Genomic DNA, 288,358 nt, shown 5'->3' on the forward strand with positions numbered 1-288,358 from the left:
TTAAATAAGAAATATATAAGAAAAATTCTTCTACTTCAGAGAAAAAAAAGCTGCTATTGTAGAATGATCTTTAGTATATCAAGTTTCAAGGTATGTTTTCATTTAGAAAGAACATTTTTATTATTTTTTGTAATATTAGAACTATTTCTACTTTATAAAATATTTTTTTGTTTATTTATTTATTTTGAGAGATAGAGTGAGAGTACGGTCATGGGCAGAGAGAGGGAGGAGAGAGGGTTGACAACACAGATCCTGACATGGGACTTGATCTATCATCATGAAATCCTGACCTGAGTCGAAGTCAAGAGTTGGATGCTTAACCTACTGAGCCCCCCAGGTCCCCTATTACTACTTTTCATTGTAAAAGTTTTAAAACAGTAACTATAATTTTTCAAAATTATAAAAATGACTAATATTTAAATATGTAAGATAATCAGAAGATAGTCAATATTTGGAGATCATGTTTATAATTTTTGTATCACATTGTGGCTCTCCCCACACAACTTGATTGACATGGAAGATACTTTAACGCTTACTTGGAGTTTATACTAATTACTTTTAATTCTTTGGTTTTATATTATATAGGATATATAAGCAGATTATGCATAGTTTAATATTGAGGCAATATTGTAATAAAAATAGTTGAATTTAGCATTGGAGAGAAATTTGTCTTACAATATGACAGATCACTGTAGAGCTTATTTCTTTAAGCCCATGCCAGCACATGACATGATGTACACATATGTAGCCTCACATGTGTCTTTAAAAAAAAAAAATAATGTTTATTTTTGAGAGAGAGCTCAAACGAGGGCAGGGTAGAGAGAAAAGGAGAAATAGAATCCAAAACAGGCTCCAGGCTCTGAGCTATCAGCACATACCCAATGCAGGGCTCAAACTCACAAACCATGAGATCATGACTTGAGCTGAAGTTGGATGCATAACTGACTGAGCCATCCAGGCGCCTCTGTATGTATCTTTATTCATCATCCTCCCAAATCTTTGTCACTCATCCTTCCACACTTCGTGTTTCCTTGTTCTTACAGGTTGGGATAATAATAACAGCATTACTGTAGGCCATGTTACTTTCTGAGAAGCCAAAAGGAAATCACAATGGTGATCAGCAAGCATTTTAGCAAGAAGAAGGGATACTTGGAGTAGAAATGCCTTTGTATGTCAGAGCTGGGTCTTAGGAAGAGGAAGACAGAAGAAGAATAAAAGCTGAGGGTGGATATTCAGAGGAATTGATCCCTCATCACAGTGACTGTGACAGAGAGATTTGATTACAGTGATGTCTGGCTGGCTCAGTCAGTAGAGCATGTGGTTCTTGATCTTTGGATTGTAAATTCAAGTCTCATTTTAGGTGTAGAGATCACTTAAAAAATCCTTTAAAAAAATTCATTGCAGTGCTTGACTTGAATACATTTTGAATTTATCAGGAACTGACTTGGCTCTGTCATATGTGAGTCTGTTCCACCTACACTACCCTCAGTCCTCAAACACTTACAATCTTTTCCTGATACCTTGAAATACTGTTCTGTGTTTAAGAATCCATTGCTCTTTTTTTCCATATTTCAAATATAGAATCCTTATCTGTTTTTGTTATTGTTCTTGTTATTATATTTTTAAATTTAATTTTTAAGTAGGCTTCATGGTCAGCATGGAGCCCAGTATGGGGCTTGAACTCATGACCTTGAGAACAAGACCTGAGCTGAGATTGAGAGTTGGATGCTTAACTGAGCCACCCAGGTGCTCCTGTGGTTGTTTTAAAATCCAAATGTTTAAGTAAATCAATTAGATAAATGATTTTATTTCTACACCATTAAGGTGTAATAAAAACATGGACTTCTGGGTTTTGCTCTAGCATTTAAGGAACTTACAAGTAGCCACTCTGTTCCAGATGATATATGTTAAAAAAAAAAATCAAAACACCAACACTAAAACCAAACCAAACCAACAACCTGAAAGAATCAGAAAACAACACCAACCAACCAACCAAAACAAACAAACAAACAAAAAATCTCTGTAATTAGCAAGAAATCATAGCAAGATTGCAGGACACAAAGTTAATGTATAAAAATCAGTTGCTTTTACATATGCCAACAATGAAAAAATGGAATTTGAAATTAAAAATACAATACTATTTATATTAACACCCCCTGGAATGAAATTATTAGGTATAGATATAGGTATAAGATCTATATGAGAAAAATGTAGAACTCATGAAAGAAATCAAAGAACTAAATGGAGAGCTATTTTATGTTCATGGATAGAAAAACTCAGTATTGTCAAGATATTGATTCTTCCCAATTTACAGATTCAATGCAATACTGATCAAGTTCCCAGCTAGTTTTTCTGTGAATATTGACAAACTGATTTTAGAGTTTATATGGAGACAAAAGACAAGGAATAGCCAACATAATATTGAAAGAGAAAAAAAAAAATCTGGAGCACTGACTGTACCAAACTTGAAGACTTACTGTAAAGCTACAGTGATAAAGACAGTGATGTATTGGTGAATGAATAGGTAAATATATTCATACCCTTTACAAAAATTAACTCAAAATTTATCATAGATATAAATATAAAATGCAAACTAATATAACTCCTAGAAGATAATAGATTAGACGACATAGATGACCATGGGTATGGTCCAGCTATCATGCTTCTTGTTATTTGCCCAAAGAGGTTGAAAACTCTTTGTCCACACAAAAACCTGCACATTGATGTTTCTAGCAGCTTTATTCACAATTGCTAAAACTTGCAGGCATTCACAACGTCATTCAAGTAGGTAGGGTAAATAAAGTGTGGTATATCCAAACAATGGAATATTATTCAGTGCTAAAAAGAAATGAGCTTAGAAAAGCTTTGTAAAGACATGAAAGAAACTAAACTATGTATCCTAAGTAAAAGAAGCCTGTCAGAAAAGGCCATGAACTACACGATTTCAACTGCAAGACGTTTTGGAAAAGGCAAAAACTATGGATAGTAAAAGCGTAAGTGGTTACAAGGTATTAGAGAAGGGACAGGTGAATAGGCAGAGCATAGAGGATTGTTAAGAGTGAAACGATTTGTTTGATGCTGTGATGGGAGAACATATCCTTGTACATTTGTCCAGACTCATAGAATGCACATCAACAGAAGTGGACCATACAGTAAACTATGGACTTTGGCTTTTGATGATGTGTCAGTGCAGGTTTATCAGTTGTAACAAATATACTAATCTGTAGGATGTGGTTAATGGGGGAGGAATATATGTGTGTGGGGCTGGGGACATGTGGGAAAACTCTGTAGCTTCCACTCAGGTTTGCTGTGAACCTAAAACTGGTCTAAGAAATAAAACCAAAAATTAAAAAAAAAATTATGATAATTCTACATGAAAATATCCTAACATCCTTTGCTGAGCGCTGTGTCACAGATTTCCCGAGACCCACAGTCCACACTGAAAACTCCACCCAAGAAAGCTGAGTTGGGAATCTGTACCTGCTATATGAGATCTGCCATCATACTACTCTGCTTTCTATTCGATTCCAAAACTAGCTTTCCTATGTACTCAGTCCTATCATGTTAGGAAAGACTTTTCTTCTAGGTATACCAGTAGAATACTTGACTGCTAGCAAAGTTTCCATGGAAGGTCTTTCGAAGTCTTGGCTAAGGAGACCAGAAGCTTAACCTTCTCTTGATATGATGAGTGAGGCATTGTTGATGATGACAGAACTTAACATAGCATCTCTAGCTCATGAGTTATAGATGCAGTGTTTTCCTCCCATAAAATGCTGAGACCTTTCTCTGTCTCTGTCTCCATCTCTCTCTCTCTCTCTCTCTCTCTCTCTCTCTCTCTCTCTCTCTCTCTTCTGTTAAGGTAGAAAGCATATGTGACATTACCTTGTTTTCTCAGCATGTAGATGACCACAACACATTTTTGTCAAGTTCCCAGAAATGGTTCGCTCTGGGTTCCAGTTTAAATGGTTCCAGTTTAAAGAGTTAATGCAGGTCTCCAGGGCAAGTTGTCAATTTAGGGAAATTAAGGCAGGCAAACAAAGAAGGCTGCATTAAAATTGTACCTACTAGACTATAAGTTTGGTGAGAACCAAAAAGATGTTTATCTTATTCTCCTGAAGTATCTATCTGGAATAGTGTCAAGAACATATTAGCTCCCAGTAAGTTGGTACTGAGTATGTGTATGGTTGATTAGGCAACCAATAATTATGGTTTTTTGTTTGTGTACTTATTTACCATCCTCTTGCACGAAAGAAATAAGGCAACTAAGTACATAACATGGACTTTAGACATGGACTCCAATAAATTAGAGCTTTAGTGTCCTAGAAGTTGGAATATTTGCTCTCATCATAGTTTCATACTACTTGCTGGGTTGGAGTAGACTAGGTCCACAGGTAATAAATGTAGATAAAGGGATCTCTAAGGAATGTCAATAGTAGTTGAATCAGACAAAGTTGCAGAAACACAGTAGTCAAAAGCAGAATAAAAAATGTTGAATGACAGAACCTAAACATATTTGTGATAATAAACTGTTTTATTATAGCTACTCTTTGGTGGTTCTTATGGCCCATTGGCTTTATTTCTCATTATGGAATTTACATCATGTCATATCATTATTCCAAACCCAATAGACAAAATAAGAAGATGAGCTTAAATAGTACCAAAATGTTCTGAGACAAAAAAATTAGGTGGTGGCTAGACATCTATTTAAATGTTTGTGCCTGGAGACTGATACTATATTGAATTTAAATGGCACATGAGAAAAAAAGAAAAAGAAAAACCTAAGGGAATTTTAATGACAAGTGATACTTGTTTGAAAATTTAAAGCAAAACACCTCTTTAATTAAAACATTTCCTCCAAATACAAATAGCATGTTAGTTTAGTAAATTATATATAGTTTCTAGAACTAATGAAATGTAATTACAATGCTTCTCTTTTGTGTAATACTTCTCACTTTGCAGATTTACTTATTACACACTTAATAATCTTTCCAGAAAGGCTGTTTTTTATTATTCAGCTTTATTGAGGTATAGTTAGTATACAGAACACTGAACATAAATTAATGTTTACAATTTGATGAGTTTAGATATATGTATATATTTGTGTGAATGAACATCCATTACCTCCAAAAGTTTTTTTGTCTCCCTTTTTGTTTTTCTTAAAGTTTATTTATTTTGAGTGATAGAGAGAGCGAGCAGAGGAGAGACAGAGAGACAGGGAGAGAGAGAATCCCAAGCAGGCTCTGTGCTATTAGCACAGGGCCCAACGTAGGGCTCTAACTCAACAAACCATGAGATCACGACCTGAGCCAAAGTCAAGAGTTGGATACTTAACCGACTGAGCCACCCCGGTGCCCCTTTGTGTCCCCCTTTTGTATGAAAGGAAAGAACATGTATACATACACACCACACCCACACACACCTTGGTTCCGGGTACAGAGCCTAAAAACCCTTGTAATTTCCTAAACGATAAAGAGTGCTAGGAACATCTTTTTGTTCTTTTTGCTCTTTGAGCCTGGTTCCTGACACAGACTCTGAAATCTTTGGGACTTCTTAGATGATAGGAGCACCTTTTGTTATAATGAGGTGACTCTTGGTGGGATCTAGGACAGGTACACAGGATACGGGCTGGTAACTGGAAAGACCAAGCCACAATTAAAAGGTTGAACCTTTCAGCCCTACCCCTATCCTCTGGGAAGGGAGAGGGGCTGTAGATTGAGTTAATAATTGTCAATTGTGCTTACTTAACAAAGGTTCCATAAATATCCCAAAATTATGGGATTCAGAGAGCTTTGGATTGGTAAACACACCCATGTGCTGGGAGAGTGGTGAGTTCCAACTCCATAGGGACAGAAGCTCTTGGGCTAGGGACCCTTCTGGCTTTGCCATATGTATCTTGTTATCTGGCTGTTCCTCTGTATCTTATTATATAATAAATCAGTAAACATAAGTGTTTCCCAGAGTTTTGTAAGCAGTTCTAGCAAATGTTCAAACCTAAGGAGGGGGTCCTGGGAATCTCCTCGATTTATAGCTGGTTGGTCAGAAGCACGGATGACAACCTGGAATGCGATTAGGCTTATGGAGCTGGGGAGGGGAGTCTAATGGAACTGAACCCTTAACCTGGGAGGTATGCACTCACTAGTGTCAGAATTAAATTGAACCTTAGGACACCCAGCTGATATCAGAGAATTGCTTGCTGTAGAAAACCCACACATGAGGTATTAAAAGTGTTGCAAATGTGAGTAAAAGAAAAGCATGGAGTTTTTCTTAGATGATGAGATCTACCCTCTTAACAAACTTTTGAGTGCTCAATACCTTATTGCTAACTAGGCACTAGATTGTATAGCAGATGCCTGGAAATTTCTCATCCTATGGTACTAAGTTTATACCCATTGAACAACTCCCTGTATACCCTTTCCCCCATTGACTGGTAACCATCATTCTATTACCTACTTCTAGATGCCTCATTAGGAGGAATCACATAGTATTTATCCTTCTGTGACTGGCTTGTATCACCTTTCATATCTTCCAGGCTCATCCATGCTATCACATATTGCAGATTTCCTTCTTTTTTTCCAGACTGGATAGTATTCCATTGCATGTACATAACACATTTTCTTTATTCATCTCTTGATGGACATCTGAGTTGTTTCTGTATCTTAGCTATTGCAAATAATGCTTCCAGGAACATCAGAATGAAGATATCTCATTGAGATCCTGTTTGCACATATTTTGGATGTATATCCAGAAATGGTATTGCTGGATTATGTGCCAATTTTATTTTTAATTTTTTGAGGAGCTTTTCACAGGAGCTGAATTATTTTACAGTCCCACTAATAGTTTACGAGTGTTCCCTTTTCTCCCCACCCCCAGCAACACTTTTATCTTTCTTTTTTAATAGATATCCTAACAGGTATGAGGTAACACCTCATTGTGGATTTGATTTGCAATTTCCTGATGATTAGCAGTAATGAGCCTCTTTTCATATATCATTTGGCTGTTTATATGTCTTCTTTGGAGATATGTCTATACAAGTTCTTTATCTGCTTTTAAAATTTGGTTATTTTTTTGCTTTTGATTTTTAGAAGTTTCTTATACACTTTGAAAATTAACCTCTTTTCAGATAAATGGTGTGTAACTATTTTCTCTCATTGTTTTATTTTGTTTTGCATCTCTTTTATAAATTTGTGCTCCTTGTGACTGTTCTTAGAAATTTATTTATAACTATTTTTGGTATATTTGAGTTTTTGTTTTTTTTTTACTCACTGATATAAAGATTTTCTCCTTCCTCCACTGTCATTGATGTTCTGCCCACCATCTCTCTCTTCCTCTGCATCTTTTTTTCCCTCCTCCTCCGTTTTTTCTTCATAGGCTTCATTTTCTTTTTTCTTCCTCTTCTATTGTGGCTATTGGCAATTCTTGGTGTTCCTTGACTTGTAGCTGAACACCTCCAATCTTTGCTCTTTTTTGTTTTTTTCACATCGCCTCCTACTGTGTTTCCCTGTGTGTCACATCTGTCTCTTTTTTCTCTTTAAGGGCAGCAGTCACTGAGTTAGGGCCTAGTGTTGGTTCACAACCCTCCTGAGCTTCCCCGGTGTAATCTGAAACCTGCCTTATTTTGAAGCATCACTCAGAGGGATGGGGCCAATATAATCAGTATTTCAATGCCTCACTGGTTGGGAACTCCAGTGGATGGCCTCAGGTTCTTTTGGCCATTGCGTAAGGCAGTGTTTAGAACACACCGGGCATGATAGGACTGCATTATCTGAGTTACTATACGTTATAAGGACAAGTAAGCATCCTTGGCAATATGCCATCTACTGGGCACAGTGGTAGCCATTCTTTCTATGCACCCAATCTTCTGTATCTATTGAAGGGTGTACTAAGGCTTATACCTGAGCTAAGGCATCAGATCGTTTATCATCAGGGCATCTCTTATAAACTGATACATAAAAAACAGGGAGTATTGCTTTATGTTCTTGCAGACAGACTCAAATGTCTTTCCATTTACATTCTGACCCCCCATGGGCTTATTCTTGCTCATCCACACCTCAGTTTCCCATTGTCTGAGACAAAGTGCAAATCCCTCTAGAATAGCCCAACTATAACTGCAAAGGGTTAATGTCCAGTGCTCATGAGTAGTCATCAGCCAGCCTATTCTGAGCTCAGCTCACTGGCTGTTGCATTGGCTGCTGTGTGAGAGGCTTTCCCTGAAAGAGTGCTAGTATACACTATTAGGAGTTCTTGCTCTATGGAGGTATGTCAAGTTTCTGCCCCCTTCCAGAGCTGGGGCCAAAATCCTAGGACACTCTCCTCTTTTGTTGGCTCTGCCACAGTGCCCGACTCATGACCTTCCAGAGTCACGGACAGATCTAACTCAAATGGTAGCCCTACTTAGGAGATGCCCAGAGCTTTAATCTGCTTCTCTAGTATTTTTGCCTTCCCAAAAATCGCTTGTTGCTCTGATTCACAGGACCACATATGCCCTTTTTTTACCAGGCAGTATAAGGGATGCAGGCACTGAGCCAGATGAGCATTAAAAGTCCCCCCAAACCCCAAAATACCTACAAAGGTTTGCACGTCCTTCACATTCTTAGGGATTGCATAGGTTTGTACCTTCTGAATTACAGCATTTGAGCCAACATGAATCTTACCTAACCAGACAACCCTAAAGCTTTGCAGCAATGCCTGGGCCTTGAATTTTCTGTGGATTCACTGTCCATTCTCTCCATCACAGATGTTCCAGTAAAGCCTGCAGGCTGTCCTGAAGCAGAGGCAAATCTTCACATGTTAGTGTTACATCATCAATGTAATGGGTCCATTTTGTCCATGGGAAGGAGAACAGGAACAGCTCTCAGGCTGCTACTTCAGGACATATTGTGGGACTCTGCAGGTAGCCTTAGGAAAGTACTTGAAAGGTTTATTAGTATCCCTCCCACATGAAGGCAAATTGATCTTAATTATCAGAAACCTGCACTTGTCTTTTCCATGAATCTCCTTGAAGATGAAGCACTTTTGCAGGACCTTATTTTTTGCCAAACCTTCAGAGTGAAACAATACCTATCTGCAAATGACAAAAGACTTTAAAGTGGACATGGTGAAGGATCTGATGAGAGTTCATTATACTCCTATTGACCAGAGAATTTGTTTATTTCTTTGAAATACATTTTCAAATGATGACTGATAATAGAACACCAGGACATAACAGGTTTTAAGGAATTTTGTACAAATGCAGTCTAAAGAAAGTTTGACATTATTTCATATTTGGCAATGCTTCCCATGAAATGTAACGTATACAAAGGTCACATAGTTGTAAAAAACTCAGCTCTTTTAATAGAGAACACTCAGTTCCTTAGGTAATCAAAGACCCAATGAAGACAAACAGAATCTTTGTTTCCTAGGCAGATTGCATTAAAGGTAAAGAAAGCCTTTGTTTATAATTTCTTATAAGAGCAGTCCAATAATCTAAAAAAATACTTTTTAACAGAAAGAAAACCAAATTCTAATTTTGTAACAATGTGCATTTGATATTAAAACCCTTTTTTTTCTTTTTAACTTACATGAATCCATTCCCATCTTGACTTAAAGTCACATAAAATCTTTTTCTCAGTACTTCTTTTCTACAGACTTTCTGTAACCTCAGCTCTCCTTTCTTTTTTAAAAAAATTTTTAATGTTTATTTATTATTGAGAAATGGAGACAAAGAGCATAAGCATGGGAAGGGCAGAGAGAAGGGGAGACACAGAATCTGAACCGGGCTCCAGGCTCTGAGCCATCAGTACAGAGCCCGATGCAGGGCTCGGACTCACAAACCGCGAGATCATGACCTGAGCCAAAGTTGGATGGTCAACTGGCTAAGCCACCCAGGCGCCTCAGTTCTTGTAACTTTCTAATTTGAGCTTCAGCCTCTAGTTGGGCATCAGTGTCTACGTGAATAGCCCACAGTAGAAGCTAACCCACTGCAGCTACCATGTGCTGCTTTGTTGCTGAAGTGACTCCGTGTAGTTTCTCCAACATGTGCATTAGACTGGCTGACATTTTTAGATGTCTTTGTATTCCCAAAGTGGTCCACAATATTGCACATATGGGCCACCCTCCCCATATAAACAGCCATGGCCAGTTTGGGATTTCCCTTTAAATGCCCTTTCCCAAGTCCAATTTTTTAAAAATTGTTTATTTGTGGGGGGTGGGGGAGGGAGGGGGGGGGAGAGAGAGAGAGAGAGAGAGAGAGAGAGAGAGAGAGAGAGAGAGAGAGAAAGAGAGAGAGAGAGAGAATATGAATCCCAAACAGGTTTCATGCTGTCAGCACAGACCCCAATGTAGGGCTTGATCTCATGGACTGTGAAATGATGATCTGAGCCGTAATCAAAAGTTGGATGCTTAACTGACTGAGCCACCCAGGCGCCCCACAAGGCCAACTTTTTTAGTCTCCTGCCTGGATCACCAATTACTGGTTTGTAACCCTCTCAGGAGCTTCTTGGGCATACAGTGTGAAACCTTTCCCTGTACTCAGAGGGCAGAGACAGACAGGAGAAAGAGGAAGGCCACTCCAGGTTTGTAGGTGGTAGTTTTAATAAGCAAAGGAAACTTGCCTATGAGATCTAGGGTGGTTGCAAGAAGAATGGATTCTCCCACCCACCTGCCAAGTCTTAAAAGGTTATAAAGAGACCTTAACTGGGTTCAGTCACATACCACTGTGCAGGTGTTCTCAACACCACATCACTGTCTTCTTGGAGCAGCCTCTGGGAGCAGGACAGGCCAGAGGAACCCACTTTCCAAGATGGGGGGGTGGTAAAAAGCCTCTGAGTACCTGAGTCCATGTCACAGGTCAACTGGTAGTCATGTCTTGTTTTGTTTTTTATGTATGTTTATTTATTTTGAGAGAGAGAGAGAGAGTATGAATAGGGAAGGGGCAGAGAGAGAAGGAGAGAGAGAATCCCAAGCAGGCTCTGTGCTGTTAGCACAGAGTCTAACACAGGGCTTCATCTCATGAAACAGAGATCATGTCCCGGGCTGATATCAAGAGTCGACACTTAATAGACTGAGCCGCCCAGGCACCCTGGTAGTCATGTCTTTTCACTGATCTTCTGCAACACCTACCCTAAATCGAGAATAGTTTCATTCCATTATCCTTAATTATATATGCAAAGGCCTGTTTCCAAGTAAGGTCACATTCACAGATATCAAGATTAGGATTTGAGCATATAATTTGGATGAATACTATTCAATTCACTACACACGTGTAAACCCTTATTATTACTATTATTATTATTAGATTATTTTATTCCCATAGGTCAGTACTAAGTCAAAACATGTATCACTCAGTCTATATTGGATTTTCTTGCTACATGATGTAATATTAGTCTACATATGCAGATTCTGCTTTAATTCAGAAAAACATTGTTCCATCATTGTGCTGAGTATTTTTCTCTTCTGATTGCTTTTTCAGAAAAAGTACCAATTATGTGTTTGTCAGATACCTTTTCACTTTTATACTGTTTTTTTCTTCCTGTCCTCTATTTTATTGACTTCATTGCCAACTATGTATTTTATGTGTTTACCTACTCCTAATGATGTTTGTTTTTTCATTAAAATTTACTAATGTGTAGTTATGTACATTAACATGAGCACATGTGTTGTTTTTTTCATGTCTTTTTTTTCACAAATATATACACCTATATAGCCATTACAGTCAAGATATAGGACATCTCCATCAACAAAATTTCCCTTTTGCTCTTTGCTAATCAATCCCCATCTTTCAGTGCCCATTCTTTCCCCATATAAACACTGATATACTTTCTAGTACTCTAAATTAGATTTATCTTTTCTAGAGTTTCATGGTTTTGTGTTTGACTTCTTTTAGTCAGCCTAATATTATTGTGCTCATCATGTTGTCCATCAGAAGTTTGTTCTTTGAGGGGCTCCTGGGTGGCTCAGTCAGTTAAGCATCCAGCTCTTGGTTTTGGCTCAGATCATGATCTTAATGGGTTTGTGGGATCAAGTCCCACATTGGGCTCTGTGCAGAGTGTGTAGGCTGCTTGGGATTCTCTCTCTCTGTCTCTCTGTCTGTACCCCCACCCCCTCTCTCTCATACACACACAAAATAAATGAATAAGCTTTGAAAAAAAGTTTCTTCTTTGATACTGGTGAATATATTCCATTGCATTGATATGCTGCATTTTAAAGACCCAGTCCAGTTTTGGGTCATTATGAATAAAGCTTTTATAAACATTTGTGTTCAAGTCTTTGCACGAACACAGTTTCTCATTTCTTTTGAATAAAAATCTAGAAGTGAAATTGCTGAGTCATAAGCTAAGTGGATTTTTAATTTTATAAGATTTTGCCTATACTGACGTTGTATAGTTATTCTATGTTTTCTTTTAAAATTCTACTTTTTAAGTTACAGCATATAGGTTTATAATCCACTTGGTGTAATTTTGGCGTATGGTGTGAGATAAGTGTTGTGGTTACTTTTTTTTTTTTCATTTGAAAATCCATTTAATCTAGCATCATTTGTTGAAGACTGTTTTTTGACATAGAATTATCTTTGCAACTTTGTTAAAAATTAGTTGACCATATTTGTGTGAGTGCATTTCTGAACTCTGTGCTTCCCATTGTTTTCTTATGTCTATCTCTATGCCACTTTACACTGTCTTGATTACTGTAGCATTGTAATAAATTTTGACTTCAAGTAGTTTAGGTCTTCCAAGGTGATTCTTCTTAAAGTGTTTTGGCTCTTCTTGTCCCCCTACATTTCTAGATACATTTTATAAATAGTTTGTCTATTGGGAAACAAACAAACAAAGTGCTTGCTTTTGAATGGGTTTCTATTGAATCTGGAGAGGAGGTTTAACATCTTAACAGTTCGAAGTGTCTGACCCATGATTATTCATTAAGTCTTATTAATTTTTCTCATCAGTGTTCTTTTGCTTTCAGTGGATAATAATTACATCTGTCCTGTTAACATTTTCCTAAATTTTTATGAACATGAAGATTCTGTGATAGTTCGATTTTTAACTGCTATTATTTGTGTGTGTGTGTATATATATATATATATATATATATATACACACACACGTATATGTATATATACATATATATATGATTTTATACATTATTCTTGGGTCGTGTTACATTTGAAACTTCCCTTAATTGTAGTCGCTTTTTAAAAGATAACTTAGGATTTTCTATATACATAGTCATGTTGTGTTTGAATAAAGACAGATTTTACCTCTGTGTTTTCAAGTTATATGCGTTTCATTTATTTTCCTTGCCTTACTGTACTGATGAGGTCCTTTAACAAAATTTTGGATCAAAATGAGGAGACTTTACATCTCTATGCCTTGTCAACAGTCTTAAGGGAAAAGGAATTCAGTGTTTGGCCATGTAATATTTTTTTCTTGTAATGTCTTTGCTTGATTTTGTTATCAGAGTAATATTGGCATAGTAAAAGGTATTGAGAAGTGTTTCTTCCCCTTTTTTACTGAAAGAGTTTTTAGAGGATCAGTATGATTTATTTCTTATATGTTTGAAAGAATTCACTAATGGAGCAGTCTGACACTAATTAATTCATTGTAGGAAGATGTTCCGTTATGAACTGAATTATTTTCTTTGACATAGATGCATAAATTTTCTATTTTTCTTGAACTAATTTTGATAGTTTGTCTTTTACATAATTTGTTAATTTCATCTTAGTTGTGAGATTTATTGGCGTAAAGTTCATAATATTTCTTTATTATCCTTTTAATACCTTTAGAATGTGCAGCAATATATTGGTAATTTCTTTTTTTCTTTTATATTGGTAATTTGTAGTTCTGTTTGTTTTTATTTTTTAATGAACAATCTGTCCAACAGTTCATTGATTTTATTGATCTTTTCTGAAGACCACTTTTCAGTTTCATTAGTTTTCTCTAGTGTTTTTGTTTTCCATTTCGTTGGTTTCGGCTCTTATCTATATTATTTACTTTGTTCTACATAATTTGTGTTTAGTTTGCTCTGACTTCTTAACATTGAAGTTGAAGGCATTGACATTCTTTTTAAAATAGTTATTTAAATCTACAAATTTTCCTTTGAATGCTCCTTGAGCTGTATACCACATTTTTGAAAGTTTTTTTACATCTATATTTACAGTATTTTCTTATTTTCCTTATGATTCTTTTTAATCCAGTTCCTATTTTGAAGTGTGCTGTTTCATGACCACATATTTTGGGGTTTTTTTCCCAGATATTTTTATGCTATTCGTTTCTAATTTAGTCTTACTTTGGGGCAAACATGTTCGGTGTGATTGCAGTTGTTATTAAATTTACTAAGACTTGTCTCATGGCCTAGGATATGGTATGTCTTGGTGAATGTTCTGTATGAACTAGAGCACAATGTGCATCCTCCTAGCATTGGACTGTCCTACAAATGTTGTCTGGGTCAAGTTGGCTGAGGGAGGATTACTAAGGTTTTCTATATCCTTAGAAACTTTTTGTCCACTTGTTCACTAAATGACTGACAGGGGAGCATTGATGTGTCCAAACAGCTTTGTGGACTTAATTATTTCTTTCAGCTCTGGCGGTTTTTGCTTTCTGTATTTTGAAGCTGTTTTTTGGTTAGATACCTATTTCAGATTACTTCCTGTTAATAAATTGTCATTGTAACAATTATGACATCTTCTTTCTTATTCTTGGTAATATTTTTGATTTTGAAATCTATTTTGCTGATACCATCCTTCTTAGGATTAGTGTTGGTATGTTACATACTTTTTCTTTCTTTCCCTCAACATCTATCATTATGTTTGGAGTAGATTTCTTACAGATACAGTTTTGTATCTGTGAGTTCATAAATTATATCAAATTTGGAAAGTATTTATTGCTTTTTCAATCTTTTTTCCTACTCAAACCCTACATTAAAAAAATGCTTATTTATTTTTGAGAGAGAGAAATAGCTAGAAGGGGAGAGGGAGAGAAAAAGAATGCAGAGCCCAGTGTGGGGCTTGAACTCACCAACCACAAGATCATGACCTGAGTGGAAACCAAGAGTCAGATGCTTAAGCAACTGAGCCACCCAGGCACCCACTCAAACGCTACTTTTTGATCTCCAATTACAAATACATTACATCATGTGAGAATGTTCCATAAGTCGCTATTACTATTTTTAAATCATTTTTTCTTTTGCTTTATTTTTAATAGTTTATATTGCTATATTTAAAGTTCACTGAACTTTTTCCCCTAGTAATATCCTATCTGTTGTTAATCTTACCCAGAGATTTTTTGTTTCAGATATTATCTTTGCCATCCTAGAGATAACATATATATCGTTTATATCTTTCATTTCTATCCTCACTGTGTTCATGCTTTCCTTTCCATACTTAAACATAGTTATAATAGCTGTGCTAATATCCTTCTATGTTAATTTCATCATATTTCTGAGTCTGTTTTTTTAAAAAATTAAAAAATTTTTAAATTTATTTTGAGACAGAGAGAGAGCATGAGCAGGGGAGGGGCAGAGAAAGAGGGAGACACAGAATCCGAAGCAGGCTCCAGGCTCTGAGCTCTCAGCACAGAGCCCGATGTGGGGCTCGAACTCATGGACCGTGAGCTTATGACCTGAGCCAAAGTCGGATGTTCAACTGACTGAGCCACCCAGGTGCCCCTCTGAGTCTGTTTTTATAACTATTCTCTTGTGTATGGATCACATTAAAAAAAATTAATGTTTACTTTTGTGAGAGAGAGAGTGAGCACAATAAGGGGAGGGGTAGAGAGAGAGAGGGAGACACAGAATTCAAAGCAGGCTCCAGGTTCTGAGCTGTCAGCGCATAGCTTCACGTGGGACTTGAACTCATGAGCTACGAGATCATGACCTGAGCCGAAGTTGGATGCTTAATCAACAGAGCTACCCAGGGGCCCCTGGATCACATTTTTATGCTTCTTAATATGCACATTAGTTTTGATTGAATGCTGGGCATTACAGATTTTATGCTGTTGAGTGTCTGGTTTTGTGATCTTATTTTCAGAGATTTGTCCTGTTACCTGGTTGATGATTTGTTGTTCAGTTTGAGCCTTTTGAATCCTATTTCAAATTTTGTTCAGAGTAAGTCTAGACTAGTTTTCTGCACCAGGGATAGGTTAGATGCTCTGATAGGTGTGCTCTGAGTGATCCACAGAATCATTTCAATCTAGTTGATGGGAATTCAAGTGATTCTGGTTCTGTGTGAGTTGTATGGATTATTCACCTTGAAGATCAGTAGTTGCCCATTGTCTGACCTTATAGAGTTGAACCCATATATGTATTAATTTTGATACAACAAGAATTCTACTATGGGGTTCCTTGAAGATTTATGGGGCTCATTTTTTGTTTACCTCCCACCAATCTGGAATTTAGTGTTGCAGTTTTCAGCTGCATCACATTTCCTGAAATCTGATCGACATCCACTCTACTCAGTGAGACCAACATGCTCTGCAGTGTGAAATTTGCTTTCAGGCAGAAAGTTGGAGTGATTGTAGGTCTGTCTTTATTTTCCTTCTTTTAGAAATCACATTTCTGCATTGGTTGTTATCCAACAGATAAAAACTGTTACTTCATTGATTTTGTCTAGTTTTCTGTTTAGGATGAGACAGTAAATTCATTCCTTGTTATCTCATCATGGCTGGATATAGAAGACCCTAGTGTCTCAGTTGCAGATGCTCAACTTTTATTTCTTTTTTTAATTTTACTGTACATTTTTCAAATTCTATACCTGTTTAATTATGTCTTTTATCTCTGAGTTTTCAACTTCTTTGAACTTGTGTTTTCTTCAGAAAACCTTTCACTAAAACACATTTGTCTCTTGTTATTTCTTTCTACTTTTTTTTTTGTGAGAGGGAAGGCAGATGGCATAGTATTTAAGCTTTTATTTTATATCAAATGTTTCTGTTTGTAATTAATAAAAGATAAAAGAGATTCTGTTTGGAATGTCTATGTTTTTTAATGCAGACTTGTATAATGATGATAAGAGGTATGACGTGGGATAGCAGTGAACTTGCTTATTTAGTCTTGAAACAACACTCTTACTAATTTTGCCATGTTCTCTGGTTTGGGGTTCACTTCTTGCTGCATTTCACTTTATGTGTTTTGAAGTATGTGTTAGCAAATCTCACAGGTAGTAAGTTCGCAGTGAAACTTACGTCTTACAAATTATGGGTGTTTAGTTTGCAGTTGTTCATTTCTGTTCAACTCACATTGCTCGTTAGTTGCAAAGCTAATTTCCTCTCATTTTGATTCTTCACCCAGTTTAGAGGCATCCAGCTTATCTGATTTACCTGTCCAGAGTGAAAAATCTATTCAACGAAATGGTAAGATAAAGACTTAACCTCCTTTCCCTGTCCTCCATTCCTACCTGCCATAGATTCTTCAATCAGGTAACTTACTTACTTTTCCCATGGATTACTTTTTATATGTCTTTTTACTCTGAATTAAAAAGATTATTGGTTGGGGTTCTCTATTATTGCTTGCTTCATTAATAAAAGTTAAATCCTATTGAGATTTGGAGAGGTGAGTACAAATTTTTCTTTCCTTTTGCATTTTATTTGCGTAGTTGGAAGTCTTTTATTTCTGTGGCCTATGGAGATATATATATCTATATATATGTATCTTGATTATATCTTGATATAATCTTGAGGGGTATGTGTGTGTAGGAATATATATATATATATATATATATATATATATATATATACTTTAGATATATAATTATATATTATGTATTAAAATATACATTATAATGTATAATACAGATATAATGATATATCTGTAGAAGTAAAATATTGAATTTTTGTTTGCTTCTTTCTTTGGGTTATATCTTTTAATCTTTGACATTTATTCCATGTTAGGACAAATGTGAGGTTATATGTTTGTACCACAAACTGCTGTGTATATAATAGATGAGAAAAATCAAGCTAGATATAGAATATCTTTAAAATATGACTTTAGTTTTATCAGATAATCTTTTCTGAGCCACATAAATTGGTAGACACATGCAGAAAGTGAAGTTAACTGCTTTTCTTGATTTTGAGATATTATCTTAACAAGGTGAAAGCTGTACTTGAGTTTATCTTTTAAAAAATATTAAATGTTAATTTTTGAGACAGAAAGACAGAGAGAGAGAGAGAGAGAGAGAGAGAAAGAGAACATGAGTGGGGGAGGGGCAGAGAGAGAGAGAGGGAGACACAGAATCTGAAGCAGGCTCCAGGCTGCTCAGTGGTCAGCACAGAGCCCAACACCAGGCTTAAACCCACAAACTGTGAGATCATGACCTGAGCTAAAGTCAGACGCTTAACTGGATGAGCCACCCAGGTGCCCCAAAGCTGTACTTTTAAATGAATACTGTATTTGCATGTGTATGAATAAGAATAAGAGGGGCTCCTGGGTGGATCAGTCTGTTAAGCCTCTGGTTCTTGGTTTTGGCTCAGGTCATGATCTTGCGGTCATGGGTTCGAGCCCCACATGAGACTCTGCGCTGACAGAGTGATGCCTGCTTGGGATTCTTTCTCCCCGTCTCTCTCTGCCCCTTCCACACTTGTGCTCTTTCTCTTTCAAAATAAATAAATAAACATTTTTTAAAAAGGCTAAGAAGTGGGGGATGGAAATTGCCTCAACTGCATTGGGGAACTTGTGAGTAGGGCTGCCCTTTAAGGCCTGTGGTTCTTATTTGTAGTAGTATTACAGGCTGTGAATCCACTCTGATATGTTCTTTTGAGACATGACAGAGTCACATTTTCTATTGTATACTGTAACAACCTCTTCAGCATGTATTAAGCATGCTGCCTCTGGCTAGGAGGACTGAGTTTCTTGTACCCTCAACTCTTGGGGTCTCTTCAGAGAATATCATGGGACTCACAGGTTATTTAGGTGTCAGAATCTTAGGTCTGTTTATTATCCAATAAAATATCTGCATGCCCTCGTTGAGGGGATTTGTCCTCATCTGGCATTACTCACTTCCAAGGGACTTTTTCTTTTTTACTTCTGAAAAGGCCATGGTCAGCCATATTGGTGACTATACATCCTATATCTCAAATCATAAATTACCTAGATTCTGTAGTTGAGGTAAGAGAAACTTCTATTCTTCTATTCCATTTATATATTTGTTCCCAAAAGAAGCTAAATGGTCTCTAATTGAGATATCTTCCAATGGAAGTTTTATAATGGAAGCTGTTGGGTAAACAAAGAGAACTGGAAAGGAGAGAATATCCATTATGCTAATGCCTAGCAATGCATAGCCAGCCCACATTAAGGATCTTGAGCAATGGCCAGGGGAAGCAAGTTGGAAAGAGATTTTGCTAGTGTTTGAGTTCCCTTGCAATTTTGTTTTAACTTTCAGCATATTCATATTTACTGTCATGCCTAGGTTTAGAGTGAACAAAATTTAAACGATCTGTTACTAGTTTTCCACAATTAGATACAAGTGATGGATTAACGGTGGATGATTTCTGTTTGAATGTAGAATAGAGTATAATACAGAATGTAGAAAGGGGATCAGGGGAAGAAGGAAAACAAGGAAAAGGGAAATGTAGAGGGGCAAGATTCTCATCTTCCACAGGAGGATTGAGAAATGACTAACCAAGTTGATTGAATAGGGGCCCTTTGGTGGCTCAGTCGTTCAAGTGTCCAACTCTTGATCTCACTTCAGGTCATGATCTCATTCATGGTCATGAGATTGAGCCCCATGTGGGTCTCTGCACTGAGTGTGGAGCCTGCTTGGGATTCTCTCTCTTCCTCTCTCTCTCTGCCCCTCCCCTGCTCATGCCCCTCACATGCTCTCTGTATCTCTGTCTCTCTGTCTCTTTCAAAATAAGTAAACCTTTGAAAAAAAAGTTGGGGCACCTGGGTGAGTCATTTGATTAAGCATCAGACTTCAGCTCAGGTCATGATCTCATGGTTTGTGGAGTTGAACCCTTCATTGGGCTCTGCATTGACAGTGTGGAGCCTGCTTGGGATTCTCTCTTTTTCCTTCCCCCACTTGTGCTGTTTCTCTCAAAATAAATAAATAAACTTTAAAAAAAATGAAGTTGATGGAACAAAAATAGAGCTATAAGAATACAATTTAGGGGCGCCTGGGTGGTGCAGTCGGTTAAGCGTCCGACTTCAGCCAGGTCACGATCTCGCGGTCCGTGAGTTCGAGCCCCGCGTCAGGCTCTGGGCTGATGGCTCGGAGCCTGGAGCCTGTTTCCGATTCTATGTCTCCCTCTCTCTCTGTCCCTCCCCCGTTCATGCTCTGTCTCTCTCTGTCCCAAAAATAAATAAATAAACGTTGAAAAAAAAAAAAAGAATACAATTTAAATATAGTTATAAGAATAGCTATATATATTACAGATACATAATCCCTATATACCTGGAAAATGATGGATTAAGAATGTAGTAAGAGAAATTCCTCAGATTTTCTAATGGAGAATCAGTGACCTGTTTTAAATTTGATGACTTAAGACAAACACACGCACACATACAGATACACATACTTAAATGATGGGACCAATTGTTTCAGCCTCTGAGAGTGAGATTTTTATAAATTTGGTGACATTTTGTTTTTGTTTTTTTTTTTTTTTAATTTTTTTTCAACGTTTTTTTATTTATTTTTGGGACAGACAGAGACAGAGCATGAACGGGGGAGGGGCAGAGAGAGAGGGAGACACAGAATCGGAAACAGGCTCCAGGCTCCGAGCCGTCAGCCCAGAGCCTGACGCGGGGCTCGAACTCACGGACCGCGAGATCGTGACCTGGCTGAAGTCGGACGCTTAACGACTGCGCCACCCAGGCGCCCCGACATTTTGTTTTTTAACCTTGTTAATATATTATTTTAATAAAACTTATAAATTGTGATTTTACATTTTCAACATTAATGTGTGCTGTTTATAGAGTTGGCATGTTAAGTCATATATGAAGATAGAAAAAGATATAATCCCTACCTCTAGATTAAGAATACATTTTATAAATATAAATATAAATATTTGCATCAAAATATTTACCATCAAAAGTATCAAATGTGAAGAGAGGAATTAGGTGATTTTGTCAACATAATTTTACCAGATGGAGAAAACAAATATTTTGGAAAATTGAAAACAAAATAAAAAAATTGCTGCTAATATGTTAGATTGCCATTCTGTAAATCCATGCTAAAGGAATAAACTAAGTCATGAAGAAGCCCTCCCAAATCTCCAGTGTGCGCTTTATTTTGAAATCTTAAATATCTCTCTGTGTTTTCATGAGTGCATTTATTTAAGTACAGGTGGAATGATTAACTTTGGTCTCATAGCTTTTGATGTAAAAGTTAGAAACTATGAGATCAGACTACATCAACAAAATATATTTGCAGAATTTTATAAACCCAATGGCCCCCCTTAAGAGAGAAAACATATGTAGCACATTGCCTGGAATATGTTTTATTTATTAGGATGTAAGTTTGGTATTATAGAAATAGTGTAGGTGATGGATTAAACTGATTTGAGCTCAAATACCGACTGAAAAACTTGGTATAGCTACCTCATGATGTCATCCTGGGGATTAAAGGAGATGTTTCATTTAAATGTCCGGCTTGGTGTCACAAAGGTAGCAATTAATATTAGATCTCCTCACCCAAAATACAAAGCAGCACATAGTAAAGGAATCCGGTTGGATGAGAATCTCATTTATTTTTTATTTATTTATTTTTTTAAATGTTTATTTATTTTTGAGAGAGAGACAGGATGGAGTGGGTTAGGGGCAGAGAGAGAGGGAGACACAGAATCAGAAGCAGGCTCCAGGCTCTGAGCTGTCAGCACAGAGCCCGATGCAGGGCTTGAACCCACGAGCTGTGAGATCATGACCTGAGCCAAAGTTGCACATTCAACCGACCAAGCCACCCAGGCACCCCAAGAATGTCTCATTTAAATGCAGATAAAAATAAATTGTATAGTCTCCTCGAGATCAACTTTTGGAAAACAAGATATATATTAATATTTTGCCATGATGCAAAAGTGATTATGAAAAATGCAAAAACTTAAGTCAACAAAAACAAAGTGAGAGGAAAATAAGAGGTACATCTTTTTCTCTTTTTCTAAAATACAATTTAATGTGAATGAAGATAGGATCTCTATTTGAATATATTTTGTTGCTTTTGATGAGAAATTTTATATAAGAATTTAAGAAAATAAAATATTCAAATATGTTCCCTTTTGCTTTCAGTACTCAAATTATGTTTTGTTTGTGTCTCATTTTATTTGAAGAATTATATCTAAAGGCACAGTTGGAAAGAAATTTGATATTTTTACTTTGAGGATGTTGAGTTTAACATGATGCATGGGTATATACATTTGGGAGGGTACTTTTGACAGAAATAGGGAGCTGAACCAAAGTCAGGGAGAACTAGAGGTGGGGGGGGGGTGAAGTATGCACAGCTTTGAATAGAATCTTGTGGCTCATAGAACCTGAAGGCAAAAAACAAAACAAAACAAAACACACACACACACACACACACAAACAAAAAACAAAAAACAAAACAGAGAAATGAAGTGTCAACAGTGCAGGAGAAGCAGAAAAGCTTAGAGTCATAGAAACTGAAGGGAGAAACTTTCTCCAAGTGGTAGAAAAGAATGTGAATGTGTTATTCAAGAGCCTAATAGCTAAGAAAAGTCTATAGTTAATAGGCAATCACAAATCCTTACAAAAGTTCTTTGACATTGGAGACTTTGAGACTTAATCCAGTAAACCACACTCTACTAATGTGTTGTCCCTCTTGGAAATATCAAGCTCTAAAATAAAGGAAAATGTAAGTAGCTTCCATTGGTATGCTTACATACAATTTTGTCCATTTCCCATGTCATCAGACTAGTGGAAATGTGTTTAAAGAAAGCATGGCATTGTTGATGAAATTGACCCGATCTAGGTCCTGGTTATTCAGTCTATTTTAAAATCATTCTGCGTTTAGCATGACTTCTTGGAAAAGTGTTGCAGATATGACAGAGTTTGGATACTACTTAAGAATATCACTTGTTACTGCATGAACTCACCGAGTTCATCATTTCAGAATCAATAGAGAGTGATTGCCAAACCCAACAAAGACCAGAGCCATGTAGCAGCAGCCTGCCACGAGAATGCCTATATATAGAATGAATCCAGAAGTGTCATCGGGTTCTGCCACCTGGGGAGCACACTACTTCAGAGCTGTGCTGAGAGACAAAAAAATAGAAAATAAAATTGTGAACACCATCTGTGCTTTGGAAATCTATGGCTCGACATTTTTATACCATGTTTATGACAGAGTTTTGGTGATAAAATAAATTGCTACAAATATTCTACTTTTCATTTCTCATTCTTCATCAGAAAAAATTCAACAAACATGTGTAAGTCTTGCATGTGTCAGTCTTCTCACATGTACCTAATACATTAGAGTCTAGCTGTTTTCACTAAATGCTAAGAATGACTTTATATTCTTTTTAAATTCAGTTTTATATAGTATATTGTTCTGTCTTTTTCTAATTATCTTCACTACCATGCTGGTTTTAGGATTTTGTAGTTTTCAGTGACAGAAATCCAAATTCCCACTTAGCTATTCTTTCTGCTGGGTTAGCTTTTTAAGCTTGTTCTTTTTGTGCTATGGAAAAGATGTCCCAGCTTGGACTTGCATGATCCTTAGCATCGGCTTCCCCCCAAGAAGAAAGAACTTTTTCTTGGCATCAATATCAGCCCCTCATAAAGGACTGGTTTGCCATGTTTATTTAATAATATAATTAGGTGCATTATTCACTCCAGGGCCAATATAGTGATGAGAAAGGTGACTAATCTGAGCATCTCACCCCAGGAAAGGAAGAATAACTTTAGATTCAAGCACGACATTTAGATTAGCAACAAGAATGGGATGTCCCGAAAGAGAGCAAGGACTAAATTAAAAATATACAGTGAGTATATTAGGATGTGAGTATATTAGGATGTAAGCATGTATGAATCGCCATGCTAGTGTCTCTACCCATCTCTTCACATCCAGTTTTTCTCTTACCTGATCATTTTCCAAGAAAAAATCATGGTGGCTATTATCTAAAAATAAAAACAAACCCCAACAAACCTCAAAAGACAACAATAAAAATTAATATGACCACATTATTCCCATATTTGAAGTCCTTGAGTGGTTTCCTATTATCCTTAATGATCATATCTGAAATCCTGAATGTATTTAAAAGGCTTTTATGATGTAGCCTCTGCCTCTTTAGTTTTTCTGTGTGCAGCTCCTCTGGTCCAGGCTTCCATTCAGCCACGCTGGTCTTATTTCTGTAGTGTCATATTCTACCAAGCATCTTCGTGTTCACTTTCAGAAACATTCTTCTAAATCCATCTCATTCTTCCATTTCCATGTCTATTCTTTTCTCTCCACTCCTCTCCCCACTTTGCCCGTTAGCCTGGTCAACATGTGTTGATTTTCAGGTCTTAGAATAAAAATCACTTTCTCAGGGAAGCTATATTAGTCAGCGTTCTCTAAAGAAACAGAGCCAATAGGATATATACGAATATAGAAAAAGAGATTTATTATAAGAGATTGGCTTACCACAATTATGGATGCTGAGAAGTCCCACCAATGTCCATCTGGAAACTAAAGACCCAGGAAAGCTGAAGGTATAGTTCCATTACAAACCTGAAGCCACAAATAATTGGGGACAGTGTGAGTCCCAGGCCCAGTCTGAAGTCTTAAAAACCAGGAGCACTGATATCTGAGGGCAGCAAGAGATGGATGTCCTGGCTCAAGCAGAGAGAGCAAAGTCACTCTTCCTTTTCTTTTGTGTTCCAATGAGGCCCTGGATAGATTGGATGATATCCATCAGCACTGGGGAGAGCAATCTTCTTTACTCAGTTTACTGATTCAAATGCTAAGCTCTTCTGGAAACACCTTCACAGATACACCCAGAAATAATGTTTTATCAGCTATCTGTGCATACCTTAGCTTTATCAAGTTGAAACACAAAATTAACTATCACAGAAGCCCTTTCCTTCTGTGTTACATTCTCTGGCTATATGTTACCATGCTACTGTGAATTTCTTCTTTCTAATGCTCATATTTGTTATTATTTTTAAATGTCTGTCTCTATTTCTTTTACCAGATTATTAACCCCATGAGGTTAGGAACTATGTCTAGTTTTTCTCACTACAGTATCTTCACTGTCTAGCATAGTGCTGAGTGCAGACTAGGACATGGAAAAATACGTATTTGATAAATGAATATGTGAGTCAATTTTAATTCTCCTCCTTATGGGTAGTTAGTCCACTCTTTTTTGAAGATGCTTTTACTTCTTTGCCTGTAAAACTTAGCTCTGTGATGAGTTCTATTTGAATGACCTTACTTTGGTTTCCTTTTCTGAAATACAATTCTAATAAGGTACTCCGTGTATGCCCAGTGCTATCTATCCTCAGGTAGTGTAAATGGCATGTTAAATAGGTAAATCTGTTTCATTCTTGCGACACCTTTGGGAGGTTGCTATGATATTCTCAATTGCTATTTTCAGCTTAGAGCTGAGGACTATGGCATTCTATCCTTAAAGAATTTGATTCTGATCTCACAGTTAGGTGGTGGTAGGGATCCAAATCTTGGTGTGTTGCTGGTTCCTTCCCCTGTTTAAAGATTCTTTATCTTGATTAAAAATTAGACTGTACGAGATTGGTATTTTGATTTATACAATTCAATTCACTTCATTTAAAAAAAATATGTTTAATAAAATATCATGTCCTGCCCACCACATTGCTGAATATACAGAAGAAAACATAGTTGATACCATGGAAAGGTCTATGATCTATGAGGAGACAGAGAATTAAAGCTGGAAAAATAAAAGCTTAGAGGAAATAATTAGTATTGTGTCATTAGATAATCAGCACTAAAGGATCCTGAAAAAGGGAGAGGTCATAGATCACTGAGGGCAAAGGAAAACCCCAGGTCTTCCAAAAACCCCAGGGGGGAAAAAGAGACCCAAAATGTGTTACGGTTCTATGGATACCCTGACAAGACTAATAGATATGTGTAAGTAAATAAAAAGGTAAATTTAGGAAAATTAAGTTGGGGCTCATTATGCAGAGAGAGAGAGAGTCAGGAACTAAGCTAGGAGTCTACTCACAGCCATGTGGGCAGAAAGTCTTAGGTCCTAGATGAGGTCAGTGGTAGTATGTCTTATGGACGTTTAGACTCTGACTGATTGGAGATGAATAAAAGATATAAATAGGTTGGAAAAAAAAAAGACTGAGAAATTATTTGAGCTTAAACTATGGAAATAGGCATGCCATGAACAGAAATATGAAAATTGGAGGGTAGAACTTGAGGAAAGGCAAGAGTTGTAAATTCAATGCCTGTAGGAACCAGGCGAAAAATAGACAGAAGTAAAGCAGTCTGGGAAGAAGGCGTGAAGAGGACAGTGGGGAGCTTACAGAGGCAGTTGCTATTTAATGGTAACAGCCCAATGGAGGATCAGAGTTACCAGATCACCTAATGGCCCAAGGAAACCTGAAATATCAGAAATGTCCTCATTTTAAATGTTGATAAACAATTCCTTTTTTTAAAAAAAAGCCAACACTGTGTAGTCTAAATAAGTTATTTCCATAGGTTTCCACAAGCTTCGGGGAATAGTTAATAATGTCTGGCATAGAGAATAAAGTCTTTTCTCTAGGATTCTATGGTGCTACTACTAGTTCAGTGGTTTTTAGGCATGGCTCCTGACGGCCTCTCGAGTTCCTATTTCACAACTCAAGGAAACAAGAACAAAGGAAAACAACGCCATTTACATGCTTTTTCCTTGTCCTTTGAAGTTCTACAATGTGTTGAGTGGTTTTCCAAGCCTTTGTGTATAATCTCAAATGGAATATATTATACAACCTAAGCTTCTGAGATATCTTTTTTTTTTTTTTGTATTTTTGACACAATTTCAGTAACGGCTTTGATATGTATGGTTTGTGTTGATCTGCCATATATATTTAGTGTGTGCTCTTTAATTATCTCAAAATAATAATCCCATGGTGTGAGGAATGCTTTTCTGTTGATTAAGTAGAAACAAGTAAAAGGACATGCTCAGGAAAAAAGCTTCTTGACTAAGTAAACATTTACTTCATAGAAAGGAGGATGAAAAGGCCATGAGGTTTTTGTGTTAAAAGAAATGCCTTCTTATTTTTCTGTAATAATGGTACCATCTGAAAGGCATGCATTTGAGGGAAGGATGGCTTTTACTTTATATAAAGTATCATTGTATGTTCTTAGTACATGCTCTTACATTATTTATACTACCTTTTAAATGCAGCTCAGACTCGAGGTTCATATGGTAAACTCACGTATGACACGTATTTTCACATACCCCGTGAATTTATCCATGTCTTGATACCCTCCTCCAAATTTGAGATGGGTCAGAAAGGAAGATAAAAGATAGTTAATAATCATGCAAGTAGCAGTGCTTCTCAATCTTTTTACTGAAGTGCTAGACTGCAGAGTAGAAACCATGCATATCCCTCAATATTTTTCTAAGGCTTCACATTTTATCATAGAACTTGTAGTATTTTGTAATCTCCACAATACGACTTTTAAAAAATTTAAGGGAACACCTGGGTGCCTCAGTCGGTTGAGCATCCACTTCGGCTCAGGTCATGATCTCAAGGTTTGTGATTTTGAGCCCCACATCCGGCTCTCTGTGGTCAGCTTGTCAGTGCGGAGCCCACTAGAGATCCTCTGTCCCCCTCTCTCTGCCCCTCCCCCGCTTGTGCTGTCCCCCAAAATAGATATTTTTAAAGATTAAGTAATAAAAATTAAGAATTTGAGCAAAAATCCACTGGAATTGGGCAGCAGCAAACCAGAACTGGTTAGGAGTATTCTGCCATCAGGAGCTCAGGGAATTTTATAGAGGAATTTTATACAGAAGTAAGGACATTATTGGTTGGCTATAAAGTCTAGTTGGCAGTGGTTAGTTGTCTTTGTATTTTGATTCTGAAACCTTGGGGCATTTACAGGACTACGTTTTGGTTTGCTTACTTAGGCTGCGGTGGCATTATAGCCACATCAGTCTAATGGATTCCTTGTTTAATTAATTTAACAATTCGGCCTTTTGGTCACCCTCTCATGGATGGCAAAACGTGTACATGACAGGAAGACTAAAAATTTGGTATCAGCACCACTTGCGGTCATTAAAGGTAGGTTGCTCTTGTCTCATTGCGAAGCTCATAGGTTATGATGTCAGATATGTGGAAGAATTGTTCTTTCTGCTCATCTCATTGCTCATCTTGTTTCTGATTCTCCTAACACAGGGAAGCCATCTGATGTACTGCCAGTGGCTTTGACAGTGAATTTAAGACCTTTGAGAGGATATTGGATACTGAAGAGGCTATAACAACTATTAGCATAATCCCAAGAGACTGAAATAAAGTCCTTAGCCAGGGCCCCATGAGTAAAACCAGCTGGTATCAATTAAGCCAAATAACACACCTAAAAGGAGATCAACTCTTTTTTTAGCCAAATGGCTCATTTGTTAATGTGCTGCGTTCACTACAATACCAGAGGTGTTGTAGCACAGACTCCTCCTTGTTAAGCTAATATGTAATCTTAAACAGCTCTGTTATTGAAAACCACTTTAGCAGGAGAGCAACTATGGCCTTCGCAGTAGATTCAGCTGATAGTTGTCAGGGCTAAGAAGCATCCTCTTCCCATGCACTCAGGGAAGAAGCAAGTAGTAAAAATGCAAAAGGAATAAAGGTTTCATGTTGGAGATGAAGATCTTGATCTGTGATCTTGAGAGAGAGCTGTCCACCTCAAGATGCCATCTGCTTCTGGGGACGAACCTCCTTGGTCAATCATAATTTTAGATCTCCAGCTGGTAAGCAGTGCCCAGAGTCTAGATGAGCCTTTTTTAACAGAGCGATGTGGACCCATGATTCAAGGCCCTGAGGTTTGACTGCAACTAAGTATGAGGAGGACCTGGTGTGGTCTTTTCCAAGGAGGCTCAAGGACAGTCTTTGTTCTTAGTGATTGAAATCAGAAGAGGGAGAAAATTGGAAGCAATAGTCTGGAGAGTTGTAGCCTAATATTTGAGGAAAATAGAATAATTCAGGGTCCAGTTCAGTTTATAGATATTTAACAAAACCACAAAGACAATGAACAGGACTAGAATCATATATTCATAAGGCTGTGTTATGATTTTCTACTGAAACATTATTTCCTCTACAATCACCCTCATTTTTATCAAAGATAATCACAGTAAGGCTAATTTGTTTGCAAAATAAATCTAACTGCATTAAACTTGGACTGATTACTTATATAACGTGATCTTTTCCAATTGGATTGGGGCCTGAGGTGTGAGTAGTGAAAGAATTTGCCCAAGGCAGAACAAAGGAGATAGAAGTTTATTGAATACATTGCAAGGGAGCAGCCTGTAGGACAGGAAAGGAGAGACTGTCTGGCAAGAGACAGTGGGGAGGGGCTATAGGTATAGGGTGGAGTGAGGAAGTATGGGAACATAGAGAATTTTCCCTTTTTTGGTAAAGGTGCCTGGTTGTAAGTAGCCCACTGGTGAGTTAGGGCCTATGGCTATTTTGAGGTAGGTCTGCTTAATGGGTCTGTTTGCATTCAGCGCTGGAGTCCCTGTGGGCCCTTTTGCCTTGCTCAAGTTTCTATTGTTCAAGACTGTTATGCAAAAGCAGCCTCTACACATAAGTGTAGCAAGAATAGTGATTGACCACATAGATTCTTTTAAGTCTGCTTTGCTACAACCCTTCATAAGAAACCTTAGCCTGAATTTTTAAAAGCCTATCCATCTCCAGGTTAAGAAGACAATCCAAGAACTCACCATCAGACTTCATCTGTAGTACATATAGATTTGGGTGAGTTACTCTTTTCTTGAGAGTCACAAGACTGAGGCTTCTGGGCCTACCAGGAAGTGACCTTCCTTACTTACCTGGTAAGGCTGCTCAGAACCTTTTAAGCAAGTTTCCAGGCTGTTTTCTTCCAAAAGGATTCTATTCGCTCTGTAAAATCAGCCTTATTTCCTTAAAACTATCTGGTCATATCTGATTTTACTCAGATTCTCAGATATGACCAGTCAAAAGCCTTGGTTATCTGATGTCAAATATTCTAGTCAAAGCCTTGATAATATAACTAATGTTCCCATTTCTGTCCTTTTACAGAGGAATGTGTTTTTATTGAACTTATGCAATAATTGTATTGCCATGAGAATAATAATAGTAAGTTTCCAAATTCCAGAGGGATCAGGTAGGGAGAAAAAGTAAATGTTTCAGTTCTGTTGACAGAGGTATACTTTACAAAATTACTGTAAGTCACGATAGCTTAAGAAAAAAAAAAGTTATCCTTAAATCTGGAAAAATAAAACACTAAGGAACTAGCAATGTTTCAAAGGAAAGGTTGTAAAAAACTGTTAATCATCTTCATTAGTTTGTTCAATTCCACCATATCATTATTAATCTTTTTTTCTACTTGAATCTAGTTTTTCCATTTATTCTGGAAATTCTTACCCAGTTCAGCTTTATGTTCTTAAAGTTATCAGAAATTTATATATTGGTAAGACACAAATTTTTTGTTCCCCAGGTATATTACCCAAAACATAAAACAAACAAACTGCTTTCACGATATCAAAAGAAAACTAATAGTTTAAGAAAACTTTGTCCTTTTAACAGAGAGAAAATAAAATTCTAATTCTGCACCAGTATACTTTTAATATTAAAACCCATTCTTTAAAAGCTTAAATAAATCCATTCCAGTTTTAGGCCACTTGACTATGCATAAAATTACTTTTCTAAGATTCCATTTCCACAAACTTTGTACAACTTTATAAGTGTATATCTATTCAGGTTTGTGCTATGAGAATCACCGCCCTGAAGTTTGCACTGAAGTGCAAGACATAGCCCTTGGGTCCTAGAAAAAATCGGGAGAAGATCTACATCTCATAACCAGAGAGAAATGATTTAAGTTTGTCCAGAAGGGCTGTGTGTCCCAAATCCAGATATTTTATAATACCTGCTTACCTTTGAGATGAATAGGAGAGGTTTGGGGATTGGCAAAAAGGATAGTTGGAATTGTTTCTAGAGTCACATTTCTGTTCTTGTAAAGACTTCTTTTGTAAGACAAATAGCATTTGTTTTAATTCCTCAGAGAATTGAGTTGTAACCTAAATGATCAGGAGACAGACCAAGCCATTCAACTATGTGATTTGGTTTATTTCTTTATATCAGGGATAAGAATTTCAACTAAGATGCAAATCAAAAGATCACTTTGTTCCAGATTTAGAGCTGCATGTCTGACATATTTTAGTAAATTCTTCCACAATGGCTTCAGAATGTTTTTTCTTTCCATCTGGGTACATCATTTTATTTTAGCTTGGAGGAGAAGACCTAGAAAAAAGTTTGTATCAGTCTCTGAATATCAGTTTCTAATTTAGCCAACTTCTGACCATAGAGCTGCTTAAGAAAAATCCTTTTTTATATCTTGTCAGGTTTCAGTCAGGACAAACAATAAATATTCCTGGCAGCATTGAACAACCCCATAGACATAAGAGGAGTCTTCAGAGAAGATGTAAAACATGTAACCCTTCCAAGATTTAGAGCAACTCCCAAAGATAACCAAAAGAAAGAAAGACCTTTAAAATTGCCCTGACAACTGGCAACAGTCAGTAGGACTCTACCTGTAAATGGAGAGGAATCCACAGTTCTGTGTAGCCATATCTGACCATAAATGGGAAGTAACCCACAGTTCTGTTACAGGGGCAGAAAATTGTTCTCTTTTTCTCTTCTTCCCTTTTAGGTTTTTTGGCTGGTCTAATAGTTGAATTGAGTTAAGACAGATTAACAGAGTCAAATTTTGTAAATACAGTAGTCCCATAAGTATATGAGACTCCAACAGCAGTCAGGTAACATGATGTATGTAACATCCTGAGCTAAGAAAAGGTGTAGGGGTATGGGGATAGAAAGGGAAGAAAGGCCATTGACAAAAAGGCAAGAGATGTTTGGAAAACAAAGGTTAACCTGTTAGGCAGATAAAGTCTTAGGTAAAAAGTATCTCTAGTAATAGCTCTTTTGCTAGTATAGGCTCCCTTTCCAATGTAATCTTAGGTAGTTGAAGGTGAGAGAAAGAGCTTTTCCTGAATCTGTTGGGTTTTGCGTGTTTTTAGCTCAAAAGAATCCTAATGCTAAAGAGACCTATTTTGAGGTGATGATATCTGGTCCCCTTTACTGTCTGGCCACATTTTGAGGGCCCCCAACCTGACAGTTGTCAAGTCATGCTCTCAAGACACAAATGAGACAAACAAGAAGGCATGCATGAGCTATTCCTAAGAGAGAAAAAAGGTCAATAACTAATGTTGTTTTCTTGCCAGTCTGAATTGTGAAAGGGCTGTTATAAAATGTTACCCTTCACTATCAACTAGGCACAATAGGTAGAGATCTGGGAGAGCAGACTTTGGTAAAAATTCTTACCCTTTGCTGGCTTTTCCCAGGATACTGTCTGCAGGCTCCAGAGCTAGTGTATCATGCTGGAGGGTCTCACCCTGGTCACTAGAATCTATAGAGGAGGAAAAACAATTTTCCCTTTACCCTTTGTAATGAGTGCCTGGCTGAGATCCTTTTTTTCTCCAAGGCACTTTGTAAATGCATATGTTTATCTAATAGGGTTACAAGTTCTCTACTGTGGCTACAGAAATTCAGGATTACTTCGATAAGTTTAAGGTTAACCTACCTGTTCGGTCTTAAAACAAAACTTCATTTACCTGCAGTCCTACACTGGCCCCAGTCTAGTTTCTGAGTTGGACCCAGTCTGACACAGACATAGTTGGGTTTCTAAGTCATACCCGGGACCTAGTGGACACTGACTGGCTCCTGGATACTGTCCAGAAAAAGAAATGCTCAAATTAAGTCTGCAAGCTCATAACACAAAACCTGGGGAGCTAGGATCCAGGATCCTACAGGGACTTATCTACCACCTCCAGAGGCAGTGAGGAAACAGAGAGCTTAAATGGCCCAACAATTAATGGTGTCTGGCTGCTTGTTGCTCCTAGGGGTTGCCTGTGGGGGCAGAAGGGTCTCCTTTGGTTCTCCCTTCTGACACAGGAACTGTTAAAAATAAACTGAGGCATATTTAAAATTTTAAGAATTTTTTTGAGCCAAAATCAATTCCAATTGGACAGCACCAAACCAGAAGGGGTTAGGAATGCTTCTTTATTAAGAAATCATTGTCTTAAATTATTTACCATCAGAGCAAAAGAGTTTCCTATCTACCTCAAGGGTTTACAGAGTTGCAGGGTTTATAGTGGTTAGAATAGGTAGTGAAATTTCCTTGGTTCAAATTCAGCTTTATGATTTACCATCTTAGGCAAGTCACTTATATGATGGGGGGTTAAATAGTATGCATTACATAGTGTTGCTTTTGCTCATAGAATTGGGAGGAAATGAGCATTTACTACATAGTAAGTGTTGCTTTCAACTTTGAATGGATTGCCTCATGCAAATACCTAGCACACTGCCTAAAACATTGTTGAATCCCCCTTAGAACCAAGTAATATTTCATATACAGATACCTGAGCCTTCATCACATGTCAGATGCTGCCTCTTGCAAACTCCTATTATCTGCCTTGGTGTCATAGTATTTTAAGAATTCTGATGCATATAAATGTATGGATTCAAATGATATTTTCCACTGATTTATGAGTATATCATAGTAATCACTGTTCAGAATGGCATGTACCAAAGAATAAAGCAGTGGTTTTAGGCAGTTGTTGAAAATGTCGTTAAAAATATGCTCCTGTTGAGAAAAAATCACATGTATATAACAGAGTAAAATGGTATTTGAGCAGCCAGTTAGCCTTTTCTATTGGTACAGAGAAATCTCAGTCCAAGTGTTTTTCTTAACTAAGTCACATTACTAATTATGCTGTTTTTTAGTGTGCGAATTAAAACAAATTACTTATAGCACCACAAAGAGCATTCTAGATCTAAAGCTAAAGTTTTATTTTCATTGGTGTGATCTTGTTAAGTGTAGATTAAAAAGAAGAAAAGAGAAAAAAATATTATAGTGCCTTGTAGTGTCGATGGAAATTTAGTACTAAAAACAAATCTGCTGAGTTTGTCAACTCTGGGCCACTCTTTATTCTTAAAATGTATGGAGTTCCATCCCAGATTTTAGCCTCTACTACAAAGCTGTAATCATCAAGACAGCATGGTATTGGCACAAAAACAGACACATAGACCAATGGAATAGAATAGAAACCCCAGAACTAGACCCACAAATGTATGGCCAACTCATCTTTGACAAAGCAGGAAAGAACATCCAATGGAAAAAAGACAGTCTCTTTAACAAATGGTGCTGGGAGAACTGGACAGCAACATGCAGAAGGTTGAAACTAGACCACTTTCTCACACCATTCACAAAAATAAACTCAAAATGGATAAAGGACCTGAATGTGAGACAGGAAACCATCAAAACCTTAGAGGAGAAAGCAGGAAAAGACCTCTCTGACCTCAGCCGTAGCAATCTCTTACTCGACACATCCCCAAAGGCAAGGGAATTAAAAGCAAAAGTGAATTACTGGGACCTTATGAAGATAAAAAGCTTCTGCACACCAAAGGAAACAACCAACAAAACTAAAAGGCAACCAACGGAATAGGAAAAGATATTTGCAAATGACATATCGGACAAAGGGCTAGTATCCAAAATCTATAAAGAGCTCACCAAACTCCACACCCGAAAAACAAATAACCCAGTGAAGAAATGGGCAGAAAACATGAATAGACACTTCTCTAAAGAAGACATCCGGATGGCCAACAGGCACATGAAAAGATGTTCAATGTCGCTCCTTATCAGGGAAATACAAATCAAAACCACACTCAGATATCACCTCACGCCAGTCAGAGTGGCCAAAATGAACACATCGGGAGACTATAGATGCTGGAGAGGATGTGGAGAAACGGGAACCCTCTTGCACTGTTGGTGGGAATGCAAATTGGTGCAGCCGCTCTGGAAAGCAGTGTGGAGGTTCCTCAGAAAATTAAAAATAGACCTACCCTATGACCCAGCAATAGCACTGCTAGGAATTTATCCAAGGGATACAGGAGTACTGATGCATAGGGGCACTTGTACCCCAATGTTTATAGCAGCACTCTCAACAATAGCCAAATGATGGAAAGAGCCTAAATGTCCATCAACTGATGAATGGATAAAGAAATTGTGGTTTATATACACAATGGAATACTACGTGGCAATGAGAAAGAATGAAATATGGCCTTTTGTAGCAACGTGGATGGAACTGGAGAGTGTGATGCTAAGTGAAATAAGCCATACAGAGAAAGACAGATACCATATGGTTTCACTCTTATGTGGATCCTGAGAAACTTAACAGAAACCCATGGGGGAAGGGAAGGAAAAAGAAAAAAAAGAGGTTAGAGTGGGAGAGAGCCAAAACATAAGAGACTGTTAAAAACTGAGAACAAACTGAGGGTTGATGGGGGGTGGGAGGGAGGGGAGGGTGGGTGATGGGTATTGAGGAGGGCACCTTTTGGGATGAGCACTGGGTGTTGTATGGAAACCAATTTGACAGTAAATTTCATATATTAAAAAATAAATAAAAAATAAATAAAAAAAATTAAAAAAAAATAATAAAGAGACTGAACTAACATAAAAAAAAAAAATAAAAAAAAAAATAAAAAGAAACCTGATTTTTTTTTCCCAGTCCAAAACAGATTTGACCCTTTTCACAGCTCAGAGAGTCATCAAAGTACCTTTTATAGTACTCATTTTTCCTTGGAAGGTGATCCTGCAAATGCCTGAAAAGAGCACTTAAAATTATTGATTGTTGGCTTACTTGTTTTGGTCATTATCTTGCTTTCAGTATAGATGTCTTGACTGTAGGTAAAAAATGCTTCTGGTGAGCTTTTTTCAAAATTTTATGATTTTGTTTATGTGTATGGTTTTATTTATTATCATTGTTGAAATGGAAATTAGCATGGTTTCTAGAATGTTTGAACACTATAAAAGGATATACAAATGATGCAAAGAGTATCCATCTCACCTGACTTGCCTCCCAATTTTCTCTCCAACACAACTGTTGTTACTAACTTCTTAGTTTTTGTTGCAGAAATTATACATCTGTGAACACACAAATTTCTCTCTTTGTCACTCTTTTTCCATACATAAGAGGGGTATACGTAAGTAGATACATAGATATATATGTAGATACATACATACATATATAAACTGCATGAATATATTTATTACTTCTTTTCCAGGAGGTACCAATGCAGAGTAATGTATGCTCTTTCCCTCTTCATTTTTTTTTCACTGAGAAATATACCTTAAAAGGGCTAATTAAAAAGTAATATTATATATTAGTGTTATTGAAGGAGGATAGCTTTACAAAATTTTTGCTTTGTTTCAGATTTCTCTTTAAGATCTCGAATTTTATGTGCATTTGAAATTTACAATAATGAAACCAATATTTTAAATATTCATTTTGGTATGTCCTTGACTTTCTAAATTTACTGTTGATTTTTAATAAGTACGTGCTCATTGTGGTTAGGAAAGTACTTCCATCTTTTTATTATGCACATGGTTTTTGCAACATTCCATGGGTTTTTCTGAATCTCCTTTATGATTTTTGTGCATTTCCATTTATTCAAATCTATGCTTAAAGTTTCCTATTTTAAGCCACCTATCCATATTTTCAGTTGAAAATATAATTTTAAATAATTTTTCCTAAAACATAAATGCTAAATAACACTAAAGCCAAAAGTGAAAAAAAGTAGATTGATGTAAACGTTTATATTATTATCCAAAAATCCATGATGATGAGAGGTAAAATTAAATGTAGTTGCATTTAAAAATATGATTTGAGGAAAATTGCTATATGAAATCAAAGTACTTTATGGCAGTCAGTAGTTTTATTTTGAGGGCAGCATTTTTTAAATTGCTTTACAAATTGATAATCTTATTTTTCTAAGTTTTTAAATTTTAATTCCAGTGTAATTAACACACAATGTTATATTCGTTTTAGGCATACAAGATAGTGATTTAGCAATTCTGTACATGATGCAGTGCTCATCATGACAAATGTACTCTTTACTTCCCTTCACCTATTTCACCCATCCCCCCACCCAACTCCTCTCGTAACCATCTGTTCTGTGTAGCTAAGAGTCTGTGTCTTGGTTTCTCCCTCTCTTTTTTCTTTACTCATTTGTTTTATTTCTTAAATTCCACAGGTGAGAGCAGTCATACGGTATTTGTCTTTCTCTATTTCACTGACCATTATGCTCTCTAGCCCCTCCCATGTTGCTCTAAATGCCAAGATTTTATTCATCCCTACGGCTGAATAATATTCCATTGTATATATACCACATCTTCTTTATCCATTCATCTCTCCATGGACACTTGGACCACTTCTGTAATTTGGCTATTGTAAAATAATGCTGCTATATACATAGGAGTGCATGTATCCTTTGGAATTAGTGTTTTTGTATTTTTGAGGTAAATAACCAATGATGTGATTACTGGATCATTGGATAGTTCTATTTTTAACTTTTTGAAGAACCTCTATACTATTTTCCACAGTGGCTGCACCAGTTTGCATTCCTACCAAGAGTGCAAGTAGCTTCCCTTTCTCCACATCCTTGCCAACATTTGTTGTTTCTTACATTTTCAATTTGAGCCACTCTGACAGATGTGAGGCAATATCTCATGGAAGGTTTGATTTCCATTTCCCTGATGATTAGTGATGAGCATCTTTTCATGTGTCTCTTGGCCATTTGGATGTCTTCTTTAGAGAAATGCCTGTTCATGTTTTCTGCCAGTTTGGGTGTTGAGTTGTATTAGTTCTTTACATATTTTGACTACCAATCTTTTATCGGATTTGTCATTTGGAAATCTCTTCTCCCATTCACTAGGTTTCTTTTTAGTTTTTTTCACTGTTTCCTTTGCTGTACAGAAGCTTTTTATTTTGATGTAGGATAAACTTAGTTTTTCAAAAAATTCAAATCATACCAAAATAACCACCTAGCTAAGTGCACTGCAAGCACTCCCTCACACGCTCATAAATCCCTTTTTCCCCTGGTGACTTCGTGTTAGTTATGATTTTTTGGCATGTTAGCAGTACTCTCTCCTCAGTAGTGGTCCCTGATCACTGTGATTTGGTTACTGATCAGAAGACAGTGCTTTCACCAAATCTCAGGTTATCCAAACATTGAGAACCCACTCAACATTTTTACTCTCTTTATTCACAACACCCGACGCACAAACAAACAAAAAAAATGGATGTGGAAAAGGAAAATACCATTGGTTTTATTGTGCATAAATAAAATCTTTAAAATGATTTATAACTTATTTTCCCAAATCTGTAAATGATGATGGCAAAGTGGTGGTGTTATGAGGGGCACTCCACATTCCATTAAGGGAGAGTTGATTCCTTCATACTTTGACCTGTTGGATGGTTTCGTATAGGCTGGATGTATAATACAGAAACACAAGACCTGCTCTGCAGAGAGTGCAAGATATCCATCCACTCAGGGTACAGAATATAGGGGTCAACTCAGCTGTTCATCAGAGAATGGTGGGTAGGGGACAGTAAGGCTTTCACAACCTAAAGGACCATCTTTTCCAATGACAATGATGCATTTTCAGAGGCAATAGCTTTACAAATTAGAAATGTGCATGTCACAGCCTTTGAACGGTAGTTAGGTGGCGGAAGTAAGAGCTATGAGTGAGAATTCTCCACTAGTGTCTGCAGAACTAAGGTTTACTCTATCAGTATACTGCCTCCTGCCTTCTAGCTCTATACCTTACCATGTAAAATTTTCTATGTTGCATTTGTCTACATATACTTTATTGATTTTATTGGCTTATGAATATGTAGCCTACCTGCTCAATTTTGACTGTGAATGGCTTGAACACAAGATCTAGGTGTTCATCATTTTCATAGTCTTAGTTCCTAGTACAAGGTAGCAACTTTTTTTGTTTAAAAGAATAATCAGACAAGCCAGTGTTCAAATCAATTTAATCATTTTTTGTGATCTCAGCTTAGTTACCTGTAGCATAAAGATAGTAACATCAAGCTCATTGTGTTGATGAAGTGTGTGTGTGTGTGTGTGTGTGTGTGTGTGTGTGTAGTAGGTGAATTGCCTTGGAATCATGCCAGTCATATTCTCTAAAATGGTAGCTGTCATTTTTGTTAGTGTTGTTATTATTCAGTAATCGTTACTAAATTAGATGGAAAGTAATTGATATATCAACCTTGTTTATATGTAAATTTTAGTAGATTTATATATACTTCAGCTGTTGCTTAATCTGAAAAAGATAACTAAAGTCAAGAGAGCATAGAGCATAAACAATAAATAGATTTTGATTGAAAATATTATTCTAACTTCAAACTCCACTCTTTACATTTTCAGTTTAATTTTAGGCCAATATTGATCGTTTCTGTGAGGTGTAATTATTACATTTTCTAGGTCTGTGTTCCCATACAGCTTCAAAAAGTCTCAGATACCCAAAAAGCTTTTTTAACCTAAACTAATATTCTAATTTAAAGCGATATACATTTTTTGTCTCCAGACGTGTTGCCATTTTTTTTAACTTTTAGTAAATGTTGACAGTGTGCTTGGGCTGTGGTAATGGAGATGTACTGACTTCGGAGAGAAATGAAGTACCAAGGGAAGCTTGAGAAACTCGAGACTCTTTCCTCCTCCACCATCTATTGTTTGAATGCAGGGGTTCTTCTATTTATGTGAAATGGTCAGTGAAACAGATAGAATAGAATGTGTAGTTCTCTGGGACATATGAGACTCAGATTATTTTGTTGATGCAAATTATTTTCCTTATAAATCTGACAACTTTTAAGTCTGCATTATCTTGAAAATACTTGATGCATTTACATTTAATTACAGAGAGTAAATATTTTTTAATGTTGGTCCTTTATTAAAAAAAAATTAAAGGGTTAAAAGGCCTCTGAAAGGAGAGAGAAAAGAGAAGAAAGAGTGGAGGGAGGAGAGGAGAGAAAAAAAAAAAGAGCAAGGAGCAAAAAGAGGAGAAGAAGCAGGAGGAAGAGAAGAAAAAAAGATGAAGAGAAAAGGAATAAAAGAGAAGTGGAGCGAAAAGGAGAGGAGATAAGGGAAAGGGAGAAAACTCCCAGTTTGTGATTACAATTGAGATTATTACCCAGAATGCAACTGATCTGAAAGGAATTCATAGGGCTATATTCAATTAGACCTGGACATCTGCTCCTAAATCAATTATATCAAAAACTGTAATTATTCCAAGTACTATTATAAAGAGCAAAAAGTTAAGCTCTTCTTCCAGTGGCACTGGTTTAGAAACTCAAAGGTCATAATTATGAAAGGTATTAACAGTCGAAGTGATATGATTTCCAAGTGATTAAGTTGGTTCACAAACCTCTCAGAACTATAATTATATGGAAAAAGGAAAGTGTGAAGAAGTCACAGGCCATAAAGAGCAGATTCCCATCATTGCTAAATGGGTTTTCCTTGCTCATGAGACATGGAGCTTTAAATGAAACACCTGACAGACAAAGACTGGGACACTACATCTACACTTGAATATAAAGGACAGATAGAATCAAGGAAAAAAAAAACTACATTTACAGTATGATGTCAGCTGATCAAATAACAATCGCATTAAATGCACTGAGATAAGCTAAGTCATGGTAATTATTTGAACTTGAACACCAGATGATGTCCAGAGTATGGACCCATATTGTAAAAATGCCGGAGGTTATAAACCAATAGAAATATAAATCTGATTAATAACATATTTAAATACAAATTTATGATCATTTAAAAGCTCTTTTGAGTACATTGCTATATTTGACATTTAACACAGAGAAATTAAACAGAAAAGTGTCATGTTAGCCATTTTTTTTCATAGAATAATGCAATTACTTGAAGGGGTTAAATCAAGCAGATCTAAATTAATGATCCACAGATTAGAATTGGGTCTCCTGAATCTCACATAAAGGCTCTTTTCAATGATGAAGAAGTTGAACCTGTTATAATCATTCTCTGCACACTCTCCATACACAGGGGTCCATTTCCTGGTTCTTGTAGAAGGTGGAGTTTCTATTGGGGTTTTAGCTGTGCCACTCTATGACTAGTGCCTGTGCAGTGGGATAAAGCCTGAAGAGAAAAGAAATGTAAAACTCACTCGCTTGTCACTGCTTCTCCAAATGTTGACTCCCTCTCACAATCTGCCTGTTTTTATTGTTCAACTACCTAGGTAGTAGATGTTTTGATTTTTTTAACAGATTTTTTATAGTTGTAATCCACAGGTGGGATAGGACGTGCTGGGTTTACACCAGGATAGCATACTAGAACTCCCCATCATTGATTTAACAGAATAATATAATAATAAAAACATTTAGAAATGTCCAAAAAAGACAAGATATGTCAGGTGCCCTCCGCCCCCATTCTTTCAAGGCCATTGCTTCTCTTCTGCATCTGACACTCTTGACTTCACGTTCCTGGAAAATTTTGTTTTTCCAGGGCTGTCTTCAACAGCTCTGATTTTTGTTTCATTTTGTTTTTATTTTGTCATCTCTTTGTCAGCCTAACCCTTAAAATCCCTTATAAATTGCCTTTTACTCATGCTGTCTTGATACTAGTTCTATAGTTCCATCACCTCTCTTACTTTTGAAAACTGTTTATATGCTAATGACTCATAAATATGTCTCTCCAACCCAAACCATGTCCTAAGTTTACTCACTCAAGTATCACAATATTGGCTACCCATTAACCCTTGATTGTACCATATTCATCTCAAAATCATCATGTCCAAAATGGAAACCCCACCCCATATGTTCCAAACTCTATAAATGGCACCATAATCTGCTTAATTGTCAAAACTAAAGACCTATAAGTCACGCCACAGTCTCTTCCTGTCACTCCCCATACCCTGACACGCAGTGTCCTGTTTTGTGAGTATTTTTCAGTCTGTTTTCTATTCCAATATATCCCTTCTTTCAGTATGTTGTCCAGATGAGTTCAGTAGATGCTTCCCAGGTTTTCCTCATTCCACTCTTTGGCTCTTAAATACATCCTTGAGGTGCCCATCAGTGTCATGCATCTTTCTTAGCCAATATTCTTCAATCACTCCACTTCGCCTGCAAGAGGGCATTCAGACTCCCACACGAGTTGTCTTTGTGAACAAGTTCTCTTCAACTTTAACTCATTAATCTCCTTACCCACATCTAGTTTTAGCCCTTTTCCCTCACTTTGTATTTTCATAATGCTAACCCACATGTATTTTGCTTGACCCATCATGGAGTTTCATGCTACCATGTCTTCATTTGATTAACCCTTACAAATGTTTCAAAACCTGTTTAAAGTGTCAAACAGAGTTCAGACGCAAGTAGAGTTTAATCATAACCATCAGGATTTAACCAAGCCTAGGTGCTAGGGGAAACTGGAAAGGACTAGTGCTAGCTCGATTTCATAATGCAAAATAAAATTCCAAAGGGTGAGTTTAAGCTGAGGATTCAGAAGGGGTGGGGTTACCCGAAGCAACTAGCACCATACCATTAATCAACAAGGTTTAAGGGATAGTCTATAATATATCTAATGGTATGTCAGCATTTTATGCATCTAAAAATCTCTACTTTGATAAGGTCAAGAAATCTATGCCTTTATGGATGATCTGTAAGCAATTTTATAGTATTATTGATAATAAATAGTAATTCACCTTTTATAAGATTCTGACTTTTCAGATTTTTTCTGTTATGGAAATATATTTGGGTTGTAAAGAGAAGAGTGAATGTAATCTATTTAAAATATTTATTTTATTAAAAATTCAAGTTCTAAACACTGCTCAGAAGGCTCAAAGATGATTTAATTAATTTGAAATTGGTTTTGAACTCCTTCAAAGATACTTTCAAGTTCACATTGTTGTGTGAGTATGATAACCTTTACAGCCTCCTACGTCAATATAATTACTTTTACAGTTTAAGGATTATAGCTATTAAACACTAATTTCACAATTTAAACTAATTACTAGCAATAAATTGACTGCTTAAAGAATGAGCACAGGTCAATTTCTGTAATATTGTAATAAAAAAAAACAAAGTGGGGGGGTGATTTTCCTAAGGTCAAATATACATTTGAAAATAGGCATTGCACAAAATTTCACTGGGATTAGAAAATTAAAATGCTATCAAAGTGCTAAGAATAGAATTAATTTCATGACAGCAGAGTAATATAAGACTACTGGTTAAAAAATATATTATTCAATCAGTTATTTATTATATAAACAGTTGTCACACCATTATTATGTGGAAAAATTGAATAGTGTGCTGACAATACAAAGAGAAGTGAGGCTCTCCTGCTTCTAAGGAGCTAGTCAGTGAAACAGGAAAGGAAGCAATTAGAAAGCAATGTGGCAAGTGTTATAATCAAGCTAAGTACAACCCATTTGGGAAACATAAAATAAAGCATGTTGCCTTAAAGCTGTACTCTGGTAGTTTTTTTTTTTTTTTCCTGTAGACTGAATAAGTTGTTACTTTTTGCACCTGTATTTATGGCTATTAAAAACATATATATATGTTTTTAATAGCCATAAATACAGGTGCATATATATATATATCTCCTTAATATCATAATATATGTATCCTTAATATCATTATATATATGTATATATATCCATCCTTAATATCATGATTATCCATTTCATAATATTCATTTCATAATATTCAATTCATTTCATAATATTTTTGAGTAAACATGAAGAGTCAATGCCTGTCATAAGAATGAGCCTGTATGATAATTATATATATATATATATATATATATATACATATGTAGTTAACTTAATAAGGATAACTTAAAAAAATAAATTTGAGATCCATCATTACTTCTGAACTTTTATAACACATGTGTCTTAAAGAGAATGAGTAACCAAGAGTAGCAAGTGGGTTTTAGCCATAATTGACTGTTGAAGACTATCTGAAGTTCAATGAGGTAAGAATTCCAGAGATGTCTAGACTTAGTAGGAAAGAATGTGGCTATTGATTATATGTGCTGTGGGCACAGAAAAGTGGAATGTTGGCTCACTGCATGCCATCCCTGGAGTGGGTTAACAACAGAGATACTAATGATTAGCGTTAGAACAAGGAAGAAGAGGGAATGTAGCACATTAAAATTAAATGCTGCTAGGAAAATTAGGTGTGAACAGTCTTTCGCAGATGAGGTACTCTGATAAAACAGCTGCTACCAGCAAGAATCAGCTCTCCTGGCTGAGGGAAGGAAAAAATGATTGAGGGACAATGGAAGGGGTCGGTGGAACTCTGCTGCAGACTATCTCCATTTTTCACTCATTTGTGTTCAATTTACAACTCATGAGGAAAAACAAGAGCGTTTGGAATGCATTGTTTTATATTTGGTTGAGGTTGATTTTCAAGAGTCATGCTTGTGGGGAAGGGGGAGTTTTTCACCTGGAAACATATTAATGACAATAACTTTTAAGGCGCCAGAGACTTTTGGGCAGCACTAAGCCACAAGATAGTGTATTATGTAGTTAAATTCGTACAATTCTTTAAATACTTCCCTGAAAGACAATCACAGATTAAGAGCTTTGAGATACTCAGCTCAGTGAACAACAAAAGTCTTAGCTTGATAGAATAACAATCTAGATTTAATCACTGATAGAATATTCCTGCTGAATATAAAATCAAATTAAGACCAGCAGGTTAAATGGTAGGACTTACTTTTAGAGTAAGTCTTTTCCCTCAGCATAACCTATCAAGCTTGACATTTCCTGTCCCTTTGCTCCTACGTTTTCATCCCCTTGTCTCATGCATTTTTATCTATACAAAATTGAAGCTGACAAGCACATTCCTCCCCCTTGTTTGCTTTCTATAAGTGTGTGGTGTGTGTGTGTGTGTGTGTGTGTGTGTGTGTGTGTGTGTAGGTACTGTGGAGGCCCTTATAAAATTCAGAAAGGGCATGCATCAAGTCAAATAACAAATGTCCAACGTAAAAATATGATACCCATTTCAAAGCTTTCTTCAAATATTGTATAGTAATCTGAAAGTCAGGAATTTCTTATTGGATCTGAATTCATGACTAACATCCATTTTCATGCTAGCATAGATACCCATCTGTTGGTGAAGAATCATTGTACTTTCTAAGAAGGAAGACATTAAAATGTATATTGTGCATATATATATATACACACACAAAACAATGCCACATTATATATATAAATATACATATGTATATGTACATATATGTGTGTGTATGAATGTGTGGCCATTCAATTTATATGCAGTATATATAAAATGGAACATTGCTATTCTTATAAATTCATATGTGGCTTACTATATTGGGCAAAAAAAAACTACCACTTCATTACTTTAATGATTTCTTCCTTAAATAATTTAATACTCTTAATGGTAGAAATGAGCCCAAATGTCTATTTTTTCAAAACTATATCTTTGAAGAGAAATATAAGACTAGCTCTTCTATCCACTCTAGCAAGGGCGAGGTGAAAGTCACTGATAGCAGAACGTGTGGTAGAAAGCCCAGAGCATTAAGGCAGTGGGAAGATGAGGGCCTGGATTTGTGAAATGGCAACAAAAAGGAAGTGGAAGAGACTCTATTGTGACAATATTTGACCAGTTTTGGCTACTGGTTGGGTTTGAAAGGAGATGTAGGTGCAGCATCAAAAACAAAAACCAACCAACCAACAACAATAAAACCCACATCACATAGAGTTCTCCTATTTGAGTAACAAGAAGAAAAGACTTTTACCAGAAATAAGGAAGGATAATTTTGTAGCAGATTACATTTCAATTTAGACATAAACCATAATTGCTCCACTTAAATGTGGTATTCCGTAGAAAGAAACACGGATTTGGGCCCATTAACTCTTAAACCTACTGTGTGAGTTATGTGCTATTTTTATATCACGTTTATAGATGAAAAACAGGTATAAACAAGCTGCATGCTCAAGGTAATTCAGTAATCAGTGGAGCCGCTTCAGAGAGCCTACTTTTAGCCATTACCTAGAACATCTAATGATTGCACTCTTTGCTTATTCAATGGAGAGATTAGGTGATAACATCACGTCACACCATATTCCCATCATCTTTTATGTGGGCAGAACACAAAGCGTGGTCAGATTTCATAGTGCAAAATGTAGAAAGCTAATTGTATGTTGGTTTCTCTTCTTAGTTTTGCCCATTCGTGAGTAAAGGAGATGTCCAGTCAATGCCTACTGGTTTTCTTGGTCTCTTTGTTTTGTTGGACTGGGCAATCTGATTTAGGAATTCAAGAACTAGTGCTCACTTTGGCAGCACATATACCAAAACTGGGGCAATACAGAGAAGATTAGCACGGCCCCTGAGCCACGATGACACTTAGATTCGTGAAGCATTCCATATTTTTTGTGCTCAGTAAATAATTTAAAGCATAAAAAAAGAATGTAAGAAATAAGAGAAACTGGTTTGATGCTCTCTGAACACATAGTTTACTTCGTACTCCAAGTTGTGCTAAAAGAAATCGAAGACAGGGTCTTGGTTTTCTGATGCTCAAAAGTAAAGAGGAAAACATATAGACAAATTTGAAACAGCTGGATGTCATGAACTTGAATCTGGAATACTTAATTCTAAGAAATCTTGAATTTAATTATCAGAGCCACAGCATACCTATAAGAGATTAAAACAAATAAAGAATGGTGTCTTGTTCATTCCTATACTCTAACTTTGGTCTTCTTATCTACTTTTTCTATGGATATGGAATGTAGGTGACTAGGAAAAGAAAGTCCCTTAATCAGGAAATCACAATATCAAAGAAATCAAAATTGTGTCACCACATTTATGAATATATATTGTAGAGTGACTCAACGTACACTATGCAATTTGATCTTCATAGTCACTCTTTCAAGTAGATACAGAATATTTTTTATCGTCTCTATTTTAGAAAGGAAGCATTAAGAAACTCAACAAATTTAAGGGACTTATCCAGGTTGACAGAGCTATTAAGTTGGATGTCAACCAAATTGTCTGAATCCAATTCCTATGTTCTTTTAATTCTTAGGGTTTTTAATTAAGATAGGCAGCAACAAAACAACCCCCAAATCTCAGCTTACCCCCAAAAGTTTCTCATTCTTGCTTACATGGCCCACATAGTTTGGCAGGGTGTCGTCCACATGGGGACCCTGGCTATAAAGCTTCTGTATCTTGCAGCTACACCAGCTGGAACTTGATGTCTCCTGAGTTGCTGAGTCATAGGAAACAGTACAGAAGGGTCTCACATCAACAATTAAATGCTTCATCATTTCTTCTTACAAACCATTATCCAAACATAGTCACATGGTAGGAAGTCTCAGCCTTGTGTGAACCCAGAAGGGGAAAAGAATTAGATGTGACTCAGCACTGGAAGTCTTCTGATATGGTGACCTTGGATAACTAATATTCACAGGTAGGAAAATGAGCATTAAAAACAATATTGAAACAATTTCCCATGCCAGGGGTTTCTGCAATTTGTATTTCTATAAATGACAGAATGAAAAAATAATATCCCTTTAAATTAAAACCAAAACACATCATGTATGCTAGCCACATTTTAAAGTGCCAACAGTCTGAGAGGCAGCCAGCTACAACATTCCTTACACTCTGTGAAAAAAGCAGCCTGTATTGTCCTGAGATTACTGTCAATTCTTGTTTAGGAACTTAAATCTTAGGGGGATACAACCTAATGTAAAAATGAGAGAAGAAATAAATAAAGCAGCAGATTTGCTTATTAATTATTTTTTTTCTTCATAGCAAGGCATGAAAAACTCCCAAGATATGCTATATTACTTCACAGAGATAGAGTTGTGATATGTTTTTGTTTTTGTTTTTGTTTTTGTTTTTTAATTTTTTTTTCAACGTTTTTTATTTATTTTTGGGACAGAGAGAGACAGAGCATGAACGGGGGAGGGGCAGAGAGAGAGGGAGACAGAATCGGAAACAGGCTCCAGGCTCCGAGCCATCAGCCCAGAGCCTGACGCGGGGCTCGAACTCACGGACCGCGAGATCGTGACCTGGCTGAAGTCGGACGCTTAACCGACTGCGCCACCCAGGCGCCCCTGTGATACGTTTTTTATAGCTAGAGGTCTCTGACAATTATAGGGAAGCATCATCATTCAATATTGCTCTGAACTCAGGAAGCCTGAGAGAATAGCGAGGTAAATGACCAGAGCAATTTTATATCTTAGAAATAAAAGAAACAGCATGATTTAATGGAAAAAAGAGTGAGCTGCTGAGTCAAATGTCTTTGCTTTGGTTTTTGATGATACCATTCATTGAGACTCAAGCTTGTTGACTGCAAAAATGATACAAATATCAACACCTGCCTTACTGGGTAATTGTGAGGAACCAATGGGACAGTCTTTTATGACAGCAGTCTCTAGACTGTAAAGCACTGAAATCAAACTTAGTTGTTACTGAAAATTTGTTGGGTTGATACAGAGGAAATGAAAGACCAAATTCTGTGGCACCTAAGAACCGGGGCTGGGCCATTGAAAATGTAGCCAAAGGAACTTTCTGCTCTCAACTTTCTTCCTTTGCTAACTCTTACTGCTGATGATCTCAGCATGGTATACTCTGTTCTCTCTTCCTCCATGAAGGTACAAGAAACTTAGAGCTCTTTTTATTGTTAGAAACAGTCATCATTTTTAAAGCCTTTTTTTTTTCTAAATCCATTTTACATGATCAGTAGAAAAGCATGCGTGTAGAAAAAAAACAAGCCTTAAATTTTCAAGCATGCTGAAAAGATGAATTTTTTCCCCTAAAACATTTGCCTATTAAGATATTGCATATGATCAGTATAATGAGACTTAATCCACTTAAGCAAGATTGCATATTTGTCTCCAAATAACACATGCCCGTTTACACGAAATATATGTGGATGAAATGCTACAATTTAAACTGTAAAGTTGAACTTGATCAAATAAATGAATACCTTAAATAAGTGAAGAAACTGATCATTAAAATTCAATTTCCACTGGATAAAATGTGTGACCAGTGTTGCAAAGCAATATGCCTATGCTACCATGGTACTAGTATTTTAGTTCAAGCTAGCGTGTTGAAGACCCGATGTTGAAAAATGGTGCTTTTGGTTATAGACACTACTTCATATGAACAAAATCTTCTGAAATATAATCCTCATCTTTAAATTTTTTTCTAGTGCCAGAGTTTTAACCTGTCTAAATTTAACTGTCTAAATAACCACAGAGAAATCTCCTGGGAAGAAAGTGCTTCAAAAGCAGGGGCACCTGGGTGGTGCAGTTCAGTGAGCATCCAACTCTAGATTTCAGCTCAGATGGTGATTCTAGGGTTTGTAGGACCAGCTCTGATCAGGCTTGTGCTGAATGTGGAGCTTACTGAGATTCTCTCTCTCTCTCTCTCTCTCTCTCTCTCTCTCTCTCTCTCTTCCCTCCCTCTGCCCCTCTCCCCTGCTCACGCATGTGCTCTCTTCTCTTTCTTAAATAAAATCTAAAAAATTTCAAAAGCAGGTAGTTCCTCACGTCTCTACTATACTTATGAATATTTTCTTATAAACAGCCTACTATGGATAAAAACCCAATCTTGCTATATCTCTTCCCTTTCACCTGGATACATCCATTTATTTATTCTTTTTTTCATTTAACATATATTTGCTGAGAGTTATTATTGACAGGCCCGCTTCCATGTGCCTGGAATACAGACGGTAAGAACATAGAAGGTGAGTGTGGGTGGGGTGCTCTTTAGATTTAATCTCTCTGAGGAGTTGAAAGTAAGCAGAGACCTGAATCGGTTAGCCATACAGAGTTGGACAAATTTGGAAGCACAAATTGTATTCATGTCTAGAAGGAGAGCATTGCATACAAAAGCCTGAGGTTATAGAGTGTCATTGGTGTTCTTTCCATTTGGGAAAGAAGCAAATGTGGCTACCTTTGCATAAGGAGTTAAAAGAAAAGTCCTTGAAGCTAGATCCTGGACGGCTTCATAAGTCAGAATGAGAAGTATAGATTTGCATTTGGCAAAACGGCAGCTGTTGGAGATTCTGGGTTAGGAGGGAGGGACATGACTCAATTTGTGTTTTAACGACTTCCCTGGCCACAGTCTGGAGACAAGTCTACAAAGGCTTAGTGTGCAAGCAGAAAAACCACTTGGGACATCTACAGCAAGCCAGATCCTCACCTCCATGTACCAAACATGTCATGATTGTCGTTTAAGGAGCAAATTAATACACAAAATTAAAGACTGGAAGTCCAGTTCTGATATGGCTGAATTTTGTGATTGTTGTGACTGGCCTAATACTTCTTGATAAAGTTGACAAGTTCTGAACTCTTTAAAGTCTCAGTTCCACTTATCAGTAAAATAGAATGATACCTGACTTCCCCTCCACATGTGGTGGGGGGCAGGATCAAAGGAGATAATGTGTGTTGAAAGCACTGAGAAAACCATGAACTTCAAAGCATGGTACTCTACAAATGCTGGGTATTGTTATGCATAATTATTGGTCCTGATTTGATTTAGCAAAGGACTGTTTGTTTTCTCTAAATTGGTCAAAGAGGAACCATGCCTCATTTTAAACTACAGGTAAATCTGGTTGTACCCCAAGTAAATTAAGTGGAATCTAAAGATGATCATTTAAGATTGTTTATTTAGAAATGGAGTTTTTCCTTGAAATTTGGGTGCCTACAATTGACCAACTTGAAATACTTAAAGCTGGTAGGGTCCCTTTTAAAAAATATCTGGGCGCCTGGGTGGCTGAGTCGGTTAAGCATCTAACTTTGGCTCAGGTCATGATCACATGGTTCGTGGGTTTGAGCCCCGTGTGGGGCTCTGTGCTGGCAGCTCAGGACTTGGAACCTGCTTCAGATACTGTGTTTCCCTCTCTCTCTGTCCCTCCCCTCCCTCTCAAAAATAAACGTTAAAAGAGAATTAAAAAAACATATCTCTGTGAAGGGGTGCCTGGGTGGCTCGGTCGGTTAAGCATCTGACTCTTGGTTTCAGCTCAGGTCATAATCTCACTGTTTGTTAGTTCTAGCCCCACATTGGGCTCTGCACTGTCAGTGCAGAGCCTGCTTGGGATTCTGTCTCTGTCCCTGCCTCTCTGCCCCTCCCACTCTCTCTCTCTCTCTCTCTCTCTCAGAATAAATAAATAAACTTAAAAAAAAAACTCTATGCAATGTCATTGTTAACATTATGAAAATAAGCCATCGTGGTTTAGTCAGCCATATTGAAGTTTATAGCTGTATCTCAGGACACTTAGACACCTGTCTATATCTGGGGAAGCTAATGTCTTGTTCAGGCAAATCACAAAGCAGAATGAAGGAGTCCTCCTGATTTTGTAGATTTAATCTAACTCTTTTTGAGTGACAGGAGAAGCAAGTGGGTACCTCCCCCAATCTCTCCATCCTTTTATCCATCTTACTTGTCTGTTCTTTTTTTGTCCTTATATTGAAAATATTAAGGCCTATAAAAAAGTTACCATGACTGATTAAGGAGTTCAAGCTTGTTTTTGAAAAGTTTTTGTCTTTATTCTAACCTACATCATTTGTCTAACTTGACATATTTGACTAATTTCTCCCTCCCAATTCAATTCAGTCCTTTTTCTTAGCCCCTCACTCAGATCTTCTTGCCATGGTTCTCTGGGACATGACTTCACAATCAGAAGCCTTTCTTTTCAGGAATAGACAGAGGATAGAGGTAAGGAAAGGAAAAAAGAGAAAACCACTTTTTAAAATGTTGCCCTTCCTTCCCATCAAGTCTTTTTTTGATAACATCGCAACACATTACTTGTGATCACAACTAGTATTTATAGACATCTAGATTTTACAAAATGCTTTTTGTATATTATGTGTTAAAAAAAACATGGACACACACAGACACACACACTGTGAGAAAGCTAGCAGCACTTTATGGGGCAGAAACTGAAGCATGTATGCAAAAGCACATTCTGGAGCAAAGGAATTGACCAATGTCTTTTCAATTTTAATTTCACTTTTCTTCTCTCAATTCACAGTTGCCTAAAAAAGTATGTGAGTGTAGTTTTACAAATGTATACTCACAAGGAATCTTATATGTTAAATCAGAAACAAATGTATCTGTCCTGACAGGGGTTAGGAGCACAGAGGAAAGGAGGGTTTTAGAAGATGGACCCTTGTAGGTTGCATTTCTCACTAGCTTCTTTTTTAGTAAGCGCCCATTTAGTCAGCAAGTATTTATTGATTTATCAAGTGATTGGCACTGTGACAGAAATATGAGAAAACTGGGAGAGAGAAGCAAATGACCTACATTTACAAAGTGAATGTGGAAGAAAGAAGTACTCCTTGAATTCCAGTTTAATTCTCTACACATTATGTCATACTGTGTTCCAACTGCTAATAAATATACTGATTTTGTTTAAAGAATATGACTTTTGTAAAAACTACTTCTGTAGAAGAGGTTTTTGTTTCTCTAAAGGAAGATACAATTCATGTGGGTAAAATAGCTTATGAGATGTTTGGATCAAGCTGTTGGATGTTTAAAAATCTATCATACCAGGGTGCCTGGGTGGCTCAGTTGGTTAAGTGTCCGACTTCGACTCAGGTCATGATCTCATGGTCAGTAACTTCGAACTCTGTGTTGGGCTCTGTGCTGTCAGCTCAGAATCTGGAGCCTGCTTCAGATTCTGTGTCTCCCTCTCTTTTTGCCCCTCCCCTGTTTGCACTCTGTCTCTCTCTTTCTCAAAAATAAATACATGTTAAAACATTTTTTTAATATAAAAAAGATATAAAAATCTATAACACCTATTTCTAAACAACCACTAGTTGACTGAAATTGGAGAAATAAGGAAATAAAAAAGATTTTAACAGATAGTGGTAACTATGAACTTATACATACATCTTTAGAACATGACAAATGTGAGATAGGTACAAAGAAACTATTGCCAAAAACAAGAGTAAAAGCTATCAAAAAAACATACAAAATACAAGTTTTTTTCTTCATAACTTATAAGGAATAAAATAACAAGCAGGGAAATAATTGTATTATAAAATTATGTCAGTGAAACATTTCACATTATAATCATCAAAGAAAGGACAGAAAAATCTAGTGTGGTTAACTAAAGAGTAAGATGTAAAAACAGATTTATTTTCATGAAATCTCAAATAATTTAACAAAAAGAATTAAATAACTTTTAAGAGAAATGATGGCATGTATTAGAGTACATTTCAGTTCACTATTTTTTTTTCAGTGACGTGAATGGCGTATTTATTTTCTTGAACAAAACCTATGTGTTTTTATTTTATTTATTTTTTTTTAATTTTTTTTAACATTTATTTATTTTTGAGACAGAGAGAGAGAGCATGAACAGGGGAGGGTCAGAGAAAGAGGGAGACACAGAATCTGAAACAGTCTCCAGGCTTTGAGCTGTCAGCACAGAGCCCAACGCAGGGCTGGAACCCACGGACCGCGAGATCATGACCTGAGCCGAAGTCGGACGCTTAACTGACTGAGCCACCCAGGCGCCCCTGTCAAGGACTTTTAAAAACATCAATATATAAGTAGTTGATAGAGGATGAATATGTCATTTTTTTCTTGTTTTTTGCAGCATCATTCTCCAGTTATTAGGTTTTGTATTTTTTAAATTAAAGGAGTAGCACCGAGCTAAAATGGACACACCAAGATTTAATAATTATATTTTTTCAGCTGTGCATATTACCAGACCCATCATTCTGAGTCATCCACATTTTTCCTACTCAAGGAAGCACCTATGATTCAAGCCCATTAAAAGCGGTCAACAGAATGAGTATTTTGAGGTATGGAGATGATATTTTGAAATACACATCTATTCCTATAACATCTCAGAACCTGGCATAATTTACAAATAAATAGAGGCAGATGATAGATAAGTAGATAGGAAGGTAGGTAGGTGGATAGAGGAATAAAGACATCCTTGCATTGTATGTAAATGTTACATATGAAAAACTATTAGGCAAAATGTGCCACTTTAAAATTAATTTTTAAGTTAGGAAACGAGCAGTTTCCAGTATTTAGTAATTACCATCTAATTAAAGGATGTGCTAAATAGCTTGAAAGTTCATCTCATAAATTCTCTTGAAAAAAAAACAGCTATATTGAGGTACTATTGATTACAAAAACTGTACATGTCTCATGTGTACAACTTGATGAGTTTGGGTTTCTTGACTTCAGTGTGTTGAGGACATTTGGTCTTTCCAGTTTAGATACTCTGCCATTTTTATCTACCAAGTCTTCTTCAGCATTTTTCCTTAGAAGGTAGAATAAAATTCTCTCATCCAATTTCTGTAATTATTTTGGAAGACACAGACTCACCATGTGGGCCCTGGTATTGACACTGCTGTGATATTTCTGCCTCTCCGAATGCAAGGTTAAAAAATAATAATAATTAGTTCAAAAAGGAGGGTTTGCCAGAAACTTACCGACTTGCTTAACAAATGCCTTTTTTTTTTTTTTTTTTGGCTTGTTCAGAATTGTTTCCTTGACTGATACCACCTTGGGATATCCTAGCCAAGCTAAAGAACATTTTGTTTAACAGCTACAGTGATTTAATGCATATGTTTTGTGCCAACTCTTTTCAAATGTTTGGAATTTAGCATCTCATTTAATCCACACAATACTTGTATGGGGCTGGGAAGCAATCATATTCATTTAACATGGGAAAAGAGGTCACACAGAGAGGTAGGTTACATACTCAGGATCACTTACACAGACTGGGGAGAGCCAAGCCAAGAATGCAGGTAGCCAATCTTCTCGCCTAACAACCTCACTCTACCCATCCTGTGACGTGGATTAAACCCAAGCTTAGGCAGCACGTAAGTCATTAGCACTTGAGTCAGTCATTAACAGTTTTTGTTACATCTAGACTCTTGTATTTGTTTTAAGTAATTTGCAGTCCCTTCAGAAGGAAAAAAAACTCACGTATTAATCATGTATCATGTTGGAAAAACTGAACAGCAACAGATCTTGACTAGAACCCATTTCCTCTCAGTTGTCTTCTAAAAATTCACTTGTGACATTACTCTGTCCTCTTTCACTTCATCACAGCTCCTTCTCAATATCATCTGTAGAATCCTTTTCTTCCACGTGCTCTCCAAATATTGATGGTCTATAGGATTTTAGACTCAGTCTCCTTTCTATCAATTTCTGAGTGATACGAGCCATTCAGCATGAGTGACCACCTGTGTGTGTGTGAATAACTTCTGAATCCTCTTGGCTAGGCCATGTTTTCTGTGTACTCTGGATTAGTATATACCATTGTCTCCTTAAGAGCTATGTTAAGATTTTCCAAAGGGATAAAATGTCAGTTAAACTCACCAATGTCCTTTTTACTCAAATGCCCTTCCCCCCATTTTTATGTATTGTTAACGTCATCATGAGCCGCAAAGAGAAGCCACCAATGTATTTTGGTGCCTATCTCATGCTCTCTCCCTTTCATATTCTCCCAGTCACTAAGTCCTGTAGATTTTATTTCCCAAATGCTGTTTAAATGTGCTTCCTCCTTCCCATTTCTTTTATTGCTAATGTACTTTACATGTTTATATTCTGACTTATAGGCTGTTATGATAAACCCCTACTTGGTCTTCATTGATTTTTTTCATCCTGCTCCATTTACCACTTTAAAACCCAGTATTCTTTCCAAAAAACACACTCTCTTGATGTTGCTTACATGTTACAACCTTTGACAATTCCACACACCAGTGGAAAATGGCTGGCTCCCTAATGTATCATATAAGGTCTCATAACAATATATTTTTCTAATTTTTTTAATGTTTAATTATTTTGAGAGAGACAGAGACACAGAGAGACAGAGAGACAGAGTGTGAACAGGGCAGGGGCAAAGAGGGAGCGAGGGAGACAAAGAATTTGAAGAAGGCTCCAGGCTCTGAGCTGTCAGCACAGAGCCTGATGCGGGGTTCGAACCCATGAACTGTGAGATCATGACCTGAGTCAAAGTCAGACATTTAACTGGCTGAGCCACCCTGGTGCCTCAAGGGTCTCATAACAATCTTGCCCACTGTCCTTTCCTGCCTCTTTTATTACCTATTTTCACACTATACTATAGCCACCCCAAACTTTTTTCTTTCCCCAGACATATCTTTTCCTCATTAAAAACAAAACAAAATAAAAACTGGTATTTATTCTCTCTGAGCTCTCTCCCTTGGTTACTTAAACCAGAATAATCCTACATCTTTCATCCATGATATAAATTGCAACCATTTCATAGAAGAATAGCCATTGGTAGGGAAATCATTCCCTCTCTCTGTTTGATAACACTCTTCTTATATCTACTCTTGCGTTGGCATGCTAATTTTTTTTTTTTTAGTTTATTTATTTTGAGAGAGACAGAGCACAAGTGGGGGAGAGGCAGACAGAGAGGGAGACAGAGAATCCTAAGCAGGCTCCATGCTGTCATTGCAGAGCCCCATATGAGTCTCCAACTAATGAAACTGTGAGATCACGACCTGAGCCGAAATGAAGGGTCACATGCTTAACTTACTGAGCCACCCAGGCACCCCTGAATTTTATTGTTCTTAATAGTTTTCCAACCTAAGTTTCTTTATTTCTTTCCTTTTTTTTTGGTCTATATTTATCATAGATATTGGCATGTAATTTTCTTTTCTTATAGTGTCCTTGTCTGTTTTTGGTATCAGGGTAATGCCTCATAAAATGAATTTGGAAGTCTTCCTTCCTCTTCTTTTTTTTTCTTTTTGAAAAGTTTGGAAAGAACTGGTATTATTTCTTCTTTAAATATTTGGTAGATCTCACCAGTGAAGCCATCTGGTACTGGTCTTTTATTTGTTGGTAGGTGTTTGATTATTAACTCAGTCTTCTTACTAATAATGTCTGTTTCTTCATGATTCAGCCTTGGTAGGTTGCATATCTCTAGGAATTTATCCATTTGTTTTGTTTTGTTTTGTTTTTAGGTTGTCCAAATTGTTGTCCTATAATAGTTCATAAGATTATATTTGTTATGACCCTTTGTATTTGTATGCTTTCCAGCAATTACGGTACTAGGTATTTACACAGAGAACACAAAAACACTAATTCAAAGGAATACATGCACTCTGACATTTATAGTAGCAGCACCTACAATAGCCTAATTATGGAAACAGCCCAAATGCCCATTAATTGATGAATGGATAAAGAAGATGTGATATATTTGTATGATGGAACATTACTTATCCATAAAAAAGAATGAAATCTTAACATTTGTAACAACATGGATGGAACTAGAGAGTATTATTCGAAGTGAAATAAATACATCAGACAAAGACAAATAGCATACACTTTCACTCATATGTGGAGCTTAAGAAGAAAACAATTCATTTCTGATTTTATTCGAGTTCTCTTTTTATGGTGAGTTTGTCAAAATAGAGTTCCTCTATATTGTTTATATTTTAAAAAAGATCTTAGCTTCAGTGATCTTTTCTATTCTCTTTTAGTCTCTATTTAATTTATTTGTACTCTGATCTTTAATTCTTTCCCTATACTAACTTTGGATTTACTTGTTATTTTTTCCCTAGTTCCTTGAGGTATAAAATTAGGTTGTGTATTTGAGATCTTTCTTGCTTCTTAATGTGGGCATCTATCACTACAAAGTTCCCTCTTAAAACTGCTTTTTCTGCATCCTATAAGTTTCAGTATATTTCCATTTTCATTTGTCTCAAGATATTATTAGATTTATTTTCTAATTTATTCTTCAACTCATTGGTTTCTCATTAGTATGTTGTTTAATTTCTGTGATTTGTAAATTTTCCAGTTTTCTTCTTATGATTAACTTTTAGTTTTATACCATTGTGGTTGGAAAAGATGCATGGTATGATTTCAGCCTTCTTAAATTTATTAAGACTTGTTTTATGACCTAACACATAATATATCCTGGGGGGAGTTTCATGAGTGCTTCAGAAGCATATGTATTCTGCTACTTTTGGATAGAACATCTATAAATATCTGTCAGGTCTATCTGGTTTAACATGTCGATTAAGTCCATTGTTTCTTCATTGATTTTCTGTCTGGATGATGTATCCATTGATGAAAATGGGGGTCCTAAAGTTCCCTAATATTATTGCATTGCTGTCTATTTCTCTTTTTTAGGTCTGTTCATATTTGCTTTATATAAACCCAATTTCAAGATGAATAGCATATGATATTAGTTGTACAGACTTTATAAAAATGTCCCCTGTAAAATGTTTTGGTACGTAGTAGACAAACAGCAAATATTGCCAAGCTAATAAATGATTGAAGAATAGAGTAGAGAATACCTATGAAATTTGTTTGGAATTGAAAAATATTCAATATTTATCTTAGAAAACAAAAATATACAACGTAAGATGTCTAGTGTGAATGCCATACAACCTGCAAAAAGGATAGTTGCATTAATGTAAAGCCATGATTTATTCACATAATAGCAAAAGTATCACATTGTTACAAAATTCTTATTACTACACTGAAAAAGACTTTCAGACATTAATTTTCACAATACAGATCTGTAACAAAACTGACATTTCAAGGTCAAAAATGCTAATTGAGTCTTGGGCAAATGTAAAATGGCTTATTGGAAAGAAGTTGGAATAATTAATCTTGGAGATGATAAAGTATCTGACATTTGATTAATAAAATCAGAATATGAGGTTAGGTTAAAGGTTACTGAAAAAAAAATGAAGGCTTTTCTTTTCTCCTTAACATTACTTTACAGACAATTTTGATGCCAGTAATTTTGCCCATACTGTTTCTACATATATTATTCTGCTCAGGAATTTTGTTCAATTTATCTTTTAAATTTCAAAGAGTATTTTTCAAACTTCAGCATGCATATGAATAACCTAGAGATATTGGTAATGTAGGCTCAGATGAAGTGGGTCTGGGGTAAAGCCCATGTTTCTATAATGCTAGAAAGCTCGATTTCAGTGCTGCTGGTCAGAGTACTATACTTTGAGACAGTATTTATGACAGTGTCTCAAAATTTTGTTGCACAGTGGTATTATCAGAAGACCATTGATTATCAAGGAAACAGAAATACAAAAGTACAATGAGATATCACCTCACACCTGTCAGAATGGCTAAAATCAACAATACAAGATACAACAGGTGTTGGTGAGGATGCGAAGAAAGGGGAACCCTCTTGCACTGTTGGTGGGAATGAAAACTGGTGCAGCCACCCTGGAAAACAGTATGGAGGTTGCTCAAAAAGTTAAAAATATAATTACCCTACAATCCAGAAATTACAGTACTAGGTATTTATACAGAGGATACAAAAACACTAAATCAAAGCGATACATGCGCTCCAGTGTTTATAGCAGCATCATGTACAATAGCCTAATTATGGAAACTGTCCAAGTGTCCACTGATTGATGAATGGTTAAAGAAGATGTGGTATATTTATATAATGGGATATTACTTGGTCAAAAAAAGAATGAAATCTTACCAATTGTAACAACGTGGATGGAGCTAGAGAGTATTATACTAAGTGAAATACATCAGAGAAAGACAAATACCATATGCTTTCACTTATATGTGGAGCTTAAGAAACAAAACAAATGGGCAAAGGAAAAACAAAAGAGGCAAACCAAAGAGAACACCAAAATGACAACAAGCACGTGAAAAGATGTTCAATATCACTAGTCTTCAGGGAAATGTAAGTAATAACCTTAATGAGATATCATCTCTTACCTATTAGAATGATTATCACCAAGAAGACAAAAGACGATAGGAACTGGTGATGATATGGCAAAAAATTTATACATTATTGGTGGGGATGTAAATTGGTCCAAGAAATATGGAAAATAACATGGAGATTCCTTAGAAAGTTAAAAATAGAACCACCATACCATCCACCAATTTCTCTGTTGGGTACAGGCATCCATTGCTTTATTGGGCTTCACTTTATTGAACGTTGAAGATATTGTGTTGTTTACAAATCAAAGGTTTGTGGCAACCCTCAGTTGAGCACATCTGTCATCCCCATTTTTCCAAAAACATTTGTTCACTTTGTATCTGTGTCACATTTTGGTGATTTTTGCAATATTTCAAACTTTCTCAGCATTATCTTATAAGGTATGGTGATCTCTGATCAGTGGTCTTTGATGTTACCATTGTAATTATTTTGGGGTGCCAAAAACCACACCCATATAAGATGGTAAACTTAATCCATAAATGTTCATGTGTGTTCTGACTGCTCCACCAAGGGCCATTGCCTCATCTTTCTCCATTTTCTCAGGCCCCCCTATTACCTGAGAGAGGTAAATAGGCCAATTAATAGTTCTAGAGTGGCCTCTAAGTGTTCAGGTGAAAGGAAGGGTTGTGTATCTTTCACTTTAAATCGAAAGCTAGGAATGATTAAGCTTTGTGAGGAAGGCATGTGGAAGCCAAGATAGCCTGAAAACTAGGCCTCTTGGGTCAAGTTTGAATGAACGCAAAGGAAAAGTTCTTGAAAGAAATGAAAAGTGCTACTCCAGTGAACACATGCATGATAAAGCAAATAGTCTTGTTGCTGATATAAAGAAAGTTTTTGTAGTCTGGCCAGAAGATCAAACCAGTCACAATATTCCTTTAAACCAAAATTTAATCCAGAGCAAGGTCCTGATTCTGTTTAATTCTATGAAGGCTGAGAGAGGTGAGGAAGCTGCAGAAGAAAAGTTTGAAGCCAGCAGAGGTTGGTTCATGATGTTTTAGGAAAGAAGCCATATTCGTAACATAAAAGCACAAGGGGAAGCAGCAGGTGCTGATGTAGAAGCTGTAGCAAGTTACCCAGAAGATCTAGCTAAGAGAATTCATGAAGGTCAGACTCAGTAGCAGATTTTCATTGTAGACAAAACAGCCTTATACTGGAAGGAGATGCCATCTAGGACTTTCATAGCCAGAGAGGAGAAGTCACTGCCTGGACTCAAAGCTTCCAAGGATAGGCTGACACTCTTGTTAACAGCTAATGCAGCTGGTAAGTTTAAATTGAAGCCACTGTTCACTTACCATTTCAAAATTTCTAGGGCCTTAAGAATTATGCTAATCTGACTTTACTTGTTCTCTCTATATAACACAAAGCTGGATGACAGCACATCTGATTACGACATGGTTTACTGCATATTTTAAACCCACAGGAGCCCTACTGTTGAAAAAAAATCCTTGAAAATATTACTGCTCATTGACAGTACATCTGGTACCCCAAGTGCTCTGATGGAGATGGACAAGATTAATACTGTTTTCATGTCTGCTAACCCAACATCCATTCTGTAGCCCATAGATCAAGGAGTAATTTTGACTTATGAATCTAACTTATCATGTAAGAAATACACTTCCTAAGTCTATGCCTGCCATAAAGAGTGATTCCTCTGATGGAATTGGCTAAAGCTGAAAACCTTCTGGAAAGGATTCACTATTCTAGATGCCATTCAGAATATCTGATTTATGGGAAGAGGTCAAAATATCAGCATTAACAGGAGTTGGGAAGAAGTTGAATCCAACCTTCATGGATAACTTTGAGAGGTTCAAGACTTCATGGAGGCAAGATGTGGTAGAAATAGTGAGAGATTTAGAATTAGAAGTGGAGACTGAAGATGTGACTTAATTGCTGTAATCTCATGATTAAACTTACATGGATGGAGAGTTGCTTCTTACAGATGAACACAGAAGTTGGTTTCTTGAGATGAATCTACTCCTAGTGAAGATGCTGGGAAGATTGTTGAAATGACAACAAAGGATTTAGAATATTATATAACTTAGTTGAGAAAGCAGTGGCAAGAGTTGAGCGCATAGACTCCATTTCTGAAAGAAGTTCTATGGTGGGTAAAGTGCTATCAAATAGCATCACATGCTACAAATTGTTCATGAAGGATAGAGCCAATTGTCATGGCAAACTTCAGTGTTGTTTCATTTTAAGAAATTGTCATAGCACCTCAGCCTTCAGCAACTACCACCTTGATCAGTCACATCAGTATAAAGGCCAGACCCTTCACTGGCCAGAAGATAATGACTTGCTGAAAGCTCAGATGACGTTTAGCATTAAGCATTTTTAATTAATGTATGTACATTTTTTTTAAGAATTAATGCTTGGGTATGGGTATACTGTAATCAACCTCATAGTCTTTTAATTGCCTATCCAGTAAGCTTATATTTCATGAAACATTTGTTACTCAGATTAAGACACTCTTAGAACCTAAAGTAGTAGCTGATGGCTATCTGTGGAAAAAATATTTTTTTTAACTTGAAGTACATTGTCTAAAATAGGGATCCTCATCTGTAATATCCAGAACCTCGCTCATTGTCGTGTACATCACAAGTTGCAATTTGGAAAACCTGCTGTATTAAAATTCCTCCAGGACATAGTTCTTTGAATACAGATGTTCTCTTCCAAACACTGATTACTGCAACAGCACTTATCATGTATGAAAAAAGAAAGGTCACTAAGGCCTAAGAGTTTTAAAAATCAGCAAAGCTTATTTTAATTTAACATACTGTTTTCTCTTCAATATGTGATGGCACAGGAATGTTGTTAAATGAAGGGGTAGCAGTAAGGGGAGCATTTAAATTGCAGAAGTAAAAGAGCTGTTACATTTATAATTTTGATGAGTTTACTTTTATAGAGAAGATACTTCTTCCCTACAATTATTTCTGGAATGTCAAATCACTTCCATTATTAAAAGGCGAAATTGTTTAAAAAAAACCTTAATGCTCTTGCACATTTAATTAAAAGACTACAGTATGTAATATGAACAGAACCTTCATATGTACTGGAAAACTGAAAAATTCACTTGGCTTGCTTTATTGCAATATTTGCTATATTGCAGTGGTCTGGAATCAAACCCACAATACCTCTGAGGTACTCCTGTACCATATTCATTCAGAAAATGAGGGAAAGTAATAGCATTGGGGTTCCTGGGTGGCTCAGTGTGTTAAGTGTCTGACTCTTGATTTCAGCTCAGGTCATGATCTCATGGTTCGTGAGTTCAAGCCCTGCGTTGGGGTCTGCGTTGACAGTGCAGAGCCTGCTTGGGATTCTCCTTCCCTCCCCTCTCTCTGCCCCTCTCCTGCTCATCCTTTCTCTGTCCCTCAAAATAAATAAATACACTTAAAAAATAACAGCATCTTCATTTTGATGTAATGAGGAGTAAGTAAGTAAGTAAACAAATATTGGGCAATATGCACTCATTATATATACTATCAACATATCATTTTACCATTATAGTTATTATTATAAATGTGGTTATCATAACACAAATAGAATAAATTTAATTTATTTTATGGATGCTGTAATGAAAACCAATAGAACTAATCAGTATATAATCCTAGTTAAGTTACATGTTTCTAGTTCAACTCTTCCACACACTGCTGTTTTTCTTAATTCCTACACCCACACTTCTTATACAGTTTGTATTCTTACAGTATTTTTATCGTCATTGACAGTTTACAAAACACACACAATAAGTTCATTTAACTCTCACAACAATTTGTGTGGAGTTATCATTAACCCAGAGATGAGGATTCTAAAGCTTTAAGTTGTTTAGCAACTACCTCAGTTTCAAACAGCTGGTAAAGAGTAAAACTGAAGTCAAAACCAGAGTCTCTCTATAAGGCTGGTGTTACTCTGATATCCAGACAAAAATATCACAAGAAAGAAAACTATAGACCAATATCTATTATGAATGTAGATGCAAAACTCCTCAAGAAAATGTCAGCAATTTATTAAGAGTATTATATACTGTGAACAAGTGAGATTTATGCCGTGAACACAAATTAGGCTAAACTTAACCAATACAGTACACCATAGTAATAGCATAAAGAGGAAACAAAATAAAACAAAAAGCATCACACATAATTATCTCAATACATGTAGAAAAAAGTTGACAAAATCTGACACATTTTCATGATAAAAATACTCTGTGATCTAGGAATAGAAGGGAACTTACTCAATTTGACAAAGAATGTCTTTGAAAACCCACTGCTAACATGGTACTTAATGGTGAAAGACTAAAAGCTTCCCCCCTAAAGTCAGGAAAAAGACAAGGAGGTAGACTCTCACTTATTCTCTTCAACAGTGTACAGGAAGTTATAGCCAATTAGGCAAGAAAAACATAAGGCATCTAGATTTGAAAGGAGGAAGCAAAACTATCTGTGCAGATGATATGATCTTATATATAGAAAAATGCAAAGATTGCACACACACAAGACTACCAGAGTTAATAATGAGTTCTGCAGAGTTTTAGGCTAGAAGTCAATATGCAAAAAGTAGCTGATTTCTATACACTAGCAACGAAAAATCCAAACATGGAATTAACAAAACAATTCCATTTACAATAACACCAGAAAGAATAAAATGCTTAGGAATGAGTTTAACCAAGTAATTGCAAGTTTTATACGATGAAAAAATAAAATATTGTTGAAAGTAATTCAACCTAAATAAGCTGAAAGACATGCCATGTTTGTAGATTGGAAGACAATATTAAGATGGCAACACTCTTCAAAATGATCTACAAATTTAATTCAATCTCTGTCAAAATTCCAAAACTGCCTTTTTTTCGGTCTTCTTTTTTTTTTTTTAACGGACAGGTTGATCCTAAAATTTACATAACTCCAAGGGATTCCAGATAGCTGAAATAATCTTTTTAAAAAGGAGAACAGAATTTGTGGACTCACGCTTCTCAATCTCAAAACATACTTCAAAGCTACAGTAATCAAAACACCACTATTCTGGTATGAGGACAGATTTATAGATCAATGAAAGAGAATTCTGAGTCCAAAAATGAACCGATCATCTATGGCTAATTGATTTTTGAGGGTACCTAGACCATTCAATGGGGAAAAAAAGTTTTTTGTCTTTTTTTTTTAACCACTGGTACTGGGACAACCGGATATGCACATTAAAAAAACAACTTTGGACTTCTTTATCACACTGCATATGAAAATTAACTCAAAATAGATCAAAGGCCTAAATGTAAGTGCTAAAACAATAAAAAATCTTAAAAAGAAACATAGGTGTAAATCTTTTTGACCTTGGATTAGGCAGTGGCTTCTTAAATATAATACCAAAAACAAAAATAACAAAACGTAGCTAAATTGAACTTCATTAAAATTAAAATCTATTTTTTTTTGCATTGAAGGACACTATTAAAAATATAAAAATACAATTGATAAAGAGTTGTAAATCAAGTGTCTGATAAAGTTCTAGTGACCAGACTATATTTTTAAAAATGTTTACAAGTTAAAAAAAATACCAAAAAATATTTAAGAGGTAAACAATTTGAATAGCTATATCTCTAAAGAAGATATGCAAGTGACCAAAAAGAATGTGAAAGGGTGTTCAGCATCATTAATCATTAGAGGGATTGAAAGTTAACTCACAGTGAGATACCACTTAACATCCATGAGGATAGCTAGTATTGTTTTTAAAAGAAATTACAAATATTGGTAAGCATGTGGGGAAATTGGAAAACTTGTACATTGCTAGTCGTATTGTACAAGGGTATAGCCATTTTGGAAAGCAGTTTGGCAGTTTCTTAAAAAATAGGGTTACCATATGAAACAGTAGTTCTGCTAGGTATACAGCTAATATAACTGAAAACATAAGTTCACGCTAAAACTTGTACATGGATGTTTATGGCAGCATTATTTATATTCACCAAAAAGTGGAAACAACCCCAAAGTCCATCAACTTCTGAACTGATCAATAAAAGTTATATATCTGTACAGAATATATTTAGTCATAAAAAAAATACTGGGATAGGCTATAACATGAATGAACCTTAAAATATTATGCTTAATACAAGATGCCAGAAAAAAAAGCCCACATGTATACTATGATTCCATTTATGGGAAATTTCCAGAATAATTAAATCCAGTTTCCAGCATGTAAGAGGATAGATGAATGGGAAGGTATGGGGTTTTTCTTTGGGGTGATGGAAATATTCTGGAATTACGTAGTGGTGATGGTTACATATTATAAATGTATTTAAAACCACTGAGTTATGTACTGTAAAATTCTTAAAATGGTGACCTTTATGTTATGTGAATTTTATCCCAATTAGAAAATAAGAAATAAACAATAACAACAAAGGAGATTCTCACTCAATGCAGGTTTTCACAATGGCACTATGCTATTCAATGACTGCATTTTTACCTAAGTAAAAGCTTGTAGAGTTGCTTTTAACATTGGAATTCAATACACGAGTATCTTTTACCATAACTATATAGAGTCATACCATGTATATTTGTTGAAATAGCATTCTCTACAATCTCTTTCAGAGAATAAAAGCATAGAAAACATGTCCTACCTCATTGTGTGAGGCCAGCATTACCCAAATTAAAAAACTAGACAAAGATATTACTAGGAAAGAAAATGACAGACTAATGTTTCTCATGAACTTAGATGCAAAAATACTAAAAAAATAGTGAATTAAATACAAAAAGTATTTAAAAAATATGCTACAAATAAGTGGGGTTTGTCCCAGGTATGCAAGGCTGGTTCAACATTCCAAAATTCAATTAATGTAACCCATCACATCAACAGTCTAAAAACAAACAAAAATCACACGGTCATATCTATAGATGCAGAAAAAGCATTTGATGAAATCCAACATCCATTCATGAAAAAAACCCTCAGTAAACTAGGAATAGAAAGGAAATACTTTAATTTAGGACTGCCTATAAAAAAAAAAAAACTTAGCACCTAACATATTCAATGGTGAGAAACTTGAAGCTTTTTCTCTAAGATAAGGTACAAGGCAAGGATGTTCCCTGTCACCTCTCCTTTTCAGCACTGCAATACAAGTCCTTGCTAACGTAATCAGACAAGGCAAGGAAATAGAATGTATACAGATTGGGAAGGAAGAAACAAACTGTTACTGTTCACTAATGTTCATAGATGACTGTCTACATAGAAAATGCAAAAGAATCAACAACAACAAAAAAACCCATGGAACTAATAAGCAACTACAGCACAGCTTCAGTATATGAGTTTAATATTCAAAAGTGATTACTTTCCTATATGTCAACAATAAACAAGTAGAGTTTGAAATTAAAAACATAATTACATTTATATTAGCCCTCAAAAAATGAATATATATATATATATATATATATATACACACACATATATATAACAAAATATGTACAAGATTTATATAAGGAAAACTACAAAACTCTGATAAATGGAATCAGAGAACTAAATGACATTCCATGTTTATGGAAATGAACCCAATTGGGGAAATGAACCAATATTGGGGAAAACCCAATATTGTCAAGATGTCAGTTTTGCTCGATTAGATCTCTATAGTCAATGCAATCCCAATTAAAATCCTGGCAAATTATTTTATGGATGTCAAAAAAAAAACTGATTCTAAAGTTATGGAGAGGCATGAGGGGAAGTATATCCAATGCAATATTGAATAAAAGAACAAAGATGGAGGACTGACACTACCTGAATTCAAGAATTACTCTAAAGCTACAGTCATTAAGACAGTGTGCTATTGTTGAAATAGTAGAATCATGGAACAAAATAGCCCAGAAACACCCTTTGATCTTTGACAAAGGAGCCAAGGTGAAACTTTGAAACAAAGACAGTTTCTTCAACAAATGATACTCAACAACTGGACATTCACATGCAACACAAGACCAAAAAAAAAAAAAAAAATGGATCTAGACACAGGCCTTATACCTTTCACTTAAAATTAACTCAGAAATCTATCACAGATCTAAATATAAAATTTAAATCCATTAAACTTGTAGCAGATAACAGCAGAAAACCTAGATGACTTTGGTTGTGTCTATGACTTTTTGGATACAGTACCAAAGGCATGATGCATGAAAGAAATAATTGATAGACTGCATTTTGCTAAAATTAGTTACTTCTACTCTGTGAAAGACAATATCAAAAGAATGAGAAGCCACAGACTGGGAAAAAATATTTGCAAAAGACACATTTGATAAAGGACTGCTATTCAAAATATACAAAAAATTCCTAAAACTCGACAAGGTGTAATAACATGATGACAGATGGCTCTGTGTTTATTGTGGTGAGTATCGAGTAATGTTTAGAATTGTCAAATTACTATGATGTACACCTAAAACTAATATAATAACATATGCCAACTATACTTCAATAATAAAATTTAAAAGAATAAACACATAAACCTGGTGGGGGAGGGTGGGGATTGCAGGAAAAAAAACAAACCAAAACAAAACAAAACAAAACTCAACAAAACAACATGCAACCTGATTAAAAAATAGCCCAAACAACTTATCAGACAGTACACCAAAGACAATATACAGATGGCAAAAAAAAAACATATGAAAGGATGGTCCACATCATATGTTATTAGTGAATTGTGTATTAAAATAATTAAATATCACTACCCACCTATTAGAATGGCCACATTCTAGGATACTGATAACACCTAATCCTGGTGAGGATGTGGAACAACAGGAAATCTCATTCATTGTTGGTGGGAATACAAAATGGTACAGCCACTCTAGAAGAAAGTTTAGTGATTTTTGTAAAACTAAACATAGTCCTACTATATGATCCATCAGTTTTGCTGCTTGGTTCTTACCCAAAGGAGTTGAAAACATATGACCACAGAAACACCTGCACACAGATGTTTGTAGCAACTTTATTCAAAATTGCCCAAACTTGAAAGGCAACCAACATGCCATTCAATAGGTAAATAGGTAAATGAACTGTGGTACATCTGGACAATTGAATATTTTTCAGTGCTAAAAAATAAGTTACCAAGGCATAAAAAGACATGAAAGAACCTTAAATGCATATTCCTAAATGAAAAAAAAAAGTCATAGTATATGATTCCAACCACAAGGTATTCTGAAAACCACAAAACTGTGAAGAAAGAAACTGAATTAAAGAAGACCTGTGGTTTCCAGGAATTAGGGGTAGAGAAGGCTGAATAAGTAGAGCACAGAGGATCTTTAGGGTAGTGCAAATACTCTATATTATGGTATATTATGGTATAATTATGAATACAGGTCACTACACATTTGTCCAAACCCATAGAATTTACAATGCCAAAGAGTGAGCCCTAATGTAAGCTATGGATTTTGAATGATTATGATATATCAGTGTAGGTTTCTCAACTGTAAATAATGTACCTCTTTGGTGGAGGATATTGATAAGAGAGGATGTGCATGTGTAAGGGGACAGAGTATGGAAATGTTCTGTACTTTCAGTTGTGCTGTGAACTTAGAACTACTTTAAAAAAATGAAGTCTTTAAAAATAAATAATCAAATTAATTTTGTGACACAGTAAAATGGATAATGTATTTTATATAGAAAATCAGATCACGTGCCTTAATGATTACATGCTAAATCCACTGCTTACTGAAGAGTAAATTTCCACTATTTCAGCCAAGTATTATTATTTTTAAGGAAAAGAAGCCCAGTCAAATGAGCTCAAGAAAAAAAAATAAAATTCAGTGAAAGAACATAGGGATATTTCAATGAACTCAAGCCCAAGAGTGAGATCTCATGTAGCCCAGCGACTGATGTTTGGAAAGACAGGTATTGCACTAGTACTCTCATTCTTCATAGGCCATCTTTCAGAGTGACTGAGAGTAGTGTGGTTCTCAGTGAAGGATGCCTAGATTGGGCAAGCACCCCAAAAGTTATAGTCTGTACTTTATTATAGGATTGCATTGAAACTCATTATCTTTCTCTACTCCCTATTTTTCTATTTTAGCCATTTGCTACTGTAAAGAGGAAAAATAACCTTTAGGTTATGGAAAGAAGTGAATTAATAGAGTAGTACAATAGACAAAAATATTATGTCCTTTCTAAGCTAAAGATTTAGTAACAGGCAACAATATACTTGTGTCTTCAGGAATTTCCATTGTTTTCCATAAACCAAGATGACACATATGCATAATTTTTCATAAAAGTCACTTTTTTGTAAAGGACTCTCTTCTACAATTCAGTTCAGTCCTGATCATCTGGTAGTGATTGACCAATAGCTACATAAAAAGTGCTGTTCTAGGTTCTAGGTACAAAAAATGAATTAGACAACATTTATGCCTTTAAGTGTGTAGTAAGAACATTATGTATAGCATTCATACTTAAGAGCACATAAAAGAACATTGATTTTCTTTGAGAAAGATAACACCTTGAAGGGTATAACCATTTCCCTTCAATTCTGCTCTTACACTGCTTAAAAATATAATCGGAATTTTAAAATATATGAAATATATGTAATTTTACAAATATGTTCTTTAAGAATCAAAATTTCATAGTATTATTACCAGTAACAAAGGAAAGAGTTGCCCATACTGAAAAGTTTTTGGTTCTTTACAGTGGGGAAAAAATAGAGTAATGGTAAAAAAATAAATGCATATTTCTAGAATTGGATCATGACCACTCCGCTCAAGGATTCTGCCATTTTCTAGCTTTGTGACCATGGGAAAGTTACTTAACTTCTCCATGTCTCACTTTCTTCGTCTGAAAAATTGGTGTGATAACTAATAAGACCTACCTCATAGAGTTGTAAATATCAACTGAGTTAATACTTGTAATGTGCTTGGTACAGGGCTTAACTCATGTAAGCACGCATCAAATGTTGACTCTTCGTGTTGTCTCACAAACAAGTTACTTGCTTCCATTCTGTTACCAACTCTCACAACCCTTCCACTGGAGGCTATCACTCTCCATTCTTCAGTTCTGAGCTTAGATAACATCCTCCTTCGCTGACCCCACTTTGACAGAGTAGATGTCTCATCCTGCACTTTCAGACCATTTTAGATGTACACATAAGGGCATTTGCTTTACTGAACTGAATTACTTACTTACTCCTCCTTGCTTTTCATGTGATAAAAACTGAATAAGAGAACAGTGTTTGTCTATGGTCAACATGAGATAGGAATAGAGCATGACTTCCATAGATTGTTGAATAAAAGAACCATGAAGGGAACGTACCAGATATGATCATACAGGTTAGGAGGCAAGAAGGGACAGAGAGAACCTAGTCTAAAATAAGACATAAGTAAATAAATGAGGGAGTAGTATAAGGATGGGAAGAAAAACAGTCAGAAAAGTTTTGGGTAATTTGCATCATGTAGTTTTGATTATTAATGTCTGAGTCTTCTAGGCATCTGAGTTTCAGTAACCCACTCAAGAGTTTCTCCTAAGAGGAACCCGTTATCAGAAATACATTTCCCCCTTTCTTCCTGAAAAATAGATTTCTAGCCCTTTCCATGATTCAAAGACTTTTCCAGAAAGATTTAGCAAGGCCATCTTAGAAGAAAATGTAGTGTTTGGAGTTGAGAGATGTCAGATAACTTCCTGCAAAACTATTGCATTTATTTGGGGAATATGTAAGCTCAGTACAGTCATTACCGAGAGTGCTTAGACTTGATTTTATTTTCATTCCAACAGAAAAGAAGGAAGGAAAACAACTTTTTTTCAGATACCTGAAAAAGTCAACACAGGGACACTTTTCTATTCCTTTCTTCAATTTATTTTTCAAACTACACAGCAAAATAGAGAAATAAACTTTAAACATACTATTACCATGTATTCAGCCTTCTGCAAGAAAGTAATAAAATTTCTGCCTTCTGGATGATGTCTGTTCAAACCATCATTTTTTTTTTTAATGACACCCATCTCCTCTCAATCCTTACAACTGTTGCCTGCCTTCTGACAAAAGGATCTTTATACTAGTCTCCTATGTAGTACCCTATCCTCAGTCTTATCATTCTGTACTCCCATTTTCCACATCATTGCCAGAGATGTTGTGAAAGTCTGACCTTGTTCACTTCACCTTGCTTTTGTCTGTGCACTACTTGATTTCTCCTGTTTCCAAGTTCATGAAATGCTGCCCACCCCGCCACCCCCCACCTGAATACCTCTCATTCCTAACCATCTAGTAATCTTCTCTTTCTCTTCAAGGAGTCAGCACAAGAGTGACTTTCCCTGTGGGGAGCCATTCATTTTGGTTTTCTCCAGCCTGAATTAGGTGTTCTTCGTGTTCTTGTGACACTCTGCATCCTTCTACCCTAGAAACTCACAGAGTGATTCTATAATCATAACACTGCTAATTTCGCTGGTGCACTATGCAATCATTGAGGCTAGACTATGTCTTATTGATCTTGATGCCTCCAGCTCTTAACTAAACTCCTGGGAACATAGGGAATACTCAGAAATATTTAATGAAATGGATTCATAAAGTTATTATAGGCTTCAAAAAGTGTGGTCTGGCATCAGGAATAAGAATTTAAAAACTGGGACAGCCAATGTAATCTGTGATCTCTGAGCAACTTAACTACAACTGCTGAGGTGGGGGGGATCTGTTTTGGGGTTTTATTTTCCTTTTCTTTCTCATTTTTAATATATTCAGAGAGTTAGTCGGAGAGTTAAAAGTGACATAAAAAAACTTAAGATAGGTAGTTAAACAGAATTACTTAGACTATTGTGAGCCACATTACTTTTTCTAAATATATATTAACACTTAGAGGAATTGATATGTAAAGCAAATAATATTCACACCAGGAGACCACATCATTCTAAACCTTATTCAACATTTTCAAATCCTTTCTATATACCAGAGACTTTTCTAAAAATATTAATTCATTTAATTCTTATAACAACCTTAAGAGGTCATCACTAGACAAATTTAGAACTTTCTATACTGTCTTGTGATATTGAGCTGACTCCTTTTCTCTTCATGTAGCAGAAAGATTCTGAATTGAAGAAAACAATATCTTCAGATCTAAACATTCTTTTCAAATGTCCTAAAATATATCAGAGGATCTAAGGAAAGGTATCACATCAAAATGAGTACCGCAATATTTATCCTCTCTAACGTGCTTGCAACAAAATAAAATAATAATTTGAAGCTTTGAGTGGAATTTTTGTATGGCAACAGAGTACCACATATTTAAAATCAATCACCTATAAATTATGGACAGAAAAAATGGAACGCTTTTCAAGGTAAATCCAGGCTTGTCACAACATAAAGCACACATCAGAACAAGATATGTTTTCATTTCTCCTTATTTACACTTCTGGTAAAGAGTGATGATTAACTGCAGGTAGAAAATTTAAAAAGAGTGGATTGAAGTATAGGTGAGTTGAAATATCACACACGCAAAAACACTGAGTACTTAGAAAACAGCATCCAGGGTCCATATTTGTGTTTTGTCAATGACAAAAAATTTGAAGATGTCACAGAATATAGATTGCAACTAAAGTAGCAACAGCCTTTCCCATTTTGAAAATAATAGTACATGGAAGAGGAAAACAACATACATTAATCAGAGGGACACGTTATGCCACAGAATAAAGTTAGCAGATTTGTATCGGAGAACATGAATGAAACCACAGAAGGCCTGCTTGTCAAATTCACTGATGACAAGAGGTCTGGTGAAATGGCTAATTCTTTGGATAATAGCATCAGTATTTAAGATCTGGTGAAACCTCAAATTAGAAAAAATTAAATTAATATGTGCATACATCATGGGAGTATCCTACTTATATGTTACCTCTTCGTACAGGCCTTTTGACCATCTGTTTCTAACATGGCCTTTGGGACTCTCCACTCACCATCACTTCACTGGATTTTGTTTGAAAACATAAGATTTATCCCTTCCTAATATTCTTCTTATGTATTTATAGTCAATTTGTTTCCTTTCTGTCTTCCCTAGAAAGTAAAGTGCATGAAAGCAGTAACCTTGTTTAACTTGTATCACTGACAATGGAATAGAAAAATTAAGTAAATATTTGTCTGAGGTATCAAATGCCCATTTGTTTTTCTCCTCTTAAGTGACTAGTGCAGACTGGGAAAATATAATAATAGTATTTCTTGTGAAATATGACATCTGTAGAATAATGGAAACCCCAAGCTGGGATCAGAACAGAATGGTCTTGCTGCAGATTAGTCACTTGACCTTTGGTAAATCGTTTAATTTCTCCAGAACCGTTTCCTCGGCTGTAAAACAGGGCTAATCATAGTCAACTCCTCAGTGGTTTTAAAATAATGTTTATGAGAGAATTTTGTCAGATGTAAATTAGAAAACAGATGTGAAGAATTATGACTATGGTAGAGTCAGGAGGATTGACTTAACACTAAATGTGAACTAACAGTGTCTTGTGACATTTGAATAAACAAATTAATTATAGGCGTTGGTTGCATCCAGATGATAATGTACATTTTGTACCAGCAAAACCCATCCAAATTACTGTATCTCCTAGTTTCCTATTATGCAAGGCAATGACAATTGCCTAAAGGAAGACCAAATGACCGGAGGTCGTGGGGATAGTGTCATTTGAAAAACAGTGGAAATAATTAGAGGAAAAGTGGAGGAAATGGAATGGGGCTGTTATACTTATTTTGAGTATGTGAAGGATTGGCATATGGAAGATTTATTCCATGTAGCACCAAGACGCAAACTAGGAATTGAGAGTAAAAGACTAAGAAAGTTGTATATTGGTTTAAAATCTTATCTTAATGTAAAGAAGAGTTCTCTAAACCTTAGAACAGCCCCACGATGGCTGAAGTCAGAAACTGAAGTGGTCCATCCACGCTAGGTGGGAGAACATCAGCAAAGTTATTAGAAGGCTTTTAATATTAAGCTAAAGTTCAGGCTAGATGCTGTCTGAGGTCCTTCCCATGTACAAAATTATAATCAAATGCAGTATTCCTATCACAGTTATTGAGAACGAAAGGATCCTGAACTCATACTATGACAAATCCCAAAATACTATTCTTAGAGACAAAATCAGTTCCATTAGAGAGTGGCAGGTGACATCAGTCCTGGGTCAATAAGAAGAAAGACCAGTGGGGTGTGGTATTAACCAGAGAGCATTTGTGTGCGCACCACTACATCCTTCTAAGAAGTTCCTTTCACCCTGTTTGATCTGTAATGTTGCTTGACAACATTAACTATGAGCACACATATGACCCTAGTGTTCTTCAAGGAATCGCTGCTGTTTTTCCTGTGACACTTGGTAGTGCAAGTACAATGCCAGCTAACTATATCCTTCGATTCAAAAATGGTCTCCTTCTCCACTTTGGAGAATGGGGAGAGGAGGTGCTATGTTCAAGATTCAGCAAGTGCTAAGCTGGCAAAGCCAAACAAACGTTACAGTGTTTGCCTGAGATGACTTTTGCATGGACCTACTTGAGGAACACAGTGGCCCCTCCTCATTCCTTTTATGTTTACATTAAAAAGACAAATGCTATATTAACAACAAATCCTTTATTAGCCATGTGTTCACATGACTGTCATGTCAATAGACCTACACGTGTCTGTGTATGGGTCATGGGAACTGCACGTGAGAAATGGAGGAGAAAAGTAGAAAAGGGGGAGAAACAGGTTAAAAAGATTTTCAGGACTACCCCCACCCTCCACCCCCACCCCCCCAGCTTCAGCTCTCCCTCAGCGCAGGCGGAGGCTGTGGGCTGCGGACTCAGTGCTGGAATGAGGAGTAATTGAGCCTGAGCCGAGCCCGAGGTAGCTGTCTCCTCCCGGTGTCATTGCTGCAGCCTCCAGTGCCGGGTCCCCAGTTCCTCAGCCGCCTCTCTTCAAAATCGTCTGCAAAGACAGCGAAGCCGCCGCAGAAGTTGCCGGGCACAAGACTCCGGAGGCATTGGCTCAGTAACTTTTCACGTCATTTTCTGCACCGAAGCCCCTTCTCGCGTCTCCGCGCCGCCTTTCCCACCGCAAATCACAGGGCTCATGGGGCAGGGGAAGAGCGGCTTGCGGCACTGAGCGGAACCGGACTCGAGCCCGTGATGTCCGGTACCAAACTGGAGGACTCCCCCCCTTGTCGCAACTGGTCATCTGCTTCGGAGCTGAATGAAACTCAAGAGCCTTTTTTAAACCCCACCGACTATGACGACGAGGAATTCCTGCGGTACCTGTGGAGGGAATACCTACACCCGAAAGAATATGAGTGGGTCCTGATCGCCGGCTACATCATCGTGTTCGTGGTGGCTCTCATTGGGAACGTCCTGGGTGAGTCTCGTCCAGGGCAGCCCTCCAGAGGGCTGTCACGTCCCTTCCACCCCTGGCTGCAAAGGCTCAGGAGACCCCTCCCTCCCCTTGGGATGCAAACAAAGAGGTCGCTGCTCTCGGGGTGGGGTTTGGTTTTTAAAAAAAGAAAAAGAAAAAAAGAAAAGAAAAGAAAAGAAAGAAAGAAAGAAAGAAAGAAAGAAAGAAAGAAAGAAAGAAAGAAAGAAAGAAAGAAAGTAAGTTTTCTGATTTTAGGAACCAGGACCCAGCCCTGGAGTCGTAATTCCTTTTTGCATCTGCAGGGAGAAGCAGGGAAGCGTGTTTCTTTTGCGAACACCTAGGTTACAAGCCCCAAGAGAGGGGCAGCGACTGGGTCTCAGGTGGATTTTGTTGAGTATGGGGAAATTAGTCATCCTTTTGTGTAATGTAGCCGGCTGTTTGGGGGGCTTTCCGGAGAGGTGAAGCTGGCAAAATGCAAAGCTGTGCTCCTGAGGAGCAAGCTGTCTTTGGCCGTTGGAGTCACAAAGCATTTGTGAGCTAGGTAGAGTGCCCTTTGGCGCGGAGGCTTCGGCTCTGTCTAGAGGTGGTAATGAAAGGGCAGTGAGTGGAGACAGAGGCAAAACATAGAGATGCACTCACACGCTGAAGCTGAATTAAACAGAAACCCTGCCAGGAGCAAGCAAGAAGGAGGGGCATCTGAGAAAAGTACCAAAGAGATCGCAATCATTCATCCACCTATCCATTCATTCATTCATCCACTCAACCTGTGTGTGTGTGTGTGTGTGTGTGTGTGTGTGTGTGTGTGTGTATTTTCCCCCCCTAGAACATGCTTGTTGTCAGGCTTGGAAAAAAAAATTTGTAATTTTTTTTTTTTTTTTTTTTTTCCCCCTTCTGAGAGGAGATGGTGAGCTTAATGCTAAGCTCTCTATTTGTTCCTGTCTGGGTTCCTATGCAGACATAGATTTCCTCGTCCATTTCCCACCTTAGCTAATTTCTGAATGTTGCAGGGGGAGGGGGGTGGGGTCGTGGGGGTGGGAGGTACAGTGCTGTATGAGACTGGTGGTGGAGTTTATTAGGGCAGCTGGGGAATCCACTTAAAGAAAAGGAGCTTTGGAAGGGAGGGACGACTTAACATAAATTGTGAATGGAAGGAGCATGTACCTTGATGAATGGAGAGTGGGAGGCGTTTCAAATGCAGAGGGCAGTGTGGAGGCAATCTCTGTTGAAAATGACAGGAGGAGATGGGGAGGCTACAAGATTGCTGCTCTTGATTTTCAGTTATAAAAAGGGAAGAAGACAGGGTGAGATGAGATAGGTTGAGTGGCTTTGAAGTCCAAAGCAAAGAATTTGTAGCTGCAAGGGAGGATGATAAGGAACTTATCAGGCTTTTAGCATTAATCTGATTTTTACCTTCTCTCCCCAAGTGTTTCATTCTGGATAGGAAGCATTCAAAGTAGTCTCTCATCAATTCAAAAGACAGAGTAGTTGCTAAGTATGTGACTGAGAAGCATTCTGGAGAGAGTTGGTAAAATGTTATTTTTGAAGAGAGATAAGAATCCTCTGAAAACTTTGTAGTTGTTTTTTTAATGCTTACTGTGCTATTTTCAGGCTACTCTCCTTTTGTTGATTTTTTAAAAGGTAAACATAAGGGGAATCTTTGGGTGATGCAAATAAGGTGGATGAAGGTGAAAATACACACACTTAGGGTACTTTGCTGTAAGGATAAGTCTGTTAATAACGATGCCTTTCTTGTTTCCCTTTTTGACATCCCTTCTTAGAGTTTACAGCTATTAAAACATCTGGCCACTAGCATAGAAACCTATCACTGTATTATGTCAATGCTTAATGAAAAGTAAATAATCTAAATTGAACATCCATTGAGTACCTACCAGTATGCCAGACCTCTCTGCCTACATCCTCACTTAAACCTCAAAGTAACCCACATTTGACAGGAGGAGAAACAAGACTTAGAGAAATGAAATGGCTAATTAAAGAACACTATTCAGATTCAACTCCATTTCATCTGATCTCAGATCCAGAATTCTCCATTGATATTCCACTCTAGAGCTAGAAAGCATAGAGAGAATGAATTCTCTGCTCTTTGCTGTCTGCAAGCCTATTAAATGTACTTCCTGTTCTCTCTTGCATCTATGTCCACTGTTAATAAATTACCATGAAGGGTTAATGGCTCTGTCATTGTCTGAAGCAAAATCCTATCCAGAGAGGAATGTTATTGCATTGCAGTAAAAATTTGACCTGTTTTGCAAGAATAGCTGCAAATCATAACTAATTCCCTTCCTTAATATTTATTTCACACTTAATCTCTGTGATAAAATTTGTTTCCCTTTGCTGTTACTTCATTCTGACTTTACACAGGATGTTGATGCATAGTCTCCATATTCTAATTGCATAGTTTAGGGGTATAGGTTTGTTAGCCTGGAGAATGTTTTAGTTTCAAAAAGGAAACACCTCTACAGTAAGACTACATGTTTCATAATACAAGGAAGAGAGCACTGTCCACAGTCCCAAGTGCTGAAATGGCCAATTCCATTCAGCTTAAAAAGAAAATTTTACTCAAAGCATTATGCTCTCAAGATACTAACAGCTATTTTCTTCAGGACTAAATAACACTGAAATCCTCTCTGGCTGAACGGAAACCCATTCTTTATGGACATATTCCCTGAAAGTTGACGAAGTTTGACATTTAAACAAATGATCAGTGTCATTACTCACAGACAACTTCCTGCTCTTTAATGTCACTGTCAAATTTGCAAAACGGATTAGATTGAGAATTGCTTTTTTGCCCCTTTAGTGTAAGTAATTTTATGCATAGAGTGGCAGGACAAGGAATCACATTATTCATGTAAGATAAAGAGGTAACATTAGGCATGAAGGTGAAAGACCACAGTGTTGGCAGCAGATGTAATCCCTGACCCTTCGGGTCCATTCACCATTTGCACTTTTATGTAACTGACTACTTGGAAAATCTCAACCTTGTTGAACTTACAAATATAATGTGATCAGTTAGAAGTCATTTCTCCCACACTGTCATTTTGTGAAGTGATGTAACAGGATATGCCCTGAGCAGAATGACAAATTCTTGATCATCTCTACCTCTTTTTCTTCTCTCCACAGCCCATTTATTTCATTGTGTCCCTTCTCCCATATGTATTAGATATTTCTTCCCTGTGATGGAAAGTATTTTTCTGGAAAAAAAAAAAACAAATGCAACACAAGTCATTCAAACTAAGACAAAAGTTACTCTACATTAAATTTCATGAGTATATGCATTCTAATAAAAGACATGTGCATGTCTACTTATAGAATTTTAGGTCATAGGAAGAAAGGTAGGACAGAGTTCTTTTTGGAAGCAGTGTTTTTCCAGTATCTTCAAAATTATGCCATATATAACCTATTCCTAAGTATGTCTTGTACTATAGCCAAGTAGATGCATTCAATTATTTGACCAGTACATTTTGAGCAATGTTTTTAAAATTAATGTGTGTTGAGGGGAGGGCTCTTAGGGACACTCAAAGTAATATAGTTGATGTTATACTTAGTTCTTTTCTCTTGAGTTGAAACTGGGTGGAGTGATGGTTTCTGGTCAATTGAAACATTAAACATCTAGAGGAAATGAGCAAATCTCTGCCTCCCTTAATTTTGCATTCAAAGATGTCATGATTTTTCACCTGGAATGCTTCTATCTTCCCTGTTGCTGTCTCCATGTGAAAGATGACGAGAACATTCAACACATGACATCATTCCAGCTGTGCTTCTTGCTTCTTGTGTGATCATTAGCAAGTTATTGAACTCTCTATGTCTGTTTTTTCTAATCGAAAATTAAGGTTAATACTACCTGCCTTGTAGAAATCTTATGAGAACATGACATATACAGGGGCACACACACACACACACACACACGTGTGTGTGTGTGTGTGTGTGTTTTACCTGACATATAGTAGACAATAAATGCCAATTTCTATCTCTTCATTCCCACTATTGAGATCTACCCCTGATGTAGTTTACAGCCATCCTCTGCCTACACAGCCAGTCTGTAGCTTACAGAGCTCTTTATGACCTCTGCTCTAGCCTTTTTATCATTTGAGAGGTTTCCTAAAAGCTATTAGTAAAATGGAGTTTGCACATGTTGTTCTCCTTTTCCATACCAGCTCCACCCACTCACCCTAACAGGTGTTTAGTGCCCTCATATTAACTACTTAACATTGCCTTCTCAACTCTCAGTGAAGGGCATTGCTAACTCTTATGATAATTTTCTGTCTTTTAGTTTAAATTTGCTTGTATTGGGTCCCATTTAGTGAGTTATGGGTTGTAGTTGGGTTGTTTTGGTCTATTAATGTTTTACATAGCATGTGTGTGTGCGTGCGTGCATGCGTGCGCGCGTGCGCGCGCACACACACACACACACACACACACACACAGAGGTAATATGTTGATTTAACTTAGTTGAAGCACAGTGCCTATTACAAAATTTACCCAGTAACAGTTAAGCTAATTTGGGTGGATAGATGGACGAATATCTGTAATGGGTTGCTTCTTACAGAGCTAATCATATGTCCCAGAGATGGAACTGGCAGAGTTACAAGTTCCCACTACTCTTAAGCCTAAGAAACATTTCTTTCCTGCTTCTCCTAATGCCCAGTTCACGTTCATGGGTGTTTCTAAACCCACCCTTTCCTTCACAGGAGACAGAATAGGTTAGAGATAATACATTACTCATTTCTTCCAAGACCTGATAGAAGTCATGAATGATGCCTATAAAAGCTTATACTAGCCACTGAGCTTTAAACTTGTGTGTTTTTAGTTACAGAATGTAAAATATGCTTATCTGAATATGACTTAGACAGATGCCTCCACACTTTTACTAAACTCATAACCACCTAGTTTTATTGGGTAAAATAAATCATGTTTTTGATTTGAACAAAATCCCAGTGATGACTTTTTAAATGGCTATTTCGTAGACAACAGCAACATTTATCATGTACAGAAATAATGAGATAACATGTGCTACTGATAATTTAAATGTAATGAATTCTTCCTATATTTGAAAAAAAAATGAGGAAACTTAAATAATGAAAATACCCATTTTCAAAAGAGGTGAAATCTAACACTCAAATAAAAATACAATATTCTAGTTCTTACAATTTTTATTGGTTTAATTAGGACATACATATTTTATATCTTTACACTAATTTTCATCATTTTATATTCTAGAATATATTTGCAAATCCTCATGTACTGCAGCTATGTTAGCAGTTCAAAGTTCCTGAATTCTCATTCGGCTCCCCAGAGTATCCACTGCTTGTGTTATTTTATAGGTGAAAGAAGATTTTGCCATCTTTCTTCTTATAGCATTATGACATGGCCCACTCCCATAGGCATACAGGTTCTGTTAAGTAGTGGCTCATTAATAGGAGTCAGTCAGTGACCTGTGTTGGGGGAAGCTGAGGATTCATCTCTAGTTCCCTTTCTCACTGCAAAGAAAAATGAAGAATATTTATTGAGTACTATATGCCAGGTTCTGAATACTAAGCTCCACAACAAATATATGTATTTTATTGATGCCTCATAACAAACTTGTAAGGAGGAGATTAATAGCTTCACTTTACAAATGAGTAAAATGAAATTCAAAAGCTATTTTAACTTGTTCCAAAGTATATTCAGACAATAAGTGGCAGCACTAAGTTTCAAATATGGATTGAGCAGGTCCCATGGCCCACCTGTTTTCCATTACTTCATCCCGTCTCCCTTACTTCTAATCCTGACTCAGAAACACAGACGAAAAACGAGTGGAAATGATGCTTAGATGTGCCCTCTAGACGATTTACAGAGTTGTTCTGGCATGTTGCCATGCCATATCTCTGGTAGACTACAATTCTTCAGCTATGGGGATGAGCTCATTTGATAAGCTAATCAAGGTCAGGCTAGGGTTACTTTACAAGAGAAATTTTCAAGGTAAACTAGGTGATGCCAAAAACACTTTTGCCTGTTCAGGGTGTGTGTGTGTGTCGGCGGCAGGGGGGTGATTCACTGGATAAATGTTAGATAATTGTGGCCAAGGATTATTTAGTTATTGGATGTGCTGTCTTTAGACACACACACATTCGGTCTTAAGACAGAATCTAAATATTTAATGTGTCAAATAATCTAATTTTTTTTTTCTTTTCTTTTTTGGTTTTCAAACCTACTCATGTATTTTATTTTTTATTTTTCTGATATAACTGTTACTTTTTTAAAAATCATACATTTCTACTGATTTAACTGAATAGGTCAATCTTTATGTCAAATAATGATGTTCCTAGAGCATAATGGTGTTATATATGTCCAAAGAACATTGCCCTTCACACCAGGCATGAAATGACCTTTAAATACAGACAATAGAATACTTGGAGATGCTACTGGATAAGACACATGAAATATATGTCCAGTGTTGAGTTGCTGACTCTTTGGGCTGCTTTTATTCATTTTACTTTTGTTCTCAATGAGACATTATCTTTTAACCAAGTAAATGGATATAGGATATATATTTTAAATAGCATTAAGTTTGTTTCCAACAGAATATGTATTTTATCCTTAAAAATATTTTGAGATTATCATCACTGAGCTTTTTCTAGTAATGTTCTTTAAATATATAATATATATGAACAATGTTTAACAATTATATAGTATTTTACTCTTCAGAAGACATTGTTACATTTATATATTGTCTGATTTATTCTCCACAACATTATGAGGTATGTCTTATTCAGTGGATCAAGTACTTGAAGTGAGTTATAATTACTTTAAAAGAAAAGTTTGTGTACATGGAAATATCAAGGGGTTATGTATCAGCTTGGGAAAAGCTTGCCAGTCTTGTATTCCAAGATCCCAGGATAAGACATGCTAACTAACTTTGTCTGGTTTTCAGCTATGATGTCTTTAATATCTGATTTTGTCAGTTTTCTGAATAAAGATTAGCCAAATTCATGAGCCTGGCAAAAAGAAAGAAAGGAAAGAATTCCTGTGTTTTGATTTAAAATAAGAACTTAAATTTACAAATCTTAGAATATTTGAAGTCCTTTGAATCATCATAGTCTCTTTCAATAGTTATATATACAGAAAGACCTTTATTGGTTGGAATAGTTAGGCTATGCCAAAGTAGCAAATAAACCCTGGATTTTCATTGGGTTATTGTCACAGAAGTTTATTTATTGTTTGTTTAACATTTAATATGGATGGGAGAGTCTGTTTCATACAATGACTCCTGGTTGAGGGGTCCTTCATGTTTCATGCACCACTTTGACATGTGGCCTCCATTGTGACCAGCCTCTAAAATGGTTCCCAATGTTCCCCCATCAACTGATCAACTACAACCCTGTGTAGCTCCCTTTCACATTGTGCAAGAATTGATCTGGGTGACCAACAACATACAGCAGAAGTGATTGTATATCACTTTGAATATTATAAAAGGTTGCAGCTCCTGCCTTGAGTTCCCATTCTCTCTCATTCTTGTATATTTTGCACCCTGAAGAAAATAAGCTGCCTTGTTATAAGCAACCCACATGGTGGGAAATTAAAATATCCCTCCAAAAACCGTACGGTAAATATGCCCTGCAAACAACCACGTGAACTTAGAGACAAATCCTTCAGCCACAGTCTGAGATAACATAATAGCATCCTCCCCCAATCCCCTAGCTTGACCGAAACTTACTGACATACTCTGAGACAGATCTCACTAAACTCTTCATAGACCCTTTAGAGGCCGTAAGATAATAAAATTACCTTGTTTAAAATTTTTCAATTCATGTATGAGTTATTAGGTGGCATATAAAGTATCTAGCACCCTCATGGTAGGAGAAGAGTGAATTGGAAAAATATACTGGCTCTAAACTACCTTTGCCTAATATCAACACATGTCAGTTATGCCTTATGATCATTTGGCCAAAACCAATCAAATTTTGTCAACCTAACTCCAACTAGGACTGGAAAGGGTAAAGGAACACTGTCTCTGTTACAGAAACCACGCAATGGTTAAGAATATATTTAATGCATATAAACTGAGAATAAGGAAAATTAGAGGAATCAAATACCTATTGGCATAAGCCTAAGAGAAGCTGATAGATATATCCATTTCATATTGTGGATCTCTGCCAGTGGAAATAACACAATATTGGGAGACTTTGTGCCAATTACTGTGCTAAGAATCTAGGGTACAAAGATAATAGAAACCAAGGAACCTACACTTCAGTTAAAGACAGACCTATTAACAGATAATCTCAATATAATGTGACAAGTGCTTGATAGATGGGTTACAGGATACAGTGGAAGCATACAAGAAGGACACTTAGTTCCATTTGGGGGATTACAGAAAGATTCAGGAGGAGATGACACCCACACTGAGTATTAATGCATGAATTCAAGTTGCACAGGTGAAGAAAATTGGGTAAGGATGTTCTAAGCAAAGGAAACAACACGAGCAAAATCAAAGAGGCGTGAAATAGCATGGACTATGAAAAGAATGCTAAGCAATTGAGTAACTCCAGTATAAGTGCAGATGAGGAGAGTCTAGGGATAAAGCTGAACAGTCGATGGGGATTGTGTACCATACTGAAGATCTCAGCTAGTTTTGACACCGCAGTTTAGAGGGAGCCCTTGGAAGATTTAAGGAGAGCACCATCGTAGTTGGCATTTTTCATCAGAGTATTGCAGGGATAATGTAAAGAATAAAACCAAAGGGGGAAATATTTGTGAAGGTTTTCACAGTGGGATTTCTGTCCTTTTTGTGGCTCATTTAATGAAGCTTCCTTTAATGAAAACAAAAACTGATAATAAAAGACGTGATCAATATTTTCTAGATAATTACTTCTAGGTGACTAGAAATGCCACTTTCAAGATCATGTTCCAAAACATTACAGCTTCTGTCTTGAGTTCCCATTCTCTCTCTTATTCTTGGATTTCTTGCTGTTATGTTGCATAAGGAAAGAAAAGGGAAAAGGAGAGAGTGAGAAATGAAGAAACAAATAAAGGAAGGGAAAAGGAAGAAGACTAAAATATAGCAACTGTTGCTATGTTTGCTTTGTAGAATATTTCAATTTGAGAAGTATTTCTCTTTAAAATAATTTTCATGTCTTTTCTGAAATCAGTACTTATGATTCTTTTTTTTGTACTTTTTGACTCTTACATGCCATAGCTCTATTGGCATTTTCCAGTATTCTGTATAGCTTTTCACTAAAATAATGTTTGTAATAACTTATTTTTGAGATTTTGGTTGGTTGCTGTACTCCTAGCTATCCATCTTTTTGGACTTTAAATCATGTTTTGACCTCACACTGAGGTCAAAAGATAAAAAATTAGGAACATAATGAAAATGTTTTATATTTTCCAACTAAAGCCTCCAAGTTTTACTCTAAGTTAGTTGCAACTTTCTTAAGATGTTCATTTGAAATTTTATCTTAAATGGGCGTTTTTGTCATGCACATAATCAAAGATGATAATACACTGACCCCAGGGGACCCCTTAAGGAATTACAGGGAATATTTCTCCACAAGTTGACATGGTAACACTTCAAAATTTTTAAAACTGTGGTTAGTTTAAAACCTTTTTTTTGCTATTCCTAGCTCCACAATGGGAATATGGCAATGATTATAAATTATAATATCCTTTCCTAGATTTTCAGTGAGTTTTTATTACTACTCAGTGACTATATAAAATGAATTTATAAAGCACACGGGTTACAACCATGTGGGGCTTTGATTTTATCACTACATTGCTAGAAATGGGGTCAGAAAGTCATTGTCTATAATAATTTATTTTATCAATTTAGAATGAATTTAATGAGTCATCCACTTTGGTAGAGAACCATGTTCCTCATAAATATCATTTTGAAGCCAATTTGTCTTTCTTAAAATGTTCAGATTGTGCTAATCTTTCAGAGACAGAAGTAGAGTGATATGGTTAAGTGCTTATGAAACAGTTTTGTCATTGGGTGAAACTAAGTCAATTTTTGGTTATAAAAGAACAGCTAAAAATCTAGTCTCTCCGATGAAAATACTTACTATAAAAGTTTCCCAGTCTTAGAAAGCTCAAAAAAAAATACATTAACAAATTTCACCAGCTGGTGCAGGAAAAAAAGACTTCATAATTATTGGAACATTTTATGTACTTGGGCTTGATTTATATTTTAGACATAGGAAAGCCTAGAAAGACCTTGTTCTTTGAAGTCATCAGAGATGGTGATGGTGACTCATAGATTCCTGAAAGTAAATAACAGTACCTAGTATATGAATCTATGTGTTTTTTTTTTTCTCCCAGACATAATGAATTTTGCAACTGGTCACTGACAGGAAGCAAAACTATCTCAGTGGAAAAGGGGAAAATAAGAATTTAAGAACTTAAAAATACATAAAAATTAAAAAAAAAACACATAAATCAAAAATAAAAACACTTGTATATACACACCCAGGTATTTGCATTATATGACTAATAGGATTTCAATACACCCTAGTTTTTTCATGCAGGATTAAGAAGCTACCTTTGAAATGTGAAGAATTCTAAAAACTTTGTATAAGGCCTTTACTTTGACAAAGTTAAGAGATACTTTCAACTACCCCATGAGTAATTGAACTAGCCTTTAGGGAAGCAAAAAGAATAAATACACAGACATGAGTAAGTCCTTGAATGAACATTCATGTAAGAAAGAATATCCCTTGGGTGATTGATCATTGTAGCATAATTTCTTTTCCTTGAACTGATTCAGGTTATTCTTGCTTTAGAGTCTTCACAATTTCCAGCTCCCTGTGACCCTCTCACAGCTGGCTCCTGCTAAGTTCACCTGTCACATCTTCAGAGAAGGCTGTAAGAATGCCCATTCTGTATCACTCTGAATCCCTCTTCATATTATGATACCGTCCCCTTTTATTTTTGTCATAGATTTTACTACTATTTGAAATTATAGTGTTGGTTTGTCAATTTTTCCATTGTCTCCCTCAAGTAACATCTAAGTTCCATGAGAGTATTTTCTTTTTTCTTTTTTTTTGCAAGTACATGATCAGTTTCTAGAACAGTGCCAAGCATATGATTTTTGGCTACCAATTAAAGTATTAGATTTCTATCAGGAGAAACACTTTACATATAAGTGTATATATGCTTTGTAAATTAAACATTGCAGGTTTTAATTTATTTTATATAAAATTAAAATTAAAAACCTTAATAATTTGAGTTTTCAAATATCTTAAGGAGAATACATATTAAAATAAATATTATATAATTATGAAAGTAATGATTATGAGAGACCAGTGATAAAATTTCTCTCCAACACTGGAATCACCTTGATATCACAATAAAACTATTTTGCTCTTCCCATGAAAAGCAAATGAGATTTACAAACTGTGGCAGGTTTGTTCATTTTTTCTCAAGGTAGTTGTACCAAGATCCTTCCAAATGACATGCTATATTTCTGTGATAACTGAGAAGAACTTGTAATACACAAAATCCTTACTTAAGCTGCGTTTGTTTCAAAGTAACTTTTAGTTATTTTCATATTTAATAAAAGTCTAAGGAAACATTTGACCATTTGCACCCCAGATGAAGTAAGAGAGCTGTGACTGAATGTTATCTTGATTCCATATTTTCTGCTATTAAAAGGACCAAACGTATCTCCATCTGAGCCCATGATACTTGGGAAATGCCCACGAGGTCTCAGGTTTAGGAATCCTTTGTCATTCTCTTCCATTGCCAGTGACTTATGCCAATTCTGGTACACTCTCCTGTCCAGTCAATTTAAAAAAAACAACAATCTCTAGTTTTAGGTGGAGTGCAAAAGCATTGTTGGGAATAGCTGGATAGTTCTAGATATTTCATTTAATAGGGGAGTAAGGGCAACAATAAACCCTTTGGACCAACTTCAGTCTTCAGTTTCCTGAACTAGCCATCAAATTACACATTGTAAAAGATCGAAGTTCAGTCTTGCCCAAAGTTGGGAGATATTGCTCTTCTAGCAAACCCTTGACCTTTTGAACTGACTTTATTAATATTTCTCATGAATGAAGTGAATTGCAGTAGAATTCACATTTTAGGCTTTTTGGAATTGTCATATTGCCCTAGTTACATAACTCTCCAACAAAAGTATTTGCTATCCATTCTCTTAGTTAATCCTACAACAACCTGTGCGATAGGGTTACTATTTGCTCCTATTTCCCAGATAGTGAAATTTAGTATTAGAGAGCTATCATGTTAGTTCTTTGAATAGCTTTATGTATTATCGCTTGGCTTGCCCACTTCTGAACAGCAGGTAAATACAAATCTTTTCTCTATTTCTATTCCTCCTTTTATAGCACAGCTCTGCCGGTATGCATACCAAGTTGAAGATATGTGCATAATATAAGGAAAATGAAAATTTTGATGTACATTATTTTGTAAAGTCAACTGAAGTTTCAGTGTCTAATCAGCACTGCCTTAGTGATATATAACTCGTTGTCAGTACCTGGCCACAGACACTAGAGGGGAAGAAGAGCAATAGCAAGTCAAGCTTGGCATAGATTTTCTCTCCTGGTAAACAGGAGTTCATTTAGCCTCTCTAAGTGCTGAGTCACCATCGGCAACAATGGCAGTATCTACAGACTGTTAGTTTGAAGTCACGCAAATACATCTTTATGATCCAAATGGAGGTAAAAGCAGCATAGAAAATCAGTGGTCTCAGTCCAACTATAGCTGCAAAAGTTACATACACCAAAAAATAAAGCCGCCTAAGCCAACACACTGGTTTTCTAAGGCTTATCTAATTTGAAGCTATTTCCTTTTCTTATTTCATTCAGCAAATATTTATTGAACATCCACAACGTGTAATCTGTTCTATTACATTCTGTGGAGGAAATACAGAAGTGAATGAGGTATGGTCCTTACCTACAAGGAATTCCTAATCTTGTAGGAAAGACTAACATGTAAGCAATAGACTATAATATGAGTGTTACTGAAGAGGCATATGTTAAATGTTAGAACGCAGAAAATAAAAGTTGGATCTTACTTGGGATAGGAGGTACACCTTCACTGAGGAGGTAGCATTTGAGGTATTTTTGACATGTGAGCATAATTTAGAAAATTCCAAAGGATGAAAAGGAAGTTGGGGCACCTGGGTGGCTCAGTCGGTTGAGTGTCCGACTTCAACTCAGGTCATGATCTCACAGCTCGTGAGTTCGAGTCCCCTGTTGGGCTCTGTGCTAACAAATAGCTCAGAGCCTGGAGCCTGCTTCAGATTCTGTATCTCTGTCTCTCTCTCCGTCTCCTGCTCATTCTCTGCCTCTGTCTGTCTCTCAAAAATAAATAAATGTTAAAAAAAATTAAAAAAAAAAGAAAGTACACCTAAGTTGATGATGTAGTAAGAGTAAATTTATGATTGCTTATAGATATATAAATAGCTGCGCTGAAATGTCATTCAGGGAATTCCATTAAAACACAGGGTTTCATGAACTTTTCTGGGTGGTTTCAAAAAATAGAAACTTTAATCTCCTTTGATGCTTTGCATTACTTACATGGTCTTCTTTATTTGGTAGGTATCTGCCACAGTCTTACCTGCAGTGTTATATCATGCTGAATTAGATTTAAAAGTGTGAAAGCTCCAAAGTTATTTGAAAACGAGTTCTAATATGTCAGAGCTTCCTGAAGGAAAACTAACCTGGGGCAATGGTAAGAATGGGTTGAAGATATGAAAGACTAGATACTGGGAAGATAGAAGTCTGTTGAGACTTTTCAGGAAAGTGGTTATGAGGGTAAAACCAAGGCAGTAGAATTGAATATGGGAGAAAAAGGAAACAAATCTGAAAGACATTCTGGAGATAGAAATTAGCAACTCATCAGATGCAGAGGTTGATAGGAATAAAAAAGAATCTTCTGATTAATAGAAGTTTTTAGTTAAAGAAAGTACAGTGACTGGGGCACCTGGATGACTCAGTCAGTTAAGCATCTGACTTACGCTCAGGTCACAATCTCATGGTTTGTGGGTTCGAGCCCTACCTTGGGCTCTCTGATGACATCTCATAGCCTGGAGCCTGCTTTGGATTCTGTGTCTCCCTCTCTATCTACCCCTCCCCCCACTTGCACTCTGTCTCTCACTCTCTCTCTCTCAAAAATAAACATTTTTTTTTAAAAAGTACACTGATTATCCTATTTGTCTTTTCTTAACATAGAATATATGGAAAGAAATTCAAGTGTCTTTAGTGAGAGGACATGATGAATTTGGCAAAGGCAGGTCTGAGTTTGAATTGCTAGAGGAGTATTCACGTATAGCTGTTCAATAGGAAGTAGGGCTTCCTCCCCCACATGCCATTCACAATTAGTTTACTACTCTGAGTGATGCTTTTCTTTGTGCTATGCAAGCAATGTATACAGTTTATGTGAAAATTTCTTAGACAATGTCTTCTGGAATAATAAAAGTAATAATATGCTTTTAATAAAATATGCTTTTAAATAAATACTTTTAAAATAATAGTATGCTTTTAATAAAAGCATACATAGAATATAAACTTCTCAAAGGGTACATTGAGTGATAAGACCTTTTCTGCAATACTAGTTAAATTCACTGGTTCAAAAAATATTTATTGTGTGCCTATAGCAACAAACAAAATAGACAAAGCTGCTTCTCTTAGGAAACTTACATTCTAGTGGTGATATTTAGGGTATATATTGATAATAAAATCAACAGGATTTGCTGGGGGATTGCATATGAGAGTGAGTGAAAGAGTCAACATTTTCATATCACGATGGAGGATGGTACTATTTATTGAGATATGGGACCCTAGGGGAAGGGGCAGTTTTGAAGCAGGGAAGGAGAATCAAAAGTTTGGTGCCACACATTCTAAGTTTGAGGTAATAAAGCTAGGTATATAATGAGCACTTGAATATGAAGTCAGGAGGTTAAGTAAGTCAAGCCAGGTGAGATAAACCTGAGATTTATAACCAATATAAATTTTTATGCCCATATCTTTTTACATATTCCCCATAGATATGAAAGACTATGGAAGGAACTGCATTAGTGACTAAAAAAAATATGTTTTACAGATTATTTTACTCTTGGCTTCCTCTTATTTGAAATCATCACAGCTGTGTTTTCTTAAATCTTGAAAAGGATCACTTTGAATCATGCATCAAAAAACAAAACCAACAAACAAAAATGGGTACATGGTAAAAAATTTTTACTTTAAAATCTGTGTCTGACTTAGTAAGTCAGAATTTCAGGGGGTGGAGACTCTAGAATCTACATTTTAAATAGGATTCCAGTACACTGAATATGAGAATCCTTGCCATGGAAAAAGTGAAGGTAAGCTTCCTATTATTTGAGGCCTCCTATTTTTGGAAGCCAACTCAAAAGCCAGGTGCATATACAGTTGACACAAATATCTCTATAAAGAGATATCAGAGGAGAGAAGATTAAAAGACCTGCTTTGAAATGAGATTAAGCAGAAAGACAAGAAAATATAGCTTGATGGCCAATAAGAGGAATTAGAGGAGAAAAAGGAAGGGTTAAATGTGCCAGAGCCTTCCAAATTCTGTCAGTGATAACTTTGAAATTGTAGGGGTGGAAAACATTTCCCTTCCCCCCTTTTAAGTTCTTCAGCTGTTCTAATAATTAATTTCACATAAAACAGATTAATAAGAGAAAAGCAAATTTAACTTCTTATGTATGAGAGCCCCAAATATATGTGACCCAAGGGCATGTTGGGAAATTGAGGCTTGTATGCTGTCCTGAACTAAGGAATGGGATGGGGGCCTGAGGCTTCACAGGGGAAGAGGGTGACTCACAGGGCAATAAGAAGAACAGATGTTTGGAAATTAGATGTTTGTGCTGCCATACAGATAGGCCTTTCAAATAAAAATTTATCTCTGGTCATATATCTCTTTCTGAGCCTAGCCCCCTATCCAAATTCTTTTAGGTAGTTAAGGAAGAGGTAAAAAGTTTTTACGAGTCTTCTGTGTCTTGATTGTCTTTAGCTCAAAAGAATCCACATGCTAGTAGTAGCCACATATTTGGGGCCACATATTCTGCTCCTCCTCGAAGTGGTATTTAGTAATGTAACATTTTAAGCAGAGATATTAGTGGGTACATTGACTTAATTTATTATTATAGTAGTTAATATGCAATTTTTGTTATACAGCTTTTCCAAAAAAGAACATATCAGAAATCTGGCATGTTGAGCAGAATTCACTACATATAGAATTAGTAATGCAAAGTTCTGGAAAATATCTAAAGAAAGAATTAGTAATGCAAATTCTTTTCTGTAGTTTCTAATTTATGATTTTCTATATGAAGTCATTGCTTCAGGATTAAAATGAAATTTATTTTCTCCTGCTGTGTGTCCCTTGAATCATTAAACAAAATCCTCACAAATATTGTTAAATATAATAAAGGTAGTTAATCAATTATGTCATGGAAAGAACTGGAGGGTTGCTATGAGAATAAAAGGTGTTTGACCATGCAAATGCATTCAACAAACTGGCTCTGACTTAGATCTAGTGGTGCTGATTTTTAAATAATAAATACCAGGAATTGCTGGTCACTGAATAGATACTAGGATTATGTGAAATTCTAAAATCATCAAAAACATTGTGGCAGTAATATCAAAGATATGGAAATACTGGATGGATATGGATTAAGTGATGGAAGAAAAACTCCCCTCCAAGGACTTGTCCATATGGTGGTTTTAGAAATACAGTTTTTCACTGAGATATCCTTAGTCATCTGAATGGAGACAACGAGTAAACCTAAGACTCTAGCAAGCTCTGTGTAATCCATTGTAGCCAGATGCTTCCTACCTTTTCCTACAATATTCTAGAGTTTATAGAGATCCCACCTCCAAAGAATAGCTGTCACAAATATTGGAAAAAATTTATAAGACTTGAGACGTATTTGGCTATAGTAGGTTAGAAAAGAGACATTTTTTTTGCACTATAATAATTCAGATTTGGAATATGTAAGTCTAACTTTTTTCATGTAATTGCACATATATTGTATATATACATAAAAACTTGTGTATGCTAATATGTATTTTGAAGCGTTATTGATGTCATTAGTTGCAGATAATTTGATTCTCCCTTATATTCAGCTCAAGTAACTCAATTTTAAAGCTTCCACTTTCATTTCAAGAAAATATTTTGGATCTTTTTAAAAAAACTGTCTTGACTTTATCAAAGAAGGAGAAGGAGAAGCAGAAGAAGCAGAAGCAGAAGAAGAAAAGAAAAACAGATAAAAAGAGAAAATTTTCTGCAACTGGGTTCCAAGTTCTTATTTTGTGGTTACTTAGAGTATTGATAAGTAAGATAAGTACAGATTGATAGAACATCTTAAATTCATTCTTTAAAAAATCTAGTTGTCCTCCTCTTTTGTAGGTAATTTCTAAGTATTATATATTCATCTATATACCCTGAATATAACACAGGAACAGGATATATGTTTTAGTATTAGGCTCATTTTTGTATTTAGAATTAAGTGTTAAAAGTTCTATTTTTAGCATTGTGTGAATATAAGAGAATATAATCTGTGCCTGTATTTAAAAAGTGAAGAATTTACTGAAGGCTTCTGGGTAATGATTGTAAGTTCATAAGGGCTAATTCCTTTGGAAGGTCATGGACTACCATTTTCTCAAAAAAAAATGTCAGTATCCTACAGCCTGGATACCCATGTTCTCCAGAGATCTAATCTGGGTGGTATGCTACTGTTGAAAGAGTATAATTAAATCTGAATAACGAGAGAATATTCATTCATTTGTTCATGAAATAATTATTGAGCATCTGTTTGTTACCAGTCATTCTCCTTGACACTAGAGGAACAAAAATAAAAAAAAAATTACTATTATTTTCCTCAGTTAATGGTCTCCTAGAAAGGACAGAAATGCAGTATATTACATAAAAACACAATGTGTTATGTCCTATTAAAGAGATATGAATAATGTACTGAAGTATAGAAGCATATGTATAAAATTAACTTAATGGATAGGAAGGAAACAATAACACAGAAGATGGGGCATCAAAAAGTAAATAGCGGAATGACAAAAGATGAAGCAAAAAGTGCTATAGAGAGACAGCACAAACAAGCAAACCTCTAGCAACCTTTAGCTTTTAGTGTCCTCAAAAACACCCTTGTCCTTGAGAATTTTTTAAATTAGTTTATTTAAATTCAAGTTAGTTAACATGCAGTGTAGTATTGGTTTCAAGAGTAGAACCCAGTGATTCATCACTTACATATAACACCCGGTGCTCATCCCAACAAGTGCCCTCCTTAAGACCCATCACCTATTTAGCCCATCACCCCCCACCTCTCCTCTTGCAACCCCCAGTTCTCTGTATTTACGAGTCTCATATGGTTTACCTCTCTATCTGGTTTTATCTTATTTTCCCTTCCCTTCCCCTGTGTTCATCTGTTGTGTTTCTTAAATTCCACAAATCACGAATAAGTGAAATCATATGGTATTGATCTTTCTCTGACTTTTTTATTTACCATAATACCTTTCAGTTCCATCCATTTTGTGGCAAATGGCAAGATTTCATTGATTTTGGAGAATTTTTTTCCCCTTCCACCCCAAGTGGTATATCCCGGGATTTAATTACCTCTAAGGCAAACCACAGTCTATGGAGGAATTCACACTGCCCCTATCCTATCTTCCTGTTTACCCATGAGACTTGATCCAAGTATCAGTGTCTCCAAATTTCTCAAACTATGACTAAAATGAAATAGTTTGGTTGTTTTATTATAACTTTTTTAAAACTTGTTTTTTTAAAATAAGTCATTCAGAGTTAGTATCACTAATGTTATCAGTGTAGGCCTGCAGTAGTACAAAGGTAATTCCTTTAATGGATACGTTAATAGCATTTGTTTTCTGACTTTTGCATGTCCTTTCCTTCTCTATTGCTATCTTAATATGGGTTCTCAGCTTGTTATCACATCAGCAATGGAACATAAAGTGAGTGCAACATCTCAAATTGATTGTCTGCCCCTGTAACACTGGTAAAGTTTTACTTTTTTTGTAACAAAATTTAAAATAGTGTCATAAAATTTCTATTTTATTTTCTAAATTCCCTTTGTTTTTCATGGTCATAGAGAGTTGAGCTAAAAGGACAATATCTCCTACGTTTGTTATTAGTAACTTAACATTAGTAAAGGGAAGTAAAATCTCACAAATCTTAAAATGGGTGTCTCTATAGCTAGCTTAAATGAATAGATTTTCCTTCTTTGCAGTAACTTTAGGAATCACATGATGTTATTGGAGACATTGGCCATTTGCAAGTTCATTTAATTGAAATTCGAGTAGGAAAAATATGTTGCTATGTTTTAAGTCACTCTGTGACTTCTCTTTAAAATCAAATAATGCTTTATATTTGAACAATAATGGTAAAAGAAGTAGAATTTGTTTTAAACATGTACTTTTATATCCTAATGCATTCTGTTTAAAAAATAATGAGTATGTCATGTGAAGACCCTACTCATGTAGTGGAATTTTGAAAATTATTCAATATATAATTAAATAGGGACGTTCATTTTCAAGTTTCAAATTATAAAATATATCTGAGATGATAACTCTACTTTACTATCAACACTATAAATCTTAAAATATTAATATTAGAATCTAATTTTATAATAACCACGTTGAACAAAGTCAGAAATAAACTTGAGATTTACTTTGGGAGATTCTGTTCTGTTCAACTTCATAATATTCAGTTTCTGAAAGTTTGGTATTTAATTATGTGTCTGTGTCACTGAGTGGGCTGGAAATGTGACTTTTGGGACACCAAAACAATGAGATATTAATGACAGTTCTTTATCATTGAATCTGGGTCCTTTTTAATGAAAGAGACGTTGCTCTCTTGAATTTCTATAAAACTAAAAATTTTATTGCATTTAATGAAAATGTAATCATCTGGGAAGACAAAATTAGATTAAAAGCAAACATGGAGTGATTCATGTGAAATATTTTAAAATTTAATAATGCAGAGACACATTGTTTCTAGCAGTCTTGTTTTCCAGTAAAATTATCGCCAAAAGCACTGTGAAAATGATAAGTTTGAAGTCATTAACTTTCAGAATACATGGAAGGAAAAGAAAAGAATGAATGAAGAAGATACCCAGTAACATATAGAACAGAAAGGGTAAATGAAGAGAAAACAAAAAATCAATAGGATATTGACTTAAAAAACAAAACAAAACAGAAACATCACAATATAAAACACCTCAGGGAGGGAAACACACACACACACACACACACACACACACACACAGAAAATGAAAGGGAAAACATACCAAAATGACTTGAAGACTAGCTTAAAACTTTTAAAATGTATTTAGGTAAAGATACCATAGAAAAATGTATCAAGTTGTTCTAGGTACCTAATGAAGATGAAACAAGAGGAAATCCTTTAAATTAAAATCAGAGAGAAGGAAAGTAGTGGAAATAGGCATAGAATATTGAAGTTAAAAAAGGAACATAGTCCTATATATCTTAACAATGCCTAAAATGGCAAAATTTTTAAATTTTACCGTATCATAGGGATCTGTAATAGATAGCTGCTTTTTGTCTTCACAATAACCACATTTGCCCTTTATTGACATATCAATATTACCCCTTCCTTTCAGAAACTGTCCTTCTTCTGTCCTTCTTCTGTTTCATGTAAATGTGGTGGGGAGAGGGAAGAAACTGTCAAAGTACTACCCTGCCCTCAAGATCAGAGAAGGAATGGGCTAATCATTTCTCATCCCCCAACTACAGTGCTTCGCAAAGGAATGATAATTTTATCCAAATGGAAACAGAATTTGTCTGTTGGACTTTGCATGTCACTTATGAGAGATAAATGAACTTTTTTTTACCTAAGATTTTGCTACTTGGGATGATTAGACCTAGAGATGCCTAAGATCTTCCCTTTTGCCACATAGAAAAAAATTATCTACAGTTGGAGAGTTAGGCTATCTTCCAGAGATAGAGACCAGGAAATGGAGAGAACTCTAATGATGTTGTTGGAATTCCTAGGACTAGTGAGACCACTCCTTCCCAGGTATATGAGTTTCATTTTGTTTATATTCATTCGAATTGGATAATCAGGACTGGAAAGTACTGATTAATACAGGAACCAACCTGCATTATATTAGTAAGTGAGAAGGAAGAAGGAGAGAGAAAATGAAAGTAAAAGGAGGAAAAAAAGGAAAAAATGGAGAAGGCAGGTGAGAAGCCGTGATGGCCTTTATTCTCTGACAGTTTATACTCCTCAGAGATTGTTCTTCTCTGAGTTTCTGTAGAAGGATGAAAATGATACATGTGCTTGTAGCCTGGGTGGTCCTCCAAGGAGTCCTAACTGTGTCAAGGAGTATGTTGTTTCTTCAGGAACCTCAAATCTGCCTTTAAACCTAACCATACTGTAACATTAACAATTAACCTGAACCTTCCTGTATACCCATCTGTACCCTAGCGTTAACAATCCTACCTCTAAGTGTAACCTAGCATTAAACCCCAAACTAATGCTGGTTCTGATTATAGCCATAACCCCATCCTAACTAACCCAAAAACCACCTATAAAATTAAACCCAACCTTATGTCTAAAGCTAAACCTGAAAATAACCACAAATCTACCGCTGTACCCAGTCATAAAACTGGCCCCAACCATATCTCTTACCCAAACCCTAACATCAGCCCCGTACCTATCTCTTATCTTACCGCAAACCACAACCCTCATATTAACCCCAAACCTACCTAACACAAGCTCTAACCCTAACTACAATCTTGACCCCAAACTTACCTTTGATTCCAATTATAACTCAAACTCCAACCTTAGTTATTGGCTCAAAGAACTATAAAATCCAGGATTGCATTTCACAGATACCTGGATTCAGAGGTCCCAATGCTGCCATCAGGAACTGGTCTGTCTCCAACTCCAGACTCTTCTCTCTTCTCTTTGGCTTCATTTCCACGTTCCCTGTGACAAGATGGCTGCCAACAACTCCAGTCCCATAACATAGTAGGATCAACTCCAGTGGAAAAGTCTTCCTCTTCTTCTGGTTGCTCAAGCCTAAATCCCAGGATTGGTTTAGACAGAACCTAGTTGACTTTACTTGGGTCAAGGTGCAATCCTTAATTAATGAAGACTAAGTTGAAATGATGGTGTGATTGGCCAGCTCTAAATCACATGTCCACTTCCAGAGATAGGAACAGAGAGAAGCAATGCCACTGGATCCAGTTAGTTAAAGAGGGAGGAGTGTGAGGGGTTCCCCCAAAAGAAAAATCAAGTCACTGTTCATAGGAGAAGGGGAAATGGATACTGGATAGCAAAAAGCATGAATGTCCAATACAAATTTTGAGAAAAAATTTCCCTTCATTATCATTCAACCTAACTTTCTAGTTTTAGGAATGAGGATATTGTATGTTTTACCTTTTTTTTTTTTTTTTAATGCAACATGTCACAAAGTTAGGGATGGATCAGCATCTTCCAAATGTAAAGACTGCTAACTAAAGATTTTTAGAAAGGGAAACATTGAATACATTCAGGAATGTGAACCTTCTATCTTGGGCAACACGGATGTTTGCTAGGAAAAACTGATTGATGACTTTGTTTTGTTTCTAGCTCTTTAATACTAGTTATGATTTTAGGTCTGTAAAGCTATCTCCTTTTTGTCCTAATATATCTACGCTGAGTACACATATCCAAATTAATATATTCAATTGATTTTTCTAATAATATATTGCATCTTAAAAAAAGGCAATGGGAAGAAAATACAAAATGAAGTTATGCATTTAAGGATAATAGTGTTAAATGCCTCTTATGTGCAGTTTAAAATAATTACATTTATCCTATTTTGGAAAAAATATTAGCAGGAACATGTAATTTGGCTATAATTTAAACTATGAAAAAAACATTCAGAATAATTGATGATGTGGGAAAAATATTAAAATTTCAGGTTTCTCCCATTTGTGTGGATGAAGTGAAAAATTCATAAGGGAAGGATTTAATCAGTCAGTCAAAAATCTAAAACCATCAAAATGTTATTCACTGCATACTCTCAATGTGTTCAGGACTTGAATGAATACATTAAAAAAATCTACATTCTGAGCCATGAATGTGAATGAGTACGGCATAAGAGTTAAGGTTGGTCTTAGGTACCTGGTAAACATGGGCTCTGGCACTTACTGCTACAGGTGAGCATTTCCATCCATCTGATTTTTCCACCTGGAAGAGCCACTTTGATTGCAGCAATCAAGATGAAAATGCATATAATTTAAGATAGTTTTGTAAAAAATTTTAGCTTAATCTAGGTGTTCTTTTACTATTTATTCCTCTCTGCTTAAGACGTCTTTTTCCCTAATTTTACTGTATATGTTTTTTATGCTTGTTTATTTTCTTGTTTTTTTTAAAAAAATAGTGATTTTGAAAACAGGTCTCACAAGCTTAATTCTACAATGGTTATTTTTAAGTCTATCAATCGTTGAATTAGTAAAGCCATTCACTGCTTCCTCTCCTTCTTCCCTGCTTATAATTTTTCATGATTCCATGTACTTCTTTATGATTTCCTTGATCCTGTTCTCAAAATCTACAGAATAATTTTTGATTTTTGCCATTCATGACTAGACATGAAGTACAATTTTGATTCTTCTTGTCTGCAATTACAGGCTTACTATATTTTATACAATATTATTTTATATTCTATAAGTCTTATTTTATGCAGTAGTTTTCAGTTGCTTTTATGTATTTATTTTCATTTTTTTTAAATTTTGTTAATGCTTTTATTTATTTTTGAGACAGAGAGAGACAGAGCATGAGCAGGGGAGGGGCAGAGAGAGGGGGAGACACAGAATCTGAAGCAGGGTCCAGACTCTGAACTGGCAGCACAGAGCCGGACATGGGGCCTGAACTCATGGACCGCGAGATCATGACCTGAGCTGAAGTCAGACGCTTAACCGACTGAACCACCAGGTGCCCTATTTTCATTTTTTTTAATACTTATTTTCAAGAGAGAGAGAGAGAGAGAGAGAGAGAGAGAGAGAGAAACAAAGTGCATGCTGGGGAGAGGCAGAGACAAAGGGAGACACAGAATCTGAAGCAGACTCCAGGCTCTGAGCTGTCAGCACAGAGCCTGACACGGGGCTCAAACTCACGAACCGTGAGATCATGAGCTGAGTCAAAGTGTACAGTTAACCAACTGAGCCACCCAAGTACTCGTAGTTTCTTTTAAATTCTGTATACATTTTTATAAATTATTTGTCATTCTATGATATAATTGGTTTCAATATTCAGGTTTAGTTATTCATACTTTGTTTTTCCAGTGTTGATGTCTTGATTTTAATATCTGTATCAGTTTTATGAATCCAAATTCTCCTTTCCCTGCAGAGTATAATTTCACTAGCTTTGCAGATGAACATAAAAAATTGATCAGGCATAAAGTTTTAAAATCTAATTGTATATACATTTTTCCAAAGGTCTTTGTATGTTAGTTCTGTGAAGAAATAATTTTAGTCAAGTCCTAATCATTTTTCTTTTTGAGATGTAATATGTTTTCTTCCCTCCCTGGTAACCACTCATATCTGAAATCATAGGGACATATTTCATCTGATTTCATTTTTATATTTAGAAAACGTATGTATTATTTCATATATTCTATATGTTTATTCTTGAATTTTCTTCAGTTCTTCAGTTTCTTCAGTTCAGTTTCTTCAATTCTTAAACTGTTTATCTGTTCTATTTATTATCTTGTCTTATATAGGTTTTGTTTTTCTTTTGAATTTTGGGATGTTTCTTTGCATCGTGTTGGTTCTAGTTTCCAGTACCTCTTGCTTTTGAAGTCTTCCACTGAATTTCAAATTTCATTGCACTATTTTATTTTTAATTCATCTACATTTTGTTCAACCTATTTGTGAGCCCTTTCTCTTCTTCCAAAGAGGCCACCGTACTTTTCCATTTTGGGAAAAATTCAAGCAAAATGTTTCTCAAGATTTTCTTCTGCTTCTTGGAATAACTCTTAACTAAGCTCTGATTTTGGTCTTCAGTCCATCTTTACTCATGTATTCCCCCCTGCCCCCACATGCACCCTTGTCATTCATTTTTAATTTTGAGGAGTGATATCCAATTCCCCCCAGTGGTGAGTTCCAGAGGAGTGCTATCTCCCCTTCCTGCCCACTTGAGTGCTGGCAGCTTTTCTTTCTCAGATTCAATCTGTAGTGTCAAGTTTATTAACACAGTAACCATCTAAATCTAGGCAATACATAATGCCGATTTGGGGGGGATAGTATTGAAATGTTTTCTCTACAGTCTATGACATATTCTAACTCAAGTAACATTAGTTATAGTTTTTAACTCTTGAAATAAATTTGAGCCTAAAAGATAAAAGAGATTAAATCACCCAGCAAACATTGATTCTACTTTACTCTTCTTTGCTCTATACCTATTTGCAATTTTTTACTTCCGTAAATAAGAATCCTATCTTCCTTCTGCTTGCTTACATGCTGTGTGTTTGCATGGACATAGAAAGAGTTGAGCTGATGACAGGAGCAATTAAGATAGATGTTTGGTGAGTTTTCCCAAATTTTAGAGGATGACCATCTTCATTCCTTCTTGGTCATTGAAGCTCCTTGTATATTGGAATTAGATGCAGGCAGAACAGCCCTATCAGACTTTCTCTGTCTTCCTTGGTGTCATTTGTTCTTTGTTTCTGCTTAGGTCATACTAGTAATTATGGAAACCCTGAACAGAAAACTAGAAAGGTGCATCAAAATACACATATTTTCATTTCTAAAACACATATGTGTGAAATTCTAAAAGTAAATTTCACTGACACAATTCTAATTTACAATGGAAAAAATGAGATGATTTTTTGGTGCATTTCTAAATACATTTTTAAATTATAGATATAATTCATAAATTATCCTTTTTCTTTTTAGCTGCACTGATTTATTAGTAGCAAGGAAAAAGCCACACAAAACTAATTTTTCAAGAGAATAAATAAACCCATATACAGCACATACACTGTTTAGGCAGAATTTACGTAAGTCTAAGAGTTACATTTCACCTTCTACCTAACAAGAATTTAAGTTAATATCCTATACCTTGGGAAAATTTTGGGTAGAACCTAGGGTTTGCAGACTATTTAGATCCACATACCACGAACACATTTTTTAGCAAGTATTAAAAAATTAAGCTAGAAACGCCTACTAACATCTGCTTATATTGTTCAAATTTATGATATGATTACTGTTTCCATTGATTTCAAAATGTTTCTTGACCACATATCTAAATAATAAATTTATTCAAGAAGCAATTTTAAGAATTAAATATTAGAAAATAACTTGAAATAAAACAAAGTTAAAAAATTAATTGAATGTCCCTGCAATTACTACAGGGGTGAGTTCAAGGTTATATGAAAGTCCATAGGCACTCATATTTGGAAAGAAGAGTAAACTTTTCAAATCAAATAACATATTAATTAAATTTTAAAGAAAAGCTTTGATAATCTGGATAATTTTCTTTTTCATTTCTGTGTTTGCTTTTAGGCAAGAAATGATAGCTACTAGGTACTTAGATTGGTTTCTTTTCTTTCTACCATTGATTCTTGCTAATTCTTTTTTGCCTTTTCACAAAATTAAATATCACTGGAAATAGTTATTGAATATTCATAAGCAAGATACCTCTTTGTTGGGGAGGTGATAGACCTCATTAAAGGAACAATCAATCTGAATCCTAGACTTCATGATCTTTGCCTTATATATGTCTAACTTTGGGAGCTGATCCATCTTCCTAGACTGACTTTTTCTTTGGATTATGGCCCTGTCAAAAACATGGCAAGGAAATATAGTATGGGAGGCAGCATCCTTATACACACACAAACATCAAAGTTGCTTAAAATATATTTGAATTTCTTTAAAATGTGAAAACAACTGGTTTAGAAGGAATAGTTACCTTTTATTATTCAGAATTCTCCAGGTTTTAGTGGTATGTCAAAATCAGAACCAGGAGGGGCACCTGGGTGGCTCAGTCACTTGAGCATCTGACTTTGGTTCAGGTCATGATCTCACGGTCTGTGAGTTTGAGCCCCACATAGGGCTCTGTGCCAACAACTCAGAGCCTGGATCCTGTTTCAGATTCTGTGTCTACCCCTTCTCTTTCTTCCCTTCCCCTGCTCATGCTCTGTCTCTCTTGCTCTCAAAAATAAATAAAACATAATTTAAAAAAAAATCAGAACTAGGAAAGCAACATAATTAGATCAAGGTATGCTAAACCCTCCTCTAAAATCATCTCTATAAAGGGTTGCCTGGGTGGCTCAGTCAGTTGAGCATCCAACTTCAGCTCAGGTCATGATCTCGTGGTCTGTGAGTTTGAGCCCTGCGTCGGGCTCTGTGCCTCATATTCTGTGTCTCCCTCTCTCTCTCTCTGCCCCTCCCCTGCTCATGCTCTGTCTCTCTCTCTCTCTCTCTCTCTCTCTCTCTTTCTCTCTGTCTCCCTCTCTCTCTCTCTGTCAAAAATAAACGTTAAAAAAGGCTTTTTTTAAAGTTGCCTCTATAAAGAGATAAACTATGTGCCCTAAGCTTTATGAAGATAATATCTATATGAGTTTATAATATAAAATTTTTCTCAAGGATGGAATTTTTCCCTGTCATATGTGTGTGTGTGTGTGTGTGTGTGTGTGCATGTATATACACAAGAACCCTTTGACAAATAGCCTGCATAGTTCACACTTGAGAAATATTTCATTTTTCTCGATTATTGGCTATCTCTCTTATTAAACAATGATATTCAATAGCATTCAATACTGTAGTCATGGTTGAGGGTTTTTGTTTTGTTTTTATTTATGTCATGGTGGATCTATTATGTGCCCAGTTGTATTAGAAGTGTGGGGAATAGAGAAATGAGCTAGACAAAATAGTTGCTGTCCTTGTGGAACTCATTTCTTTTGAGAGTTGAGAGACCATCAACAAATGTGATAAGTAAAATATGTACATTAAAATTTTAGATGCAGTTAAGTTCTATGGAAAGAAAGAAAATGGGAGAAAGTTTAGGGAATACATAGGAGGGTATGGGCTCCCTTCAAGATTGGGTGGCCAGAAAAGTTCTCTCTGAAAAGTAACATTTGAGCAAAGTTTTTCAAAAGGGAGTGAGAACCTATGAAGATATCCTAGGAAAGAACATTCCCAACAAAGGACACATCTGTTGTAAAAGCCCTGATGTTGAATCAGGTTATAAGGGTAATATGAGGAAGAGTAAGGAGTTAGTGGCAGGGAAAAGAGAGTTAGTTGGGAAACAGATGGAATATCTGATAAGAACTTACAAGGCATTGTAAAGACCTAAGATTTTTTTTTCTCCAGGTAAGATAGGAATCCATTAGAAGAATTTGAGCAGAAAAGGGAAAGATCTTATTTACCTTTCCCAGGATCACTCTGTGGCTGGGTTGAAAATATACTTTGAGGACATGTAACAGATGCTGTATTGACTCTACTTTTATCTGTTCAATGCTTAACTCCCAAACCTGACTTTCAATTCCTATGATGTTTTGCATAAAGGCTTTTTCTTCGTTCTCTCATAAAGGCTGTAGGAGCCTAAACTCCCCACATATCTAGTAGATACATGGTATCTTACTCCATGACATAATTTTTAATTAATTTTCCTCTTTCCAACTCTACCTCTTTATCTCTCAACAGTTTTTCTGGGGAATACGTCCCAAATAAACTAAATTTGTTTGATTTCTTTTCTTAGAATCTTCTAGGGAAACCTGAGCTATGACTATGGCCAGGAGTGGTAGCAGAGAAATATTTTGTAGGCTCTTGGAATGATATAGGAAAAAGCATGTTAGCTTAAACGAAGGTGGGAACAATGGACATGGAGATAGTGAGAATTATCATACTGGACATATTTTGAAGGCAGAGCCAACAATATTTGTTGACAAATGGATGGTAGAAAATGATTTAAAAAGAAAGAAAGAGAATTAAGAATGTTACCAAAGTTGTTGTCATAAGCAAGTGGAAGCTTGGATTTGGGAGAGCTCTGATCAAAAATACTAAAATTTTATCTTCACATATTTGAGTTTGAGATGTGTATTAGCTATCCAACTGGAGAACCCGAGTAGGTACTTAAATGTATGAGCATGGAATGTGGTAGAGAAGTACAAGTTGAAGATATTTTTAGGGAAATATCAGCAGGCACTTGGTATTTAAAGTGGTGAGCTTGGATGATGAGATCACTAGGTGAATATAAAGCAAAGAAAACATGTCAGGACTGAGATATGAAATATTCCAAAAAATGTTAGAAAAACAAGGAAACTTTGAGAGCAGACTTAGAAGAATGGTCAGTGAAGAAGAAATCCAGGGGAACCAAGATCTTTAACTATTTTAAGGAGAGAGTAATTGCTGTTTTAAGTGCTACTGATAAGTCAAATGAGATGGGAGAAGAGAATGAACCATGAGTTTCATTGACCTTCAGGAGAATGTTTTTGGTGCATTATGGGGTAAGGAGGAGGATAGGTAGAGTGGATTTAAGAGAGAATAGAAGAGAAATTAGAGGTATTGATATAGAAAATTCGTATAAGTTTTACAATTAAAGAAAATAAAATAAGAAATAAGAGGGGCTTGCAGAGCAGAACACCCTCAAGAGTGATTTCTTGATTTGTTGTTGTTGGTGATGGTGGTGGTGGTTGGTTCATATGTTTGATTTTTAAGTAGGAGAAATATCCTCATTTGTATTCTCATCCATGTGCTTATCCTTGCTTTGGCTGCCTGGTATAACACATCTCTATTGTTCATCTGTTGTAGTTAGCCTGAATTTTCTCATACACTTATTATTATATTTGCATTTTCAATTTTTTAAAAAAATATGACCTTTTTATATTTGCTAAGTAAATATACCAATATGAGTGGTGCCTAGGTGGCTCCATCGGTTAAGCATCTGGACTCTTGATTTCGGTTCAGGTCATGATCTCACAGTTTGTGAGTTCAAACCCCTCATCTGGCTCCATGCTGTCAGTGCAGAGCCTGCTTGGGATTCTCTTTCTCTCCTTCTCTTTCTGCCCCTCCCTGCTTACTCACTCTCTCAAAATAAATAAACATAAAAAAAAAAGACTTTGAGAAGTGCTTAATAAGGCTAAAAGAAGGCCAAGTATTGGTTGAAGAAAATTTCAGATATTTTGATGGTAGAAAGGACTAAGTTATGGCTCACACCATTTTAATACAAAGATGGGTATAGTTATACAAATTAACAATTAGTTTTTATAAAGAAAATATTTGAATTCATAATACTTGAAACAATTTGAAAATTAGAAAATCACTATGAATAATTATAATAATGTAAACTTGCAAGATAATTATACAAAGAAATGATCTCTTGACTGAGGTTACACCTGAATATTTTCTTCATCTTTGAAAGAAAAATATTTAATCTCCTATTTATATTTATTTTATGAGCTAAGGTAGAGTGTGGGAAAAGATACAGATTTTCAAACAGAAATTGGAGGTTATGGAAACTCTGTGAAGCTATTAAGAATTTAATAAGCATTTGATAAATTTTAAAAGAAAAATGAGCACAAGGAATATGCTGAAAAGTAACATCTACCTATCAGGATTTGCAAAGCCACTGATGTTTTTAAAAATAGCAACAAACTGAGAGTTAAGTTTCATGTCCTTGCCTCATCATAATTATACTAAAAATAATGGCTGCAAAAATATATGTAACATTTACTGAAAACATGAAAGGTTTTATATGCATTATTATATCAGAAAGATTTTATCATTTAATTAATTTCAGAAACTTTTAACATGACCTATTCCTCTTAAAAAGATCACATCAGAAAAGGCAAAAATAATTGAATGATTATTATAAAATAAATTTTGTATGTGTGAGAATTATCATTGACTTGGGATAATATTTCAAGTTCAGGATTTGTCATGCAGTAAGAAAAAAAATCTGGTTGAAAAGACAGGAGATTTCATGGTATTCCTGTCTTCACAACTAATGGATGTGTGATCGTATATAATATGCTTCACTTTCTTGGCCTTGGTTTGCTTTTCTATAAAATGGGAGAACCGAAGATAACTTCCAAAGTATCTCGTAAGTCAAATAACCTTTGCATTTAAATATAGAAATTTGTAGTGGCGCCTGACTGGCTTAGTTGATTAAGTGTCAGGCTCTTGATTTAGGCTCAGCTCATGATCTTACAGTTCATGGATCTAGCACAGCACCAGGCTCTGTACTGGCAGCACAGAGCCTACTTGGGATTCTCTCTTCTCTCTCTGCCCCTTCCACATTCTCTCTCTCTCTCTCTCTAACTAAATTTAAAATGTATTAAATATAGAAATTTTTAGATTATGAATTAAGTCCTCTTACCAGATTTTATAGCAGTGTTGAAAATTAGTTCCGAATTCTCTCCAAATTACATTCGTGAATAAATAAATACATTTCACTAATAACATAGGGACAGATGATTTTACAAGGATGTGTTCCTAGTCTGTAAAATAAAAACACTCAATTTCAAAGCATTTGTTGACATTCTTAATGAAACATATATAAAACAAAATGTTTTCTTTGCCTTGAACTCAGTTAAATGTAGAAATTAATAAGTTAAGGATTTGATTTTCCATGAATTTAATGATTCTCTCTCTCTCTCTCTCTCTCTCTGTCTAATGTTTTCCATATCAAGTCTAAAACATATGCAGGTGATTTCTTTTAAACTTGACATTTGCGGGTGCCTGGGTGGCTCAGTCTGTTGAGTGTCTGACTTTGGCTCAGGTCATGATCTCACAGCTTATGAGTTCGAGCCCCACGTCAGGCTCTGTGCTGACAGCTCAGAGCCTGGAGCCTGCTTCTGCTTCTGTGTCTCTCTCTCTCTCTGCCCCTAATCCACTCACATTCTGTCTCTGTCTCTCTCAAAAATAAATAAACATTAAAAAAATTTTAAAAATAAACTTGACATTTGAAATAAACCTAAAAGTCTTATTAGATTATGAGATGTAGGAAACAAGGACCATATTAATACTCTTGTGAAATTGTATTAGGGCAAAAGGGAGAAAATTTTAGCTTACAATAGAGAAGAACATACAAGAATTGATGATATTGATAGAATAGTTTTAAATGATGACATCATTTCCTAAACACTTAAAATGTTTAAACAATTCACTGTAATAGGGCTCTTGGACTAAAGATTTTTGTCTTGAGTGGAGGTCAGACCAGGTAACCTATCAAGTTTCTTGTAACAGTAAAATAGCACAACTCACTTTTTTTCTATCCTATAAAAGTATCTACTATTAAAGAGAGAGCATGCAATAAACTATTGATGAATGTCTCTCTGTATTCATTTAAAAATATGCTATAACTCCAGGTATTAAAATAGTTTGTAATCTGTGTGATCTTAGAACAAATACAGCTTTTAAAATGATGCCTCCCTTTCTTGTTTTAATGTATCTTCCTTGGATCTGGGTGAGCTTTAATGGCATCATCTTGGGATATGGCTTAAGATTTATATTTGGAAAACCTGTGAACAACCATGGACTGCTACCTTAATGAGGTGACATTCAATCTCTTTAACAAGAGCTATTTTTTGTTTAACACCCCCCATTTAAGAATGTATTACTCATAAATTTGCCTCATTGCTGTTAGATCTAATCCTGCAGAGATATGTATTTTGATGGAAACAGTAAGGTTATTCCAGGGTGTTATCCATGTCTCTCTTGATTTCTGCTCTGATTCATATGGATGAAGTTGCACCTCACATTTTAAGCTGGTAGCAGTCTTGCCATTTTCTGCTGTGATGTGCCTTTCAGGACCTCCAGATTAAATCTGCAATGGAATTCAGCCATGATAAATATGTATAGGTGTTTTTAGATGGACTCAGTGATGAGCTGTGTTTTAATCAACATCAGACTTAGATGAATTACGTAAATGAAAGAATCATGCATTAAATTGTCATTTGTGCAAAAGCATTACTTGCTAGGGTCCTCAATGAGCTAAGCAGAGTACTTAGAATACAAGACTATGTTGAATTACACTGTCATTTTAATCATGTCTTTTGGGCCTTGACTCAAAGCCCCAAAACAGGTACTGCTACTGAAGCATGTCTCAGCAAAAAGATGTGAAGTACTGAAAAATGTTTGCAAATTGAAAAATTGTTTTTATGTTACTCACCATGATTCTTTTATTATAGATGTATTTTTGAAGTTAACTCTTTGCATATTAAGTTTTGTGCTGTGCTAACGTAATCATAACATACATCAGACTGTTTTCTAAATCTATTACAGTAGAGCCCCCCTAAGGGAGTTCTAAACAATTATATTCTTCAATATGTCATTGGCATGCTTCATGAGATAATGATTTAATCTCTAGGCTACCTGAATTCATGTACTAATGAGTCAGATAATAAAGGATACTTCATCATGTTATTTAACTGCCAGTGAAAAAGGTTTAGTGATCAAGAAAATTGACTTAGAGAAAGATTATAGAATACCTTATTGAATGTAGCAGTTCTCCCACAAATGTCCTTTGGTTTATCTTTCAGCATGGCAACTTTCAAAACTATCTAACTCAGGATAGCTTCTCTTATTTTAACAAGTAAAATACATAGATACAGAGGATTATTAGAAATGTGTTGTATCGTAGGCAGGTATTATCATAGGTATAGTATGGCTACATAATTTAAATTATTAATGTAATTAATAAAACAGTTATTAGAATATGAGAAGTCTTTAGTCTGTTAATGCTATAATATAATTTTGTTTTGTTTAATTCCTAGCTCAAAATGACATATTTTTGGGGGACTCGTTCTCCAAAACTGTAGGCCCTGGATGGCCAGCAGATATCAACTCTGTAGCCCTGTAGTTCTGATCTTCACTGAATAGACCAGGGGTGAACATCTGCCGTGGGGCCACTCAGATGGTTTCTTCTTAAAATTTATCATATGAACTGAGAAGCTGTACCTTGTCTCTGATATCAGTTATATTAGAATAAGACAGGTACTCATATTCCGTTGTTGCAGGGGGGATCTGAAAAACCCAGTCCACAGAGAGAACAAAGAGAAGAATAAAATAGTTAAGTAAGAACAGGGTACAGAATAAGATATGCAGAGATAGCCCTGATGGTTTTCCATTTTCTGAATACAGTCCCTCTTGGTGGCCAGATATGAACATGTCTCTGGATTCTGTATGACATGCTTGCATTCTTACAACACATCTCTACTTCTTTTCATATGCTAGAATTGGTTTCCTTTATTTACAACAGAAAGACCTTGACTGGTAAAACCTGATTTTGCCACATTCTTCTGCATTTGAGAGACCTCTTTAACATTGATTGACATTGTTTTTTTACTTCTTAAGAGTATTATTATTTATTTTATTTTATAGAATTTGATCAGGAAGTCATAAAAATAAAAATTTTGAAGGTATTTTAAATTTCAAACTATGAATATCCTGGGCCTTCAATTTCACGAGTATCTTGCAAGTGATTATAATTCATATCACTGCTAAAATGCCTGCAAGTAATACCCTGCTTGTTTCTGGAAAAGACATATTGTCTAAATATTGATAGAAAAGATGGACCATTTTTTTTCCTATTCCTACAATCTTCATTTTGTTCAGTGGTTCATTTAATTCAAGGCCTATGTGTTGCCTGTCCCTTTCTGTTGTAGGTGGGGACCAATTACAAGTGCCTTGTTATTTTTGAAAGTCCTTCATGATCTAGTCCCATCTTTTATGACTTTCCTTTCCAACTCTTCCATCAAGCTTTATCTGATTTCCCTCAGATCCTCGAATGCACCATTTTTCCCTGATGTTAAGCCTTTGCACATACAACGTTCTTGATGTGGAGCTGCTTGGCCAACTCCTATTTCTTCTTTAGGTCTCAAATTGAATATAACTTACTCTGAGTAGCTTTTTTTTTAAATGTTTATTTATTTTTGAGAGACAGAGACATGGCATGAGTGGGGGAGGGGCAGAGAGAGAGGGAGACACAGAATCTGAAGCAGGCTCCAGGCTCTGAGCTGTCAGCACAGAGCCTGACACAGGGCTCAAACTCATGAGCCATGAGATCATGACCTGAGCTGAAGTTGGACACTCAGCCAACTGAGCCACCCAGGCGCCCCTCTGGGAAGCTTTGGTAATCCCCCAAGGTACTGGGATGTGTACTCACACAGCATGCTGAACTGTGTACCACAACAACACCTACTTTATTTTATTGTTATTATTTGTTCAATGATATCACCTGGCCCATGAGTACTGTGAGAGTAGAAACCATGGCTATCTTATCTCCTTTTAGTACAAGTTCTCTCTATAAGTACTTAACAACAACAACAACAACAACAACAACATGTTAAATTAATCCCTGACACAGAGAAATACCTGTCTTTACAGGTATCTCTATGCTAAATGTCCATCATTTGATCATAAATTCCTATGCCAGTACTGAGGATGGAAAATGAATATGACATGTCGTAAGAAATTCTCAGTGCCTGCAGTTCTATCTTGATTATGAAGTTTGCTTCTAATGTGAATGGAGAAATTTTGACCCCTCAAAGCAATACATGTTTGGAAATGACACTGAGGTGGACTTGGGTAGATAACTACTCATGTCATTCCCCATTTTTCCTTACTATAGATAGGCATCCCAACTTTGTTCAAGTAGCAGTACACTCAGTTTTGGTGATGAGTCGTGAGTTTTCTAAAGCAACCATATAAATCCTGTTTCCCTTTCCCGATGATAGGTATGGAGGTGGACATGACAATAACTTTTAGCTAATGGGATTTAAATTTTGGAGATTGTATTAAAGGTTTTGCTTTCTAACAAAAAGCAAAAGCAGCACCAGGAGATGATCCCTTTTTTAACGCTCTTCTCTTTCTGGCTTGGATGCAGATATAAGAGAATATGATACCAAGATTTGAGATAGGTATTTTATAATTATCCGATGACTAAGTTTAGGATAAAAGCCATATGCTGAAATGGTAGAGTGGAAGAATAGAAGGACACTGGGTCCTTTTTACTTTACAAAGTGTTGGCCCAACCCTGAGACAGAATTTGTCTGGATCCTTGTTAAATAATAAGTGTCCTTGTGCTTTAAGCTATTCTCTCCTAACAAACATCATAACTGACACTATATTTCCTTGGCCTAGTCAAAATTACCTGAGAAAGGATTACCTAGTTTAAAAGTTCAACTATTTAGGCATCTTAAATAAAGTCAGTTCCTCAAAAAGATACTACAAACATGCCCATTTGTTCAATGGGGATAAGTTTTCATGCTCTTTCATTGTCATTATAACTGTGAATCTTGGTTTTCATTACAGTCTGGATCAGATTATACCTGGGTGATTATCAGGGCAGAGAAGAAAATTAAAGTACAAGAAAGGAAACAGAGGTAGGAGGAGAGAGGGCAGACAAGAAAAAAGAACAGCAGAATAAGGTCAAACCCTGGGTAGGAACAAGAAAGTGGCAGTATAGAACACAAAAGCCTGATATATTGGAGAACTTGGGAAGGTAGAATAGAATAAAGAAGAAAGAACATGAAATGACAACATGTAGAGTCTTGGAAGATACAAAGGGTACTGGCTGTTTATTAAAGGTCAGATTTCAATACAGTGATAATCTTATGACATCTTAAGATTTTTAACATAGAAAACATTGGTTATTAAATTTTTTGCCGAGTGTTGCTACTTACTAAAAATGTGGGGAGAATTTGATATGAATGAGTAACTGTATGGTGACATCAGCAGGTTGTAAAATAGAAAGCCCCAGACCCTCCTTCTTCATCCTACAGACATACCAACTCAACAACAACACATGGACCAATTCCCTTTGTGAGAAATTCAGAGACCTGTTAAAAGACTCCTGCATCCCAGACAATCATGAAATGAGTCATATCAATACTGATAGGAAAATTTGTGGCACTCACTGACCATAGCCCATCTTCACAGGGCTGCCAGAGAGCAATTGGAAAATAAATTTCTTGTTCAAGACTTTTCTTTGGGAGAAAAAAGGAGACTAAAATATATGTCTAACATTCATACTTCAGGGGCCTGCTGAAGGGACATGTTTCTGTCTTGCCTAAATCTAAGCACTGACAGGAAATGGCACCAGGTTGAGGGCCACTGAAAAAATAGACAATGTTTGGACTAGCATCCACTTACTCACCAGAGTCCCTCCCCATGGTTTAGTGTGGAATGAGCAGGAGAAAATTTCAAGCACCCGGTTTCTCTCTGAGGAAAGAAAGAGTTGGGGCATGTGTATAAAGTTCCAGATTCTCTGGTGACTGCTAGAGGCACTAGTTTTTGCCTCACTTGTCTCAGAGCACTGATGGAGCCCCACATACTCTAGATGCCTAGGGACCACTGAGAACAAAAGAGAGGTTGGCAGCCTGCTACTGCTCCAAAATACCCAGAGTACCATAGATAGGCACCAGAAAGAATAAGAGATTCCAGTCACCTGAAATAAAGCGGGTTGGACAGCGGGGGAGGAAGGCAACTATTTCTAATCAGGAATTTACACACAAAGTCCAGAGAAGACTCATACATATACAAGGTTTGAGAGGTCCCCAGAGTCTCCAGTTTGACTGATGGGTGAAGGCCATTTCCTGTACAGAGCCAGTCCATAAAGATTGGATGAGATGGATTGTTTTTTGTTTGGTTTTGGTTTTGGTTTGTTTTAATGTGTGGATGCCAGCACAAATTTACAAGACATGAAGATACATGGAAACTTGGTCCAACAAAGGGTTTTAAATAAATTTCCAGAAACTGACCTTAAGGAAACAGAGGCATATGATTTATCAGAAAAAGAATTCAAAGTAACCATCAGAAAGATGCTCAATGAACACAGGAAAACCATGCATAAAAAATGATAATATAAAAAAAAGGTTAAACTTTTAAAAGAACCAAATAAATTCCAGAGATGAAGAAACAATCATTTAATTAAAAATTGTTAGAGGTGTTCAGTAATGAACTCAATCAAGCAGAAGAAAATGTTAGTGAACTTGAAGACAGGTCATTTGAAATTATCTAATCAGAAGAGCAAAAAGAAAGAATAATGAAAAAGAGTAAAGAAAGCCTAAGGGATTTATGGGGCACCATCAGACAGATCAGTATATGAAAATGGAAGTCCTGGAGGGAGCAGAGAAAGAGACAGAGGCAGAAAGCTAATTTAAAAAAAAAAATGATAGCTTCAAACTTCCCAAACTTCACTTTCCTCTGGGGAAGAAAATGAACATCCATATTCATTATGCCTAAAGGATTTTAAATAGGAGAACCCAAAGAAGATAACACTGAGAAACATTAAACTGTCAAGTCAAAGGCAAAGAATTTCAAAAGGATCAAGAGAAAAGTACCTCATCATGTAGAAGAAAGCCCCCATAAGACCATCAGTGGATTTCTCAGGAGAAATCTTGCAGACCAGAAGAGTGTGATAATGTATTCAAAGTATAGAAAGATAGAAACTACCAAGAAAAAAATGTTATACCTGGCAAAACTGTTCTCCAAAAATGAAGGAGAGATAAAGACTCCCAGAGAACCAAAGACTGAGGGAGATCTTCACCACTAGACGCACCTTACAAGAAATGCTAAGAGAAGTTCTACAAGTTGAAAGAGCATTAGACAACATCACAAAAGTATGTATAAACATAAAACTCACTAGAAAAGATATATAAATAGGCAAAATGAATAATTCAATACTGCAGTAGTAGATTGTAAATCATACTAATTCTAAGTTAAAAGATAAAAATAATAACTACAAAATATGTTAATGGATACATAATGTAAAAAAGATGTGTAATATCAACAACAGAAAGTGTGTGTCAGAGGGGAGAAGTAAAAATATAGTTTTTGCAGGCAGTTGAAGCCGTTATCAGCTTAAGATGGACTTTAATAACCATAAGCTGTTTTATGTAAGCTTTATAGTAATTGCAAAGAAAATACCTAAAGAAGATACATAAAAGAAAAACAAAAAGGAATCACAATATATCACTGCCAAAAAAAATCAACAAATCAAAAAGGAAGTCAGAAAGAGAGAAAACAGATAAATAAACCCTATAAGACAGAAAAAAATAATCATATTATAAAATAGTACTAGTAAGTCCTTCCCTATAGCAGTTACTTTAAATATAAATGGATTAAACTCCCAACAGAAAGACTAGCTGAATGGATTAGGAAAAAAACAAGATGTCTACAAAAGACTCAATTTATATTCACAGATACACATAGAAATGAAAGTAAAGGATGGGAAAAGATATTACATGCAAATGTTAACCAAGAGTTCCTGTGTAGCCATACTTATATCAGACAAGGGGCTTTCAGTCAAAAAACTGAAGACAAAGGACATATAATGATAAAAGGGTGGATTCAACAGGAATATGTAACAATTATAAATATGTATAAACCCTATATCAAAAATAAAAATATATGAAAGCAAACATTGACAGAAATAAAAGGAGAAATAGATAGCAACATAATAGGGTATTTCAGTACCTCATTTCAATAGAAGTAGAACATGAATAGAACATCCATAGAGAAGATCAAATAATAAAGCAGAAGACTTGAACAACACCATAGATCAAACGCACCTAACAGACATATACAAACAATTTCCCTGACATAGCAGATCACATATTCTTCTCAAACACAATTTGGAACATTCTCCAGGAGAGAGCACGTGTTAGTCCACAAAGCATGTCTTAACAAATATGAGATTGAAATCATACCTAGTATCTTTTCTGACCATGGTGGAATAAAGCACAAAATCTAGAAGAGATATTTGTGCTCACATTTTTATTTCAGGATTATTCTCAATATTTGCAGCATTTATTCTCAATAGCCAAGAGGTAGAAGACATTTGACTGTCCATTGATGGGTGAATGAATAAGGAAAATGTGAATTATATATACATACATTCATTCATTCAACAATGTTCGAGGAGCTGGTAATGCCAACACAGTATGTTATGATTCCATAATGCATATATTTTTCAGATGAATGAAGAATGATGCTGTAATAAAAAAACTGTAAGTGCATTTAAACATTTTAGCACAATTAAATTGAAATTATAATTATTTTCTTAATCAACAGAAACTAAAATATAATTTCTCTTAAGTATAATGACTTAAGTATAACTACTATTAAATGCTTTTGACATTCTTTGCCTGATATAAGAGTTTTTATACTCAAAATGCTTGATGAGCCCTACTTCGTCTGCTTATCATTAACAAAACATTTTCATTTGGTGCCTACCACACTGAGAGAGAGACAGGCCAGACTGTTTTGTCATTGCTTAATTGTGCCTCAGTGTGTAATGAGAAGGGTAAACAAGATGATTTTAAGTTCAGAGACATTGAGTTATGGGATCCTTGGGAGATTTATAAGAGCAGCAGTTATCAAATGTCACCATGCATATATCTTCAGAGACTGTGCTGATCCTGTGCCTCCTCCCTTTATCTGGATTTTCTCCTTTCTTATTGTCCTCCTTTTTCTTTTTTCCTCTGTAGTTTCATAAGCGTCACTAAGCCCATATTACAATATAAGATGAATTAAAGTGCTCTAAAGTGCTTTCTGTTTGTTCAGGATGGAGTCAGAAAGAAAAAAAAAAAAAGATTGACATGCATAAGGGAAGTTTAAGGACACCTAAACTCATTGTACTTATATTGAGTCTCTGAGCTATATGAGCGTATTGGGTGATATCAAATCCCAGAAGACTGTGTGCAGTAGCAAAGAACTCATGAAAATAGGATGTAGATATTACTGAAGCATTTTTTTCATTAAAAAATGAGCTCTTCTTATTTCAAATTTAATGTATCTATTTTATAAAAGTGATAGAATTTAGATTTTATGGGTGAAGTAAAATAAGGAAAAATTATCATAATCTAATAATAATTATAATTGATGTTTACAGAGTATTTCTTTTAGATACCAGGCATTGTTCTCTTATTTGGATTTCCTCATGTAGCCCTAACAGCATTCTATGAGGTCAGTCCTATTTTTATCCCAGGATTACCTTTAGTGCTTAAGAGATTTAAATGATATGGTAAGATTATACACTAGTAATAAGTGGTTGATAAGCACTCAGCTGGCAAATATTTATTGATTGTTTACTGGGAGTCAGGCCCATGGAGATATCAACGGGTGTTATATCCATTAATTTTTATATTAATTCTATGTGGTTGGAATTGGTGGCCCCACTAGTTTTAGCTCTTTGAAATATGTTGATTGAAGTCACAGAGATTACATATTGGAATCAGAATTGGAATTCAGTTCTGTCTGATTCTAGTTTCTCTCCCCCGTTTCTTGAGTGTGTGTGTGTGTGTGTGTGTGTGTGTGTGTGTGTATGCACACACGTAAAACCCAGCCCAATTTTCTGTAACATAAAAAGCATTAATGTTCTAAGATGTGTGTTTGGATTGGGAATTTGATACTGCATGGAAAGCTGTTCTTGTACAATATATGTAGCCAGTCACACAGAATTAAATATTTGAATATTGATTGTATGTTTCTATAATTGTTTTCTATTCCTATGGAAACTGGGTTATTCTGAGGACAGGTACTACATCATATGCATCTCCAGTTTCTCCATGGTGCATAGTACTTGGTTCAAAACACATGCTCTTAGTTATACTTGGTGACAAGAAATGGAGGAATTAAAACTGGAGAGTCAATTTCTATTGTGAACAAGGAAAGGAGAAAAAGGAAAGATGAACAGAATTAAAATTAAGTTGAGATTTAGGAGGATTGATAAATCTGTATAATGAAGATATCAATGTCAGACCGTGAGTTCAGAGAAGATATATAAAGGTGGACATAACAATTATTATTTATCTAAATAAGTAATAACTTGACAATTGGAAGACAGGAGGCTATTTAGTCGCTGGTTAGAGTCTGAAAGAGATTTCAGTAGGTTAGTTTGTTTGGGCCTAAGGCACTGTGGTGCAAAGAGACAGTGAGGGAGGAGTCAGTTAAGACTTAGAACAAGTGCAGAAGTCATGGTTGAAATAGTGAGAGGATTACCAGGACAGTGATGAATAACAGAATTATAGCAGAAAGAGCATATGGACATGTAGCATAAAATGAGTAATGATAGACCAGGGGAAGATAAGACAAACAGAATGGGGGCAAAGACAAGGTTTGAAATTTGTATGTAAGAGTCCAAAGAAGTTAAAGCCTGGAAAATGAGAATTTTTTACTTTCAATTTGGAAAGAAAATAAGAGAATTTAATTGGCAAAAATCAAAATGTGGAAGTTCGATATATGTGATATTGTAGGGTTTGGCCACCCTTAGCTTGTGAATTCAGTTCGTGATGCTGTTTAAAGCATCTTTAGCTTAAGGTGTAGATTGAAATATAAGACTTCCCACGTTGTATAGTCTGTGACTGTTGACAAGTCAGGGCCATAACATTCATGACATCCATTATTTTTTCATCAAAAGCTCAATGATTTCTTCAGTACACTACTAGTTATAATGTTGATAGACATTATAAGTGAACCAAAAATTTTTCCAGTAACATGTCCTGATATTCTCCTGCAAACACGTAGCCCTGAGGTCTCATCTACATTCCACTTTTCTTTTGAGATCTCATTCAATTTGCTTTATCAAGTAAAAAAAAAATTTATTACACACTAAGTTCATTTGTATTATTAAACCTTTTTAGATTTAATAATTTAATTTCTTTATCTTTATCCTAAAGTGACACCTTTAACAACAAAACAGCTAAAACTTTTTCAATATCTCTCCATTCCACTTTAAATTCTGTAGTATAGATCTAGATATAGCAAACAACTCAGATTTGACCAATGGCCATAAATTTCATAATTTATAAATAATATATTAGTGCAATATTATTCTAATAATAACAATGGCAACAACAAGGAAGAGTTTGAGATGACAGGATCCTAAGAGCTTCACTACTCACAGTCTAGGTCATATAGACCAGCAGCAGTCATGACTTAATGCAGAAGTTTCAAGAATGTTTTTCAAAATTCATAAAATAAAGATGAGTTTATGCATGAATTTAAAGGGAATTCATTTAAATGAACTAAAATTAATTTAACATTTACAAGATAGTTTACAGAGATGAGTTAGAGAAATTATATTAGTTTTCCTGAATTGATCTATCCCAGCATGTGCAGGGGGAAGGAAGTATTGAAGGAATGGCATCAGAACATTTTCACCAGCACCCATCATAGTGCCTAACACATAATAGTTACTCTATAAATCTTCACTTAATATGAATGTATGCACAAATACTTGAAAACAGATTAAAAGAATTCAAGCCACAGTACATAGTTTTGTATTTTCCACAAAACGAATGATCATATGGCAAAACGTGTAGATTATTTCTGCACACTGAAGTATTATCTTTAATAAACACATGCTGAAATAATGAATTAATGAATAAGAATTCAGGCAAAAACTCCAGTATAGTGCAATCATCTGAATGCTATTACCCAGGGAAGTAGTTAAAAGACTTCCTTTCTAGTTCATTTTTAGCCAACAGGACCAAGGCCCATACCACATATTAGCCTCTGTATCTTTTCCTTTTTCAGAACCAATCAGTCCCTCTTACTCTAGCCTATGTCTGGAATGGCACAGAATTCGCTTCAGTCCTGTGCATACCCTGTACTGGGGACTGTGAGTTGGTGAGAGAGATCAGGTAATCTCATATTTCCATGATTAGTCCAGGCAATTTCTACTTCTGCATCTAGGTTCTTTCCCATGACACTTCTAGACTATAGTGTCATTCAGAGATGTGGTATGGGGAAGCCCTGAGAAAAAGACACAATTTTGTTGAAAACCATAGTTTCCTCAATGGTCTACTTATACTGTCTACACACATTTCAGTAACTAAGCAAAATGCATGAAATTATAAATAGCACTCACTTATAATAATTGGCATAGACTTAGGTGTTCTCTAAGAGCCCTTTTCATCTTTGACCATCAGAAATTTCAATACCCATTTTCATTTTTTAAAGTAACTGTAATGAAATTAAACATGTGTGGAGAAAATACTCTCTTGTAAGAAGAGATGCAAGAACAAAGTATCCGTATGAAATTATACACTGGATCCTTCTCTTAGTTTTAATGGAGAACAGAATTAAAATAAACACCCACTTTAACAATTAAAAGTGTCAAGGTTGTTGGTTTAACATTTAAACTATGGAACTTACATTTTTTTAAGTAAAGGAAGTAAGAATTTGTAACAACAAATGTCTATTTCATGTCTTTTCAAATTAGAAATGTACGACCCTAATATAGCAGTTTCAGTTATTATGAAGTATTATTTGACCAAAAAAAAAAAAAAAAGAAAAAAGAAAAAAAGAAAGGAAAAGAAGAAAAAACAATAAACTCAGGCATTAAAAGGAAAAGATGGCCAAGGCGTGCAAAATTATGAGGTGGGGAATGACAAACTGTGAGACAAGACATTGTGGGTTTATTTTGACAAGGCTTCCGTGTAATAAATGTTGTATCATCTTAGGTGATTCTATCTTCAAACACTTTTTGTTTGTTGTTGCTCTAAATTTAACTACACCACAGCACATTTCCTGATGGATGATCCTTCCGCACATCAAATTTAACATTTTCAAAATGAAACTCATGATCTTCTCACCTCTACCCTGCTCCTCCTACTGTGATTACTTTCTCCATCTTTTTAATTGTCCACCATCTTCCACAGAACAGATGTGTCCTAACCCATTTCACTAAACATATTTTTGTGTATCACATTATTTCCTTTCTATATTTTCAAAGTTCCATTCTGACAGAAACATTTAGTTCAGCATATAATTAAAAACTTAATACTAATAGTTGCTTCAAAGAGTGTCCTCTCTTCGTCAATGTGCAACTATTTACATTAATTTGCATGTAATTCACTTTCATATCCATTCACTGGGGTATGAATATTACTTAGTCAAATGAACAATTAATTAATTAATACAATCTTTACATATTCACTTATTAAAATGCACCACACAGTTCTTATTTTCGTGGGAGTTCTCCCCGAATCCATGGGATGTGAATTTGGAACAGCTGCAGGCATTGATGCCATTGTTCTTGTCTAGAGGAGCCACGTCGACATTCTTTTTTTTTTTTTTTTTTTTTTCTCACATTGAGTTAAAATAAAAAAGAACTTTATCTGACATGCTGTCTAAAAGTATGTCATCTCACCTTACCCAGTGTAAGCTCTAATACTAGGAAATGTTTACCGATCACTGATTACAGGTCAAGTTTTATCTCCTCAGTAAAGAGTAGATTCTCTAATGAAAATTTAAAAATACCCAGTGTTAGAAGTCTTTGTTTTTGTATAACAGAGATAATTTGGGAAGAATTTTATTAAGCTTCCTTCTACTGAAAACCATCTAATTTTTAGTGAACATCTATTGTGCATTTATGTTGTAAGCTCTGTGCCAAGTACATTCATGTTCATTAAAATAATCCTATGAGATAGAGAAAAGTATCTCAATCTTACATATGTCAAAACTGAAGCACAAAGAGGTTGAAAACTTGCCAAAGGCTAAAAGGCATTGAAGCTGGGATTTGAATTAGGTGTTTTAATTCTAAAATGTGTGACCTTACCTTCATAACAGTATTTTTGTTTTTGAAGAGAATAATTTAAATACAAATAGACTGATTATTTAAAAAATAGGCTATTTTCTTTCAAAAACAGTATTTTATACCACACCAGACTTTTAGCAGGGATTTGGATAATTCAGTGTCTTATGATCGAAGAAAAGTGAGATACATTTTATATAGCCAAGTGGGCGACAAAGATACATTCTTGAGTATTAATAAATCTGTTTTTTTTTTCAAAAAGTTATTACACAATATTGTCAAACTTCATCTGAATGTCATAATCTGGGACAAGCAGAAAATTAGTAATACTTGAAAAAGATGCAAATAGTCCTTCTTTCCACTTCTATGCTTAGTTATTGTGGCTATATTCAGTGGTGGCAAGTGAAATATGGTTTTAAATTATTCAGTAAAGTTAAATATATAGTAATAAGTAGCAGATCTACATATGTTCGTTAAATAAAAATTACTATAAAGTACAAATCAGTATGCTTGTAGCAGAGAATGGCCTTTTTATAATTATAATGTATCTATGCCTCAACAGAAAGATTTTCCTTCCATCACTAGCTTAGGTGAAAACATAGTTAATGTAGTCCACCCTGTTATCCAGAAGGTCATTCTATTGTTTTCAGTCTCCATCTAAGACACTCTCAGACGCTAATTCTTCCAGGGATTTATGTGAGCAGAATGAGTGTCAAAGTAGAAGTGCCAAAGTATAAGTAGGTACTATGATTTACCTATATTGAATTCTTTTTCTTAATATCCTCTTCCATTCTCAAATAGCCAATAAACAGATAAAAATGTATTACACCTGACCCAATGGACATCTAACATGAAAAAAGACTGACGGTACCAAGTGTTGGTGAACATATAAAACAACTGAGACATTCACACCTGCTGGTAAGAGTAAAAACTGGTACTGCAACAAGCATTTGGGAGAACTCTTGGGAAATTATGTGGTAATGGTGGTTATATATATGCATATTCTATGATTGCAATTTCACTCTTAGATATGTAACTGACAGAAACCCATATGTATGTCTGTCAAAAAGTATATACAAGAATGTTAATAGAAGCCTGCTTTATAATAACCCTGAATTAGAACCAACCAAAATATCCATCAATAATAGAGAAGGTAAATGATAACCTAATTATGCATTGGAATACCATACAGTAATGAAAATTATATAACTATAGTTACACATACAATATGAATGAACTTGCAAACATAATGGTGAGTGAAAGAAGTAAGACAAAATATAACACATGCCTCTTGATTCCATTTTAATCAAGTTAAAAACAGGTAAAATTATTCTCTGGTATTACAAATATTTTTGGTTGCAGGGGCATAGTGGTAGAGAGGAAATGTGAATAGAGCTTCTGGGATTTGAGTCTGAGTAGTAGTTACAAGGGCATGCACAATTTGTCTTGTGATATATTTACAGTTTGTTCATTTGCATATTTTAAGACATGTGATAGTTCAATAAAACATATATTAAAAGCAACAACAGGGGCGCCTGGGTGGTGCAGTCGGTTAAGCGTCCGACTTCAGCCAGGTCACGATCTCGCGGTCCGTGAGTTCGAGCCCCGCGTCAGGCTCTGGGCTGATGGCTCGGAGCCTGGAGCCTGTTTCCGATTCTGTGTCTCCCTCTCTCTCTGCCCCTCCCCCGTTCATGCTCTGTCTCTCTCTGTCCCAAAAATAAATAAAATAAAAAAAAACAAAAAAACAAAAAAAAAAACGTTGGAAATAAAAGCAACAACAAAAACAGAAGCAACAAGAGACCTCATTAACAACAAGGAATAATGATACAAATTGACCTTTTACAATTAAATGAATTGGAAATGTCCACTCTTACTTTGTGGCTCTTTATGCTCTTTTGATGTACCTTATAAGACTTTAGGGTTGTTTAGCTGGTCAAACTTTTCCTTTATGTTTAATATTTTTAAGAGAACCTTTTCAGGACATGCTTATCTATCTCAAGCTCATAATGATGGGAGATTTGTCAGTCTTCAACAAAAAACGCTGAGATTTTGATAGGAGTGCATTTCAACTATACAAGTTTAGGGAGAATTGACATCCTTATAATAGTTATTCTTCTATGAATATGGTTTTATCCTTCTATTCGTTTGTTTTTCAGTCATTCTCATGATACTTTATGATTTTTTGTAGAAGTTGTATGTATCTCTCACTAAATCTTTCCTAGATTTTCAATACTTTTATGCTACTATAAATGTTTTCTTTTTACATTGCATTTTCTAGTTGTGGGTGATTTATAGAAACGAAATTTATTTCTCTCTATGTTTTGTATGTTGATTTACTATATTTTATGTATCACTTCATGCCCAAATGTGATAAATTCATTTAGTAAGATTATTAGTTTATCTTCTGATTCTTCTACCCTTTTACTTATAAAATTATGCCCTCTGTAGATAACAGTAGGCTTTATTGCATCCTTTCTAAATTGTATGCCTTTTATTTCTTTTTACTACCTTATTGTACTTGCTCCAGCACAATGCTGAATTGATATGGCCATTGGAAGGAATTATTTACTTATTCCTGATTTGGGGGAAAGCCTATGAGAATTAGTAAATTTTGTTGTTGTTGATGGTATTTTTCCGATTGAGGGAGAGCCCTTCTATTCCTACTGTGCTAAGAATGTATTTATTAGTGGATGCTGAATTATAGTAAATGCTTTTCCTGCATTTATTGAAAGATCATATAAATTCTGTGCATTTTTTCTATTAATATAGTGAATTACATTGAGTGAATTTTGTTCATTAAGCCAAATTTATATTCCTGCAGTAAGCCCATAATTGGTAGTAATGGATTATTCTTCTTACACATATCACTAAATTTGTTTTGTTGGTATTTTGTTCACAATCTTAAAATGTATTTTCAAAGGATTTCATGAGCTCATGACTTTCTTTCCTTGAAATATCTTTTTCAGGTATGTAGTACCAAGATTTTATTAGCCTCATAAAATATGAGGCTTTAATTTCAAAATATTTAATTTATAACTTTAATGTTTAAAAGAATTCATCAGCGAAGCCATAGGGACTTGCAGTTTTCCTTATGGAAAGTTCTTTTTTTCTCATTATAGATTCAATTTTTTCAAATTGATAGGTCACCTCAGATTTTCTTTCTTTTTGTGTCAGTTATGATGAGCTGTATTTTTAGGGAAAGTATCCAATTGATCTAAACTTTTAATGACATATTTTTCTTACATTTTCTATACTTTAATGCTCATTATAAGTATAGTAAAGTCACATTTTTTAAACCCTGATTTTAGTATTTCTGACTTATTTCTTTTTATTCACCTTGATATGAAACTTTTAATTTTACTAGTTTCCAAAAAGAGCCACTTTTGGCTTTTGGTTCTAGTTCTTGTATATTTATTCTATAATTGATTATTTCAGTTCTTTTTTTTTCTACTGTCTTTGGCTTTAGTTTTCTGTTTTCCTTTCCCATTTTGAAATGGACCCTTATATCATTGACTTTCAGCTTTTGTTTTCTAATAGATTCATTTAAGGTTATTAATATCCATTCCATGGATTTTGATAGTTTGTACAGTATTATTCAGTTAAAAATATTTTAATTTTATTTTAATTTAGTTTATGTCTCATGCATTATGTAGAAATTCAATATCTAAAATTCAAATATATGTTTTTTTTTCAAATTTTTGTTTTTGAGTTTTAGTTTAATTTTACTAAGTTAAAATATGATATCCATTATGATTTTCATTCTTTGAAGTGTGTTGAGACTTACTTTATAGTCACAAATATGAAAAGTTTTGGTTCAGATATAATTCATACTTTAAAATAATGCATATTCTTCAGTGTTGAGATATAGTATTACAGACAGATTGAGATTGTGATTGAAATTTATAGATATACTAAGTCAAGTTTGGTATTTATTTTTTTATTTAAAAAAATTTTTATTATTTTTTTAAATGTTTTTATTTATTTTTGAGAGAGAGAGAGAGAGAGAGTGTATGTGTGTGAGCAGGGGAGGCACAGAGAGAGAGAGAGGGAGACACAGAATCTGAAGCAGGCTACAGGCTCTGAGCTGTCAGTGCAGAGTCTGATGCAGGCCTCATACTCATCAACCATGAGATCATGACCTGAGCCAAAGTCGGCACTTAACAGACTGAGCCACCCAGGAATCCCTCAAGTTCAGTATTGAAATGAATCTGAAATGGATTTTGTTTTGTTCTATCAGTTACTTAGAAAGATATTTTGTAACATCCCTGAGTCCCACTTTGGCTACATTATCTTTAGCTTTTATACATCTTTGAAGTTATGATAGTGGAAATGTTGTATCTTCCTGGTGGATTGACTCATTATTATAAAACTTTCCCTCTTTCGTAATTCTTCTTGTCTTAAAATCTATTTTGTTCAAAATTAATTTAGCTACATCACCATTATTTAAGTTAATATTTGCAAAGTAAATGGAAATATTTGCATTTCTACCATTGCATTTCCAGTTTTGTTGCTTCCCTTTATTAAAAGTGTGTTTCTTATAAGCAGCAGATGGTTGAGTTTTCTTTTTATCCTCTTTAATAATCTTTGTCCTATAATTGGAGTTTCAGATCCATTTATATTTAGTGTAATTACTGGTATATTTGGATTCAAATCTATCATCCTATTCTTTGTTATCTCTTTGTCCCATGTGTTCAATTTGTTTGGTTGACTTTTACCATTAAAAATTATTTTTCTCCCATTTAACTTGTTAGTTATATATTCATTTGTTACCCTTTTAGAGATTTCCTAAAGATGACAACACTGTCACTGATAATACATTTAATATAAATTAGTACTTTTAAAAATTATTAAACACTGCAATAAACTTGGAACACTCACCTAACTTCATTTACCCCTGCTTCTTTTATCCTTTGTTATTAAAACTTCACAAAACATGATGATGATGATGTGATGTTTATTATTATTTTATATAGTCAATCATGATTAATGTTTATTCACATATTTATCACTTCCGTTATTCTTAATTGCTTTCTGTGTTTTTATATCTCCACCTGAGATGATTTTTCTCCTCACTCCCTTTAGTTTTTTCTTTGATTTCAGAATGTAGGTCACAAATTCTTTCAGCTTTTCTTTGTCTGAAAACAATTTTATTTCACTTTCATTTACCAAGTATATGTTCATTGAATATACAATTTTAGTTTTAGTTTTTTTTTTTTACTTTGAACATGCTGATGATGACATTTTATTGTCTTTAGCTTCTTATTTTTTTCTTTTGAGAATTTAGCTGTTGATATCATTATAATGAATTGATGATGATGCATTTTTTTCCCTTGAATTAAGATTTTTCCCTTTGTTGCTGTTTTCAGCAGTGTTGCTATAACTGTGTGTACTTTAATATTTACTGTGTTTGAGCTTTGTAGTACTTCTGATATCTGTGGATAGATGTCTTTAGTATTTCTTTTCTTTCTGGGAAAATATAATGTACCTAAAATGGCTTTTTGAACATAAATTCGGGACTACAGTTATTTCCATCATAGCTCATATTAAGTTTTCCCCATTATTCCACCCTGACAGGAACTTTTGAGTCATGTGGAATCCAAAAAATTAATTATCTCTCCCAGATTTGTGCCATCTTATGTCATTTTTTAAGTAACTGTTTAAAAGATTGAATAATAAGATAGTGTAATATTGATTAATTACTAATTTAAATCTTGAATGAGATCTCTAGTGATGTGTCCCAAAACTCCACCTTTGACTTTTCATTAGTTTTTTTTTTTTAAATACTGGATAATATATTTTCTTGGATAATTATCTTTGTACATGCTTCACCTTACTTATCTTTTCACATATTGAAAACCCAATTGCGTTGTTTTAGAATTTGCCCCATGAATTACTCATACTTTCCTGTATTTTCATTTTTCTCTAGTTTTTAGTTTGGATATTTTTCTGTTAGATTTAGTTTGGATAGTCCTATTAGATAGCTCTGTGTATCTAATCTTCTGTTAAATCCATTATCAGTTAACATATTTTTTAAGTTCCTCAGGTCCCTTTGAACATTTTCCCAATTCTTTATTAATATTCTATACAATATCATGTAATTTATTGAACTTATTATTTCAATTCTTTTAAAATTTCTGGAAAATTTATCATTTACTTATTTTTGTATAGACTTGGGTCAAGTGGTATTGCCTTCTTGCATGCCTGATGATTTTTTTTTATTAAATGAGTAACATTTTATATGAAAACTTATAGAAATGATTGGATGTTATAGATAATATTTTCTTCTTCCATAGGGAATTTGCTTTTTTTGCTTTGGCAGGCTGTTAGTGTTGGAACAACAACAACAAAAAAAACTTCTATCTGGTCAGTAAATGAAGACATTTGAAGTTAGGCCTCATTCTTTAGGAGAGCTTATCTCCTTGAGGTTCATCCAGACTAGAGTTTGCACTTTGAGGTTGTGTCTGAAGGTTGTTTACCTAGTTGTTTACCTAGTTTACCTATTTGATAGACTAAGCTCCAATGTTGCTGTCTGTTTAGAGGACTATTCAAGTTCCTGCTCAACTTCCCTTATTATTGGTTTCTGCTTTTTCTTCTGTACTTAGCTAGTGGTTGCAAATTGCCAAAAGCTTTGAAAAGAAAAGACGTGCTAAATGTAAGGGGAACATCTGTCCTCTTTTGTCTGGGATATTGTCCCTTCAACTCCTTATTGCAAAGGTAGTGTCCAAAGTCTTAAAGGCATGTTGGTTGTTTTAGAGGAGAGGTTTGGTCTACAGCGAGGTTATCTGTCATTATCAGAAATGTGAACTATTTTGTAATAGTAAAACCAGTGTTTTCTTCACTATTATATTTAGTACTTAAGAGGAGAACTGACACTTCCTGGATATTTGCTATCCAAGAATATGTGGCTAAAATTGCATAGTCTCTAGACATGACTTAGGCCCTTCCTTTCTTATTCTAGTTCAATCCTTGATTGATCTTATTTACTCATGTGGCTTTTATTGCTATCTCTATCCTGATTAATTCCAAATATTTATAACTGAAATAGATCTCCTGAAATATAGACCCGCACATCCAAATGCAAAATGGATATTGACAATGGGATAGCTCACAAGTGTTTCAAACTCACATATATAAAAGGGAATTCCTCATGTTTTATCCATACTTCCAGATGTATCCACCTTATTTTCCTTTATTCCATAGCTCAGCGAACAGGATGATCTCCCCCCTAACCAACCAGTATACCTACCTGGTTATCATCCTTAGTTTTTCTCAATCCATCCTCCTCATGCCTAATCCCTCATGAAGGCCTTATATTTCAACTTCATTATTGTTTCTTGAACTCATTCATTTTCTCCTCATTCTTTCACTGCCACCTTGTTTCCTTAGAATTCTAAAACAGTCTCAAAATTGGTCTCCCTGCTTCCAGTTTAAAGGGAAGAAGAAGAAGAAGAAAAAAAAAAGAGGTTAGAGAGGGAGAGAGCCAAAGCATAAGAGACTCTTAAAAACTGAGAACAAACTGAGGGTTGATGGGGGGGTGGGTGGGAGGGAAGAGAGGGTGGGTGATAAGTATTGACGAGGGCACCTGTTGGGATGAGCACTGGGTGTTGTATGGAAACCAATTTGACAATAAATTTCATAATAAAAAAATAAAGGCATGAATAATTTCCACAATCTAAGTCATCTTTGAAAAAGATGGGTTCTTGCCATCTTTTGCCCCCTTGCTTAAAATCCTTCTGTGATCCTCCAGATCTGCAAGACAATGCCCATATGCTTTAATGTGAGGTAAAGATGGAAAAACTAGAAGATAAAAAATGGTATTAGAAATTCTAATATGAAATGCAAAAGAGAGCCAAGAACTAGAATCATAACTTTGGGAATTAGTCTCCTAGAAATGAGAATTAATCTTGTGATAGTAAATAACTACAAAAGTGGAAAGAACATGGGGGAAAAACACAAGAGGGTTGAAGATATATATGATGTAAAAGAAGGAAAACAGTTCTGCAAAGAAGACCCAAAAGATAAGTTCACTGTGGGCATTGAGATAGACATAAGTCACACATCATGGGAAGGATAGGTTGCTTGTGTGTTAAGTGGTGCAAAGGGGCCAAAGACAAGTTCTGAGGACAAGGTAGAGATCCTGATGGAATTCTGAGAGTCTGCACTGGGGACAGGAGCTTCTTCTAGTGATTTACTTGTAAAGAGTAAAAAGACATGGATAACAATGAATTTGTTATATCCCCCCCAAAGAAATTCCACTGAAGTGAAGTTACAGCTATCAAATATAGTCATTATTAAAAACGCAGATGCCAAGACAATGTTGTCTTCCACCCTTGTAACCTTCCTCTAGGGCAGTCATAAAGCGTTAGCAATATCTATTAATAGCAGCATCGTTTTGGTCTCTGGCACCTTCCGTACAAAGCCTTGGTGTCACTTTGTGGTTGAGCTTCTCCCTGAAAAAAAAGTCATGTCATTCACACACAGCTGAGAAGTCAAACCTAGTTTCCCACTTTCCTCTCCGTTCCTCTCTGAAGAATTTCTTTTGGACTTGATTCCTGTAAATTATTATGTCCTTTGTCTTTCTGTTTTATAACATTCTCCTATATACAGTTCCTTTCTGCACTTTTGTGTTTGCGTAGATACAGTCTTTCTAAATCTCTTCCCAAGCAAATTATTAATTGTGGTTTCTTAATTATTTCCCACACTGCCTTACTGGTATCAGCACCACAGTGACATCATCAGTATCCATGAGAATTACGCTGCCTGTGTTAACATAGTGAGCAGGTGCCAATGAGAACCTATTTGTCAACTTACAGACTTTTATATTTTCTTGAGTAAAGAAAAAAAGAAATACATTTTAAACATATTGTTATATATGCATATATAGTAACTTTTTTTGAAAATTTGCCCCTAATTAATATTAGATAACCTTTTGGGTGGCACATTTCATACCACAGGTGTACTTCTTGGCAGTGTCCCGTCTGTCAGACTTGCAGAAAAAGAAGTGGTACATCTGCATCCTGGTCTTCTGAGTACAGACAAAGAGATTTATAGACAACCTGGCCAAGGTGTGGAGGTGGAGAATGGGAGATTGAGGTAGGTATATTGACACATGGGCCCAGGAAGAGAAGAAGGCAAAACTAACAGTAGGAAGGAGGGTCATTACCAGAGTGGTGAAGTGCAGTGAAGGTGAGATAAACCTCAGGATTTCATGGACTTTTTTTTTTTTTTTTTCCCTCATAGGATCATACCAATGATCAGTGTCCCTGCTTCTTAAATTTACACTCTGTAATGATTCTGGATGACCCTATTCCATGGCCTGCTTTCATGATAGATTCCTTATGGAAATTAAATATTGACTATCTTCCATGTGTATTCAATTCCTTTTTTTGTTATTGTTTTCGTTTAGAAAAATGGTTTTATTTCACCTAACGCATTTATTTGTATGTTGTTTAAAAGATGTTGGGTATTTTATCCTTTCTTAAAAATTCTTTTTGGACTAGGAAATCCCAGTTGAAATAAATATATATGTATATCTACATGATAAAGAATTTTGTAGAGATCTTAACGTTTAAAAACCCCAAGTAATAGGGCAAGCCACTTCAAGGGCTTTCACTGACACTTTGTGGCAAAGAGTGGAACTACAATATTTTTTAAGGTTTTCTGAAATGCTTACAATCTTCTATGTATTTAATGTAGTCAAGGAATTGTCTTCTTACATACCCATGTATATGAAATAAATAAACTACCAAGAAACTAACAGTATTTCATTAAGATAGTATCTAAATTATAATATCACAACTCCTATAAATAATACTTTGGTTTTACAAACAAATAATAAAAAAATCTTACATAAAACCATGTGATTATAGTCTTTAACACTGCCATTAATATATTAGAACTACAATATTTGTGAATAATTGTGTTTTCGCTAATGAGCTCTTTGTTTTAAAAATGTATAAGATGAATAACCAAGATTGTTCCCTGGCATTTTCTTTCTGTGTTCAAGAATTTTTTAAAGTTTATTTATTTATTTTGAGAGAGAGAGAGAGAGAGAGAGAGAGAGAGAGAGAGAGAGAATGATTGGGGGAAGAGAGAGAACGGGAGAGAGATAATCTCAAGCAGGCCCTGCGTTGTCAGTGCAGAGATCATGGAGCTGGATCCCAAGAACCGGGAGATCATGACAAGCTGAAATCAAGAGCCGGATGCTTAACAGACTGAGTCACCCAAGCACCCCTGTGTTTAAGATTTTTGACGGACATCATTATGGTTCAAAAGTTTATTTTACATTTTATGGCCTCCTTTATCATGGAAAATTTTTAAATTTTGGTAAATTATACATAACTTAAAGTTGACCATTTGAGTCATTTTAGGTATGCAGTTCAGTGGCATTAAGTATATTCACACTGTTGTACAATAATCATCACCATCTCCAGAATATTTACATCTTGCAAACAGAAACTCTGTTCCCCTTAAAAATAATACTCTATTCTCCCTTCTTCCCAGCATCTGGAAATCACCATTCTACTTTCTGTCTCAATAAATTTGACTACTTTATGTACTTCCTATTAAGAGGAATCATACAATTACTGGCCTTTTGTGTCTGGCTTATTTCAATTAACATAATGTCTATACCTTGTTTTAATGTTACAAAAATTAAAATTGAAAATGCTTAAAGGGAAGTTGCTGTAAATTGTACAGGTCTTTGCAAGGTCCTCAGTAACACACTATTATACATTATGCACAGTCACCTCTTAATATCATAATACCAGCTGTTAGTTGATATTTCAAGGCCCAAGTGTATGTTCAATTAGAGATATGATCTAATTTATATGGTTTACATATTCTTAATCAGGTCATATCAACAGCAAATTAACAGTATATCAACTCAGTTTAATATTTTTCAAGTGTAAGTACTGATGTACAAGAGAAAATAACTTTGTCCATGTATGTGCCTGATCAAGATATTGAAAGCCAGTTTATTACGAGTGCAGATTAAAATGGCAAAGTCCTTATTTAAACTAATATTTTATTTTCTCATTTGAAAGTCAGTTTAATTTTGGCCCATATAATAGCATGCAAATATCTCAGGTTATTTCTAAAGACTATATCTATATATTATTTTAAAAATTCATCTAGCATCACAAGCTGCAGATGTTCCCATACAGCTTGAATCACTTTCCATCCATCCGTCCTGTAGACAATAATTGGGAGCCATATATCATCAGATTCTTACAGAGGTGGAGTTTCACTGAATCCTCATTCTTGCTTTCTGTTATTCCTTCTATTTTATTCCTCTATGCTCAACTCTTACTCACTTGTTCCTGGTTAATGGAGACAAACATATAACTGCAAACTAGCTATAATGGACTTTAATATTGGTGTATCATGATCATTCAGGGAACTGATCTCAAAAATAGTACCAAGTTCATGTCTAGGGACCTACCAAAGTTAATCAGAAGGTAATGGATCAAGAGAATACATTATTCTGCTATTGGGTCCCCCCTTTTAAGGGGGCTTATTGGTAAATGTACCATACCAATGGCAGCCACATACTATAAGTTTATGAACAACTCAGTTATATGAATATTTATTCTTTGTAAAATATGTTCTAGGCAATATTTGTGTTAGAAGAAAAGCTATAAAAACCAAGGAGAGTAAGAGAAAGTAAAAGTCCAGCTCAAAATGATAAAGAGCCTTTGTACTGGTAGACGGAAATAAAAAAAAAATACAAATACCCACCGTAATGCATAATAATTTTAGAATATGATTTACAACAGGAAAAGAAAATGTGTGATAGGGTTTCAAAAAAGAAAGAATGTTGAGCTAGGTTAATTATGAGAGACTTTGTGAAACAGAAATTTTTGTGTGGTTGGTTTTGAGTAGAATTTAGTGATTTCAAAAAGGGATTCGAATGCAATATGGGCATTTTTCAGACAGAGGAATGGTATGAGCACTGGGGTAGGGGATTGGGTATAGATATAAAATGAGATACCAAGCTTATCCTGGAACTATGAGTATTTGATATGCAACTTTGCAAAATATAGAGGGGGATGTTCAACTGGAAGTCAATGGTAAAATAGCCTTCTGAGGATTTTCTGCTTAATCTAGATGAAAAGAAGAGCTCCTGTTGAAATGAAAGACGTAATATAACTGGAGTGAATGAAGTGTTGATGGATAAAATGTGTAGAAGTAAAGACAGGCAGGTGAACTATTACAAAGTTACTGCAACACTCTAGCTAATGTTTTCTACAGTATGACATCAGGCATTTGCAATAGGGATAGAAAGAAAATGATAGAGGTAGGACATATTTGGGGAGTTTCAAACACAAGTTACTGGAGATACAAAGGAAGGATATTATACTTCAGAGAAATATAAAGTCCAGAATGAAAATATAAGAAAAGATGGTGAGTGTAACTTTGCATAAATTTGATGCACTATCATAAGATGGTGTTTACTTTATGCTTTTAATACTTTCAGTGGGTGAATGAATGAATAAATATATATTTGTTCAACACAAATTTAGAAGACATGCACTTAAAGATGCGTAGGCATTTCCAGATAGCTCCTTTGGAGATATGTACTGATAATCTGCAACACTTTCACACTAAAGAGACCACGGTGATCATAGGGAAAGTCCTGCTCTTACATATGGTTGCTCTGGTGGTGTTCAGCCCAGAGAAGTAAAGTCTTGGGAAATAGACATAACCACAGTCGTTATTATTTGAATGTACATAATGTGAGCACCATACTTAAGGTGTTTTAAAATGACAAAGTAACATTATATAACATAAAGCCCAAATCCAGATTTATCCAGTTGTCTTAAAAGTAAATTGGATAAATTTCTTTTTTTTCCTTTTTTCCTTCCCAAGATTCAAATGTAAAGATTTAATCTAATATCCACACAAGAGAACACGTTTCCAGTAATTGTGCGCCTGTATAATCCAAAAAAGTGACATGGCTGTTAAGAAAGCTAACAAAGTTTAGGCTTTCTAAGTAATGGCCCAGCCAATCATCCTGTTTTTTGCTGCCTTGGTTAGACTGCACCTGGGAACATGTGAGCAGTTACAGACGGCTCATTTAGAGCCATTGCTGATAATCTGGAGAATGTTCAGAATAAGGGATCAGGCGGATATGAGATACAAAACCCTGCAGTTGCATATGAGGTTCTAGAGATTTTAGATTGTGTAAAAAGGGCTTGAGGAATGGTTAGAGCAAAAGTCTTCAAATATTTGAATGAGTACTGTTATGGGTTGAACTGCATCCTCACAAAAAGATACAATAAAGTCCTAACCCTGGAACCTCAGAATTTCAGTGTATTTGGAAATAGGACAATTGCAGATATAATTAGTTAACATAAAGTCATACAGGGGTAGGTTGGGTCACTAATCCAATGTGACTGATGTTCTTATAATATAGCTCTTCGAAGATATAGATCCAGGGTAACGCCATGTGATGATGAAGGCAGAGATTGGTGTTGTGTAGTTGCAAACCAAGGGACACGAAAGATTGCTAGAAAACCAGAGAAGCTGGGAAGAAGCAAGGAAAGATTTCCCTGCAGGTTTAGAGAGAAGGGCCAGCACCTGGGGTTGGTTGACTGGTTGGGACTACCATCCTCCTGAGCTGGGGAGACAGAGCATCAGGCCACAGAGAATTGTTCTTTAGTCTTAAAACCTAATGGAATTTGCCCTGCTCAATTGCAAACTTGCCTTAGTCCAGTGACCCTTTTCTTGTTTCCAATTTCTCCCTTTTAGGATGGGACTATTTAACCTATGCCTGTCCCATCATTACATTTTGGAAGTACATAACCTGTATTCTAGGTTTCACTGGTCCACAGATGGAGAAATTAGCCTCAGCAAGGAACATACCCTGAATCTCATCCATAGTTGATTTAGATGAAATGTAGAAGGGATTTTGAATTTAGAGTTGATGCTGGAATGGGTTAAGAATTTGTGGCATGTTGTGATGGATTGAATATGTTTTGCATGTGAGAAAGACATGAAGTTTTAGGGGCCAGAGGGCAGATTACTATGGGTGGAATTATGTCTTCTTCAAAAAAGATGTTGAAATTCCTTGGAATTTTATTTCATATGGAAATAGGGTGATGGCAGATTTAATTAGTTAAGGTGAATCATACTGGAGTAGAATGGAGCCCTACTCAAACATGACTGGTCTCTTCATAAGAAGACAGCCATGTGAAGACAGAGACACAAAAGAACACAATGTGGTAATGAAGGCAGAGATTGGAGTTACGCAGCTGCAAACAAAGGATTGTCAAAGTTTACCAGCACACCACCAGAAGCCAGACAACAGTCAAGGAAGGATTACTCTACAGGTTTCAGAGGGAGCTTGGCCCTGTTGATTCCTTGATTTTGGAACTTTAGAATCCAGAACTGTGGAACAGCAAATTTAGGTTGCATTAAGATATACAATTTGTAGTACTTTGTTACACCAGCCCTAGGAAACAAATACAGGTACAATGTAGAAAAAAATAGATAAGGTTTATTTCTTGAGTTCTAGGAAAGAATTACGAAACCATGAAAATGAAACAGAATCAGATATCAACTTAACATGAGCAAGAACTTCCTATAGCTAAAACCGCCACAAAAAGAGCTCAAGGGCTACAGCAAGCCGTGAATTCCCCACTATTAAAAATGTTCAAGTGGAATGGGTGCAGAGGTGATTTATCCATCAGATGTCAAGTTAGACTGAGTGATCTCCAACTCCAAAATTCCATGGACCTATGTTAAAATCCTATCAGTGATGTGACAGCTTCCTTTTCCACTTCTGTTTCAAAGATATATTAAGATGGTTGCTTTTATATCTTGCTACTGCTAATAATGCTGCAGTAAACATAGGGGTGTGTATATCTTTTTTGAGTTAGTGTTTTCATTTTATTTGGGAAATACCCAATAGTGGAATTGTTGGATCATATGGTGTTTCTATTTTAAGTTTTTTGAGAAACCCCCATACTATTTTTAATTGTGGCTGTACCAATTTACGTTTTCACTAACCATGCATGAGGATTCCTTTATCTCTGAATCCTCGCCAACACAAATGTCTTGCTTTTTTTTCTTTTGGCTTAAGTTTTTATTTTAATTCCGATTGGTTACCATATCATGTTATATAAGTTCCAAGTATACAATATAGTTATTAACACTTACATCACCCAGGGCTCATCACAAGTGCACTCCTTAATCCTCATCACCTATTTCACCCATTCCCCCACCACCCTCCCCTCTGGTCGTCATCAGTTTGTTCTCTATAATTAAGAGTGTGTTTCTTGATTTGTCTCTCCTTTTTTTTGCCTTTGCTCATTTGTTTTGTTTCTTAAATTCCACAGATGAATGAAATCATATGGTATTTGTCTTTCTCTGACTTTTTTCACTTAGCATTATACTCTCTAGCTCCATCCATGTCATTGAAAATGGCAAGATTTCATTCTTCTTTATGGCTGAATAATATTCACACACACACACACACACACACACACACACCACATCTTCTTTATTTATTTATCAATCAATGGGAACTTGGGTTGCTTCAACAATTTGGCTCTTATAAATAATTCTGCTATAAACATAGATGTGCATGTATCTCTTTGAATTAGTGTTTTTGTGTTCTTTGGGTTAATACCCAGTAGTGTGATTGCTGGATCATAGTTATATTTTTAACTTTTTGAGCAACCTAAATACTGTTTTCCCCAGTGGCAACACTAGTTTGCATTCCCACCAATGCCCGAGTGATCCTTTTTCTCCAAATTCTCACTAACATCTGTTGTTTCTTGTGTTGTTGATTTTAGTTGTTCTGACAAATATGAGGTGAAATCTTATTGTAGTTTTGATTTTCATTTCCCTGATGGGAAATGATGATAATCATTTTTTCATGTGTCTCTTGGCCATCTGTATATCTTCTTTGCATAAATGTCTGTTCATGTCTTCTGCCCATTTGTTAATTAAATTATTTGTTTTGAGGATATTGAGTTTGATAAATTAATTGAAAGTTGTTTTTAAGTTCATTTATTTACTTTTTAGAGAGAGAAAGAGCTAATGGGAAAGGGAGAGAGAGAATCCCAAGCAGGCTCTGCCCTGCCAGTGTGGAGCCTGTTGTGGAGCTCGAACTCCTCCAACACATGAACCATGAGATCATGATCTGAACTCAAACCAAGAGTCAGAGACTTAACTGATTGAGCCACCAAAATGCCTGAGTTTGACAAGTTCTTTATAGATTTTGTATACTAACTGTTTCTTATATATTCATTTGCATATATCCACACCCATTCTGTAGGTTGCTTCTTAGTTTTGTTGATTGTTTCCTTCACTGTGCAGAAGCTTTTGATTTTGATGTAGTCCCCAATAGTTGTTTGTTTTTGCTTTTGTTTCTCTTGCCTCAAGAGGTATACCTAGAAAAAAGCTGATGTCAAAGAAGTTACTGCCTGTATTCTCTTCTAGGATTTTTTATGGTTGCAGGTCTCATATTTAGGTCTTTAATCCATTTTGATTTATTTTTGTATATGTTGTAGAAAGTGGTCTAATTTCTTTCTTTTTGCTGTTGCTGTCCAGTTTTCCCAGAAACATTTGTTGAAGAGACTTTTTTCCCATTGGACATTGTTTTCTATTTGTTAAAGACTAATTGATCATATAGTTGTGGGTTCATTTCTAGATTTTCTAGTCTGTTCTATTGATCTTTGTTTATTTTTGTGCCAGTGCCATACTGTTTTGATTACTACAATTTCGTAACTTGAAGTCCAGAATTGTGATGCCTCCAGCTTTGCTTTTCTTTTCACGATTACTTTGCCTACTCAGATTCTTTTGTGGTTCCATACAAATTTTAGATTTGTTTATTCTAGTTCTGTGAAAAATGCTATTGGTATTTTGATAGGGTTGCATTAAATGTGTTGATTGCTTTGGGTAGTATAGACATTTTAGCAATATTTGTTCTTTTAGTCTATGGAATGTCTTTCCATTTCTTTATGCTGTCTTCACTTTCTTTCATCAATGTTTTATACTTTTCAGACTATAGGTCTTATTTCTTTGGTTAGGTTTCTTCCTAGGTATCCTATTATTTTTGGTGCAATTTTAAATGAGATTGTTTTCTTAATTTCTCTTTTAACTGATTAATTATTGTAGAAATGCAACTGATTTCTGTACATTGATATTGTATCCAGTGACTTTACTGAATTTATCTATCACTTCTAGCAATTTGGGGGTCATATCTTTTGGGTTTCTATGTTTGTATCATGTCATCTGCAAATAGTGAAAGTTTGACATTTTCCTTGCTGATTTGGATGCCTTTGATTTCTTTTTGTTGTCTTATTGCTGAGGCTGGGACTACAAGTACTATGTTCGATAAGATTGATTAGAATGGATATCCTTGTCTTGTTCCCGACCTTAGGGGAAAGGCTGTCAGTTTTTCCCCATTGAGGATAATGTTGGCTGTGGGGTTTTTATATATGGCCTTTATTATGTTGAGGTATGTTCCCTCTAAACCTACTTTGTTGAGGGGTTTAATCATAATGGATCTTATAATTTATGAAATGTTTTTTCTACATCTAGTGAAATGATCATATGGTTCTTATTCTTTCTCTTACTGATGTGGTGTATCACGTTGATTGACTTGTGAATATTGAAACACCCTTTCAACCCAGGAGAAATTCCACTTGGGGCATCTGGGTGGTTCAGACAGTGAAATATCCAACTGTGGTCATGTTGTTTACTGGAAATTTTTCTTACTTCTTGAGGCAGGCCTGTGTGACTATAAACTTCCCTCTTAAAACCACTTTTGCTACATCCCAAAGGTTTTGGACCATTGTGTTTTCATTTTAATTTGTTTCTATGTACATTTCTATTTCTTCTTTTATTTCCTGGTTGACTCATTCATTGTTTAGTAACATGTTATTTAACCTCCATCTATTTGTGGTCTCTTCAGATCTTCTCTTGTGATTGACTTTTAGTTTCATAGCATTGTGGTCAGAAAAGATGCATGGTATGACTGTGATCTTTTTGAATTTGTGGAGGCTTGTTTTGTGGGCCACTATGTGATCTATTCTGGAGAATGTTCCATTAGAACTTGAAAAGGATGTGTATTCTGCTATTTTAGCATGGAATGTTCTGAATATATCTATTATATCCATATGTTCCAGTGTGTCATTCAAAGCCAATGTTTCCTTGTTGATGTTCTGTTTAGAAGACCTGTCCGTTGATCTAAGTATGGTGTTAAAGTCTCTTACTATTATAAGTATTATTATAAATTAGTTCTTTTATGTTTGTTATTGTTTAATGTATTTGGGTTCTCCTATGTTTGGTACTTACATTGTTACATATTTACAATTGTGATATCTTCTTGGATTGTCCCCTTAGTTATTATATACCGTCCTTCTTTGTCTCTTATTACAGTCTTTGTTTCAAAGTCTATTTTGACTGATATAAGTACTGCTACTCTGGCTTTATTTTGACAACCATTTGCATGGTAGATGTTTCTCCATCTCCTCACTTTGAGTCTGCAGGTGTCTTTAGGTCTAAAACGAGTCTCTTGTGTACATATTTTATTACTTGTTTGTGGTTGTTTCTGAAGATTTTCTCTGATTCTTTTTTGCTTTCTTTTTTCATGGTTTGCTGATTTTCTTCAGTGATATATTTGGATTTATTTCTCTTTATTCTACGTATGTTTATTACTGGTTTTTGATATATGGTTACCTTTAGGTTTGTATCTCCTGCATAGAACAGTCTATATTAAGTTGATGGTCATTTAAGTTTAAGTCCATTCTTTACTCTTGCCCTCCCCATGTTTTAGATATATAGTTTTATGTTTTACATCCTTTAGTTTTGTGAGTTATTTGATTTTTTAAGGAAATATTTATTTTAACTATTTTGTGTTTCCTTCCTTTGTACTTCCACTCTTGGTCTCTCCTTTCCACTCAAAGAGTCCCCTTTAATATTTCTTGCAGGACTGGTTAATTGGTCATGAACTACTTTAGTTTTTGCCTGTCTGGGATTCTCCTTCTCTCTCCTTCTATTCTGCATGGTAACCTTGCTGGATAGAATATTCTTGGATGCAGATTTTTCCCATTCAGCACTTTGAATATATCATGCCACTCCCCTCTGGCTTGGATAGTTGCACTTGTACCCCAATGTTTATAGCAGTACTTTCAACAATAGTCAAATTATGGAAAGAGCCAATGTCCATCAACTGACAAATGGATACAGAAGATGTGATTTATATATACAATGGAATACTACTTGGCAATGAGAAAGAATGAAATCTAGCCATTTGTAGCAACATGGATGGAAGTGGAGAGTATTATGCCAAGTGAAATAAGTCAGGCAAAGAAAGACAGATACCATGTTTTCACTCATATGTGGATCCTGAGAAATTTATCAGAAGACCATGGGGGAGGGGAAGGGGGAAAAATAGTTACAGAGAAAGAAGGAGGCAAACCATAAGAGACTCTTAAATACTGAGAACAAACTGAGGGTTAATGGGAGGTGGGGGAAAGGGGAAAGTGGTTGGTGGACACTGAGGAGGGCACCTGTTGGAATGAGCACTGGGCATTGTATGGAAACCAATTTGACAATAAATTATATATATATATATATATATATATATATATATATATATATATAGTGAGTTAAGCTTAAAAATCAAAAAAAAAAAAAAAAAAAAAAAGAAAATCCTCTGCTAGCCTTCTAGGTTTTCTCTTGAAAGTTGCTGACTTCTTTTTTTCTTGCTGCTTTGAAATTTTTTATCACTGTATTTTGCCAATTTAATTGCCATCTGTCTTGGTGTAGATCGGCTCTTGTTGATTTTGATGGGAGTTCTTTGTGCCTCCCAGAGATGGATATCTATTCTTCCCCAAGATTAGGGAAGTTTTCAGCTATTCAGTGAGTTCAGTGAGCATCCTGTGATCATTACTTTATGTTCTCTGTCAGGCATGTTACTTGTTTCTGTTTTGCTAAGATCTCCAGCTGTGGCCTTGTCCTATTCTTTAATTTGGGATACACTTCTCTGTATTCCCATTTTGTCTAAGTCTCTGTGCCCTTTTCTCTGTGTTAGAAAAGTCAGCTACATCTCCAATTCTTGAAGGTAATGCCCTTATGAAAAAGAGATCATGTGGTGCCATGCTGTGTAATGTCCCCTGTTCTCTAAGGCCTAGTACTTCCAGGAGTGTCTCCATTCTGTGCTGCTTGTGCTCTGCTATTTTGTCCTGGCTGCCTGGTCCTTCAGGCCTATCATCTGCAAAGGTTCTCTTTGCCCATTAAGGACAGGGCTTGGTACCATGTTTTAATCAGGTTTGCTCTGGTCTGTTTGTGAAATGAGACCTATCACTGTGGCATCTGGAACTGAGGCTCTGCAAAACTCCTACATTGGGAGATGTAGTGTGAGCCAGTCTTCTGGGGGAGAACTACTACAATGGGTCTGAGGCAAGCATGATTGGGAGGGGCATTTCCACTGGAGTGTGGTGGGTCTTAGCATAAGCAAGTTAGGTAGTGAATGTAGACATTGCACTGGTTCCCTGTAAAGTAAGTGTAACCCTGTACTTTTGCTGAGGTATGGGTAAGGGAAAGGCCCTGGCCAGTTCCTCTATTCCCAGAGAGGTCTTTCCATTAACACTGCCTCTCTGGGACATGATCTGAGGTGAGTGAATGACCTCCCCAATATGTGCCCCAGACACTCTTCAGATTGCTCTTTCCATGCTGTATGTCCACAGGCTATTTGCCCTTGCTTTTCTCCAAGAGCAGCCCCAATGTCCTCTTGGCTGTATCTTAGTCAAATGTCCTGCCCTTAAAACTTCAGACTTTAAGCCCTGTTGTTTGCAAGAACTAACAAAATCCAGTTTCTCTTGCTTTCCAACCCAATTTCTGTGCAAGATTGTTTTCCACATACACTCCCCTGTGTGCTAGTTTGTCTGTAGCCCTTTGTGGCTGTGGCTCTCTCCCCAGCACAACTACCATGATGTATTTCTCTCCGAAACTGCATCTCTGCATTTCCTATCTTCTTTGATGTGGCCTCTTCCCTACCTTTAGTTATGGAGTTTGTTCCTCAAGTCTTTAGGTTGATTTATGGGATATGTAGGATGATTTGATAATTATCTAGTTGTATTTGTGGGACAAAGTGAGCCTAGGATCCTCCTACTCCACTGTCATCTTCCAACCTCTACCTCTTGCATTTTTTACTTTAGCCATTCTAACAGATATAAGACAATATCTCACTGTGGTTGTTCTTTTTATTTCACTGACAATTAGTGATGTTGAGCATCTTTTCATGTGTCTTTTGGCCATTTGTATGTCTTCTTTGTAAAAATATCTATTCAGGTATTCTGCCCATTTTTTAATTAGATTGTTTATTGTTTTGGTGATGAGTTGTATAAGTTCTTTATATATTTTAGATATTAACCCCTTATAAGATATAACAGGCCTCCAGTTATGGAATGAGTAAGTCATGGGAATAAAAGGAAAAGCATAAGGAATATTCAATGGCTGAAAAATGATACCAGCTGAAAATATACTTTTCTCATATTGGCTGGTCATAATTCATCAATACTGTCTTTCCATCTTTGTCTCACCTTCAAAATATGGATACTTGGGAGTAAATCTAGAACTGGTTGTATTTTTTTAAGTCTTATTTTCTTTCCTAGATCCAAAATTGAACCATTTGAGTCATTTCTTGACCAAGTATTAACAGTGTGATACTTATATCAATTTCTTTATAACAAGTTATGATAACACATTACTCAAATACTAGTGTGCCTTTGTGTATGTGTGTGTATGTTTGTATGTCTTCAAGTGTTTCTGGGGAAAAAATAATTCAGTTGTATCACTTTCAAATAATAATGATTACAGTTTACCTTAATAAAATTCATCTGGATTTTTGGATACTAGTATACTGGAATTAGAGAAAGATGTGAAGTTTTCAAAATTCAGTCCTCAGGAATTCAGGTATTTTATTAACTTAGCATCTGTTGGTGACTTAAAGGTAATTTAAGCTTCAGGAGTGACTGAAAACATTTTCAGCATATGAAACTCTTAATAAATGGTATAAAATTGTCCAAAAGAAATCCTTATTTAGTGACTTAAATTTAACAAAATGTGCTTTTATTTATTCACTACATAAGGTTACTAATCACTGCATCATTTGGGTGCATAGGTGACAGCTCTGACAGTTTAATGATACCCAAGGCAAATTCAGTTACTTTTAGTGAAGCAAACCGTCAATAGATGTGGGTAGCAGTGCTTACACCTATATAGTTCTTGAGTCAGTGGTTATGTAACTTTTGGATACACCACACAGAGGAGGACAGAGAATTGAGGAACTGGATGTTCTTTTCATAAAGAGCAACTGAATAAGATAAGAACAGCTTTTAAAAATGAAGATACAATGAAAGGCAATGAGGATGGCTCGACTCTGAGAGTATTGAAAAATGTGTTTGATTGGAGGTGATGTTTAGAAGCCATCAAGAGTAACAGCAAGGAAAGAGGATTGAGTCTCTGCAAGTTATATGTACTTCACTATAACCCATTCATTTTTACAAATAAAGAAAAAGGCATGGTGAAAAGACCAAGATTCCTCACTTGGTGTTGAATCCCAGCTGCAGTTGTAGTTCTGTGCTTTATGATCCATTTGTCCCTAACCGAGCTCCACAAATTCCCTGTGTCTCAATTGCTTCATGTAAAAAATGATGGTAACAATGTCTTCCCTTGTGATTGTCAAGATTAAATGACCTAAGCCTTTTATATATGAACCATATAGCTCGTTGTTTGCCAATAATAGGGGTTGAATAATTGTTGGCTTTTGTCTCTTAAACCTCTTCATCTATTAAAAGTTCTAAATGCAGAGTTTGGGAGCAGATAGGATAAATGTCATGGCTGAGGCAAACACTATAGTTCATTCAAAATGGCTAGCTCCTAATTCATCTCACTTCGGTAAATATTTCTTGAGTCTCTACTACATGCTGAGCACTAAGGGAATAGAAAGAAGAATCAAAGATTGTTCTTTAACTTCTGGGAATCGTGATTCAAAATCAAGTAAGAATGAATGTAGTATTATGATCCATTGAGAAACAAATGAACTGATTTTAAGCATGGATTCAGAATTCACATTAAGTTGACTGATTCAATGAAAATAGTACATTCCCTTTTCAATGTTTATTTGTGGACCTTACAGGAGTATTAATCAGCTTGGCAGTATTTCCTCATCAGTACCTGTTTTCTTTGTATTATTACTGTCTTAGTCTTTTTGGGCTGCTGTAACAGAATACCATAAACTAGATGGCTTATGAACCACATACATTTATTTCTCACAGTTCTGAAATCTGAGAAGTCCAAGATCAAAGCTGTAGCAGATTTAATGTCTGGTAAGGGCCAATCTCCTGGTTCATAGACAACAGCTTTTCACTGTGTCCTCATATGGTGGTAGGGGCAAGGAATGTCTCTGGGGTCCCTTTTATAAGGCACTAATCCCATTATCGAGGGCTCTGCCACCATGATCTATTCATCTCCTGAAGGCCCATTTCCTAACACCATCACACAACGTGTTAGGATTTCAACGTAGGAATTTTGTGGGGACAAAAATATTTAGTCCTTAACGGTAACAATTCTTTTTTTTTTTTTTTTTTTTTTTTTTTTTTGTCCAAATTAGTTTGTGTGGCAGTGTGGAAAAACCATCACATGAGGACAGTAACCAACTACTTCATAGTCAACCTTTCTCTGGCTGATGTGCTCGTGACCATTACCTGCCTCCCAGCCACATTGGTTGTGGATATCACCGAGACCTGGTTCTTTGGACAGTCCCTCTGTAAAGTTATTCCTTATTTACAGGTAATTTTTTTCCACACTTCTATCTATTCAAACACAGAAGCTACTGAAAAAGTATTTTCAGTTAAGTATTAGAAGTATTTTCAGTTATGGTCTTCTGGTAAATTAACTAGTGACCTAAGAGAAATATACTTGCTTAAGAAATTAACAAACTTAAAAAATAATACTTGATACTTTCTGGGTAAATAAGTTCTGGGTGAAAAAATAAAACAGAAGAATCCTCAAGTTATCATTAGATGCTGAGAAAACCTCTTATTTCTTTGATCTCTAATTTTCCCATTGTAAAATAAGGAAATTGAACAAATTAATGATTGAGCCTCTCCTAGCTCAAATAAGCAAGGTCTGTTTATTTTTATTTTTGTTAAGTGATTTTGTTTCACAATGAGAAATTAAAGTTCTGTGATCAAATTAGCACAGTGAATATATTTCAGTGTTGGTTCTGAATCAAACTACCAGGTTTGGAATCTCTATTCTGCTATTTACTTAGTGTATGCTCTTGATCCAAATACATAAGCTCTTTGTGATTCACTTATTATAAAAGGATAATAATTTTTATTATAGCTCACTCCTATGGTTGTGATGAAATTTTACTAAGAAAATTTATATAAATTACATGGAATAGTGATTTCCCTCTGGAAGAGAATGATCTTACAAAAATATAGTATGTTATCAATAAACATCAGTTATCATCATCATCATCATCATCATCATTAGACATTTTATTGTTCTGTGTGGAAGTAGTTTTTCTACAATGAATTGCCCTAGAATAAATTGAGAATAAACACTTTCAGATAATAATTTTGTGATGGGTATTCTGACAGTTCTAAAAATATGGCCACAGCCACAGCCCTTAATTTTTTTTTTTTCAATGTTTTTTATTTATTTTTGGGACAGAGAGAGACAGAGCATGAACGGGGGAGGGGCAGAGAGAGAGGGAGACACAGAATCGGAAACAGGCTCCAGGCTCTGAGCCATCAGCCCAGAGCCTGACGCGGGGCTCGAACTCACGGACCGCGAGATCGTGACCTGGCTGAAGTCGGACGCTTAACCGACTGCGCCACCCAGGCGCCCCATCCACAGCCCTTAAAGAGGTGGATTCCCTTTAGCAATCAGAAAGTGAATGAGATCATGGCAATTCTCTGCTTATCTTCTTGTAACCATCCCTTACCCCTCAGTCCCTACTCCATCCAGTCTCCCAGATGGTGATCACATTATTTGGAAGGGATGAAAATATACTCCCAGTAATGAAATATTGGTGCAGGTAGGACAATTGGACATGCAAAAAAAAATCTAGACACTTCACAAAAATTAACTCAGAATGGATTATAGACCTGAATATAACATGTAAAAGTATAAAACTCCTAGAAGATAAGATAGAAAAAGCCTAGATGATCTTGAGTATGTTGATGACTTTTTAGGTGCAATACCAAAGGTATGATCCTGAAAGGAATAATTGATAAGTTGACTTCACTAATATTAAAAACTTATGCTCTGTGAAAGACAATGACAAGAGAAAGGGAAGACAAGCCACAGACCTGGAGAAAATATTTTCAAAAAGGATTGATACCCAAAATATACACAGAACTCTGAAAACTCAACAGTAAGGAAACAAATAACCCAATTAAAAAAATGGGCCAGAAACACCTCACTAACACCTCACTAATTATGATATACAGGTGGCAAAGAAGCTATGACAAGATGCTCTTTATCCTATATCATCGGCAAAATGCAAATTAAAACAACAATGAAATACCACTATACACCTCTTAGTATGGCCAAATTCTGGAACACTGACAGCACCAAATGCTGGTGAGAATGTGGAACAATAGGAATTCTCATTTACGGTCGACGTACAGGCACTTTGAAACACACTCTGCTTGTTTCTTGTAAAACTAAATATCTCTTCATATAACCCAGCAGTTGCATTCCTTAGTATTTACCCAAAGGAGTTGAAAACTTATGTTTACCCAAAAACTTGCATGCAAATGTTTATAGCAGCTTTCTTCATAATCACCAAAACTTGGATGCAACCAAGATGTCCTTCAGTAGGTAAATGGATAAACTGTGGTACATCCAGACAATAGAATATTATGTAGTACTACAATGAAATGAACTATTAAGCCATGCAAAGACGTGGAAGAAAGAAGAAACTTAAATGCTTATTATTAAGTGAAAGAAGCCAATCTGAGAAGGCTATACATTGTATGATTTCGATAATATGACATTCTGGAAAAGGCAAAACTAGAGAGACGATAAAAAGATAAATGGTTGCCAGAGGTGGGAAGGAATGAGCACAGAAAATAATGATAATAAAATGGTGGATATATGTCATTATACATATTTCAAAACACATAGAATGTTTAGCACCAAGATTGAACCATAATGTAAACTATGGACTTTCAGTGATTATGATGTGTCAGTGTAGGTTCATCAATTGTAACAGATGTACCACTCTGGTGGGGGGATGGTTATATTGAGAGAGACAGGGAGTAAATGGGAAATCTCTGTAACTTCTCCTCAATCTTTATGTGATCTTAAAAGTATCCCCAAAATAAGGTTTTAATAAGAACAAAAGTTGGGGGAGATCACAAACAGCCCATTGCTAGAAAATATATTGATAAGGCTTTGGATCTTAAGTATTAGGAAGAGATATTTAGCTCAATAGTTCTATAGTAAACTTATAAGAAGTGATAATTTCTTAGACACCACTGATAGAATAGTAAGTGTAAAATGCCATGGACATTATAAACTTTACTGCAAACATTAGCTATAAGGTTAATTTGTGTCTGTCAGATGAAAACCATGAATGGGTCACAAAAATAAAATTCAGTATTTTTTGTTTACTTGTTTTGAGATTAATAGTACATTGAGCAACAGAGAAAAATATCCTCATTGGGAGAAGAAAACAGTAATAAAGGGGTCATATGGTTTTGCATGAAGACGCTGGGGGAGATTATAAATAGCACAGAATTATAATATTTTACCATCTCTTGGTTTTAATAACCACCCAGGGAAAAATTTGAGGGGTTCTCTTAAGTTTCAAGATGGCTTCACTGGTCCAGAATCTTCTTTTGGATGAGTGAGAAAATTTCATGCTTTCTCTGCAAACCAGAAGATTCCTGAGCGAACACTGGAATGATAAGAGAGGGATATGTCACCCTATAGTTGGTACAGTCCTTCTCTAATACACAGCGATAACTTCTTATAGACCAGGTATTTCAGACTCCTCTGTGAACATGAAAGAACAAATTGGATGCAGTGTGTACTCAGTGAGTGATGCAGGGCATGGGTCTCTTATAAAGTTATTGACAGTACTATTTCATACAGCACCATTTATTAGCAAATCCTACAGTGATGGAACATTTTCATTTCCTGAGAGAATCTGTCTGCTTCTCTATCAACACTGCCCAGTCTAGTCAAGACCTCAGCTTATTCTCTCCTCTATAGGCCAAGGGAAAACCACTGGGTAACCACAAAATCTGAATCAGGTAAAAAAACTATATATATATATATATATATATATATATATATATAACTATATAGTTATAGATAGATAGATCCATTTATTACCTCATTCAGCATTGGTTCTTTATGAAAAGTTATAAATGCACAAAAATATTGGTGTACTGGTAAAACTACTATCTCCAAATTTTCTCAGCATTTATTTCCCATTTTCCATAGAATTTCCCCAAATGGTATGAATAGTATCAATGAGCAATAAGCCATTCATTCAGTCTTGAGTAGTTGTTTTTCCTTAGTTGTGATATACTGAAACTGATGGCTTTGTCCTTTACATGAAACTTGCATCCTACTTAAAGTTTAAAAACATATTACAAAAAACATCCAGCCAGATTTTAAGGTTATTCAGTCATTCAGTTTAAGATTCTTTGGATATATATATACACTAATTTTCTATGACTTACATGTTATTTTTCTTCTAATTAGAATACAGTATAATACAATACAACCTTTAGGCTTATGACCAATAAACAATAACACTTCGGAAAATGCACAAAAATCTTAAAAAGCTCACAAATGTAATAAAGCTTAGCTGAATAATTCAAGTGACCCTTTTGTATCTTTAATAATTCTATAAATCCAAGACCATTAACATTTACTGGGCTATTTAGTGAATAATTAGCATAGATTTCTTAGAGAATTATAACATATTTAATTCTCACACTTACAGGAGCAGTTGACTACTTTTTCAGAGTCACTTTTTTTTTTTTAACTGCAGAAGAAGGTCTGCACAGGACGTGTCAGGAAAAGAACAAAGCCAACTGAAATGGAAGTGGTGGGTGGTGGGATAGTCTCCCCCAATCTCTTTGTCACACTTTTCTACTTTCCAGTCTATTAGCTCCTGTATCCAAATCTGCAGTGTGGCAAAGTTTCCAAGTCTTTTTTTTTTTAATTTTTAAAAATTTTAAAGTAATCTCTATACCCAATACGGGGCTCGAATCACAACCTTGAGATCAAGAGTCACATGCTCTACCGACTGAACCAGCCAGGCGCCCCCAAATTTCCACTTCTACTTGCCATGGATCTCTGATGTCTTTTTGTCATAATTATATGCTAGCATGGAACAGATTCATCATGTACGAAAGCAAGTCTCCAGCATTGCCCTGACCACAGGGTACCCATAGTATGGGTGAAAGATCAAGCACTTAACAGTGGAAGTTCACATCATCTCATCTCACTTCCTTTCCAACATTTATAATCTTCAATGGATTCATTCTCAAATGATTTGCTATCAGGTTGATTTAATCTAATATCAAAGTCTAAATGAAAAAAGTACCCAGATGTGCCCTCCTAGAAGTGAAGGTAGCAACACAACTCTCATTTGTAATCACTTACGATAAGATGCAATTTTATACCTCCCGCCAAGAAAGTGTTGTTAGTGGAATGCTAGTATGTATTATGCACCAGTAAATACAGTACTCTGTGCTGATGGAGTCTGCTTTGGGTTGTGACTCTGCACCTCCCCCACTCACACTCTGTCTCTGTCTCTCAAAAATGAATAAATGTTAAAAAAAATTTTTTTTAAGCATCACTTGTAGTGGTGTTAATTATACGGAAATCTGGACTAGGTGAACCTATTTGAGTTTGAGAGGCTGGTTGCTTATACCACCAATAAGAGAATAATGGTGAGGAGACCCATACAGGATTCTCTTCAAACATAACTCTTGCCTTTGCATGCAACATGCTAGAAATGAACCAATGCACAAATAGCCTTTGTTATTTGAAAATATGTACTACAGCATCCATAATTTAAAAAATCCTAGTTAAATGCAATTGCAATCAGATTTCTATATATTTTAAAAGCTAAACATGTCATTGTCTCTATAAGTGAGAGTTTTCTAGTTCAAACTAAACATATATGTTCTATTTTGTTTTCCAAAAGTATTTTTCCCCTGCCAATGCAAAGTTGCAAGATAAAATGATGACAGTAATTACTCAAAGAATGCCATATTACAAATTAAAACATTTAGCATAAAATGATTGCAGCCTTTTCATATCACCTTTTTCATGTTTCACAGGAAATATGTTTTTTTCTCTGATACATTTTATATAGTACTATTATATTTTTTAGGGAAAAAACTTGCATGAAATATTTTGTCACCACTTTGAGTCTGATTAACTGCATGGCCCTTTCTAATGTGATAAGGATACAAAGAATGGATCCATTTAACACCAAGTGCCTCTCTTGTCCTATGTTCTTTCTCTCTCTAGACCGTGTCAGTGTCTGTGTCTGTTCTCACACTGAGCTGCATTGCCTTGGATCGATGGTATGCAATCTGTCACCCTTTGATGTTTAAGAGCACAGCCAAGAGGGCCAGGAATAGCATTGTCATCATCTGGATTGTCTCCTGCATTATAATGATTCCTCAGGCCATAGTCATGGAATGCAGCACCATGCTCCCTGGCTTAGCCAATAAAACCACTCTCTTTACTGTGTGTGATGAGCGCTGGGGCGGTAAGTACATTATGGGCCACAGGCTGACATTTATATGACAGCTGAAAACTAAAATTTTGATTTGCATAGTCATTGTGAAGCTGGCCTTGTATGTTTTATTGGCATCTGTTAATAAAGTATTGCAAAAGCACGAAACCCAAGTAGAAACCCAAAACAGTTTCACAGAATAACTCCACCTACCTCTGTCTTTTGGAAACGTTGATGCACGGTTATCTAGTTTTCATATTTTACAGGTAGGGAATGAATGGAAGGACTTTCCCTAAAATTTGTATTTAATTATGCCAGCTTTTCTTAAATTCTCTAAAACAATAAAAACTCATTTATACAATCCAAATACATATTCCAGAGTGATTAACATTTTACAAGATAGTACGATGTTATATTGCCTCAAGTGCCAAGTTCTTTAATGGGCTTCAGATACAACTGGGAATTTTCATTTTAAAACCATGTCCTGCCTGGAAACGTGACTGGAGTTGAGTATGTAGACTTATGCTCTTCTCTAAGTCAAATTATCTAAATTTGCTGTGTTTATTCATAAAATATTAAACTGATAAATTATCACATAATGTTTTCTGATTTAAGAATTATATTAATTATGTGGGCACCTGGGTAACTCAGTTGGTTAAGCGTTCATTTCTTGATTTTAGCTCAGATCATGATCTCACAGTTTGAGGTACTGAGTCCTGCGTGGAGCTCTGTGCTGACAGTGCAGAGCCTGCTTGGGATTCTCTCCCTCCCTCTCTCTCTGCCCCTCCCCTGTTTGTGTGCACACATGCACATGTGCACAACCCCTTTCTCTCTCAAAAGAAACATTTTAAAAAAATTAATTATGAATCCTTTTGGTTTCCAATCTGATATATATGGCAGTTAAATTTATAATTTAAAAAAAAATGTATTAATTTTTGACAGAGAGAAACAGAGCATAAGCAGGGGAGGGGCAGAGATAGAGGGAGACGCAGAATCTGAAACAGGTTCCAGGCTCTGAGCTGTCAGCACAGAGCCTACCTAACCTGGGGCTCAAACCCGTAAACTGTGAGATCATGACCTGAGCCGAAGTCGGATGCTTAACTGACTGAGCCACCCAGGCACCCCAATCTGATATGTGTGGCAGTTAACTTTAAACAAGCAGAAGTTTGAAGGCCTTATATTCTTTTGGTTCAAAACTCTCAATGAGAGCCTTTAAGGTTTTTCTGTAATAGTGGAAACACTTCTATCAATACCTGATGATGGCACAAACCTGGACACAGCAAGGAAATCAAACAATACTGCATTTTAGTATAGCCTGTACTAGTTACAAAATTATTACATTAAATTTGAGGAAAACAATCTGTTATCTTCTGGGTAAGTATATAACAATGGCCCATACTTAGGAAGTTTAAACATTAGGAAGGAATTTGTTTATTAGACAGATGTACATTTATGTATATTAGAAAATGTATCAACGAAAACAGTGTACCCCATGGATTGCTTATGGGTCTGGTATTTTAAAGTATTTGAATCTTTGAATTTATATTATTTCCTACCTTAATACTTTGATTGGAACACTGAAAAGAAAAAAGTCAGGAACTAAAAATTTAGGCATATGCTTTCACTCTAACAGGATAAAAATTAAAAGGCACTGGGATTATTTTTCATCTATTATCCAAAGACCCATAGTAACTAAAATTGCACAGTCTGTGGTGTCTATTGTCCCAAATATTAACTAGCCATTTTTGAAATTGAGGTTTTCCCTTCCTTTCTAACATTGTAATTCATTTGCTATATTTTCTCTGGATCATCTTCATTTTCCCCCAAATTTCCTTATTAACGATGCAGACAAAAACAAAATGAATGGAAAATTCCAAAAGGGTAAGTCTATTTCTTTAGAGTCTTAAGTCCCATTTATTTAATGTTCAAACAACATCTTGAGTACTTAGGATATGCCAGGAATTATGCCAGCCTGGAGAGAAATAGACTGCCTATGGGAACACATTGCAGGGAGTGAGACTGAAAACCAAACAAACAAATGTTTATAATGTAATTAGTATTTCAATATACTTGTATACAAAGTGCTAGGAACCCAAATGAGAGAACAGACTCAGCCCTGGCCATTTGAACAAATGTTTACAAAGGAGCCGCTAACATTTCAGTGAAGAATTGGAGGAGAGATTCTCCAAACAGGGAAAATGGGAAAGGGTGTCCCAGAAGGGAGAAAACCCACACAATGAGAACTATCCCTGAAAGAAGAAAAGAGGGTATTGGACCTGTAGTTTCTGCAATGGAAGGATATACAGTCTAAAGAACTGAGTTTGGAAAGACTGGTTTGGTGACCAATTGTGACATGTCTCTGAGGCAATTTTTATACAATGAGTTATATTTGGAAATCAGTCTAAGATCTCTTGATCAGAATGCTTTTGTTAATTAATGAAGAAATTGAGCCATAAATTATTTGCAGATTATGAAGCAAAGAAGTACATGTAAATTTAAGCTTCCAAGTCAAAAGTTGGATTCTTTAAGCTTGTGAAAATGGCACAAAGATTAAAATACCTACCTTTAATCTAACGTGTCAGTAGTATTTTCTCTAAAATATTTTAGTAATTAGTTTATACATTTGTAGACTGCTTTGGTAAGATTTTATTTCTTTTTTTAATGTTTCCCTGAATAATCAAGCAGCATTCACTTTCATTGACAAAAATATTCTGGAACTAGGGAATCCTGTCATTAATTCTGATTAAATAAATAGCCACATCACTTTATAATTACTTTGAGTAAAAAATATAAATATCTAAAACTCATTTCAACCTTTAGTGTTTATTATCTAGCGCTATCAGAGACATTTTACTAAAAAACAGCAACTGCTATTGAATATTTAAAATTCTAAAAGCCTTCAGAAGTAATTTAGGGAAACTATTTGAAAAATGATTTTATATTAGTCCACAATTACTTAACATGATTATAAAGGCTTAAGTTAAGCCATACAAAATTGAGTTTACCATCCACAAAATCAAAAAATAAAATTTATGAAATTAACCTTTTGAATATTAAATGAAATTTTAAATCACTTAGTGTTTTCAAGAAGAATATGAAAGAATCAAAGTGAGCTCTTATCATTTTGACCATTAGACATCTCTTTCCCTATATATAATTTTTACATAGCATGACCTCTTTATATAGGCTCTTTAGAAGTCCATGGTCAACTTAAAATGTTAAAACTCAGACACATGTGTGATAATAGCCGGCTAAAAAGACTATAGGAAATTATATTTTATAGTGTTGGCTCTCTAAAGGTCAAACATCTTTAAAGTCTGAAAACATTTAGTCCAGTTTAAAAAAAATTGTTATGAAATATCTTCTATTTTAGATTAATTTGTGAACTGGGTTTCTTTTTTTTATCCAAAGTTTAATCAATAACATAGGTATAAAAGCAGAGAGTGATATCATAATTGTCCTACACCCAATATATTACAGCATAGAAAGAGCCAGTGAACAGTGTGATCACTTGATCCATATCTATCAAATCACTTTTAGGAAAGTCTTGCAAATGCTATGTCACTCGTGGTGCAGAATAACTGAGAACTCTCTGTCTCAGTCTTACTGAAAATATTACCATAAATATTTAATATTTTGTGGATAAGTTATTTCTGCAACTCATTATATGTATTATTGCCAATGCCTTGTACCAAAAAAACAAAACAAAACAAAACAAATAACCCACAAGCCATAACTTCTGGAAGGCACACTCAGTACTCGAAACAAATATATTAATATTTATTTAAATAATCTTTAAAATATGTCTTTGTATATGTTACATTCATTCACACTTCTAAAATTATTCCAGAATTATATACATCGTTTCTTGATTGCTTGATTTGTAAATGCAGTTTCACAGAACATATTCTATTGGAAGGAAACTAACTTCTTTTGTGCACTCAAAGATATAATTGTCTCACCATTCATCCAACACTTAATGAGTATGTCTTGTTTGCCAAACATCTTGTAGACCTTGGGGGATTCATAATTTCTCTTTTCTTGGATCTCACTGCCAAATTCTTGTTTGGTGGTCTGAAAGAAAATAATAATGGAGTCCTTCTTTACAGTCAAACTAATTATAGCACCTTGCCTATTGTCAGATTTTGAAAAAAATATATATGTTGAATTTCAGTATACATATATGTTCTCTCTCTTTTTTTTCTCTCTCTATATATACATATATGTGTGTGTGTGTATACACACACACACACACATACATATAACATTTTATTAGAGAGAAGATAATAAAATAAAGATTCAAGTAAACTTTATTGGATTCATAAACTTTGAAAAGACAGTCTATATGGAATATTTGGGAACTTTAATTTATTGGTCCATTGAGTCCCTGATAGGTATAACATGAAGGACAAAGTGTAGATTATAGATAATTAGATTAGCATGTTGGCTCAATAATACACCTTAACTCACTGAGATTAAGTCTTGCCTTGTTAACATAGGACATTATTCTTTGATCTCTGATTTTGGGGACTAAATAAAGATCCACATTTTCTCCGTAATTATTGGTTTGATATATATGCAAGAATTTATTCAGATTGTACCTATTTATTATTTGAGGAGAGACACTCATTTTGAATGGTTGCCAATCTTTAAGATGTTGTTTTATAATATGAGTGCTTGAGTGCAACAAATTTCATGTAACTACATTCTAGGTTATATATAAATGTCTTGAATACATAGAAGACATTGTTCATCAAGTGCAGAGAGACTTCAGAGAAAGTTTCAACACATTCAACTTAAAAGTCCAGTGGCATTTTTAAGTTTTCAATTAGCTTAGACCCTAAGTATGGAATGAAGAATGTTAAGACTACCATGTTTCCCCAATTATCTATAATAATCTTTTTATTAAAACAATCACTCCCAGCTGGCAAGTGTAATTTCACCTGATCAACTTTTCTCTGTGTGGGTGTTCATTATCATACTATGCATTTACCAGCCAATTACATATTTTACCAACTATTTATAAATATACCCACTACAGAATGAGCTTTCTCTCCCATCTGCTTAAAACCCAAACTGTTATCACAGTGATGGTATCCATAGTTGCAATTAAAAAAGGAAAATATTACCTCTCAAATCTACTCTCCTTCACTCAGGTTAGCCGGAGGTAGACCTCAAACGTCTGTCAGCTTCAAAGCTGGGAGCCCATGTGACACCTTCAAAACAAATAAAAGTTCAAAGGCACTCAGGTGCCTGGGAAGTGTCCAGGTCATCCTCCACTCCTCTGAAATGGGCTTACTAAATACTGCGCTGGTTGTGGCACTTCAAAGGGAATGGCTGTTATTCCTCCAGTCACTGCTCAGATTCTATCACTTTTTATGTAACTGGCCTGTTTTATGGGATAAACTTAAAAGGAAGTTAGAAACACATGAGTAGGTGTGAGCCAGTTGGGCCACAGAAGAGCTAAAAATGACACCCCAAATCAGTCTCTTGATTGCTTTCTACCAGAAGCACAGGCACCCCGCTGTCCCCTGTGAAGATTACAGTGAAGAAAAACATCTACCTGAGAAGATGGAGTTTAGAAAGAAAAATAAGGAGACTGTTAAAAGCCAACTCTAGAAGACAAGGTGATGGACTCAAGATTGTGGAGAATAGTCAACTCATAGATATATTTAAAACATATTCAGTAACAATTAAATGAATGATTGTTCAATGAATATTATCAATTATTGTGTTCATCTTCATAGTTACTGTTGGTTAATCCTGACTGTAAATTGTCCTTACCACATTTGATCACAGAACTGACTCTTCATGCTTCTACGTGCCCTTTCTGAAGCTATGGGGGAAAAAAAATGCATAGAGGTGATAGCATTATCCCTCAATAATAGTATGGAACTAACCTCATTGCCAATATCAAAGCCAAATAAAGCTGCTTAATTTTTACAAATGAAAAAAAAATTAAATTTGTATTTTGTTAGCATTCAATTAGAATTATATCTAATTACTGCATTTAGTATCCGTGGAATCCATGTAGGATGCATTCTATTTCCTGTTTTCCATTTAAGTAAAAGTAACTGGATCACTGTGATATATTCAAATACAAGTATGGGAAAAATATCCTTCAAAGCATTTAAAAAGTCAGTAGGGACTCCTGGCTGGCTCCGTTGGTGCAGCACGTGACTCCTGATCTCGGGGTTGTGAATTCGAGCCCCATGTTGGGTGTAGAGATTAAAAATCAAATCTTTAAAAAAATAAATAAAACAATTAAAATTCAGTAATAAATATATTTAGAAAAGCTAAAAATATATATTAAAGCACAATGTTATTTATTAATTGAATAATTGACTCTTTAATAAAGGCCCAATCTGTGATATGTATCACCTGTGTACCTAGACTTAATGGCAAGAAATCCCTACAATCCTAGAGGTGCTCATGACTAAATCAATGAGATAAATATTAAAAAAATTGTTTAAAGATTAAGTAAAAAAACCTTAAGAATATCATTTTTATTAAAAGTGCGTTGCATACATATATATACATACAAACAAAATATTGACAGAGAAATTTTTTATTGTTCTGATAATCAACAAAAAGAATCATTAAATGTTTGCTGTGTTTATTTTTCCAAAAACTTTCCACATTCGTACATGGGGGTACAACTGGAATAGCTTCCCATTTCTCCAGAAACTTATAAAGAGAAAGAATCACTTGTTTCCTATTGCGAATTTAAGTATAGCACATTCCCAGTTGATTTTCGTTAATTAGCCTAGATAACTTATTTTTGATAAATGAATGCTTGACTTTGGATAGCCAATGTTAACACACAGTAAGAAATGGTTAGTTGTTATTCCTTTCTGAGTACATTAAATGAAATTAAGACTTCACATTGTGTGTGTGTGTGTGTGTGTGTGTGTGTGTGTGTGACATGCCAGTGAAGTCATATAGAAGTTAAATGTGTACTTGGAAGGCAGAACATTGACAGACATACCTTTAAAAAAAATATGTGAATTATAAAACCAGATTTCATTATTTTGGCTTTCATTTCAGGTGAAATTTACCCCAAGATGTATCACATCTGTTTCTTCCTGGTCACATATATGGCACCACTGTGCCTTATGGTGTTGGCCTATCTGCAAATATTTCGTAAACTCTGGTGTCGACAGGTACGTGATTTCAAATGATTTCTTTATGCTTTGCTTAGGATGTGCTCAAAAGTAAAAGTGAAGAGTACACTGAACCAACATAATATGCCTACTGAAAGACTGTATTCTAAAATGTTGAGGCCCTAACCATGGAAATATGCCTAGGCAATTTTTTAGGGTGATATTTAGGGAATGTGCTTTATGAACTGCCTTAATGACTTTAAATTTTAAAGCACTGTGATGAATTGATTTGATTTTTGTCTAGGATTCATATAAGTTTTACTTTGTCAAATAAATAACGAAAAATTCTTTAAAGTTTCCTGAGACTGTATGTAAAGAATGTTGTCGTCTTTATGAGATTTATGTAGTACATTTTTATTATATGGGTTAAATCTCCAACTTCAAAGATCTTATTAATATTATTTTAGCACAGTAGAGAGTCAGGCAGAATTTAGAATTTTAGAAACTGTTTATAATACTGATTGGGGATTATTGTAATTTGTTAGGTAATTTTGCTCTCTCAGTGAGTGTATTCATTCTCTGTCGCTCATTCATCATTTATTGTATCATATTTCTTTTGCACACATATCTGATAAAAAGCTAAAAGCCCCTGTCCACATCACCGATGAATTCATAGACTAGAGGAGGGAAAGAGTCAGATGCAGAGTGAAAATCATCTTCATAAAGATAAGCCAGATGATCAGAGGAAGGCTTGGTGGATGGGTATGGTATCTAATTCAGAGCAGGAAACGCTTAAGTGGAACCTTGATGATTCAAAGTAAATCAGCAACAGATACATGTAATGGTTTATAAAAGTTTAGACAATAGGTATAGCTTATCCTCTTATACATTTTACCTTAAAATGCCACACCTCTTGGAAATGTATCTCTCTCTTTCTCTAAACTTATTGCCAGCACTGAGAGCTCATCAGGCTTGTGGAAAGCCATACTGTTAGTCTGTTTGCTCTTATGTATTTTATCCACTGGGAAGAATTTACTGGACCACACTAATTCATTAAAAGGATTCCACAAAGCTTTTCTTTGGTCTTTGAGGGTGAGTCTTAATTTGAGTATCCTTCAAATTTTGTTAGTCAAAGCAATTTTTCAAGATATCTTTTACTGGTTGAATATGAGTCATGGTTGCATTTTTCCACCCTGTGTCTTATAATTCCAACTTTTTTTTCTTTTCCTCTGTGCAAAGAAACAATTTCTTTTATAATCTTAAAAAATGTAGCTGTTACCAATATTTACGATCATTCTGACCTCTAATTTTTCAACTAAAGTAACAAATGTGTACCCCTGTATAACATGAGTGTTGTTTTATAGATCCCAGTGATGGTTTCCTCAACACTCTCCACCTGGCCTTGATATCACACATTTTAGGGTGCTTGTTACTATCGTGCCCACTTCTTGGTAACTGTTATTATGCTAGTCAGTATTTGCTACATTATTCTGCTGTTAAAAAACAACCTTAAAATATGTGGCTTTGCAGCAAGTTTGTCTCACTGACGTTCCATGGCAATAGTGAGGATGGGCTGTGGCTGTGTTCTCCTTGTCGTCTCATTTCAGAACTCAGTCTAAAGGAACAGCACTTCCTGGGACATGCCATTTTGGAACTGAGGGAAAGGGCAAGGAATCTGGAAGAAATATGTACTGTGTCTTAAATATTTGCTTTGAACTGGCATGTGTTAAGTCTCCTCATACTTCATTTGCCAAAACAAGTCTTGTGATTAAGCTGGACCATGGAGAAGGGAAGTATCCTACTCTCACAGAAAGACACTGCAAGTGAAAAGGCAGTAGGAATCTTCTTACAAGCTGAGTGAATAATTGGAATGATACAGTACAGAGAATTCAAAACCACAGACTCAGGGTCGGGACTACATGAGTTTAAATCCTGAGTCTGCAACTTAATACATGCATGAATTTTGTCAATTTTTTAAAATTTCTCTGCCTCTCTTTCATTATCTTTAGAGTGGGGTTGCATAGCATCTACCTCTCAGAGTTGTTACACTTATTTGATGAGTTAATTCAAGTGCCTAGAGCACAGAAAGTGCTCATCAGTTAAAACACCTTAATGGTATATACTGTTAATTGTCCTTTCAACGGAATCTGCTTATATATCTAAAATAACAGGCATGTGTTGAATCCATGTATATGATGACTTTCTTAAATAGATCTCTTTCACAGTGCTTTTAAATAACATTAGAATGACATTTTTTATTTGTCTATCTGCTCTACTCTACAGATGAAGATAGTACACTCTAGTCTTTATCTTATATCCCACCAATTGGTAATATACATAGAACGTATCTGTTGCTCAATAAATACTTTGTGAGAAAAAAGTGAGTAGAAAAATAAGAGGAAGTTCTGGGAATACTTAGAAAGAAGAGAACATTGGGGAATTCATTGCCCAGTTGTTCAGAGAACAATTCATGGAAAAATTGGAATTTGAAATTTTTCTTGAAAGAGAAAAAGCTTTTAATGAGTATGTAGGAGTAAAGATATTTTAGATTTCCATTGAGATTCTTGACTAGAAATATTCAGTGTTAAGAGAATCCCCTACTTCCATATTTTTTCTAGTAATGTGCATTACATATAATAGATGCTTATATTGGCTTATTCATTTATTTCCAGATTGACATGACTTTAAAACTCCGTGGGGTACCTAAATCAGTATTGTTCATCATTGAATCCCAAACACTTAATGGTATGGTATCTTGCACAAAGAAAGTAATCCAAAAAATGTTGAATAGATAACTACCAAACTCCAACCAGTTTTTTTCTCCATTATTAAAGCTTATAGTTCTTCATTTCTCAAACTCTAAAGTAAGTTCAAAATTGTATTGCAGGTTTAGAAATAACCTACATTCTTTTGATGAATTGTTCTGGTTAGCACAAACCACATGATCTAGGAGATTTGCAGTAAAATGCTTGGGCTGTGAAACTAAAAACATTTACAAAACAGATTGGAATGGAAAATGACAAGTTCAGCTGAGCTCACTTTAGGAGCCACAATAAAGTAAATTAACCCCAAATGGGTGATTATGTAGAATTCTGCTCGAGCAACTCTGAGTTTCCAACTGTTAATGTCTATAAACTGAGTTCCAAGGCATTATGTGTGCCATAGGCTACATCAAGTGAGCCATCAAATGGAGGGCCTATCTTATTTGCTTAACATTACAGATGCATGGAATCTGTTACATACTTTGGAATTTATAAGTGTAAGATTATTAATGAGTAAAGCATGAGACCTTGTCTGACTTTCTCAAGAACTTCAATCTTCATTAAATGAATTAACTAATGCTTTGCTGTAATCAATGACTTAAATTCTTTCTTGATAATGTGACTCAGGAAATTCATTCAGTCTGGAGATTCTACAGAGGCTTCTCTAAGCCTCTTCTTTCTAAGACCTGTTTAATCTTAGCTTATATGACTCTATCAGTGTTCTTACTAGTTCTAGGCTGCGATAATTCAACACTTAAATTATAATCATCATGTGAACTCATGTTAACTCATTCCAAAAATATTTATTAAGCACCCACTATATTACTGGTACTGTGGGATGAACTTGGAATGAATCATACCGTATCTTTGAGTCTGAACTGAATTTCAACTTACCAAGGACTATAACTTTGAAAAAAATTTCCTGTCCCAATTTTTTTTTTTTTTAAATTTATTTATTTATTTTTGGGACAGAGAGAGACAGAGCATGAACAGGGGAGGGGCAGAGAGAGAGGGAGACACAGACTCGGAAACAGGCTCCAGGCTCCGAGCCGTCAGCCCAGAGCCTGACGCGGGGCTCGAACTCACGGACCGCGAGATCGTGACCTGGCTGAAGTCGGACGCTTAACCGACTGCGCCACCCAGGCGCCCCTGTCCCAATTTTTATTAGTCTTTTTACTATTCTTTGTTATTCAACATTCGTCTAAGAAAACTTAAAATAATTAATTTTAGGGGATGACAACTCAGTCCCGTGTGAGAAAATAGACAGCAAATTGTAATTGAGGAGGCAGAATCAAAAGGTGATACCTCAAGTCCACACAGAGAAATAAAGAGCACTAATGAAAGTAACCACAAAGGTAAATACAAAAGAAAGTATAAATATTTCTGTTTGTAATACTTTTATTCTCCTACTTGACTTAAGACACAATAGCATAAAGCAATAGTTATAAAACTGTATAGATTCAGCTTATAATGTAAAGTATAATTCAAAGGAAAGAGAAGGGAATGAAGCTAGATTGGATCAAAGTTTTTATACACGATTGAAATCAAATTTCCATTAATCCAAATATTGTTTAGGTTGCTAATTGTAACTCTCAGGGCAACAACTAAGAAAATAACTCAGAAGACTATTGTGAAAGAAAAAAAGGAAGCAAGAGCATTAAAATGGTATACTAGAAAATATCTATTTAACATAAAGCAGCAATGGAGGAATAGAGGAACAAAATAGACTTGATATATACAGAAACAAATAGCAAACTGACAGATACAAATTATTCCTTTTCAATAACTAAATTAATGTAAATGAATAAAACATGCCAGAGATTGACAGAATAAAAAAAAAACAAACATAAAACGATACAACTGCATGCTATCTACAAAAGACACATCTTATATTCAAAGACACAAATAGTTAAATATAAAATAGTAGGAAAAAACATACTATGCAAACAGTAACCAAAATAAAGCTGAAGTAGCTGTAGTAATATTAAAGGAAACTTTAACAAAAACTGTGACTATAGGGATGCCTGGCTGGCTGTCAGTAAAGCATGTGATTCTTGACCTCGAGTTTGTGAGTTTGTGCCTCAAACTGGGTGTAGAGATAACTTAAAAATAAAAATCTTCCAAAAAAATTGTGACTGGGGTGGGGGCTGGGTGGCTCAGTCAGCTGAGTGTCTGGCTCTTGATCTTGGCTCAGGTTGTGATCCAAGGGTCATGAGAGTGAGCCCCACATTGAGCTCCACACTCTGGAGATTCTCTCCATGCTAAGATTCTCACTCTCTCTCTCTCTCTCTCTCTCTCCCCCCCCCTCCCTCCTTCCCTCCCTCCCTCTCTCTCTCTTTGTGTGTGTGTGTGTGTGTCCCCCTGCTCTGTCCCTCTCTCCTGCTCTTGCTCTCTGTCTCTAAAGTTAAAAAAATTAACTATAGATAAATAAGGATATTTCAAAATAATAAGTCGATCTATCAGGAAGTTATGAAAATTATAAACTTGAGGTGCCTGGGTGGCTCAGTTGGTTCTGCATTTGACTCTTGATTTTGGCTCAGGTCATCACCTCATGGTCCATGAATTCAAGCCCTGCCTCAGGCTCTGCTTGGAATTCTCTCTCCCCTCCCTCTGTCTCTCCCCCACTCACACACATTCTCTCTCTCTCTCTCTCTCTCTCTCTCTCTCTCAAAAATAAGTAAAATTTAAAAATTTTTCTAAAAGAATTATAAACTTAGCAAATGAAATCCACAATGCATGAAGCAAAAACAGAATTGAAAGGAGAAATCCACAATTCAACAGTAATAGTTGAAAACTTTAGTACTCCTCTTTCAGTAATGGGTAGAAAATCTAGGAAGAATATTAACAGAGAAATAGAAGACTGGCACAAAACTATCAACCAACTAGACCTAACAAGTGTCTATAGAACATTCCTTCAAAAAAAGCAGAATGTGCATTCATCAAAAGTGCACATGGACTCTTCTCCAGACTAGATCCAATGATAAGCCATAAAGCAAGTCTCAGAACACTTAAAATAATGGAAATCATAAAAAGTGCATTCTTCTACTATAATTGAATTATATTGGACATTAATCAAAGACAGAAAATGGGAAATTCATTCACAAGTATATGGAATTTAAATAACCAAAAGGTAGGGGCGCCTGGGTGGCTGAGTCAGGCTTCTGATTTCAGCTCAGGTCATGATCTAATGGTTCATGAGTTCGAGCCCTGTGTCAGTCTCTGTGCTGACAGCTCAGAGCCTGAAGCCTGCTTTGGATTCTGTGTCTCCCTTTCTCTCTACCCCTCCCCTGCTTATGCTCTGTCTCTCTTTGTCTCTCAAAAATGAATAAATGTTAAAAAAAAATAAGTGTTCTGACCATTAAAAATAAATAAATAAATAAATAAATAATCAAATGGCAAAAGAAGAAATTACAAAAGAGCTTAAAATACTTTGAAATAAATAAAAATGAAAACAATACATCAAAACTTACGAAATTCAGCAAAAGAACTGTTTGGAGAGAAATTGATAGTTATATCACCTATGTTCAAAAGAAGAAAGATCTCATATCAATAAACCAACATTCCACTTTTAGAAGTTAGAAATAGAAGAAAACATTAAAGACCAAAGCAAATAGTAGGAAGGAAATAATAAAGCTTAGAGTGTAAGGAAATAGAATATGGAAAATAATAGATAAAAGTCAATTAAATTGAAAATTCGTTCTTTGAAAGATACTGACAAGAAAAAACAAGAAAATATTCAGATCACTAAAATCACAAGTAAAAGAGGAACATCACCACAAATGTTACAGAAATAGAAAGGGTAAGGGAATGCTATGAATAATTGCATGCTAGAAAAGATAGTAAAAAGATAGATAGCATAAAGTGGACAAATTCATAAAAAGACACAAACTACTAAAATCATCTAAAGGGGAATTAGAAAATCTGAATAGACCTATTATAAATCAAGAGATTAAATTAGTAATAAGAAATTTCCCACAGAAAAAGCCCACTGGCTTCACTGTTGAATTCTACCAAATATTTAAAGGACAATTAATACCAAACTTCCACAAACTCTTCCAAAAAGTAGAGGAGAGAACACACCCCACATCATTCCATAAGGCCAGAATTACACTGCTATTAAACGTAGGCAAAGATATCACAAGAAACCTACAGACTAATATACTTAAGAATACAGAGTAGTATACTCAACAAAATACTAGCAAACCATACCTGATATGTAAAAAAGGTAATACAGGATGATGAAGCAGGATTTGAAAATCAATCAGTGTAATACTACATTAACAGAAGACAAAATCCACATGATCATGTAAGCAAATGCAACAAAGCATTTGACAAAAAAATACCCTTTCAAGATAAAAGCACTCAATCAACTAGGAAAAAAAAATAGACTTCAATTTGATAAAAGGTATCTATAAAATCCTACAGCTAACATTATATCTTACAGTGAAAGACTGAATATTCCCCTGCTAAGATCAGGAACATGACAAGGATATCTGATTTTAGCAGTTCTGTTTAATCTATTCAATATTGAATAGAACTATATTCTACCCAGGTCAGTTAGTCAAGAAATAATATTAATAATAATAAAAGTCATCAAGATTGAAAAGTAAGAAGTAAGCTCTCTTTCTTCATAGAGTACATGAACTTGTACATAGAAAATCCTAAAGAATCCACATGCAAAAAATTAATAAACAAGTTCAGTAAGTTTTGAAAGTAATAGATCAGTAAATAAAAATTAGTTTTACGTCTATAAACTAGTAAAGAACAACCTAAAACTGGAATTAATAAAATAATTCCACATAAAATAGCACCAAAAAAGTAAAACAGTTATAAATTTAATAGAATAAATGAATAACATATAAAAACGTTCAGGATCATTTAAAAATTAAAGAAGGACTACATAAACTACATAAATGAAATGACATTCCATATTCATGGAATGGAATACTTAATATTGGTAAGATAGAAAAATTCTTCAAACCAATCCACAGATTCATCCCAATCCCTATCATACACCCAGCTGCCTTGTGGATTTTTGTTAGTTTTTTTGTTTTTGCACAAATTGGCAAACTGTACTAAAATCAATGTGGAAATGAAAGAGACCAGGAATGGCCAAAATAATCTTCAAAAAGACGAAGTTGGAAAAGTCACTTTTCAATGTGCAATCTTATAAAACTTAAGTAATCAAGATAGTGTAGTATTTGCATACAGATAGTCATATAGGTCAGTGAAATAGAATTCAAAGTCTGCAAAAAACCTTGTGTATTTTGTTTTGTTTTAATATGAAATTTATTGTCAAATTGGTTTTCATACAACACCCAGTGCTCATCCCAACAGGGGCCCTCTTCAATGCCCATCACCCACCCTCCCCTCCCTCCCACCCTCCATCAACCCTCAGTTTATTCTCAGTTTTTAAGAGTCTCTTATGGTTTGGCTCTCTCCCTCTCTAACTTTTTTTTTCCCTTCCCCTCCCCCATGGTGTTGTGTTAAGTTTCTCAGTTTCCACATAAGAGTGAAAACATATGGTATCTGTCTTTCTCTGTATGACTTATTTCACTTAGCATCACACTCTCCAGTTCCATCCACGTTGCTACAAAAGGCCATGTTTCATTCTTTCTCATTGCCAAGTAGTTTTCCACTGTATATATAAACCACAACTTCTTTACCTATTCATCAGTTGATGGTCATTTAGGCTCTTTCCATAATTTGGCTATTGTTGAAAGTGCTGCTATAAACACTGGGGTACAAGTGCCCCTATGCACCAGTACTCCTGTATCCCTGGGGTAAATTCCTAGCAGTGCTATTGCTGGGTCATCGGGTAGGTCTATTTTTAATTTTTTGAGGAACCTCCACACTGTTTTCCAGAGCAACTGCACCAGTTTGCATTCACACCAACAGTGCAAGAGGGTTCCCGTTTCTCCACATCCTCTTCAGCATCTATAGTCTCCTGATTTGTTCATTTTAGCCAGCCTGACTGGCATGAGGTGAGATCTCAGTGTGGTTTTGATTTGTATTTCCCTGATGAGGAGTGACATTGAGCATCTTTTCATGTGCCTGTTGGCCATCTGGATGTCTTCTTTAGAGAAGTGTCTATTCATGTCTTTTGCCCATTTCTTCACTGGATTATCTGTTTTTTGGGTGTGGAGTTTGGTGAATTCTTTATAGGTTTTGGACACTAGCCTTTGGTCCGATATGTCATTTGCAAATATCTTTTCCAATTCTGTCAGTTGCCTTTTAGTTTTGTTGATGGTTTCCTTTTCAATGCAGAAGATTTTATCTTGATGAGGTCCCAGTACTTCATTTTTGCTTTTAATTCCCTTGCCTTTGGAGATGTGCCAAGTAAGAAATTGCTGCAGCTGACATCAGAGAGGTTTTTTCCTGCTTTCTTCTCTAGGGTTTTGATGGTTTCCTGTCTCACATTCAGGTCCTTTATCCATTTTGAGTTTATTTTTGTGAATGATGTAAGAAAGTGGTCTAGTTTCATGCTTCTGCATGTTGCTCTCCAGTTCTCCCAGCACCATTGTTACAGAGACTGCCTTCTTTCCATTGGATATTCTTTCCTGCTTTGTCAAAGATTAGTTGGCCATACTTTTGTGGGTCCAATTCTGTATTTGTATTCTATTCCATTGGTCTATGTGTCTGTTTTTGTGCCAATACCATGTTGTCTTGATGATGACAGCTTTGTAGTAGAGGCTAAAGTCTGGGATTGTGATGCCTCCCTCTTTGGTCTTCTTCTTCAAAATTACTTTGACTATTCGGGGCCTTTTGTGGTTCCATATGACTTTTAGGATAGCTTGTTCCAGCTTCGAGAAGAATGCTGGTGCAATTTTGATTGAAAAAACCCTTATGTTTATGGTTAATTGATTTTTAACAAAAGTGTCTCACAATTCAATGGGGAAAATCATAGTCTTGTCAGCAAATCCTGCTGGGATGACTTTATATACTCAAAATAATGAAATTAACATCACCTTTCACCATATATAAAATTTAACTCAGAGTAGATTGTAGACTTAAATATGAGAGTTAATACAGATCTTCCTCAATGTACAGTGGGGTTACATCCCAATAAAGCCATCATAAGTTGAAAATAACCTAGGTCAAAAATTCATTTAATACACCTGACCTGTGTAAAATGTCATCACTTAGCCTACCCTAATTTAAATGTGTGAAGAACACATATATTAACCTACATTTGGGCAAAATAATCTAACATAAAACCTATTCTATAGTAAAGTGTTGGCGGGCGCCGGGGTGGTTCAGTTGGTTAAGCACCCGACTCTTGATCTCAGCTCAGATCATCATCTCACAGTTGGTGGGATGGAGACTTACGGGCTCTGAGCTAACAGAGTAGAACCTGCTTGGGATTCTCCCTCTCTCCCTCTCTCTCTCTCTCTCTCTCTCTCTCTCTCTCTGCCCTTAGCCTGCTGGCTCATGCAGACACTCTCTCTCTCAAAATAAATAAATAAATTGAAAAAAATGAAGTGTTGAATATTTCATGCATTTATTAAATACTGTACTGAAAGTAAAACACAGAATAGGTTTAAATGTATCAATTGTTTACCTTCATGACTGTATGGTTGACTGGGTGCCCACTGCCACTGCCTGGAATCATGAGAGAATATTTTACCACATATTAATAGCCCAGGGAAATATCAAATTTCAAATTTCAAAGAACAATTTCTACTGAATGTGTATTACTTTTGTACCATTATAAAGTTAAAAAAATCATAGGCCAAACCATTGTAAGTCAGGGGCCATCTCAAAATCTTAGAGGAGAACACATTCATTATAAGACTGAGGTCAGGCATCATTATGACCTTGTTTTAGACTAATGATTTAAATTACGCCTAACCACAAGCAATTTTAAAATTTTTAAAATTTTTAAAAATTTAATTTTTTTTTTAATTTAAAATTTAAAAAATTTTAAAAATTTTAAAAATAGATAAACTGGATGCTATTGGAATAAAAACATTCGCACTTCAGAGTATACCATGAGGAAAGTGAAGAGATGACCCACAGAATTGGAGAAAATGTTTGCAAATCAAATATATGATAAAAGACATATCAAAAATACATAAAGAGCTCTTATGATTCAACAATAAAAAGAAATAACACATTAAAAGTGGGCAATGATTTTAATAACATTTTCTTCAAAGAAAATAAAGAAATGGCCAATAAGCACATCAAAAGATGCTCAACAATGTTAGTTATTAGGAAAATGCAAATCAAAGCCACAGTAAGATATCTCTTCATGCTCAATATGGTGGCTAAAATAATTTTTTTAAGATAACAATTATTGGTGAGAATGCAGAGAAATTAGTACTCTCATTATACGGCTGGTAACAATGGAAACTGATGCAGCTACTTTGGAAAATGGTTTGGCCATTCCTCAAAATCTTAAAGGATTACCATGTGGTAGCAATTTAATCCCTAACTATATACCCAAGAGAATTGAAAACATGTCCACATAAAAACTTATACATTGTTGTGCATAGCTACAGCATCAATAGCAGTCCAAAAGTGGAAACAAATCAATGTCCATCAATGGATGAATGAATAAACTAATTGTGGTATAGGTGTACAATAGAATATTATTTAGCTATAAAAAATAATGAAATATTGAAATACTACAATATGGGTGAATCTTGAAATTATTATTAAGTGAAAATAGCCTGACACAAAAAACTACATATTGTATGATTCTGTTTACATGAAATGTAGAGAATAGGAAATTTTATAAAGCCAGAATGGTTTGTGTTTGCAGCGGGTAGTAGGATGGGGAGATAGGAAGTGACTGCTAAAGGGTTTGGAGTTTTATTTCACGGTGATGAAAATACTCTGGAAGTAGACAGTGATGGGGTGATAATTGCACAACTTTGCGAATACACTAAAACCTACTTAACTGTACCCCTTAAAAGAGAATTTATGGCATATAAATTATGTCTCAAAAATATGTTAAAAAAAACAACAAAAAAACAAGAGTTTGTGAATTCGAGCCCCGTGTCAGGCAGGCTCTGTGCTGACAGCTCAGAGCCTGGAGCATGCTTCAGATTCTGTGTCTCCCCCCCTCTCTCTGCCCCCCCTCCCCCCCCCCCCCGCTCACTCACTCTCTCTCTCTCTCTCTCTCTCTCTCAAAAATAAATAAACATTAAAAAATAAAAATAACAAAAAGTGATTTTTTTTAAAAAGTAACTAAATATGGAGGGAATTCTTTTACGAATTCTTCTGCTCAAACTCTGGAGAAGGAAAAAAGGTTAAACACACAACTCAACATGTTGATGCAACGAGAATATGTAATGGGAATTATCCAAAGGTTGTTTGTGACTAAGATTTTAAGGTCCATAGAAGTATGGAAGCATGAGAGGACCTATTCAGTGAAAACCATTTGTTGGATTCCAGGAAGGGAAGGGAAAGCCAGTTTCTGCAAAGAGCTAATTGGGTGATGGAGTCATGTTGAGAGACAACACATCTGGGGATGGACAAAGGACAAGAGCCTTGAGTTCGAGGGTTGGGTGAGAGAATCAGGGACAACAATTATAGCTGCTGTTGTCTGTAGCAGGGTCATCTGTAGAATCTGCAAGTAGAGCTATTTATTGCAAGATTGAGAATGAAGTCAAGAGATGGGACAGATTCTTATCATGAGGAATTAGCATATACATCTAATCTCTAGGAAGGCTGTGCTTTGGGGAGCCTGGGTAGCTCAGTCAGTTAAGCTTTCAACTTCAGCTCATGTCATGATCTCATGGTTTGTGGGTTCGGGCCCTGCATTGGGCTATGTGGAGCCTGGAGCCTACTTCAGATTCTGTGCCTCCCTTCTCTGCCACTCCTCTGCTTGTTCTCTCTCTCTCTCTCTCTCTCTCTCTCTCTCTCTCAAAAATAAATAAACATTTAAAATAAATAAAAGAGCTGTAGCAGGATTAAAAAAAAAGTCATGGAGTTATATGGAAAAAAATGTCTGTGGGTCTTAGAGCCAAGTCATTTTCAAATGGTAATGTAAAAAATAAGAAAAAAATTCCATTGTTTTTGCCAGACACACAGAGGAAGATAGAGATTATTGCTGTATATGAGATAGCATCTACCAAGCATCAGTTGTACTCTATTATGATAAAATGGGTAATGAGCTAAAGGATAGAGGAAAGGTAAAGAATAGTGTCCTCCTGGAGTGGGCATTTTTAAGGACTCTCATCCTAACTCTCAGACTCTTCCAGATGTTAACTTAACCCTTTGCTCCTCCTGCTAGCTAAAATGCATGACATTTTTATTTGTTGACTCCTTTTTCTCACCACCTTCCATGCCCTGATCACTTCCACTGATCTCTGAGCCCACTTTATTCTTATTCAAATCCTATCACTCCACTGAAACATCTCTCAATGAAGTCACCAATGATTTCCAAAAAAAATGTTTCCCTAAGGATTTCTTGCTTGATCATTTGCCAGCATTGAGCAGTGTTGTTCGTGGCTTGTTTATGTACCACAATTTCATGGCCCTCCTCTCTGCCTTTTTCCTTCTCTGCTTTGAGTAGTTATACTCCCCTTCCTGGCCATTAAGTGACTCTGTACTGGGTTCCTTCATAACTGCACAGCATTTCATAAACATTTTGCAAATCTGTGTCACCTTTCTCAAGAAAATTGCTGTTTTTTTGAATGGGATTGATTGCATTTAATCTATGGATCACTTGGAGGAAAATTGACATATTAATAACTTTAAGTTCCAATTCATTGACATGGTGTCTCTCCCCATTTATTTGTCTTTTTTGATAGCTCTTAACAACTTATATAATTTTAGGTATACATATTTTGTCCATGTATTGTTAAAGAATAAGATTACTTGTTCTTTCCATTTAAACTCATGTTATTTTGTAATCGAATTTTCCAGTTGATTATTACTGGTTTATAGAAGTTCTTTTAGGTTTCCCAGACCTAATTCTAATGTTTAGGGTGTGGTGTTCTGATACACACAACACCAATTTCAGCAATTCTGACACTATCTACTTGAAGATAGATTCCACGTGTTTTAGGGTTCAGTCCTACAAGACTGCTCTCCCACTTATCACTTTCATTTTTTTAAGTTTATTTATTTATTTTGAGAGACAGAAACTGAGTGAGCAGCAGCAGAGAGAGGAAGAGAGAGAATCCCAAGCAGGCTCCATGCTGTCAGCATGGAGCCCAATGAGGGGCTTGAACCCACGAACCGTGAGATCATGACCTGAGCCAAAACCAAGAGGTGGATGCTTAACTGACTGAGCCACCCAAGCACCCCTGCCCCACTTCCCACTTTAGATGCCAGTCACAAGCCCCAGGCTGTGACCTGTGCTTCTGACTGACAGACCAACTACAGATTGGGGATTCCAATGACCTCCTCCTCAGATTGTTTTAATTTGCTAAAGTGGCTCATTTTTGAAACACTTGTTTTTACTAGTTTATTAAAGTATATGCTAAAGGATACAAATCAACAGGCAGATGAAGAGATACACAGGGTAAGGAGCTTCCAGGCTCCCTCCTGGTAAACCTCTTACCCCACATCTCCTTACATTCACCAGCCGAGAAGCTCTCTGAAACCCATTGTCCTTTTGGGTTTTATAGAGATTTCATTATGTAGTCATGATTCACCAAGTCATTGGCTTTGGCTGATTCAAACTCCAGCCCTCTTTCTTACCCAGAGGTCAGGGAATGGGACTGAAAGTTACAACCCTTTAATGGTTTGTCCTCCTGGCAACTAGCTTTTGACTTTAGGTTCCCTTCTTTAAAACAAGATACCCATCGGGGCGCCTGGGTGGCTCAGTCAGTTAAGCGGCCGACTTCAGCTCAGGTCACGATCTCGCGGTCTGTGAGTTCGAGCCCCGCGTCAGGCTCTGTGCTGACAGCTCAGAGCCTGGAGCCTGTTTCAGATTCTGTGTCTCCCTCTCTCTGACCCTCCCCCGTTCATGCTCTGTCTCTCTCTCTCTCAAAAATAAATAAACGTTAAAAAAAATTAAAAAAAAAATAAAACAAGATACCCATCTCACCTTTATGGCACTGAAGTACTTACAGGAATGGTAGATGAAGATCTAGTATATTTTGGTCATCTGAATGATACAATATATATACACACATAAAATTTATAGATTTCTATAGTAAATCATATCACAGAAATACAACTGATTGTTTTTTGATTTTGGATCCTGCATTTTGCTAATTTCATGTAACAATTCTAGTGGAGTTTTGGAGATTCCCTAGGATTTACTTCGTAAGCAATAATGTCCTCAATAAAATCAATCTATATACCTTTTATCTATTTTTCTTGTCTTCTTGTACTGGTTGGGACCTCCAGTATAATGTTGAGTAGACGTAGTGAGAAAAGACTTATTACTGCTGTCAGTACAGAGGCTGCTTCAGATTCTCTGTCCCCTCTCTTTCTACCCCTCCCCACTTGTACTCTCTCTCAAAAAATACTTACAAAAATTTTAATGGTTTTTTAAAATTTGTTTTTGAGAAGGAGACAGAGTATGAGTGACGGAGGGGCAGAGAGAGAGGGAGGCACAGAATCTGAAGCAGGCTCCAGGCTCAGAGCCATCAGCAGAGTCCCACTTGGGGGGTCTTGAACCCATGAGCCGTGAAATCATGACTAAGCTGAAGTCTGATGCTCAACTGAGCCACCCAGGAGCCCCATCAAAAATAAATATTTTTAAAAAAAAGCATTCATCTTTTCCCATTAGGTAAGATGCCCTTTATCAGGTTGATTAGGTTTCTTTGTATTACTAGTTTACAAGTTTACTGAGACTTGTATCATGAAAATGTGTTGAAGTTTTCAAATGCTTTTCCTTTATTTTTTGAAATGTCATATTATTTCTCTTATTCTGTTAATATGAAAAATTACATTGATTAACCTTTGAATGTTTAATCAACACTGCATTGCTGGAATCAGTCTGATTTATTGAGTGAATTTTATTATCCTTTTTGTATATTGCTGAATGCAACTTGATAATATATTTTCAGGAATTTTTCATCTCTACTCATGAGAGATATTTGTCAACTGTTTTCTTTTGTTGTTATGTTTTTTACTTTTAGGATAACTGTGGTCTTATAAAATTAGTCAGAAAGTATAATTGTTTCTTGGAATTCAGAAAGAGTCTGAATCAGATTGGTAGTGTTTATTTTTACTGTTCTATCGAATTGATCGATCAGGAACAATGATCCTATCTGGGTCTGGAAGGTTTGTTTTTTGTTTTGTTTTGTTTTGTTTTGTTTTTTGTAGCAAGGTTTGGAATTATAGTGCCAGTTTCAGTAATCTTTATTTTTTTTAAGGTATTTATCCATCTCATTTAAGATTGCAAATGTATTGGTTGTTCATAATATTCTCTATTCTTTTAATGTATGCCACACGTTTGCCTTTTCTTGCGACTTAATCCTGGTCACAAATACTTTAAGAAAGGGCAGGTTTCAAGGTCCATCATTTACATGATATTTCCAATTCATAATTGTGGTAATATCTCTTCCAGGATATATTTTCATATCAAAGATGATTTTAAAGTTTATTTAAGATAATGGAATAAATGTAGTGTGTGTGTGTGTGTGTGTGTGTGTGTCCATGAACTTTCCACAGTCAGATGGTTGAGCCTTTCCTAAGATGGCAGGGGAAGACCTTCCTCCATGGACAGCCTACCAGGCTGGATTTCTCAATTGCCCTTTTGTATGATTATTTATTCCACGTAACTGGGCATAAAAATTTACTGACTTCCATAATACATTGTGTTGAAGCTTATAAATGGAAACGATGGGAAAAAAGATAGACTCTGTAGTGAGACAGGACTAAATGCTAATTCTGACCTGTTAGATGGAGACATGGGTATTTTATTTAACCCTTCTCAATGCTCGATCATGTATAAGTGGGATTTGGAATTATCTGCTTTTAGGAACGCATTAATGATTACTCCAGACTATACATAGTTTGTGATGCTCAGTTATTATAGGCATTTTCTAATATTTTTACGTGGACTTTCTCTAGACATATGACTTATCAGTGGAGACATTTGTAGGTGTCCTCAAGATGAGTTCAGGATTAAACATCTTCTATCCTTATTCAGATCATCAGCTAAAAGAGAGCATTATCACTGGTTTTGTTTGTTTTTAATTCTGATGGCAGAGACCATAGCCATTTTCCCTGTGGCAGTTTCTCTTTATGGGAAATATGTTTCTGACGGTTGAGGAAGTTATCAGCTGCAGCATATTGTTTCTTTCCTTCAGGGAAGCACTCAATAATAGAATTGCTAAAGTTTAAATGATCTCTAAGAGATCATTTCGAAAACAGTTCAAGATCATTTAGCAGACATTTATAGGGTTACTCATGCTAGAGTTTTTCTGGAACTTTCCAATATCCATTGCACTTTCTCCTCAATTATTTAAAAGAAAGACTGTTTAAAAAGAGACTCACAGAGGAGAAAGGATTCTCAGTGCCTACCCCCACAACCAGTAATATAGATAAGAAGATTTTTAGGACCACTACTGTCTGAAAAGGTCAAGTCTACATGACAGAACATACAGAGCCAGAAAAGAAATAATTTATCAAATGTATTTCTTTGACAATTTTTCATTAACTTCATGTGTTTCTTTTTGAGAGGGAATAGTTATTGGTCAACAGAAGCTCTGTGTGGAAATCAAAAATTTTCAACTGTGTTGAAAACAGTAAAATTCTGCTTTCAACGATTATCTAACACAGTTGGATCTTGTGATGTATAAAAACAGAGTCCATATGACGTCCATTCTGATAGAGCACAGGGACACATTGGTCTGTCTTGGCTTGCAGCACAGAGATAAAAACAACAATTGAATAATCTTAACAGAACTAAGGTGACCAAAGAGTGAGTCTTCGTGAGAATGAGAACACGGCTATGGTGTGTTAGCGCATTTTCCTCTTAAAAAATTATGCATGCTGAATTTTATTGTTTTGCTCACTAAACCCTATCAATCTTCATGAGTTTGTAATTAAGAAAATATTATACTTGGAAGGACTCCCTGCCATTATCAAATAACTTTGAAAAGAAATGGAAAAGTACAAGTTGTATAATTATTGTTACAAATTCCAGCTATTTGAAATGTTAATATAAGACCACAAGGGATTCTCACTATTTTTGTGTGCATTTTAAAGAACCAGACTGGAGCATGAAATTGGTTTCAAGCAATTTCATAACAATACGTAGTAAACAATGGAGAACAGTTTATTTTTTTCGTCCCTTCACTCAAGGTTTGCACTGGCCAAACCTGAAAAACAAAGTCTAATAAAAAGCACTAGGTAGTTAAGTCCTATCTGTCCATCTGACAGCAGATGGCAGTAGTGACGCATGAAAAAAAATCCATTCAGGTTTCTTTTGCAATTACTGATTAGGTTTTCCCTGTCTTTACACTGAGGTATCTGAACAGAACTGGGAATTCCTAATAAGAGAATATGGTTGTCATCCTTTTACATCTCTTTTTTTTGCCAGTTTTTATTTCTCTCGCATTTTAATTAAGACTTGTTTGCTGGTTTTGTTTTTAAGAGCAGTTTCAGGTTCACAGCAAAATTGTGTGGAAGATACAGAGGTTTCTCTGCCTCCTACCTTCACTCATAAAGTACCTCCCCGTTATCCATATCCCTCACTTAAGTGATATATATATATATGATATATATATATTACAAGTGATATATATATATATGTGAGATATATATATATATGTAATATATATATAAATATATAATATTTATATATATAAACATATATATAATATATATAATATATAAAATATATATATGTAATATATATATATATATTACAACTGATAAACCTACACTGATCTACTAAGCCCAAAGTCCAGAATTTACCTAAGAGTTCACCTTTGATATTGTACATTCTATGGGTTTGGACTGTGTATCCAAATACATTGTATAATGTGTATTGTATAATGACATGTATCCATCATTATGGCATCATATAGAGTATTTTTACTGCTCCAAGAATCCTCTGTTCTCTGCTTAGTAACCCCCCATCCCACCCCACCTCCAGCCCCTGGGAACCATTGATCTTTTTGCTGTCTCTCTGATTTTACCATTTCTAAGATGTCATATAGTTGTAGCCTTTTCAGATTGGATTCTTTTACTTAGTAATACACATTTAAGTTCCCTATGATTTTTCATGGCTTAATATCTCACTTCTTTTTAGCCCTGAATGATATTCCATTGTCTGGATATACAACTTCTCTGTTTATAAAGAGATAGTTTTCCATTTGAGCTCTCTTTAGACCTTAATAAAAATGGGATGTTTCAGGGGCATCTGAGTGGCTCAGTCTGTTAAGTGTCCAACATGGGCTCAGATCATGATCTCACAGTCTGTGGGTTTGGAACCCGTGTCGGACTATAGGCTGACAGCCCAGAGCCTAGAGCCTGCTTCCAATTCTGTCTCCCTCTCTCTGCCGTTCACCACCTCCTCCCCTTTCTCTCTCTCAAAAATAAATAAACATTAAAAATTTATTTTTAAAAATGGGATTTTTCAATTTTCTTTTCCACCACAAATCCTATTTGATGCTCCACTGTATTACTCAAGAACATACTTAACTCAGCAAACATTCTGGGGGAAACAGGCCTTTAACCTTCCTGGACCACAGGCATCCAGAATACTCTCCTTCTTATATCTTTGGGTTACTTCTCCAAAGTGGAACATCCCTGAGTCAGATGGCAATAAAGAGTTTCTGCTCCTTTCAGATCCCTGGAACATCATCTGTAGTTCAGAGAAAATGGAAGCCCCTGCAGCCTACTTCACAGCCTCGAGGGTCGGGACAGCAGACCAAGTCCAGGATTAGTGCTGTGGCCGCTGAAATAAAGCAGATCCGAGCCAGACGGAAAACAGCCCGGATGCTAATGGTTGTGCTTTTGGTGTTTGCAATTTGCTATCTACCGATTAGCATCCTCAACGTGCTAAAGAGGTAAAGTTCACCCATTATTTCAAAACAAAGTGGCTGTCATTTCTTGGTTCTTAATTAAGTTCTTTTTTTTTTTTTTCTTTCTTCTTAAGCCAGAGAAAAATCTAAGCCCTTTGCCTAGATAGTTGTCAGGCCAGATAACTGAATGTGTTGTGACTATCAGGTAAGGCAGACAGCCTTTTTAGTATGCTCAGACTCTATAAGCTCTTGTCCATGGAAATTCTCTGTTGAGTGGCAGACATAAAACAGAGGTTCCCCTGACCTCTTTGAGCTAATTGCTGAGCCTTAGTTGCAAAAAAAGTTCTAATGCAAAAAACAAAACAAAACAAACAAAAGAAACAAAACAAAACCAAAAAAAAAGCAACAACAGCAAACATTGACAGCTTGGAGTTCTTTTTTGATCAGAACAAATGGGCTTTCCAAAACTTTGTTCTCCTACATAGGGAATTATGACAGGATTCTATTGAAAAGATAAAAGGAGATAAGAATGTTTTGTTAGCATCCTAATTATACTTAAAAGTGCATTTGTGAGCACCCACAAAAAAATGGAATCAGGACTCATACTGTGTTTTAAATGTTTAAATGAAACAAAAAAGAAAGAAAATGTATTTCCTGAAGTCACTGAATTAAGCTCAAGGTGACTATTAATAAAAGCACACAACTTTTCAGCGAGAGAAAGTATGTTATTTGTTAGGCCGCAGATACACTGTTAAGTGAAAACAATTGACCAACATGAACAGCCAGTACAGGGGCCATGGTACACATGAACTTCACAGCCAGCCAACTTTATTGGGAATTATCATAACTGTTGCAAACGGACTGGCCCCAAGGTAATAGTAATTTTGTTTATAATAGGCTTCGAACTTAAACTGGGGTTGCTCCTCTCAGTTTTCCCTGATTCAGAGTCCATATCATATTCCTCACAGCTGGAGACTCTGGAGAGCGGCAACTTTGGCTGGAGTCACACACACTAAAGGTGGTAGAGCCAGCTGCAGAAATTTCTCATTCTCCTTGGCCCTTGTTTTTAAGGGCTTAATAACTTTTTCGATGGAAAGTGAACTTTTGCTCAGTAATATTATTTAGTATAGATGCAGCCTTAAGGCGTAAGCTTTTTGGTAGCATGGAAGGTATACTGACTCATGAGAAGCGCCTTTGCCCTCCGTAGCTTTTCATAATGCCTCTCTTACTTTTCTTGACCACAGAAATCCCAAACAAATTTATTCTGATCTCTGGATAGACGATCTTTTCTATTCCTAAGAGCTTTATAAACACGATATGCTACTGAATGATTTTCTCCTTTTTAAAAAAATTTTTTTGGACTTTGTCGTCTGTCTAAATTCGATGAAAATGGGATTTACTGCTCTCTGGATTGCTTGTTTGGATTTCCTGAATCTTAGCATTTGTACCTGTCTTTTAGCTAGTTCCAAATATCTACTTGTCTGTCATATTTTTTCTTATTTTTCTACCTTTAACATCTCCCTTTCCAAGGAAAAATGGCTAAGAAGAAAGTCTATGTAAAATTTAAAATATTTTCGATTTTTTTGAGCATTCTGCTCTTTTCCATAAAATTTGAAAAACAAAAAAACCAAACACTTCAAGTAACCCTGAAGATTGTTTTGCTCTTTACTACACACATTTTCTTCAAATGCTTATCTCTTTGTTTGTTCTTGTAAGATCATGCTTGTGTTTCTTTCTCTCACCAATGAATTTCTAAATCCTTTTTCCTGGAAACAAAGTTTTCCCAACTAGTCGAAACCTACTTCTTTAAAGTAGTTCTAGTTTGTCTAGGATTTCAAAGATACATTATGGTAGAGGGTCATAAGAGACCATTAATTCCATAACAGACCATTAATTGTCCATGTTATTTCACTCCATATTGTATTTTTGTAAAACTCGAGTACTCCACAGAACATCACTTTATTGCCGAAAGGCATTTCTGTCATGGGCACCATCATGTGTAATCAAATTACACAATCAATGTTGGAGCCTCTGGCAGGGAATGAATTATCTTCAGCCTATAAAATTAATTATTGGGTAGTTACAAGTTACCTACTGTTGGCTAGTGAATACAATTTGATAGATGAGATATTTCTGAATATGAAACAAATCTTAAAAATGATGTTTAAGGATAAAATAAATATTTTTCAGAGTTTAAAATAATGAAGATTTTTCTTTTTTTTTTTTTTCTTTACTTATTTTGAGAGAGAGAAGGGTGGGGGGGGGGGGGAATCCCAAGCAGGCTCAGCACTGTTACTGCAGAGCCAGATAAGGGGCTCAAACTCACAAACTGTGAAATCATGACCTGAGCCGAGATCAAGAGATGTTCAACTGACTGAGCCACCTGGCACCCCCAGAGTTTAAAATAATAAATAAAACACTAAAACTTATGAATTTTAAGAAGTTACCAGAATTTTGCCTACTGAAAACTAGTTCCTCTCTGGCCATAATGAATTCCCAGAAGACAAATTTCAACAAGGCTGGGGAGATTGTAGTTGAAAAATGGTGAAACTTTGATCAGTGCACGAATGTAGAAAGAAAGAAGTACACAGAGACTACAGTTTAGGAGTGCTTTTTAAATGATGCCCAAAACGGAATATTAGCAAACATTGATCAATTGTATTTAGAAACAATATGAAAGAAGGAACATAGATATATATTTGACTTCTGTACACTTACCCACCAGAAAGAGTATTGCATTTACTATTAATGGGAGAGAAAGATCCTTCTCTGATCCGATTTGGCTTTTGATTTACTAATTGTGCCATGGAGATTTTGTTCAGGTTCTGAGGTTTTTCTAAACTCACGATGGTAGCATAAACCAATGCCCACTGCAGAGCAGAACAGGGGTTAAGCAGCCTCTATCAAGGGCTATGTTCACACTTGAATTTCATTATTTGAAAGGTACTTTTCAAAATCACATTGGATTTTCTGTCACTGTTTTTTGGTTTGGTTTGTTTTTCCTACAGAGTTTTTGGGATGTTTACCCACACAGAAGACAGAGAGACTGTATATGCCTGGTTTACATTTTCACACTGGCTCGTATATGCCAATAGTGCTGCGAACCCAATTATTTACAATTTTCTCAGTGGTGAGTTTTCAACTGTTTCTTCCATGCAAACCACAATTCTAACCAAGGGCAAGGGATCAATGACCAGCAGGGTGTTGAACACTCTTGAAATGTGTAAAGAGCTTAAGTGCCATATAATGAGAATTTTTTCCCCCGATGTAATTTGTCTTGAGTTTTTCTTCCCCTTATGAGAAGGAGCACCTCTTACCTAACTCATCAGAGGAAATCATGTAAGCAATTTTCCGCATAAAATTTAAAAGAAATGTTGAAATAGGAAAGTGAAAATTGTAAGAACTGAATACCACAGAATCTTGCTTACCATACATTAAACTTATGATTTACCAAAATGTAAAACAAATTTATCTGAAAATAAAACAGACTTGCTATATTATTTCCTTTGACAACACTGAGATTGCCTAATTGAGGTTGAATTAGAACCCTTCCACTTTTAGGTAGGTTTCTGTATTTGCATTTCTCTTATCAGTAACATCTCTTGGGTTTATCTCAAGATTTCTCAATGACCACCAAAAAATGATATTACTCCTAAATAACGCACAAACTAAATCACACACACACACACACACACACACATCTGTAACTGATTTAATCTGTCTCTGTTTATGGAACCAACATAATTATAAAAATCAATTAACTAATTGTTTTATTTACAAACATTTTTCCTGGCTGACTTCTAAAACTGTGTTTTAATTAGTTACATCTTTACACTGTCTTCTTCTCTAACCAGTTGGTTATTTCTTTCTCATTGCTATCCCTAAATATATGATCATTTAATGTGGAAGAAAAAGCAATTCATTTTATGACATACTTAATAAAAAATGTGTATTTTCCAACTTCATCTTTAGTCTTGTGGGTTGTATGGGTTATTAAAAAAAAAGACAATCAATTAGACTTTTTTTTAAGCAACTTTTCTTGTTGTTTTTTTCTTGATCATGGCATATACTGTATATAAACCTGCTTTATTTCATCTTTCAGAGAATCAGGTGGTGGAGCTTTATTTTGTATTTGGTTGTCTGTTTTCATGCTTTCCCCTGCTACATCCAACCCCTGTCTCTAAAATAAAGATGGCATTAGGTCTTAGATAACCAGATACAACTCACTGCTCATGTGCTGTTTGAAGAGCTAAGGGGCCATGTGGAGCTCTGTCTTGGAAAGCAATGAAGAAGCCACTGCCTTGAGGTTAGGAAATGACTAAGGGCCTGACCCTTGCACTAAGCAGATAAAACCCACTAAGAGGCTGTGTAAGGAGAAGTATTTGAAGTCAAGGCCACAGAACCAAGTCAAAGTCAGAGGGTTGAGTGAGGCAGGGGAGGTGCTGATAACCACTGGGGACTTGGCTGGTGCCTCCTATTTTGCTACACCCTTGAACCTTCCCTTCTTGTGTTGTCACTCAATCACCCAGTTTGGTAATTGAGGCTCAGAGAGAACACGGATGACTCCCAGTGCTGTTCGTTTTTCCTTTAAAAAGATGATTATTTCGTTTTCATACTTCTCCAGTTTCATGTCAGTAATTTAAAGGCAAGAAATAACTTCCTTCAGTTTTTTGTTCTGCTTTATGCCGAATTATAAAGCTTTAGAAATTCTCTAAGTATTCTAAGAATTTTTTTATAGATTCTTTGTTGAACTCAGTGTGCCAGTAGAACAGTTTCTTCAGAGGACAATAAAGGGATAATTTCTGTATAGTCATGGCTGTATACAATACAGCTTTCATCATTTTTGAAGTTATTAAATAACTCTGGACATCCTACTAATGATCACTTTTATTCTAGTTAATCTAAATAACCCACACTCGCAAATACAGAAGGTTTAACCCTGAAGGAATAAATCAAACTCCAAGCATCACACATGAAAAGCAGTTACATTATTTTAGGGAAATACCTTATTGTTTCAAGAGTCTACCCAGCTTCTAATAACACAATTTCCTCTTCCTGTTTCCCACTTTTCCCAAAATGTTGCACCTCATTGTTAGTTTGGCTCAAGGCAGCAGCTTATTTGTACCCTACTCATGGATTTGTTGAAACATGTTTATGCTTATTTCTTTTTCCTTTCATTCTTCCCGATTTGGCAGGAAAGTTTCGAGAGGAATTTAAAGCTGCATTTTCTTGCTGTTGCCTTGGAGTTCACCATCGCCAGGAGGACCGGCTCACCCGGGGCCGGACCAGCACAGAGAGCCGGAAGTCTTTGACCACCCAGATCAGCAACTTTGACAACATATCAAAACTCTCCGAGCAAGTTGTCCTCACCAGCATAAGCACACTCCCAACAGCCAATGGAGCGGGGCCACTTCAAAACTGGTAGAATCTTCTTTCATATGACAGGGATATCTGAGTAAAACTATTCTTTTTTAAAAATGTCTGTACACACAGATTTTATTATCCTAGCGATCTGAAGCTAAAATTACTTTGTGGCTCTTTCTTTCTTCTTTCTTTCTTTCTTTCTTTCTTTCTTTCTTTCTTTCTTTCATTTTCATCTATTGCTCTTTGGAAATAAAAAACAAAGTCAGTTTAAAATAATTTCTCCACTTTTGATTTAAACATGGTAGAAGTCTGACCTTCAACTGAATTTATTTCAGGCTATTTCAGTTTTAGTTTCATGTATTATGATTTATGTCAATTAAATGTTTGAATATTTTTAATTCTAATTGTTATTTTAATCTCTCACCTTCAGATCGATTGCAAAAAATTACCAAAAGTTATCCAATGATTTTCTTTGGTTTACTAAAAGAAGTAGCAATTACTAACTCTGCATTAACAAGACATGTTAGTTGATTTCATAGTTTTAAAAAAATCACAAAAGACTCATTATGATGTGCCATCTGAGAGAATATTTATATACAAAATAGCATATTATATTAGATAACCCTCAAAAGCTATCTTTCAAAACTATCTAAAAATATATACTGTTAAACTTTATTTTCCATGAATCTTATCACCCATTTACACACTTTTCTCAGGTCTGTAACCTTACCATTGCTAACGTTTGTCATCCCAACATATGGCCAGTAAGACTGTATTACAATAACAATTTTGGAGTAACTACAGATACATAATGATCTCCATATCTAAGAAAAGACTTCAGCATTTGAGAATCAGGATTCTTCTAACCAATGAAAATGATATAGTTGGCCTTGCAGGATTAGATTAAGAATACAATTTACAAAGGAAAGGGGCAGAGGACTACCAAGTCACAGCTGGGTCCCATATGGGAGAGTTACTCCTGCCATGGAGATTCCTTGGTAAATATTTGCATTTATTTACATTTCATAAGAAATTATCAAATATTTATGGAAGCGCACCCACTGTGCTAGGTGCTAGGGAATGAGGTAGGGGTGGATGTACACGTGCCTTCAAAATTGCTCTAGGTTACTGAGGGGGACATGTTGATAGAGTTTGCAGGGCAGCCAACTTCTCTGGGGGACAGATTTGAACATGGGTGGAGCAGCGGAGCAACCCACATGGGACATAGACAGTAGAGTTGCGCTGTTTCCCATTCATTCAGTGACACAGTCTATGTCTGCAGACTCCATGTAGACCAACAGGTGGATAGAATGTAAATGCTGGCTCTTAGCTCACACCCAAATGAGGAGCCGCCCAGCATATTTTGTACAAATGTGAGATCTGCAATTCAAAGCACTGGATATTTTAAACTTGTCCCTCTTCAAAATCTCTCTAATTCAAATATTCACTTTAAAATTGAATTAAAAGTAAAAGATATTCATGAAAGCTGCTCTTCTCCTCATGTGATAGCAGCAGGTGTCCTTATTTTACTGAAATACAAGATGTGGAGAACAATATTTAAGAAAGATTTTTATAGAAGGTAACAAATAATCTTGTTCATCTCTATTTCCCAACTCATCGCTTTCTGAAAGAAGTAACACAGCCAGATTTTCCACAAGTTGTTTTCCTGTTTTAGAATGTGTGGCGACCGTGTGCTTTTTACTACTCAAAGCCAAAACGACTCTCACATACAAGGTTTACTGAAATTCACTTGTTAATTATGAGAAAGATATCAACAAAAGCGAAATGTTATAACTCTCTCCTTTCTTCCCTTTGTACATTGGAGAACTTTTTAAATTATGCTGCATGAAAGGAGGGTTGTAATTTTCAGATTGTCATAGGAGCTAGCATTTTAAATAGTTTGAGGGTACTTCAAGTAATACTGATAATATGCCTTAATGCCGAAGTAGTGTCTCAGAATAAGAGCTAAGTTATTTAGATTGTAATATATCTAGTTCTTTATCATTTAAGAAAGAGAGGGATTGGGAGAGGGAGAGCAAGCCAGAGGGAGTGGGAAATGGAGAGAGAAAGAGGCTCAGAGAAGCAGCAGTTGTATGATTGCCTATTAAGGACAAACTCAGAAGTCAAGATTCCTTTGCTGTAAATCAGTGATTCTCAAAATGTGGTTTCTGAACCATCAACATCAGCATCACCTAAGAACTTACTAGGCATGCACATTTCCACCCTATCTCAGATCTGCTGAATCAGAAACTTTGGAGGTGGCAGCCAGAAATCCGCGTGTTAACAAGCCCTACAGGTGATTCTGAAACACCTTAACATTTGAGAACCACTGCTCCAATTCCCACCTGACACCTGCTAAATAGCCCACGAAGTATTTTACTGCACAGCTGTCTACAACGGGCACGATCGTCATCACTACTGTCAGCCTGGCCAAAGGTCTGAAAGAAGAGGTTGAGTATCAATGATGAATGTCACTCACTGTCATCCTACTCAAAGAAATAGTGCTTTACAAAACAGTGGCCCCTGTGTTATAAGTGCAGGGTCAAAGAAGGCTGGTTTTAAAGCACTTGTGTACTTTATGGATACCTGGATGACTTGAGTTCCTAACTAAAACTTTTAAATCTCCACCGTCACTTACACTTACTAAAGGCAAAGTTTTGTGGAAGCAGACAGTTTCTAAGAATGATCATTGCCTGGAAGGAAAACAAGCAAAAAACCACCAGTACCTACCAGAAACCGTGGTAATGGAGTAGAATCTGACTGTGCAGGTTGCTTCCAATGTGTTGATACAGGAATCCTTCTAAGAGGTCTGGATTTAGAGTGGTTACCTTACTAGGACAAATGGTAAAGAAAGAGGTGTTCCCCAAACCTGCCAATCTTATGGAACAAAGGGTCAACTACTCACCTCATTATGTGCTAAATAACACAAATGAGAGACTTCTTATGAAAAGAATGTGTTGCAACTGTTTTATGCTATACATAGACTATCGCTCTTTTTTGCTATGTTTCAAGATTTAATGTAAAATGTCATTAGTGTTACTGAAATTTTGTTATCAACAAGGATGTGATGATTTTATCTAACACAGAATGCATTTGAACTTCATTATTTCTGAATTTCTACAAACCCATGATATTTGATATTTGAATTCGTTCATTCTTGGGAAGGGACAGCTCCCAGTTTCTGAGGAAAATGATGTATATTCTCCAAGTCTTAGAGTGTTTCTTGGATATTAAATGTTACAAACTATTGATGAGTTAATTGCAAAAGTGTTAGGCATGATGATATTGAATTTCACTCCCAGTGTACATTATTTTAGCAAAGATACAGCTAAATATGCTTATAAAATGTAGCCTGAATATACATAAGCCTGAAATATCAGAATGACAAACACCCAAACATGCTTGTGGACACAGATTGTGAGGAGGGCTATCATTGTTTTAATACCAGTGTAATAATAATAGAATCTTTCACACTTGATATAAATCACAATCATAATCAGCTGCGTTTCAAAACAAATCTGGTTAGTCATTGCAATTTAGAAAGTTTTTCAATTACAGTTAATTTTACAACTTTTCTACTTTCTACAAGTTGCAAGTCAAAAAAAGGAAATTCCATTAGTTACGTACAATTAGTTTTCAAATGGCATGAAGCAAAATAATTGACTTTTTAGAGATAATATGTAAACAAAAAATATTGTTAAAGCCTATTCTACTACTTTATGTACCTCAGAAAATGAAGTGCAAAGGCATGGAAAACACTGTTATCTTCCCAAATTCAAAGAGGATTGTTTTCTAGAATACTGCTGCAATTAAAGTGGGAGCAAAACAAACTCCCTCCCATTTGCCACGTATTTCTATTCTCTTAAATTTTCTTTCTCAGTTTTGGGGTTAGAATGTCTTTGAAGTTTTTCATGAAATGTATTTCTATAACTGTTGTATCCCATGTGTGTGAAATCATGTCACTTGTTTAACAATTATCTTAGACATTTAAAGTTCTTTATGTCTGATTTACTGTGTCTTCATGAAGAAATTTCTTATCAAATCCATTGAGATTACATACCAACTATGAAAGATGCTCACTATGCAGTTTTTCTTAAATTTTTTTTAATGTTTATTTTTGAGAGAGACAGAGACAGAGACAGAGACAAAATGTGAGCAAGGGAGGAGGGGCAGAGAGAGAGGAAGACACAGAATTCGAAGCAGGCTCCAGGCTCTGAGCTGCCAGCACAGAGCTCAACACGGGGCTTGAACTCATGAACTGTGAGATCATGACCATGACCGCTTAACCAACTGAGCCATCCAGGTGCCCCTCATTATGCAGTCTTTAAGTAAAAACCATATTGAGAGTTGTATAATCACATTCACACTGACCTCTCTATTGTATGAAAAATCTTGTTGTCGGTTGGATATGTTGGATATTCACTCATAACTAGTGTCAAATCTTTGCAGTTAAGGATTAAATTAAGCCCTCTGGTGCAGTACTTAATGATCCAAATATTTTTCCCAATAAGTTTATATAACCGGGGATAATCATGATAGAAAAGGTGTTTAATGTTGTTTTGGAGAGCAGGTACTAAAATAAGGATGGTTAAGATTAAAACAGAAATGTTTCATAAAAATTATTGAAAACTATTTACATGTATCATTAAATTTGGGAACTTTTATCAGAGTCAAGAGATTGAATTTTGTTTTGATTGAGAGAAAATGATGACCTTGTGATTTTCAATTTATCATGAGACTAATAAGTATGGCTTGCCCACAATTAAGAAATTTTTTTATTGGTCATTATATATAGAACTTTTAGGGCTCTTTTAAGTTAGTGGTAAATTTTAAAATGCATATTTTCTGTTTTTCACTTCCTAAATGATTCTGATACATGACAGAATCAACTGCCAAGGACTTTTATTTAAAAATCCGTTTGTACTCAGCACTGTTTATTCTAACTGGCATCGAAAATGCAGCCGCGGTAAGTGGACAAGATAAACCGTTGGCTCCATCTAGGCACATGCGATTTGAGTATGAGGTGGTTTCTAAAGACCAAGTGAAACTCTCAGCGCAGAATCTCAAGACTAGTTACCTCAGGGGTAAGGGTGTTTTGCTTTGAGTAAGCCGTTATTACAGCCTAGGTACTTGGCCACTCCTCTCAGAGTCAGCCCTGAAGAGAGGTTAACTCATCCCTGCTTTCGTCTAGGCCAGTGGCCGTGAAGGGGAAATGGGTAACAGAGGAAAGTCTCTTGAAGCCCCCCTTTGTTCTTGCTCTGCTTTTACTATTTCTTCGCTCCCCAGCTGTGGCCCTTATCCCAGCCTCCCCAAAGCTAAGCATGAGCACACCTCCCCCTACAGCCTGCCTTGCTCTACACCATTCCCTGTCCTTTGTACTGCCCAGCCCCAGAGTTCTTGGTATCTCTGGAGGTGAACCTTGGCAAATGGTTAAGTTCAGAACAAATGAAGCAGAGCACCAGGAAAAAGAAAAAAGAAATTGTGCTTTTATGTCCAAAAATTATACTTTTACATCCTCCCAAAGCAAGCCCTTTCTTTTCTTTCCAGAATATCTATGTTTCTCGGTGGCCTTTAGGAGCCGTGTCAGCTTCCACTGCCTAAGCTTGCTGCCTCAACTTGGAAGGGAACCCAGCTTTGGAACACTCAGGCCAAGGGAAGGGCATGGCAGGTCACCAAGGATATATGCCTGAGGAGGCAGTGCTTGTGTCGTCTTTGGAAACAATACATCTGTTTCATCCTTTGGCTTTTTATAAGTCCAGCTGCTATGCAACAGCAGAAAGATAATACTCAACTAAAAAGAAACTATTGTTTATTATGTCATCAATTTCTTTTTTTTAAAAAAAAAATGCTTATTTATTTTGAGGGAGAGAGAGAGTGAGCGCAAGCAGGGGAGGGGCAGAGAGAGAAAGGGAGACAGAGAATCCCAAGCCATCAGCACAAAGCCCAATGTGGGGACCAAACTCATAAACTGTGAGATCATACCTGAGCTGAAACCATAAGTTGGACACTGAACTGACTGAGCCACCCAGGCACCCCTGTAATCAATTTCTAATTAATTTCACAGCATTGGAGTTAACATGATAATTTCCGAAGGGAGAAGGGTATAAACAAAATGTTTGTGGGACAGGGAAATCTTAACAGTGTGTGGCATCATAAAGCTTAATTTGTTGCAGATGTGATAATAAGATCATGTCTGGAAAGAAGTGATGCTCTCTCACAGGGACACAGATTAAAAAATTCTCTTTATATGGTTCAGGAAGATGAAGTGGAGAACTGGCTTATGAAGCCATTTCTAGATCATGCAGAATATCCCCTAAAGAATGGGAAAAGATGTCAATTTAGAGTATTACCAACACATCAGCACATATATACGTATGTACATATGTGTGTATAACAGTGATTATATATATACACATATGTATATGTGTATGTGTGTGTATAGATATATAGATATTTAGTGTGAGAATATCCCCCAAAGCGTGCTAATTTCATACCCCAGCCTTTTAAAGATTTCCCATCATCTTCCTTCATCTGGTTTACTCCTCTCTTAGATTATATCTTTTAGACTGGTAGCTAGTTTTCCTCTCTTATACAAATACCTAGCTTTCGTATTTCTGCTATTATGGACAGCATTTTCCCTAAAAAGCATTTCTTTCTTTCTTTCTTTCTTTCTTTCTTTCTTTCTTTCTTTCTTTCTTTCCTCCTTCTTTCCTTCCTTCCTTCCTTTCTCCATCTGTTTATTTAACTAGTATTTATACAGTTATAACAATTAGGGACAAGTGAAAAAAAGTCCATAAACTGCCTATCTCCTCCCAAGTTCCATATAAATAATAAGAATTTAGATTCTTGATGCCACAAGACCTTTTCGGTCATTTACTGCTATATCCCTGGTGCCTAGAATGATGCCTGGCAATAGAAGTTACTTGTTAAATACCTCTTGAATTAATTAATTAATAATAATCACATGGCAATTCTTTCCCTAACTCATCTTTTTGTTTCAGTTTTGTGCAATTCTTTCCATGTGCTTTCTGAAACCCCTTTTCCGCTGAGAACAAAATGCCCTATATTCCCAGAGTCTACACTGCTCAGAACCTTTTGTGGTTTTTTTAAGCCAAAATTAAACCATATTTTGAGAACACTGATTTCCAGTCTCTATCAAATTGGGACATAGCACCAGCATTCTCCTAGTCACCTATCCTAGGCCCAGAAGACAACTTTTCCATTTTTGAGTAAAACCGGGCCCTTCCGAAGGCTTTATCATCACTGAGCTCTCTCTTTCGCCGGCATTGTCAGCCTCTGGATGTCTCCTCTTCCCATTTCACACGTATTAGCTGCTGGCTGAAGTCACACTTTCCAGCCCCAGGTCCCTGTAGATGATGCACCCAGCATCCAGCTCTACACTGCCTTGGGCTCCTTAATGTGAAATACGGATTTCTGCTGTTCTGCACCAAACCACTCCTAGTTTTGCTTAGTGCAGCTCATAGGTTGTACCTTGGGCCTTAGGATTCCATATGACAACATACCCTCCTCTGAAATGCAAAACTCTGACAGCTTATTCTGGGCCAACGATTTATTGTGCTTTAGGCTCATACTCGTGTCCCTACTATAACTTCCCTCAAACCCAAAGGGACTACTGGATTCTTCACCCTTTTATTTTATCCCAGTTTATTAGTCACATCTTGGAGTTACCTTCTTCGCCATCCAGAGAAAAACAAGATCATCAGACACTATTGCACTCATTACTTGACATTATCGACTTAGAAAAGAATTCTTACCTTTTGCTTTAATGAAAATCACGACATTTCTCATACAACAGTGTGCCTGCTCCCCTATAGTGTTGAAAATAGATAATTCGATCAAGGCATAAAAGCCTTACCGAGTTAAATTGTCAGGTCATCACAGCCAGACACTCTTCTCTGATTTGGGATTACACACCAGAGACTCACATCTCCGGATGGGAAGTCACCCTTGGTATTAACGACATTATTTACTTCACCCGATCTCTGCTCCCTGCAGCCCTTATCATTTCTTCTCCTGTGTCAGAAGTTGTTCTGAAAATAATTTCATTATTTACAAATTACCCTTAAGACTTTATACATTTGCTTAATTTGATCTTGTAGATCTCTACAATTCTTACTGTCCAGTCGTCTCTCTTAATTTTTTTTTTAATGTTTTATTTTTGAGAGAGACAGAGACAGAATGCGAGGGGCAGAGAGAGAGGGAGACACAGAAGCAGAAGCAGGCTCCAGGCTCTGACCTGTCAGCACAGAGCCCGAGGCGGGGCTCGAACTCATGAGCTGTGACATCATGACCTGAGCCGAAGTCGGACACTCAACCGACTGAGCCACACCCCGCCCCAAGTCTTCTCTCTTAACTGCCCTCCTGTTTGGGGGCGGGAATAGGACTTCTCACTTTTTTTTTTTTTTTTTTTTTTTTTTTTTTTTTTTTTTTTTGGCTAGCTATTAATGATTTTCTTATTTAAAACAACTTTTTTAGGGGCGCCTGGGTGGCTCAGTAGGTCAAGCGTCCGACTTCAGCTCAGGTCACTATCTCACGGTCCGTGAGTTCGAGCCCCCTGTCGGGCTCTGGGCTGATGGCCCAGAGCCTGGAGCCTGCTTCCGATTCTGTGTCTCCCTCTCTCTCTGCCCCTCCCCCATTCATGCTCTGTCTCTCTCTGTCTCAAAAATAAATAAACGTTAAAAACAATTTTTTTAGTGTTTATTGTTGAGAGAGAGAGAACACAAGGTAGGGGCAGACAGAGAGGGAGACACAAAATCTGAAACAGGCTTCAGACTCAGAACTTTCAGCCCAGAGCCCAATGTGGGCTCGAACCCACGAACTGTGAGATCGTGACCTGAGCTGAAGTTGGCAGCTTAACCCACTGAGCCTCACTGGCACCCCAATAATTTTCTTATTGATTAATCTTTTAAAAATGATAAGTTATCCATTTTGAATATATATGCAGGTGAGAGGCCCTTTTACTTTATAACTCCTATGGGTTATACCTTCTGTTAAGAGCTGTTACAATAGAACTCCCCTTCCCACAGGCTGGCACCATGAAAAGGCAGCTGAGCTCCCTGATTGGATTATAAAACTAACCACATTGCTTTCCTACTATGAGAGGAAAATTCCCTCTCTGTCAAACATTTTCGCTCTTAAGAATTGGCTTAACTGGGGTGACTGTGTGGCTCAGTCTAGCATCTGACTCTTGATTTCAGCTCAGGTGATGTCACAGTTTGCGAGGGCATGGCACACTGCTCTGACTGCTAAGCCTCCTTGGGATTTTTCTTTCTCTCTCTCTTTCTCTCTTTTCCCCTCCCCTGCTCTTGCTCTCTCTCAAAATAAATAAATACACTTAAAAAAGAAAAAAAAAGAATTGACAACTAATTTAAATATTTCTTATTAGAAAACAGTACTTTCTCTTTATGAAGTATGTATCCTCCCTTGCATCTGTGTTTTATCACATTTATTTTAAAATGCCAAATATGTTTAAATCCTTTTCCAACTGGTAGGTTTTAACTCCTCATGAACATCTTAGCTATGATTTTCTTAAGACTGAAAACGTGAACTTTAAAAAAAAATTTTTAACATTTATTCATTTTTGAATAAGAGACAGAGCATGAGTGGGGGAGGGGCAGAGAGAGAGGGAGACGCAGAATCCGAAGCAGGCTCCAGGCTCTGAACTGTCAGCACAGAGCCCAACCTGGGGCTCCAACTCACTGAGCTGGAGATCGTGACCTGAGCAGAAGTCGGATGCTCAACCGACTGAGCCACCCAAGTGCCCCAAAAGGTAAACATTTTTAAAGAAGTATAAACTGTCCTTTCGGAAATTATTAATTCAGTCATGTACTCAAAATTCTTTCCAAATCCTGCGGTACCAGTTATTCTCTCAATAAATTACAAATTTGGATCTTTTGATTTGGACATTTTCTTCCCTGTTAGCACATAAATTATTGGAGGGCAGGAACTAGGCTGTATTCATAAGATTTTTGTGTCAGCCCCTGGGCCTACCACAGTGTGCCTCATAAGATATAAGCACTCAATGAACCTTTGTTGACTAAATTAATAGATGAGGATACCCCCCGCCCCATCTGATACTGCATTTTATTTCACTCAATTCTGAAAAGTGTTAGGAGCAAAAAGAGACATTGTTCATGAAGAAAATATATTGTTTAGGACTTACCTGAACACTATATTAAGAAGGGTTATGCAGATGAAAAAAACTCAAACCCTGCTCACATTAAGCTAACCCTTTTGTAAGGAGGAATGTAAACAAAGTAAAAAAAAAAAATCAGTTGTTAGGTGAGAAACATTAGAGGGGATGAAATTTGTTGGCTCTGCCTAAAGAAAGGTAGCTTTGGAAGAAAAAGGCTTTGCTGGAATTTGAAGGCAGAGATGAGGAGGAGCTTCTGGGCAGAGAGGACAGATCCACAATGTCATAGGGCAAGTGGGCAAGTGCAAAGGCATGACCCCTTCAGGATGTGTACCCAGTTTAAAGGGAAAATGGGGGTCGGTGGTTAAAAAATGACATTAAACGTTGGGAAGGGGTAGATGGTAAAAAAAAAATTATAATATTTAAGGAAATTTAAAACTTGTGTTATGTAATGGAGAATAACTTAGGCATTCTACCCAGAGGAGTGATGTGATTACATTTGGGTTCTGGAGAGTAGATTAATGGCTCTGTAGCTGGTGAATTTGAGAGCTGGACATTGTAAGTTTAGATCTCAGATAAGTTTTTATGGAACTATTCATCCTCAAGAATAACGGCTGGATCCAAGCCAAGGCAGTGGCAATGAGGCTGGAAAATAAACATTAGATTTAACATCTAGATGAAGATTTGGGGAATCAGTGAAGTCACATTAACGTCTAATTCTATTTACAATGGAGCTAAGCCACCATCCACTTTAACAGAGGGAGTGCTGTTCTGTAGCTGAGGTGCTTGTCTTTCTCTTGTTAACATGTTTTTTTTTCTGACCGTATGTGTTTATGGGAGAGGCAAAGTTGGATAGATGTTCACTCGGTGAGCTGTCCTCTTTCTCTTTTACTTCAAACCGATGACGCCTACCCCTCCTTCTGGCATATGTTGCCTCAGGCACCCAAACGCTGCTGCCAGTTTGCTAGTCTTAGAGCCAAGAATCTGTCACCACCTTGAACACCACAGCTTGCTCTGCTAGCTGCTCCCCTGCTTATGGTGGCCTTGGTGTACAAGCATGGGTATTGGAGATTCTCTTCTCTCTCCCTCTACCTTTGAGTGCCTGTTTGTGATTGTGTGTTTGAGAGCATGGGTGTGTCTACTGTGAATAGAAGAGAGCAGGCCACATTTTCTCCTCTTGTGCTATGAATGTCAGAACCTGTCCCAGGTCCAAGTCTTAGAGGCTCTTTCGTGGCACAACTTTTGGGCTGCTATTTCTCAAGGTTGCCACCTGCTGTCAAATGAATTTGAAAATCCCATTTCAGTGCCCCCAGCCTGTAGTCCTCAGAAATTCTTGAGTTCTTTGCATGGGCAGGAGCTGAAGTTAGCAAACATGGTAGTCAATGGTGAAAGGTTGAAAGCTTTTCCTCTAAGATCAGGAATAAGACAAAGCTGTCCACTCCCACTGCTCCTATTCAATATAGTACTGGAAGTCCTAGTTAGACCAATCAGGCAAAACAAAGAAATAAAAGGCATCCAAATTGAAAAGGGTGAAGTAAAATTGTTGTTATCAGCTGATGGCATAATCTTACAGATAGAAAATCTTAAAGCTCCACAAAAACAAATGTTGAGACTCATCGATGAATTCAGTAAAACTGCAGGAAATAAAATCAATGTACAGAAATCAGTTGGATTTCTATGTGCTAACAATGCAAATTCGAAAAAGAAAGAAATAAAACTATTCCATTCACAATAGCATCAAAAAATTAAAATATTAAGATTAAATTTAACCAAAAAATGAAAGATCTGTATTATGAAAACTATGAGACCCAAATGAAAGGCATTGAAGAAGACACAAATAAATGGGAAGACATATCATGTTCATGGATCAGGATTATTGTTAAAATGTCCATACCTACCCAAAGCCATGTATACGTTCAACACAATCCCTATCAATGTTCCATTGGCATTTTTCACATAAAAAAGAGAAAAAAAGAAAGTCCTAAAGTTTGTATGGAACTACATAAATCCTCAAATAGCCAAGGAAACCTTGAGAAAGAAGAAAAAGGCTGGAGGCATCACATTTCCTAATTTCAAACTGTATTACAGTATTGTAATAATCAGTATAGTATGACACAAAAACAGACACATCGATCATTGGAACAAAATAGGGAGCCCGGAAATAAACCCACACATATATGATCAACTAATAAGGTTAAGGGAGCCAAGAATACTCGATGGAAAATAGTCTCTTCAACAAATAGTGTTAGGAAAACTGGATAGCCACATGCAGAAAAATGAAATTAGATTTCTTTCTTACACCATCCCAAAATTAACTTGAAATGAATTAAAGGCTAAGTATAAGACCTACTACCATAAAATTCCTAGAAGAAAATTGGGAAATAAGCTTCTTGACATTGTATGTGGCAATGGTTTCTCAGATATAACACCAAAGCACAAGCAACAAAAAGAAAAAAATCAACAACTGGGATTACACCAAACTAAAAAGCTTCTGCACAACAAACGAAACAATGAAAAAAAAAAAAGAAAAAGAAAAGAAAAGGCAACCTATGGAATAGGAAAAAAAAATATTTGCAAACCACATATTGGATAAGGGGTTAATATCCAAACTATTTAAGGCACTATTACAACTTAATAAAACAAAGCCAGAAACAAAACAAAACAAAGAAAAAAACAAAACAAAACAAAAAACTATGCACCTGGATTTAAAAAAAAAAACGGGGGGTTGGGGCAGAGTAATGAATGGCATTTTTCCAAAGAAGTTATCCAAATGGCCAACTGATACAGCATCTGGGAAATGTAAATCAAAACCTCAAAACCACTGTGAGATATCACCTCACACCTATTAGAATGGCTAGACAAGAGATGAATGCTGGCAAGAATATGGAGAAAGGGGAGTGCTTGTGCACTATTGGTACGAATGTAAATTGGTGCAACCACTATGGAAAACAATACAGAAGTTCGTCAAAAAATTAAAAATATAGGGGCCCCTGGGTGACTCAGTAAATTAAGCATCCTGTTCTTTTTTTTTTAACTTTATTTATTTATTTTTGAAAGAGAGAGAGAGAGAGCGAGCGCGCACACAAGTGAGGGAGAGGCAGAATCCAAAGCAGGCTCCAGGCTCTGAGGTTTCAGCACAGTCCAATGTGGGGCTGAACCCACAAACTGTGAGATCATGACCTGAGCCGAAGTCAGATGCTCGACTGAGCCACCCAGGCATCCCACATTATCTGCCTCTTGATTTCAGCTCATGTCATGATCTCACAGTTGTGAGATCGAGCCCTGCATCAGGCTCTGTGTACTGCTTAAGATTCTCTCTCTCCCTCTTTCTATGCCCCCCCCTTAAAAAAATTTAAAAAGTTAAAAAATAGAACTATCATATGATCCAGCAATTCCATCGTTTGCTATATCCAAAGAAAATGAAAATAGGATATCAGATATCTGCATTCCCATGTTTATTGAAATAATGTTATAATAACCAAGATATAATGTCACTGTAACTAAGATTTGAAAACAACCTAAATGTCCATCAAAAGAATGAATGGATAAAGAAGATGTGGCATATATATATATATATATATAATGGAATATTATTCTTCATGCATGAGAAAGAAGGAAAATCTGCTATTTACAACATGGTTGGGTCTTGAAGGCTAAATGGAAATAACATCATTCAGGAAAAGACAAATACTGTATGATGTCACTAATATGTGGAAACTAAAAAAGCTGAATTCTCAGAAACTCTCTAGAATGGTAGTTACCAGGGGCTGGGAGGTGGGACAATTGGGAAGATATTGATCAAAGTATACAAAATTGCAAATAGAAGACAAATGAGTTCTGGAGATCCAATGCACAGCATAGGATTGTAGTCAGCAATACTGTATTATACATTTCAATGTGTGTAAGAGACTAGAACTTTTATGTTCTCACCATAAAAAAATGATAATTATGTGAAAGAATAGAGGTGTTAGCTAATGCTACAGTGGCAATTGTATTACAATATATAAATGTGTCAAATCAACACATTGTATACCATAAACTTACACAATTTACATGCCAATTATAATTCAAAACTATATATGAGCAAAATACAGACAGTATAAAAATTAAAAATGATAAGATTCAGTTTATGAGGCAATATTAATATATTTATTGCAGGAAGTATTATATCAAACAAAAATAAAAATACAGTGAGTACATATATTTAAAGCATACATCTTATACTCTTTGTATTCTGAAAAATATGAATATGAATTAAGAGACTAGAACATTTGAAATAATTGAAAATGTAAAACAAAAAGGAAGAAGAAACAATTGAAAATGTATTTGGCCACACAGAAAACCTTTTTTTTTTTTTTTTTTTTAATGTTTAGTGATTTTTATTTTGAGGGAGAGAGACAGAGAGTAAAATCTGGGGAGGAGAGAAAGAGAGAGGGAGGGACAGAATCTCAAGCAGGCTCTGTACTGTCAGCATAGAACCCAAAGTGGGGCTTGATCTCACAAACCATGAGATGATGATCTGAGCCAAAATCGAGTCAGAGTATCAACTGACTGAGTTACCCAGGCGCCCTACCGCCACTCAGAAAACTGTAATAAAGATAGGAGTGTAGAGATACCATAAGATAATCTAATAATAATTTGATAACATTAGGCATGAATTGAAGGAATGTTCTACAGTGGTTGCAAATAAAAACTGGACAGTTAGCCTAGACTTGTGGCAGAAAACACGGAAAGTTACTTATCTTCTCTTTACCTCAGTTTTAATTATCATAATGTTAGGTTAATAATAGTCTCTACAGTTTAGGGTTCTTTTGAGAATCAAAGGATTCATCATGTATAAAACACTTAAAATCATTATTGGCATCTGTATATGCTGAATATATATTAGCCCACAAAATTAAGAAACATACACTTATTTAATACTTGATTTAAAATAAAATTAAAACAAATGATATTATTAACTCAAAAATATTAAAGAGAACACTTAAAAACAGTAGATGTGAAACAGCTGTATCTTTTTTTTTTTTTTTTAACATTTATTTATTATTGAGAGACAGAGGGACACAGAGCGTGAGCAGGGTAGGGGTAGAGAGAGGGGGAGACACAGAATCCCAAGAAGGCTCCAGGCTCCGAGCTGTCAGCACAGAGCACGATGCAGGGCTCGAACTCACAAACTGCAAGATCATGATCTGAGCCGAAGTCATTGGCCCAACCAACTGAGCCACCCAGGGGCCCCATCAGCTGTATCTTTAAAAAAAGGAAAAAAAAAAAATAGAGTATTACATGTTATTTTTCACAACAAAAATAAATGAACTAATATTCAATTTTTAGAAATTAAATGTTAAGGAATTAAAATAGAAAATAAGAGAAATTTTTGTTTGTAGTAGACCAAAATTTCTGCTAAGAAATAGTTGTAAAAGGGTACATTTTATAAACATGGTAAATGTTTGCCACAGCCATCTCTGAGAGTGGGGGATATTTTTCAATAGTTGGCAGAATGCTGCTTGCCACTGTAAAGTATTTCAGTTGAGGATGGAAAATAATGATGACAATGATACCACCAAGAAAAATAGTAATACAGTTTTCTCCAGTGTCAGTCAGCGAAGGCAGAACTCATTTATTTGATTTGGGGATTGACAGCTGTTTTGTCTCTAAGGCTCATAAGTAGAAGCATCTGAGGGCATTAAAGAGTGTGAAGAAATTTCTTAACAGGTTTCTGGATAGGAGGCAAGGGAGTGAAGCCAGGAGAGTAATGAGAGAATAAAAAAATAAATTGTGCAACACTGGAGATTATGTTGAGGTATCAGAACATAATCTTGTTGGAAGAAAAACAAGATTGGAAAAGGAAAGAGACTGGCGTGCTTGAGAGAGGTGTGGAGATTGTAATCTTTCAGACTGCACCCATGTATATCCAATCCCACATGCTAGTTTTACAGCGCTAGCTTGATATTCCTCCATTAGATGACGGTTCTGTTGCTCCTTCCCTTGAAACCAAGGAACACTTTGTAATTGCCTGCACCAATAGCACGCAGTGGAAGTGATGCCGCATAAACTCAGAAACTCACAAAAGGTATTAACGGCTTCCATTTGGCTTTCTCTCGAGACATACCCTGTGGGAGCCCTGAACTGACACATAGGAAGCTCAGCTATCACGAAGTTACCATGCTGGAGTGACCACGTGGAGAAACTGCACAAAGACAGAGACATGTCCAAGGAGTCCAGCTGTTCAAGGCTTGCCAGTTCAGGTGCCAGATAAGTGATGAAGACACTTACGAGTTTTTCCTTCTGAAAAAACTTTGACTACAAACTGAGGAAAATCCTGAGCCAGAACCACACAGCCAAGCCTCTCCCGAATTCCAGACCCACAGAAACAGTGATTATTAAATGAATAAATTAATTAAACAAACAATGATTAAAGAAATAATTATTGTTTAAAGACACTGATTTGGGGATAATTTTTACATTGCATAGATAAAGCAAAACAGATGAATTGGAAAGGTGGAGAACAAAAAAGCAAAGTAGGAGAAAATGGGGAGAAATAAAAGAGGAAAATAATACTCTGCAGGAAAAGCCAATTGAATGACCATTAAAAGGAAAATTTGTTCTGAGCATCTCAGTGATGAAAAGCTCAGATTACATGGACAGCTTCAGGTTCAGTTACCATTTATCTCAGGCTCTATTTGTAGTAATTCGCCTATTAGGAAAATATGAGTTGGAAGTGAGCTTTACTTCAGAGAAGTTGAATTTATTTAGAAATTTATAATAGGATGGAACGAATAAAAGCTGTTGGAAACGATTTTATGATAATTCCATTAAGTTGACTAAGTCCTTTCCAGGATGAATTAAAGGGAAGTAAACATATGATAATCTGTTTAAAACCTACTAACAGTTCCAGTGAAGCAGCAGACAGATATGGAATACAGAGCAATAGCATCACAGCAGGGAAGAGAAAGCTAATTCAGCTGGGTGCTTCCGGTTTAGAGACAGAAGCTAGAGGAAACAGCCAGAATTATAGATGTGACTCAAACACTCATTTCATTTTTATTTGCCGTCAGTAAAAGTGTTTAAGATGTAGAATAAACATCATCTAATATCTCCAATCTCTCCCTTGATCACACATCCCTCTCCAGATCCTTCTCTGATTCTCTGCTCTTTATAGGAAATTTCCTTGAAAGAGGAAATACCTACTATTATCGGATTTTTTCCTGCTTCTCTTTTATCCTGAATGCACCCCGTCTAGGTTTTGGTTCCCCAAATCCCACAAATATTTCTCTCATTATCATCACCAGTAATCTCCACATTGCTAAATCAATACCCTGTCCTAATTTTACTGAAACTGTTAGTAGTGGATTACTCCTTTACCACATTTATCTTTGGCTTCAGGGATGCCCTGTTCTCATGGATTTCCTTTCACTTAATTCACCATTTCTTCCTACTTCCTCATCATCTTCCCAGCCTCACAGTTCAGTGTTCCTAGGGCATAAACCTAGCCTCCCACATAGGCTTCACGCTTTCATTTTGATTCGCCATAGGCTATTATCCACACCGCAGCAGTTGGGATCCTTTTCAACAAAGAAAATCAACTCAATACATTCCAACAACTCCTTATTTTATTCAAGTAAAAAAAAAAAAATCTAAGTTCATACAGTAAGCCTACAAAGTCCCACCATCTGTCTGACCCCATGTCCTATCACTTTCCCCCTTGCTCACTCTGCCCCAGCTACAGTGACCTAATAGCTGATTTTTGAACATACCAAGCCCTTACCTATCTCCCTCTGCTTGAAATGTCTCTCCACTTTTTCTGCTGTGGGTCTTGTCCTTTCACTTACTTATCCTATATAAAGTAGTAATTCTCCCTACAACTCTGGCATTTTGTATCTCCTTTCTCCTGCTTTTTCTTCTTAGATTTACAGGTACCTGGTGTAGATGTACTTATTATTTTGTTTTTGTGTTTGTTTGCACTTGTATTCCTCAACTAGAAAATAAGCACCTTGAAGGCAAGATCTATGTCCATTTGCCTGTCTATAAAAACAGGAGCTGTGTTTAGAATGTAGTATGTGTAAAAGAAATATTTGTTGAATAAAAAGAAGAATATTAGACTAAGTAAAGTTTAAATTTTTTTTTACATTTTTATTTATTTTTGAGAGAGAGAGAGATTGAGAGACAGAGCACAGTGGGGGAGGGGCAGAGAGAAGGAGACACAGAATCTGAAACAGTCTCCAGGCTCCAAGCTGTCAGCACAGATGCGGGGCTCAAACCCACGAACCATGAGATCATGCCCTGAGCAGAAGTCAGTTGCTTAACTGACTGAGCCACCCAGGCGCCCCTAAATAAAGTTTAAATAATCAACTACTATATAGACATCAATTGACAGTCTTGATATTTACATATGGACATGGAAAGTTGTTCATGGTGCATTGTTTTTTGTGTTTTTTTTTTAATTTTTTTTAATGTTTATATATTTTTGAGAGAGACAGAGACAGAGTACAAGTGGGGGATGGAGACAGAGAGGGAGAAACAGAATCTGAAGCAGGCTCCCGGCTCGGAGCTGTCAGCACAGAGCCCCACATGGGGCTCAAACTCATGAACCGTGAGATCATGATCAGAGCTGAAGTTGGTCGCTTAACCAACTGAGCCACCCAGGCACCCCCATGGTGCATTGTTAATGGAACAAACCAAATTGTAGAACACTATGCAGCATATAATCTTAACATTTATATGGTGTATATTTATACTTATGTCTGAAAAAATTTAATGTTTATTTATTTTGAGAGAGAGAGCAAGAGCGAGAGTGAGCATGGGCAGGGGAGGGGCAGAGAGAGAGAGGGAGAAACAGAATCCCAAGCAGTTTCCACACTGTCTGTGCAAAGCCTGATTTGGGGCTCCATCCCGTGAACCGTGAGATCACGACCCTAGCCGAAGTAAGATGCTTAACCTATTGAGCAATCCACGTGCCCCTATGCCTGAAAAATTTTTGAAAGTTGTACATCAAATCTCAACATCATTTATCTCTGAGAATTAAATTATACATTATTTTTATTTCTTACTTAGAGTTTTCTATATTTTCTGAATTTTTACCAATAATTGTAGGTTACTTGTATAATTACCAAAGACAACTGAGTAGTTTCCACATGAAAAAAAAAGGCATTACATGGAAAGCATTTATTTTATATGCTATCATATCATTTGAGTTATTTTTCTATTTTAAAATTTAGGGTTTGAAAAGTTTGATTTAAAAAACATATATTAAGGGGCACCTGGGTGGCTCAGTTGCTTAAGCGGCCGACTTTGGCTCAGGTCATGATCTCGCGGTCCGTGAGTTCTAGCCCTGCGTCAGGCTCTGTGCTGACAGCTCAGAGCCTGGAGCCTGCTTCAGATTCTGTGTCTCCCTCTCTCTGACCCTCCCCTGTTCATGCTCTGTCTCTCCCTGTCTCAAAAATAAATAAATGTAAAAAAAAATAAAAAATAAATAAATAAATAAAATATTAAAAAATAAAAGCCATACATTAATACTTTAAATCCAAGATGTGAATGTAGAGTTTTAGTGGAAATAGCTGAAAATTTAAAATAGATACTTTAACCACCTTTTTCATATTACTTCAATCTATAACTTATTAATATTTCTGTGCTATCTATGCTTAAAAAGTGACATTTAGGGCACATATGGATGTATGTATATATGTAAAAAGATCTAAGAAATATAACCAATATAACCAAATATTTGCATTAGTTATCCATAGGTGGTAAAATCATTGATTTTTTTCCTTGACATTTGCAATCAGAAAAAACAGGTGCTATTAACATTTTTTGTACAAATGTATATACAAATATAACAATGATACCTTAAGAATAATAAATAAATATAAGTAAAACAATTGAAACAAAATATACCAAATCAGTGAATATCTCTTGGTGACCTAAACATAGATGTTTTTATTTGTTGCTTTCAAATACTAAACATAAGTACTAAATATTTCACAGTGGGGAAAAAATTGCCTTGAGAAGGAAAAGAAGGTAATTTAAACAATATAAGTCTGTTTTCAGTAGACTGTTAATAACATAATAAAAATAATATGTCCCTATACATTATTATGAGACATCTCTCCCATGAGATGTCCATAGCCTGTCTTCAATTTCCCTAGGAGAATGAGTCTTACAAAAACTGTCCAGTCTATATTTCAGCAAAAAGCATCCATCTACTACCCTAATCATTCATGTCTTTGGAGGACAATGACTGCACTGTGGATGAACTCATTTCAAAAGCCACTGTATCCTATAATAAAAGGAAGAACTATATTAAATTTTTTTTTTTAAATTTTTTTTTAACATTTTTTATTTATTTTTGGGACAGAGAGAGACAGAGCATGAACGGGGGAGGGGCAGAGAGAGAGGGAGACACAGAATCGGAAACAGGCTCCAGGCTCCGAGCCATCAGCCCAGAGCCTGACGCGGGGCTCGAACTCACGGACCGCGAGATCGTGACCTGGCTGAAGTCGGACGCTTAACCGACTGCGCCACCCAGGCGCCCCTATTAAATTTAAATATGAATATATGGTGCTTTGAGGTGATCTGGTAACAAGTGGTCCCCTTTCCACTTAATAATAATAAATTTGCCAAATCAGAAGGCACATAATATCTTTCCACCGTGATGATCAGAATGTACAACAGGCTCTAATATTAACATGAACTGGAAGCGGAGAGCAGATATGAAGGTAGGAAAAGAAAATTTAAAGAAATTGAGGATATTTTCGACAGTTGGCCTTGATTATGTTTTTAAAGGTCACAAATTCCTGAAAATCAGACCCAACTAATAGAACTTATGGAACAGTTCAAAGCCAGCTACAGAACTACTGTTTTCATATAGTAATATTAGCTGCTGTATAAGCAAAACTTTCCATGTCATACATGTGACTCTTACGATTAGCCCAATTATATGTGACCTTTTGTGATAAAATTTTAAAATTATTTGTGTCAAAATCAATAAAACCCAAGCATAGAGAAATGTCCAATTTTAGCTGAAAAAGCTAGCACTGTGACCATATTGGGCTGTTATGCTTATATAGATTAATTTACCCAAAGAAAGCAAAAATATGGCATATACCTCATTTTTACAAACTACAATATCTGGGGACTATCCTAACCTGATGCCATTAAATATTCATGTAATATAGAATTAATTATAGAACTAATCCCCTTAATCCAAACCTTTCATCTACTCACTTTCCCTGATTGGCATGCCTACGTGAAGTAAATATCCGGGCTATGAGTGGAGCTTCCTTCTGTGAATAAATAAATTGGCAACATGATTAATGATTCTATGATATCTTTTCATGTTAGTAGACTCTTAAAAGCTGAATCCATTCTTGATCCTATTAGATTGAGAGCCAGACCTTGTACAGCAAGAATTCCCCAAGACAGTGCTGTCTCATAGAGCTGTTTTGATCCTCCTGGAGACAGCCAACTTATCTTCCTCAGTGACACATAGACTACAGGAACTGTTCCTTCCTTCTAATGTTTAACTTCTTCAGTTGATAGAATTATATTTATAGAGCATCTAACTGTGAGACAAGTGCCTCAGTAAGTGACACATCCTGTACTTTTCCTTCTACCCATCCCCTCCGCCATCTCAAACGGTCACCAAATCCTGTAAATTTCAAATCCTTCATATATGTTGGATCTACCATTTCTTCTCCATTGTCACTACTTTTTAGATTGTTACCATTTCCCTTCTGAACTACTGAAATAGCATCACAACCAGTAATTATCCTTGTTCCAAACCATCCTCCATAACATTTCTCAAGCAATTTTTAAAAACACCAAATCGGTTGCTTCCTGTTTAAAATTCACCAACAGTCTCCGTTTTCTTTTTGAATATCCTCTAGTCTCCTTGCAGACTATAATCTGGCCACTTATCTTTTCCTCTTCAGCCACCGTGAGTTTCAAAGATAATAGTCCATCTGAAGTCCCCCAAACATACCTCAGGCGATGGGGAGACTACTCATCTTGAGGCTGCTGGAGACATTGCTCAGGGTCTCTGTGCTGTTTCTCAGTTTCTTTTCCCAATCCTGGTTGCCCTGTCCCTTGACTCATGGCCAGCTCCTATCAGTTTGTTCATAGGAGACCAGGAGGCAGTTTGTGGTGAGATGATTAAGTATGCCATCATGTTGACTTAATTTTTCTTGTTGGTGAGGATCTCCAGTAAAAGACAATATGAATCTCTTATTACCTCCCAAAGTACTGTCTATTGTCTTCCTTTATTACCAAGTGTCTTAGAGCCTTATTTATAGGCTTTATTTATTTATTTATTTATTTTTTTTATTTATTTTTGGGACAGAGAGAGACAGAGCATGAACGGGGGAGGGGCAGAGAGAGAGAGGGAGACACAGAATCGGAAACAGGCTCCAGGCTCCGAGCCGTCAGCCCAGAGCCTGACGCGGGGCTCGAACTCACAGACCGTGAGATCGTGACCTGGCTGAAGTCGGACGCTTAACCGACTGCGCCACCCAGGCGCCCCTATAGGCTTTATAATCAAGGAAGTCATCACCAGATGTGATGAATTTCACCAGATGTGATGTGATTTCAGAGCTGTGAATTTTAGGTTGACTCTAAATCTAAGGCTGATCAGATTTTCTCCCTTCCAGATATGAGCATCTTACAAAATATTAAGTGGACAAATATAGAAACAATGCAGGACTGCTTGAGGGGAAGTCAAATACCATTAGACAGAAAGTTCCAAAAATAATGTCTTCTAATAAATGTAATATATAGATGTTTCACTGATGTATTATGTCTTTATTTTTTCAACAATTTTTCTTTCTTTTTTATATGTATTTTAGCTAATCTGTGAAACTAGGGACCATTCCTTATTTTTGGTTTTGCACAGCGCTTTGGATATAGTAGGCTTTCAGTAAATGTTGAATAGAAATCCTTGTATCTTTTGTCCAGTGACAACGTGCAAGATCTAGAGTATTTCATTTAACTGTTATAAGAAGGGATTCTTTATGTGAAAAAAAATGAATAATAAATGAGATCGATGAATTTTGAATAGGAGTTCTGGAATCTTTTGATGTCTCAGTGGCAGCTGTGGATGGTGATGGCAAAGGCCAATTAACAGAGCTTGGGGCTTCCAACCTGAAGTTCAACTAGAGCACCTGTACTTTCGTCTATTTCATTAATTGATAGCATTTAGTTTAAAACATAGGACACATTTTAAAATCTCACACCCATTGGGGCACCTGGGTGGCTTGGTCAGTTAAGCGGCCCACTTCGGCTCAGGTCATGATCTCGCGGTTTGTGAGTTCCAGCCCCGCGTCGGACTCCGTGCTGACAGCTTGTTGGAGCCTGGAGCCTGCTTCGAATTCTCTGTCTCCCTCTCTCTACCCCTTCTCCACTCATGCTCTGTCTCTCTCTCTGTCTCTCAAAGATGAATAAACATTAAAAAAAATTTTAAATAAATAAAATCTCACACCCATTATCATTGTAATCTACTGAAAGTGATGATTTTATCATTTCCTCTCACCTACAAAATGTTCTGATTCAATAGCCAGTTTCCAAGCAATTAATGGATTTGAAAGTACTGAGGATTTTTGTTGTTGTTGTTTTGTTTTTAACATTTAAGGTTTATTAATCTGGGGTGTCTATAAATTTGCCAAGGGCAAAGCTGTATTCTATTTTTACTAACCTCTAATTCATACTCAGTACGTCCTGTGTTGTCTTTATCACCAGTAGAAAATTATAAATTTTTTTAATATGACACTGCATTAGTAGAAAATACCTCAAATCAGCATTTGTGGTCATCAATACACTGAAATGACAGTATTATCGGACCTCTCTGGATTTTGGTATGTACTCTGGTAATAAAGAAGCATATATATATTACTTTCTCACAAATTTGTTTTAAAAAATATTTTGGTGACTATATTTCAGTATGATTGATTTCTTTTATAATTACTTTAAAACAAAATTTGTGCCCTTAAAAGTATTCTAAGGAGAGAGTTCTATGGAGAAGGGGGACCAATAACCAAAAGAAATGCTAAAAAACATTGCTTTAGACAGTGCCACAGCTCATTATTATTATGGGATTAGCAGGTATGTTGGCACAGAGGCTTTCCACGCCTGGAAGCGCTAGACCTCAGCAGCTGTACCTGTTTGGCCAAGATTAGCGTCATTCACTATGTGCCTTAACATTCAACTTATGTGGAGCACAGCATTCTGGAAAATCATAACCAAATCAGCCTCGAACAAGAAACCGTGCTTTGGTATTCTTATCGTTTGTTCTGTTCGTTTATTTTTCTTGTGATAACTTTGCATTAATTCAGAATTTCGATGCTTTACTGAGATTTCTGTTCCTGCCCGGGGCTGTCTAATACCATGACTTTCCTTGGTGATGCATCCCTTTCCTGAGTTTGTGTGGTTAGAATAGGCCAGTCCCACCTACATCCACGATGCTGGGCACCAAGTGGGATCGGTTCCACTTGGTGACATTGATGGACACAGGGACGCAATGAACTGAAGTGACACAACTCTGGAATTTTACTATGGAAAGAGTACACTTCCTGCTCTGGCTTCAAAGACAGAAGGATGAAGCCAAGCTCTTGAAGCTCCTCTTCCCTCCTAGGAGAAAGAAGCTGCCTGAGAATAGAGTGGACACAGAAGATAACAAATAAGAGATAGGAAAGGAAACCCTCAGGCCCCAAACAAGGTTAAAACATGCCTGAAGTCAATTCTACCCCTGGGCTCTTCAACACTGGGAGCTTGTTAAGGAGGTCATTGAGAGGACGTGACCTCCGTTTGACCTGAGAGCTGAACTAGGTGGTAGGAGGCTCCTCACTCCTCCCCGTCCTTGGAATGCGGGTTACAACCACCACTCCTGCCCTGGGAGCCATTTCAAGGATACAGCTCTCAGAGAGGACTGTGCTATTGAGATCTTCGGACTGTAGACATGACTGAACCCAGGTAAGGCCTTTATGTAAACTTGTAAGATTCTGGCAGGCAATGGGGAGCCTACTCATCTTGAGGCTGCTGGAGACAAACCTCATGTGTAAGTTCCCTTGCTTATTAAACCCGCCGCCTACAAATCTGTAGTGTCCCTCCTCTTTCTTGGGCTCTCCTTGCCATCCCTGTCCAGGGGAAGTTTGTGAACCAACAGAATCACTGAATCTCTCTCTAGCTTTAGCCATTTTTAGTTGGCTTATATCAAAAAGAACAATGATCTCTGTAAAGTTTATAATAAAAATTTAGTAACTTGGTGTCTTTAAAAGGAAATGATTGAATAATTTTATGACATCATTCTTTTGTTAGATAAGTCACCGAGGATAGTATAACTGGCCTTGTTTGATCTTTGGTATATAAGCCCCCTACACGTACTTAATGTATACAGCAACCATGGATACAATCAGAACATTTTACCAAGGAGTAAATAAATATAAACAACTTCCAATAAGATCTCATTTACCTACATTTATAGAGAAAAATAGTGTTATAATTTCAGTTTGTTGGACTCCAAAATCTGTTTTTTTTTTTTTCCATTATGCATTCTGAAACCAAAATATGTTATAAATTCTCTCTAGTTTAAAATAAACATGGACAATTGGACTCAACAATTTTTCCTCTGTGGACAAAATGGTTCTGTCTCATCTCAAGATAGTAGCTTCTTCACACCTGCATTTTCTTTAATTTCTTGCTGGCACAGCATTGTATATGTCCAAGCATCCATTACAGAAAGATCTCAGATGTTTTAAAAGTGGAAGCCTCAGGATGCCCCAATGGACATGATGTGCTCTAGGTTCTTGTGAACAAGAACACATTGTAGATACAGGATCAGTCTAATCCATCTGGGCTGCTATAACGAAATACAACAGTCTGGTCACTCATAAACCACAGAAATTTATTTTTCACAGTTCTGGAGACTAGAAGTCCAACACCAATGCGTGGTCACATTCTCACAAAGGCCCTCTTCCCAGTTCATAGCTGGTGACTTCCTGCTGTGTCCTCCCTGGTGGAAGGAGCAAGGGATCCCTCTGGAGCCTCATTCACGATGGTTCCACCCTGACAACTTAAGCACCTCCTCAAGACTCTACCTATAAATGTTATCATTTTGAGGGTTAGAATGTCCAAGTGTAAATTTGTAGGGAGACATAAATATTCAGACCACAGCAATGCCTCTTACTGAAGCTGGAAGAAACACAGTTGTCAAGTGACTACAAGTGGCTTACCTTTCCAGTGGAGCAGGGAATTTTTGCATCGCTGCAAGGAGTCATTTCTTACACTGATACTGTGTCGGGTGACTTTGGGGAACAGCAGCTGAAACACTACAACCTTAAAGCATACTGGAGCATGTGGCACATGTAGAGAACATGTCTTGTTTGGGAAGATGAGGCACACCAGTTTGATTCTAGTGGAACCTGAATTCCCTATACGTTTGCCTGGGCTGCTTATCACCTTTCTCCTTTTCCACATTCTCAGATGACCTAAACTTGCTGTCATGAGGTTAATTAATGAAGTGGAAACTGAGGATACTCCAGTGTGTAGGAAACCTGGGGGTTATAGTTGAGAGGCTTTTACACAATTCACTATTCTACTGGAAGAAAAAAAAAACAAAAAAACAAAACCAAAAACCTTTCTCATGAATGTGCTGAGCATGTATCATTTCTTAGCATCTGGTTTGTGGGTTTTTCTTGGAAGCATAATAGCCGAGATTAGTATGCTCAGAAGAAAATAATTGAATTTGGACATAATTAGGAAAGTTCACAGCTCAGGAAAGATTGGGGAGGAAATGGTGACAAAGGAAGCTGACTTGACTCAGTAATGCTTTCGGGAAGCAAGGGCAGAAGCTGAAGCCTTATCTGCACAGTTACTGTTAAGAAGGTGGTTGCAGTTCACACGTCTGCCTTTCTTGCAGGTGAATAACTCCAGGTTGTCCAGCATGATAGTCTTCATTTTCCTTGGTAAGTGAATCATACTTCTAATTTACCTGGATCCATAGCACTGTTTCTTCATGAACTGAATGCCATCTTATCTGACTTAACTGTTGATTAAACTAAAGGGCTTGTAATAGGAAGTCTCAGTTTTCAGTGTATACTTTAACATGGTTTCTTACTTTCTCAAAATTGTACACTTACTCATTTATAACTCTGTAGAAAATGCACAATGCAGGGATTGCATTCATCTCTCAGATTGTTTACATTTTATTATATGGGATAATCCAGTTACCTAGGATTTATGGAATTCACATAGATAGTAGAGCCTTTGAGAAATGAAACCTTCCAGTATCTATTTACAAGTTATAAGATGGCAAATTTCAAATTTATCTATTTTTCTTTGAAATTAAATTAAATGAGATTAACTTAAAGCATTCAATTCCCCGAATTTTAAAGTGTTAATATTTACTAAAAAGGATTCATTTCATAGAATAAAACAACTTAACATCCCATCAAATGCTTCACATTTTAGTTAGTTTCTGTTAGCTACAGGAAAGGTTTGTAATAATCCCTCTTGTGTTGGATAGTGTGAAGGTATCATAAAATGCTGGTGGAAAAGAATTCATTTATACTTAAAGTAGAATCCATGAAGATCTACTTGCTGTAGGTGTCATCGGACAAGCTACTGTATTTTTCTTCAGAATTTAGTAGAATCTATAAAATGAATTCAGGAAAAGAAATAGTTATGATTATAGCTGAATATTATTCCATTCATTAAAACAGAGCCAGTATTTTTTTGTTTACACTAATAGATATTAATGAATAAAAACATAATTGTGGGCAAGAAAACAAAGAAGGTTATTCCAAATTATGTTGAACATGAATCAAAAAAATTAAGGGGAGAAATAATGGAATATTTTATGTATTTTCAGTTTTTCTTTAGTTTTAGTAACAGTTATTTCCTATCTCAAAATTTTGCTCTTGGATTTGTTTTAACACTATTTGCTTATTTCCATTCATGATTATAAAGAAAACTCTGGGAAATTTTAATTTTGTAGATAAGACAGCAGTATAACAGAACACATGAAACATGTTACAACCTCATTATGGCTCCAGTTGAAAAAGCAAGGATCGCCTCTTGTTTTCAAGTTTCCATTCTAAATTAATTTTGAGACTAGGAAGTGAATGATTTCTAACATTGTTAGGGTCAAAGCTGTACTGATAGGCTTAACCTGTATTTCCCATAGTTCATTCTTAAGAATACTTGTCTAACATCATCTAAATAGGTCTAAAGGTGCCGGAAAGTTCTATCACCAGAGGAACGTGGGGCATGGTGAATTTTTAAAATAGAACATGTCCTATCATAATAAGACTTAAGAGGGTAATATTGTGTGCAACATTTTTCATATTGTTACTTTAAAACAGAACTTGTTTTTCATTGAGTATTTCAAGAGAATCCTTGAAAACTCCTGGATTAAATACGTGGCCACAAATTATAGTAAGGAATGACTAAGATTTTGGCAAGTTAAAGTTATTTTCATTCTTGTGGGCCAGATCACTGAGATGGTTTTCCTAGTAGATTTAGTATTTCATCCTACTAGAGGGTGTGGAAAATCGTATAAAGTAAACAATCAAGTGGAACTTAAAATTTTAAATATGGAAGAAAATGAAACAGATTTGAGAAACATAATATGTAGAATTAATTAACCATCATTAGACAGAGGTACTGGTAAGGTTTTGATGATATATTCAGGATACCATCATCTATAAGTTTCCTGAAGGAGCTATTTACAAGATTCAATGATCAATGTCAAATAAAATTCCAGTTTCTTCCTTTCCTTTTTTTTTTTATGTTTATTTATTTTTGAGAGAGAGAGAGAGAGAGAGAGAGAAAGAGAGAGAGAGAATGAGAGAGAGAACATGAGTAGAAGAGGGGCAGTGAGTGAGGGAGACACAGAATCTGAAGAAAGTTCCAGGCTCTTAGCTATCAGCACAGAGCTCAATGCAGACCTCGAACCCACAAACTCTGAGATCACGACCTGAGCTGAAATCAGTTGCTCAATCAACTGAGCCACTGAGTCGCCCCATAGAATTCCACTTTCTTATGAGTAGAGTCTGACATAAAATATTTCAGGGTCTTTGGCAAACTGGATTCAAACAAGTAACTTTGGGCCAGAACCGAAGGGGCTCTCTTTCTCTTTCTCATTGGTTAAATGAGCTTAACAATGAACACATGACAAAACAGAAGGCTGATATGTCAATTTTCACTCCAGCCCTCAACAAGAAAAATGTGACTGAGCCACACCCTTGGGCCTAATCTCCAAATGCAGTGACCCAGCAAGTAGTACATATGATCCATCCAATGAGTTGTCTTGGATTCTCCTTAGGAGAAGAGGTTTGAAAAGAGGTAAGATAAAGAAAAGATTTTAGGCTTTACTTGAAGCCAATAACTCTGCATTGTCACAGGCAATTCATAATTAGCATCATCTTTTTAAAAATTCAATTAATTTGACTCTAAGACCTACTTTGAGATCTTCTGATTATAATTAATATATTGTTTCTGTAACTCGATTGTTCTTCCCGTATTTTTCTATGGATTGATCCAGCAAGTGTCGCTTGGCATGCTTGCAGAATCAATTCAAATAATTTATACATTATACTAAATTAGCATCACTATGTTTTTGATATTTTTAGAAAACTTACTGGAAACTTCTCCTCTACCCAACATAACTTGTAAATATCTGGAAGGTATTATTTTTATTATAGTATTATAGTATTACTTATTTATAACTTCTTTTTTTTTAAGTTTATTATGAGAGAGAGAGAGAGACAGCATGAGTGGGGGGGGAGCAGAGAGAGAGGGAGAGGGAGAATCCCACGCAGGTTCCATGCTGTCAGCACAGAGTCCGATGCAGGGATTCATTTCACGAACTGCAAAATCAAGACCAGAGCTGAGATCAAGAGTCAGATGCTTAAGCGACTAAGCCACCCAGGTGCCCCTATAATTCATTCTTAAATAACTATTCAAGTTAGTGTAAGTCAACATACATACATAATGTCTCATTGTGTTTGATGATGAGGATACAATTATGAATTACCTCCAATGTCTACCCAGTAGGACCCTAGAACCCCATGGTGGAGACAATCATATAAACACACATTTTCATTACAGAGCAGTAAAGCTATGCTTGGGGAAATCCCAGTATTCTAGTGAAACAAATAAGAGGTGTTAAATTAATTTGGATATAGGAAGAGGGTGCTGAATTCAGGGAAGGATTCCATAAAATAGGTAATTATTGTGCTGAGTGTTAGAGGACAAAAAAAAAAGACAGAAAGACAGACTGAAAGAAAGAAAGAAAGAAAGAAAGAAAGAAAGAAAGAAAGAAAGAAAGAAAAAGTTTATAGGAGATAAAAAGGAGTGCCTACTAATGAGGGTACAGTAAACACTCAGAGGTACAAGACAGCATGGAGCATCTGGGAAACTATACATGCTCAAAAATGTCTAGATTGCATACAATAAGGGATATAAGAACTATCCTATGAGGAACCATCCAAAGGTCGAAGCAGAGAAATGGCAGGATCAGGATGGTACAGTAGGCAGGTTAGGGGGTATAAAGAACCTATGTGAGTTAAATGAAACTGGAGGCAAATTGACTAATTGATGGGTTGGTCAAATATTCAAAATAAGTCAAGGAACTATGCACAAATGGATATAAAAGAGTGAAGTCGAGGATAAAAAAGGAGTCTGTGATCAATCAGTGGTTTCTAGTGTTGGGTGCCCATGAGAACAGTGAAATTGATGAAGCAGGGCTGTCCACCAGGGAGTGATGATGATAAAAATACACTGTAGTCTTAAAATGTATCTGGAACACTTTGGTTGAGATAACAACACATATAACTGGAATACTGAAAAATAATGGGATTGAATTATGCTTTAGAGAATCATCAATCTAGAGGTTTTAGTTAAAACCATTAAAGTACATGGAATTGTACATAGAGAATGTGTAAAATGAGAATGGGAAACATCTGAGGATAGACATTAAGCTAAAAATACAGTTCAACAGAAAAAGATCCTGGGAAGAGGCCTAACTATGGTCAGAAAATATCAAATGAATAAGTATCAAGAGAACTAGAAGAGCTGGTTGCCAAAGGAAGAGAGAGTTTTAAGAACAAAATAGCAACAAAGCGTGCAATGATAAAAGTAGGCAAGATAAAGTGTTAAAACTATTAAGGTTGATGTCATGGAGATGATTAGGACAGTTCAGAGAGCAGTTTCAATAGAGCAAGAGTCTTAAAAATATAAATTGAGGAATAAATATGCACCAAATAAGAGCACAAATCTATACTCTTCATTTAAGAATGTTATAAAGGAGAAATACAGATCTGTAGTTAGGGGGGAGGTTAAGATCCATTCCAATCTTGTAATGATCTTATCAGATTATATTTTCCATAACACTGTTGTTTATCACCAGTAACTTAGTTTTGAGGTAAATAACTGTCATACTGTAATATTGCAAACACGTTCTTGTTGTTTTTGTTCTGTTCTTATTGTTATTTCAGCTATGGTGCTATGCTTGGAAAATGAATCCACTTCCCAAACCATTGATTGCACATATTTAAGAGAGCAATGCCTAAGTGATACAAATGGATGTAAACTTGTATGGAGAAAGATGGAAGATTCATGTAATGTTTCAGGTAAAATACATTATTTAATTTTTTAAGTTTATTTATGTATTTATTTTTGAGAGAGAAAAAGAGAGAGAGAGGGAGGAGGGCACAGAATGAGAGGGAGAGAGAGTGAGAATTCCAAGCAGGCTCTGCACTATCAGCACAGAGCCTGATGCAGGACTCAAACCCATGAACCATGAGATCTTGACCAGAGCTGAAGTTGGACATTTAACCAACTGAACCACCCAAGTGCCTCAATAAAATACATTATTTAAAATACACATAAATGATTTATTTTTACTGAGGTAAAAATAGGATTAGATATTTTCTTTCACTGCCCTGGGAACTAAGTTAGCTTTGCTCCAAACACTTTTTTCAAACTTAATATTTAAGTGATTTACCTTCAATTGCTTATTAGCGAATGTAGTAACAAGAACTCAAGAGCCTTAATGCCCTGTGGGGAGGTTTATGCAAGATTTCAGGGTTTGTTTTACTTATCTCACCATGTACAATGTTATAATTATATGCATGCTTGTCAGAAGTATGGCAAAAAATTTTCAAATGTGTTTTTGCTTACATATTAGTATGTCAGTAATAAAATAGGAAAAAAAAACATTTTTGATGATCAAGAGCATTGTTATTTATTTGTATGTGTATCATATACATTTTTATATTCTTGCAACAGACATGCTATCTTCCATTCCATCTGTGTCGAGAACAATTTAAAATACATTTTTATTTTTAACATGCCCTACATTCCAAACATTTGAGCAGAGTCCCAAGGGTTAGAGAATATGAAGATTAGAGTTACTGTTACTTGTTTAAAATAAAAAGAAAACATACGGAATATATCAATTCGTTGAATAAATATTGTATGGACCGTTATAGTAGGACTCCATTCACTAAAAATAGATAAACTGATTATATAGTGAGACATTACCTTAGTATTACCACAAACGTTTCAAAATATTGTATTCTCATATAATTTATCATCTTGTATATTGGATGTTATAATACTATAAAAGCCTCATAAACTTTCTGGAATATTCAGTAAGAAAAACTGAAAAGGGAAAATAACAATAGATTCTTCCATGACGTACTTTCTCTATTTTGCGCAGTGTGAAGTCTGTACTGCTCATGACTCTTGCCTATCTGTGTGTGCATCCTCTACTTCCCAAAAGACGTAAGGGCAAGTAAGTTGGGTTTAAGAGGCAGCAGCCTATAGTTCTGATGGCCAACATTTACAATCTCTACCATCGGAAGTCCTCCCCATCCCCACAACCTCAAGGAATTATATAGGATGTAGAGGAAAAGAGAATGATTTCCTTCTCCGTCCTGCCCTTGAAGGGAGTAAGTCCATAGTCCAAAGTAAGTTATAGCTCCCTAACCCAACATTCTTATTACAAGTCAGGAAAAGAATTTTAAAAGCCTAATTTGCTCTAAGTAATACAGTAATTTTAAGATGAGAATAGAAGACAAGTGACAAAAAAATCTGTTATTTGTTTTGATGATGAAACTCCTTGTTACATTTTATAAAGCAATTTAAAATATTGCATTCAGTGTGTCATGAATTATAACACGTACTTCAGTATACAAATAGCAAGTCATTTTCAGTGAATTGCAGTAATATTTGCATAATTATCTCATTCATGAAGCTGAAATAGAAATATTCTCAAATACATAAATGAAATGAACTCAAGTAATTTTATTCAAAAAAATGAATAAAAGAAAATTGTTGGGTGGATGAATAGGACTTTGTAAATTAAAGCAGAAAAGGAAATATTGATAATTGTGAAAGACTCATTATTCAATAATATTTATTGAGTGCTTACAAAGTGTTAGGACCACTTCATTTCTCATGATGAATTTTGAGCCACTTGCATGTCTCTTATTATAATCTTAGAATGACATATACACTAGAAGATTATGACAAATAGTTAATAAAAATAACTAAACTGACAAAATAGTGAAGATTATGGATCATTCTGGTCACCTCCTATAAGGACAGCCTTGATTATTATAGAAGACTAAAAACTGATATTCTAAGTGGGGACAAAGTCATTTTAAAATACAGCAAGCTTTAATCCATTTTGGAAAGTAAACATTGAGGGAAAGATAGTAAAAATGGATTTTGTGCTTAAAAAGTCACTTACGTGGACATCTTGCAGCATCCCCAGGAAATCTTATTATAATAAGGCATTACTCAGGTTAATACGTTAAAAGCATTTGGGGGAGGGTGATACTTAGATTAATATCAGGAGTATTACATGTTTGTTAAAACCCAGGTAACCCCTGCAAGATGAAGGATTCATCAAACTGTAACCTGAGCATCCAGTCCTTGGTGGAAAACAATTTCCAGTTTGAAGATTGTCTCTGCACTGGTAACCTCCATTGCACTATTAACAAATTGCTTGGGAAAAAATGCATCAATGAATCAGGTAATAATATGTGGTTATATGAAATATTACAGTCATAAAAAAGAGAAGTACGGTTTCAAAATTAACCACATCTATGTAATTGGATTAATTCTCTCTCTCTCTCTTTTATTGGTAACTTGAACAGTTTTTTTGTGTAATATAAAGTTCTGTGGGTCCTAGATCTCAGTCAGTGCCTAACATATTTCTGTAATTGTTAACCACTATTTCAAGCTTCATCCAATCATAATTAATTAGCATTATATATTCACTCTCTCAGTTCATATTTTTGTGAGGCTGACTATGGCTTTGCCCAAGACCTAAATGATAGAAGACAAATAAGGTATCATTTCTGGTGTTAAAGAACTCAGTTTCCTGAGAAAGTCCAAAATATAACCACTTATCTGGAATTCTACTTGCCTCTGGATGGGAGCATTTAATCATTTATGCATTTATTTAGAGCTACTCAAGGTGCCGGGCTGACACTGAAGTAGTGGTACTCAAAGTAGTCTGCATGTGTCCTTGAGGGTTCATAAAGATTTTCAAAGGGATATGGAGGATGAAATAGTTCTAAAACAATCAGTTTCAGTTTCTGGATCCTCAATGTTCTTGCATACTCTCTCTGAAAAGTGGACATCTTGGGATTGCAGCTGTTATCATGGGGTTCTTGCCTCTTCTTTCATAATCAGCCTTCTCCCGTTTTATAAGAAATAGGTTTACCTCTCATTTATCATGAATGGTCCCATTATCCCACCTCTCAAAACATTCATGGTGAGCAAACTGGCCAATTTTCTGTTCCATGCTTTTGCTTTTTCCAGAGTTTCACATAAATGGAATTAGGTAACCTTTTAGAATTAGGGAAACTTGAACCTGCCTGATTGTTTTTTAATTTAACATCATGGATTTGAGGTTCGCTCGTAGTTTTTGAACAAGTTTGTTCTCTGTTTTGAGTAGTATTCCATTGTATTGGTTATCCATTCACCACTGAAAGTGGTTTGCATTGTTTCCAGATTTTTAGAGATTGTAAATAAAGCTGCTATAAATATTCACATACAAGACTCCTACAAACATGAGTTTTTATTTCTCCATATTCTTTTTTTTTTTTTAATTTTTTTTTTTCAACGTTTATTTTATTTTTGGGGACAGAGAGAGACAGAGCGTGAACGGGGGAGGGACAGAGAGAGAGGGAGACACAGAATCGGAAACAGGCTCCAGGCTCTGAGCCATCAGCCCAGAGCCTGACGCGGGGCTCGAACTCACGGACCGTGAGATCGTGACCTGGCTGAAGTCGGACGCTTAACCGACTGCGCCACCCAGGCGCCCCTATTTCTCCATATTCTTGTTGGGCTGTAAGGTAATGTTTATGTTCAACTGTATGATAAGCTTTCATACAATATTCTAAGTTTAATTTAACCATCGATGTATAAAAGTTCCACTTGCTCCACATCCTCAGTAGCACTTGATTTTGTTATTTGCTTTTATTTTGAGGCCATTCCAATATATATGTGGTAGTGTCACATTGTGGTTTTAATTTGCACTTAAATAATGTTGAACATATTTTCATGTGCTTAGGTGTCCTCTATAAACATTATTTGGTAAAGTCTCTTTAAAATTTTGCCCTTTTTTAATTTGAGTTTTGCCTTTTTTATTGGGTTTTAAGAGTTTTTCCTCTGTGTTGAATAGGGCTTATCAGGATATGTGCTCTGTAAATGATATTTCCCTGTCTATATCTTTTATTGCTTTAAGAGTATATTTCAAGAAGCAGAAGTTTGTTGTTTTTTAAAGTTTAACAATGTCCAGCTTATCATTTTTTTCTTTTATAAATAATACCTTTGCTGTTGCATCTAAGAAATCTTAATCCGACCCCAAATCACAAAGATATTCTTATATGATCTAGACATTAAGTACTTTAGGTTTTGCATTCAGGCTTATGATACACTGTAAGTTAATTTTTGTTTATGGTGCAAACCATGGGTCAGATTCATTTATTTATTTTTTTTCTCTATGGATATCCAGTTGTTCTACCACATTTGATAAAGGGACTACAGTTTCACCTTTCTCCAAAATCCTTTGGGCTATATATTAGTGTCTCTATTTCTAGATTGTTCTGTCTTGTTCCAGCTGCCTATATTTCTGTACTTTTGCCAATACTTTCCTCTTAGCAATATTTTGTAGTTTTCAGTGTATACTTCATACACACTTTGTGTTAAGATTTACATAAATATGCTTCACTTTTTTGATGCTGTTGTAAATGGTAACTTTTTTATATCTTAATTTCTAATCAATTATGGCTAATATATCAAAATTATATATATATATGGTATATATATAAGGCATATAATACCATATATATACATATATCTTATATATACCATATATTTACATATATCATATATATATACCATATATATACATATATACACATATATCTTATATATATATCATATATCTTATATATATATGCCATATATATACATATATCTTATATATACCGTGTGTGTGTGTGTGTGTGTGCATATATATATATATATATATATACACACACCTTATAGCCTGTAACTTGCTCAGCTCAGTTATTACTTCTCGTATCTTTTATTTTGTAGAATCTATAGGATTGTCTACATAGACTTAAATATTTATATCTGCAAATAGAGAGTTTTATTTCTTTCTTTCCAATCTGTAGGCCTTTATTTCTTTTCCTTGCTCTATTGTTCTGAGTAGGACCTGCAGGATAATGTTAAATAAGATTTCTCGGAGTGGCCATCCTTGCCTTTTTACCTGTCTTGGGAGAAATGCATTTAGTTTTGCACCATTAAGAATGGTTTTTGCAGGGGTGCCTGGGTGGTTCAGTCAGTTAAGTGACCAACTTCAACTCAGGTCATGATCTCACAATTCGTGGGTTCCAGCCCCTTATCAGGCTCTGTGCAGACATCTCAGAGCCTGGACCCTGCTTTGGATTCTGTGTCTCCCTCTCTCTCTCTGCCCCTCCCCAACTTGTGCTCTCTTTCTCTAAAAAATAAAATAAACATAAACAAATGTTTTTTAAATAAAAAAAATAGATTTTGCAGTAAGTTCTTTGCAGGTTCCTCCTCCCTTTATCAGGCAGAGAAAATTCCTTCCTATATCCGGTTTGCTTAGAGATTTTATCATGAATAGATTTGCAAATGATTTTCTGCCTCTTTTGCAATGATCATGGTTTATATTTTTAGGTTTTTTTAAATATGATGAATTATTTGTTGATTCTTAGTGTTGGTTCTAACCCTTCATTCTGAGGATATATACTATCCAGTTATGAAGTATTTATTCATTTTATATGTTGCTGGATTGAATTTGCTACTATTTTGTTGAGGGTTTTTAATCTATGTTCCTGAGGGACATTGGAATGTTTTCCTGACAGCATATTTGTCTGATTTTGTTGTCTAGATAATACTGTTTTTAATTTTAATTTTTTTTAAAAAATGTTTAGAGAGAGAGTGTGTGTGAGCTGGGAAGGGGAAGAGAGAGAAAGAGACGTAGACAGTGAATCCAAAGCAGACTCCAAGCTGTCAGCAGATAGCCTGACTTGGGGCTTGAATTCACGACGAACTCATGAACTGTGAGATCATGACTTGAGCAGAAATTAAAAGTCGGACGCTAAACTGACTGAGCCACCCAGGTGCCCCTGGATAATGCTGTTTTTTAAAATGATTTGGGAAGTATTTCATCTTCTTTTTTATTCTAAAAGAGTATACAAAGAAGTAGTAGTATTTCTTCCTTAAATTTAAGGAATTAATTTAATTCAATTTAATTAATTTAATACACTAGTGAAGATATCTGGGCAATTCTTCATTGGAAGATTTAAAAATGTTCAGCGTGTTTGTCATAGAACTGTTTTACTTATTTCTTGGTGAGTTTGGTAGTTTGTGTCTTTCAGTGAACTTTTCTGTTTGTTGGATTTATGTTGAATTTTTATTTTTAGGGTTTCCATTTTACCTTTTTTCCGTATCTCTCTGCTAAGTTGTTCCTAATATTCTCAAATTGTCCTTTAAATATCTATAGGACTTATAGTAATGTCCTTTCGTTCATTCAGATGGTGGTAATTTGTGTCTTCCTCTCTTTGTCTCTCCCTGTCTCTCAGTTTTGCTCTTTATTATTTTTTGTTGCTGTTGTGTTTGACTTGACTTGAAGTTGCTCTTCATTTTCTGGTTTCTTAAGATAAAGGCTTATATCACTGATTTGATATTTTTTTTCCTTCTTCCTATAAGCATTTCATTATATAAATGTCCAAGTGCTGTTTTAGTTATATTCACAAATTTTAGTATGCTATGTTTTCATTTTTATTCAATTCAAAATGGTTTCTCATTTCCCTTGTGACTTTCTCTTTGATTCATGGTTTATTTTACAATACCATTGTTGAACTTCCAAATATTTGAGGATTTCCCAGATACCTTTGTTATTTACTTTTAGTTCAATTCTTAATTAAAATGGTAAGTGCTAAGTATCACCTGTACAATGTGATACATGCTAGGTGACACACACACACACACACACACACACACAGTGTTTGAAGGTATAGAGGATAAAATAATGGTGATTCAGAAGGTTCACAGAAGAAATGACAGACTTGGGGCTTTTAGGGTGAATTTGGTCGATTAAAGAGACAAAATGGATGTTCTAAATAGAGAAAATAGAATCAGGCAGAGCACATTCAAGGAGCAACAAATCCTTTGTTAAACTGGACTGTAGAATGGAGGAGTATTAGGAGATGATGCTGGGAAGAAAGCAGATGTTATAAAAAGGAGGAAGGCTGAATTTATGTATCTTTCTAAAGGGATTAGGCCTCAAACTGTTATTACAAGGGGCTATTAATGCATTTTAAACGGAGAAATGCAGAATCGGCTTTTCAAAGGGTATCCCTGGCAGGAATGCAAAAGACAGGATGGAGGGGTGGGAAAGATTCAGGCCAGGGATATCAAATAATTTGAGAGAGAGGTAATGTATGCTTAAACTAACACACTGGTGCTGAGGACTATGAGAAGAAGACATAAGTAAGGTATATTTATGAATCACAATCAATAGGAATTGGTGGCAGTTGGATATAAGGAGAATGAAATGTATAAAGCATGGCTTGGGACAGGGTACTGAGATACACTGAGATAGGAAAGAAAGAATAAAGTACAGGATTAGGGGTAGAAGTGATGAATTATATTTTGGAGACACTGCATCTGTGGAATGCTTTGGAACATTCACATTAGGAATGTTGGCATTTTGTTTGAAGTTTTGCATGATACAAATAATTTTTAAAAAGAAATGAAGGAATCTACATCGTCTAGCTTGCATTTGGAAACATGGATCTTGGACTGAAGAGAGTAATATAAAATAGACATACAGATTTTGGAGTTAAAAGTTTATAAGAAATAGATAAAACCGTGAAGGAAGATAGGATTGGTCAGGAAAGGCTATAAGGTGAGAATATTATAAAGATTTTGAGAATAAAATTCATGATATAATTAAAGTAACCAAAAAGAAGATTTCAAAGATAGGAAAAGAAACATCAGAAAGAGTTGTTGAAATCAATGAAAGAGACACAGGGAAAATAGTCAGCAATTATAAATCCTGAGAAGTCATCAACTAGGACAGCCTGAAATGACATTAGTTAGCTAATTAATAGGTCTATACTAGTTTTAGATTGAAGTGGGATGAAATAAAAGCATATTGGAATACTAAAAATGTTTATTGACTTTTGTTTCACAATGGTAAGACAACCTAATTTATATCTCTTTAGCCACTTTTAATCATACCAAGTTCTGGCAAAATGTAGTGACCAGTCAACAGGTACATATAAATTTAGAGCAGTTAAATTGAAATCAGTTCACATATTTAAACCCTTTTTTTCCCCATAGACACTTACTAAAGACTACTATGCAATAATTTTGATAACCAGGAATATAAAAACCCTATAGAGAAGACTTAAATGATCTCACAAATAAACTTCATGATGGACATGACCTAATTATTATGTATACAGGGAGCATTAGTTTATTGCTTATAATTTAGCTTAGTGTGGGAAGGAAATAACTGAAATCTTAATATCCATCCTATCTCAACTATAACACCTTCCACAAACTTTTTGGTCATCATTCCAAGACACGATCTCTGATCTCTGTCTCTCTCCCTCTCCTCCTCCTCCTCCTCCTCCCCCTCCCCCTCCCCCTCCCTACCTCCTTCTTCCTTTCCCTATCTTCCCTCTTTGGATTCTCAAAACATTCCCAAACATATATAGTGTGTACTGTTCTATTCTTCCTTAATATACTGTAAACTTCTTGAACAAATCAGCTTTGGCATTTCTTTTTTCTTTTTTACTTACTATGATAAAGCACCCAGCACAGTACCTGATACTTAGCAAATAACCAATAATATCATAAGGATTTAAAATTTTTAAACATATTTTTGAGCACCTAAATCATGGATCTATTCATAAAGTTTTTATTGTTCAGTTAACATGTGTAGATATAAATGCTGGAGAATGGATATAAAGATGAATGAAACAGTCTCTGCTCTTGATTAGCTGAAAATATAGTAGAGCAAAATTGACATTTAGCCAAGTCATTTAATTTAGTCCAGCTGATTAAATATATAGATAGAAAGATAGATATTTAGATAGGTTGATTGATGACATTTAGACAGGATTACAGATTACTTCAAGGTATATAATTATCAATGTAATAGAACTAATTATATGAGAACAGCATTAATTCACATCCATCCTATTCATGCAACCCAGCATATGCTAGCCAAAAGTAATAGAAAAGAAGACCTCTGTTCTAGTAAAGGAGTCTGATTTACATAATTATAAAATCCATTGTGAGCTGTTATTTGCAAAATGCTATAGTAGTGTATTTTTTTTTTTACTGTAGGATTCTATTTTTTTTTCAATATATGAAGTTTATTGTCAAATTGGTTTCCATACAACACCCAGTGTTCATCCCAAAATGTGCCCTCCTCAATACCCATCACCCAACCTCCCCTCCCTCCCACCCCCCATCAACCCTCAGTTTGTTCTCAGTTTTTAACAGTCTCTTATGCTTTGGCTCTCTCCCACTCTAACCTCTTTTTTTTTTTTCCTTCCCCTCCCCCATGGGTTTCTGTTAAGTTTCTCAGGATCCACATAAGAGTGAAACCATATGGTATCTGTCTTTCTCTGTATGGCTTATTTCACTTAGCATCACACTCTCCAGTTCCATCCACGTTGCTACAAAGGGCCATATTTCATTCTTTCTCATTGCCACGTAGTATTCCATTGTGTATATAAACCACAATTTCTTTATCCATTCATCAGTTGATGGACATTTAGGCTCTTCCCATAATTTGGCTATTGTTGACAGTGCTGCTATAAACATTGGGGTACAAGTGCCCCAATGCATCAGTACTCCTGTATCCCTTGGGTAAATTCCTAGCAGTGCTATTGCTGGGTCATAGGGTAGGTCTATTTTTAATTTTCTGAGGAACCCCCACACTGTTTTCCAGAGTGGCTGCACCAGTTTGCATTCCCACCAACAGTGCAAGAGGGTTCCCATTTCTCCACATCCTCGCCAGCATCTATAGTCTCCTGATTTGTTCATTTTGGCCACTCTGACTGGTGTGAGGTGATATCTGAGTGTGGTTTTGATTTGTATTCCCCTGATAAGGAGCGACGTTGAACATCTTTTCATGTGCCTGTTGGCCATCCGGATGTCTTCTTTAGAGAAGTGTCTATTCATGTTTTCTGCCCATTTCTTCACTGGGTTATTTGTTTTTCGGGTGTGGAGTTTGGTGAGCTCTTTATAGATTTTGGATGCTAGCCCTTTGTCCGATATGTCATTTGCAAATATCTTTTCCCATTCCGTTGGTTGCCTTTTAGTTTTGTTGGTTGTTTCCTTTGGTGTGCAGAAGCTTTTTATCTTCATAAGGTCCCAGTAATTCATTTTTGCTTTTAATTCCCTTGCCTTTGGGGATGTGTCGAGTAAGAGATTGCTACGGCTGAGGTCAGAGAGGTCTTTTCCTGCTTTCTCCTCTAGGGTTTTGATGGTTTCCTGTCTCACATTCAGGTCCTTTATCCATTTTGAGTTTATTTTTGTGAATGGTGTGAGAAAGTGGTCTAGTTCCAACCTTCTGCATGTTGCTGTCCAGTTCCCCCAGCACCATTTGTTAAAGAGACTGTCTTTTTTCCATTGGATGTTCTTTCCTGCTTTGTCAAAGATGAGTTGGGCATGTGTTTGTGGGTCTAGTTCTGGGGTTTCTATTCTATTCCATTTGTCTATGTGTCTGTTTTTGTGCCAATACCATGCTGTCTTGATGATTACAGCTTTGTAGTAGAGGCTAAAGTCTGGGATTGTGATGCCTCCTGCTTTGGTCTTCTTCTTCAAAATTACTTTGGCTATTTGGGGCCTTTTGTGGTTCCATATGAATTTCAGGATTGCTTGTTCTAGTTTCGAGAAGAATGCTGGTGCAATTTTGATTGGGATTGCATTGAATGTGTAGATAGCTTTGGGTAGTATTGACATTTTGACAATATTTATTCTTCCAATCCATGAGCAGGGAATGTCTTTCCATTTCTTTATATCTTCTTCAATTACCTGCATAAGCTTTCTATAGTTTTCAGCATACAGATCTTTTACATCTTTGGTTAGATTTATTCCTAGGTATTTTATGCTTCTTGGTGCAATTGTGAATGGGATCAGTATCTTTATTTGTCTTTCTGTTGCTTCATTGTTAGTGTATAAGAATGCAACTGATTTCTGTACATTGATTTTGTATCCTGCAACTTTGCTGAATTCATGTATCAGTTCTAGCAGACTTTTGGTGGAGTCTATTGGATTTTCCATGTATAATATCATGTCATCTGCAAAAAAGCGAAAGCTTGACTTCATCTTTGCCAATTTGGATGCCTTTGATTTCCTTTTGTTGTCTGATTGCTGATGCTAGAACTTCCAACACTATGTTAAACAACAGCGATGAGAGTGGGCATCCCTGTCGTCTTCCTGATCTCAGGGAAAAAGCTCTCAGTTTTTCCCCGTTGAGGATGATGTTAGCTGTGGGCTTTTCATAAATGGCTTTTATGATGTTTAAGTATGTTCCTTCTATCCAGACTTTCTCAAGGGTTTTTATTAAGAAAGGGTGCTGGATTTTGTCAAAGGCCTTTTCTGCATCGATTGACAGGATCATATGGTTCTTCTCTTTTCTTTTATTAATGTGATGTATCACGTTGATTGATTTGCGAATGTTGAACCAGCCCTGCATCCCAGGAATGAATCCCACTTGATCATGGTGAATAATTCTTTTTATATGCTGTTGAATTCGATTTGCTAGTATCTTATTGAGAATTTTTGCATCCCTATTCATCAGGGATATTGGCCTGTAGTTCTCTTTTTTACTGGGTCTCTGTCTGGTTTGGGAATCAAAGTAATACTGGCTTCATAGAATGAGTCTGGAAGTTTTCCTTCCCTTTCTATTTCTTGGAATAGCTTGAGAAGGATAGGTATTATCTCTGCTTTAAACGTCTGGTAGAACTCCCCTGGGAAGCCATCTGATCCTGGACTCTTATTTGTTGGGAGATTTTTGATAACCGATTCAATTTCTTCGCTGGTTATGGGTCCGTTCAAGCTTTCTATTTCCTCCTGATAGAGTTTTGGAAGAGTGTGGGTGTTTAGGAATTTGTCCATTTCTTCCAGGTTGTCCAATTTGTTGGCATATAATTTTTCATAGTATTCGCTGATAATTGTTTGTATCTCTGAGGGATTGGTTGTAATAATTCCATTTTCATTCATGATTTTATCTATTTGGGTCATCTCCCTTTTGTTTTTGAGAAGCCTGGCTAGAGGTTTGTCAATTTTGTTTATTTTCAAAAAACCAACTCTTGGTTTTGTTGATCTGCTCTACCGTTTTTTTAGATTCTATATTGTTTATTTCTGCTCTGATCTTTATTATTTCTCTTCTTCTGCTGGGTTTAGGCTGCCTTTGCTGTTCTGCTTCTATTTCCTTTAGGTGTGCTGTTAGATTTTGTATTTGGGATTTTTCTTGTTTCCTGAGATAGGCCTGGATTGCGATGTATTTTCCTCTCAGGACTGCCTTTGCTGCATCCCAAAGCGTCTGGATTGTTGCATTTTCATTTTCGTTTGTTTCCATATATTTTTTAATTTCTTCTCTAATTGCCTGGTTGACCCACTCATTCTTTAGTAGGGTGTTCTTTAACCTCCATGCTTTTGGAGGTTTTCCAGACTTCTTCCTGTGGTTGATTTCAAGCTTCATAGCATTGTGGTCTGAAAGTATGCATGGTATAATTTCAATTCTTGTAAACTTATGAAGGGCTGTTTTGTGACCCAGCATATGATCTATCTTGGAGAATGTTCCATGTGCACTCGAGAAGAAAGTATATTCTGTTGCTTTGGGATGCAGAGTTCTAAATATATCTGTCAATTCCATCTGATCCAATGTAGCATTCAGGGCCATTGTTTCTTTATTGACCATGTGTCTAGATGATCTATCCATTTCTGTAAGTGGAGTGTTAAAGTCCCCTGCAATGACCACATTCTTATCAATAAGGTTGCTTATGTTTATGAGTAGTTGTTTTATATATTTGGGGGCTCCAGTATTCGGCGCATAGACATTTATAATTGTTAGCTCTTCCTGGTGGATAGACCCTGTGATTATTATATAATGCCCTTCTTCATCTCTTGTTACAGCCTTTAATTTAAAGTCTAGTTTGTCTGATATAAGTATGGCTACTCCAGCTTTCTTTTGGCTTCCAGTAGCATGATAAATAGTTCTCCATCCCCTCACTCTCAATCTAAAGGTATCCTCAGATCTAAAATGAGTCTCTTGTAGACAGCAAATAGATGGGTCTTATTTTTTTATCCATTCTGATATCCTATGTCTTTTGGTTGGCACATTTAATCCATTTACATTCAGTGTTATTATAGAAAGATACAGGTTTAGAGTCATTGTGATGTCTGTATGTTTTATGTTTGTAGTGATGTCTCTGGTACTTTGTCTCACAGGATCCCCCTTAGGATCTCTTGTAGGGCTGGTTTCGTGGTAACAAATTCCTTCAGTTTTTGTTTGTTTGGGAAGACCTTTATCTCTCCTTCTATTCTAAATGACAGACTTGCTGGATAAAGGATTCTGGGCTGCATATTTTTCTATTTAGCACACTGAAGATCTCGTACCAATCCTTTCTGGCCTGCCAAGTTTCAAAAGAGAGATCAGTCACGAGTCTTATAGGTCTCCCTTTATATGTGAGGGCACGTTTATCCCTTGCTGCTTTCAGAATTTTCTCTTTATCCTTGTATTTTGCCAGTTTCACTATGATATGTCGTGCAGAAGATCGATTCAAGTTACATCTGAAGGGAGTTCTCTGTGCCTCTTGGATTTCAATGCCTTTTTCCTTCCCCAGTTCAGGGAAGTTCTCAGCTATTATTTCTTCAAGTACCCCTTCAGCACCTTTCCCTCTCTCTTCCTTCTCTGGGATACCAATTATGCATATATTATTTCTTTTTAGTGTATCACTTAATTCTCTAATTTTCCCCTCATACTCCTGGATTTTTTTATCTCTCTTTTTCTCAGCTTCCTCTTTTTCCATAACTTTATCTTCTAGTTCTCCTATTCTCTCCTCTGCCTCTTCAATCCGAGCCGTCCTGGTTTCCATTTTGTTTTGCATTTCGTTTAAAGCGTTTTTCAGCTCCTCGTGACTGTTCCTTAGTCCCTTGATCTCTGTAGCAAGGGATTCTCTGCTGTCCTCTATACTGTTTTCAAGCCCAGCAATTAATTTTATGACTATTATTCTAAATTCACTTTCTGTTATATTATTTAAATCCTTTTTGATCAGTTCGTTAGCTGTTGTTATTTCCTGGAGATTCTTCTGAGGGGAATTCTTCTGTTTGGTCATTTTGGATAGTCCCTGGAGTGGTGAGGACCTGCAGGGCACTTCCCCTGTGCTGTGGTGTATAACTGGATTTGGTGGGCGGGGCCGCAGTCAGACCTGATGTCTGCCCCCAGCCCACCGCTGGGGCCACAGTCAGACTGGTGTGTGCCTTCTCTTCCCCTCTCCTAGGGGCAGGATTCACTGTGGGGTGGTGTGGCCCGTCTGGGCTACTTGCACACTGCCAGGCTTGTGGTGCTGGGGATCTGGCGTATTAGCTGGGGTGGGTAGGCAAGGTGCACGGGGGGCAGGCCCCTGCAGGAGGGGCAGGCTTAGCTCGCTTCTCCTTAGGTGATCCACTTCAGGAGGGGCCCTGTGGCAGTGGGAGGGAGTCACATCCGCTGCTGGAGGTTTGGCTCCGCAGAAGCACAGAGTTGGATGTTTGCGTGGAGGAGGGAGCAAGTTCCCTGGCAGGAACTGGTTCCCTTTGGGATTTTGGCTGGGGGATGGGTGAGGGAGATGGTGCTGATGAGCGCCTTTGTTCCCCACCAAACTGAGCTCTGTCATCCAGGGGCTCAGCAGCTCTCCCTCCCTTTGTCCTCCAGCCTTCCCGCTTTCCGAGCAGAGCTGTTAACTTATGACCTCCCAGACACTAAGTCGCACTTGCTGTCAGAACACACTCCATCCAGCCCCTCCGCTTTTGCCAGCCAGACTCGGGGGCTCTGCTTGGCCGGCGAGCCACGCCTCCTCCCCGCTCCCTCCCGCCAGTCCGTGTAGCGCGCACCGCCTCGCCGCCCTTCCTACCCTCTTCCATGGGCCTCTTGTCTGAGCTTGGCTCTGGAGATTCCATTCTGCTAATCCTCTGGCGGTTTTCTGGGTTCTTTAGGCAGGTGTAGGTGGAATCTAAGTGATCAGCAGGACGCGTGGTGAGCCCAGCGTCCTCCTATGCTGCCATCTTCCCTTTTCCTCTGTAGGATTCTATCATAGTAGTGTATTTTTTAAAACACATGCAGTACAGAGGCTGGCTCCAAATAGTGCTTATAAGGATGCCCTAGCAGGTTTTAAGTAAACGTGTTCATATCATGAAATTGATTCTATTACCTTTATCTTGCATAAATATGATGCATTTGTAGAAACGAAGGCTGTGAGGTCTTAGACCTTTTATAAGGTATAAGAAAATTAATTTAATGAACCAAAATTTAACAATCTTTTAGTTTTGGACCAAAATGCCACAGGGAAAATGTTACTTTGGGAAGAATTGTAGGGTCAAGGATTTTTTTGTTTTTTATTGTGGAGACCTACTTGAAGTGCCTTAGAGGAAGATAAGACTTTTTAGAAATAGTATACTTCTGAAAGCCTATGTTAAGCTGACTTGGAGTCTCCTATTGAAGTTGTTTTTCTTATCTTTTTTGTGTAAAGTTCATATAATTATGACTTCATTTGAACTGTCCAGTAAAACATGTATTCTCAGTGAGGGATATAACCCCCAAGGGCTGAAAAGGCTTGTTAAGGGAAACATAAAAATATTTTTAAAAGACAGAGAAACACTGAGTGTATTTCTAGGAGAAGATGGAAATCCATAAAAATTTATGCAAGGGAAATAATGTGTTGCCTTATAAGTATTAAGTTACACACAATTTCTACCAGTCGTCATGTAATGTAATGAAAAACAAAATGTAATGAAAAACAAAAATAAATGATGAAGACAAAATGTCATTAAAAGAGATTGAGCATTACCATTATGTGGTTACATAAACTATAATCAGTGTTTTTAATTCAAAAATTTAAAAAAATTTTTTCAGTTTATTTATTTTGAGAGTGAGATAGTGTGAACAGGGGAGGGGCAGAAAGAGAGGGAGAGAGAGAGAGCAGGCTCTGCACTCTCAGCCCAGAGCCCAATGCCCCACTGGAACCCATGAACCGTGAGATCATGACCTGAGCCAAAATTAAGATTTGGATGCTTAACCAACTGAGCCACCCAGGCACCCCTTATTTCAGTTTTTAAAAACTTGGGTTCATTTGTAATAGCTCTCTTGAAAATTTTAATGGTTTGTGAAAGACAATAGATACAAGAATATTTATAAAAGATAAGTCTATATGCTATATTTATTCATTTATTTTATTTATTTTGAGAGAGAGTGTGCACTCGGACATGGACAAGTGGGAAGGGGCAGAGAGAGCAGGAGAGTGAGAGTCCCAAGCAGGATCCCCACTGTCAGCTTAGAGCCCAAGGTAGGGCTCCATCTCATTAACCCCATGAGATCAAATCTGAATCCGATGCCTAACCAATGGAGCCACCCAGGCCAGTTATTAAGATTAAATTATTTAAGTTTTGGTCTCTCTCTCTCTCTCTTTTTTTTTTTAATTTTAACTTTATAGAAGAATCAGTACTGTCTTTACATTTGGCTTCACAGTCAAATATCACACAATGGTTCCATCAGAAAAACACATCATTAATGGTTAGAAAAAAGATTGACTGTGTCACAGCAGCACATATCTGCCAGGAGTCGGAACATTGCACTCTGTTGTATGAAAATTTTAAGAAAACCTGTGGGAGAGAATCAGAACAATGCAAGACCCTTGATGGAGGCTACACGTGTGCAGCATTAGGAGAAAGTCTGAAAGAAACAATCTTGTGGAATTGTCATTGCAACAACCCTTCAAAAGTAGAGTGTATTGAAATTTGGAAAAGTTTGTTTGAAGATATTTGTATACAAGATGTTCACATGAATCAAGTTCCAGCCTACAGTGATGACTATGAAGAGGGATTCAGCCAGGAAATTGTTTCAGGTTGGTACACACAAGAAGAATTTAGGAACATTAAGTATTAATCACGAATATGAATTAGGTAAAGAATATTTAATTTCTAATTCCAACTTTGTCATTTATGCCTGTTTCTCTTTGACAATTAAAATTTTTAAAAAAATGATGCCATGAATATGTCCAAAGGGATTATGAAGAAAGAGGCAAATGCTAAAAGGTTTTAGCATCATCTTTTTTTAAAGTTTGTTTGTCTGTTTATTTACACTGAGTGAGAGAGAGACAGACAGACAGATAGGCAGGCAGAGAGAGAATTCCAAGTAGGCTCCATAGTCAGTGCAGAGCCTGGCACTGGGTCGAATCCTACCAACCATGAGATCATGACCTGAGCTGAAATCATTAGTTGGTTGCTTAACCAACTGAGCCACCCAGGTGCCCCAACAAAATGTTAATTGTATTCATCCATTCATTTATGCATGCATTACACATTCATTAAACAAATACTCACGAGATATTTATAATGTGCTATGTCCTGTGCAGCAGGATTAAAAAAAAAAAAAAAGCAATAACAAAATAAAACACTTGTCCTTCATTTAAGGAGCTTATTATTTTTTAGGGGATTTGAAAAATAAAATAAATAGACAAAATGTGGTAAGTAATATTATGTATTTATTTAATAGATATTTCTTTTGTGTTCCTACTATGCCTAGGCCTGGGACTAAGACCTGGGGGGAAAGTAGTAAACAAAACAAACGGAAATCACCCCTTTCTTGAAGTTTACATTCTATATTGAGTGGTTTCTTGAATAGGCTTCCCAAGCAAAAGACTCTGAAACAGAGGTTTGCACACAAAAGATGTGTGTGGCCTGAGGGCTTGGAAACAAAAGCAACAAGGAACTGAGGAAAACAGGATCAGAGGGAGGGAACAGCTGAAACTCATACAGCAGCCACAGCAAACTTACTTTATTCCATAGGAAGGTTGGACCTGGAATGGCTTTTCAGAGATGTCACCTATTGAGGCAAGGGATCTGATCCTCGAACACTTCCTGTGGGCTAGTCCTGAGATATGAGCTGTCCTCTGGGAAAATGTGTAACCTTGGCTGTGCTTTCTTCACATGAGGGCAATGCCTAGAAAATAACCAGTGTGAGTCATCACACAACTATACTTTCAGCAGCTGGGAAAATGAGAACCTGTGTCACCAAAAAGGGTATCTTAGTATTTTTCATATTTCAAACAGTATGAATGCTAAGAGAAAATGAAGCAGAGGGAAAAAAGAGGTCTGAGTGGGTAGTTTGTAATTTTAATAGGATGGCCAGACAGTTACATCCTTAAATGAATTTTGAGCAAAGACGAAAAGAGGTAGGAAATGAGCCTTGTGGATATTTCAGGAAAGAGCAATTAGGTCAGAAGAAAAGGGGAATCAAAAGTCCTGAACTGGAAATCTGTCTGGAAGTTTGAGGAAGAGCTAAGGAGACACATAGGTAAAGGAGAGAATAAGGGAGAGAGATGTGGAAGATGATATCAGAAATAAGACAGGGGCAAGATCATGGAGGGCTTTCTAGGTCATTTCTAGGTCACTGGTTCTTTCTCTGAGTGATACAGTAAATCACTGAAGAATTTTCACAAAGGGATCGTCATGATCTGATTTATACCTTTAGAAGGATAATTCTGGTTTTTATGTTGATCATTGACTGAAGAGAAGCAAAGACTCAAGTAGGAAGACGAGTTAGGAGGCTTGTATAATGATGCAGCAAAAAAAATGATGGACAATGGACCACTGTGGGAAGTTGTCAGATTCCAGATATATTTTGATATTAGTAAATTATGTGGAAATGCAAGAAAGAAGGGAAATGGAAGTTGATCCCAAGGTTTTTATCTTGAGTTATTAGAAGGATGTTGTCACCATTATTTTTGCTAACTACTATGAGAACAACTACAGGAAGAAGAGGTTTCAGTGAGGGACCGAGAAGTCAGATGTCAGTTTTGGACAGGTTGAGTCTGAAATGTTTATTAAGTAACCAAGTAAATACATCAAATTAGGCAGCCCCTTGTATGGAATTGATGTCTAAATTCTACGTATGGCATAAAAAGGTGAGATCTGTACAATAGGTATAAACCAGGGATGGGGTGCATCATTCACTTATAGCTGATAAATAAGACCATAGACCTAGAGGTCAACAGAGAAATTCATGCTAACTTGGACTAGGGTGGTAGCAAGGTGAGAAGATAGCAGATTCTGGATATATTTTGATATTAGTAGATGAATAAGAAAGAACATGTGTATTTTTTTTTATGTATATGATCTTCTCTTTCAGAGATTGATCTGATTGGTACATTCTTTGATTTATGACTGTGACATATTGCCCTTTAGCTCCTCTTCAGCAATTAAGCTACTGTTTAAAATATCCTCCGGGAAAAATGTATATTCATATATGTACCATATGAAATTAGGATTTAATGTGCCCAGAATTTACCTAAATTACTCATAGCAGATAAAACAGTACACATCCATGATGGGATTTATTTTCCCATGCTAAAATAAATATTTTGTTGTGTTTCTAATAATTACCCACTTAGTGAGTATATGGGTCTGCTGGGGCCACCATAACAAAATATGACAGCCTGGGTGGCTTAAACAACAGAAACTTATTTTCTCACAGTTCTGGAGGCTGGAACTTCCAGATCACAGTCTAGCAGGGCTGGTTTGGGTGAGAGTTCTTTTCCTGGCTTCTGGACTTCGTGGTTTCTTTCTGTATCCTGACATGAGATTTGCTTAGTGTCTCTTTTTACTTGGATGATAATCCTATCAGGTCAGGGCCCCACTCTTATGACCTTGGCTAACCTGAATTACTTTGAGAGACCCCATATTCAAATAAGCCACATAGGGGGTTAGGGCTTCAACACATACATTTTGGAGGAACATAAACGTTCAGTCCATAAAAGTGAGTAAATTCAGGATTTATTTATGTTTCAATGATAAACTCTTGAAATGTGGTATGTAATCAGTGGCATCTCCATACCAATCAGTGCCAAAGCAGAGATGGAAGTCTAGCCTAGACTTTTATATCTGTTGCAAAAGCTGTATGACTCTCTGAGGTTCACTTATTGGGATTTTGCTCAATATGGAATAATGGAGCAGAAGAGGGAACATTCCAGGCTTCCTCAGTGACACAGGAGGGTGGATCTAGAAGCACTGTGATTCGTGAGCTGAGGTTTTATTGGTATAAAAAGGAGAAAGCACATATAGTGAGAACAGATGGAACAATACAAGGAGCCTGGAAAGACGCAACGCAATAACAGAAGTCATTATTTTTTTTAAGTTTATTTATTTTGAGAGAGAGGAAGAGCAGGGGAAGGGAAGAGAGAAAGGGAGAGAGAAAGAATCCCAAGCAGGCTCTGCACTGACAGTGTGGAACCCCACATAGGGCTCAGACCCACAAACCATGAGATCATGACCTGAACCGAAATCAAGAGTCGGACACTAAACTGAATGAGCTACCCAGGTGCTTCTGAACTTTTATTTTAAAATGCAAATCTGACCGTACTATCCCCTTATTGCTTTATGCATATGTATATTAGTGCCCCTTATGTTTTGTTTGGATTTTTCTTTATATGTCTATATTCCATACCAAGCTGTGAATGCTTCATGATAGGGACTACACATTGGTGTCTTCAGTATAGTACCTGGTACATAGTAGGGACTCAACCAATGCTTCTTGAAAGAAAGAGTTTAGAAGTAGCTGGCCACTGAGTTGACTTCTAGCAATGCACTTCTATAACTCTATGATTATAATTCCTAGGAACTCTAAGAGATTAAGATAATCAGAGGTGGAAATCATTTTTAAATTGCATTTCAATTTAATTAAGACCCTGCTGGGAAGAATTTTTTTGATTCAGACAATATTCCTTCTGTTCTTTTTCCCAGATTCTTTGTTTACTTCAGTGCACATGGCCTGGTCGTTAGCATTTGTTTAAATCTTCAAGTAACTGAATCCTCAGAGAGGGCTATTTAACTCACTTGAATGATACTTTGGGGGTTGATTTTTCTTCATCTACACCTACTAATTTTGAGTATCAAGTCTTAAATAAGTGTTCCATTGGCTTGTATTTATTTTTGCTTGATTGTTCATTTATAAATGTAGCCTGCATACTTCTATTAAATTAAAAAAATCATTCACTAATGAAATGGTCTCTTTGTTTTCCTTCTAGATAACATGAAAGAGGATAATCAATCCAAGTGGAATCTGACCACTCTTCCCTATAATGGTAATGTTTACATATTGTACTTTCCATCTGTATTGCAAATACTAGACAATATGATTTTAAGCATGGCTGCCAGCTTTCTTAAAGATATGCCAATACAAAATAAATTGTGTGGCTTTTTGCTAGTCTAATATTGCAAAATGCAACAACATTTATGTTTGTTTCCCTCATGTGTCAAAGCAACTTGCCTCCCCATCCATCCTCTATTTACAGTTATACTGAGGAATACTTTACAATTAAAACTAAAAACTAGATCTGGGTTAAATTTCACTGGTATTTTGATCACATAAACTGTTTGAGGCTAACTGTTTTTGTGTGTATGTGTCTGGTGGCAGGGGGCACTCACATGTATCTGTGTTTTCCAGAACTTGAACATCTTTCTTTGCTAGAATAACTATGTATCCAGGCAGAACCTTTAGCCAATATTTTCACCCAAAATAAAAAGCACAACAGAACGAACAAAAATCATTTTGATTTGAGCCCATGAACTCACCATAAGCTATGTACCTCACATGCAATTTCTGAAGATTTATTGTTTACATTTGAGAAACTTGGACTCAAGAATTTTTTTTTTTTCCACTCTGTTCTGGCTCTACACACTTCCCATCACTTCTGGATCACAATACGTATCCATTATAAATGAAGGATGATTCAAATAGCCCACTACTCAGGCCTCAGTAAATTCATACCAACTCTTAAAAACAAAACAAAACAAAACAAAACAAAACCACACACATACTGTGTGCCCAAAGTAGCACATTGTTACACCATTGTGTGTTGCTCATAGACTTCTTATAGTGTTTTGCAGGTTCTGTAGGTACAGGTTTATGTTTACTTTTCCATGACCTTGACATATCCTTGCTTTCAGGAATCAAAGGGATCCAGTCCTGTTTGGAAGTGGCAGAAGCGTGCGTAGGGGATGTGGTCTGTAACGCACAGTTGGCCCCTTACCTTAAAGCTTGCTCAGCAAATGGAAATCTATGTGATGTGAAACACTGCCAAGCAGCCATACGGTTCTTCTATCAAAGTATGCCTTTTAACATTGCCCAGATGTTGGCTTTTTGTGACTGTGCTCCATCTGATATACCTTGTCAGCAGTCCAAAGAAGCTCTTCACAGCAAGCCATGTGCTGTGAACATAGTTCCACCCCCTACTTGCCTCAATGTAATTCACAGCTGCCGAAATGATGAATTATGCAGGTGAGTAAAAACACGCATACCTTACTTTCTTATTTCGGCACCTTATTTGTTTCAGTCCAGTCCTAACACTTGATCTCATTACATTAGCTACAGTTCCCACCATCATCCAACATGATGTAAACAAAGCCAGACAATTCATATTTTTGAATCTGTGGTACATGTGTAGCATCCATTTTGAAATTCGCATGCAGAATATATTTTCAGAATAAGCAAATTCAGTATGTCAAGATTTGGTAGCCATGAAATAGCATTATTATAATTAGACATTCAAGTTAGACTAATGAATAAATAAACAGACTTACATGTCAGTTTAATTTGGTTTTTGCTATGATTATAAAAGCCTGCTAAATGTCAGAGAGTTTTGACAAGGTGACTCTTCAAACTTCAAAATTAGTCTTTCTCTCCTAGGCTGGAGATCAGGAAGGAGAAGGTAGCTTGAGCCTAGTCTGGACATCCCCAGCACATATGTACACCATGAGGTCAGAAATGTACCCATTCTCCTCTTCCCAACCTCACACCCTTGATTTCCAAAGGAGTAATGTTAGTCACTTATTTGTTTATTCAAATAAATAATTATCAAGCATCTACTTCTACTCTAGGCATCAGTGTACAAAAGACAAAAATACTTGTCCCGCGGAGCTTATATTCCAGTGGGGGAAGAGAGATAATAAATAACGAAAATGTATATTATATTAAAAGGTAATGAGTATTCTGGAGATTAGCACCCCAAGAGGGAAAACAGAATAAGTGAGATTGTGAATGGGCAGAAAGAGTTGCAATGTGAACAGGGTGGTCCCAGTAAGGACCATTTTACCAGACTTAAGGAAGTGGAGGAATGAGCCTCTCTCAGCAAGCATCTGAAAACAGGGATACCAAACAGACCAGCCAGTGCTGTGGGAAAAACTGGGCCTGTTCAAAAAGCAGTGAGGGCAGAGCATGTATGGGGGACAGCAAGATGAGCTGCAGTTAAGCATTTAACTGGATGTGGGGCAGGCCTGCCTAGGTCTCCTAGGGCCCAGAGGGATACTAAGGACTTGATTTAGACTCCCAGTAAAATGGACAGGTTCTGGAGGATTTTGAGCAGAAGTATGAATGATCTGGCTCGCTTATTACAACTTCCACTCTTGCTGCTGGTTGAGACTAGTCTGAGTCTTTCCAGGTAATTACTCCCGGGAACCATAAATCTAATTCAACACTGGATTTTTTCTTTTCCTCACTACAGTCTTCATTAACACATTTCCTTGTATATTCAAGATGAATTTATCTTTTATACGGTAAGAAATCTGCAGTTAATTGGACCTCTTTGGATGAGTAAGAAAATCCAGGAAAGAAGAATACTAAATAAATTTGATGAATCAAAATAATTTGTAACACTGCTGTTACCATGTTAAAGGAGCTTTATTTCACAACCAGCATTAAATCATATCATGTTTGGATTCGTCTTGTGCTTCTTTTTGGAATAATTCTTCATAGCAATTTGCCCAGTGCCTTCTAGAAAGGACTTTTTTGTTTAATTTCATTTAAATAAATAAAACTCCATAAACAGCAAAATCATTTAAAGGTTAAAATATACATTTAACGTAGAAGAGTAGTCTAGTGTGTGATAGCTCAGAGCAAGGATTGTCACATTTGTCACCTTGCCTTACCCATTGGCAAATGAGCTAAAAGATTTATTATCAATTTCCTGAAGGGACTGATTCTCGGCAAACTGCTTTCTTTAGCCTTTTAATTACACTCCTTTACTCTGCCATTCAAACTTTCAGAATAACTCCAGATCTCCTAAATATTTGTCGAAAAAGACAGGTGCTTTTCTGCAACACACATTCTGTAACATAAGGAGTAAATATCTAAGCAGAGTGCCAGAACATTGACATCGTTTTTTGTGTCAACTTACCACCATAGATTGCCAAAGTTTTTAAGAAAGTCTTATTTGAGGATCTCGTTTTACAAAAGTTTATCAGTTTTTTTGAGGTTTATTAAGGCGATCTCTTGAGTGAATAAAAAATCCATGACAAAAAATTTTTTTACAATGCAATTTAGATTTTTTAAACTCCTATCTCAAAAGTCCTCATTCAGTGAAATATTATAGTTCATTGATTCTAAGATGTAATTTTTTGCACATTTTAGTATTTCTAAAATCTTTGGAATGAGCCTTAAGCTCAAAGACAAGAAAATATTTATTAAATTAAAACAACAATTTAATTTCCAATAACTTATTTCAGTTGTAATAAGATAATGGTATCTCCTAAAATCAGTGAAATATGGTAAAAATGTTTGATTATCCTTTTTATCATATCACAAATAGAATATTTACATCTACCTGTTAATCATCTACCTATACAAATAATGAAAACTAATAATATCTTCATAGCCAGGAAAACTTTTTTTTTAAACAATTCCTGTAAAAATATCAGATGTCTCCATGAATGGGTATCCAGCTTTACTTAATTCCAATGCCAAGATCCTAGGTATACTTCCTCATTATCTTAAAGTTATTTGCATTTAATTTTCAGAACACAATATATCTTAGCTTCCCTATCAAATTAAGTATTTTACTGGCAAGTGATGGGACTGCTATTACAATCCTTGAGGAGCCCCATGACGGATTCTGATGTACACATTCCTGAATTCAACTCATCTGGGCATCAATCCCTTTTCAGACTGATTGGTACAAAGTTGGTAATTTTTCTCCAAAAGGACTCCTGTATTTAACCACCACTCCAAAATGCTTGGTGCACGGTCTGCAAAACTAGAGGCACTTAAAAGACGTCATCTCGTTTCCCTCCACCTTTGAATATCATGCAATTATGCAATTGCATATCTTGCAATTTTTATGATTTTTAATGTACATATATGTGTCTTTTCTTATATAATGTCTGTCTTTCATGGATTAATTCAGAGAGTAAGAACTGTTGTAGTCTAGATTTCTTTTCACCATGTGTAAATAGTCCCATAATGAATATTTTATAGAGGTGATGGAAATATGCAATATGAGTAGTCAAGGTGAAAAGACAAATCCTGTCATTTTCTCAAGCAAATTTTGCCTTAGGAAGATTTCTAGCATTTATGTTAACTTAATGTAATTCAGATGAAAAACTCCACATGATAAACTACTCCTTCAGTGAGAGTGTTGTCTTTTATCTGCCTTTTGTTGTTGTTGTTGTTGTTGTTGTTGTTGTTGTCGTCGTCATTGTTGTTGTTGTTGTTGAAGAGCCTGTACTTGGGGAGAGGAGAGCATTTGGGTTTTAAAATAAAATTTCTGTCCCTGTTCCAGATTCTTTAATAGATATTAGGTTTTGAAACTCCTTTATTTATTTGAAAAGGCCAAAGAAGGCAGTATAAAGACTATTTTTCAACTCATTTTGTCCAATAGATGTATCCTGGGGGATGAGATTATGTTTTGCCAATTACAATTTTTTTAATGTTTATTTTTTAAAGAGAGGCACAGAGTGGAATGGGGGAGGAGGAGAGAAAGAGAGGGAGACACAGAATTGAAAGCAGCTCCAGGCTCTCAACTGTGAGCACAGAACCCAATGCAGGGCTCAAGCTCAAGAAACAGGAGATCATTACCTGAGCCAAAGTGGACCGCATAACTGACTAAGTCACCCAGGCTCCCTGTTTTGCCAATTATATATGTTTGTGAGCTTACAGAAAATTATAGTACACTATAGTTTCATATGTATGATTCAAGAAAGTAGTGAAAAAAGTATTTTCTTAAAAAAATTCGACTTATTTAAAAAATTTTTTTTTTAACGTTTATTTATTTTTGAGACAGAGAGAGACAGAGCATGAACAGGGGAGGGGCAGAGAGAGAGGGAGACACAGAATCCGAAACAGGCTCCAGGCTCTGAGCTGTCAGCACAGAGCCCGATGCGGGGCTCGAACTCACGGACCGTGAGATCATGACCTGAGCCGAAGTCAGATGCTCAACCGACCAAGCCACCCAGGCGCCCATTGACTTATTTTTTAAAAGCAAACCTCTACTATGTACACACTTATTTTAAGTGCCATGTAATACAAAATTTGACGTTATATTAGGTCACAAAGGCAAATGTAATACATTCCATGTGCAGAAATTATACCAACTGCATTCTCTTACATTTTGCAATGTAACCAGAAATCAATAGCAAAAATGAAAACAAAATAATTCCATTTCAAAAAATACTTTTAAACAACTGTTTGAACAAAATAATAGAAAACTGCAGTATATGAAGAAAATAAGGGTAATGAAGCACTGTACATCAAAACATTTAAACCCGGAAAAGAATTTCTGTCATATAATTTTTTGCCATATTTAACTCATATAGGTAATGTGTACTAATTGTATGATTTTTTAATTTTAAGATATCCTTCAATTCAGCATTTGTGCAGAATATCACGACTAATTTTCTGAATGAAATAACTTCCATGAGTAGATAACTCCTACAAATTAAATGTAGCAAAATATATATTTAAAAATGAAAAAATGACACCTAGGTACAAATATAAATTCCTTATATTTACATGACATTTCTAGATAACCTTTAATTGAACTAAAGGAACATATTCTGCTGGCTCAAAAAATTTGTAGGATTTTTTTAAATATAAATTTTAATAGATACTAATAAATTTTTGCCATTACATTAAAAAGCTGATTCCTTTAAGGTTACTTAAAATATGAGATTATTAAAAATAGTTATGGATTTAAGCAGAGTATCACATTGTGGACAAATAAGCTCAAGATAAATGTCATTTACTCAGAAGATTTTCATGCATGTTTGATGGTGACCTATTCACAAAAGGGTAAGAAGTAATTTTAGGTGATCAATATTAAGTAGGAAGATTAATATCCTTGGTTCCACTGAGAATATTTTCTTTCTGTGAACATTTTAAAAGTCAAATTGTTGTTCATTATCTAGACTTTTATTCCAAGCTACAACAGCAAGAATCAAATACATAGAAAAGTTATGAATAGATATGGTTATAATGGATTCTCAGTCATTAAATAAATTAATGTTTTTTTTTCAATTAGCTCTTGCTAGAGAAGCTCAAAATATTTTATAAGTTCTAATTAGTCTGCTTAGAAATATTAATAAAGAGTACAGTACTTCCCATCCTGTAGGAAAATTGGCTGGAAAGGTCAAGAGCCTTATATGAAATAACTTGGTAAGAGACAGTGACCAAATGTTAGCCACAAAAGCACATTCTGCTTCAAGAATATTGCGAATAAATCCACCAAGTAGTTCATACTGCTCACCATCACCCATGGAAATAAAATTAGTAATGAAAGATGATTCATCCAGGAAATCCTAAACTTAGCCTCTTTCATCACAAAAGGAAAATAATTCACAAGATTTCTCTTCTTTTACAGTCTCTTTTGGGATGCTTGAACATACCAAGTTTGTTTTCAGCTATATACCGGCATTTGGAGGGCTTTTTGTTTTATGTCAGTCTTTCATTAGGTGAGGCAGCTCCACATATTATTGTGAGATATCATTCAGATCAATTCCATTTCTTGATTCTTTCTAGGAGGCGCTATAGAACATTTCAGTGGAAATGCTGGCAGCAAGTGACTAAAAAGTGCCATGAAGATGAGTTTTGCATCAGTACCTTAAGCAAGCAGGATCTCACTTGCTCAGGGAGTGATGACTGCAAAGCAGCTTACATTGGGATCTTGGGGACAGTTCTTCAAGTGCAGTGCACCTGTAGGACCATCACACAAAGTGAAGAATCTTTGTGCAAGATTTTCCAACATATGCTTCACAGAAGATCATGTTTCAGTAAGTTCTACATAGTCAGTAAATTATACATGTTTTTTTTTTTTTTGTCTATGCAGCACAAAGTACTAGTCCAGCATAGGAAATTTAACAAAGGCAGCCTTATGTTTGCTTTTCTATTTTAAAATATATTTTTTGATTGTTTTGTGTACTTGCTGTTTTATTCATTTACATGTGAGTGGTATATGTTTTTTAATGTATATGATTGGTCACTCCTAGTTTTCATTTACTGATTTTAATATCATTAGCATGAAAGGTTTCTCTTACCACATTACTGAAAATATCAGGTATCTATTGTGAATAACAACCCCAAAATGTAGTGGCTTGAAATAACCATTTATTTGCTCACAGTTCTGCACAATGGGCTTAGTTGGGTGGTTCTCCTGATGGCCTTGCTTGGGGTCCACTCAAGTAGCTACTGTCATTGAGTGACTCAGCTGAGGCTGGATAGTCCAAGATGGTGTTTAGCAAGCGCTACTGGGTGGGATATATGGTTCTTCTCTTTAGCAGTCGACCCTGGAATCTTACATGTTGACAGTAGCATACCTAGCAGCTAAGCCCCTATGTGCATATACTTATCAATTGTCTGCTTCTGTCATATTTGCTAACGTCTCATTGGACAGAGAAAGTCACATGACCAGGCTCTGAGTCACTGTGAGAGGGAACTATACAAGGATGTGTATATTTAAGGTTGGATTCATCAGAGGATCATTAATTTAATAATCTATTATATGACTGTCCCAACCTCCGTGAAATATTTACTCTTGGATTTAGTTTTTCTACTCTTGATCTTTAACATGTCTGCTGATTAACTGTAATAACAGGATGAAAACACATTTTCTAAAGGTATTATTTACTCAGTTTTAGGAATAAGAAAACAGAGATTTAGGAATTTAATTTATCCAGAATATCAGAATGGGCAGGTGGTTGACAGGGATATATATATATATATATGAGTCTTATAAAAAAAATCCAAGAATATGATCACATACTAAATCAAGGCTTCTCTATTATCCATCTTCTGGGTTAGTCCTTAAAATTGTTCATGTCTTGAAATATCCCCATAAGCCCCTCATTATAACCACCAAACCTACAAATACCATTCCCAGGAGAAAATAATAGATGTTTATTGTTTCACTGCAAGCCAAATCTTTATATTTATATATATGTATATTTGACAGATACAGATATGTATATATCTATACATATAACTCTATGTATATACACACATTTTTTTAATTTGTTAAATTTTTTCTTAGATACTAAAGAGATACACATTAGCTAATATGATCAGAATTGTGATTTGATGTGTATTAGGTGATAGAGATACAACTCAGAGTATATGGTTTTCATTCCAACAGAGGTCTCTGTAGAATTTCTTCAATTTCTATAATTAGGATGATGTACGTACTTCAATTGAAATCATGGTACAAAGTGGAAAATTGTAGCATTATATGTGTTGAGTCATATTCTGTAAATAATCTTCTCCTATTAATATTAGGTGGCTAACTGTTGGGACTAAATGTACTTAACATCAAATGGCTCAAAACATTACAGAGGAAAATACCAAATACAATAATTTAAACCAACAGAAATATGTACAGCTACATTACCATGGCACTTACCATGGATATTAAGTGACATCCAGAAAAATAATGCAAGATCCTACAGGTTAGGGATAGCTTAGTTCTTTGGGCATAATCTCCCTAAAAATGCCAGTGCTGACAATGTAATTTTAGTTTTGAGCCCGGTTTTCACCCATGTGTTTTTAATTATTATTGTATTTGACTTGCATCATGTTTAGGTGCTATAACCTGTCCACAACAATACCATTTGTAGAGCAACAGCAGAAATGGACATTTAAAAAAAATCCAGAAACATGGAAGTACTATATAATGTTTTGGAAAAATGAAAATTCGAAACTCTTTGACTTTCTTCACTCCCCTGATCAGACCAAACTTAGTAGATTTTCTTTTCAAACATTACCTACTGAAGGTAGGAATTTCAAGTGATAGGTTTGTAGAGGTAAAGGAAATTTCAAGGCTTTCCATCACAGTTCTTGAATTCATAGGAAAAGTTTCAAACAAAAACAAGAACTGAGTCCTTAGGCCGGGCTAGCTCTAACAAACCTTTCTCCCTTGCCCCATATACTTGAGAAGGAGCACAACGACATTTTTTAATGGACTGTTTCTCTGACCATTGCCTCCTGACTGCCCAGATAACTACAGCGGGCTTATGCATTATCAAAATCATCCATCAGAGCAGCTCAAGTCCATCGTTCTGGAGCCTCTGCTCACTCTACCTGAAAGCAGAACTGAGTAGGACTGAGTGAGCACTTAGGGAAGATTTTGTCTGTCACCTTTGGTTGGCTCAGAAACATGATTTTTCAAACTCATTTGACTTCTCACCACAGTAAGCAGTGCATGTTACGTTAACTTTTTATGGGCAATGCCTTCTATTTAAAAAAACAACATATTACTATTATTCTATTCCATTTTAATTTTTTTTTCAATTCTGACTGTGACCCACTAAAAATGATTTTATGACTAACTAATGTGTTGTTCTCTGAAGTTTAAAAAACATTTACTTGGAGCATAAATTCATCTAGAAATAATCAGCATTGCTGTATCCAAGGCACTCATAATAATTACAAATAATTATAGAGTGCCTAGCATTTATTGAATGCTTATTTTTGGTCACATTTGCTCATTTAGTCTTAACAATTCAATGAGCCAGATACTATTATTTTCTTGGTTTCCAACGTGAGGAAAAAGAAGCTAAGAGATGAAATGGCTTGCTCAGGGCTCTATACCCAAGCTGGGTGAGGTAGACTCAGGATCCAAACCCTGGCTCGGAGCCAGTATGTTCTTCTACTTGTGAAATGGTGAAGACAACAAGCTTGTGTCTGTTTAGTATGCTCCAAAGCCCTCTCACGTGGAACCTCCTAGTTCTGGTATGAGAACAAAGCTTCAAAAACACGCTGCAGAGTGTGTTTCTGCGTCCTCCATTCCTGCATGCAGGACCAGATGAGATGCTCAGGCAAATGAGCATCCTGAACAAATTGTATAGTTGGCCACTAACTTCCTCTTACCTACTTACTCATCTTTGAATCCATACAGACTTACTTTTCTCTCATATCTTGCAACAGAGAGCAAATTGGTGGCAGCTAGAGCTGGGAGAGCGGTGGGAAACATGGAGCAGGGAGGAATTGGTTAAGACAGAGGCCTGCAGAAGTGGAAAGAGTTAAAGGAGCACTGTTGTGTTTCCTTGTTAAACTGAAAGGTTCAGTCCATAGGTATGAGTGTACCTGGCGTGGACAGGAGCGTTCTCTTTTTGCCTTGCTCAAAGTTGGCTTATTTAATGCACCCACAGTCATCTAAAAAGGATTTGGACAATCCCTATTCTGCCCCTAAAGACTAAGTTTTTTTTTTTCTTTTTGAATAATGATTTTTAAAAAATAAAAAGAGGGGCGCCTGGGTGGCTCAGTTGGTTGGGCGTCTGACTTCAGCCCAGGTCATGATCTCACGGTTCGTGGGTTTGAGCCCCACGTCGGACTCTGTGCTGACAGCTCAGAGCCTGGAGCCTGCTTTGAATTCTGTGTCTCCCTCTCTCTCTGCCCCTTTCCTACTCAATGCTCTGTCTCTCTCTGTCTCTCAAAAATAAATAAGCATTGAAAAAAAATTTTTTTTTCAATACAAAGAGACTACCTTTCTCTGTTAAATCCTACAGGGAATGGAAAGCATAGCAATACGGATATAATACAAGCTTAAAAAAATTTAAAGTCTACAGAAAAAAAAATAAATTCCTCCCCCCAATCCCATTGTTTAGAGAGGGTCAAGGTTAAGACATTTGGTGTACATTTTTTTGGAATCTTTTTTCTTGTAATACATACATAACTTGAATGCATTCTATACACTCAAACAGATGCCTCTCTTACACTGACACACACATGCACGTATTTTTAATGTAATCAAACCACACATGCTGGTTTACAACCTGCTTTTTAACTTAAATATATATGGTGGGCCCATTTGAAAGTGTGTGCATATGTGATGACTTTATTCTTTTTAAAGTTCGAATAGTATCCTATGGTGTATATGCACGCATGCATGCATGTGTGTATACCATAATTTATTTTATCTATAACTGTTAATGGAGACATTTAGATGGAATGTGATTGTTTATCACCATAGGCATTGATTGCTGTGATAAATGTTATTGCACATTTTAGTTGGCATTTCAACAGAATATATTTCAAACGGTGAGGTTACTAAACCATAGGATTTTTATGTTTTTAAATTTGGTAGAAACTGGAAAAAGAAGTTTATTCCAATTACATTCTTCGAAAACTCTTAATTTTTAATTTGAATTTTTATTATAAGTGATGCTGAGCATTTGTTCAGTGATTTGTGGGAAATGCTCTATTTCTTTCCATATACATATTCTTTGCTCAAAACACCTGCCTTTTTTAGTACTGGCAAGTGGAAGTTTTGTTGCTTAAATCAGATGTTTGTATTAGTATGTGAGTATTCACTAATAGACATACCTCTTAAAATTATCATGAATTCATAGTCTTATATGGCAAAGTGATGATCTGATATATTGTAGGCTCAGGTTCAGATCTTGGCCCTGCTATGTGTTATCTGGGTTATGTAAAGAAGGAAATTTTTTTAATCATTTCTTGAATAGTCAAGCGTTCTTCAACTGGATAATTTCCATTGCTATAAAAGACATTTTTTAAAACTGATTAATAGTTACCAAAGAAAAAGTATAATAAAAAAACATATTCTTAAAAATAGAGAACAAACTTATGGTTGCCAGTGAAGAGGTAGATGGTAAAATAGCTGAAGGGGATTAAGAGTATACTTGTGGTGATGAGCACTGAGTAATGTATAGAATTGTGAATCATTACATTGCACACCTGAAACTAACATAACACTGTATGTTATACCTGAATAAAAAATATAATTTGGGAAAGAATTTTTAAAATACAAGTATGAAAAATAATTGAATCTACAATTCAATTTAATGTATAAAGCATTGCCGTTATTAAAAAAAAAAAAAATTTAAGTTCTGGTCGCCTGGGTGGCTCATTCTGTTAAGCATCTGACTTCAGCTCGGGTCATGATCTCACACCTCATGAGTTCCAGCCCTGGGTCAGGCTCTGTGCTGACAGCTTGGAGCCTGAAGTCGGCTTCAGATTCTGTGTCTCCCTGTCTCTCTGCCCCTCCCCTGCTTGTACTCTCTCTCTCTCCTTCTCTTAAAAATAAATAATCATTAATTTTTTTTTTAATTTAAAGTTTCACTTCATATCACATCCTTTCTCCCCCAACTCAGAGGTAACCACCCACATACTGATAAACACATGCCAGATACATAACTTGTATACACACACATGTGTGATATTGCCCAGGACAGTGGTTCTCAATCTTGACCGAAGATGAGAATCACCAAGATATTAAAATTTCTCAGGCCCAGTAAGCTAATAAAATTACATTGTATGGGTATACATGGGTATCAGTAGGGCTAGTCTCATGAGCATGTAGCCAGTGCAATCACACAAGGCTCTGTGTTCAGAAGGGTCCTGAGCTTGGGGCTTCATGTTCTGCATACATCATCTTGAAGTTGTTAATAATTGCATATTTGAATTTGTGTTTTGTAAATAAACTCTACTGGGACATATGCAAGGTACAAGGAGCCTCAGCTCATGTGTGTTCCTGCCTCCTGCTACTTTTCCTAGGACAGGCGGGTTCTTACCTGCCTGCCCCACCCCTTGGTGCCCTCCTCCACTCAGCACTCCTCCATTCCCCACTCTTCACTTGCCACCAGACATTTGCCTCTGCATTGTTTTAAAATTTTTTTAATGTTTATTTTTGAGAGAGAGAGAGAGATGGGGGTGGGGACAGGGGCAGAGAGAAAAGGGGACACAGAATCCCAAGAAGTCTCCAGGCTCTGAGCTGTCAGCACAGAGCCTGACCTGGGGCTTGAACTCATGAACGGGAGATCATGACCTGAGCCACCCAGTCTGCCCCTGCCTTTGTATTTTCTTAATGATATTGAGCTTTCCAATACATGTACATAGATTTTCTTTCTTTTTTTAGTTTCTTAAAATTTATTTTGAGAGAGAGTGCAAAGGGGAGGGGCAGAGAGAGAGAGAGGGAAAGAGAGAATCCCAAGCAGTTCCACACCATCAGCACAGAGCCCCATTCAGGGCTCAATTTCATGAACCATGAGATCATGACCTGAGCTGAAATCAAGAGTTGGTTGCTTCTCTGACTGAGCCATCCAGGTGCTCCTCTATGTAGATTCCTTCGATAAGCTTTTATTTTCTCAATAAAAATAACTTCTCAATAATAATTTTCTTGTATAACATTGGCTCTAATTATTTCTGGATATTACTAAATATTACAATTGCTGCTGCAAATCACATCTTCCATGTCAAATCTATTACACTTTCAAACTCTGTCATCGAATTATAGAAATTTATGTGATTTTTCATGTATGCATTTGTATGCAGCAGCATTTTTGAACACTCACAAAATTTAATGAGTTTTGGAATTCTTTTGTGTTTCCTATGTAATCATATGCTCTTCAGTAATTATAGTTTTGCTTCCTCTGTCTAAGGCTCTTATATTTTTCTTGTCTTTCCCCACTCCACATCTAGGACCCACAGAAAAATGTTAAATATAAATGGTGATGGTGGGTACACTTGTTCCTGACCTTAAAGGACCTTCTTTCACCATTTTAGCATGAAGTATGTTTGTCATTATGTCTGTAGATACTATGTATCAGAATAAAGAAGTTCCCTTCTATTCCTTGACTATAACTCCTTTTTTAAAAAAAATGAACATTGAATTTTAGTAAGTGCTTTTTCTACCTACATTTGAAGTTTTCATTTAAAATGTGTTCAGGACTTTTTAATCATATTCCTGTAAAAGAGTGACTGGTTACAGTGCCAATTTTGTCATACTATTAGAAATAGAAGTACTCTATTCATTTCTAAATATACTCAAGTATCTCCATTTGAATGAAAAGGAAAGGAAAAAAAAAACTTACAAATTAATACCCTGTCTCCTCTCTGTCACAGCCAAATTTCCAAAAAAAGAGTTGCCTGCGTTCATTACTTCAATTTCTTCATCTCTTTTTACATATTGATCTACCCAGTCTAGCCTGGTCTCTGGATACAGATCCCTTCATAAAACATATCCTACAAGATGACAACCACATCCATGTCAGAGATTCTGGAAGTCTTTGTCTTACTGGAATCTTAAGCCATTTTCAATAACAGTTTAATTATTTCTTGATACACATTTTTCCTCTCTTGGTTCTTAATCGTTTGATCACTCTGGATGCCTCTTCTATGTTTACCTTGTAAGCTCATCCAACTGACCATTTAATATTTATGTTGCTTAAAGATTAGCTGTAGTCTCTCTACCAGAGTAACCCTCTAATTTTCTCCTAGGAGATGTTCTTTTTGGCCACATCATTACCCCTTGCACTTATTTACAGTCTTTGTGGCAAACCTCTTTTCTAAGTTTCAGATCCAATTATCTGCCCACCTACTTAATATTTTCTTTTGGATTTTAAAATTATTCTAGATCTTGGGTGATGTGCAATCCAGATGTTGTGGTACCTTATAATGCATAGGCAACCTATGACTAAAAAAGACTAGTTATTCCCTGTCATCCCTCCAACACAAGCACCAAACACTGCACACATACTGTATGTGTGTATGTGTGTGTGTATACATATATAGTATACTTATATAGCATATATTGTAACAGGGATAGCATATATTGTAATAAGGGTAAAATAACCTCAATAAAAGTTTCCATTCAAAATAAGGAAAAATGGTAGAGTATTAGAACACAGTAATGAGATCCTGCTTGATAGACACTGTGAACCCTCTCTTGCAGTGTGGATTTCTTTGGATACCTGGGAAGGAACCAGCTTCTCTGGCTCCCATTTTGCCCACTGGAAAGTTCTTCCTTATCCATCTTCCTCCATAGCCATATCTGAAGAAGATTTAGGGAAAAATGCCCTCCTTGAAGAATATGGAGGTCTCATAGACTGTATCCTGTTCATACAGTTTGAGGCGTTAAAAGTTTAGCAGTCACAGACTTTTTGCAAATGGACTAGTGGCTCCTTTAGCATAATCTCTTAAAAACGTGTTAGGTTTCTAATCTTTTTTGCTTTTATTCTGTTACATGTGCCAGTATCCACAATAAAAAAAAGTGTTTTCTTGACTTGGTTCCCAAGTCTGCCTTATTTCCTTGATTCCTCACCCCCATGTCCCGTCTCTCATTTAATGATTTAAGTTATTCTAAACAATAGACCAGAGTAAAAATGTAATACCTTCAATCTGATTTTTGCTGCATAGTTGAGTCAATTTAACTCAAAAATACTGGGTCTTTTACAACTGTAGTTTCTTTCTTTTCTTTTTCTTTCTTTCTTTCTTTCTTTCTTTCTTTCTTTCTTTCTTTCTTTCTTTCTTTCTTCCTTCCTTCCTTCCTTCCTTCCTTCCTTCCTTCCTTCCTTCCTTCCTTCCTTCCTTCCTTCCTTCCTAAGTTTATTTATTTGGAGAGAGAGTGCACAAGGAGGGGAGAGGCAGAGAGAGAAAGAGAGAAAATTCCAAGCAGGCTCCACACTTTTCTCACAGAGCCATATGAGGGGCTTGAACCCATGAACCATGAGATCATGACCTGAGCTGAAATCAAGAGTCCAATGCTTAATCAACTGAGCCACCCAGGAGCCCCTGGAGATCTTTCTCAGTCTTATTTCTTATTATTTGGGATCTAGAAGCAGTCAGCTTTCAGTGTTGGAGAGTCCTTATTTTTAGCTGATCTCTGTCTGAAAACCAGCTATTTTCCACTTGGCTTATATCTTTATTGTAAAACTCTGCACAATGCTGTCCAGAGTATTCAATTCACACCATCACTCTACCTCTTTCAAGTTGTCTTGATCCTTTTGGGATCTTCCAAGGTGCTTGGAGAAATGCCCTGCACAACTGTCTTCATGACAGAAGAAAGGAGAAAGTATTGGTTCTTTGGATCTGGTCTTTCACTTCTGAGGAGTGGTCCCATGAGCCTCGATTCCCTGGAAATTGTGGGTAGTTATCTATGAATGCCAAGTAGAGCCCAATGTACATTTCATGCTGCAGTGACAGAAAATCACTGAGGAGGAAAGAAGGAAGTGTATGGTGCAAAGTTCAAGGTAAACATTGTAAGGACGCATCTACACAAGGATAGATTAGGCATTTAGGGAAGCATTTTGATGGTAAAGAACAAAGATAAATACATATGTATGATGGCCTCCTTCGGAGTGAAGGGATAATGGTATCATCATTCTGCCACCAACCTGGAGAACTGTGAGCACAGTGTAGGTCACTATTGTTGCCGGGAGGTTTGGTGTTATTAGGAGAACTTTGATGGATCAGCCTTAGGGAGAGACGATCTATTTTGAGGGGCCAATGCATAGCCACCATCTTTGCCACCTGAGTTGCTCTCTTCATGCTCATTGCACAGGACTTGGGTGGCTGAAGAGAGGGCATGATTGACCTCTACTGGGTAGATCATCAGTTTACCTGGTTGTTGAGGTCCTGTTCTATAGTAGATACTCTGCAAGGCATTAACTCAAGATAAAAAAGATCTGCCTACTTTGTACCACTACCATGGGTGTTTCCATATGCCTCTTCACCTCATTCAACTCACTTTGTCTACAATCTTCCAAGTTTGCTTTTTCCAAAAATTTGTTTTTTTTTAATTTATTTGCCTTGATATATTTATTTATAGCCTTGATATACTGTGCTCTCCATTTTGGGAACCAATGACTTAATGGATCTTATAATACTCAGCAGACTATTAGGGGCTATATTTCAAATGGCAAATGGTCTTTCACTGCAGGTGGCATAGCCTTGCTGCAGAATGTGAGGGGTCTGTGATGTAATTCTCCTATTAGGCATTAGCAAAAACTCTACTTATTTAGAGTGTGAATGAGATTAAGTGGATAAAGTGCCCTTTATATATCAAATATTCTACACACTTTAATTGTCCTGTCTTTAAAAAAAAAATCATTGCTTTTGGTCCCAGATTCAGGACTGGACCATTGGGTTTCTTTCCCTGATGTTTTACAAAGACTATACACATTGTTAGGAGTTTCTACATTAATGTTGCACTAAAGCCAGCTGGTTCCCCAACTCTATTAAGAATACTCTTTCCAATGTTAATGAAGAGCCTGAAGATCACAAAGACAACCTCAAAGTATTGAGAGGATGGACATTAAATTTTTAGTTCTCAAACCTATTAATTTTCAGAAATATCTAGAAACTTTGTTTAAAATGCATTTTACCTAATCTCATTTATTCCAGTTCAGTGGGCCTGGGGTGGAGCTCAGAAATCTGTATTTAAAAAAAAAGAAAATGGCCCAGGTGGTTGCGATTTTCAACCAAGTTTGGGAACTGCTGCTCTAATCCACATGTGGGAAAAATCTGGTCACCGGCCATCAGTCCCAAAGCCTCTTTTCGCTCACACCTCTCAGAGAATGAGAAACGTCTGTGCTCAGAAAGGCAAGACTAATACCAGGCAGCTTTCAAGGTGGTCTGCTTTACCCCAGTGCCTAAAAACACAGTTGGCATACATTAGCCACTCAATAAATAGTTATTGAATGAATGAACACATGAATGAATGAATGAATGAATGAATGAATGAATGAATGAACCAATGTCTACTGTGTCTCCATGGCAGCACTGTCTTCTGAATACTGTTGTTTTTCTTTCCCTTATTAGAACTCTTCTAATAGTACAGCTTCCTTATTAACAACCACACTCATTTATGTTTCCACTTAAGCTGGAATTTTCAATTCAAATATTTGACCAAAAGAATCAGGAATTAACAAGACCAGGGTGCTACTGCTCACTTTAATAAAAACATTTCAAACCCCTTCTGCTTTCCAACACTTTTCCCCTTTATAGACCTATTTTCAAAATGTCTGAGTAGTAGGAAACTATTTTACATTTGATCCTGGGATGGTGTCAGCTCTGTAAATAAACAGTTGATCCTAACAGTTTTGCTCTTAAATATGGGTATTTTCTTAACAAACTCTGCGAAATTATTATCTCTATTAATAACAAAGATAAAAAAGATTATCTCCCAAAGATTTGTAAAACTAGCTGTCTCTTATTAAATATTAATACAGAAACTCCTAAAAATGTATATAGTCTTTTGAGATGCTTAAGAAAAGAGCCCTTCTAATTAGTACCTGTTTCTACCACTTAATTTCTTTTCTGTAGCCCTTTATCCCACCTGTCTATGGAGGCCTCATCTTTGATATCAAGATTGCTAGTAAGGCCATTTTATTTATCTTTTCTACATTCGACGGATAGATTCTATATTTGGCTGCATTTCGTCATACCTTACAACATTTCATACCTGTTTCCAGTGAAGGTCTCTATCTAAAACCAATATTTCCCTAGTGTAGATTTTAATAGAAAGTTCATTAAACACACCCATATATCTATGTAGGTACATAATATATAGTTCTAAATTTTTTTCTAAACTGCGTAAAATTTTACACTTATTCTTAGTAAAGTCATTTAAAGATTGTGCAATATGGGTTTATAAAAGTTCAAACTCACTTTCATATATATTCTTAATTTTTTGTGCAATATGGGTTTATAAAAGTTCAAACTCACTTTCATATATATTCTTAATTTTTTATTTGCATCTGATCACTAGCTGTCTGAGAAAGGAAGATTATAGACTATGAATAAAACATTGAGCTGAGTGAATTGTGGAAGATATTCCCATTGCAACAATACCCTCTCCCACTCTGTCCCTCTCACATATGAACACACACACTCTCCTATAGCCAATTCACATAGGTTAGTATTCCAGGAGCTTTATGTTAAGTTTTGGCTTTAAATAAATCACTTCATCTAGCCAAAACCACTGACTTTTTTTTGGTTTCTACACAAAACTCTAATTCAAGTCCAGTTTCCTTCAAATTCAGTCCAGGTGCTAAAAAAAGTCTCTTGTTTTTCCAAGGAACACTCGACAGAATTTCTCTTCCCTGTATTCATATTTATAACATAGCCTCTAAATAGTCTAGTATTTTGTATTTTCTGGATTAAAGTGGCTCCATAGTGAATTTGTAGTCCTTCGATTCATAGACACTCACTAATTAATGTATATTTTTCCTCTTAGAAATTAATTATTATTCCTTAGGATCTTGTGTTGTTATTTGCAAACTCTTTTATATTCTTTAGAAGATGAGCATGTGTGGGAGCACCTGGGTGGTTCAGTTGGTTAAGCATCCGAATTCAGCTCGGGTCATGATCTCACGGTTTGTGGGTTCGAGCCCTGCGTCGGGCTCTGTGTTGACAGCTCAGAGCCTCCCTTTCTCTCTGCCTTTTCCCCTACTCATGCTCTGTCTCTCTCTCTCTCAAAAATAAATAAGCATTTTAAAAGTTTAAAAAATTACTTTAAAAAAAGAAAATGAGCATGTGTGCTATAAGTTAGCAATACAAAAAGTAATAAAAACAAACCAGTTCTTTAGCATGACTTTAGTTACCATCCAATGTAAAAATATGGATTCATGGTAAATTCTGTAACTTTGGCTTTTATGTTATTTCACATGTAGTCTTAGAATTCCGGATATTTATTTGGGTTTGGGGCCTCAGGGATAAATCATTGTATTTAACCTTTATGAGATTTCAAACCTAAAGTAGAAACAGGGCCTCTTCTACCTGTTTCCTCCTCAGCCCCGCTCTTGAATTTTGGTTAAAAATTGTGACTAGTGGCAATGCCTTTAATAATCAAATGATATGTTTGGAAATGTTAATATGCCTTATAGAGCACAACCATAGAGAGGCAATATGGTCCCAGCATGTCTGGGTTCAAATAATTTCTCCACCGTTTATGAGACAGGTAACTGAAAAACTTATTCTCTTGTTGCCTCCATCTCTTGTCTGTGAAATATAAAATATAATTAATTCTAACCCAGAACTTTGGTGCAATGATTATATCAGTTAATTTATATAATAAAGTATCCAGAATGTAGTGAAATTCAGTAAATACTAACTCTTAATATAGATTTTGAAGGATCTGGAAAATAATTATGATGTCATCCAGGTGGTGTGGGAGCCAGAATTATTTCTAGATGATCTAAAGGTGTCATATTTTCTCAGGATAAGTGAGAATATATATCTTTGGATAATTTTAGGGCAGATGATGAATTCAGACAGTTGCTTTCAAGCTTTAATGTGTATTAGAATCACATGGTTTCCAGTTAAAATGCAGATTCTGACTCTGTAGGTTAGGGATGGGGCCTCAGATTTGCATTTCTAAAAGCTCCCAGGTGATGCTATCATTGTTTGGCACAGAGGTCACACTTTGAGTAGCATGACCTAGACAACTTCTTAAGAACCTTTGAAGAAAAATATCTAATTTTATGTATGTATGCATGCGTGTGTGTGTGTGTGTGTGTGTGTGTGTGTGTGTATAAAATACTTTATATGTCTCATATATAACAACATGTCTGCTACTGAGAAATAAACCAACTTAATCAACCTGGTGCATTTTGTCAATGTAGTAATCTCTTTTCTGTGTACACTATGTGTGTTAGTGCCATGAAAGAGTTTCAGTAGATGTCTTTATAATTGTAAAGCTCTTCTTGAGATAGTAGCTTAGAACAGTGCTTTTCAAACTTTAGCTCCATTAGAACAGTGGTTTTCAAACTTTAGCTCCATGAGAATCACCTGGAGGGCTTGTTACCACTGGGTCTTTACTCCTAGAGTTTTTGATTCAGTAAGTCTGCGATGCAAGTTGGGCATCTGCATTTCTAACCAGTTCCCAGGTGTTGCATTCTTAAGAATCACTGGCATAGAATGCTCATTGATTCTTTCCTGAAATCAGCCAGAGTCTAGCAATATTCTCTTACTTGAATGATCACCGTAGGCATACACTTCTGAACTTCCACTGGAGACATTTCAACATTGGTTGTTTTGAAATACTGTGATATTGTGACTTATAATAAAAAATATATACTTGCTTTTCTATCCTGTTCCTGGCATAGAGCCCCTAAAATCCTTGGAATTTCCTGTGACAAGAGTGATAAAGTTATCTTTTGTTATTAATGAGGTGACTCTTGGAAAGCCTTTAGATAACCTAAGGATGGGGGCTGGTTGCCTGGGAAACCAACCAAGTGGTTAAAGGGTTGGAACTTTCAGCATCCAATCCCAACTTAACTTCTAGAGAGGGGAGAGGAACTGGAGGTTAAAGGCCAACGGCCAATGATTTAATCATTCATAGCTGTGTAATGAAGCCTTTGTAAAAACCCAAAGGACAGTGTTTGGAGAGCTTCCAGGTTGGTGAACACATGGAGATTCTTGGAAAATGGCACATCTGGAGAGAACCTGGAAGCTCTGCATTCATTCCCCATGCCTTCCCCTGTGCATCTCTTCCATCTGGCTGTTTCTAACTTACATCCTTTTCTAAGAAACCAGTGATCCAGGAAGCAAAATATTTCTTGGAGTTCTGTGAGCCACTCTAGCAAATTAATTGAACACAAAGAGGAGGTCATGGGAATCTTTAATTTATAGTCAGTCATTCAGAAGTACAGATAACAACCTGGAATTGCAACAGGCATCTGAAATGGGGAAAAGAGGGAGGGGTCTTATAGGGCTGAATCCCTAACCTGTGGTATCTGATGCTATCTCAGGGTAGTGGTGTCAGACTGAGTTGAATTAGAGGACACCCAGCTGATGTCTTGAGGGCTGCTTGTTGAGGTGGGGGGAACCTCTCTCCTGCCACATTGGATTCGGACTCAGAACACCAAAAAGATACCATCCCTAGAATCATGATTCTTAAATGTTTGAATTTGCTTACCAAGTCAGGGAACCAAAAGACCTCATCACCTCCCATTTATCCCCACACAATAAAACATCCCCAGAGTCAACAGCAAGAGAAGCACTGGTTTTGATTAAAGAATAGTGAAGTGATGCCTGTTTTGTATTACATATAAATAAATTATTAATATATCCCAGATGTATTTAGTGCCAAGGTTGTCATGTTATAAACATGAAAAAGTAAACATGGATCACTAGAAGAATGCTCACTGGCCCCAAAATTTCACTGTCCACATGATAACCACTGATCTAATAGATAAAAGTCATGCATCTAAAAGACATCAGAACAGTGTCATCAGTTGAATTTCAGCATCCAGCACATGGTATTTAGAAAGTAGTACAGAATGTGTGCTCCACACTGCGTGAAAGTAGACTTGGAGGTGAAGAGCAGCCAAAGGGTGAAGAGGGAAATTCACTGGATAAGGTTATTTGAGTAAGTCATATCTGCCATATTAACTTTTGCAACTTTAAAGGCCAGTTGTCCTGGTAGTTGGAATCTGCATCAGAACTCCACGAAAAGAATCATCTCAGGACCCATTAGTTCACCCCGGATTTGCTTAGCCTCTCAAGAAGGATAGCAGTGAGTAAGTTAGACTCCATTGTCAGGTTAGACTATGTGGAATGCTCTAACTTCTTTGATGGTGTACTTGGGGCTATTCTGGAAGGCATCAGTCTTTGCAATAGAGAGGTAGAGCCAATAGATGAGCTTCTACCATGCATTTAGCTTCATAGTTGACATCACTTGTTATGGAAAGCAATGACTATCAGGTGTTGGTACTCTTAGAGCAAATTATTACCTGCCTCAAAGAGACTGAAGAAAGAGTAAAGAACTAATGGCCAGGAGCAGATCTTTAAAACATTGAATTATTATTAATAATCCTAAGATCTGGGCAAACTCTTGAAAATAATCCTACTATTTGACAAACCACAATGAACATTTTAACGGATCTGCTTACAAACTTATCATTGTGAAATGAAAGCATAGAGGAAACTGAAGCTATAATAAGGTATAATATCCTTTAAATGGTGGTTTAATAAACATCTAAAGTTACTGCTTCCCAGTTTAAAGCTGTACCCTGGCTATGAACACTAGTTTACTTGTCTTTTGCTTACTCAGTGTCCTACAACCTGAGTATTTACTAAGTGTGAGACACGATTTTACTGATTTAATATGTCTTGATTAATTTTCACAAGCAATATATGAGGTAGATGTTCTTTCTTTTACCTTAGAGGAAACAGAGACACCTAGAATTTGGTAACCTGTCCAAGGTCACACAGAAGGCAATAGATGCATAATTTAAACAAGGAGATTTTGGGGACCAGAAACTGTGATGTCAAAAAACAAAATATGCTCTTCTCATCTAATGGTGGGAAATTTAGAATTCACAACTGATGTTCTATCTCCCAGGGAGTATGTTTACATAACAAGAGAATTTCAGAAAAAAAAAAATGTGTTTGTTGGGAGAAAGTATGGAGTAATAAAAAGAACAAGAACTAAGCAACAAGTTTGAGCCCTACCTACACATGGTGGTTTGAAGGAGGTCAGTTATTCCCTCCTTATACCTCACATTTCTTGCATATTAAATTTGGGTAATGGTTTAACAAAAATAGATGACCTCTGATATTAGATGTGCTTAATATTCTTGGGCTAGATGACTGAAGATATTTTTGATGCCACTGCACTTTCCACAAACCTCGTCACTGCCTGCAAATTGGGATATATCTGAAGTGATATATTTTTTTTTATGCCCAAAGACAGCCAATAACTTTTTCTTTCTATGGTTATGCTAAAATTTTAAGATAGTGTGTATCATTTCTTTTTTTGCTCTTGAGAAATACTCATGCCCTCAGAGATCTTAACTGAGATTTGTAATAAAATGGTTTTCTCTAGTGCTGGATTACTTTTTATTGTTTTGTTTCCCCAAATTCTAAATAGCTTCATAAATAACATATTTCAAACTCACGATATAACCATGATAGAGCATGTGTCATTGCTTCTATTTTTATGTTTAAATCTATAAATTTGCATTATTTTTTCAAGGAATATGATCATTTTCACTCAGGGCATATTTAAGATATGAGGTGGGACTTTTGCTACGTACAAAGCCAATAAATTGGCCATTATTTGCCCCTGTAACTAGGCACTACTGTGTTATGTGTGTGTGTGTTGGGGGGGGGGACTTTTGTTTAGTATATGTAAAGAGAGAATCATTAGCTATTTTAATTGAGGTAATTTAAAATTAGATTACAGAAAGAGACCAATCTTCCTCTCATCCCCCTGAAGATTTGACTATGAGAGGCCTCATATCTGGTTGTGCCTTCCACCTTCATTGGCTAAGATTTCAATCAGGTACTCTAAGGAATAATCTGGCAGGTTTCTCTTAGGACCCTTCAAAATTCAAAACTCTCTCAAGGGAAGAGACATGGAGGGGATAGCCCCTAAAGATGTAGCCCACTCCAGTGGAGACAAACGCTGGTTTTAGTTTCACCACTAGGTTTACTTGCGTGCAAAAGTTACCAATAAAACCCAGCTGTTTTAAATTTTGTCTACAGACCTGAAACCCAGCAAATTTGGCTTGGCTTCCTATTTTGCAGAAAATGTTTCACACGGCTGTAATCTGGAAAGACTGAAGTGTACAAACCCTTAACAGCAACAACAGGAGAACAGCTGTCTCCTACCTTCACTTTCTCCCACCTCTACCCTTAAAGCCTTGGGTGTTTTTAACAGAGGGGAAAATGTCTGCCTCTGAGCATGAAAGATGGTATGAATCATCCATGACTACCTTTGTTGTTTGCTCTAAGCCAAAAAGGAAAGATTAAAGAGTTGCCATTGATGAGTGAGACAACTCAACTTTTGGCATCACTAGAGAAGGAAGGAGCATTTAAGATCATGGAGAGAAATAAAACAACAAAACAATACTGTTACAATTTGAACAATAACAGGCTTCAGTATGTGAAAGCGTAGTGTTATCTTTTCCATTTTCCACTCTCATGCTTTCATTGGCTTCATATAATCCCCTTGTTGCCTATAATTGGGGATGGAGTTAGTGCCAAAGCTGCATAAAATAAGCAATCTTTCCTTTATACATTCTGTGCATCATGATTGTGTATGTGAAGTCATAAAAATAATTTATTATGAGCATGTGTATTCCTGGCTTAAAGAGCCAAGTATTCTTGTGACAACAGTATAATAGCATCACATGTATTCCCATAAAACACCATATGTGGGCACTTAATAGTTATTGCCCTGGCACCTATACACTGGGATATCATCTTAAAGGGAGACTCCTTAGAGTAAAGAACATTTGGCACTCAGACAAATAAAATCCTGTAGATGAGATAGGTGAACAAGGAGTAGAGACAATTAAAAATTCACTGATAACGACAATCTTTCATCTTCTGTTTATCAGATTGTCTCAAACCTCTTTCTAGAGGTTTTTTTCCCCCCATGGGTTCAGGAAAAACTTTTACAGCGTTGCCAACATCGGCAAATATTCTCTCAGTCTCAAATTTGCAAGAATGCCCTAACATCACACAGATATGTAGTAAACCGTAAGAATGGGCACAGCATAATTTTTCTTCTTCTAAATATTATTCCTTGAAAAGGATTTATTTGGGGTTTGTGGTACAAATCACAGTGAGTAAACTGGCTTTCAGTAGATAAGTAGATAAGTAGATAAGTAGATAAGTAGATAAGAGTGTGCAGAATGGACAAAAGCTGCTATATGGCACGGTGTGCTTGCCTGGTGATATGATGAGAGTGTGCATCTGTGACAGACAGAGACTATTGCTCATTGTCCCTTTCCTTTCCACTGGCTTTCAGCTTAGGGTGGAATGGCTTCCTTTGGTTGCCACTGAGCCCGGAGAGTGGCTTTACCAATCCCAATATGCTTTGAGTATTCAGAAAACCCTGGGACTGGTGTTTGACTACTGCATTAGCACCTATTCAAGTGGCCAGACGCTCACTGTAGGCATAGGATAGGGACTTTCAAAGTAACTCAACTGAAGACAGAGGCCAGAGCCCACTCACTCCAGATTGTATGTCTACTTTAGTTGAGAGTCAAGGTGATCTGCAAGGAGAAAAGCCATATAAATTGGACTGTAGTGCTTTCTCCAAAGGGCAACTTAGCTTAGTGATACACTGCTGTGTGTCACTGGGGTCTATGTAGGAAGATGCCTCTGTTGATGTCTTTAGTGTCTAGGCAGCTATGATTCAGTACTTGCATCTCTCTTCACTCACTCTTCCTAGTGTAATGGCCTGAAACTTACAATAGTATTTTGTTTTAAGTACATATGGTAGTTATTACATGGAAAATGTACACTAAGCATATGTCTACAACCCTAATAGCTCCTTCCAACACTTCTATACGGCTGCTTCCACCCAGTCAATTTCTCTCACTGTTCTTTGGCCCAAATTTCCATTCCAGCACCCCTCCTCCTCTACAATGGAAATATTGTTGCTTTGAATTGTTTTGTTCTTTTTTTTTTTTTTTAAGTTTTTCTTTTAATTCCAGTTAGTTAACATACAGTGTTATATTAATTTCAGGTGTACAAAAGAGTGATTCGACATTAATTTGTTTTGTTCTTTTAATACTGCCAGGTAGCTGAAAGGGAACTTTTGAGGTGTAACATCTTTTACTGATACAAATATATACATATATATCTTTTTCAATCAGTAAATTACTTAGCAATTACTATCTATGTATCTTCTTACTCTCCACCAACTGCTGGTTTTTTCAAAGGCCTTTACTTACTAAACTTAAATCCCTGACCTCTTCTCTCTTTCTAGTTATGAACTTCTATTAGCCTACCATAATGTGGTTTCGAATTTTATCTCCCTTCTGTCCACCTTCTGCCCTCCCTTCTGTCCAACCATGTGTTTTCCATTCTCTACCAGTGAATCTCCATCCTGACCATTCTCTATATCTAGGTCATTGGATTAGGAGACATTCAAGAGCAAAGAGGGTCGGTAATGTCTCTAAGTTTCAGTTCTCTCATTTATAAAATGAAACTAGAATACCTAGCTTTGCAAGAGTTTTTTGAGGATGAAAATATTAAAACTCATATTAGGATAAGCAGGGTTTGTGGAATCTTTCATGAGAAATAATGTGCATCTGTAGGGAGGAAGAGAAAGGAAAACAAGGGTAAGAGAAGGGATTCCTTTGATGGTTCTTTTTCTCTACCCCATGCCCCTTCCTATCCTCCTTTCCTTCCTTCCTTTCCTTAGAACAATCTTGGGCCAATTCACTGAAGTATCCTAAAACATCAAGTCGTCTCAAGAACCTAAGAGTCACCTCTCATTTAGTCCTCTGCATTTTCGGTATCAAATAAAACTCCAAATTGCAAAATGTTTAATAACTATGTAATACACTGAGCACTTCCTTTGTGTTCTTTTCACATACTGTCTTGTTTAATTTGGACAATCAGTGCTGTGGTAAGCATTATCCCATTTTAAAAATAAAGGAGCAAAGTCTCAGTAAGTTGCCTAAAATGACAGCGCTGAGGTGAGGCCGAGCTGGTTTCTGATCCATACCCAATTCTAACATCTGTGCCTGCTATGTTTGAAATGTAACCACACACTGTCTCTCTTCTCTACAATACTTTCTAACACCTATTTTTAGTTTTCATCTTCTCACATCTGAATTGATTCGTAGTTAGTCTCCTCACCAAATGAGCCGATTCACTATGACTAGACAAAGTCTCCAGCTCTGTCCTGATCATGCTATTTCTGTCTGCAAAAGGCCTCTGTTGCTCTCCAGTGCTTCTTCTTTCCAACCTCAGCTGGGGTCTGAGGACAGAGAGATCACTAAACTTCATCAGATTCCCAAGAACACCCTGAATGCAAATCAGTCTTAGTTCTCCCCATTCCTCAAATGTGTACCTTCCCTTAGCTCTCCCTGGTCGGTTCCCACCTCACTTTATTTAAATTATTTCCCTTACCTGAAACTAGATTGAGAACTTCATAAGAGCGGGGTCATGTATCATCCTACCAATATATTCCCATGCTGACTGCCATGGCGCTAGTTTTGAAGTAGGAAGTAATTACTTATCTGGAAAATCTTTATGTGGGTCCAAATATGGTGGTTTCTGCTACGGGGTCCTGTGGACATTCATAGGTGACTAGGTGTAAATGATCCATGAACCCCTTCTCGTTCTGCTGGAATGGGTCTCCTAAGTAGAGGGCAGATTTTAAATTCTCCATGTCCCCTGAGGACAAATTGAGAAATTGAAGTATGGCAGATTAACTGGCAGCAAATATGGAATTAATGTTGCATCACACCAATCTCTCTAAGGGGCAATAGGAGTAGCCTTTGTGGGTCAGGCATCTCCCAAACCATAGGTTAAAAAATTTGCTTAACTCTCAGGAATAGAGAACAAGAGAAATTGTGGTGTCAGGTGCTTGTATATATGTATGCTTAATAGAGGAAATGCTTATAAATGGTGCCTGTATTCAGGAACACAAAATACTATTAGTATGATATTATCTGGCTTTCCATTGACTAAATAAAAATAATTATCCTCAATAAAAATCCTATACCTACTCAAAATACATAAATATTTGTCTATCAATCACATATGCCGATGTTTTCTAAGTTTTTGTTTTGTTTTTACAAATTTTATAAACATTTATTTATTTTTGAGAGACAGAGAGAGAGAGCATGAGTGGGGCAGAGACAGGGAGCCACAGAATCTGAAGCAGACTCCAGGCTCTGAGCTGTCAGCACAGAGCCTGATATGGGCTCAAACTCACCAACCTTGACATCATGACCAGAGCTGAATTCAGATGCTTAACCTACTGAGCCACCCAGGCACCCCTTCTAAGTTTTTTGTTTTTTGCTTCTTTTTTAAGTGGGTTCCTAGACATATTCCATGGAGAAAATAAATTTAGGTAAAGTGTCCCTTCTACTATAGTAAAAAAACAAAACACCACCAACAACAACCTAGAAAACACTTGTAGGAAAGAAAAGGACAGAATTTATTTTGTCAAATCTAAAATTTTCCAGTTACTTATAAGATGTTTTATTTGGCTAACACATAAAAGGGTTCTACAGGAATCGTGTTTCACAGAAAACATTTAGATAACTTTGCCTCTTCTAACAAACTTTGAATTGACTGTGTCCACTTGAAATCAGGTTTCTGAAATCGAAAATAACGGGGGGTTCTGCTTCAGTGAATTGGCCCAAGATCTTTCCAAGGAGAGAAAGGAAGGAAAGATGGATAGGAAAGGAAAAGGAACTATCAAAGGAATCCCTTCTCTTAGCCTTATTTTCCCTTCCCATTCTCCCTATAATTGTACCTTCTTTCTCATGGAAGTCTCCAAAAGCCCTGTTTATGCTAATATGAGTTTTAATATTTTCATCCTCAAAAAAATCTTGTAAAGCTAGGTGTACTAGTTTTATTTTATAAATGAGAGAGTTGAAGCCTAGAGAAATTCTAAAAATTCTTTGCTTTGGATATCTCCTAATCCACTGACCAAAATATTAACTCTTTGCCCATCAGTATAACAAACCTGACCATTAGAATTCATTGCCAAATAGTTTCTTAATACATTATTGTTGATTGGGTGACCATATGCATTACAGATGAGACTCTGAATTTTCATTTACAAAACTGATAATATGTGAAAAATATGTGATTTATCTAATGACCCTGGGTTAATGTCAAAGAAATAACTAAACATCATATAATCATACATTATTTGGTATATGTCACTACACAGTGACAGATGTGCTATTTCAAATGTAAAATTGCTAATATATGCTTTTTGGCCATTAGATAATTGCATAGGCATGGCATTATGATGGCCATATTATATTGCAAATTGAATAAATATGGTGTCTATTTTTAAGAAGTTTGCTATTTAAGGAAAACCAACAACATATATCATCCTTTAAATTCAGCTTTCTCCTAGAAATTTGCAAATTTATGTGCAGGGAAGAGATACTGCAATTATATACTTTTTTTCCCATTTTAAAACTCAATAATTTATAAAACTTTCTGAATTATTTAATCATTCCAAATGGCTATGAAGACTTTCCAAAATGTATCCCTTTTCTTCATTTTTTTCCTAACTCTCTTTTCCCTGGTGTTTTCAATCAGTTTATGAAAAATTGTGTAAGCTCGCCAGGTGAAGTCTTACACATTTTCAAAAGGGCAGACATTAGGGAATCATTCAATTCCAAGTGGAAACATCAGAAAGCAAAAGCTATCTGGACAATTAATGTATTGTTACATATACTTTTTCATAAAAATATTTCTGTATGTTAGAAACCTCCATATAGAAAAACAAAAACTATGAAATTGATTAAATACAGTGTAAATTATTCCCACTCTTATCTTACTTTTGTCTCATTACAAGCTCTCCTAGTGCTTGTATAATATAATTCAAGGTAAAAATTACTCTTAAATTTCAGGAAAACATTTTCCCCCAATAAATTCATTCCAGATAGAGGCAGTTTTTAAACAGTGGGGTTATTTTATATATTTATCCAAGATTCAGGTTGTATCAATATAGACAGAGATTATAGCAACCAAAGAAATAGCCAAGTCTGATTTTAAACAGTTATAACTGATCTTTTGTGCATTATTCTTTGTGTGCCCTTTGCCTGTTGAACACTCTGGAAAGCTTTATGTATAGCCCTAATTCTACATCTGTAAAAACAGAAAATGCTCATACTGATATCATAGTCTAAGATAACTACCTTGAAAATTGCAGCATTTATTTTTTTTTTAATTTCTATTAAATGTCACAGTTTAAGTGGCTGATTTATTTGATTACACTGAAAATGATTAACATATTTCAGAAGGGTGCACAAGTTGAAACATCTTACAGGTGTATATGAGTCATTTCAGAAGCTTTAGTTATTAGCTTTATGTCACCTTTTCGATTGCAGATTTCAGCAACAGAAACATACATGGTCATTTGCAAGCAGATATTACTATTAAATGCTTCTTATTGTGCAACACTATCAAATACAACTTGCCCCTCTTACTTTTCAAGGTTATTTCTCAATCCAATTGGCTGCCACACCGGGCAACATTGAGTGTTTTACATACTTTTGTAGATTGCATCTTTACTATTTACCAAATCTGTGATCTTGGACAAGACAACTATTCTGAGTCTGAGGGTTTTTTTTTTTTTTTAATCAAGTTTAGATAATAATTCCTATTTGGCTAGATGTTATAAAGTTTAGCAGTGTTTGTCAAAGTGCCTTTTAAAGTATGAAGCATCATATATACAGAAGAAAAGCATTTTGTGTATTGGATGAGTATGTATATGCATTTCTTTCTGTGTATGTGTGTATTCTGTCAGCAGCAGCATCTGGGGAGTTGTAAGAAATTCAGAATTTCTGCCTCATCCCAGACTTACTGACTCGAAATTGGCATTTTAAGGTAAACTGAGATTCATGTTAAAGTTTGAAAACCATTGCTACATAAGGTCTCCTTACAGTCTGATCTTTCTCCCTCCACAAAAACAAACATACATGTATGTAGCAACCAGAGGGCTAGGCAAAAGAAGGTAGGTTTATCATGAGGTGATAAAAGAGAAGTCTAGAATACTTTATATTTTAACTAGAACTGACCATCAACAGTAGTGGAAAGATAGAAGGTGTGAAATGGCTCATTCCTAGAATAGTTTTACTTGTGTCAACAGTGAGGAAGAATGGAAAGTCTGAATTAGATCATCTAAGGAATCCCATCCAGTTTGTAATTCCGCTATATATACATAATCACATATTTATTGACATATACTCTAACCATGAATATTTAATTCTATTTTCAATCTGTATCTTTAGATATGTTTTATATGAACCCACAGGTGACATATATTTTTAATTCCAAAAGTAAAATTATTGCCTTCTAAGTCAATCATAGTGGGCACCTGGTTGAATCAGTTAAGTGTCTAACTCTTGGTTTCAGCTCAGGTCATGATCTCATGGTTCAGAGGTTAGAGCCCCACTATCAGGTTCTGCACTGGTAGCACAGAGCCTGATAGGGATTCTCTCTCTCTCTCTCTCTCTCTCTCTCTGCCCCTCTCCATTGGCACTGTCTCTGTCTCTCTCAGAATAAATGAATAAAATTAAAAAAAATAAAATAATCTAGTGCTGGTTATCAGATACCGATACATAATTTGCATTCTAATTGCTGTCTCAGTTGCTATTTCATTATTTGCAGAAACTATTAAGGAAAATGTAGAAAATTCGAGATATTTTAGTAGTGCAGCTGAGACTCACTATAATCTCTAAGCAAATCTACTTGACGTGTGAACAACACTGTTATTCAACAGAGGGCCGAAGAGTAGTTGCCAGGCTTGTCAATACCGCCATTCACTAACACTGAGCTTTTTGGTTCATGCCAAAAGATCAAGGCAAATGTTCTACAGGGTACACTTATTCAAGGAAGCGTTTTTTGCTTTTGTTTTTGTTGACATACAGAGAACTGTACATATTTAATGTATACAGCTTGATGAGCTTCAAGGTAAATATACACCAGGAAACTACCACCACTATCTACACCATAAGTATAATCTGTATCACCTCCACAAGTTTCTTCCTGTCCTCTATTTGCTATTATTTTGCATGTGTGATAAGAGCATTTAACTTAATAGGTACCCTCTGAGAAAATGTTTAACTGTAAAATATAACATTGCTAGCAATAGGCGCTATGGCATATAGTAGGTCTCTAGGACTTACTCATTTTGCGTAACTGAAATTTTGTACCTTTGGATTATGTTGGAGGAGGTCGCCAGAAGATATTACTGTTGGTTGACATGTGAGCTATACCAGGACAATTGGAGGATCCTTGCCACCTTCCCTGTTCTTGGAATATGCATTCTATTCACTGTTCTCATAGCCAGAGGTGTTCCAAAGATGCAGCCTTGAGAGAGCAATGTGTTGTTGAGACCATATGGACTGATTGTGTGGCTGAACCCCATTTAAGACATCTGTATAAACTTTTACTTTTCTGGTGGGTGAGTGCCAAGATCTACTATCTTGTGAGTGCCCAAGACAAGCCTCGTATATAAGTTCCCTTGTTAAAACAGCCACCTACAAATCTGGAATGGCTTACCTTTTTCTTTAGTTTTTCCTTGCCCTCTGTGTATGGGGGGCTGATTATAGATTTCATCAGGGAATTCCTGAGGATTGCAAACTAGCAGGCTAATACCTCTAAGTTTCCCTTTCTCCCTACCCCCTGGCAACCATTTGTTTACCCATACATAGTGCAAGAAGATAAATCTAAGACATTGTTTTATCTTCTTTGGAGTTTATGCCCTAAATAAATTAATGTGCTTTGTTGATGCATGTTATGTCTATTAAGGTCAAGCATATTATTTGCTCAATTTACTTTTTATGACATACATCTTAGAAGCAGTGGAGTTATATTGTCATTGTGTGTTTTTAATACCTCAGTTTATCACATTACTAATGTATTTTTTTCATACTTTAAAGATGTTTATATATTTTCCTTTCTTCCCAACTGCAATGCTTTTTAGATTCATCTTAGAAGGTTTTATACACTAATAATTGAAAGAGTCCATGATACATGGAATATCACTACTGATCATTAAGTGAAAAAATTCAAAAATTATTTCCAATTTGGGAACTGAAATACCTTCAGGTGAGAAAATAATGGCCAGATTAGAAATAGCTCCAATCCTTGGATATGCAAGAAGGTCGTCCTCGAATTTTCATTCTTACTATGATATTGCCATGGTATTGGCAATATTTTCCTTAAAAATGGAAAGAAGACAATAAAATTTAACTATCCATGTGATACATTAACAATTAAAATAAATAACTATAAAATATTTTTTTTTAAATTATTCTCTGCAAAAGTTTTTTTGTGATTATATTTACTTTCTATTTCAACTATTCTGACATTTATTTTTAATTTTTTAAGTGTTTTTATTTTTGAGACAGAGAGAGACAGAACATGAGCAGGGGAGGGGCAGAGAGAGAGGGAGACACAGAATCTGAAGCAGGCTCCAGGCTCTGAGCTGTCAGTACGGAGCCTGATGCGGGGCTCGAACCCACAGACTGTGAGATCATGACCTGAGCTGAGGTTGGATGTTCAACCAGCTGAGCCACCCAGGCACCCCATGACATTTATTTTTAAATCATTAGATTTTATATGATGTATCATATCTTTAATTATGTATTTACCATATCATATAAATTATACAAAGTAAAGTTTTAGATCCCATCAGCCCTCAGCCACTGCTGCACAAGGATTTTGAAAAGAAAAAAAAAAAAAGGAATGATCAGATCTCTGTAGCATTTGGGGAGAACACTATTTAAATTTGTCCTTAACATAAGGCTGAAATTAATCTTGATTTTTCGTCAAATGTACAGGGATTTTACAATATAGTTCATAATAGTGTTTAACTCCTCTAGGGTACGAGTTAAGATAAACAAGTCACTGACAGTGTTTATCTATAAATATAGCAGATGGTGTGGGACCGAGGTTGGTTATTAACTCTGCCGACTTTAATTTCATGGTTATAAAACATCGTAAACCTCACTGTTTATAAAAGGCAGAAGAGAATCTCCAATGGGCTTCAGTAGCCAAGAAACCCTCTGTAACATTAATCTCTCTAACTGATATTCGGTATCCTCCTAGGGGGCAATATTTAAGATTGTGGAGTGATTGCTAGACACATTAAAATTTTCACTGGGATCATTAGCTAACATTTCTGTCATTGATCTATTATAACTTTGTTAATGAGTTCCATGTGAGTGAAATTTAGTGAATGAGACGATTCTTTCTAAATTTTGCTAGGTGAATGTTTAACAATCACTTTAGGCAGATATATTTAAAAGGTAGCCTAATTTGTCAAAATAGTGACCTTTTTTCTTATGCAAAGATGAATCATTGTACCTAACCAGACCAAATGTACTTAGAGATAGAATTTCATAAAGGAAAATATAGCATCATTCACATAATTATCCAATGTACATTATATACGTTTACATTTGAACCATGAATCTGCCTCAAAATGCTATAGAATTAAAACATTTTTAAATGTTTACAACATCAAAAAATGCCATAGATTTTTTCCTTTTTCTTTTTTCTTTTAGAGAGAAAGAGAGCATGAGTGGGGGAAAGGGGCAGAGGGGCAGAGAAAGAGAATCTTAAGCAGGCTCCACACCCAGCATGGAGTCTGACACGGGGCTATCTCAGGACCCTTGAATTATGACCTGAGCTGAAATCAAGAGTTGGACATTCAACCAACTGAGCCACCATAGAATTTTTTTTTAAGTAAACTACTCTTCATATTCTGAACTGATTTGAATTAAACTTTTAATATAAGTTGTTTCACTAAAATTTGTAAGATAAATTTGATTAAGATTCATCCAAAAAAAGAAACCACTAGTATAAAAATGGTATTTGAAATAGCTCAATTTTTCTATTCTAACTTTAGTGAACAACAAAAAGTATTTTATAACCAAAAAATCGAAAAAAAAATTACACAATCTACCTTTATTATTTTACACTTAGAAGAGTAATGTAAACTGATTGCATTACAGATTTTTCAGTTCCTAAGAAAGACTTCTAGAAATATATAAAAATCCAATATGTAAATCAGAGATTTAAAAATCTTGAGCTAAAATATTTTCACTGCATTAGAGTTTAGACTTCTCGAAAATAGGTTTTCTAATAAAAAAAAAAAAACACCCTCACTTTTCTACCTCTTATGTTTGGCTCCTTCTCTTGGCCCCACCCTGAGACCTTTGTTACTGATCTGAAGTCTGTCTTCTGTGCTTTCTGGTGATTATTCCTAACATAGACCTCAAATGTTGGCTTCCAAGCAGTTGGCTTCTGAACAGCAGCAACGCCAGGTGGAGAGAGGATGGAATGGGACTAATGGTAATATGTCTTCTCATCTCCCTTCCTACTCAAACCCTATTGTCACTCATTGTCATCAGATGTATTTCCACTATGTGATGCACTCATTTCTACAAACAGCAGTCTACTCATACTTAGTGTTCCAGTTCTCAAAGTACATGAAACAATCAGAGAGGACAGCAAGTCCTGTCTCAAAAGGAAGATTTATCTCATGAGATCCTCCACCTTTTTGAAAGACTCAAATTTTACCTGAATCTTCATCATCAAAGAAATTGGTTATTGGGCTATTGGTATGTTTGACATTCATATTTGCATTGAATTGAGTCAAAGCTAGGAGTGATTTCACTTCAAATTATCAGTGAAAGGCACCTAAAATGAACCTGTTAATTAATTTTAAGGATCACACATTTTTCTCTTGTGAATTGTGAAGTAAGGTAGAAATGCGTTTAGCAAAATACTCCCATGAAGACTACGGCCATAGAGCAGCCAGGAGTTTCCCCTAAGGGTAACAAAAAAAAGGTAGCAATAATAGAAATTGAAGGAATTTAAAAGAGACATAATAGTGAAATAAGTAAAGTTGGATGGTGAAGTCCGAGTGGAGGGGTGAACAGAGTGATTGTAGTTTAGAAAGTCTATTGGAATTCATAAATACAGTGAGTCTTAGGAAGAATTGATATTGTTAAAATCACATTAAAACAACAATTCTTGTAAAAAAGGAATCTTTTATTTATCATAATGGGTAGCCTAAACTTGCTGCTTTTTCCCCCTAGTCTTTGTATAAAGTGCAATGAACTGTCATAAAATGTAATCCACTTTTCTAATTATCGTTTGGAAAAAAAAAAAAAGACAGTTTCTGTAAAGAAATGATCTGATTAAAAGGTAGAAAAAAGAGGTGTTAAAAATGTAAGGAAAGTGCTCCCACTTTTATCTTTATCAGATTTTATTAAGATAGTGTGATAAATAAGTTGCTGATCTGTAATACAATATAAAACAAATTGCAACCCATGGAGAAAAAGTAATGTGAAACATTTAAATACTGTAATCTCGTTTTCATTATTCTCTTTCAGATTACCCGACCCTGTCTAATGTCAAAGGCATTGCATTGCATAAAAGAAAACCTGCAAAGGAAATAACTCTAAGTGGATTTCATTCCCCCTTCAATGGTCAGTTAAAAAATCTATACTCTATTTTTACTATTTATTCTCACTAAAAATCCGTTAATTTTTTTTTAAATCTTGTGTTTCTAGGAGAAGTAATCTATGCTGTCATGTGCATGACAGTCACCTGTGGAATCCTTCTCCTGGTTATGCTCAAGCTGAGGTAACTGGATACAACTCAGAAGGGAAGGGCTGGAACAGAATCAGCCTAGTTAAAGCACATTTCACAATGGCAGACTTTACAAAGGGCCTGAGAATGAAAGCTTCTCTGTTAAGACATACTAAATCATTTTTTAATGTGGGATAGGTCCATGGAAATGTTACTCTACGTCTTCACATGCAAGAGAAATGTGATCAGGGAGAATTTTTTTATGTTGCATTTTACAAGCACATGTGCATTGTTCCCCCCAATTAAACTGTTATCAATCTTTCCCATGGTTTTCCTACAAAATCCGAGTTGAACTTTGCTGCATTCCTTATTCAAATCATTTGCAGAATTGATCAGCTAACAGCATGGAGCTGTTGTGTGCTTCACACAGTTTATACTTACCTGAAGATTTCCTCTTCCCTCTAATTTCTTATGTGCAAAAAAACTTTGTTCATGTTTTAATATGCAATTTTTAAAAGAGAGATTTAATGAGGCCTCCCAAGGACCCTTAGAAAGACTTATTACTATTTCCTGACATTCATTCACTCTTTCCAAATCTTTTTCCTTGGCTGCCCTCGTTGCTGCAATGCGGTAATGTTCCAGCGGCCATGCGAGACTTAACATTAGCGATATATCAATCTCTAGATTTCTAAATGTCCAAGGTCTAAATTTTTCCACTTATTTAACATTGACAAATAGGTATAAATGGTGTCCATCTGCTTACCTTTCATTTAAGAAAACTCGTATTTATAAATCAATGATGTTCATTTGCTTATTCATTATACATGTGTGTATATTTGCGTATAGAGTATCATGTAATGAAGAAATATATGTCTGTTTGCATATATGAATATATATCATGTACACACACACACACACACACACACACACACACACACGTAAAATACTTATCAGTACGATGAGGCCTAGCAAAGACCACCGGCAATAGACATTTCTCTGATGACATTCACTGAGGAGGACTCCGTAAACTACCCAGTGCGCGCATACGTGTTGCTCCTTCAGAAAACTGGCGCTGTTGAGGCCTTGACAACCAAGCAGATAAAATCAAAGACTTAAGTGAGGAGGTGTAGGGCAGTACCAAGAGCTCAGGCATAGGAGTCTATGTTCTGCCTAAAGATATTCAAATGTATTTATTTTGAAATGTAATATCTACTTGTTGGATCCCACTCCACTGAACCATTAACTTGGAGCTTACCAACACCAGTACCCAAACGCATCGCTTTTCTCCAAGGCTTTAAAAGCTGTATTTGTATGAGAAGATGTTTCTTGGGTTCCAAGATACAGTTTAAAGGCCAAATAATTAGAATCATTTTCTAAGGGGGAAAATGACATTGGGATTTATTAAACTTAACTTTATTTGGTTTAAAATATTTGAGAGCACTGTTCAGTTACTGGGCCTACCTAGACATTCCATCACAGACATATTGTTCAGAGAGGCACAGATGGTTTTCTAGCCTAGCAAAAATCTTATCTTAATTGTTCTGAATCTTTATTTCTTAGGCAAACATAATGTGTAAAGTTAATATCTACCACACAGGCCAATCAGTTTTTACAGATTACCATTGTGCCATAAATAAATAAGGTGTTGCCTATTGAAATTCCCTGTGTGTCAGCTTTAAGTTCATTTCCTTTCTCATTTGCATAGAAAGGCCTCTCCCTTCATTGCATGAGACTGTGGATGTTTTAGACAAAAATCTTGAATTTACTGTAATGTGTATTTTAAGGCGAATCCTTCATACTCTTAAGTATACCACATTTAATTACAAATTATTTTCTATACAATTTAAAATTGATCCTTAACCCTTAATCTGAATGATCCAGAAAGTAAATGATCTAGGTTAAGTAAATGACAAAATTATATGCTGTCATGAAAAGAACAAAGCAAACAAAAGCATCAGTAACAACAAAGCTCATGTTACCCTACATCTGGAGATGACTGGTGCTTCCTTAATGAAAGAAGGCTGATAGCCACTTCAGACATTGTTCCCTCTCTTAGTGGTCAGTCAGGTTTAATCCATGTGAATACCTTCTGCAACACAGGTTAGCATTTTTACATTTGTTTCATGTCATGCAAAATTAAAACAACCCTCAGTCTTCAGAGAAATTTGCAGAGAAACCAATAACTTAAATTTTAATATTTAAAACTTAAAAATTAAGTAAAGATAAATAATTGGAAACTTAAATGTAATTTAAAAGATTCTTTAAAAAAATGATTTCTTGGCAATCACAGTTAAATGCATGATGCTTCTTAGAAAGACCATAAGATATTTGACTATTGGGACTTTACATTCAGAAACTTGATTATGTTTTTCTCTCTGGGCATAGAATCCATCCAAAACTAAGCACACAGAAGCTCATTTGTAAAAATCATGAGAATGGCATGTTGTTAACTTTTACTTTTACTTTTATATAGAACTTCCAGAATATCAAGTCAAACAAGAGATCATTCACCAGTCCAAATACTGGAGGACTTATGATTCATTAAGAGTCACGGATCATTAACAATCACTTTCTTTACAGGAAGTCTTTGTACCAGTCAACAGAATATCCTATCTGTCATCAATAAGGAAAATGTGAAGATGGATCTGATGATATTAGATCGTTAGTATAATAATATAAGAAATGGTAATATGGGATGGTGTTAGATTTACTTTTGTCTTAAGAAGATATTCGAGTAAAAATGTCTGGTGGTATCTTTTATGACATTGGTAGAAAATTTAAGTCTCCCTTGAAGGCAAAATGTGTTATCCCAAGTTACAGTCTGCATGATTTGTTTCATGGTAAATTTGAATCCATGTAATAGTAATTAGTTGCATCAAAATATGACATATTACGGTTAGCAGGGGTTTTTTTCTGATCAATGTTACAAATTCCCATTGGCTTGCCAAAAGGAAAATGCTAATAGATATATCCAGTATAATTTTTTATTTGTGTATTCTTACTAATTTTCACATCATACATCATGGTATCTTTGTTTTACTTAAATACTGTAGAATTTTGCTTTTGTAACTTGGTATCTTTATTTCATACAAAAATGTAGAACAACACATTGCCTGAAAAAAATTAATATGCATTTTAATAATGACATACTTCATTTGTGAATTTAATTTTTTCTATGTTAATTACTATGAACTTCTTTGGTAACAAAGTAATACTGTAATTGTATATTCTATATTGTTACTTTTGGCCAGATTTGACACCAGAGTGCAATTGTGATTAGAAAATTGTGAACAAGTTGTTTGTTAGTTTTTGGTATATATATGCTTTTCAACTCTCTGCAATCACATTAATACCCACTGCTATGAATGAATAGGAGGTTTCATTATCCACAGTGGCACAGAGACACAAATATTCAATAATCTGAGAATATTAATAAATAGTGATATATTCACACTTAAAGGTTGAATATTTTCTGTTTCGTCTCATATCTATTGCTATGTTTCTATTGTTTACTATGCTTCAGATTAAAGAGTCTATATTAAATTTGAAGTTACCATTTGGCTGTCATTACTCAAAGTAACTGAAAAAGCTATCCTTTATCTTTTAAAACAGAGAAGAATGATTTGGTGAGTCACAAATCTCCCTCAAGTAGTTCTACATATTGAAGAGTCTTTGAGCTCTCTACGTTATGTGAAGGGAATGTAGACACTTCTTTCTCCAATCCCTGCCATTTAACATGGGCTTGCTAATGTCCTGGAAACAGAAACTGTTTCTGGAAAACTGAGGAAAGAAGTCAAGTTGCTTTTAGAAATATGTTCATGTACAGCAGAGAAGGTGAGGACAGTGTGAAATAGATGATGCTCTTATAAAACAGAATCTTGTCTCCTAGACCAGCAAGAATGAACAGGCCATTGGGGGTAGAGTTGCAGAAGCAGGAATCCACATGCAGCATTTGGAGAACTTTAAAGAATCAGCTGTCTCTTGACAGGGAGTCCAAATTGAGAAAATATGCAACATAAAACTGACAAACACCATGACTGAGACACAAAAAGTCCTTAAACATGTGGCTAAGAAGTCAAGATACCATAAATGTGGCTTTCGGGCCCCTTCAGAGCATGGCCCACAAGCCACCCCCATCTTTCATTCTTCTGTTCTTTAGAAAGCCTTTCCTCACAGCCTTTCCCTACTCTGTAGTTAGGTACTCCTGCTCGGTGCTTCCCCATCTTAGGCTACTATATCTTACTGCAATTTATTTTTCATCATTGTTTTTCTTAGTAAATTGTAAACATGCTGATTGAATCTGTTGGTTCATCTCTGATATCCCTTTCTTTACACATTAAAAAAAAACTGTTTAATGAATGAATTGGAAAGCTATAAAGTGCCACAAAATAGTTTGAAACAAGGGAGTGACATCCAATATATGAATGAGAAGAGGCAGGTAGGCAGAAATGGAAATGATGGACTGAAGATGGCGAACACTGATGTCAGTGTGCTAAAAATGCACTGCAGTGTTGAGCTAGGAAATATTGAAAACCCTGGGCGCCTGGGTGGCTCAGTCGGTTGAATGTCAGACTTTGGCTCAGGTCATGATCTCCTGGTTCATGAGTTCAAGCCCCAAGTCAGAACCTGGAGCCTGTTTTGGATTCTGTGTCTCCCTCTCTCTCTCTGCCCCTCCCCCTCACATGCGCTGTCTCTCTCTCTAAAATAAACAACCATTAAAAACTTAAAAAATAAATATTGAAAACTTGCATTAACCCATATGTTCAACACATATTTACTGAACATGTACTATATACCAGCATTTTACTAGGCACTGGAGATAGAGTTCTGAACAAAGTCTTCTTGGAAATTTGAAAAACATACAAATAAAGACAGTAGTTTGTAAAAGTGCTATATACAACTAAGAAATGATAAGCTGAAGGAAAAACGAATGATAGGCTCAGGTGTCAGTAAAGTGATGTTAAAGGGAAGTAGCAGTGACAGGAGAGAGCAGCATGTGCATAAATATTTCATAAATAGAATGGATAGCAACTCGGGATGAAATGTTTGCGAGAAGAATGTTGTAGAGATCATGGTAGGAACAGAGATTAAGAGTAGCCTTCTGGTTTGTTGTGCCATTGGGTAAACTACGGCACTCTCTAGAAAATCAGTTCACGTAGGGGGAAGATGAACTTGGAATGGGAAAAGGCAGTATGGCAGTTACCTTCAGATCTGTTCTTCCCTTTGTTCACCTTGTATATACTCCAGGAGGCTGACCTGTATGAAATATAGGTTCTCTTGTCCTCCAGCCTCCAGTTGGGTTGAGACAATAGTGAGAAGATGGGAGGAGATATTCCCCTGAATCCCTCCATAAAGGCCTACCTTGGGCTGGCTGCCTCCCTTGACAGAATGTCACAGTTTCTATCAGTGTGGCATATTCCATATGAATCTCTCCTTCTGTGTTCCAGAAACATTTCCTTTTCCCTTCAGCATTAGCAGTATTAATGAGTAACTCAGCTGTTACTAGTCTTGAGTTCCTGAGTTACAGGATTACCCCTCCTGGTGTTCTGGTGTTCTACAACTACCTACACCTGTGTAAAGACTCCCTCAATCAAATACTTTTAGAGTCCTCCAGTTTTAGATAACTTGGACTTTACATTAATTTGAGGATACTATTTGTTTCCTTTTGGATCCCGAATTATCCTGGTAATTAGGGGGATGTCCAAGTGGAGGTATCTAGTAGCCAACCAGAAAATATGGCTGTAGGACTGAGATCTGAGCTAGTTCCATTGACTTTAGAGTTTTCTAGGATCTTCCTTACATACCTCTCTCCCCAGATGAGAAAACAGGTTTACCACCAGATGGTGCCTGTGATTTCTGGAAAAAAAAATTGGGAGAAGAGTTGCCAAACCACAGACTTCTCAGAAAAATTCAAACCTTGATGAAATTCCCTCTACTAGTCTGGCTATTTCAGTTGTACGTTTTTGTGCCTCTAGCTCCTTCTGCATAATTTACCCACAGCCTCTTTTTCTCCCCAGAAGTGTTTGCATAAAATCCTACAGGCACAAGGAGTCAGCAGGGTGGTATCAGCTGAAACTCAGCAAGGTCAATCAGAAAGGCTTGCTGGGAAGGGATTTAAGGCGGAAGGAAGGACATTGTAGTTGTTGTAAGGGTGGGGTCATATCTATTCCTACTTCTGATTTCTCTGTGGGAGTTCTGGAAACATCTTGTGGGACTTATTGAAACGTGCATCCCTTTCGTTGCCACGTTCAGTGAAATGAAGATAATTTAAAGAGTAAGTGAAGGTTTCTTTTTACTTTTTTTAGAACAATCAAAATTGTGAGCTCTATAGCCAAAGAATAAAATCTAAGGAACCGATGGTCGTAATGATGGCACCACTGCTTTAAGGGCATGCCAGCTTAGCATGTACATTTGGTGCATAACCGCTAGTATTTTTACATGTCCTTGTCTAGTATTTCACACTTTGCTCCTCTTTAAAACTTTGAGATGAGTACTTGGCTGTAATCATTTACTACACTTGGGTTTCTCAAGTTACTCCCTCAGTGCTGTTTTCGGACTTGAGTGTTCATTCAGACCACACTGGTTGCACCCAGAGACTTATTGTGGTAGAACGGATGTTTCCAAAGCTTTTCTACACAAATGAGTTTCAGTAAAGGTATTCTCCTTAATCGGGGATTTATAACACAGATACTTACTATCTTCGTTGTACAGAAAGAAGGCAAATAGGCCTTTAAAATAGCAATTTAAAGTTTTAGGCAAGATTGTCAAATTTATTTTTAGACAAAGCCATAAGACTTCATGAAACTGTGGAATTTCTCCAGCTAGTGCATACAATTATGTCAATTTGTCTATTAGCCTATGAAAAATGTAACTATCCATTTTGAGCATAATAGACTATTTGCTATCTGCATATAACTTGAATTTTACCAGAGACAGCAGGGACAATTAGGTAAAATATTTTATAAATCTTTTATGTCTAGGTAAAAAAACACAACTATAAATACAAAACAGCCATCTTTAGGGTACAGTTTGTCATTTACAAGACTAGGGTTTGCTGTGGACATATGTTTACAGTACTAGTTAAGGAGTTTTTAATTTCTCATTTAGTATTTTGTGTGTTTTCATGAAGTCATTTTCTGTTTTCTTAAAAATACTTGATTTCCTTTATGCAATGGTGTAATATTTTTAACACAAAGATCATTGTTTTATTTCCTATGGATAGAAGTTCTTAAAAAGAAAAGGTTGAGGAGGATGCATTTTCATGATTATTAAAACAATATTTTCAAAAAATATGAGGAAAAAGAAAATGGATGCATATGTACTTAGGGTAGCTAAATAATATACTTTGAGGCTTTACTGAATTGTCTATTATGTTGTGTAATTGGTTTTACAGAAATATAAGGTGAGTATATTTTTATTGAAAGTTTACATTTATTATATATATATACATATATATATATATAGTATATATATTCTTTTTGAGACAGTGAGTATGCATGTGCATACATGAGCAAGGGAGGGGCAGAGGGTGAGGGAATCAGTCTTAAGTTTCATGCCCAAGTGTGGAGCTCTACACGAGGCTTGATTTCACCACCTTGAGATCATGACCTGACCCAAAATCAAAAGTCAGATGCTTAACAAACTGAGCCATCCAGGTGCCCCAACATTTATTATATTCAATATTGTGAAACAAACACAATTGCTGCCCTTGTGCCCAGAAATCCTAATTTAGTGAGTTCTGGAAGGTAATGTGCCTCCTAAGAATAGCAGAAGTTATTATTAGGGCATTGTAAACATAAGCTAAGAAATAGTTATAAACACAAAAGTAGAATTAGTCCTCAAGGAAGTATCCATACACATCAACAATCTATGATGAATAAAGTAACTTAATTTTGGTTTTGGTAGAAATGTAAGTCCTTGAGATCTGGAAATGATGTTATTGACTTAGTGGAGACAGAAGCCCAATGATAGTGGAGTGAAGAGAAATAAGTGAGAATATGAAGACAACGAATGTAGACCAGTGTTAGAAGTTTTGCTCCTTAAGACAGAATTATAACAGAGGTGTGTATGTGGAGTTTGTGTTAGTGTGAGGGCATCAACTGCTAACTAAGAGGAATAGATGGGAGAAGGAAGAGACCTTGTAAACTGATAATTTTGGGATGGATAAATTCATTATGGAAATATTCTAGAGGAAACATTTCTAAGCCAATCTTGGTTCAAATCTTTGTTGGCCCTTGTTTGGGTCAAATTACTTAACTTCTGAAGTTTTGCTTCCCTCAGCTTTGAAATAAGGTTAATAGAATTTATCTTAGAAGGCTTTGAAAGGAATAAAAATTATGTATATATCCTGCCTGGCATGTGCTAAGAAGTGTATGTGGGCTTTCTACTATATAATTACTTAGAATCACCTGGGATATTTTTGGTCATAAAATATGTATTTCAAAGTTGGGTTATTTTTGCCATCAACTAATCAGGTATGAAGAGCTGAATTTTACCACAGTTGAATTTTTGCAGGTTAAGTTCAATGAAGGGAAGAAGGGGAACGGAACTTAATTAAAAAATAATTGAATCATTTTGGCAATGACTAAGACCCAAAACAGGTTATAGACAGGGTCATATCTCTGTGGTCTCAGTGGGGATGAATAGTTGTTGGGTGCACTGTTGGTACAAGAGAGATAGAAAAATGATACCTGAATCAATTTCACAAGTTAGTTAATAGAACCGTGAGGGTGTCAGCCTGAGTTGAAGGGGACATTAACGAAAAGGTCTTAAAATGAAGCTAACAAGGACTAAGATGTCAGGTGTTAGGTATGTTACCATCACAAAAGAATCGCACTGCGGGATGGGGTCGGGGGCGGGGGGAGAGTGAGCCAGGCCCTTGAGTCTTCCTGAGTTACAGGGAATTAAGAGAATAGTAAATGACAAAGACTCAGTATAGTACCTTGACGAATCAGATAATGGGTAACTAAATTTGATCATCCTCTCTGAAAAGATTTGGGGTATTTTGAAACAGCAACAAGGAGAAACATTTTGGAAGCAGAAAGGGAATGAAGAAGAATGTAAAACCCAACCTCTAGTTCCAGAATTATGTGAGTTGTGGCAGAAAACTCCCTAAAATCAAGAGGATGCCATTCGTAGGCAATAGTTACATTGATCCAATGCTCTGATTCTTAAATTCAGTTCTCATGGAGGGCTTGTGAAAAACGGCTTTCTGGGTTCCATCCCTGGGTTTCTATTTAACTGATCTGGGATGAGGTGAGAATTTGCATTTCTTACAGGTTCCTAGGTTATGCTGCCACTGCTGGTCTGAAGGTCACACTTTGAGAAACACTGATACAGTGGCTCTCAACCCTGTATTCTCACTCGGGAGACATTTAGACTTAGTCAATATCCATGTTCCTTCCCTCTGGATTTAATTGATGTGACATAGTCCAGAGAATAAATATGAGTTTCTATCATGATTCTAATATCCAGCCCATGATTTAGAATCATTGGAGAGCAAGGAGGAAGTAACAGGTGGAAACGAAAGATACAAGATGAGTTTGTTGAGGACTGACTCTGATTCCTGAAACCCAGTAGAAGGATATGGAAGATCAGGAAGGAATGAAAGGTGGGATCTTAATAGGAAAGGATCAGAGTGAAGGAATAAGGAAGCACAAAACAATGATCTCGGCAGCTAGGCCTTGAATAGCATGTGAAACTCCTGGAAATTACGAAGCACAAAGAGAATGAAGATGGTGTAGTGACCTCCTGAAGCCTGAAATGTGGCCATTGGCAGAACTCCAGGGACTGCTCTTGGCCCTAGCTGGAGAGATTATTATATATAAAATATTCTTTCCCAGTGTTGAGAAGAAAAGTTATCAAGGGAATAGGAGAAACAGGCAGTGTCCCAAGCCTCTGGACACTGTGATCTTGTATGTGTTGAGCAATTACTGCTGTGTTTTATTATTCCTAGCACTAAAAGGCAATCCAGAAAAGAGAAAGGGATAAACAATGATCTGATTCCCTGCTGCCCTATAGTAGGATACAATGAAGTTGTTCACCTGAAAAAACAACAAAGTATTTGTATGCTTACTTCACCAAGCATTTATAAAATCTGTGACTACAGGAGAAAACTTGTTCTTCTGATCCACTGATAAGTAATACCCATAGGAAATGTTAAAGTTTTAGTTAAAATAGAAACCTAAGTCCTATTTCCATGATCTCTTGTTGAGACTAATGTCTTAGCCCCTTTTTTACTCATATACGTGCTTGTCCCTCCAATCTGTCAATGTTATTCCCTGCTTCTCCATCTATTACTTAAAATGTCTAAATGGATTCTCCTAGCTTTTAGGCTATAGAGTAAATTTCGTAACATAGCCCTAAAGCAATAATTAACAGAACTTAGTGGTGGAAAGCACACTCCCCAGAGCAAGACTTTCTGGTGTGGAAGCTCATCATTCTATTCCAATTAACTCAGTGAGTTAGGAAAATTACTTAGACTCTCCATGCCTCCATTGATTATATTAAGGAATCGTTAAGGATATCTTTCATAAAGTTAAGATTGAATAACTTTATACATATAAATTACATGATACAGTGTTGGCAGGTAACAGGAGCTCAATAAATGTTAGCTATTATTTTTTACTGGCAATACCGATGTGAAGACCCCTGCCTACCTCCCCTAGGCTAATGTTCTAAGAGGCTTCCGGCTCATTCACACTTTGTGTTCCAGCCACAAAGCTTTTGTTTTCATCCCTTACAATTGAGAAGCTCTTTGTTCTTACCACTTCTACCATTTAGCTCTACCATCCATCTTCCTCCCCTCTCCACCAAGGTAACTGCCATGCAACATGGGGATTTGAATAGCTGCTTCCTTGGGGAAGCTGTCACTGGCCTCTCTGACTAGCTCAGCAGACCCTTTGATAGTACTGTATACCTCTCATGTGTAACCATCACTACATTTGTGGTCACATATTTGTGGGATAATTTGATCAGTTTTCTCCTTCTCTCTGGCTTCAAGCTGCTTGAGGCCACTGACCAGTTGTTGGGTTTTTCGTTGTTGTTTGTTTTGTTTCTCTTACCAGTATATTGGCTGTGTCTTGTGCAGCTCCTGCTAGTTAGGTAAATGTGTGGTTTTTGAATGAATAAGAAAGGAGGACATTTAGACATGTACAATTCCTACAACTGAGTGAACTTGAGTTAAAATCTTTGTGTAACAGAGACTTTTACTAAGAATCTTGATATCCTAACAAAAGCAAGAATAAACAAGTAGACTATCAAATTTAAAAAAAACTAATACAAAGCAAAATGAAACAATAAACAAAATTGAAAGGTAATAAACAAAATGAGAGAAACTATTTGCAAATCTTGTTTGATAAGGAGTTAGTATCCAAAATGTATAAGGAACTCCAACAACTCAATAACACCAAATTCCAGTTTTAAAAAACAGGAAAAGTGAATAGACATTTTTTAATCTTTATAAAAATGACCAAAGAGACATGAAAAGATGTTCAATATTCCTAATCATCAGGGAAATGCAAATCAAAACTACAATGGGATATCACCTCATACCTGTTAAAATCGCTGTTAGCAAAAATAGCAAGAGCTAAGTCATGTCAAGAAAGTAGACAAAAGGGAACACTTGTGTGCTGGGACTATGCATTGGTATAGCCACTATTGAAAACAGTATGGAGTTTCCTCAAGAAATGGAATACTATCTACCATATAATGCAGAAATCACACTTTGGGGTATATATCCAAAGGAAATAAAATCTGGGGCGCCTGGGTGGCGCAGTCGGTTAAGCGTCCGACTTCAGCCAGGTCACGATCTCGCGGTCCGTGAGTTCGAGCCCCGCATCAGGCTCTGGGCTGATGGCTCGGAGCCTGGAGCCTGTTTCCGATTCTATGTCTCCCTCTCTCTCTGCCCCTCCCCCGTTCATGCTCTGTCTCTCTCTGTCCCAAAAATAAATAAAAAACGTTGAAAAAAAAAATTAAAAAAAAAAAAACAAAGGAAATAAAATCAGAATCTTGAAGATGTATCTGCACTTGTATGTTAATTGCAGTACATTAGCCAATACATGGAAACGGTGTAAAGTGTTCATCTATGGATGATTGGATAAAGAAGATATACATACATATATACACGCGTGCCATTTGCAACAGCATAGATGGAACTTGAGGGCATGATGCTAAGTGAAATAAGTCAATGACAAACTCTGCATAGTATTATATGTGGAATCTAAAAGAGCTAAACTCCTAGAAACAGTATAATGGTGGCTTCCAGAGACTAAAGTCTAGAGGAAATGAAGAGAGGTTGGTCAAAGAGTAAAAACCTCCATTTATAAGACAAATGAGTTCTCGAGATGTACAGCATGGTGATTATCATTACCAATACTGTATTAGTATTTATAATTATAGTTGACCTATAATTTCAGATGTACAACATAGTGATTCAACAATTAAATATTAATCATATAAGCATGGGTTAATTTCTGGGCTGTCTATTCTGTTCCACTGATCTAGGTGTCCATTTTTCTGCCAGCACCATACTATTTTGATTACCATAACTTTGTAGTGTAGCCTGAAATTGATTGTGATATCTCCAGGTTTGTTCTTAACATTGCTTTGACTATTCAACATCTTTGGTGGTTCCATATAAATTTTAGGATTATTTGCTTTAGTCATGTAAAAATACTATTGGTATTTTGAGAGGGATTGTATTGACTCTATAAATTGTGAATACAGACATTTTAACACTTGTGTTGCAACACATGAGCGTGATCTATCTTTCCATTTATTGTTGTCCTCTTAAGTTTCCTTCATTATGATCTTACAGTTTCCAGATTATAGATCTTTCACCTTTTGGTTAAATTTATTCCTTGGTATTTTATTCTTTTCGATGGAATTATAAATAAGTTTTTTTTTAAATTTCTCTGTCTAGTAGTTTGTTAGTAGTGTTTAGAAATGCAACAGATGTCTATTTTTTTTGGTTGCTGTATCCTATAATTTGACTGAATTCATTTATTGGTTTTTAACAGCTTTTGCTACAGTCTTTAGAGTTTTCTCTCCATATGTTGTCATCTGCAAATAGTGATAGTTTTATTACTTTACCAATTTGTATGCATTTTGTTTCTGTGTCCAATTGCTACAACTAGGATATCTAGTACTGTGCTGAATAAAAGTGGTAAGAGAGGCATCCTTGTGTTTTTTTCTGATCTTGGAAAGATTTCAACCTTTGACCATTGAGTATATTAGCTGTAAGTTTGTCCTATGTGGCCTTTATTATGTTGAGGTATGTTCTCTTATACCCACCTTGAGAGTTTTTATCATGAATAGTTATCAAATTTTGTCAAACGCTTTTTCTGCATCTGTTGAGATCATCATAAGGTTTTTAACTATGATTTTGTTAGTGTGGTGTATCATGTTGATTGATGTGCAGATACTGATCTATCTTGCGTCCCCAGCACAAATCCACTGGACTGTGATGAATTGTATTTCTAATGTATTGTTTAATGAGGTTGAAGATTTTTATCTGTTAATCAGTGATATTGGCCTGTATTTTTTGTTTTGTTTTTTTGGTTGTTTGTTTTTTGGTAGTGTCTTTATCTGGTTTTGGTATCAGGTTAATGCTGGTCTTGTAAAACGAATCTGGGAACTTTGCTGCCTTTAATTTTTTGGAATAGTTTGAGAAGGATAGATACTAACTCTTCTTTAAATGTGTGGAAAATTTTATCCGTGAAGCTGTCTGGTCCTGGACCTTTATTTCTATAGGGAGTTTTGATATTACTGATTGAATTTTGTGACTACTAATTGGTCTGCTCAGATTTTATTTATTCTGATTCAGTCTTGGAAGATTGTATGTTTCTAGTCTTGTACACTGTCCAAATTCTTGGTGTGTGTGTGTATATATACGTGTGTGTGTGTGTGTGTGTGTGTGTATATATATATATATATATATATATATATATATATATATTAAAATCCTTTGTATTTATTTGGTGTCAGTTGTGATTTCTCTTTTCTAATTTTGAGTAATCTTTTTCTTTAATTCTGGCTAAAATTTTATTGTGTCATCAATCTTCTCAACCTAAGCTTTTCAAAGAATCATATCTTAGTCTCATGATCTTTTCTAATTGTTTTTGTCTCTTTCTCATTTGTTGCTGCTATAATCTTTATTTCCTTCCTTCTAACTTTTGGCTGTTTTTGTTCCTCGAGCTCCCTTGTGTGTAAGATTAGGTTGTTTGATACTTTTATTTGTTGAGGTAAGTAAGTATCCCTCTACACTAACTCTTAGAACTGTTTTTGCTGTATAAAGATTTCTGAACTACTTTTTTCCATCTTTGCCTCCAAGTATTTTTATTTTTTACTTTTCCTTCTTGGTTTCTTCATTGACCTATTGGTTATTTAGTAGCCTACGGTTTAGCCTCCACTTGTTCCTGGGTTTTTTTTTTTTTTCTAGTTTTCTTTTTAAACTGACTGCTAGTTTCATGCCATTGTTGTCAGAAAAGATGTTTAATAAGATAAGTTTAATCATCCCATTGAGACTCATTTTGTGACTTACCATGTAATGTGTTTTGGAGAATGTTCCATGTGTACTTGAAGAGTGTGCATTTTGTTGTGGTATGGAATGTTCTGTATCTATTAAGTCCTTCTGATGTGTCATTCAGAGCTACTATACCCTAACTTCTGTTTGATACATCCGTTGATGTGAGTGGTAGTATTAAATCCCCGTCATATTGTATTATTGTCAACATCTCCCTTGATGTCAATGTTTGCCCTATGTAATAGGTGCTTTTATGTTGGGTGAACAGATACTTAAAATTGTTTTATCTTTTTTTTTTTTTTTTTATGTATCCTTTCATCATTATGTAATGCCCTTCTTTGGCTCTTGCTACAGTCTTTTTGTTTTTGTTTTTTAATCAATTTATTTGAATTCCAGTTAGTTAACATACAGTGTAATACTGGTTTCAGGAGTAGACCCCTCAGTGATTCATCACTTACATATAATACCCAGTATTCATCCCAACAAGTGCCCTCCTTAATGCCCATCACCCATTTAGACCACACTCCCCTTTAGTGTTGTTTAGAGT

At 36.0% G+C, this 288,358-nt stretch overlaps 2 protein-coding genes and 1 non-coding gene across 6 annotated transcripts; all 3 read left to right on the forward strand.

Moving 5' to 3' along the window:
• The first annotated feature begins 46,258 nt into the window (after positions 1-46,258).
• On the forward strand, positions 46,259-46,365 carry LOC131515552 (U6 spliceosomal RNA). Its single transcript, XR_009263623.1, has one exon. It is a non-coding gene; the product is annotated as a U6 spliceosomal RNA (small nuclear RNA).
• A 29,026-nt stretch (positions 46,366-75,391) lies between these two features.
• On the forward strand, positions 75,392-187,933 carry HCRTR2 (hypocretin receptor 2). Of its 2 annotated transcripts, XM_058734296.1 has the most exons (8): positions 75,392-75,917; positions 145,033-145,211; positions 150,939-151,182; positions 158,197-158,312; positions 177,725-177,945; positions 180,909-181,030; positions 183,096-183,321; positions 185,498-187,933. In XM_058734296.1, coding segments are annotated over exons 1-8 (1,332 nt in total). In that variant the 5' UTR covers positions 75,392-75,694; the 3' UTR covers positions 185,499-187,933. The 2 variants fall into 2 exon arrangements, with proteins under 2 accessions (XP_058590279.1, XP_058590278.1); XM_058734295.1 differs by having other exon boundaries at positions 183,096-187,933.
• A 22,181-nt stretch (positions 187,934-210,114) lies between these two features.
• On the forward strand, positions 210,115-276,832 carry GFRAL (GDNF family receptor alpha like). Of its 3 annotated transcripts, XM_058734298.1 has the most exons (11): positions 210,117-210,363; positions 212,610-212,743; positions 214,897-215,031; positions 217,290-217,442; positions 231,673-232,083; positions 236,263-236,319; positions 237,185-237,515; positions 243,024-243,274; positions 273,089-273,184; positions 273,269-273,341; positions 275,868-276,832. In XM_058734298.1, the coding sequence occupies exons 3-11, from the start codon at positions 214,899-214,901 to the stop codon at positions 275,911-275,913; spliced, it is 1,551 nt and encodes a 516-aa protein (XP_058590281.1). In that variant the 5' UTR covers positions 210,117-210,363; positions 212,610-212,743; positions 214,897-214,898; the 3' UTR covers positions 275,914-276,832. The 3 variants fall into 3 exon arrangements, with proteins under 3 accessions (XP_058590282.1, XP_058590280.1, XP_058590281.1); XM_058734299.1 differs by lacking the exon at positions 212,610-212,743 and having other exon boundaries at positions 210,115-210,363; positions 275,761-276,832; XM_058734297.1 differs by lacking the exon at positions 212,610-212,743 and having other exon boundaries at positions 210,116-210,363.
• Positions 276,833-288,358: the final 11,526 nt, after the last annotated feature.

This window comes from Neofelis nebulosa, chromosome 6 (assembly GCF_028018385.1).
Source record: "Neofelis nebulosa isolate mNeoNeb1 chromosome 6, mNeoNeb1.pri, whole genome shotgun sequence".
Classification (NCBI taxonomy): domain Eukaryota; kingdom Metazoa; phylum Chordata; class Mammalia; order Carnivora; family Felidae; genus Neofelis; species Neofelis nebulosa.

What these genes read in the sequence shown, in the direction of transcription:
- HCRTR2 (XM_058734295.1), top strand. Translation starts at nt 75,695, where the DNA reads ATGTCCGGTACCAAACTGGAGGACTCCCCCCCTTGTCGCAACTGGTCA. An exon ending in ATCCTCAACGTGCTAAAGAG is followed by an intron (nt 177,946 to 180,908) that starts GTAAAGTTCACC and finishes TTTTTCCTACAG; the next exon opens with AGTTTTTGGGATGTTTACCC. An exon ending in TATTTACAATTTTCTCAGTG is followed by an intron (nt 181,031 to 183,095) that starts GTGAGTTTTCAA and finishes CCGATTTGGCAG; the next exon opens with GAAAGTTTCGAGAGGAATTT.
- GFRAL (XM_058734299.1), top strand. Translation starts at nt 210,342, where the DNA reads ATGATAGTCTTCATTTTCCTTG. An exon ending in GATAGTCTTCATTTTCCTTG is followed by an intron (nt 210,364 to 214,896) that starts GTAAGTGAATCA and finishes TTGTTATTTCAG; the next exon opens with CTATGGTGCTATGCTTGGAA. An exon ending in AAAATGCATCAATGAATCAG is followed by an intron (nt 217,443 to 231,672) that starts GTAATAATATGT and finishes TTAACTTTATAG; the next exon opens with AAGAATCAGTACTGTCTTTA.